Source organism: Anomalospiza imberbis, chromosome 5, assembly GCF_031753505.1.
Source record: "Anomalospiza imberbis isolate Cuckoo-Finch-1a 21T00152 chromosome 5, ASM3175350v1, whole genome shotgun sequence".
Lineage (NCBI taxonomy): Eukaryota > Metazoa > Chordata > Aves > Passeriformes > Viduidae > Anomalospiza > Anomalospiza imberbis.
Window position 1 is genome coordinate 45722297 of NC_089685.1, and position 288358 is coordinate 46010654.

Consider the following 288358-nt stretch of genomic DNA (forward strand, 5'->3'; position numbering starts at 1 on the left):
TCTCCTCTCGAGGCTGAACAGCCCCAGCTCCCTCAGCCTTTCCTCATCAGGGAGATGTTCCAGTCCCCTCATGATGTCACCCTCCCCTGGACCTGCTCCAGGAGCTCCAGGTCTTTCCTGTCATGAGGAGCCCTGAACTGTGCGGGGTGAGGTAATAAATTCCCCAGCTGCTTCTGGTAAGGACTTGGGAACTGATGACTGGGAAGCTTTCTCTAGATGATCATTTAGAGACTTAGGATGGTAAGAAAGGATTTTTCACCTTGCACAAATGATAACAATATTGTTGTAATTTCCTTTTCTTGCAGATGAAGGACAGGAAAGGAGCAAGGACGTTCCTCACATCCCTCGGCCACTGTCCACTGACTCTTTATGTGTATTACAGTTTGCTCCCATCAACAGGCCTACCCTTTCCCCTGCCTGAAGCTTCCTATAGGATGAGCAACAGGACAACTGCCTTCCTCCTAGTCTTGTTGCCAAGGGAGGAAAAGGAGACTGGCCAGGCAAATCACACGTGTTTTCTTGGCAGGGCTGGTCTTTGCACTGGGGAAGGGTTGTCAGCCTGGGGAGAGAGCTGTGACATACTGCCCTGCCTGACTGCCCAGCCTGACCCCTAGCTTGGGTTCTCTGCAATTTTTCAGTTTCTTACAACAAATGTCCTGTAATTCAAGCTTTGTGTTAGTGGGGTCATGCTACTCTGCTCAGTAGAGTTTCAGTAGTTAGCAGGTTTCTTTCTAGTTAATATGACAGGTGTTCAGTTTTTTTCCTACCATTCACCAGAAATCTCACCTTTATTCCTCCCATATTAAGTAAGTCAGTTCTGGCTTTTGCCTGTCCATGCAGTCAGAAAATCAGACTTTCTGATTACTGTCCTCCTGCCTAAAAGCAATGGAAAAGCAACAGTGAAAAAAAAAAAGAATTATTTCTCTCCAAGTTTCTAATTAAATGGATTTGTGTGGCTGTTCCAGTTTGATTAACTCTGTAATTAATAATGACCAGGTGAGGCAGGGAATTTGCTTTTCTTGGGCTTTTTCTGTCCCATGAATTCTGGGGAAGAATGCAAGGAAGGCACACAGTTATGAGAACACTTTCCCTCTCCTGTTGGTACAATTACTAAAATCTGGCCATGTTTTAAACACCTGTGAAGAGCAAAATTTCATTATTTCTCCTCTAGAGGATTTCTGCAAAGAAGCTAATCCTTGGTCCTGCTCAGCCACCAGAGGGAAAAGGACAGTGTTAATGCTGTGCCCTGTTTTGGTTTTTTCTATTTTCTTTTTTTTTTTTTTTTTTTCCTTTTTATTACTCTTTGAAGCAAACAACCCAGGGCAGAACATGGTTTTGAAGGTGTGCAGCTACCCTTGGAGCTGAAATGGAGAGAGCCACTGCAGTAGTGCTGTGAGCTCAGCCATGTGGGTCCAGCACTGAGGGGGGAAGGGATGTACATTCAAGGTAAACTACTTTTTAAAAAGGGACTAGCTAAATGTTTCAATGTGTATTTAGTCTTTTCCCACTCCTGTTTGTGTTGCAGGAAGTGATCATCTGCTACCTGTGGGGTACCTGGAGTGGGGGGATCGAGTTAGACTGTGAGATTACTATGGGACCGTTTCTTCTTTAAGGCAAATATGTTTAAGTTAGAATTGGTGTGTGAATGTAACTCGCAGCACTGGCACTGCTTTACTCACCAGTATGTTACGATTAGGAGTCCACAAAAAAATGTGGATTAGGCAATCAGCCTGTGTAAGACTTTTCCCTGTGGCACACCAGCTACTCTTCATGTTTGCTGTATTTTCATAATAACTGGACTTAACATATTCTCCATTCCAAAGTTCATTCCATTTCTTAGTACTTTTCAGTTAGAGGTGGCTTTTCACACCTGGCTGTCATCCAAATTGCCTGTTGAAGGCATTTTTGAGAAAACTTGAAGTTTGAGTGTTAATAAAGTGCTGCCTGCTAAAATAAAGTCAGATTGGTTCAATGTTAATGTAAAAGAGTAGGTAAATAGTAAATACAGAAATATCAAAACAAATATAGATAATTAAAAAATATCACCCTGTGCTCAAGGTAGGTTGGTGACATTTCACGACCTATTTTATTATTTTTCACTTAAAAATTGTGCACTGCCGTATGCTGAATATATCCAGCTGCCCTTCTACTGCTGCTGTTCATATGTTAGAGGATTCTTCTATAGTTATACAAAATCACATTATGTTCTTTTCCTTCCAAATCTTCCTTGAACCTGCACCTCAGGAGTGCCTACAAATACAGTTTTGTCTACAGTTTGTTACAGGTACTTTTACAAAGCTACTCTTCTGTCTTTTGACTCTCTGCCTGAATATGTATCTTCTCTCTTGACCTCTTTATTTGGGAGTCCCCTGAGGCAAGAGCCTCATACAGCACCTGGATCCTTGCCCACAATAATGCTCACTCTCTACACATCTGGCAGCACATAGTTTTTCCTAAGAAGAGTGAGTCCTTTTCTTAACAGAGGAGTTAGGTTGGTCTTTTATGAGATTAGTCTTTTAGCTTAGTTATTGTCTTGGTATGTTATTAGAGCTTTGGCATCAAACCAGTGCTCCCTTTACATGAGTTTTCACCTAGAAAAGGGTGTCCAGCTCATTGGTAGGACACATCTGCAGCCTCTCCCCTTTGCCTCACACCTGTCCACTTGTCTTTGTCCAAAAATCTCAAGGCTGTTGCACCACGTGCAAAATGTGGTTGTTGCAGGCTTGTTCTCCTGAGTTGTGACATTATGATAGGCCATGTCGTGGAGATTGAGAGGAGAATGATTCTGGTGCTGATTCCTGACCCAGTGAGATCCAGAGGGTACATTTCCATTTGGTTTACATGATCCACTGATAAGTATTAGGGTGGTATGTTGTTGCTTTGCAGGAAACAAGAGGAAGGAGAAGAGAAAGACTGGGAGAAGTGGTTGGACTCAAGGGACATAAGGGTTTTTCCCAACCTAAATGGTTCTCTTTAGTGAAACCTCGAAAGGCTTTTCATGTATTAGCTGATTTATTAAAGAAACACGGATATTGATCTAGTACCAATATCCAACTGTGATGGACAAAAACTCTCTAACATTTTAAAGTTAGAAAGTGTATGTTTATTGCGACGCCGGGCAGCGTGCGGGATAGCTCCCAAACACACACTGCACCTTCCAGGTGATTACAGAGTCCTTTTATCCATACAAGTATTGAATACCCAAAATGCAAATGCGTATTCATAATTCTGGTACATCCCATTCCTCGCTTTGTATGCTAATAGTTTCAAAAGCTATTAAGCATGTGTAGTTTGTTCCTTGAAATGGGTCAGTGGTCCCTTTCATGGGGAGGGGTCCCAAAATGAGGAAGTAAATGAAGTCTTCCTCATTCTGACCTTTCTACCTTTTCAATGCAAATATGAGAAATGAACCTTGGTAGAACTCCCATTCCCTGTTTTCAATTGGTTTCAGAACAGAGGAGGCCCACAATTGTCTTATGTTCCTAAAAGCTATTTGTCAGTTTCTGTATTCTTCATTATAAACCCAGCTAACTAAACATTGTGTTGACAAGCAATCAATTATTAGTTAACTACTAACTCTTAACTTCATCGAGGCCTACTCATTTATTTTAATTAACTCTAGTAAGGCTTATCTCTAACTAAAATCTTAGCTCCTCTAAAATCTCTAAATCCCTTAAAGTTTATGTTTCATAGTGAAGAAACTGGGTTCCAATACCACCAAGACAACCTTTGCCACTTCTTTCAAGATGTCTTGAAGCACATATAAAATTCAACTTCACATCAGTTTTAATATGCTTTTATACTACTAGACTCCACTTTAAATCAAAAGCAACTCTTGGTGAAGTTGGATTTGGTATAAAGAATAACATTATGTAATCACATAGGAAAGTGCTGATTAACCACCAAAATATATTTAAAATACTTTTCTGAGTATATTTGTTGCTAATTACACTATATAAATTTAAGAGTGGAAACTTTGTTTCTCCATCATCATGTCTTTCATGTCTAATATTTTGCACTGAGCTTTGGAGTGCAGCTGAAGTGCAGCTCTCCTTGTAAATCTGTTTTTGATCTAATCCCATTTTCTAGTTAAACATTTCAAATGAAATTTACTGAGAAAGAAAAAGAGGGCTACTTTGTTTGGGCTATTCTATAGGCAGAAGATTGCCTGAGGACTTCCTTGTTGACTGTACCTTATCTTGCTGTGTATCCAGTAACAGATCAAGTTGAAGTGTAGGTACCTCAAGCTCTGTTTAATTTTCTTTTTCTTTTTCTTTTTTTCATCTCCAAGTACATGGATTAGAGCTATAAAGATGTTGATCTAAGTCACAAGAGTTTTGGAGACCGGAAATGCTTGATTTCAGTAGTTGAATTTAAAGTTATCTGAAGGTAAATATTTCTTATCTAGACAGTGTGTAAATTGTGTATTCATCTGATTTCCTTTCCTTACTGGTTATCATTTCCCTTTGGTGAGTGGCTCATTTGGCTTCCTAAGCAGAACTAGACAAACTCCTAAATCACTCCAAGCTTTCAGTGAGCTGTGTCACCTTTCTTTTTTATTTTCTTTAATCATTCTTTTCATGCTTCCGGAATGAGCTGAAGTATTGTGAAAGATTTCCTATCATCTTCTGTGTGCCTGTCTCAAACTTCATGGCTCAATATTTGATGTGTTTGATATTCAGCTACCGTCTCTCTAATATTGCATGTATAGGGGTTTGGGATTTCCAACATGGCTGCAGACATTACTTTTCCAATGGTAGCTGTGTTGGATTACAAGGTGTAAACACTGGAATTGTGAATACTGGAGTTATGTGCCCTTACCAGTCTGGGGACCTGTAACCTGCTGCTGGAAATTCTTATTCAGGTTTCCCAAAGATAATACCTTGCTGGAATTCTCTGATAAATGACTATTGTGTGTTGCTAAATACTTTGTGTAGAGCCCAAAACTGACTAAATTCCAATGATAGTCACAGTTTTCAAAAAGGATGTGTGTGATGGATACTGTAATTGTATGAGCTTTTTTGCAACTACCATATGTGGATATTTGTTCTAATACCAAGTAATTATAGCAATAAATGCCATTAGTTAATTCAGTGCTTTCAGCTCTGAGAAGTCATTCAGAAAAAAATTCACCTTTCCTCTATACCATTATCGCTCCATAACAAACCGTTATCAGCAAATACCTGATAATATATCCCTACATGCTTGCTGCTGTGAAAGAAATTAATATTTATACTTTTATTGCTGCCAGCATGGCCAGAGTGTGTGGATGTCTCAGTTTTCGAATATGTCTTGGCATTTTTCACTATTTTGCTACTGTGGATGCAAATCCTGTCTTTAACTTCGCATTGTTCTGCCTTGTGGGAAACAGGGAGTTGTCCACATTGAGTTGAAAGCAGGGTATGACTCCTGGAATTTCTGTTCCCAGTGGTGCCATGCAGGCAAAATGAAAACCAGCTTGACTCCTGTCAGTGTCCAGGTGAATTTTTCTAAGCTTGGCAAAACATAAGTACTGTGTTGCACAACAGATTGGTATGAGGAAGGATTGATACACTAATGTCTCTAGGTTGACTGTATACTTTATGGTCATACAATTTAAAATGTTTTTTTAAAAAATAATATTCTCCCAGAAGCACTAACTGGATCTTCTTACAATCCCTACCTGGTGTCTGCATGTGCAAACCTGATGATTCTGCATTTATCCCAGCAAGTCCTGTGTGGAGACACTTTTTTTCATCACAACTCTTGATGGCCTTCCAGAGCTATTTAAGAGGCTGGCATGCCCTCCTTTGAATACCCAAGCAAGAGATGGAGAAAGGAGGTGGAAGTTTGGTACCATCCACATACATCTCAAATCATTTAAAAGCAAATTTGGAAGGATTATAGCAGCAAAGAATGCGGGTGCAGTCTTGAAGTCACATGCAAATACCACTGCTTTATAGATCTCTCTTAAAACTCTGACCATGCTCATATGTTACTTTACTGGCTGAGCAGCTTTGAAAAACCTCAATTTCCATGTCAGCTACTTGAGAAAATGGGGTCTGTCCTCTGGTTCTGTGGCCTTTTGTACTATTTTTTCTACATATTAGGGATGGTCTCCACTGCTGCATGACCTTCCTGAGCAGGGATATTGATACACTTCCAGTTAGGCTGAGGTAGTGATTCACTTTTTGGTGGCATTTATGCAGTCTCCCCTGCCAAAGTTGTGCAGCTGCTTTGTATTTCATCTCGGGAGTAGCATTTCCTTGAAACTAGTCTTCAGGAATCCATTGTATAACTTGGAGAGTGGGTGAGGGTATCCTCAATTTCATTAAAATTATATCCAGGACTTCTGTGGAGGAGAAGTCTTGGAGAAAGGGAAGAAGCCAGCATACTATTAATGAAAACATTAGATTCCTTGCAGAACACCACTTTCCTTGCAAGGCAAACTCCAAAAAGTGGAAGAAGTCCTTCTTGAGTTTCTGATTTCTGCGGCCCTTTGAGCTGATTTGCAGCAGTGAGAAAAGGTGCCAATATCTTTGTATTGTTTGGCAGAGAAAAGATTACCTTGTAACTCATCTTGTCTGGCTATGGCCTGGCACTGGATCATGACCAGGTTGATGGCAGCCTGACAGTTTTAAAAGAATATGTTGGCATTTTATGAAAAGGGAAGTTATTACACTTGAAAGGAAGTAAAAACAAAACCAGAAAACCTACACTTGTCAGTTTTATGGCAGAGAGGCTGTAAAAATGCTGGCATGTTACTTCAGCCAATCTCTGCAACAAATTACTGAACTAAATTGATTGCAAAATCAAAGATGGATTTACATAAGCATTTGTGTTTTAGTTACCCTGCTCTTATAATGTGTCAGACACTCAAAAGAGTCAACCCCATGCCCCTTACAGTTAAAATTAGTTTACAGCCTAAATTTAGATGTGTAGCAACAAGAAGGGAACACGGAAAGAAAAGAAGAGCATGGGAAGGGATGAGACCTCCTGGGTCACTGGCTCCAATCCCTCCCAGTCTCAGGAAACCACATTGTCTTGCCCTCTTTCAGACTGTGTTATGGTCTTCTGACATACTGTTAGATAATACAAAAGATGGGGAGTTAAATTTACAGATTTGTCCCAGTTCAGTATAGTTTTTGTCTGTCTCTATTAACTGCAGGATTGGACCCATGCTGAGACTTATCACAGATTTCTGCTGGTGGGCTCTGTTTTACAGCAGGAGATGTGCCAGGGAGCTGGGGACTGTGGAGACAAAGGCAGCAGCATTAGTGAGCAAAGTATGAAGAGCAAGGAGGATTCAGGGTAGCTCTTCCAGCAACCAGGAAGAGCATAAACTTGGAAAATAATGTTTCCAAACATTATAATTTCTCTTTCTGTTCCCAAGCTGCTGTCAGAGTAGTGAAGCAGATCACTTTGTCCTGGGAAAGCCTAATCTGCAGTGCAGCTTAGGGTGAGCCAAGGAGGTTTGGCTGCTGTGGACAGGCTGAACAGATGCCACATGCTGTGCCAGCTGGGTGGCATTCCATTCCCTTGCTAGCTCGAGTATTCCTATGTGGTGCACTAAAGGTCCTTGGAAACTCTTTCTCATGCCATCCTTCAAAACCCTTTATTGAGTATCTTCATCTTCGTGCTCATGGGGGAGTTCCATGTATAAGTGAGGGCTACAAAGAATGCTTGCTTGGTGAGTGCCATGGCCTCGAAAGCAGTTTTGAATTATTTTGCTTTGTCAGTCAGAACTGTAAACTGCAACTGTATGACTTTAGCTCCAGAGAGGGCTGCATGGAGATCCTAGCATTATAGCATGTTTTTAGTCAGACCACGTAGCCAAAGAAAACTATGAAACCAGACGTCTTCTTGTGGTCAGAAAGAAACAAACAATTTGTTTTGATTGAAGGCTCAGTGCTGTAGAGAGGTGTGGAGTTCGGAGCAGCTGCACAGGAATTACAATGATATGGGCTGGTGGTTGACAGCACAACTTACCTCTGTCACAACTGAACCTATGGCACAACAAGGGGCTGGAGAGCTGAGAGTAAAGAATGGAGCTGAGAGACACAGAGAGAGGTGTCACTGAGCTGGAGAGCTGAGAGCAAGGCTTGGAGCTGAGACACAGAGAGTTGTCACTTCTGGCAGGGGAGGTCTTGGCCAAAGTGATCCGCTTTTCTTTACGCAAATCAAGATTTTTGTGTATTGAATGCAATTTCCTGAGTAGATGCAAATAATCTGGGAGTAATTTTCTACAGGAGTTCTGGCTTCTGTGTTGGGAAGGAGCATCCTGATGGTGGGAGCTTTGGGTCAGTAGCACGTGCTATTACACCTGCCTGTGGCCAGAGAATCTATCACTTATGGCTCCATCACTACAGTGCCTGTATCTTCTGGGCAATGCAGCCTTGGTTTTTTTTTTTTTCTTCAGGTCAATGCCATTCTTGTCCCATCACAGTTATTCAACCCAAGTAGGTCCAATGTTTCCTGTTCAGATAAAACTTAACAAATTTGAATACATTTTCTTTACATGCTGAAAACAAAGTTGGTTGGGTTTGGGATTGAACTCAGTATAGGAAGCATGCTTTTGGCATGTTCAGATTCCTTAAAGGATTTTAGACCTTAAGGCTTCTCCTAGTATGTAGCTCCCAAACAGGTTTTTCCATGAGATAAGAATAAAACCTCTCTTTTCTGAGGTTTCAGAAAGTTTTCAGTCTTGTGCAAGTATAATGGGAAAACCTAAATATTACTTAATAATTATTATTTATACTTACATTACTTAATTGTAACCTATATTACTTATTTATTGGTTTTACTGAAAAGTGTTATGTCTAGACAATGTGTTTGAGAAAGATGTACTCGGATTTCAAGTCCAAATTTCACCTTGAGGACATTAGATGCTTATGTTCAGACTTTGCCTTTTATTGTGGGTTTGTTGGGGAAGGTTTCCTAATTCCTATTTTAGAGATGGAAAATTCAAAACACTTCTTAACCATTCAGGGGTATTGTTAAGATAAATATTTGAGAAAAAAAAATAGCATGGTAATATAGAGTCACAGCTGACATATGGTGAGCACCCCAATGTCAATTGTCAAAATCTCTAGTTGCTTCATGAAAGCAAAGGTGAGTAGAAGAATCAGAGCTGCCATTTAAAAATTAGATTTGCATAAAGCTGTGTTGAAACTGTATCTTGGGAATTTGTGCAAAAGGAATTTCTGCAGAGCTTGTTGTTAAGGAAATCTTGTGAGAAAATGTGATGATTTTTGCTTTGCAGCCCTTGAGAAGAACTAAACTATAAACAAATGAAGTTTAGAGTCTGAGTTTACTTTCAGAGCGCTACCATCCACCAGCTATCTGTCTGTAAGTCAGTCAGGCAGCTGTCTATCCCTGTAAATTTATGTGATGCAATATGGCCAAGAGCAGCAAGAGCTGTGGATGAGGATGGGAATTGCCTGGCAGGGCCACCTTGCTGCTCAAGAATACCATCAAGCTGTTCAAATAAAGATGAGCTGGGACGATGTCACAGCTGGCCAAGATGAGCATGGGAAAGAAAAATATGGTGACAGGAGATACAGAAGTGACTCGGTGTGCTGGCATTCCTTTCTTTTCAGGGTAAAGACATGTGAAAGGGCTTGTCACTGACAGAAAGACCCTCTTCATATTCTATTGTGGTGAAACTTTCGTCCTCCTAATAATACCACAAGTTGTATGTTTCAAGATGTAATTTGTGTACACGTATTCTTACACCATGGGAATTCAGCATCGTCTCCTCGCCCCACAGCCTCAACAACTCAGAAACCTGCTGGTTTATTTGGGCAAAGGGTTGGGGGTTTGCTTATTTTTTAATTTTTAATGCATGTGTCTGGTAAATTGCATTTCCTTCTAATGTTAAATTCTATGCAGGCTGAGATCCTTCTATTGTGCTTGATTAACTGAAACTCATGGATAAATCTTTAAAAGGAGAAGGGTTTCTAATTTCCATGGAGTGATTGCACTAGGGGATTAGGAATCTCATCTTGCACCTCTAAGCGTCTAAGCTCAAACTTTTAAGTTAGTGTAAGCAAAGCTCCTTCCTGAGAAAAATTGAAACTGAGGAAGAAAATAATAGTATTTCTAAGGAAAAAAATGCAATATACAGTGGGGGAGTTTATCCATCTGTATTCAACATGAAACCCTGTGTTGATTAGGGCTTTGTGAAAAGTTGATTTTCCAGTTCAGCAAAACTTATAGAAAAAACATTTGCTTCAGGTCAGCTGCAGCTAGTTGTTCTCTCTCTCACTCATTAAAATGAAAATCAAGTGTTCTCACTTCATTCAACCTTTTTGATCTAAAGCAGAGCTTTAGAGCAGAGCTTCTCCCAGAGCATGGTCCTGGTTACTGGACTCAGGAGGATTCTTAATTTCTGTGGTTGCAAGGGCACTTGAGGTCACACATAACTAGGCCCCAAAACAAGGAACACAATCCAGGGTCCCACCCCCTTATCTATGTCTAACCAATGGAATGTCGTGGCTTGCAGAATAAGTTTTCATCAGTCCCTTGAGAGGAGGAACTTCACTTTGTCTGAGGTGAGCCACAGATGAGAGGATGTTGATCTGTAGCTGATGGAAAGGGAAAGTGTCCCTGTGCTGGCACTGCTGAGACAGTGCAAATCTCGTGGGCAGTTCTGGGCTCCCCACTACAAGAAAGACCTTGAGGGGCTGGAGCGTCTCCAGAGAAGGGAATGGACCTGGGGAAGGGTCTGGAGTACCAGGAGCAGCTGAGGGAGCTGGGGTGGCTCAGCCTGAAGAAAAGGAGGCTCAGGGGAGACCTTCTGGCTCTCTACAACTCGCTGACAGGAGGGTGCAGTCAGATTGGGATTGGTCTGTTCTCCCAAATAATAGGAGATAGGACATAGGGAAATGTCCTCAAGCTGTGCCCGGTGAGGTTCAATTGGCCATTAAGGAAAATTTCTTCCTAGGAAGGGTTTTCAAGCATTGGAAAAGGTTGGCTAGAGAATGGTAAACTCATTATCCCTGGACATATTTAAAAGACATTGATATGGCACTTGGGGTCATGGTTTAGTGGTGGCCTTGGCAGTGTTTTGTTAACAATTGGTCTTGATGTTTTTTGAGATCTTCTCTAGCCTAAATGATTTTGTGATTTATAGAACAGAACATTGCCAAATAGCACTGAGATGCTATATTAACTTCTGAATTGGTAGGAAACATCAGTAGACTGGATTGACTGTTGGTGGAATAATTTTCCACATGGCCATAAATTAACGGTTTAATCAGAGTGTTAAGGAGGGTTTATTTTTTCAGTAATAACTTTGGTTAATTTTATTATGTGTTTCACTTTTCAGTCCAGCAATCTTCAATGTGAAAAGAGTGGCTTCAAAAATAGAAGGGAGAAGGGGCAGTGTATAAAGGAGCGTATCCAGCCTTAGGAATAGTGCCCTGCAGTGTCAGATCTTACAGAGCAGGCCAACCAATATTTTTATAGTCGTTTTTGAAAAACCTGCCTTGTGCAAGTTTGGAAAAGAGAGCTCTGCTCCTCTTCATTATGAAGCAGTGGTGTTGAGATGGTCTTGTCACATGCAGATCCTTTGCTCTAGATGCTTTGGGGTTTGATATTGTGCCTGAGAAGGTATGAGATCATACCCTGATCTCATACCATCTGTTTAACAGATGGGTGTGTATGGCAAGGCTAACGGTTAAAAACCTGGCTCCACTTAGGTCAGTGGTATCAAGATCTTACCCACGATTGGAGGGGGAGGAAGAAAAAAGTGTCCAAAGATAGGTCTCCTAAATCACTGCTGGGAAAGCCTGTAGGCTTTAGAGCCTTGTTTATTTACCCTCCTGTCGTTTGGCTGATAGTTATTGGTGAGTGGCATTTGGACAGAATATTTGATCTTTATGTCTATGTCTGTGTGTTTGTTGGTGCAGACTATTAATACATGTAACTGCTGAAAGATATGAAAGAAGTGCAGATCATATTTCTAATGAAACTCTGAAAATCATAAACTTAGCTGATATTGATCAAAATCCTGTTTGTCCATACTGTCCTGTAATGAATGTAGCACAAGTATCAATCATGTTTATTGGTAACTCAAGGTGCCCTGTTTGCTGCACCAGACCAGGTGATTAGGTTGTTTTCTTGTTAGCTGAATTGCCCTCTTTTTTTTTCTTTCTTTTCTTCTCTTTAAACACCCAACAACACATAGATCATCCCTGGATTTCTTTAACCCACAGAATACAATTTTTATACCCTCACTGAAATGTTAAAAGTTTGTGGACTGGAACATGGCTGGGTGGGGCACTATTCAGTTTCCAGCCTAAAATCCGGCAACGGCTTCTAAAATACAATCCTCAACAGATTAAACCTAGCTGTTGCACAGGTGCACTGAGGCTATGCAGCGAGGAAGTTTGCCCACTTTATAAACTTCTGCCTGTGTGCGTCATTAAACCAAGATATTTTTGGATCTCAACTATATACTCTTTGTTTTTTTGATTAGGCAAGGCAAGTGGTCTTCATTAAAGCCACAGACAGCAGAATGGTTTCATCTAAATTCTCCCCTGTAATTGCAGAAAGACCAACACAAGTCTCATAATGCTCTGATTCTTCCCCATCCAGCTCATTCAGCCATTTCTATAATTGGGAGTAAAGCCTACAGGATCTTAATTGTTTGTCTAATCTGACACTTCAGCATCCAGTCTGCACTGAAATAGTATAGGTGGAGTTACATTTTATAGATTTTTCTCATTGACTCTGAAAGAGCTGTGATATCCCATTAGGAATATAGTAAAGGGTCTAGAGAGTCAGTCCTATGTGGAGCAGTCCAGGGAGCTGGTGGGGCTCAGCATGAAGAAAAAGAGGCTCAGGGGGACCTTCTGGCTCTCCACAGCTTCCTGACAGGAGGATGCAGCCAGAGGAGTCAGGCTCTTTTCTCAGGGAACAAGGGACAGGACAAAAGGACAGGGCTTCAAGCTGTGCCAGGGGAGGTTCAGAGGTTCAGGTTGGACATCAGGAGGGATTTCTTCACTGAAAGGGTGGTCAGGCGTTGGCAGGGACTACGCAGGGAGATGGTGGAGTTCCCATCCCTGGAGGTGTCCAAGGAAAAACTGGATGTGGCACTCAGTGCTCTGGTCTGGATGGCAAGGTGGGGATCAGTCATAGGCTGGACTCAATGACCTTGGAGGTCTTTTCCAACCTGAATGGATCAGTGATTCTATGGAATGGCCCAGGGAGTAAATGTAGTAGAAAAGTTGCTTTAAAGAAGTAGTATGGTGTTTTTATCTGAGTGAATTCATGTGCAGACCCAGACTTCTTTTGCCTTTGCAGAATTCTGCAAATAATGTGCAATAAATGTGCCCTGCAGGCAGGAAATAGTGACTACAGTGTGTAACTTACTCATGCTGGCTACTGGGGGAGCCCCAGGTAGTGACAGTCCCATCTGTTCCTACTGATTCCAGCTGCAGGTGTGACTGATAAGCAAGGGGAAGAAAAACCAATTCATCCCCACATGTTTTTGTTTTATAAAGACAATTGTCCTAATACGTACAGCCAGTAATGATGGGGCTAATTGTAATCTTTGCCATAACCCTTCCTGGCTCGAAGACAAAGCTTGTCACTTGCAATGACCCTTCCTCAGGTGACAGCTACGGTTTGGAGGCAAAAAGCTTAGCACTTCCATAATTACTAAAAAAGGAGGGAGGTTGTAATTTTATGCAACTATTCCATACTACAATGTGCTGCCTTTCTGATTGTTGACTTGCTCCTGAACAGGACAGCAGGAAAAAAACATGCCTCTGCACAGGAATCCCCTTGACATTTTGTATTTTACTTTAAATACTTCTCTTGGTGCTTCTCCCAGCCAGAGATTCAGTCTGCACTCCTGTTTTTTATAGCTGCTGACATGCATTGTCATTGTACTTCTCTGATGGGATTTTTTATCTCAATCCCAAAGCCTGCTGTTTCAGTGAGGTCTACAATTTAATTATGTGTTTTGCAAGAAAGCATTTCCTCTGTGTATTTGATCTTACTATCTGATCATTGCTTTAGATCTACATTTGTATTGTATTTGTAAGCAGGCTGTTCTTGTAAGTTTGACTTTAATGGGCTCCAAAGAGAAGATTACCATGCTGATTCAATTACTACATGCTACAGATTGTTGCAGGTCCTGAAGGCTCAAGAACATTTTGCAATTCCTGAAATGTCTACTTCCAAGCTGAAAATGGCAGCATAGCAAGGCATTGGCAATAGCATTTCAACCCAAAAGTGCACGTTAAGTCTTCAAGCTGCTATTATCTGAAGTGGAATTTGGTGCAGAAATCCCATCTGGTAATTTATATTCTAGCAGAAAAAGTCACCATGAGGAATTGAATGTTTCAAAAGAATTGAGGCTTCTATTAATTTTCATTCAAAAATAAATGCTTTAAATGAGGTTATGAAGGAGGAGCTCACTACTGGGGTCAATCCTCTCCTTGAAGGCTTGAGGCCTGGTTAGGTTCAGGCTCTTAAATTGTATGCACAGCTGATACAGCAATTAATGGGATTGTGATCATTGGCTTCAAATGCATCAAGCTGATCCCTGATGTTTCTGAGGTGGACATTTGCAAACATAGAACTTGATCTGTGTAGAACCTTCACTTTTGCTGGGAAGAAGCTTTCAAGAGCCTTTCATTTTAAGGATGTTTCACTTGTTTACCAAGGTCTGCTTTCTTATGTTTCCATTTTAAAATAGACTAATGTATGTTTTTTAACTCTTGTTACATTTATGTTAATTTTTATTTCAATGTTTGCATAAATCTATTGGTTTTGTTGCTGAGAATACAAACTCTTTTACCTCTCCTCAGCTGATGTGTTGAATATCTATGGTCCTATTCATAAAGGACTGCAGAATTGAATTTTGATCCAGTCCCACAGCTGACATTCTGCTATGGGCTGTGGATGTCAATAATGTAAACAAACAAAATTTAAACAGTAGATGAAAATTATTGTGAGAACATGTTTGTTAGGGTTGCTGTTTTATGCAGTAGATTTCACTGTATGAGAAAGCTGTTATCAAGGTGGAATGTATTTTGCACTTGAATTCTTCAGAAAATAACCTATAGCTAAAGCTGTGATAGCATCAGAAAAATAGATACTTTGAATTCATTTTTGCAAATGAATGATAAAATCAGTGCCACAGTTCTCATAAGGGTTGCTTTCATGTTTTTAATCAATTTGATTGAAAGATGATGTGGGTCACTCTAGCTTCCCTCTTCATGGCTGATATTCTGCTGAGCTGCATGTGACTTTTTATGTGACTCCAGTCTCACTTTAGGCACACCACAAACTCAGTAAAACATTTTTTTTATTATTTATGTTGTCCTCTAAATCACAGAATCATAGAATGGTTAGGCCTTAAAGTTCTTAAAGATCATATAGTTCCAGTCCCCTGCTATTGGGAGTATAAACATCTAGTGCAACTGTGGTAGCAAAAATAAAAGGGGAAAAAAAAGCACAATTGTTCTGGTTTTATTTAATAAAAGCTGCAAAGTCCAGCACAGGTCATTGAATTCCCAGCCTTCTGCCAGTACCTGAAGTGACTTCTACACTCACAGCAAAAAACTGTTCATTTCCATTTGGTTTTTCCTCAGATACTCCTATGGGGAAAAGAAACTTATCATCTCTAGTCCAAAAGCACTTGTGAATTTTTTTTTTAAGTTGGTGGGAAATCCTCTTAGTCCTTTGGGTTACAGGACAGTGAGCTCTTTCACTTGCCATCTGCAGCTTTGGAATACCTGAGCTGGGAAGCCTGTGCTTGGCATCTGCCTTTAACAAGAGTGCTTCTACTTTTTGTGTCTATGTGTTTGCAGAGCAGCTGAGAAGGACTTTTGTCTTTCTTGTGTATGTGACTAAAGGAGAAAAGGGCAACTAGAGCAAAAGGCAAGGAAGATATTATTTGCAATTTTTTATTTTACTTTAAGCTTATTGTTTAAGCATGGTAAATGTAAAATCCATACTCTGATCTGCAATTCACCATTTTCTGTGATTTCCCATATTCTCTGTACTTCCCTTGAGATCAATGGTCCTTCATATAGAAAATTTTTCGTACAACAAATAATTTCTCTAGCAGCTATTTTCTTTGGGGATGATGGTAAAGCACATTCCAAGCCATTTAATTCAAAGTGCAGTGCCTGAGATTGCTTTCCTTGTCACCAGTGCTCAGTATGAGATTCTCATCAGATTTTTTTGAATAATAGGTGAAGTTATTGTTTCACAGTGAGTTTGACAAACTCACTGAGTTTGGACAAACAGTGAATATATCCCAGTTTAAGCCAGCAGTAAATTTATAGTGCTTGTCCCTGGACTTCTTTGTGTCAGGTACTGTTCCCAGTTCTCTATGCAGCTGTGGCATTACCCTTCTGTCCTGACTTGTAAGGACCTCTGATATTCCAGTCCAGGCTTTCTCTTAAGCAGAACTTTTCGGTTGTGCAGGATTGTATGGTGGGTTTTCACTGTTGACAGAAGTCCACTAGGATGCAAACCACCAAACTCACATTCTCACTGTGACCTAAACCGGGATTTAAACTGAAGTCTCAAGGTGAAAAACCAGGCTACTAACAAGTGATGGGAGAGCCTCACATAGCTTGGTTCAGATAAAAATCTTAATGTTAAGCTCTTCTGAAACCATTCTGGTCCAGAAAGCAGCATTTCAGTCCCATGAGAGTAGTTTGCCTTTTCTGATTTATTGTGTAATAAGATTGGGACTCCATTTCTGAAACACCAACAAAACCAACTTTTTTTTTTCATAATGATTTTGACTAAAACCAGTGAGAAAAGACATGTATGCAAACATTAAAACAAAGAAAAAAAAAACATTAAGAAGGCCTCATGTTTTGCAATCTCAAACACTGGGTTTGTTTTCTGGAAAACAGTCTGGAAATGTTTCCTCTTACTTGAAATTTTGTTTTACCATAATAGTAAGTCTCTCAATGAAAGAAGCAAAACTCTGGTCCTTATGCTAGAGGGGCCTAAAAGAAGGACTGGGTTTAAATAGACATTAGAAAAAGAAACTAATAGTAAGAATCTGAATCACTGGGACCAGACTGCCTAGGAAATGGGTGTCATTTCTGTCACTGAACATGAGTGGCTAGATAAAGATTTTGGAGAACTGAAAAATTTAGGGCTGATCCTAGGATAGGAGTGTGCATTATAAATTGTCTTCAAATGGCTTCCAGGTTTATGATTCTGTAATTATTTGTCTGATGCAACAAAATTCTCAAGTGTATTAATCTTCATGTGAAAATATCCTGGAAAAAAACGTTATCTTAAAGATCACTCATAATTTACTTTATTTGGCATAGCTTAGCAAAGACTTCCCTGTAAAAATCATGGCAGCTTCTGCTTTCTGGGGCTTCATTTTGGTCTTCCAGAAAACCTTTGCACAAAGCACTTGGGAGATGCCAATTGACTAGTAACTATATCCTGAAATTGCTGTTCTAATTTTAACCCCAAAACCGTGGTTTATTTTGCATCCTGAAATGAATAGGGTTTTTTTACTTCCCTTATTCTTGACACTCAAAAGTTTAAATATGTGTGGGAGAGACATGCAGAGGAAGAACTGAGGATGTGACAAGTAGTAGATACGACTACTGGAAACAGTGGTTCCAGTAGATGAGACCCACTCAGATAATAAAAATGTGAGTCAGCTCTCACTCATGTGCTAACAGAGAAATCAAATTTTCTCTAACCAACTGTTTTTAAATTTTCTACATAAACACAATGATGCATCAGGATATGTCTAAAAATAATTCCTCCTCCCATGGCGGATAGATCCACAAACCCTGCACAAAACCACTTGTGCTTCTCAAACACAACTACTGTGCTGTGAAGCCGTGGGTGAGTGAATGGGCTTGGTTAAGATGAGTTTCAATCAAACTCTAGTTAAAGATAAGAAAAAAAAATACAGAATGTCTGTTCTGAAGGGAAGCAATGAGCTGGATGTGCCACCCTGATTCCTCCATTTAACACAGGTTTGTCAAGTCTCACACTGCTCATTGGTGTGATGAGCTTCTCTGAGTTTCTCCGATTTTTGCTAGTTTCTGGAAGTGCTGTGTCCTTCTTAGCAGAGCTTTTTGCCTTCCCAAGGACGATTGAAAGGGCCCCGCATCTGAGCTGCATAGTTTCATACAAAAATTTAATTCAGCTGAATTGACATATGGCAAAAAAGGTCACTAGAGCTGTTCATTGTGCTGTGGTCAGCTCGAGTCGGAGCTGGCTGAAAGGGCAATATAGTATTTGAATGTCATGTAGGGAAAGTGGTGTTACACTGGAAAGCAGGAAACAACTTCATTTTTACATTTCTGCTTTTGGTTTTTAGGAATCAGCTCATAAACCTGTATTGATCTGCTATTGCTGTATGATGTTGACCTGCTGCTGTGTAGCTTAGTGAGAGAAGAGACATTCTGACTGTACCCTCTTTCTGCTGCAATGTTAGCTGGGACTGGTTGAAGTGCACACAGGTGATGATGCTGCCATTGGGGACTGTGTGGCCAGGAGTTTTAGGACTGTCTGTGGAGCTGGACACACATGTGGGAGACACAAGGCTGGAGAGGATGCGACAAGGCAGCACTGAGGTTTGCCATGGTGTGAAAACCCTGCTTTCTGTGAATCCCTGAAGTCAGTGACAGGCTTTGTGCTCTCCTTTATAGGAGTTCCTTTTGAGGAACGTCAGGATGTCAAAATCATGGAATCAAAGATTGGTTTGGCTTGGTAGAGATGTTAAAGCTCTTCTCATCCCACCCCCTGTCATGGACAGGGGCACCTCCCAGGTTGCTACAAGCCCCATCCACCCTGGCCTTGGACACTTCCAGGGATGGGGCAGCCACAGCTTCTCCAGGCAACCTGTGCCAGGGCCTCGCCACCCTCAGAGGGAAGATTTTCTTCCTAACAGCCAATCAAAGCCTGCTCTCTGTGGGTGTGAGGCCATTCCCCTTGTCCTGTCATTCCAGGCCCTTGTCAATAGTTTCTCTCCATCTTTGTACCAGGTTCCCTTCAGGAACTGGAAAGCCATAATGAGGTCACCCCTCAGCTTCTCTTCTGCAGGCTAAAAAATCCAAATTCTCTCAGCCTTTCCTCACAGCAGAGCTGCTCCATCCCTGTGGTCATCTTGTTGCCTGCTCTGAACTTGCTCCGACAGCTCCATGCCCTTCCTGTGCTGGGCCCCCAGGGCTGCAGGCCACAGTGCAGGTAGGGTCTCACCTAAGGGTACCAACTGCCCTTAAGTAACATAAACCACTCAGTAAAGGATAGAGATTGTTTTAAGCCTGACATGAGTAGTTCAGCTGCCATAGTTTCACTGAATATTATGTCTCAGAAGAGCTGTGTTTTTTTACACCTGCTCAAAACCTGCCTTGTGAGCTCCACAGCACCAGGATCCGTCCTACAGCTGGTCTCTCACACACAGACCTGAGTGAAAGCCCAATATTTCGTAAATCCAAATGTCAAAGTTCCATCTTAGATTCCTCTTGAGTAATGGAAAACGGTATTCTTAAGAAGGTTAGTTCAGTACCCTGCAAAAATTAGTTATTGTGGTCTAAATTAAGTAATAATAGGCATCAATTTTGGATTTTCAAATGTCTTCTGAAATGACAAAATCCTGCTCCCATTTAAGCCACTATTGGGATTGAGGTGGACTAGAGTTAGATGCAAAAAAAAAGTGGTTTTAGAAATCCCATCCTAAGTACAGAAGAAGAGTTAGGGATGTCAGTGTGGTGCATTCTTGAAAAGAAATAAAAAACAAAGAAACCCATTTGAAGTATGACTTCAACAAATTCTATCATTTTATGCAAAGAGGTGTTTCACAGATATATACAGTTCCTAAAAAGATAACTTCGGCATTAAAATTTGAAAGATTAACAATAATCTTTACAAGTTAAAAAAAAAATCTGGCTGGACTTTTCAAAGCAATTCTAAATTTTAAATATAAATAGTAAGTGTTGCATGTGTTGTATTTTGCCTTAATCCTCAAGTGCATAATCCTGAAATAAATTTTGAACTAAATCCCCTGTGACCAGAAATATTCCTTTAAACTCTAGGGACTGAGCCAGCTATAGTTTCATTTTATGCCAACTAGCCAGATGTATTTTAAAGAAATAAAATTCTATTCTAAGAAAAATGAATTCAAAATTCTTTACCATAAAGTCTAAAAAATAAAGCTAAAAACCAACATAGACTTTATTTCCACAATAGCTTAGAATAAATATGAAAAAAATCTGTGTCACATGTGATCAGAACTGATGTTTGTGCATTGCAGGAGCATTGCCTGAGCAAGGACCAGGGCAATTGCCTGGACACACACAGGAAAGGAATTGCTGCAGGGGTTTTATATTTGATAGTGGCATCTCCTTTCTTATATAGCATTGAAATATTTTTGACCAAAAACCACGGAAACTTTTGCAACTTTCATTGCTTGGCTGAGTTTCAAGAAGATTTGCTTTGACTGAAAAGCTCTAAATAATGAAAGAGAAGCAGAGGACTTGACAGGGTCTGATTCTTAATGCAGTGAATCTGAGTGCAGGGAAGTTCCCCTGGCCTGGCACGTGGGTGTTGGCATCACACACACAACTGACTCCTAGTAGTGATTTACAAACAGGGACTTAGAATTGTTCTGAAGTTGCACCCTCAAATGCATGCTGGTGCCCTGGTTTTCTCCCATTCTCCTCCACCATCCTTTCCTTGCATTCCCTTTTCTGTACTCATCCGCTGTGAATATTCCTCCATTCACAACCCCTGCTGCCTTTTTCCCCTATTTGCTGGCATTTAGCATTATAGCAGCAGAAAATTACTGCAGGAGTGACTTCCATAAAGCAGCAAGTAGACTTGAAATCAAGGAAGAGTTTCAAAGATGGGTTTGTTGTGTTCCTGTGAACGTATCATAACTATAATGAGGGTTTGGAATACTTCGACATATGCCATAGGGGTAACCTCATCATTACCCACCCACAGTGACTCCGATCTTGAGTGATCTCATTCCATATCCTCAGCGTAGTTCTGGCATGTTCCCTCTCTATGGAGGGGGGAATAGAAAATGACCTTCCTTTGAAATCCTAGATGTATTTACATGAGACCATGCCAAATGCATTAACAAGTGGTGGAGTGGGAACCCTGAATGAGTAAACATGGTCAGCCCAAACACATATAAACATATCTAAAACTTTGTAGTATATCATGCTTTGATATACACCACAAACTATAGGAGGAAATTCCAGGCCAGTGAGAATCTGCTCTGTTAATTTATTTTTAATTGGTGTTTTGTCATGGCATAGCATGTCACGCTCTTAGGGAACTTTTAAATCTCCTCTTTGCAAAGTAGATTTGGTCCAGGTGACAACCCGGTTTTGTTGTGACTGACATGGCATTTCCTCACACATAGTAGCAGCCCCTGGTGGAGCTACAGTTTGTGATGTTGCAGTCTCCTATATCCCTCCTTATCTGCTGCACTCCTACTCAGAGAAGAAGAGAAGGCTGCTGCTACTAAGCTTGAAGTAGAAGATATTTGGCCAAGTGCTTGCCTGGTTTTGGATGGGCATTCCTTGGAGCAGCACGCCTAGGCTTTGAGAGGCGCATTGTGATGAGTGAACAGCTATATGAGGAACTTTCAAACTTTAAATCGTATCCAAGGAACCTCCAATAATAAGGGCTTCAGCTTCTACCCACAAGTGGTCCTGTGGGAAAACTGGTCTTTGGGTTTTATTTCCTGAAAGGAAGGATTGTATGGCAGTGCTGGGGCTTCTGGGTCTGTATAATCAAGGCTCTGCATGATGAATTTGATGTACTGGCATCTGTTCTGTGTGCTTTGTAAGGCTTCCAATAAAATATGAATTAAAAAGAAATATGCTTCATATGCCTATATAGGACATATGGCAGTTAAATCTTTAGATAAGGCATTTTTGTTGAATTAAATAGGATGTGTTAGAACACACAGAAGTTGCACAGTTGTTACAAAAAACAGAGGCAGGGAAAATTTAGGAAGGCAGTCAATGTAGATCTGACCTTCAGTGGGGGGATTTTCTGGGGTGCCAGAGTTTGCTTCAAGCTTAATGTACTTTTGAAAACTGAGGCTCCAAATTTCATCATGTTACTGCATATAATCCTTCAAAGAGAGCAAGGTGTGAAAACAAGCTAATAAATGTATAAGGGCTAAAGGAGGAATTTTACAGATCAGAGTCAAGGTTGCCAACCTTTCCCCACCACAATACCCCAACAACCATCTCCAGGAACTCAACCCAGATTATTAGTTTTGGATGACTGCCTTTGCAAGTCAGTACAGTGCAGATGAGGACCCTCCCCCATTATCAACTTCCAGCCCTTCTATGAGTGCAGAAAAGGCAAAAATAAAAGATGAGGCTGCAGTTTGGGTGATTTTGGTCTGCAATTGATTATTCAGCACTGTCAATGTTCCCTGTCTTTCCATTGTGATAATTAGAAACATGGTTAGGTAAATCAGTTGTTTCCTATCTTGCTTGTGTTTTGTCCCAAAGCAAAACCAAACAGTCACTTTTTCTTCCTTGAACTTTTTCTTCAACTCCTTCTCCTGGCTCCTCCTCAGGGCTTGCCTGCCAGAGCTGCAGCCCAGCCCCGATGTGGGACAGATCAGAGAAGGAGCCCTGGGAGTCGTGCCAGGAGCCTCCCCATACTGGTCAAGGGTGACATCTCAGCCCAGCCCTCACCCCTGGTCCCACAGCTGTGGGCACTATTCTGTTACTGCCTGATCCCTGTCTGGGAAGTGAAAGTTTTGGCAATCCCTCTGAGAAGCCCTTTGAAATGCTGGGGTTACACCCGTAAAGCAAAGGGTTGTTGGATCTTTCTGCCATTTGTAGGTTTCTGAAGGAGCTGCAGACAGAACTGAAGAAGACAACACTCTTGCCCAGGAGGTGATCCAAGGGAATATTTGTGGAAGATACTTCACAAGTAATGGGTAGCTTATGAATCCCCTGCCTCAAATTTATGAGATGAATTGAACAGAAGATGAAATGTTTTGTAACGTGATTTGATTTCAGCCATTCGAGCTGATCATGAGCTACCCACTGTTCAGACTAGCTGCTTGCAAAGGGAAGGTATCGCCCTTGAAAAGTTTTTAAGTTCAGTGCACTGGACAGACAGAAAACAATTTATCATCATCCTGTGTCATCTCCTTGGAGAGCTTTCTCTGATCCCAGCACCATGTGGTCTCTTCCATGTGATGCCTGTGTTTCTGCTCTTCCTGAATCCCCCGAGACTGTGAAACATCTGTGTTTGTTCTGTTTTTCTCCTGGCCCAGAAATGTCCTTTCCTGCATCTCACCTGGGACATAACTCACCATAGCAGCACTAACCCATATTCCACAGTTGGAAACAGTCTCCTGGGGACAAAGACCAAAGGCTACTTCTACTTCTCAATCTTCTTCAGCATATGGGTGGGCTGGAGACAGAACCCTTTGAGGGAAACCACTGAGAAGGGAAAATGTTTGAGAAGGACCTGAGACCCCTGCTGGACAAGCTGTCCATGAGCCAGCAGTGGCATGGGGGACAAGAGGTCCAGTGGAACCCTGGGGTGTATCAGGAAGAGCAGTACCAGCAGGTCAGGGAGCGATCCTGCCCCTCTGCCCAGCCCTGTGTGGCACATCTGCAGAGCTGTGTCCAGCTCTGGGCTCCTCAGCACAGCAGGGCCATGGAGCTCCTGGAGCGGGGCCAGCAGAGGCTGCAGAGATGATTTAGGGCCTGGAGCATCTCTGGCAGGGAAAGGCTGAGGGAGCTGGGGCTGTCCAGCCTCGAGAGGAGCCCCAGCTGTGAGGTGCCCTCAGCCCTGGCTGTCCCTGTCTGCAGGGAGGGCTCCGAGCAGGGCCCAGGCTCTGCTCTGGGGGCCCAGCAATGGCACCAGGGGAACGGGCAGGGACTGATCCCAGGAGGTTCCACCTGGGCAGGAGGCAGAACTTCTTCCCGGGGTGGTGACCAAGCCCTGAACAGATTGTCCAGGGAGGGTGTGGAGTCTCCTCACTGGGGATATCCCAGACCCCTCTGGACACAATCCTGTGCCCTGTGCTCTGGGATGGTGCTGCTGGAGCAGGGATGTGGGACCAGATGAGATCCCTTCCAACCTTACCCAGTCCGTGATTCTGTGTTAAAAGAATAAAAATTTTGTTTCTCTTTCAGAGTAAACAAAGAAAGTGCAACTAATTTCTAATAGTGCAGATATAATTTATGACTGCAATTTCAGCCAGCTCTAAGGGCTTTTATTGCTGGAAAGAGACAAGTGAAAATCTGTGTGAGGTGAACATGGACTCCACATGAATGAGATTGGAAGAGAAATAGAAAATGCTTCAGATTGTTTTATATCAAGGCAGAATTATGGGGGTATATATGTTCTTGGGTACCTGGTCAGAGGCATCTGGATGCCATCACAGTGCACACACATTTATTTACCTGTTCCGTTCTCTGGGACAGCTCTCCTCCCTGCAACCTTCTTGCCAGAGGATATGGTAGCAATGACTCCAGGCCTTGCTGGGCACAGCTCAGTATTGTATACATATGACCCCATGAAACCAAAACATACTCTCAAAGAGCTCTTGTACTCCAGGCCTTCCACTTCAGGAAGGATATTCAATTTCAAAGTATATTTACATATTTACTATAGCACTTCCAAGAGCAAGGTTTTTTTAAAAAGGTTATAGCAACATCTGTTTGCCTTTGATGGAGACAATTCCTCTTGCTTATGTTCCCTATGCTGTTGAACTTCTGAATCTTACCGAATCTTCAGCATTTTAAATTATGTAAAGGTTTGATAGGTCTTGGAGTAAGTGGTTGGAATCTAGCTGGCTGCAGAGTATTCATAGATGAAACTAATAGTACAGCAGTGCACTTTTAAGGTGATGTGCTTCTTAAGTGTGTTCCATTTGCTAAAGTTAAAGAAAAAAGCAAAGTCTGACTATATCTGTGGCTCATACTATGTTGTGTGTGATGCGTGGCAACACAAAAGTGAGTTTTCTGGTTACTCCATAGCAATGAATTGGGTGAAAGGTGGGGAAAAAATTCAACAGTCAAGTAGCTTTGTGAATCCTTTGTGGAATCTTTAGTGTTCAGGACTCATGAGTCTAACAAAAATAAGATGATTGGATTAAAAATGTGAAATGCAAAGTGTGAAACTGGCAGGGCTGAACCTTGGACATAAACACTGGTTACACTTTTTAGCTATTTTTTGCAGCTATCTCATTCGGCAGTACATTTTTCTCTAAAAATTCCTGGTGGCTATAAAATGTATCGACATCAAATACTGTGAGATGTGTCAGTGCAACCCCATAGAAACAGGGTAATGCCAATTAATTTTGTTTGTTTGACTGTCATCTGTGCAGTCGGTGTTCACCTGAATGTAGGAACGCACTTTATAATAATTTATTTGAGTATGCTAAAATTAAAGACAGTATTTCAATGTAATTAAAGAGTTACTGTAATAAAACCCTCACAAAACATGAACTGGTTTGAAATCTATTCATGAAAAGTGAATGCATCACTCTTACCTTCACCTCAGCTGCTGTTTGTTCTGTTGATAGTTAAGCATGAACTTTGGGAAAGTTTCTGTTATCCTTGCTCCCACACTTTTCTATTTTGTATTTGCCCTGGAAACGCTCTTTCAGCTAGAAGTAGATGTGGCACAAGAGCAGGATATTCTTTTAGGAATTACAGAAGAACAGCTTTTTCTGAGTAGAAAAGCTGGACAAGTTGGGTCCAGCAGTCAAAGGAAAAAAAATGCTTAGGGCAACTCTTTTGGGGTTTCACCACCCCTTTTCAGCATTCATAAAAGTGCACACGACTTTTTCAAGTTGGGCTTGAGGGGAAGAGAGACAGGCTTGCAGGGTCCATGAGCTTTGGGAATGTAATTGGTCAGCAAATGCCCAACTCTAAGACTGTTGTGCTTTGATACAGAGAAGCAGAAAGTGCCCTTTCTGGAGTAGAGAAATGTGAATCCTAGTCCCAGTCCTGACTCTAACTGCAGATGCCCAGGGGATGGATTAAGGCTCTGCTTTTCACTTTAATGAGAATACCTTGGTATAAAAGTATAATCTAGACTCATGATTCCTCAAGCTGTCCCAGCTTTAAAAAGCATATGGCTACCAGACCTCATGACTGCTTCTAGGTTGTTCTTCAGGGAAGTGTAAAAAGACTTAAATATTTTGTTTATTTGTTTTACAAATTCTTTCAGTGAACACGGAAGAATGTAAATATTGGAAAAATGCAGAGAATTAAGCTAAGTCCTCCCAAGTATTAACCCATTAGTGAAATTGCAAGTATGATGGGTTTTGTTGGTATGTGCTAGAGTGAAAGCAAAGGTAGAAGTGGGGAGAAGAATCATGATTTTAGGTTTATTCCTAAAATACTTGTGTTTTCAAGAGGCAGTCTAGAGCCAAGGATTATGTTTACTCTATTATATATGTTGGAGGACCATACATACCACAGAAAGAGCATCTCCCTGGGTTGGATGGTAGAGCTCAATAGCTGGGCAGTTGGAGCATTAGTTATCAGCTCATTTAAAAAATTGGGAAAAAAATAAAATAAAAGGCCTGTTCTCGAAAGGCAGCTCACCCAGGGCTATGAATACACTTGTATGAGGAGAAGCAGGAGGATGATGTGCTCCTCTTACTTGTTCAAGGCATCTCTTTTTGTTCCTTCCAGTATCCTCGAAGGCAGTATAGGTGATACTGTGTCTTCCAAAGAGCTGTAATAGTCTACAACTAAGATTTGCTGGACTTCTTTGTCTTTGTAATCACCTCTCTCTTATAAAAGGAATGAAGAGGAGAAGCAATTTCTGGTAATATCTGAAGGAAGATCATTTGGTACAGTGAAAGTTCTTTATCCCACAGCTGCAATTATCTTAAATAAACAAAACTGTGGGTTTGTCCCATAAAAAGGATTTCTCTGATTTTCTGTGTGCTAAACCATCTCATTTGAATTATACCAGGGATTAGCCTGGGAAATGCAATGCAAATGACTGATTTTTTTTTTTTTTTTTAATACATCAAAACGCCTTTTCAGTTTATGAAAGCCTTTTTCCCATAATTGATATTATTCTTTCTATTTCTTCTAAGTCCTTAGAGGATTATGAATGTCAGTATTAGAATAAAAGAAAGATTGCTTTAGATAATTTTATGTTCAGGGCTCCGTTCCAAAGGAACCAAACTCACATGGAGATCTTTGAGAACACGATTAAAAGGACATAATGAAAATAAGGTGGGGGTGAAGAAGAAAAATCTACAAATCAGACTCAACATAGGCTCCCAGTACAGCTGACAGTCAGTACAACTGCACTTTTGGTCATTACAATCCATCTGGAACATCTTGATGCTGTAGCACAACATTGATTTAAGATTGGTTTTACTTAACACTGGTGGTTCTTTTCCTGACTTCTGTGAAGTTTTCCAGTAATTCAAGTAACATGATCTTGTCCTAGATTCACCCAGGACATGGCTGCAGGGAACCAAAGGCATGGAGACTGTGTCCCTCTGGCTGCAATTTGTAACACCACAGTTGTTGTTGGACTCAGGATCAGAATGTCCAGCTTTGAAGGACAATTCTTAGTGTATAAAGTCATATTACTCCAGTTCCTATGGGAGAAGGTGTTATCCCATATTGCAGAGATGATAGCAAACCTCTCACCTACAGCTCAGACAGAAGAGAGCAGTGGCTCTTTTATAAGTAAGGAGTTTTCTTCTTTTCTATGATGTAAATGTTAATTAATGCTTTTGAGATTAAATACAATATGATTTGAAATCACACCTCCCATCAAAAAACTACAGTGAATATGCTTGTTGATCTTTTGCCATTAATTTTAGCAGACATATGGGAAATGTCATAAACTTGTACCAGTCAGCTTACAAGTGTTTGTTGGCAGGCAGAGATCAAGATTAACATTTCCACCAGATTTTTTTGTGCATTGGCCTTAGCTACCTTAGATTAACAAGGAGAAAGGTAGGGATGTGAAGGAAATCTAATCAGCCTAATGCAGCTTTCTAACAATTTATAGCCTCCATCATGGATGATAACAAGGTTACCCCTAAGGGTAAATTTTTGGGGATGTTTACAAAGTTTCCACTTTTCTTGGGGAGAGTTGTCAGGTTGTTATATCTAGTGTTATGTCAGTTCAAGACTGAGTGACAACAGTAGCACAAAAAGAGCACAACATTTGAGGCTGTTTACATTAATTTAGGCTTTGGCTACAAGAGTGTCTTACACACCCACCAGTGTTGCAGAACCTGCTGGAGAGGACCCCGGTTTGTTTTGTGGGAAAATTGTTGTCCTGTTCTCATCTCCACTCTCCTGGAGGCCTCACATTGGTCAAGGTGCAGCCAGTGTCAGGTGATGTCATTGAATCATCCCATCCCTGTGCTGTGCAGTCGCTTGGGGGATGCACAGTGGTAGGCAGTGGTTGCTGGACTTCAAAGGAATTCTCCTTTTCCTGGTTGACGGTGCCCAGTAGGAGCACTGGGAGGGCAAGCCTCTGTTTGGGTACAGTTAGAAACTGAGAGTGTTGGGAGCATCTCAGATGCCATCCTTGTAAAGGTTCTGCTGGCTGGCTCAGTAGTCCTGAAGCTGCAGTTTTGAGTGACAGGAAGTGGCGCTGTGCAGGGGTAGTTTTGAGGAAAGATAGATCAGAAAGGAGGACACTGGATAAGAAGTGAAATAGGTGGTCTCCAGGCATTGCAAATTTATTCTGTAATCACAAGAGTCCTTATCAAGGTACAGTAGTCAAGTTAGTCCAGGAAATGAACTCCTAAATTAATATAGTCCAGTAGGAGCATTTCCACAGCAAAGCTTTTGCCTGCTGCTACTGGGCCATGTTTTATTTTCCCTTGGGCTAAAGTGCTTTTCCCTAAATGCCCATAGAGGAAATTGTGCCTCTATAATGTTCAGATGATTTAGCCACTTCGTGTGTTGATACCACTGAATCTGTGGAATGCCACTGGGCTTAGAAGCTGGAGAACTGCCAGTCCAGAAGAGGAATGAGTTTTGGTCTACGGCCAGGTTAACAATCCAGGCTAACCCTAAAAGTTAGTGTTTCACAGAGTTAATGGTAAATATATTAAATATTTTAAAATAGATTTTATGGTGGTGGAACATGCATATATTAGATGAATGAAAGTTTGGAATTCCACTCTGAAGCAATATGCTGCAGTCCAGAAATACTTAGAAACTGAATGAAGTTATGGAACTGTGATGTGGCACTCACCTACTTCTAGTATCATTTAGAGGTCTTGTAACTGTATTAGACCCAGCTTTGTGCCATGTGGACTCCTCTTCACATCTTGATCCTGCACCATCTGATTTTACCCAGCTACTTGCTTTCCAATGAACAAAATATGTGACTAGTGAAGATTTAAACTGCTCATGGCAACTTGAGCAATTTCTGCCAAATGATGTGGATTGCCAAATGGTGTGGGTCATAAACAGTGGATAGGCATTCCTGTCAAGATCTTTGAGCCCACAAATGAAAACCTGTAATTCTAATTTGCTATTTAGGAACATGAAAACAAGATCTGTGTTTTCCATAAAGCTGGGTTTGCACCTGAAAGCTCCTGTCAGAAGACACCTTTTACTCCAAATCTTTGAAAACCAAAACCAGTTAGCAAAGTGCTCAAATAAGAATTTAGGCAAGGAGAATTGGGCACCACTTTGGGAATTTCATCTCTGAACAGAAAGAGTAGTCTTTCCCAAATGAAGTGAAAGATGGCATGGAAGCTGGCCAATGTGAGATCAAAGCAGCCATAGCAAGGCTGCAGAGAAGTCAGCTGCAGATGAAAAGCAGAGATAAAAAGCTTTGCATATTTTTGTCAGAAGTCCTGTGAGCTTGCATTTATGTGGGTATCACTGATTTTATAATGAGTCACTAGAGCAGTTGAAGGAAATTATTAAATGAGAGTAATTGTGTGTTGCAACAAAACTCTGAAGGAAGTGGTGTGTCCCCAGTTTCCTGATGTCTTCAGACAAATCTCCTTCTGGAAGGTGAGCAGTGAAAAGATGTAAGTTACAGACTCAGGTGCAGAGTAGTTCAGGGGTGTTTGGCTGTGCTGACTGGCTGTGGGGCTGAGAGGCTGCCAAGTACCTGCTGAATTGCTTATTTGGCTCTGAGGGAAGAACTTTTTCTCACTGACCTTGTCCAAATAACTCTTTCACAAGTTTTCTGATCATAGAACAAGCTTGGATAGACTGTTACAACCACAAACTGGGTGTTTTCCAAAGCTATATTGAGTTGAAATTCTACAGGACTCACCTAGGTGGTGGCTACCCTCTAAGACTTCCAACTTTACCCTAGGTAAATGAATGGGCTCTGTTGTTTCAAAAGGTTGTTTTTGTGTTCATCTTCTTTCCTGTATCACAGCATAAGTGACTTCCCCTGCAAATCTGTTAAAAGCCTGACAAAATTCAGAGTATATCACAGTCTGCACTCACCTCATCCCACTGGTAAAACTGGTTCCCATTTTATTCAATCACTTTATTTCATTGATTTCAAAGTAGTTTTGCAGCAGTTAGACTGGTCTGTACTTCAGTATGTGCATTTCTTCAGTAAGGAGAAATCCTGAATAATTTACAGTTGTTTCATGACTGTACATTTACATGCAAGGGAAACTGGATAAATCTTCAGGGTTCTTGGTGAGAGGTTGTTTTCTTTTATACACAGCTTTCAATAAATTAGAGATGCAATTCACTTGAGGACTTTTTCCTCTCTTCTTCTTGAATAGTGAGATTCATTCTGGCATGTGGAAAGATTCAGTGCCATCATGTAGATTTTCAGTTGGACAAAATGATGCCATTGCCTTGTATATTATTATAAAACAACCACATCAAACTATGTAAGTGTCCTGTAATGTCATTATTACAGTGTTAGGCTCATTCCAGTTGAAATATATGACTAATTGAATATTAGAATATTCCTTCAATCATATGTTTGGTTGTCCACATACATATAGGAAATCTGTTAAAATACTATGTCAATTTGTATTATGGCAATCTTGGAAGGTTCCTGAGAAGGGAAGGGGAGGCTGGAAGTGCAGGTTTTAGTATGTATTGTGGTATCACCTGATCCTGCTATCTCATCAGAGCCTGCTCGTGGGGAAAACTATGGGAAAGAAAATCCCAAAGAACACCCAGACTGGTTCTGGTGGTCATCAGGGGCATGGCTGCTTTTCCAGCCATTCCTCGCTGTGGCATGAAGTGGCATCCTGTGGCAAGAGGAGCCTGTTTTTGATGATAGGAGAAACAATGGAGCTGGGCATAGCACAGCTTCTATAAGTATCTTTTTGTGAGAACTTCTGAAATCATAGAATCATTTAGGTTGGAAAAGACCTCTAAAATCAAGTCCAACCATTAACATATCATTGCCAAATCTACCAGTAGACAATGCCTGTAAGTGTCCCATCTACCCATTTACAGGGACAGTGATTCCACCACATCCCTGTTCCAATGCTTGATAACCCTTTCAGTGAAGCAATTTTTCATGATATCCAACACAAAAATTTGTGGCACTACTTGAGGCCATTTTTTCTTGTCTTGTCCCCTCCAAACCCTCACCTTGCTATAACCTCCTTCTAGCCTGTCTCTGCAGAGCACCCAACACTCCCACCCAATTTGGTGTCATCTGCAAAGTGTCTGAGGGTCATTGATGAAGATGTTAAAAAACTGACCCCAGTTCTGAGCCACCATTAGTGCCTGGCCCCAGCTGGATGTAGCTCCACTCCCCACCACTCTCTGGGCCCAGATGTCCAGCCAGTTTTTTACCCAGTGAACAGTGCATGTCTCTGTCCAAGCCATGAGGAAAATGCTGTGAGAAACAGTGTCAAAGGCTTTCCTAAAATCCAGGCAGACACATCCACTGAGGGGGTCGCTCTGCCTAGGAGATCAGGTGGGTCAAGCAGGACCCATAAACCCTGGCTGATGCCCTGGTTGTCCTGCATGTGGTGCATGATGGCACTCGAGAAGATCTGCTCCATGACCTTTCCCGGCACTGAGGTCAGGCTGACAGGCCCGTAGTTCCCTGGATCCTCCGTCCAGCCTTTCCTACAGGAGTGTCACACTGGCCAACTTCCCTTTACCTGGGACCTCCCTGGTGAGCCAGCACTGCTGGGAAATGATGGGAAGTGGCTCCATGAGCACTGCCACCAGCCCCCTCAGTACCCTTGAGTGGATCCCATCTGGCCCCATGGACTTGAAATTCTTTTTGAAAGAGTGTGATTTCTACTGCCAAATTACAGCCTCTGTAATTATATTCTGATTGCCTCCAGTAATCCTGCTATTTCAATTGCATGCATAAATAAATGAATAAATAACGTGCTTTAAAAATACTAACTGGACAGAATAGCAGGAGGCACAGGGGTGTGGCCATTTTGTTTGAAAAAGCATACTTTATTTTTTAATACTTTTGCCTGAAATAGCCTCATATTTTCAGGTCAGCTTATGGCCAAGAAAAACACAAGTCAAACCAAAGCCCACAGGAAACTCTAACAACTCTAAGAAAGGCCAGCTAATGAAGTTTGTAGAAAAATCACTGTGAATGATATCATTGACCACTGGCAGTGGGAAAGTTCAAGGACTTGTAGCTGATCATGAACAGGGATTGGGGAAATGAAATGTTAAAATATTCTGAATTTTTATTTATTTGTCTTCTGTTTTCTAAGAATCCTGGGAAAAACAACTTCGTTATGATTACCACCCATTGCTTTCTGACTTTTAAGGTCCCACAAATGCAATTTAAGCCTCTGAGTTGCTAGAGATACAGGACATGAAATCTGTTCCTGGCCTTGCTAAAGTTGCTGGGAGTTTTGCCATTCAGTAGGGGACAGATTTCACCATAGATTTTCAGCGCCACAATCTTAGCTTCTGACAGAGTCAAAATGCTGCCACTTTGAAGAGCAACACTTTGCAAAAGAAAGGAGCCCCCACGTAACTGTTTGTAGAATTCCTTCTGTGACTTTATTGGCATGGTGCTTGCTGGCACAGTGTGAAGAATGTGCATGGGATAAGAATTTAGGTGGTTCATTGGAAACAGCTTTTCTCAGGTTTGATGTGGATCTCTTACTAAAAAGCAAAAGTGAAGAAGCACAGAAGCAAATTCAAAGTGCTCCAGGTGATATTGAGCTGGACTTACTAGATAACAATCATCTCTGATGCCACAAAAGGGCTTTGTGTTCAAGTATCTTTATGTGACTGGCCCTAATCTTTTGTTAATGCATCTGAATGCCCTGGTTTGAGGGCTAGGGTTGTATTGCTCTCCTGTCCTATCTTTCAGAGACTCGATTGCATTCGTGTGGTGGACTACATTTTCACACAAAACTTGTATCATAGATCACCTTTCCTGCTGTTTCTGAGTGCAGACTGTGCTTCTGTAGTATCTGTTGCAATGATTTTAATAGAAATGTGATACTGGGAAAGCAGGAAAGATATTATATATATGGTTTCCACTGCTCAAAAGTCAAGAAGCAAATGCCATATGATGAGGCAATTCTCAGCAGACCTCAACCTGGGGAATGTGGAATGTGGCTGCACTACCCTGATGCTTTCCCTGTAGGAGAGGTGGGAGTTGGTTTCTGAGCTGTTCCTGTGCTTTGGTGTGAGGGCTTCCTCTGAGCAGTAGTTGATGACACAGTCTGTTTGGTGCTTTCCTGCTGCTGTTGGGGTTCCGTGCTGTGACACACAGAAGCCCCAGCCTGCCCCCACAGTTGCAGATAGTCCTACAAAACTGTGCTGCAGGGTCACCAAAGCTAAATTTGGAGCAGGGGCAAAGTGAACCAGGGCCAGGAGTGAGTGAACCCAGGACAAATCCATAGCTCTGTGTCCCAGTTCAATGCCTTTTCCACCCAGCTCGATGGGTGGAAAGCTTCAGCATCTGGCTAATACTGGAATTAACTGGTTGGATTTCAGTCCAAACAAACTGAGGGTGACATAGGCAGGTATTAGTGTGGTTCATCTCATAGAGATGGGAAAGGAACTGTGTCAAACACCACAGTTTCCACAGTTTTCTCCCTATCATTGTTCCCCAGAGTCCAAAATACTTTACAATGTTAAATTATCTGTATTAAAACAGTCTCTCCAATGCAACCGGAGACCACCCAGAACTGATCCTGGATACAACAGCATTCTCTCCAAGGAGATAGGCTGAAATTATTTGGAGTTCACTGCCCATAGGGCATATTCTGGGCTGGATTTATGCACACAGGCAGGGCTCAGGGGACTTGCCTCAGATCACTCTGTTTCTGGTGTGCTTTGTTTCCATTTGTGTAATGGAACCATTTAAAAAATAAATAGCAGTTTAAAAATAAGTGAGTGATCTTCATAGCTAATGTTTATCTAGGATAAGTGGCATCCATGTCCATGCTAAAAAACCTTTACTGGCTTTATGAATCTGTTTATTTAAGTATCTGTATTTGAAATGAGGCTTATAATATTTGCATGTTGAGTAGCATAGAATTTCTTTTATGAAGAAAGCTTCTTCCCTGTATAATTCTATGCTGAAAACAGGAAGTTGTGCTTTATAACAAAGTTGTGCTGACATAACAAAGAAAATGAGACCTGTCAGATTCTCAGTAGCACCAGTTGCTCCAGTTCAGTTTTGCTCTGCCTTAGTCTTTTGTCATAGAGTGGTGTTAAATCAAATCAAAAGCCTGAATTGGAATTGTAATTTTGTTCAGCTGTACCTGAAAAAAGTGTGCAAGGCCATCACCAGAGGACTTTAGAGAGAGTTTTCTGTGTGATTTTTAACTGAAAGACAAATGACTTATCGCACATTGATTCTGTATACACGGGTTTTATGGTCGAAGGCAATGTGGAATATTAGAGGAGGGTTGATAACAAATTAAGAAGATGTGAGACACTTTTAGCACCTGTCTGTTTTGTATGTCTCTGTATGGATTGTCCTTCAATTTTACATTAGTAATTTTATGAATTTACCATATAGTCCCAAATGTTCACTTCCTCAATGGAGCTGCCTCCAGGTTCCCTTTTGGGCTGTGAGTGTTAAATGTCCTTCTGCTGAAATATACCTGATACTCATTTCAGCTGTGTTAGCTGGTGTCCATGGTGCTAATAGGAGATACAACAACACAAGTGATGTAATTTCATTATCTAAAGCCATTTTGAAAAAGCTTGGCTCTTTCTTAACCAGCCCTAGTGTAAGTTACATTGGAGTGAGCTTACTGAGGGGATTTGAAAGACAGTCGCAGGGATCAGACACCAAGAGTTCATACCCATACCAAAGGAACAGAAGAATTACAATGCTCTGTGGAGCTTTGATTAACTGTCTCCAGAGTAAATACAACCTCTGGAAACAAAAGCTTTCTCTCACACCAAGCCCCAGAATTGGCAACTTTAGCACATTCTCTTTGTTCACCTCCAGGATGGTTGGCAGGTTCAGCCAAAGGAGAGAGACTGTAAATTACAACAAAAAGGGAATTAGAAGATGTTATTTTAATCAGACTACTGTATGACTTAACTGCTGAGCTAGTGCACGGTGTACACAGTAATCAGACTTCTGTAGGCCCGGGCAGGAGCTTTCTCTGTGGGGCTGTGCCGGAGGAGGCTCAGAAAGAAATCTTTCAGCACACCCTTATGGTTGAATGATCAGGCAAGTCATGTATCCCTTCCCTTGTACTTCTATTGTATCTACTTCAGACCGCTCTTTGCATAAGCAATAAGGCCTGATTGTTTTAGCTGGCATATCAGGCACCAATTTTGCAAAACATGATCTACTTATGTAGACCTGAATGCCCACAAAGAGTCTAACACTGTTCCAGAAGTGATTCAGGGGATCCTTGCTTAGGAGCTGCTGTTGAATGATTAACTTTCACCCAAGCCCCTGCATTATTTTGAACTCTACCCTTGTTCTTATAGATAAATGCAAAATATTAGAAAGTTCCTTGTGCTGTGCTATGCTTTACATTGTCAGAGCTAAAATCTCACTGTTAATTACTGTGTTTAGCATCCTGGTCTGACATAGCTCTCCCATACAGGCAAGCTGAATTTCCTTGCAGTATTTCAAATGAGATATTTACTGCCAGTGTTAGCCAAATAAAGGATTTTTGAATGCTCCATTATTTTGAACTATTTTCCCTTTTCTTTGTATGCTGCTTCACACTCACTTTCCCTAGGCTCCAAACAGTTCTCAGTGAAAGCGACCTGCCTTTCTCACAGCAAAGTTCAGGAGTTGTTCCCCAGACCCTGTTCCTGAAAGCTGGCATGCTTGACGCAAAACCAAACTGCAGGATTGAATTTTTCAAGGGAAGATACCTGCCATTATTCAAAAGAAAAGCCAATGTTTTCCATTGAACATTGCCATCACATCGTTGGCAGCTGCATGAGCAAGAGGGAGCAGGACTAACAGACTGTGCCATACTTAAAAACACAGCTGAATTTAAATTGGCAATTGTGAATCTGTTTAACAGGATCGTTTACAGAAGACCATTAGTCACCTGAGTGTTTCTGTGGCGCTTAGTGGAGTGGATAACACAGCTATTTGAACTTCTTTTACAGGAGGTGGTGCAAATTTGGAATATTCTTTATAGCAAGGCTGTGTTTTTAGGGGAAATGTGTGTGCACCCCAGGTCAAGATGCACACCACTGTCACCAGAGGAGGTCCATATTGCCGCACTCAATTTTCTAAAAGCTTCTCTGCTCAGAGCAATCTCCACATTTGCACCTCTGTCATCCACTTCCTTTTCCTAAAACCACCACTAACATATATCCTTGCCCTCGAACTTCCCCAGTTCTCTTTGTATTACGAGGCAGGGCAAGGATAACTTCACAAAATTCAGCTTCTGCATGTGAAGATGCATGGTGGGATCCCCTGTGTGATGGAGTGACCACATGGGGCTGTGCATGTGCAGGTGTGTGGTCTGCCTGGGCAGCAGCCAGGGCTTGACAACTCCTCCAATCACTTCTCCAAACATAAGCATAAACGTTTCCCCTGCCTGGTCTTCTGGGGCTGTCTAGAGAAAGTCTTGAAAAGTCCAGATAGTTTTGTTGGACTACGCTTAACCCACTCACTGATGAAGGCTGGGACTGATTGGCCCCCACACTGATTGTCCTTCAGCACCTTAAAGCCAGGCCACCCCTTGGAAGGGCAGTTGTCTGAGACATTAGGAACTCTTGTTTTACCACTTCATCACTTACCTGGACAGCCATCTCTTGCAGGATATAGTTTGCTATTGCTGGCATCATGCTAGAATTAAAAAAACACTACAAGAACAATAAAGTATTGCATAAAAGAAAACCCAAACCAGAATTCAAGATTGTTCCTTAAATATGTGACTTTCTGTTTCTTGTGTGAGAGGAATTAGGGACCTGGGTTTGTTCCCTCCCCCTTCGCCCTGTTGAAAGTAAGTGGAACTTCTGCTCCTAAACTACTTCATCCTCTTGGAGTGCTGTTCAGTGTCTTTGCCATCTGTTTGTCCTCCCACCTCTGCTCCTTGCTCATGCTGCTCTCTGGAGCACTGCTGCTTCTTGCTGCTGTTCCTGTGTATGTGCCTTTGGACTAAATGGTGGAATCCTGGTCACAGCTCATGGTGATGACACCTTGGAGCAAATAAATGCAGGGCCAAACTGGAGCTCCCTGTGGATGAATCTAAAATCTAGGCTGGAATGACCTGACCAGGGGATGTTGATATTAAACGTTCTTTTCTGTTAATCGGTTACGTATGGTGGCCTGAGTAAATGGGTGTATACAGGGCTGGGTGCAGCAGTTTAACATTCAGGAGGTTGTGAATGCAGGCTGGGGTCACAAACAATGAGGGTGGAGGAACCAGGAGCCTTTAGCAAGCCCACAAGTTGTGGATGAGTCCAATGCACATGGACAGGGCAGCAGCTGCTCCTCAGGGCTTGCAGACTCCACACATCCAGGTAAAAGCGATGCCCTGATCCGGCCAGGCAAAGCTGCTACAGCCACCCCCAGTGCAAGGAAGCAGCAGCAGAGGCCCATTATCTGCCCTTGATAGATCTGTGCCCAGCTGTAATGTAAAGGAATGTGCAGAAGGTGTGGGTGAGACTGCAGCCTAGCAAAGATTTTTTTTTAAAATCTCATTTTGGTTGAGGAAACAGAAAATGCTGTTATGTAAAATATGACAAACCCTTATTTATTAAAAAAAAATAGAAATTGGCAGGGAGTTTATTTCTCCAGCATTTTCATGTAAAAGTTAAGATATCTGAATAAATATTTTAAAGAGAGGAATTTAAAGCCGAAAAACCCAATATATGAGTTCACCTAAATGAATGACAAGTATGCATCAGTTCCATCAGAGGTTGATGTGAGGTGCACAAGAGATACTGTTGGATAGTGGGAGTTGTTACTCACTGGGCTGTGTCTTTGCAAGTGGGAGTTTGGGGTCATAACTTTATGGCTCTAAATCCGGTATCACATTGCTCAGTGGAAAATGTTACAATCTCTGCAAACTGTAAGTATTCTGGGCCACAAGCCTCAGACTTCCACCACTTGATTGTTACACCACTTGTGTGTAATTAGCAGTTTGACATCAGATGGTAACTAGAAAGTTACGTTAAAATGCAAAACCTAGGCAACCTGATTTCCAATTTTCATTTTATACAGACAAGAACAGACACCACAAATGTATTGTCCCTTCTGTGCACATTTTCTCTCATACATTTCAGAGGCTTTACTCTTTTAACCAAGGATGTAGCTGGCTGAATGCACATGAAATACATTGTTATTCATGCAAATATTTTCAAATTAGAAACTATCTGTGGTATATTTTACAGAAACTGTTTCGGTGTTAGCACAGCACAGCCACATGAAACCCACCTGGCCACCCCTGAGGTTTCTGGTTTCAGAGCCAGCTTCACTGAACCTGGCCCTCATTGCAGAGTTAATTGGAAATATTTGTCCAGGGAACTTGCCTGGCAGATTTTGTGTGCAGTTTGATTTCCTCATTCTTGGTGTTTAATCTGTCATATCAGAATGTGTGGTTTGGTGCAGTTGGTTGGTACTGTCCAGAGGAGAGGATGGAGCTGGCGGGTGAAGCCAGCAGCCAGTGCAACGCCTGCTCCCGTGGATCCCCAGCAGCTGGCAAGCCTGGCAAAGAGGAGGGGGACAAGACTGTGGCCAGGGAATTTGGAGGAGGAGGAGGAGGGCTGATGGACGGCAGCCTGCTGATAACAGGCGCAGGCTGGATCTTTGGCATTCAGAACAATGCCCTCCTTAGGGTAAAAGTGATAACAGTAGGATATCTCTGTGCAGGATCACTGGCTGAGTACCCCAGTGTAATTGCCAACTAATCCTAATTGTGTTTGTTCTTTATCCAAAATTAATCTGAGCTAAGTCATCTGGACTCTTAAAAATAAAAGCATTTGTTTCATTGCTGCTCTAAGGATAGGTAAATCTCTTCTTCCTTGCTCTTTTTAAACTTTTGAGCGATACCTTGCCTTTTTTAAGCCCTTTTGCCAAGTTTTTTTTTTTCTTAAATACCAGTGACAAGAATATCAAAGGAATTAGAAAATTTTTATGGGATTAAGACTCATGCACAAAAGACATATTGATTCCTTTTCCTCCAAAGAGGGCAGTATGGGTTCTGCAATCAAACCTAGGGGGTTCACAAGGGGTTCATGTGCCGTAATGTATGTGGTAGGTAGGATAGTAATGCATGAAAAAATCTTTGATTAAAAAACCAAACACCTCCCTCCCCCAGACAGTGTAAAAGGGAATAGTCAAAAACCTCTTTCAATTTTTAGAACTGAAGCAAATGTATTCTTCACTTCTGTTTGTGAAAAAATGTTATCTGTCAGTGGTAAATAGCAAAGTGGTTACACTTCTGACTTTACTGATTTTCTAACATATCATTTCTGTCTCTTTCTCATCATCAAAGAAATGCTTTGCTCCATGGACAGATATTTTTCTAATTCCATATTGAGTTCCCATATAGAGTAAAATTAGATGGAATACAAAAATGCTTTATTTGATACTTATTGGAGACTTGTCCTCCCCACCTGCTTTTCAGCAAATGGAAATGTCACCATCAATATCCTCTTCCTTTTAACCACGGATATGCCAACAGTTTTCATAACAATGCTGTGTATATGAGAATGAAAAAGTATTTTTTGAGGAAATTTACATATGGGATTCCTGTTTGTTACAAAATCTGACCAAGAAATTATTACTTTAAAACTCTACTGTCTGGACTTTGGGCTCTTGAGAACTCCCAGATAACTGAGGGCCAGTCTTAAACCATGAACTCTAAGCTTAGTGCTTGGAAACCATAAGGGTAATATTGGGAATTTTGCATCAGTGATGGCTTCAGGATGTGGCTGTGTGCCTTACTCTGTACCTTATCCCAGTTCCTGCTTTCTTCTCCTTTGAAAGCCTTGTTTGAAGTTGTTTCTTAATCTCCTCAGCTGTTGACTTGAAAATGCAGCAGACCTCCTAAGTATGAGTCATGCTAGCCCTCAATCATCAGTATTGTCCAGAAATGCTCAGTTTCCCTTTTCATCTCTTTTTACCCCTTAACCAAGGGCAGCGATGATTCATAGTGTAAAAGGACTTGATTTGCATTTGATATGAGGCAACAACTAATTCAAGATGAAGAAACAGCATCAAACAGGCCTTGTAAAAAAGGGAAGGTCACTTTCTTATTTAATGTGGCCAAATCAAAAGAACAGGCAAAGAAAAATCAAAAATAAAAAAAATTATTGAAAAATCAAAAGATATATTACACTGGCTTGAAAATCCCCTCATACAGATTCTGCAAATGATTGAAAAAAATCAATGTGTGTTAAAATTCACTATGTTCCAAATAAATCAAAATCTTGTTTCTCTTTTAAACATCTTTGCAATGAAACCTTTCTGCTTTTTTGGTGTTTTGTTTGTTTGTTTGTGGGGGGTTTTTGTTTTTGGGTTTTTTTTTTTGTTTTGGTTTGGTTTGTTTTTTTGTTTTGTTTTAGTTTGGTTTGGTTTTTTGTTTGTTTGCTTCTTTTTTCAACAGAAATTTCTGTGCTAGGCACTTTGCAGTCAAGCAGAACAAGATGAAAAAATCTCCCTTAAGGAATCTTTTTAGGAATGCACTTAAAGTGTACAAACCTCATCTTTAGTTTAGACGTAATTACTTATGTGCTTACCTGCTATTGATGTCTTTAGGCATTAATCACATCTTTAACGTTAAGTACATTTCTAAATTATTTTCCTCCAATGAGGTCTAAATACACAAAATAGGGGGAAATCTAGGGAGGGATCAAGAAAAAATGGCTATAATAAGTCTTGCAAGTCTAGAAAGTTACTTCAGGGATGTTGAGCTGCTAGAATTGATCAACTCTGGGTGAGTAATACAGCTGAGTAGGAGCAGACTTTGCGGGTTGGCTGCACCCTGTAGTCTTGGCACAGTTTCCTGTGAAGCAAATTATTCTATACACTACAAATATTGCATGTCTCTCACCCTCTCTTTTGCAGAACTCAGTTTGCCCAGAAGATGGTCTGTTTCTTTAAACTGCCTTGAAACAGATTATGGTGGAGATGGAAATGGAAACTTTTAGTAACATACTGAAGGAATTAGATAATTTCCTTTCCCTCTGCCTGTCTCTTGACATTCAGCTTCTGTTGCTTCCCTTTTCCCATCTACCATCATTATGGTTGTGTACCTGAACTCTAAGTTCTATGAGGCTCATCTTTTGTCTTCAGCTGGTGGCCAAAAAAATCACTTGGCATTTTCAAAGTAAGCTAACTGCTCAAAGGAAGAGTTTGGGAGAAAAGGAGATGTCTCCCAGAGCAAAGTTAGGCTGCTTACATTGGTTGGTGTAAACTAAAATAAGGTCTTGGACCTCACTGAGGACTTAAATTTCTCCATGAAGGAGGGGACAAAATTCACCTGATGATGCAGCAAATTCTTCAGAGCTGTCCACTGGGGTCTGAGCTGGTGCTCCTTAGGTTGTAGCTCTCCACAATGTTTTGTTCAGTTCTCAGACAGATGTTGGCCAGTACCCTCTCCATTTCTAGTCTGCTCTGATTAAGATCTTGGAGGCTCAAGATGTCTGCTTTCCCTCTTTCTTTTGTTCAGCTTTAAGAGGGGCACTATTTGTGTGGACTTTCTTTGTAATCTCAGAGAAATGAATGAACTTGTTTTACAGAACACAAGTGATTTTCGTAACTGAGTTTGCTGTCAAATATCTTCAGTGTGCTCTTGTGTGCATAAAAAGACTTTTAGTCATGTGATATGCTGTCATAGTGTCTTCTGTATCAGTTTGTTTCAATATATGTATACAAATTTAATAGTGTCCTTGGTTCTCCAAGGCAAGTAACTTCTGTGCAAACAGAGATTTTGTATGTGTGGTCACAAATTTCATGGTTGAGTACCCTAATGATCATATTTCTGGAAATTAGGAATAACCATACAATCACAGAATTTTTAAGACTGGAAAAGACCAAGATCATTGAGTCCAACCTGTGCCCCATCCCCACCATGTCACACAGACCACAGCACTGAGTGCCATGTCCAGGCATTCCTTGGACACCTCCAGGGGTGGAGACTTCACCACCTCCCTGGGCAGCCCCTTCCAATGATTAACATCCCTTTTGGTGAAGAAAATCTTCCTGATGTTCAACCTAAACTTCCTCTGGCACATCTTGAGTCTGCATCTGCTTGTCCTGCCAAGCAAAACATGAACAGTTATTCCTCTATGTATGTACACCTATATACATCAAATGTGGTCTGTAGGTCTTACCTTGTTTAAAATTAGTTCCTCCCCCACCCCTCTAGTTTCTGAATATTTCTATTTTTGACATTTGCTATTGTATTATTAGGACTTTTTTCTCCCCTGAATCTGCACTAATTTTGAGTCAAATAGCTTATGATTTTAAACCAGTCTTCTCCACTCCTGGTGTCCATGAACCTTGCAGACACTCACTTTTGTATTTCCTAGGTTGCAATTTTACACACCAATGATCTAGAACCTCTGAGCAAAGTGCTGTCTGCCACATAAATTTCTCCTTCAAAGTTGTTAAAAGGAGTGTGTTTACACTCAGAAGTCAGCCAGCCTTAATCACTGGCATTACCTTTTGCAAAGTCTCATTTTTGCATTACTGTCTCTTGCATTGACCAATCACATCCTCTCTGAGACAGAGAAAACTTTGTTGAACCTATTTACATGAACAGCATTAGACTCTGGTGTTTGTATTACCTCTCTTTTACTGAAACTCAGACAGAGTGTCTGCTGACACAAGATCTTTTCCAGGTTTGTATTCTGGCTGTAAATCATCCATCTGCAATTGAAATTACTTTTTCTGTTTGTGAAACTTTTCTCCACCACTGGCATAAGCGGTTTACAGCCTGCTTTGGCAAACGAGGAGGGCTGTGCATGCATAAGCACTGGGAACCTTTAATTTTTCTGTCCATATTTACTGGCATTCACCTTCTGTTAGGTTTCCTGCAGCATTACCTACAGTCTCTGATGATTTCTGTAGTTGCACAAATGTTATTGCGAGACCTCACAAAGCAGGTCCAGGTGATGATTCTGTAGAGCAATTACTACCAAAAAATCAAAGGAAAGGTGTCTTCTTCATAAGCTGTTCCTAAGCTAATTATTACGATTAATGTGTTTTGTACACTTTTTTTTTTTTTTTGCAGGTTAAGTTTTTTTAGATCAACAATTATGGCAGATTTTTTTTCCAGCCAAATTTATCATTCATGTATACTTTCCTTCTCTGTAAGTAAAGCAATATTGATAGCCATCTCTAACCCCCCAAGGCCTAGAAGGGCCCCTAGATCAGTCCTGGTTTTCCTATAGAAGTTAATTATTCACTTCTACCTTTACATTGCTGTTCCAAGCATACAGCACCAACTCCCTGTTCATACCATTCTATTGTTTATACTCACAGCAAAATACCATTGCTAAACTTCAGTATATTCCCATGTCTGGATATCCTTTCAGGAAATTATATGGGTGCAGAGCATTGCCTAATATTTACAGGGAAGCACTGTGTTTAGAGGGTCTAAGTTAAAATTTCATGGACTATAACTTTCTTTCTAAAGAATTTTTCCCCCACCCCATTGAACTAATTAGGGTGAGATGAGAGGAAGAGGGGGAAAATGCATTTATTAAGAAACACTCTTCCTGGTAGATATGTGGAGATCTGTACAGGCTTGGCCCTTTAGGGGGTAGGTAGAACATGAAATCACAGAATGGTTTATGTTGGAAGTGGCATTAAAGCTCTTCTCATCCCACCCCCTGTCATGGACAGGGGCATGTCCCAGGTTGCTCCAAGTCCCATCCAGCCTGGCCTTGGACACTTCCAGGGATGGGGCAGCCACAGCTTCTCTGGGCACCCTTTACCAGGGCCTCGCCGCTCTCACAGGGAAGAATTTCTTTCTAATATCCAATCTAAAGCTACTCTCTCTCAGTGTGAAGCCATTCCCCTTGTCCTGTCGTTCCATGCTCTTGTAAAAAGTCCCTCTTCTTCTGTCTTTTAAGCTCAAGGTGTGGGTAAAAAGTTTCTGCTTCCTCTTCTGGAGCTGGTAGACAAAAGACCCATTTTAAAAATGTATCAGTACTCTCTTCTAGATTCAGAGCAATAAGCCTAATTTCTTCCTTAAGTTTTCATCTAAGTATGCTTCTAAGTATGTGTTGGCACATGTGCAACAGGGAATTTGAATTCTGCTAACTTTATTTTGTGTTCTGCTGATAGCTCTGCTATGCCATTAAAAACATCTGAGAATATATTTTTTAGCTTTTAATGGCTTCTGTCCTCCTACTCTATTCACTTTCTTAACAACCTAATATCTGGCATTTTCACCCCTTGAGTAAGTACTCATTTTCCTGAAAATGTTTTATTAGAAAGCAATTATAAATGACATTTCTTCTAGATTTTGTTTTGCTCTCACAAGAAGTCCACATTCACATGGTATGGTTTGATTTTACCCTTGTGTCATCAAAGAAAGATTTTATCAATGCTTTCCCTATAAATAGGTTTTCTTTTCAGAATTATTTTGGTAGTTACATCTCACTAGTATCCTGTACCCAGTCTCTGGGTGTGAGAATAACTTATGCACCCAAGTCTAACCTATAAAACCTGTAGAGCGAAAAGAGTGAAAAGAGTTCCACAACATTTTCTTCTCTTTTATTTCTCCCAGTATTGGCATGCACAATCTCTTGCTTTTTGTCTTGATACTTGGCTAAGGCTATGGCTGAAGTTTTGGTTCTGTGATCCACGGAGCTAAATCAAAATCTGATTACAGCTTTAATTAGTCACAGTGAAAAAAATTTTGCTAAATACATCAGAGGTCTTTCCATCTTTTTGTCTCTCCTAGGAAATTTCTATCCCCATAGCTTGATTTTTCCCAAAACTGCAGCATTGTAATTTGTGTAATTTAGAATGGCAACTAGTTTGCTCTTCTCCTCAATAAATCTAGTGTTTCTGACCTAGTTCTGTGTAATAATAGCCACTTTTGCCTCCTCCCCACTCGCTGTCTTCCCAAAGAGGAAAATATTGCTCGAACCTCTTTCAGTTGACTAAGAGATGTAGTGGAGCAGTGCTGTGGTTGACATGAGCCCTGCACTTATCCCTTTATCTTCTCCCCAGGTTCTAGAGGTTGCCTCCAAGTTTATGGGACCACATAGTGCTCTGTCACCACTCCAGTGAGAACCTTGCATTGCTACTTACAAGCCATAGATAGTTTTTTATAGAATAAGCTAACTGTGAAAAGAGGGAATTAGTGAGAAATCGAGGCAGAGGGGGCTCGCCACAAAATCAGTGAACATCTAAGGACAGGATGAAATTAAATGCTCTATGACTTTTAGATGGCCAGTTCTCTTGCAGCGTGTGTCCTCTTTTACCCTAAGCCACAAAAAACATTGCCATCATGCTCACAGGAGCAATAACATGGGCTTCTTTTTAATCATGTTCCAGTTGCTCTTGTGCATGATCTGGAAAGGAAAATACCTGAGGCCAATACTTGGCAAACTCTTTTTCTGTAGCAGCTAAGATTAAATGAATGTACTGCTGAGCTAATAATCAGAATAAATTTATATCCAAAACAATTTCTGAAAATATTTATTAATGTTTTAAAAAAAAATTCAAACTATCTTTCCTTCCACAATTTTTCAAAGAAACTAAAGAAATATTAGAAAATACAAAGAAACAATAAGGATTATTTGCAGTGCTTAGATTACATTTTTAATGTATTTTGGGGCATACATTCTGAAAATTATTTTATTCCAGTATTCAAGATTTTGGGAATTCATCTTTTCCCAATACGCTTCGTTGAAGGACAAGAATTACTCACAAAAATAATTAAGTAAAACTCAATTTAGCAAGTTATTTACTGTTTATCTCAACCACTTCCGCAGTGGAGAAAAGGGGAGGCTTCAGGTAAAAGCCAAGAGCCTGTAAACTCATCTTTTACTGATATAGGATAATGCAGATGCCATCCAGTTTGAGAGGAATGACACAGAATGGGTTTTGCATAGGTTGTTAGAGTCAGGCTGATTTTAAGTCAAATAAATACAAAGGAGAGCAGGTTGAAGAAGGAGATCAGTAAAACTCAGAGGAGGACACAGGTTTTGCAATATATATCCGTTCTGATGGCTATGGAGTTATGCTTATGCATATGCTCACAATCTCTTTGGTTCTTGCCTTTCCACTCTAAAGAAGTTTACAGCAAACATTTGGGTTATAAAAATACTCATAAGTTAAACTAATACCTGGAAAAACACCAGGTGAAATAGTACTTTCCAGTGTTCACAGCTGATTTTCCTGTGTTCTGGAGAAATGTAACTCTAAGCCAGTATGTCACAGTACATGAGGTTCCTGTGAAAGTTGGTGGGGATATATTCTGAAGGATTGTTATGGAGCATGCAACCACAAAATATGGATCAGAAACATAAAAATGGACACAGAAATCTGCAACTAGTTTGGGCTATGCAAGACAACGAAAACATAAACTGCATGAGATTTGTTTAGTTTGAGGTTTTGTTTGGAAATTCAGAATAAAAACTGTGATTGTCTGATGTTTTATTCAAGTCCACTGACTTGTCTACTGATTCTGAATTATTCTTTCAGATAAGTCTGGGCTGATTTATAAATTGGTATCAAAATCTCACTAAACTCATGGTTTTGAGCAGTTTAAATTGGCCATGTTATAAAATCGAGGTAGCAGCCAGTGGTTTTGGCTGGCTTTTGAGTGGCTATTTTGAGTTCAGTAGAGCCCCAAGCTCAAGATGGAAAACCAGGAGGTGCCAAACCTGTCCTGCTTCTTGCCATGAGCCTTTGGCAGGGCTGCAGGAGTGCACAGGAGAGCTGGGTCTGCTTCTGCATAAAGGACTTCAAGTGGAGGAAACTGCCCTTTCTCCCCCAGCAGAGGTGCTCTGGTGCTCAGTCACAGAATAGTGTGTGTGTGTCTGCAAAAGGCTGAAAAGCTGGTCTGGGCAGTGAGCACTCAGGCAGAAGAGTAACTGCTGCAAGTTTAAGACTTTTATCCAGTTGTGAGTTGAGAGTGTTTCTACTTGTGTTATTATGTCTACTATCATTATTAACCTCTTTCTTCAACTCATGCCAGATTTTATCAGTAATATGTGTTTTGAGAGACAAACAGCTCTTTTTGGAATGGAGCTTGTGTTTCTGTGACCACTTATTTTGCATCTATCTTGGGTGATTCAGGAGCAAATTCATCCACTTGTGTCCTCTGAAGTATAACCTGCTGTGCTTCTATTATGTGCATGATTTCACATATTAAATTTATTTCTTGTGTTGCATTTGTTTTAAAACTTTATTCAGTCATGTGCCTCTTGGTGCATTTAAAAGGAGCCACAAATATTTATGAGGCAATTTTAACACTTACCAATTAGTTTTGTGGGGTTTGGTACTTTCATAGCTGTAGTTGTACCAGCCTTGGCTAATATTTCCTAATTATTCATATCCTGACATGTTATCAGCCATCATAGAGCATTACCAGCATCATTTTAAGCTCTCTTCACCTTCTTCAGTCTGGGTTTTATTTGAAAAGCAGACATGCAGTCCCCAGTGAGAATTAAAGTAGAAGCATTAGCTTGCAAAATATATGCCAATGACCTAATGATTCTGACATTTCCACAATACAAGCTTTACAAGAAGGCATGCAGACAGCAAAGTCTGTTTTTCTATCTCATATTTTTTTAATGGCTAAATGTTTGGAGGAAACAAAATGGATTTATTCTGCTCAATCCAGGGTATAATATCAGGTCTTATCCGGTTCCGGGCCCCAGGGCTTCAGACAACTAACAAAACACATCTTACTTCTGCTCTGCTAGTTCTCTGTTATGCTTTTCACATGCAGGAAGAAAGAGTACAAGCATAACCCAATTGAATAAAGCAGCATGGCCTGCTATTCTTTGCTTATGAAGCATCACATGATAGACACCAAATTAAGAACCCCCCCACCTGTGGTTAAGTATGTATGCAACTGTCAAGCTGTTTTATCTAATATAGAGGGAATCTTATCATTCCCTTCACTGCCAGAGTACAAGAATATGTTTAAAATGTTAATGCCTTACCAAAGCATGATTCATTGTTTTTGAATAATCCAGTGATTTTACATAATTTAAATAAAAATTAAAGCTGCTCCCTGATCTATTTTGAAATCCTTCTACCTTTCAAAGCCTTTGCTCTGATATATGGAAAGAAGGCTAATCTGACGTGGTTCTCCTTACAGAGTTTAAGTTGCAATTTGTTTTTTGGCTCTTCAGTCACTGTTTATGTAAGGATGTATTGGGATAGGGCTGTCTGCCATGATATGGTAAAAAAAGCAAAACCATCTTTCCTAATAAAAATAAGATGCTATTTAAACAAGAGGCTGAAGGAAATCTATCCTCTCTGTTGACCTTTCAGACTGTGGTAAGCATAGAACATACAGTGCCAATTTTATGACACCGTCACATCAAATAGATTGTATGTGACATATTTGAGTTGTGATTTCAAAGAAGGTTTAGATGTAAGAGTCAGGAGGGAAAACCCATTAAAATATGTTCTTGTTACTTTTTGTGCAGTGACTTCATGGACCAACCACCTAATGACTAAGACATGCCAGTTGCAAGAACATTCCCTTAACCACAGATTTTTCTGGTTCATTTGCTTGAAGAACTCCAAATTTTTCCTGTCACTGCCCAGGAAATCACAAGAAAATCTGATGGTGGTGTCAAAGAGTTAGAGATGTCTGGCATTTGTTCGGGTACTGGGTTGGTCATCTCCTCCTTTGTGTTTTTCCTTCCTCTCTTTTGCAGCCTTTATCTACTCAGGTGATGAGCTGGCTAAAGGAACTTCTCATACCTGCAGAGAGTGGGGTCCTTGCAGTAAAAGGGCTTAAATGTCAGACACTAAAACCATATAAACCTGGATTGCTTTCTTGTGATGCAGCGCTCAGAAAACAAACAAAAAAAGAATCATTTCAGATTCAGCAGAAGGAGTCATACTGCAGTTCTCATTGACAAGTTCTGTGACAGAAACATTCCAAATACCTGTCTGTAGACCAAGGACATGCAAGTTTCAGAAGGGGCTTCTCACTGGGTGCAAAACCCCAGTCCTTGCTGAGCATAAGAATCATTAGTTGCTTTCAGGGATTTAGCCTGGAATTAATATGACTCCTTTTAATCCAACATTTTTTCCCTGCAGTTGCTGATTCTCTCTGTGCATGTAAAAGAACCGATAGGGTCATCATTAATGTACAGCACCTCTTTTCTTCTATAACATTGCCTTCTCTTTACTGCAGAGGTAAAAGCTGTGGAAGCCTTCTGCCTTTGAAGAACTACTTAAGATGAAATGGTTCTGAAGTGCATTTAAGGGTGTTTACTTTAGGCACTTTATTTTTTTCTTTATTTTTATTCCTATTGGAACTGACTAATGTTATTCATTAAACTAACAATTTCTCCCCTGCCTGTTCTTAAGTGTGACTTGTGACCTTGCAATCTGTGTATTTTGTCATCACAATGTGTTACCATGGCACTGATTTTGATGTCATGAATAAGGGCATTGTGAGTTTCCACGTTCCCAAGCATATTTGAGACACAGGTTTGGAAACAAAAATGACTTCACCAGTTAAATATTGTTAGATCCTATAGTATATCAAAGGTAAGAACACTTGTGCCCTATATTCCTTTACATAGAAGAATCTAAGGTTAGGAATTTCAAAGCAGGTATACACAAGAATGACACTACAAATAGCATTTCACAAGACTAAATATTTTGTGAGAGTATTGAACTCTAACCCCTTTATGTTACTGTAGACAAAAATCTTTCATATTGTTCATGGAGCCTCCTCAGACTGTCTAATAGGGATTCTGTATAAAGAGGAAGAAATGCAGTGTGCTGAACAGCTCCAGGATGCTGCTGGGACTTAACTCCTTCAAGACAATAGTGGCTGAAGGGAATTTTCCACCCAAGATCACTCACAGGCAGACAGAGGGCAATGTACCATTGCTGCTTTTGAAGCTGAGAGGAGTAGTAAGGATTTTTCAGAAAAGAGCCTTACACAATGCACAAAGGGAAAATACGCTTTTGTTGTGCAGCAGAATACATGTATTGCATGATTTAAATTGAAAAAAGCAAGTTGCCTCAGTGATCTACCTACCCAAATGAGGTTAAAAGTGTTCAATGGAATCTCTTGTCAAGCTGTTCCCCAGGGTGTTTAATTCATCACATTTAAAGTCTTGATAGCATTCTATTATAATGGAGAAGTTTGAAAAGACTCAAGTGGGGTTAAAGTCCTGGGTTGCAAAAAAATCTAGTTTAGCAGGAACCACATATATAATTCTGTTTACTTCATCTGCTGGATTTTTTTTCTGGATGAGACTTATCCATCCCTTGGATTTTACAATCTACCTCAGCAGCATTTTGCTCCTGGCACCAGGCAAACATGTCCTCATTAAGTAAAATTTATGCTAATACCATTCTGATTAGCAGCAGTCATTGATATTCACTCTCATTAGCTAAATTGGTTCACTGGAAGACATCCCATTGAGAGTTTTTTTTTCCTGTTTTAAATGGAATATAAAATGTATGGATTCACAGAGAAGACAGATGATGATAATTATACCCTGTGTTTACTCCAGCCATTTTTTAAATCCTAAAGCCTCCTGAAGTACTTTGCAGCATTTAGATCTGCAAGGAGGGAGAAGACTTTTTTTCCCCCTTAGAGAAAAATCTCTGTCAGATATAAAGAAACATTCTGGTTTTACTGTTATTAGCACAGATGACACAAAGGAGTCTTCCATTGTGAATGTAGGTGCACTTTTTGATGGCACAAAATACAGGACATTTCATAGGAAATCTGGCCTGGGAATAAGCTCAATTCATGGAGTAATGGGGCTTTCTACATGCAGTCTTTTTGAAGTACCCTTGTGATTCTGACTTACCATCTCTAGGAGTTGGGCCTGCATTGATATTGCAAAATTAGCTTTAGTGTGAACCTTTTATCAAAAGTACAAGGATCCTCATCTTTATAAATCTTGGTCGAAGGAGATGATAATTTTATTATATTTCCTTATGTTAAAACATACATGATCAGTTCAAACCATGGTTTGATGCAGTTTGGTATGATGCTGTGAAGAATTACTACCTGTGTTCTCTTAACTCTCTTGAAGGGCTCTTGTTGGGCAGAAAAGACCCAAGTTGGAAACTGTTATTGCCAAGGTGTGATAATCTTGCTGTTAGAACTGTCAGGTCCAAAACAGGTTTCTTTGTATCATAGCCTCCAATTCAAGTGCAAGAAGGAAAGCAGTGCTCTTAATGCCTTATATTCTCACCCATATTAACAAAAATCCCAGTTGATGTCTCTCTCTATATGCAGACATATCTGTCCTTTACAAACTCTGTCCCTATAGTTGTCTGATAAAGTTCTGTTTACCTTTAAATATTGACACTGCACATACTCCATTCTCTTTAAAGAGGAAAAACATTTCTCTGGTCCATTCAACCCTTGGCCTTACTGGAAAGATTATAAACAAGGATGTCTCTTCTTGCTAACTTTTTACCTTTTGGATCTGCAATCAATCCTGCTGCTTCCTCGAGGCTGCCAAGCAGCAAACAGATGGCAGCAGCCAGTGATCACTGGCAGTGGTGAGATGGGAAACACTGGCCTACAGTGACCTTTGACTGAGCAAGCTCAGTTTGCCTTTGAATTCCCATCACTGAATAGTTCACATCACTCGTGTGCAATAATTGCAGCCTTTTCACATGTGCACTTCTGTTTCAAGTCATCTCACTCTTATATTGATCTAATCTTTCTTCTTTAATCAAAACTAGCTCCATATCCGAAAGATGCTTTGAAGGGGAGATCTGTGACCACAAGCAGCAACGTGAAACTACCCAGATGCAGATAAATTGCCATTCTCTTTCGCTGCACAGAGAAATTGGGTCCTAATGGTACCACAATTACTTTGTTTCCATGGTAACATGTGTGAGCGCTATAAATAATGTTTGATGTTTATAAACAATTCAGTTTACACTGAATTATATACACTATTTGTATGCTAATATATGGGATGCACTTCTAGTTGTTTCACAGCAATAGAAGAGCAAACAGAAAGCCGCAAGTTTTGTGAGCACTGCACTGAACCATCTGATTATTATTTTTCCCATGTCTATGTCCAAAGGAAAAACTGCATGAATGTATTTCTTTCATAATGTATACACTCAATAATGGAAAAAAAAATCCTGGAAAGAAAAACTTACGGAATTAGCAGATTGTTTTGCTCCCCATCATCATTACTGTACTGGGAGTTTTGTCCCAGAAGGTAAAAAATATTTAGGCTGTGATTCAGCAAAGTGGATCTGTGCATGCTTATTTTTAAGCTTGTAAAGTAATAAAATAAGTTTGATGTTTTAAAATTACTTTCTTTTTTCCACCTTTTATTATGTAACAGCAAAATATTTTCTCTGTTTTAGATTTGGCCATGAATTTTCACTTTTTTTTTCACAAAACCAATAAGGAGCTGCTGGTACTTGTTCAAATAACATATAAATTCACTGCAATAGTAGTTTATTTGCTAGTCACAGGTAGTGGCCGGGGGGGAAAAGGGGGCTACTGCAAGTATTTAATGGGGTTGCAAGAGTGGTTGCAGAGAAGGCAGATTTTAAGAAGGGGCGTGTGCATGTCCACTGGCAGCTGGAAACACAAGGACAGAAACACAGCTCTGAAACGATGAAGCTCTGTCATTATCAGCACGTTGGGAAGCAGGAAGGGAATTCCTCCTCCTCCTCCTGCATGGCTGGGGAAGCAGAGCTCCCTCGTGTAGATCCCTGGCCACGGGCCACCGCAACTGGAGCTCTGCACCTACCTCAGCGAGCTCTAATTGCTGCTGCACACTCTGCCAGCAGTGTTTGTACTTGTTTGGCTTGGGACCTGTGATAGGCTTTAGCAGCCAGGCTGGAAGAGGGAAGCAAACACGAGTGAACAGATTTGTATTAACAGACTCTGAGTGTTCATAGGGCACAACACCTGTGGGCAGACACGTAGACAGCAGTGGGTACACCTCTGAAACAGCAAGAGAGTGCCATTTACCCATTGTTAAGGAGTAAATTAAACACATTGCATTAAATTTGTTCCTTGGCAGTCATCCCAGTTGAACTGCCATGCTGGTTAGCTGAGGATAGTCCTGTAATTACATTAAAATAGTTCAGAAAATTTCACCTTTATTCATGCCCTGAGTATGCAAACTCAATCTCCTCAGTGCAAGCTGCAGGCAAAGCATTGAGGTGTGCTGAAGGCTGGGATTACACCTCTCTGGTTCCTGGTTCCACACCATGGCTCTTTGCAGGTAGCAGGGCAGCTCCCAAGGGCAGCAATCCCAGCCCATTCCCCTGAGCAGATGGGGTCTCCTCTGCCTTTGATTTCCTGACACAAGGCACGGCCAAAATTGCACAAATGAAATCATCTAGGCAAGACTTGTTTGTTTGCATCATCCACACTCAGAGTGACGACTCAGCCTGTGCTGAAGCTGTGTAGCAACAGGCAGCATGTTTATTTTGCACTGTTTGGTTGCTGGTCTGGAAAAGAAAGACACTCGGCTTTCAGAAAAGCACCAAGGAAACAAATATGAGTCAAGTAATAAGGCTGAATAACATGGGATTCAGTAAAGGGTTGTTATCATTGTGACAGGGCTGCAGTGTCACTTGGGAGGCTCTGCTTGGGCACTGACTGCATCCTGTCCCTCCCTGTCTTAAATAACTTCTCCATCACTGGCCTCCAAGTGTTCTCCCAAGCTAATGCCACGAGATGCAGAAGCAACCACACCAAGTTTCCCATCACTTTTCCTGTAGCTCCCAAAGTCTTGCCTTCTGCCCTCTTCTCCCCCAGAGGATGCAGAAGTAGTCATTAACCAAGAAGTGCAGAGAAACCAAACATCTTCCATTTGGAAATACTGAAAATGACTGAAAATAGTTCCAGCCATAGATGGCCTGTGGTATGGCTGTTGGCATGAGTATTCCTGTGTTCCACAAATAGCTGTGGTGAGGTTTGAAAACCCTGCTAAGTCTGTGCCTTGCTGCACCTACCATGTGCTCCTTGATCTCCCTGTTTGATTTGATCTCTTTGACATGTCCTCTGACGCACCTGACCTCAGGACTGAATTTTACTGGAGTCTGTTGAATGAAGGAAAGGGGAAACTACCCCCAGGCATTGGGCAATATTTCACAAATGACATCTCAGGTCAGGCCAGTAAGCTCCTATTTAATCATTTATATTTATTTTAAAACTATGACAGAATATTATAGCCTGGCTTTGTTTTAATGGTACTTTGGCTATTTAAATTTTGTTTTCTGCATTTTTTGTGGTTTTTTCTCTATATCTTAATATCTTTAAAAAGTACTTTTAACACCTTTTGGCTCCACATATTTCTCTAAGATGAAGATGGTGGTATACTCCAATTTTGTTTGATTAGCATGTCTGAATTTAGAAGAATAACAATAACAGAATATATCTGAGAAAGCTTAGAGAGAGGAAAAATACAGCACTATCTTCATTTGGAACCAAAATACGAAACTCCATACTGTCACCCAGTCTAGGTTTTTGCAAAAGTAGGAGGAAATAAAGATTATTGACTGCATTAGGACAGAAATGTTCAAAAAGCTAACATGCTCCTTGACTAGGAGTACAGTGATTTCCCCATCACAAATACACACACGCACATACACAAAAGAATCCTGAAAATGGTTCTCTTTCCAAGGATGCACAAAAAATTTATGGTTCCCTTGATTTAAGACAGGGTCTGGTTTGGACCAGCCAACTAATTTCAGTTTGATATTCATGAAATCTTTCTGTATTTTGTTCTTCCTTTTTTCAAGCTTTTAAAATAAATATATTAAAATATATAATTAAAATAATGCAAAATCTAGGACACTGAGGAAGCCTGCCTTAAAAAATGTCCTCGCTCCCTAGTCTTCTGGTTTCATATTGAATTTGAGAAATATATCACAACTCTATTTTGGTCTTCATTAATCTGTCTTTTGTCGCCAAATAATTTTTTTGCAAAGTTTGAGAGGCACACCAGACTTAGAAAACTTCCTTGTTTACTTCATAGCATTGTCTAGTCTGGCTTTGCTTAGTGTAGAGTCAGAGCTGGATTTGGTGAAAACCATCACCTTGGACGGATTTCAGGTCAGGAGCTTGAGCAGGGCCTGATTTGATTTATTGCTCCTTAAGCTGATATGCCTTACCTTGCAGTCATCCACAGTGGGAGGGGAAGCTCAGCTCCCTCCTCTTTCACCTGGAGACAATAGGAGCAGGCAAACACTTCACTGCTTTGAAGTGCCAGCAGAAAAGCTTTCAGGATGGTGGCCGACACCCTCTGCAATTGCCTTTTGGATCTGTCTCAGCTTGAGTAGAGACATTTGAACAGGTATCAGGCTGTGAGAGAGTGTAGCCAACTAAAAAGCTGAAGTGGAAAAAGAAACTCAAGTGAACCCGCCTAGGGAAAAGAGACAGCTCTTGAATGCAAAAGGCTTTAAACAGAAAACTGAGGGTACTGTTTTTAGAGGAAAGCAAATGCAGGTCCTTGGGAAAGCATTCATTTAGCTGGGTTTTGAAAATTTTATTTCTGTTTATTCTCTTTGCTAGTGGGTAGTTAGGGATAGGGAGAATGTTTCAGGAGTTACCTAAAACAAAAATTGACAGTGTTGGTACTTTCACTGAAAGTATTTGAAGTATATATGACTTTCTAATGCGGAATCAAAAACTACAAAAACTACTACCAGTAGATTTGAGTCTACTGGTTCAAATACTAGTAGAGGGCATTCAATGCACTAAATCTTAACTTCCACTTCAGGAAAACATCCCCAAAGGGGTGTGTTGACCTCTTATTATCTGCTTGTAAAATTGCAAATGATCAAAAAGAGTTCTAGGTCTCCATTTAAAAAGTAATATGATTTGAATAATATGCACTGATTAAAAATTAACATTTTCCACATCTACCTTTTCATTTTAAGTTTGCAAATACAGCCAAAGCATAAAGTGGCATCACCAGGGATTATTAAAGGCTCATTGCTTCTTCTTCCAGGTCTGTGGGACTGAAAGTTGATATTTACCGATACCTCTAAAATGGGGATACCTCTGGATAAGTTAATAGGAGCATTACAAACCCAGGAGCTTCTGGTTTATGATCCTGAAGACTAGAGAAGCTGAATTTGAATAAGGTGCTTGGGAACAAAGCAATTTGATGTTCTGGCCTGATTGTGTTTTTGCTACATTATTTTCCTTTTCTAAAATTAACTCTATTGAGCATCTCAGGGATTATTTCTATTTCATGGAAACATTTCAGCAGAGACTATATGAACTGTTGCAAAGGGTTTGGAGATGTAGAGTGCTAGGAGTGTAATTAGCCAAAATTAGTGCAGCTGAAAAAGTCCAGGTTATTCAACTTCTGTAAAAAGACCTTCAACTTGAATAAAAAACCAGAGGCTTATACCAGGAACATTATTGCTTAGGAGTGGCTCTGTTTGACTAAGAAAATGCTATTAGAACCAAGTATTTATGACTAAACACACTTGAATAGAAAACATGCAGAGAAAACTCTTGGTAGTTAATTTGTCAAAAGCTGGCTGAACTGTAGCCCTGTAATAATTATGTACTGGATATCACAGCCAGAGAAGCTGGTAACCACAAACTGACTTCCTCATTCCTTCTCCTTCCTCCAGGAGTGGTTTGGATTAGGTAGTCAGCTGAAATTTCCAAAGCACGTATTTTCTTACCGAGCTGCTGCGACCCATCTACAGGTACTTCTTGCTTAGATTATCCCTAACACCTTCTTCTTTTATTTCTTTCACGACAAGTAAAGTTTATTAATGCATTGACTCAGTAAATCTTTCCAAGTCCCTCTGCATGTGTGCACATGCACAGAGAGTAAAGCAACTTAGGCACTAAAAAAAGACAACTGGGCACTGTTGAACACAATCCAACAACTCTGTGGTTCCTTATCCTGAACAACAGATATTCTATATCACCTAGTATTAACAAACAAAAGACTTTTTCCCACACCATTATATATTTACTTTACACTACTCTTCAAGCTTGGCATGTTAGCTTCCTAAGACTATTTCATCCCAGATGCAGCTCAGTGCCAGAATTGCTGGAACAAAATGCAGTGGGTGGACAAACCTGTCCTGCTGCATTGCTTCTGGCCTTTTAAAAACAGAAAGCACTTCTCTGACTCATTACTGTAAATGTGCTAACAGAGCATACCAGTGATGATTTTCTGACTGAAAGTGCCTGCATCTGCTCAAAAGGTTAACATGGGTGCAGATCAAGTGCACATCATGACACATTTGTTGATATCAGCCAGGGGCAAATATTAAGTAGCTTATCTTTTAAGGAGAGAGATAAGGAGGAAGGGTTGTGAGGTGCTTGCCAATAAAGGTATATTCATCACCACTGTCGCTCCTGTGCGCTACAGGAACCATGGGAGGTGGGGAAGGTAATAGCACCGAAAACCAGGACCTCTGAATTTAGTCCTTGCTCTTGGCCTTTGCTGGGGCCTTTGGCAAGGGATTTAGAATGGAATTAGTCTGCCTTCTGACTAGGTGGAGGGAGAGAGTTTTCACCCATATCCCCTTTTAACAAGTGCACAACTATAGAATCACAGAACAGTTTTGATTAGAAAAGGCTTGTAAAAATCATCTAGATCCAATTCCCCTTCTGCTTTCCATTGAGTCCTACTAATAAAAAAACCCCTACAAATAAAAGAAGGAGGTCTTATCAGAAGTTACTGGGTGCTGATGACACAGATATATGGAAGACAATATAGAAAATTTGTATCCCTATATTTCAGTAGAGGCCACAAAATCCACCCTCCTTGAAAAGGGAAAATTGAGGAAGGAGCTTATAGAAATTGTTCTGAATATCTGCAGTGAGTTTTTTTCAGATATGCACACACATATGTAGTTTTATGTATTTACATGTGTCTGTAGGTGTGCATGGAAATACATGGATAATGTACATGCATTGTAGGCTTTTTATTTGGGATATAAGATGCAATTTGAGGATTACCTTTTCTCCCTCTCTCTGGGTATGCTAATTCCTTCAAGTATCATAGAATATCCTGAGCTAGAGGAAACCCAAAAAGATCATAGAGTCCAACCTCTGGCCCTGCACAGACACCCCAACAATCCCACCCTGTGCATCCCTGAGAGCGTTGTCCAAACGCTCCCAGAGCCCTGGCAGCCATGGGCTGTGGCCATTCCCTGGGGAGCCTGGGCAGTGCCCAAGCAGGGGGAAGAACCTTTTTCTGATATCCAGCCTAAACCTCCTGTTATGTGTATATTTCTGTCTTAAAAGAATGTAATACTTAGCAAAGTGCTGAGATGATGTTTAGCACTATGGAAAATTCTGTGTTATGTCTAGCACTACTGAAAATACATGGTTGTTAAATTTCACTGCCTGTTGAACAAGGCTAACCTGGAAGCTGAACTCAGCTGGGTGCAACGGTAGGGTGCAATCCTTGCAGATAATTGGGATGCAGTTGCTGTGACAGCCTTTCAGTGCAGCCTGGATCCACTCTGGTGAAAGAACCAGGAGAGGACTTCTATGAAGTCTAGTCCTTCTACTATGAAATGTTCACCCCTTGAATAAGAGTTCTCTGGACAGCTTATATGTTTAGAAGAATTAAAAATCATAAATAAGATGCTTTGTAGGAAATTGCTTCAATCAAATAATTGGATACTAGCCTGGCTTTTACATTTCCCTTTGAAATAATTTCTGTGGGGAGATAGTCCATGCATTAAATCAGGAGTAGGAGATTGGTTGGAAGAGAGGAGAGAGTGGCAGTAAAAAGCAAAAGCAAAGCTAATTTCACTGGTGTAATAGAGTATCTATTCCACAACATTAAAAATAATAAAGCTTGCACTTAAGCCTAGAGAAAATGGAATTGGTACCCAAGAGCAGCTAAGGCAAATGGTGGAGGGGAAACGGAAATTCTTTTCTGTGATACAATTTTTGGTGTTCCATTTCAGCAGTTAAATTATCCAGCGTTTTCTTCCTAGAGTTTTTCTCCACATGAGAGGGAGAAGGTCTGTCAGAGCTGAACTAAGGCCCCCCCCCCCGGAGCAAGATTGCTCTCCCTATTGTAGAGGGACTCCAGAGAGGCTGTCACTTCCCTTAGCCTGTCTTTTAGTCTTTTAAGTTGAGTGGTGTGAATAGCCTTCAAAATGCCTTTGGGTTTCCCTTTACCCAAAGATTGAGGGAATGCTCCTTTTCATTCTCAGCCACAGGAATTAATAAGATCAAAATCTTGTAATCTTCTTGGGAATTCCTTTTAGTTGTATGGGATCTAAAATGCAGGGTTTTCCCTAAATTGCTGGGCAAATGAAGGCAGAGGCTAATCATACAGCTGGCTTTAGATGCAAACATTTCCAGTGTCTGGTGTGGTTGCCAGTTGTTTGGGATGCCTATGAAACAAATATCTTAATCGTTTTTGTGACCTATGCAAGTTTACGTCTCATTAAGCTGTTTTTTTATTGATCTGAGGATCTGTTTGCATCAAGAATAAGAGGACCCGGAAACAAAGCAAACTTTAATATTTCAATTTTTTGGTCTTTCATAGCACTAACTTCTGAAAAGGATGATCAAAATAGACTCACACAGGGGTCTCCAAACAGCTAATAATTAATATATTGCTTTTAGTAAAAAGAGCATGACTAAAGATTTTGAGTTTACAGTAGTACTATTCCCTCTGTCTTGGTCCTCTGTGGAACACATTGCAAACAATTACCACGTATTATGTCAACTGCCATTCTTCACTGAACAAATCTTTTAAAGGAAACATATCTGTTCTGCAGGATTGTGCAGGGGGGGAAAGCCCTAAACCTCCATTGAAAAAACTAGATGCAAATTTCAAATTTGCAAATATATGTTCCCTGCCAGAAAATTATCCCCTACCATTTCCTAATAGCAGATAAAACATGAAAAAGGAGGTACTTGCCAACCTTTGGGTAGGCTTTTTGAAGTCTGAATGTGTAGACATGCAGACAGGGACATTGGATTTGAGGGGAAATGAGTTTGTGGGTGAAGTTCAGCCTACATTGCGGTTTGTTTAGCACACAGGAGGTTTCTTACAATATCAGTAACACAAACTGAAATTGCTTACAACTTCCCCTGCCTTTCCAACTTTGATGGTTTTTTTCTTAGGCATGGTTTTTGTTGTGTATATCCCACATCTTGTTGTGGCCATCACTCAGAAAGAAGAATGTTGGGTCTTTACTGTACCGTTTACTCTATCGCCTTCGCTGTGGGAACTGTCACTGCAACAAAAGCTCTGAAGGGCTGGAAAGGAAACGTGCAGTAATTCTTTCCAGTTATGAAAATTGCTATGAATGCAAATTAGCTTTATAGAAAGTATTTTCTGCTGAATGTCAATTTTGCCTTCAATAGTGAAAGCCACACTGAGTTATTTGCATGGGAAAGCTGCAATAAGGGAAGGTCTTGATTTGTTAGCTTCAGTATCACTTTGGGGTTTTAGTCTTCAAGTAACAAAGAAACCCACGGAAATATGTTTAAAACTTTAGGTGACCCGCTTACAACACGCTTTAGATTTGTTAAAAGATTTGCAAAGCTTTTGATGAGTTTCATCTAGTTTCCAGATGTCATCATAGAAACAAATGTAATATTACCATGTGCTATAAAAACTTCCTGCAGCTCTATTAACAAGTTTCCCATGATGTAATTAGAAAGAAGGTGCAGTGTTTTCTTTGGCATCTGGGGTAAAATACTGTGCATATTTATGCTTCTGTAAAACCCAGGCCAACTTAGTTCATTTTAATGAAGTTTTTTTGGACTCAGTTCATGTAGAATTTCACTATAGTGCTATCTGTATCTGGATACCTTCCCTGAGGGGTAAATACATCAAAAGTTGTACAGTTTCCTTAGATTTTGTAAAGGAAGACAGTATTCTCAATATTAAAGAGGTTGTAACTATTCTAGCCAAAGTAAATGCTGTAAAATCCTTCAGGTTCAGATTCAGGTAGAGTTTTCAGATATCTCCATAGCTGGCTTGAATAAACTGGAGCATGTATAAGTGCCCAAGTCAGGACCTTTAACCGTCTCCTCTACAGCTCTTATTCCTCTCTGTTTGCTAATCTGTTATGTGAGGTTCATGGTTAAGCACCATTTTTAGTTAGATGCTAAATTTCTATCATAAAATATTTATTTTCTTCCACCAAAAAAAAAATAGATTTTTTATTGTAGCTGACTAAAGTCTCTGGTAGCAGCATTGTTGGTGCTGTTTTCTCTGTAGCACTGGTGTAGGTAGATGGCTCAAGACTGATACCACACATAGTCATGTTCATTACTATTTTTCCTGAAATACAAAAACTGCTTAGGACTTGGAATTTGCCTATAATTTCTCATGTGGAGAAGTCTGTACACAAATGGTCTTTTCATAAGACCCTGTTGCCTTTTTTTTCCTTAACCAAGAACAAATAAAAGGAAATGGAACAGGAAGGGGAAAAAATTAAGTTTTAATGGAAACACATTTCATCTTTTCTGCTTGCCATAAAACATTAACGTAGTAAACAAATTTCATCTTTGCTCTTAAGTTCTTTACTAACATAAAGTATTTTGAGTTTTGTCATGGCTAAGGTATGGTTAAACCACATGTTCTTGGTCATGTTCCAACCTCTATTGTCACAGGTCTGTGACATCAAATTACATTTTTAAAAATAAAAGTTGTGTGTAACCCACTTCTATTCACGGACACCTTCGTTAAAAGTCGTGACTTTGGGGAGTGTTTCAGTATATTAGTGGTAATGGTATTTTCTGACCAGAACTGCTTTTCCATGGGACATATTTCAACGTCCAAGCATTCCCACTGCCAGCCCCTGCTTTGTGCCATACAGCACCTTTTTCAGTGCTGCACCTCCACATGAGCAAAGCTTTTATAGGATGCTCTGAAACATTACATTCTAGACTGCTCACCCAGTCATGGGACTGTTACGGTGGTCTAACAGTAGCAGACAGAGCTATTTCAAATAGGGGTGTGGAAGAGAGAAAGTGTCACTTTGGTCCACTTTTCTGAGTGGTTGGTGTTATAATATATAACCTTTTTTTCCTTTTTTTTCTGTTTTCTAACACAGTGTAGTTTGCAATAATTTAAAATACTCTATAGACATTTAAACGATATACAATAATATAACTTAATTGGATTCCTCAATTGTACTTAACAAATTTCTAATAAATTTACAGTATCTAGTACCATAAGACTGTGCATTACTGTGTTTGGGAGCTTTCTTTGCTTCCTGTCAAGAATGTAGTGAAAGTACAGTGTCATCACTATTACCCAACAACAGTACCCATGAATCCAAGATTACATGGAGTGAATCTAGTATTTTAGGGGCCCCTGTTGACGTCTGTGAAGTTGCACTCATTCATGCCAAGGCTGGTATTTAGAATTCAACAGTAACATTAAAAAAAAAATTAAAAAGCAATTTTGCATTGCTCTGTGAGGGAGTCATCAAAGGGGTCTGATTTTCAGAGGGTAAGTGCTTGGGGTCAGAAAGGCAGGTCCTTACAAGTATTCAAATGAAGGTCCCCAAATCATTAGTTACCTTTGATAATACAGGTCCACAAGTTACAGAGGTAATTCTGGCTCATTCACATATCCAGCACAGAAGCTGGTGGAGATCTAGGTCCACCAGCCCCTTGCCCCAAGAGCACCATGTGAATGGACAAGTGCTTCCATGTTAGGTGGGGAGGGCTCATCGCCCCGCAGCCCCTCAATATAAAGAACAAAATTAAAAGCTAAAAATGCACATATGCAGAGGTAAGGAAATTTTTAATCCAAGTTTTCAGAAAATCAGGCAGGGACCCTTGGGACAAGCAAACAATTACATGGTTAAATGGACTGTGTTCTAAGTGGGCATATCTGGGCTCTTGGGGTTAAAACACTAGATTTTACAGCAGTAAAATATCTGAGACTGTTTTTAAAATCTCTCATAGGGAAAAGGTGTGGGAATTAGGATTGAGTGCTTTTAAGAAGTGAGCTTCTTTTGTTTAACATTCATGTGCTTACCAGGAGGTACGTTATTGCCAACCCTAAAATAATGATGACACAGACTAACCCAAATTTTGACTTTCTTATGCTCATGAAGCCATGACAGCTCAGAGGTTGCAGTAACCTAGAGCTCAGCTGCCAGACTTTTATCCTCTTCTGAGTGCATACTGAGCATAAGTTTCTTTAAAGTCTTGAAAATATTAACTTTCAACCATTAAAGGGAAAACACAATGCCTGGAAGACCCTGCCAGTGCATTCATTGTCAAAGCAAAACCTTTGATACTTGTTGAAGCACATCTTTGTATCCTAAAACTCCCTATGAGGATCTGTGAGCAGGTGCTCCACACTTCAGACCTGGGTCTGAAAAAGTCATTATTCAGGAGGCAAGTGGTAAAAGTCGATATCAAACATTGGTAACCAAAGTTTCATGTGATGTTTTCGCTCAGTTCTGGCAATTGCTTAAGGCCTACAGGAATTGAGCTCTCTAATAGTGGAGTGACAACAGATCAGTAGCATTGAAGAACTTAGGCAGAACCAAATACAAAAGTCATAAAGTCAGAGTTCCAATAAGTTTACATTTAGTACAGAATTAAGACATAGCTACCCGTTAGTGCTTAGAATTTTTTGATACTATTAAAACCATAAATAATTATTTTTATGTTCGTTCAAAGAGTTCCAGTGTCACTGGCAGCTGATGTAATTTTGTGAATGCTTGTTGGGTTTTTTTTCCAAAGTGGTAGTGGAGTATTTCTGCCATAGATTTTGCTCCCTACCTGTGGTTTTCTCTCTATCTGCTTTCTTAGAAATTTTGGTTTTTGCAGAGACAAAGCTGTGTTCTAAATTTCATTTCCTTAAAAAAAGTCTTTGTTTGCACAGGGCCAGACAGTTTTGTTGCTGTAAAATAGGAGAAAGTGTCTTTTTCTTTTAAATGTCATGGGAGCTGCAATGCAATCAGCTTCTCTGATATGTATAATTTAAAACACTAAGAGAACTCTACAACACCTGGATTGTAGTTAAAAAAAAAAAAAAAAAAAAAAAAAAAAAAAAAAGAGAGAGAGACAGAGAGAAAGTTTCATGTGGTTTTCAACATCACCTTAATCCTGTTGCCCTTGTTTCCAAAGCAGTTACAACAGCCAGCCAGCCAAAATGCACCATCCTTAGAAGTATAGGTAGTTGTGGGGAGGGAGTGGTTGTTGTGGTGTTGGCTGGGGTTCTCTTCCCCAAGAGGATTAGATGTGCAAAATGATGCTGTCGTTGTTTGCTGTACTCCACTTTCCTCACTTGTGGTGGTTTGCTCTGTGTGTTTGCACACAATGCCGTTATTTGCAGGTGAACACCTCTGTCCGCTCACTGCATGTGTTGCACTTCACAAAGCAGCACCAGTGGAATTTGCAATTGCATTGCCACACCTTGGTGTACTGGTGTGTGTTGTACCCTCTTCCGCAGCACATCATGTCACACCCGTCCGCGCTGGGAGAGGTACGGTTGCAGAGTCGTCCCTGGGTACCAACGCTCCCTGTGGAAGCATCTTCCTCACAGTAGTTGGGTGACTTTTCAATATACACTAAATCTGTTTCCATGGGTTTCTGGTAGCTCTTGATCTGCTTGATCTTCAGGAAGGTTGGCTGTCTCAGTCTACTGGCTCTTACCACCTCCACTTGCACTGCGGCATTGTATTTCTCTTTCAAAATATATCCAATCTCTCTGAATTTAGGAAGTGTGGTCCAGCAGGTCTTAGTTGTACAGGAACCTGAAACTCCATGACACTTGCACTCCAATTTCATTCTCTCTTCGAGAACCTATGTGTACAGATATTTGCATATTATTACTGCAGGAAAACAATGTTGCAAGCCTGCCTAAACCTCATTCTGTTTAGTTCATATGAATATTCATTACTGCTTGTTGAAATTTTTCAAATGCATGTTTATAAATCTTCTCACCTCCCAGCAGAATGCTCATAACATTTTGTTTCAAGTGTCACCTGGCTGGAAATACAGTGTTTTGTCATTTTTTGGGAAAACATTTCCATTCTTTTTCCAAATATGGGAGAATATTTACTTATGTTTTAGGAGACATTTCTTTAGAGCCACAGAGGACTTCAGATTTTTCAAATCTTTTTTTTTTTTTTTTTTTTTTGAAAACAGAAAACAAGAATGTGTTTGGGGGTTAAGTGGCATGAGATTCAAAATACTTAATTGCTTTAAGTAATGTTTAAAGAATGCTTAAGAAGAGCAATATATACTGTGTGACTGAATAAGCCTACATGCAGGGAACTGGAACTAGATGATCTCTAAGGTCACCTACAACCCAAACCATTTTATGATCCTATATTCACTGCATAATTAAAGATTTTTTCCTATATACCTATACCAATACCACCAGTGGCAAACTTACAGACAATTCCACCCACAGAATGTCCCATTCCCTTTAAAAGCAGCATTCATTGCAGTATTTAGTCCAAGTATTCAGCAAATAATCAGCCACAAATACATTTTTTTCCACCAGGGCAATGATAACACAGCATTAGAGGGAAAAAAATCCACCAAAGGGTCTTGCTCAACAGTGAGACGAAAAGTATTGCTGTTGTAAAAGAGGTTCAGCCAGAGGGGTTTAATTCAGAGTCAGAAGTGACATAAACTGGTGGGTGCTCAGGCTCATGCTCCACTGTCATCCTGCTGATTTTGCTGCAGCCCAGACGTACCACGCCTGGCACATCCCTACTTCCCCTGGCCAGGTTGTGCTGGAGGGAAGGCCGGCAATGTCCTCCTGCTCCATGTGTGCAGCAGGGGGAAGCCAGCTCCGCGGAAGCGCCTCTCTGTTTTTCTGCCCTTGCGTTACCACTTAAGCCTGACCATAATTACACCCACAGTCATCATTAGCTTATGAAAATCAAGGCCTAAGAACAAAGCGAGCTGATCTTTCCCCTTCGCAATGGGTTGCTAACAAAGAAATATGAGCTACCAGGCTTGTCTGAAAGCATTACTGATGCTGCAGACCATCTCCTGTAGCGGTTTCACTGCAGATCCCAGAACATGACTGAAATGGGCAAAGGATAAAAGGGCCGAAATCTGAGTACAATGGCATAATGAAGTAGGAGGGAGTAAAAAATGCTTACTGCTTCAGAAACTGGCCTTAAAATAAAAGCTGTACAGATCTGGTTATCCCTGCAAATAGAGGGCACCCTCCTGAGTTGTTTGAGTTTCACTTAAATTGTATGGTTTGTTTTTCCCCAAATTTCTGGGGTTTCAATATTAAAGAGAATATTTGGATTTGATTTTCTCTTACCAACATACGGTAGCAAGTATAAGATAGCTGAGCAATCTATGCAAGAATCACAAAATATCCTGAGTTGGAAGGGGCCCTTTGAGTCCAGCTCAGGACAACTCCAAAATCCCACCCTGTGCATCCCTGAGAGCATTGTCCAAACGCTCCTGGAGCCCTGGCAGCCTTGGGGCCATGACCATTCCCTGGGGAGCCTGTTCAGTGCCCAACACCCTCTGGAGGAAGAACCTTTCCCTGATATCCAGTCTGACCCTCCCTGACCCAGCTCCAGCCGTTCCCTCGGGTCCTGTACCTGGTCACTGAGAGTAGCAATCAGAGCTGCTCCTCCTCTTCCCCTCAGGAGGAGCTACAGCCCCTGCTGAGGTCTGACCTCAGTCCGATCATACCTTAGACCTTCTGGAACCACAGGCTTTACCAGGGTCAATGTCAATTTATCCTATCAGAAGCAGAAAAGGTGTTTCCCAGCAAGGTTTACTGAGTTGGGGAAGAAGTTCCTATAGCTACAGCCGTTCTAAAAGAAGAAATCAGCAAGGCCATGATGAGCTGGGTTTTTGTGGACACTGGAATGCACTGTATCACCTTCCTGTCTTCCATACTGATAGAAGAGAAAACTTGCCATCTTCTGTTGCAGTAGCAGCATTTCAGTGGCAGTGAGGAGACGGATGCACTGTGACACGCTCTGGGGTCTTTTCAGGGTCTCCAGAGTCTCCTCTGTATCCATTTCTGGCCTATGGAGAAGGTTTTTCTCCAAAGATCCCTAAATAAGATTTCAATCCCGTTCCACAAATCTGGGTTCAAATAATCTATTGATATTTAGATGTGTTTGTATATAAACATAAACATGCTTAGACGTTGTGCTTGATATGAAGTTGTGCTGAAAAATGTTTGGTTTTGTTGAAACTAACCCATTCCTACAGCTTTGTCAACATGCAGTTGTAGCTGTAAGAACTGCAGCAAAATCCACAACAACAGGTGAATGGATGCAACTTTTACACCTCCACCAAAGAGCACTAGGATCTAAGGATTTCTAGGAAAGCATTGACAATGGGATCTGTCATCCCTGAGTCGTACTCCTCCCTGAGCAGTAAATCTTGGTGAAGGGTTCATATTTTGTCATGCCCTACATGTGTGTCTGGTGCCTACATTTTGGATGAAAAGGCCAAGTCAGTAACTTGCTAAGAGAGTAGGAGGAGGTGAAGTTCATGAGGCTCCTTATTCTTCTGAGGGTTCCACACTGTGGGTACTGTCCCAGGGAGCCTCTGGTGTGCTTTCCTGATACACTAGAAAGTGCCATTGCTCCTGAGAGACAGACATCACCCATTTCAGTGTCCTAGGTGACATCTTTGGAAATGTATATTTATATATGGATGTCTATCTATATAATTGTTTGCCTGTGTGTATTTGGTTGAGATGCTGATGTTTATATACATTATTACATACATTATATATATATTATTTATAGACATTACCTGGCAGCCTCTGTAGTACAATCTCCAGCAACTTTATCCTAAGTCTTGATATTTTTTCTTTTTTTGCCGTTGTCTTTCTGAAGGTCCAGTTTTGTGATTCATTTTGGTGAGCAGAAACCTGATTTCACTGCTGTGTTTTTTCAAAGATTCCCACTATTTTTGATGGTGGGAGGACTTGCAAATGCAAGCCATGCAGGCTCAAAAAATCAGAAGTTTCAAAAAGTATTAATTCATGCTCCTGAAGCCGATCTTGCAGGTTTTTTGAATTTTTTTGGAGTCTTCTCTCATGAATGTGGAATGCTTGGGGTTACAACACTGAGCAGAGGCCCAATCATTAGGTAGTTAAATTCCTGAATGCTATAATTTGTGTGCCCACAGTCAACTGTGGGTATAAAATTGTGCCCAGAGAGTTGGAGGTCAGGGAATGCAAGGCCCAAACTAAGCAGATTCTAAGCAACATTTTTTCCCCTCTTTCCACTCAGATGCTGCAGAGTGCCCTTCCTTGCTGACAGGCCAGCATGTTCTGGCCCTCCAGAGGAATGTCTCTCTGTGTGGTAAATTGAACAGCTTCCCACTTGCCAGGGAGGTGCCATGGGGCCTGGCAAAGGTGGCCGGATCTGACCTTGTTTGCTCAATGCCCTGAATGAAGAGTAACTAATATTTTGCTTCCTAAAAGTCTCTCCAGTTCAGTTTTCCTCAGCAAAATTCCCATCAAAGCTCTGACCCTGAACCTTAAAGGTACTTATTCACTCAAATCTAAGACACTATGCCAAGCTAGGTGCTTAATTAAAGATTGAAAATCATTAGCTCATATGAGCCACTCAGCAGTTTCATTTGTCATATGTCAGTACCTCCTATCTAATCTTGAATGGTTTAGAGCAAGATCTACCTCCCAGAGCAAATTCCCATCGCTGGGCTGTGCTGCTTCACATTAATCATAGGAACATTTCTCAGGTCCCTTTTCCACATACAGGCCCACTCCCACCCCAGTATGATCTTGCCAAGTAAAATTTTCTAACTACTGCTACTTTGTGAAATGAATTGTGAAATAGAACGTAAAAGCTTTCTTAATCCCACATCTTTTTATACCTGTATAAATCATACATTTAAAATGCAATGTGGGGGCTGTCTGCTGCCAGCTAAGTAGAAAAAGACTTGTGAAGACCAAAATAAAACAAAATTATATGCATTAAAAGAAATTCACTTTTTCAAGTTCCATATCTAGACTCAACTGCTTAACATCAGATACAGTTTCTGTACATAGTAAAAATCCTATTTGGATAAAGTATGTAAAAACAATAGTTACATTTTGTGTGTGTATGTGTTTTGGCTTACCCCGCTGGTTTTTGTTTTCCTTTATGGAAATGCACATTGTTGGACCAAGTGTTGAATGTAACAAAATCCATATAACTTTTTGACTGAAGTATCAAAAAGAAATAAAAGACTTTAAGAGTTTTGCCTCATTAAATATGCAAGTGATCAACTTTTGTTTTGGGTAATAACTACCAAAAGAGACAGATTCTGGTCACAAGATGTCACCACTTCTTTGATGCTCATGCAGCTGCAGCCACAAGAGCTGATGGCTTACTGATGATGTGTGGGCACTGGCTAACCCAAGTCTCAGTGCAGCCTGGGGCCCAGGACTGCTGACAAAATGTTGATCTCCTGTGCCCCCCTGAGTATCCAAGCTCAGTTTGTTTGGGTTTGGTTTTTTATCTTGGATAGGCAGGGGTGTAACTAAGATTAGTAGGGTGTAATGCTACTCTTCTAATACAAATGTCCTGAAATTATTCTTTGTTAATAGCAGATCATAGAGCCCAAAATTGAGTAGTTCATGGCGTATCTCCTTGGGTTGTGCCCAGCCCTGTGAAGAGGGAGCATGGAGCCAGCAGGAGAGGAATAAGAGAACTTCAGCTGCATGGTTTTTTTTCTGCTACTCTGTGAAGCTGTTCCATCAAGCATCACAACAGTATTTATATTGTGTGGGATGTGGGAAGGGAAAATGAGTTACTGTGTTTATTCCTCTTGTCACATCCTTGCTTTTCTTATTGTTTAGTTTAACGGGAGCAGGGAGTCTCTGCTTTGCAGCAGGTCAGTGTCCAGACACAGCATGAGGTGGTTTTTCCCTGCCACTGGACAGAGCTGAGCAGGGCTGGGGACCACCAGGGGTGCCAGGAAGTGACAATTCACCTCCTCCTGCCCTCCACTTGCCTCCCTAGGTAAGGCACCTCTTCCATAGTGTCCTCACTTAATGTGTTGAAAAAGCTGAGGAAGGCCCACTGCACTCTTTAGACAAATTCTCCTCTTGACTACCAGGAAAATTAACCCAGCATTTTGGGACCTGCTGCCCATTTGAAGGATGTCCCTACTGTTATGAGGATGAACAATAGCCTAATCTGTCAGTGTTTCTTCTCTACTTTCTAGGACAAGAGAAAATAGATGTTTCAGCAATAAACTGCTGCAATTGGTTAATTCTGAATATTATTTTTACAGTGAAATGTTGCAAAGCAATTTCCTTCAGAAGCATCCTCCCCATCATTCCCAAAGCAAGTGTGCTTGCAGTGCTCCACTGTGTTCTCAGTGGAATTTGTTGTAAACCTTAAAGGTAAAATATCACCTGAAATAGTTAAAATATTTCACTGGTAGTTCTATTCTGTCAGGCAGAACAGATGTGTCAGGTTTGAGGTCATACAGTGATATTTCACTAAATGTTTGATACATGCCTTGCATGCATTACATGGTATGCATGGGCATGCACATTTCTTGAATAAAACCATTTAGCAAGTCCTAAAATATTTGGCTATTCCCCCCTCTAATTTTAAAGCAAATTGTTCAAAAAGTAGGGTAGTACCAGATGTAGCTGCTGGCAGTCTGTTTTAAGGGTGTGTTTCTGGAAGAAAAAAATAAGCTAACAAATCCAGCCCAATTGGAAGCAGGAGATCTACCCTCATGAGATTTTGAGCCAAAACTTGCATATTCAGGACATATGGATAAGTCCTTAGTTATCCATCTAACCCACCCAAGCTGTAACACCAAAATTTTTGAAACTGGATTTATGTAACTGTCTGCAAATGACTTTAAGTGGGAAGATGGAAAGTATGGCATGAAGCAGTATTATCAAAAGCTTTTCTTTCATGAGTGGTCTCACGCAGGATGTGTAGTGAAACAACTTGTCACTTTTAGAGAAAGAAACTTTCAGCAAATGTAAAACTTGGAAAGTAACATTCTTTGCATCCCTGAAATTACTTAGGAAACAAAGTCATATTTTAAAGACTATTTTAGGCTTATAAGAGCATGAAATTAGTTGGCTTTCATGTTTGAAACTGGGATTCAGCCTCCACCGTGACTTCAGAATATTTCATTCAGAGTCTTTTTCTGGGCATTGCTTCTTATCTTTACATTCTGTCAGGTGACAGTATGAACAACCTGCAGCAAATTAGGCACTGTGCATCTTGTTGTAATGAGCTGTCTAATTACAATGCTTCACGTGAGGTGAAAGGAACTAACACTGTCTTACATTATATAGGCACAGACAATATATAAAAATATGTATAAATATCCATAATTACATGCACACACAAGATATATATCTGTTTATGTATATATAATATAATATAATGAATATAATTTTTGTATCTTTATATGTGTATATATGTAATGAATGGTAATCAACAAATTACCTCATTAGCTGTTCTACAGCCAAAGCAAGGGAGCAAAAGAACCCCTTCCCAGTACCACAGGCCTATTGCACCAGAAACTATGAAAAAAAGCCATGGCTTAGGTGGAAATGTTGTCCCAAGTAATTGAAAAACCTCTTCTGAAGAGAGCCTGAATTATTTTTTTCCCCACACTCTTATTGTTTCATATATAAAATAAGCTGTTGTCATCTTCCAGGCATTCCAAAAAACAACAGGAAAACCCCATTGCTGTTACAAAGGAGTAAATACTGGGATGGTGACAGGCGGAGTTGCTGGCAGTCAGTGTGATGGGTGTGTTTCTGGAAGGACCAGTTTTTTCTCCACATAACCACAGTCACTGTCTGTTGTAAGAGCCTAATTGATTGATAAACTGTTAGAAACATTTCTACTTTTTGGTAAAAGCTGCAATCTGCTACCAATTTGTCAGTTTGTTCTTTTAACTCACCCCATAAAAACAAACAGAAACCTCCATTTTTATAAATGAGATTTCCCCTGAGACAGTCATTGTTTTGAAACTTTCAACAAAAAGTTAAGCTTAATGATGTGTGTTCCCAGATGTTACTCAAAGTTCATTTATTCCAGAATAAAGATACTTATTTCTAAAAATACATGGTAGAAAGCTGTCTCATAAAACAGCATCAAAGCTGACTTGGTTTTTTGGTATTCAATTTTTCATTACTCTGTCAAAGTTTTGCCTACAGATCTTTCTGTAATCTTTCAGATTTGCAACAAAACGTTCTTTCAGTAACATTTGTGTTAGACTTATTCTAGTCCTCCTCTGGGTGCTTATTTTCATTTACCACACTTGTGCTTTCCATCCTGAATCACAGCAGTTTAGAAAGTTTGACGGGGAAGTTTCTTCCTCTGCTCTCTCACACCGTGCAGTGCCACTTTGCCACCAAGCATAAATCTTCCGTCAGGAGAGTCTTGTGTCACCAGGAATCCCTGAGCATCTATTTATTCCAAATCGCACCAATGACAATATTATGATTTTGTCATTGGTGCTTCTTATTGCAAATTTAGCAGAAGCTTTGCAAACCTGCCATTAGCTGAAATAATTATTAGCAATTCAATGCAGAGCCATACGGGATGCAGTGTGGGGCAATGAGGGTATTCATTCATTCCAGAGTCATCAGAAATTCCCTGAGAAACCTAAATGTCATTTTTTTCCAATAAGATAATTTATTAGAGGGTCGTATTGAACATCTCAGCCCTAGACAGAAGTAAAAGCCCCCCCACCCCAAGACTGTTTTTCCCCTCATGTGTTTGCAAAGTTTGTGCAATTATTTTTACAGCATGCTGCTTGTTCCACAAAGAAAGCAGTGAAGTACCAGCAGGCCAGCTTTTGAGAGCATCCCAAAGAAGGCAAATTATTAAAGCCATACTGCTGTACTTACAAACCCCTCTGACACCCAGGCATGTGTGGGACAAGTGCTGGAAGAGATTGAGAATGGGCAAGATTTGTGAGAGCACATGAGAAAGTCCTTGGGTGGTGGTATAAAAGAACATTCAAATATTTGCTTGGGGGGCAAAACTGGCGGCCAGTGTCTTGACTAATGATCCTAGCAATGAACCTCTGGCCACCTGGTAGATGTCTAGTGAGGTCATCAAGGGCCTACCACTGACTTCAGAGCAAGTTGGAAACAATTGCATGCGGGGTTGGGAGCTTTTCATGTCCTTTTTTCCTCATTTTTCTGTCTTGGAAGGCTCTGAGATTCAAAAAGACTAGAAGGAAGGGAGCATATTTGTTGGCTAAAAGTTGTTCTTCTTAGCTAACTCAAAAAGCCAGTTTGGTATGACTGAAAAAGAACTGCAAGCCTTACCATCACAGATGTGAATGCAGGGTATTTTAAATGGTGAAAGTGCTGTGAAATCTCTGTAGGAAGCGACAAAAGCATATACTGCCTCTACTGTCTTTACTGTCCATTACCACTCTAAGGTTGAAAATACCTTATTTGAAAATATTTGAGAACTTCTAAAGCAATGAAAGAATTAAAAAATTCCTGTTGCTGGTGTTTTCTTTCTTACCTTTTATTCCTATTCATAACACGGATAAAATTCTGTACTTTGGTTCTTTATAATAGCAGTAATGAACCAGAAATTTGGCTCCAAAGTGTTTCCAAATTTTAAGACAAGCCACATACAGATCAGCAGGATGGCACTGACAGATTGTCTCAGAGCAATACAAGCATTTCCCAGTTGTGTTGTGAGAGTTTTAGGAAGGAAAAGGAGAAAGATGGAAGTTCAGTGTCCTACCCAGGCAAACAGAGGAGCCAGCAAGGGAAGGTGTGCAGATGGACCTTACTCTAACAAACAAGGAAGGTCTTGTTGGGGACAGGAAGGCTGGGAGCAGTCACGGCTGTAGTGACCACAGGACCATGGAGTTCAGTATCCCATGTGGAGCAAGGGATCTGCATCAGTTGAGGCTGTCCAGCCTCGAGAGGAGCCCCAGCTGAGAGGGGCCCTCAGCCCTGGGTGTCCCTGTCTGCAGGGAGGGCTCCGAGCAGGGCCCGGGCTCTGCTCTGGGGGCCCAGCAATGGCACCAGAAGAACGGGCAGGGACTGATCCCAGGAGGTTCCACCTGGGCAGGAGGCAGAACTTCTTCCCTGGGCAGTGCCTGGGCACTGAACAGATTGTCCAGAGAGGGTGTGGAGTCTCCTTCTCTTGATATACTCAAAAGCCATCTGAACACAATCCTGAGGAACATTGTCTAGGGGATCCTGCCTGAGCAGAGGGCTTGGACCATTCCAACCTTGCCCTTTCTTTGATTCTGTGATTGCTTCTGCAGTTCTGTGATTTCTGACTTGAGTGTGAATAAGGACCATGTGGGGTATATGAGAATGGTACTCATGCATAAGCAAAATCCCCGTGTTTCAGATTTTTTTGACAGGCTCACAGTGCAGTACAGGTTTCCCAGGGACCCACAAAACAGCCAGATTTCAGGTGAATGTAGGTCAGATTTCAAGTCTGCCTGCATTCTCAGAAGGAACTTGAGATTTCACACTGAAATTGCAGAAAATTCTGTGACTGCTTTTGTAAGGGTCCAACCCAGAAACACAGGAAGCATATCCTAGGTTCCAGAGTTTTTTTCTAACCTTAAGTTTCAGTCAGTCTTGAATTTAAAATGTCTAATTTATACAAATTGAAAATTATCTCAGAAGAACCAAAATCACTAAATATTATTTACTGTACAAATCTGAATATTCACTTAAAGGGACCATATATTGTAACACCAACATTATTTCTAAACGTGACCCCCAAAACCATGTTTTGTATTAGCACATTCCTCTGGATTTTATGGATTATACTTAAAAACAAAAGACTATACCAAAGTCTTTCAGTCATTCTTAGCTTTTGAAAGCAATACAATGAATTAATGAATAGCTATGGGTATAAATAACTACTGAAAAATTCAATAAAAAGTTAATAAACTTCAAAATACTATTTATATTTTAAAAATTGGGAAAATATATTGTTGGTATTGCAAGCCTTTGTATTCCTTTCTTAAAATATGAAAGTATTATCATTTGTTTTTTGCAAGAATATTTGAAAAAGAGTTTAGAATTGTTAAATAAAATGTATTTGCATGAATTCTGCTGCCAGAAGTATCTGTAAAAACATGCACTTATTTGGTTTGCTTATGTCCCTCTGCTTATGAAATTCTGATGAAAAGTAAAATATAATGTGCTTAATAAGAATCAGCAGTGTGGTCTAGTGGTTACTGGGCTGTATTTAGAACTGGGGATCCCATGATCAGTGCTCGGTTCACATAATGAGCTCTTTCTGTCCTTGGGACTTCACTGTTTTCCATCTCAGTATCTGTTTTTGCTCTTTTGTCCCTCCTTCACATCTAGACTGTTGACATGTTCCAAGCAGGACCTGCATCAGTATCTCCATGGGGGTGGCACAGCACACACCACAGAGGATGCCAGTTTAAGCAGGGATGATAATGCATCTAGCAGTAATAAATTCTCTTTAGCAAGTTTAAGAGTTGACTTCCATCTTCTTTTGCCTCCAAACACAATTTATGATGCTGAGCTGAAATTCCTAGCCTAAGTGAAGTGAACAGACCTGGCGCTGGTCTTCCAATGTGATAGTCAGCTGCTGAATGAAGTCCTTTCATGCCCGTGGCAGCAATTTTTAAGAAAAAAGACTGTGCTACTCAAGGCTGTTTTTCTCTTTGGCTCTTCAGTCAGCTTTCTCCTGCACACCTGGAGACCTCAGTGTGAACTGTCACTGAAGTACCTATCCTGTCTCTACACTTGAGTTTGTGCCTCTCTCACCACACTGAATTTATGTAGTATTTCCATTCCAGTGAACTCCTGCCATACAGAACCTTCTGTTTCAGTGCATGGTCAATGCAACTGTGCTAGTAATCAAGATCCAGGCAGTAAAATAATTGCACTGTTTCTGTCACCACCAATTCTACTCTCTCTGCCCAGTGCTCAGTAATGGACTGAAAGCACACATGGTTTTAGAGGAGGAAAATTCAGTCTCACTTTGGGGACTAGAGAAGGAGGCAGATTTTATTGGATTGCTATATTGGTATATTGAATTCTTCTGCAATACTGAAGCAGACGGCTTTTCCTAGGGGAAAACACTTTGAAGGCTATAATCTCTCCTGAGGTAGGTATATATGATGCAGAAATATTTGTTACATTTTTTAAAGGACAAGCTTTGAGAGCTATGAGGATTGATGAACATAAAACAGCATAGCTTCATGATGTTTATTGTTACCATGAGAAGCAATTCAGTCATGGTTGTGGACATGAAACTGCTTCTTCTTCTGCAGCTATTTGTAGCTTTGTAGTTACAAAGAGACAGTAGTGCATCTGCTAAGAAGTGCATTGTGTACTACTATGTGTATTTCATTAGAGCTGGGGTCAAATAAGTGATTCGGGTTTCACTGGAATAAATAAATGGAAGTGCTGTGGAAGTTGAGCAATGCAGACAACTCAGTTCTGTCCCATCACAAGCCCCAACATCCCTTGCTAGATTTTTTGCAAATTGGATGCAAAGCAGTGATTTATCATTATGCTTAACAGATCCAGCAAGATGGATCCATTATGCTAAACAGTTCCTCCCTGTTATTTGGGCTGGAAAGAAGGCTTAGGAAGCAGAAATTTTTACAGGAGTGCCTATAATACATGGCCAACTCTGAATAAAAAGAAACAGCAAAAAAAAGGTGAACAACAGATGCCATCCGGTGACTCGATGTGGGTGCGGGATCAGAGAGAAGGGTGAGTTCTCGGGGAACGCCTCCTGCCACCAAGCCAGCCTCCCCCCGTCCTCCAGCACACACGTTCCCATCCCTTGTTCTTTCTCGAATACCTTTCTTCCAGCCTCATTGTTGTGCAAGTTCATCAGCCTCCGTGCATTCTTTTTGATTTCTCGGGCATCAACAAACCTCCGGGAGAACTCAATGCCGTATCTGATATCCGCGGAGCAGCCTCCCCACTTCCAGCCCTCCTCCTGGTTGTAGTAGCCCTGTTTCTCTCGGTCACAGCCACAATTGCTGAGGTTGCCCTGGCTGCAGGCGGCCGTGACAGCGTGTGCAACCCCGGCAGCAGTAATGGCATAGGTGAACGCAGCTTCCCTGCTTCCTGTGGAGAGAAGCCAAAAGCTGATGGGTTGGCAGAAAGGCAGCACGCACTTACTAAAGAAAGTACACACGTTATCTGCATCAAGGGGGTCAGGCAGTAATGTGAGGAGGGCATTATTCCTCAGCGTGGATTCCTCATCTTACAGAATTCCACACCTATTTAAAATGCTTGGCTCAGCTCGGGTATATTACCCCAGGTATGCAGCCATGTGGTAGTCCCACGTACACCCCTCCACCAGAGGGGAACTTGGCAATGAATCTGGACGGTGGTGAGGTGAGGCCACAAGATTTGTTTTCACACTGTCTAGTCAGGTTTGCAAGCTTGAAGTTTATGTTTCAGATGAATAAAAAGTGAGTTAATAGCTACCTCTAAGCATTGGCACTGCATGGAAAAAGAGAACTGTTCAGACAACAACCACAACAAAAAAACCCTAGGACACAAATGGGGCTGATTATTAATCTAACTTTATAGATGCTCAGTAGCATCCATTAGTGATGCTGAGTGTGAAGTACTGCAAGAGAGACCTATAGAAACAAGAACTGGGTAGGGTTCATTTTCTTTCAAGGTAGAGGTTACTCATTTCCCTTGCAGACTTCTCCTGTGCATAGTTTTGCTGAAGTGACCCTTTTCCACTCCCACTCCGACTCAAACCTCTGCATTACCATGGCTATTGAGCATACAAAGGGCATAGAAGTGCTGTGACAGCACTATTTTCTCTCCAAATTAGGTGAGATGCTGTCATGGAAGCACAGAGTTATTTTTTTTAAATAGCTCTTTTAGAAAAGGAGGGGTTTTTTGTTTGTTTTGTTTTTGTGTTTTGTGGGTTTTTTTGTTTTGTTTTGTTTTTTGTTTTTTTTTTTTGTCTGTGATGCTGCTACTTGCAAAGGCTCCTGATTGCCAATTCCAGGTAATAGCTGTTGATAATGAGTATATGAGGAGAGGTGAATAAGGCCCCTTTCTATACTGATTGGCTGAGGTGCCTGTGAGGTGCAAGGAGGCAGAATGATGGGAGGGGAAGCTACAACCCATCCCTGCTCTGATGTGAGACCACACTTTGTCACTGACTTCACACAGGGCTGGATCGTGGTGTTTTGCTGCTGTTATTTATAACACCCACACAAGTTCCCTTTTCAGTGCTTTCCCCATAAGTTCCCTTCTCGTTGCTTTCCTCTGTGTGTTTCTCTGGTAATAAACAGACAATCCTTTAGTGCTGCAGCCAAAGAATAACTGTAAAGAATTTGCAGAAAGTTGCTGAAATGCTTTAATGACCACACACAGAGCTCTAGCATCATTAGTGGACTTCAGAAGGGAAAAAAAGGAACTAATTTTCCAGAGGAGGAAAAAAAAAAAAAAAAAAAAAAAACAAAAAACAAAAAAAAAACAAAAAAACAACACCACCAACTTAGAACAACTTAGAAGCTAGTTTTCATATTTTAATTTTTGGATTTAAAGATCTAATTATTCTGGAATGACAACTCCACAGTATGGGGGGTTTATATTTCTTATTTTCATAGCTTCCTGAAAGATTACACCATTGCCAGATATGAGGGAGATCCTACAAGAAACAATCAGAAACTGAGGTTTGGCACCATTTTCTTGTTTCTCCAAAGAAATAAAAAATAAACTTTGGGTAGGGAAAAAACAAAAGGGTTTTGTATTCTTCAGCTACCAAGAAGGTTGACCTGACACGTGCATTATTTGAGTAGATGGTGCAGTTGCAGGACTGCCTCTGCTTTTAGAGACAACAGTGTTTTGTTGGGGTCTACGATGTGTGCAGTCTGGTTCAGTGCTTCCCAAACCATGGTCTGCAGAACACTGGTGGTCCAGGAGGCCACGGTAAAGGGTTCACAGCTAATCCACAGAGCCATATTAAACACAATTTTAAATAGTGTTTTCAATTAACAGTTTGATGATAATGATACCTGGTGGTCTGTAAGAAATTCTGAGGGTTTATAGCAATCCAAAACAGCTATGGAACCACTGTTCTAGTTCCTAGTGTGATTTTCACATGTTGATATTCACTCCTATCCTCTTTGCTTGCCAGCTAAATTCAAATCTGGGACTCTTATTTTAAAATGTGTTCTGTTGACTTGCAGGATTTCTTTCTTCTTCTTTTTAAAAAAAATCTATTTCTAATCTATAAATTGAAATATTGGAAGTATGAGATGCAATAGAAGCTACATATATAGATACAGTTTGCTTTTCTTCAGGATGAGGGTAAACAACAATGCAAAACCAGACCCAGGGAAATTTTTGGTCAGATATCATTGAAGTATATGTAGAAAGGCTTAATAATAAGAAGAATCTTATTCCTGTGAGGGAACTTAGCAGCTGTGACCTACAGTTCAGTAGATTTACTCAGAGATTTAGTGACAGTTGCTCATATTTTGTGTTTAAGCTCCCCATGTCTCCAGAGTAGGTGGTAAGACATTTTATTATAGCCACTATGTCTGTGACTTCTTTGTAAATTTTCACACATTGCTTCCCTTGATCAATTTTATAAAATGAAAGAAAATCAATTTTCTCAAGTCATGGGATAATATCAAATGGAAACCACACTGACTCTCTTAAGAGATTACTCACCTGTTTCGATGCAGCTCTCAAATAAAGTCTCAGAAATTAGCAAGTTAAGTTGTCCTGCTAAGAATTAAGGTTTTGGGGGATTAGTATTTTCTTAACTAAAATATGTTCTAAAACTTCACTTGTGTTCCTGAAAGTTTGCTAAGGTCCCAGGATCAGTGGAGTCTAACAGAAACTGCAAGGGAGGAGGGAAGGGAACCTCTGAGCTCAAATAATGTCTGCTGTACACAAAGCTTTTCATTAGCATGTCATCACTTGGAATCAGTTCTAAGCAAGTCTTTGTTAGGCAGCTAAAAATATTTAAGTAATGATTGCTGTGATACCTTAATGGAGAACAATAATCTCATTTTACAGAATTTTCTGAGATTTCAAAAATATTCTTGGTCTGCAACAAAAAGGTCTTTCCAGAAATGTTCATGAAATGAAGATACAAGTAGCAGCAGATTTGGGGTTTGACTCAAATTTGGGGCTAGATATTTCTTTTTCCAGTGAATATCCCGATTACCTAGTTATTTGGCACTGTATACACTCCGTTTCTCAGTCTCAGAAGAAAAAATCTTGTCTGACTTTCAAAGTTTTCCGTCACATAGACTAGAAAAATTCTGTTGAGATTTTTATTTTGGTGGCAAAGACATTGCTTTGGCTTTATTGCAACCCTCGGATTTGTCCATTTCATTATTAGAAATGCCTGCCTTGGTGTCAAAGATGACAGTTGTGACTTTATTCCCAAAACATAGAAGGGATGTTTTCATGAGTAACATGAACTAATAAATATCTGATCTGATAACTGTCTAATCTAATAATTCCAAAAAAGATGACTGCCAGTATTAATTAAAATTAAGCCTTTTTTCTTTGGTGAATGTTCTCAAGGCCACTTCTAGCAATCTGCCAGGCTATCAGAGGAGTCTCTCATTTGCCAGTCTGAGTTCCTGCCATTTTCTTGAGTTTATTTGCATTCTGACAGAGGGCTGTACTTTAAAAGTGTTCTAATAGCCAGCAATGCAGGCAGCTGCTGCTCAGACAGACAGATATTAGACCACTGATTCCTTAGCACATGTCTTCTGGCAGATAGGCAGAGAGGAGCCTTTATCTGTCCTGGGAGTCATGGAGTTTTACCCCTCATTTAGATGTCATTTCTGCCTAAGTTTTAGACTTCTAACAGAGCACTTAACTCAGTATGGTTTGATTTGGAAATTCTTACCAGTTCCACAATTGCTGTAATTCACCAGACTCAAACGTGCACAGATTCAGCAGAGTATTTTCAGCCTGGAGCCACAATCAGCTGAGAATCACATAGGCTAAATACATATTCAATTATTCCGCTGTGAGCACAGGGTTAAAGATTTAACTGTTCCATAGGGTTAAAGATTTAACTGTTCCATAGCTATTTGCAAGACATCTATTTGTTGGAGTAATTAGATGAGAATTCTGCTATTGCACACACCACCCTGAAATGACTCATGTCAGCAGCTAGATGAATAAGGCTGCTACTGAATGTCAGCTATTAGAACTGTAATTTAACTTGAAATATTTAACTGCAGAACATACAGTGTTTGGCCAGTAATTTGCTAGATCTTGCATCAGCAATGATGGAAAATATACATACTGTTATTAAACAGAACAAATTCTTCATGCACTTACACAAGATACCAGATTGATTATATGACACAATACAATAGGTCAATGGGAAAAAGAAATTAACCACAGCAGAACTAAAATTTTTTGACAAACCTATCCTTTTCAACAAGTTTGGTAAGCTGATTGAGTCATTTTTTTATGGCAAAAGACAATAGATGCATCTAGATGAGTAAACTAAAACTCAGACAACAGCACCCTAAATAGTGTTAGATGAAGACTTTTACAGACAAGTTTATTTCTTTTGTAATTTTGTATTTTATTCAACACACATTTTAACAATTCTCAAGGAAAATAGTGCAGGCTCTTCATTTTGGTTTTGATCCTAGGGCAGTACAAGTGAGAGGGAGTTTTCTCACTGTCTGGAACAGATCCTTTTTTTTTTTTTTTTTGCATTTTCTGTGTAATTATCTTTGAACTTCTTGGTTTATAAAAGCAGGAACTAATTTAATTCAATTTAATTCAATTTAATTTCTGTACTCAATGCTACATGTCAGAACTAAAGGCTACTAAAACCACTTTGTACAGGCAGAAAAATTAAGGCAGGAGAGCAGAAAACTCATGAGGGTCTCTACTCTGCAACCCTGACATAGGCTAATAAGACAGATGCTCCTCACAACAGCTTTTATTGTTCCTGTTCTTAAGGATCTTCAGTAGAGGAGGTTCCAGGGTCTAGTCCAGTACCTTAGGACCCCTACTGGTATGTATTTCACTAATATTAACCTAAAACTGTCTTTCTGAGTGCAAACCCACTGCTTCTTTCTCTAGAGCTGCCAAGAGCAGATTATTCCCTCCTTCTAGCAGTAGCCTTGAATATGTAAAGACTATCACCCCTTCCCAGACGTGTTGCATCATCAGTTCTTGCCCTACATCCCCAAGAGCTCTGGGGGTGCCCCTGCTCTCCCAGCTGTCTGGTTGGTTTTGTAGTGCTGGAGATGTGACAGGGTGTTCCAGCTGAGGTCTTGCCTCCTTGGGGCCAGAGCAGAAGGAGCCCTTCATATGCCTTGTATGCTGTAGTCCTGTTTATTTCTGCCAGCATTCCTTATTTCACAGCAGCAGGACACTTTTGACTCTTACTCAGTTTGCAGCTGTCTCCTGTGCAGCTGCTCTCCCACCAGATGTTTCTCATCTTGCATTTATGCAGATGATCATTCCCATGTACAGATCTTTGCCTTCCTGATTTGCTTCCTCTTTCTTTGCTTTAAGGCTTTTTTTTCTTCTTTTGTGGATCCCTTTTCCATGATCATGTTCAATTTTGACCCAAACTTCCTCCAGCTTCCTTGTAGTCCTTCGCAACATAATATAATTCACAAATGCAATGTGCACAGCTTATTTTCTTGGTTAAGTCAAGAGTATAATGCTGACTGGTACCAGCACAGATCACAAGAAACCTAGTCAGCACACCTTTCCATTTTGATAACTACCCTCAACCTCAAAGTATGATTTCCAGATGGTCTGTAACCATCTGGCAAGTTCTTATTTTTCTTATGAGAATGTCACATAAAGCAGTGTCAAAAGCTCCCTTTAAGTTGAAGAGCTATGGTATAAACTGCTTCTGCTCTGCCTCTGAGGCCCTGGGTGGCCAAAGAAGGAAGGAAATTAGTTTGGTTTGATGTGATTTGCACTTGACAGATCCTGGTTTACTGTTACTCATGTCCTTGTTCTTAGTTATGAGCTTACAAATGCATTTTTTTCATTTACTGAAGTTAACCTGATTGGTCCTACAATTCCTTTCTTTTAGGTTTTTTTTTTTTGGGGGGGGTTTTGTTTTGGTTTTTTTTTTGACAAATGCAACATACTTGTCTTTTCAATTCTTCTTAATTAGAGTTCTCCATTAGTTTTCACTAGTGGCTGCAAGGACAACCAGCTATACACTCACTCCATTAAATGTTCTGAGATGAGGGACATCTAACTGGAAAGCAATCAACATGGACAAATACTGTTCTCTAATGCTCACAGGGTTCTTCTGTTGATGGTGTAAGTTTATAGCCATCTGGTCACCATTCACCTGCTTAGTAAAGTCTGAGGAAAGAAGTGCTTGGCCTTCTTGATATTATCCTTGGTTTGTACTCTCCTCAGGAGTCCACTCCACTGAGTAGTGGATCAGCCTTTGTTGTACATCTCCTACTCACTGACAAATTACTACTACATTGATTATTAAATAAATTATTACTACATTGATTTCTGTGTAGCCTACTGTAAAAAAAATAGATATAGCCATCCATGGTTGTGAGGTTCCTTTGAAGCACCTGTGCTCAGAAGTGTTCCTGAACAATGAATGTGGTGCTGGCTGAATATCTGTTACTGGCAGGACTTTCTGGTCAACTCTGATGGAGCCTGCTAATGGTCATGTTCAGTAATGTTCTCTTTACAGTATTAATTCATTTCACTTTTCCTCCTTAAACCCCTTATTTTTCTACTGTAGTCTAATTAAAATAATCTTGTTTAATTTTGTTTCATCCATATAGGTCTGTTTAGTTGAACCAGAGCTACAGCAGGGGTGATTACAGCAGCTTCTTCCTAGGCTGTCTGTGGTATCTATTTTCAATTACACATGGCCAGGACAGAGAAAATTGCAGATCTCAAAGCTGAGCATGTGTAGTGATATGACATAATGGTTTATTTACAGATTCTTCTCTTACTCAGCAGTTTTCATCTCCAGGCTCCCACTAAGTTTTTATGGCTGGAGGTGCCAGGATCTTGGCCATCAGTTTAGAATTGCTTTGTCAACTGGATTGTTTTCTGCTGCTCATGTGGGTTAGTCTAATCGTTTTTTAGAATGGGCTGTACATGAGTCAGAATTATTTCACACTAGCTTTATTGCAGCTTCTTGTTGTCACTCTTTATATACTTTTGAAAGTATGTCTATTAAAAAGAGATACTTACTCTGCCTCTCTTTTTCACATTTTTTCAAACATTTTTTGAATGTCGGGTATTTTCTAAAGACTTAGTGTTACTTTCCACAGTGATTTCTGTAATGAGTCTTCCAAGGATTTACAGGGATTTTTAAGTTAATTAACCCCCTAATTTATTTAGTTAAGTCCTGGCAACCTTAAACAATAGTCAGCTTTTCTGTTCCAGTGAGCATTAATGCTGTTATGTTTTTTACTGTCTTTTGGCAACATGTCCCTTGGTGAAGTTTTTTGGGATATTTGCTCTGAGGTAGTTACTTTGCTGTAATCTTTGAAAAGATGTTTAGCAGTGCCCAGAGATATATGAAATTTTTGGGCTCTCTGCTGTAAAACTATATTTGCCATAACAAATATTTCTTACCAATTCAGCCCTAAGAAGCAAACTGTATCCTATTCTCAGAGAAAATGGTGACATTGAGTTTTAGTCCCAAAGCACCACTGCTTATTTTTGTCTAAGTTAAATCAGAACATGGTGCTGAGCACACATTTAAAGAGTGCACGAGAGCATGGCTGGAGGAGCACGAGGAGGTAGTTCCAAGATGCACTGTGCCTTTGAGAGGAGCCTGTGTGTGTCACAGACGGCTGTGTTTTGACAATGCTGCTGCTAATACTATCAAAGTAGCATGTGGGAAACAAGAGCTGGAGCAGAGAGATTGTCTCCTGCTTGTGTTCTCTTCTGGACCTGCTGATGTCCCACTGCGGCGCTCAATGGTTCCCTGACGAATGTTTGGTGCCTTTTCTTTTCAACAAGGACAAGAGGTTTGATATGTCATAGTATGTGAAAGCTCAGCTGGAGACATCCTGCAGTGTACTGAGGTTTAAGAAAGTTCTTTGCACCCCTTGCCAGAAAGATGGAATCCTGAAGGCATCCCAGAGAAACTGTGTTCTAAAGTATACCAATGTCCTTAAATTAAATGAGACTGTGAGGAACCAGATGTGTTATACATTCCATTCTATTCTATTCTATTCTATTCTATTCTATTCTATTCATCTAATCTCTTCTATTCTAATCTAGTAATTCAACTGCCTCAACCTGTTAACAGCAGTTCTTATGTAGGATTTGACACTGCATTACAATCTTTTAAAGGGCATTTCACAGAGAAAAATAAGTCCAATATTTAGCAAAAAGGGCAGGGAATCTATAACTATGTGGGCACATATTTTAATCCTTTTTTTAGGTTTGCTCTTGATAGTATTCTTGCCCTATAATATGGCCTGATAAAGGTTTCTGAGGTACCTGTGTGGTGCTCAGCAAGGGAAACATTTTCCACTTGGATTTAAGAAGTAGAAAAGATGCTTGCCACATAATAAAAAACAGAAGAAAAAAACAAGCAGGAAAGAAACCTCCACTCTGAACATGAGAAAAAAAAAAAAAAAAAACAGGACAGTGCTACCAATCACATTTTTAAAGTATATTTGCTTTCAAGTCAACTTCATGCTCTGTTTAAGGAGATACAAGAGCAGAGGAAGTGACTACCACAACCTCTGAGATGTTCACGTGCATAGATTTTAGAGACTTGAGCCTTTCATGAGTGAATCAGTTCAGAAAGGATGCACTCTAGGTAGGATCCTACCAATCTAAGCTATTCTGTGATTTTGTGACTGTATTTGATTTTGCTGTGGACCCTATTTCACAAATACTCTGTCATTCCTTCTATTATACTCATGAGTATCAAAAATCCGCTACCATGCAGTATCAGACCTTCTCAGTGGACTTTTTGCTGGGTCAGTATTTTAATTGATTAAATCATCTCAGTGGTGTGACATTATTGTACTGTGTTGAAGACCACCTCTCTAAAAATAAATCTGCATTGCCATTTGCATCAAGTCATCTTTTCCTCTATTATCTTATGGCATTTCTAGCCCAGATAACAAATCCCCAAGGGCAGTGGTCATGTCCATTTAAGTCACTGTGCATACCTGTCCTTTGTTGTAGGAACACGTTAAATAATCCTCTAAAGGTTCCACTGAATTATGGGTTGTTGTAAGCACCAAACTCCTATACCTGGGCATGCCAGAGTGTCTGTGGATGGGTTTCTGTATATTCTGCAGATAAAATTTCTGATCTTGCTTCTGGAGGTAGTTTAGTAAAATCATTAATATTACCTGAATGTTCCGTGCAGAGCTTATGAATAGGTCAGTGCCACTTTGCCAGAATTATTGAATGTCAGAATTATTACAATTGTCTGATACCTGGATGAAATTGGTGTTAGACACAAATCTATTTCTGCAAGAGGCAGTCCTTGCCTTAAGGAGACACATCGTTCAGCTGGAGAGGGCAAGAGAAGAGAGATACAATTACCTCTCTTTCCCAGAGGCATGAGGAAGTTAAGGTATATATACAGAGGACATAAGGACATGCAAGAGAGCAAGCTGTCCTCTTGCTGGATTCTTTTGTGAGGAGAGAACAGTAATTCAGTTGCAATCTTCTCAAGCGACAACTGAAATACAAATTCAAGCCAGGGAGAATATCCATGGAGCTGCATGGTGGGACAGGAGCCCACCCAGAGAGGAGCAGTAGTCCTAGGACTGGGAATCCTATGCTCTGCTTCTCCACTGTTCAATACAGTATTGACCTGCACATCTACTGCCAGAGACACAGAGGGATCTGACACATCAATGCTCAATATCCCAGTGCCTACCAGAAAAAGCCATGGCTGTAGGAGTCTACTCCTTACATTCACACTCACACACATCCTCAGATGCCATACCTGCTTAGCATGGATCCATTCTTTACTTTTAATTTGGAAAAAATAACTGACTAAAAAATAACTAACATGTCTTCCCAGAAGAATTGCTGAGGTTCTGTTTGTTCTGTTTCAGAGAGACACCAAATAATTCCACATCCTCATTTTGAATTGACATTTCTTGACTACAAGTGAGATACATGGAACTTCAAGCTGGATATTCTCTTTGTCAGCATAGACTTTTTTCTTGTACTCATTTTTTATATTAGCCCACACAAATGTTTGAGAGAGATAGATGGATGGATGGATGGATGGATGGATGGATGGATGGATAGATAGATAGATAGATAGACAGATGGATAGAAAGAAAGAAACATATAAATCTAGAAACCTCCTTTTGCAAACACATACAAAGCAAGCATAGCTGAGGACACTTAGCAAGTATGAGATACTGCTTTCGGACCAGGTCCTAATGTGTATGGGATACAAAATAATTTACATCTATAGGACAAGAGCTAAGCATCTAGAGCTAAATCTGCAACAGGGTGTTGGCTCTAAAAGCCTGTCTTTCAGATGTTCTTCCACATAGCATTTTCCATGTGGCTGGCACAAAAATCCAGCCTCACCAACAACTAAGAGAATTAGAAACCAAAAAAGCAAGGCTCCCAGAAGGTATCAAGCTGCATGGGGAAGCCCTGAAACTGGCAGTAGAAAATGCAAGGAAAGGGAGAGTCTAAACTTATCCCATCAGAGTTAAGCCAGATTTCCCTGCACAGTGAGTCTTTCCAACTTTGCTGGCAGCAATCATCTTAGTGTAATTGCTGGAGGGACATGGTGGTTTTAGAGAAGGAAAGCCCACCCTTAAGTATTCTGATTGGGGAAAAAAGAATTCTTTACACGAAAAGCCAGGAGATGACTTTGTTGCTTTCACAGATTAGAAAAAAGACATTCTTCTGAACACAACTTCTTCTAGTGTATTTTTCTAGGTTTTTTTTTTCCAGTATCATTTAACTTATCAAGTACAGAATTAGAATGAGTTTATATAAAGTACTAATTCTACTTTGTCATGACATTTCTAAAGAAAGATTTATGAAGAGCAGCAGTATCTTTTATTAAACTGAATCACATGCACTAGGCACCTATGTGACCTAGGAAGGGTCTAATAAATATATATTTATTTACTTATTTAAATTCTCTTTCAGACTTTCAATCTAAATCCAGACAAATACCATGAAATGGAATAACCACTGACCTTTTAGTTCTCACTGCAACAGCAACACAAGATGAACATTATGTCAAATAACTGTGAAATTTTGACCTCTAGAAATACCTTGTTCTATACAACATTTCATGGTAAGAGCAGTGAATATGGAGGACATCCTGCTCAAACCAAGAAATGGTGACAGCCAGACTGGGAGGTCTGAACACACTTCAGTCTGCTGGTCATGGAGAAACAGCTCCTGTGTGCCTATGACAGCACTTTCCAGGCACAGAGGTTATTATGCTTTCTTGGTGACTCTGCTCTTCAAGGTGGCCTTCTTCTTAAGAAGTGCATAGACATAGACAAAAGACTTACATTTGACCAAAAAAGGAAAAATAATTTGTGTCAAATAGTATACTAGAATGTTGTCTTCTTCTGTAAAAATTCTGCACAGGAGCACAGCAGAGAGGTTCTTGCTGCATTTGCTGGGAATTGCTGTTGGATTGTTTCCTGGAGGATGAAGGTATGAAGGTTGTCCTACAAATCTGTAGCTCATGCAAATTCCTGGCGTGGTTTCTAATGCCTGTCAGGATACCTTAGAGGGAAAACTCAGTAAGTCAAATTCCACAAGCAAGTCACTTGCACTGTCACAAGTGACCCATCCTGTAGGTGTGGGGGCTTTCATGTGTTTGGTGCATTCTTGGCAAGGCAGAGTTTGGAAGGGGAGACAACAGTGAGTGTTATGTGGCTGTTTACGATGCTCTCATTCTCTGGATATCTCCCACAGCAGCCAATGTGCCTCGCTGGCTTTAGCCCACTCCACCCAGCCCTTCCATGGTGGCTGCAGCAGAGGGGCTGGGCTGGCAGCCCAGCATGTGTCTGTGCTCTGCTATTTCTGCTCAGAGGTCACATCTCCTGGGCTGCAGCAGACAGGCTGGGCAGTAACCCTGCAAGTCACTGCAGTCCTCTCTCCGAGCTCAGAGGATGTGGAAAGCAAATGAGAAAGTTCTGGTGGAAGGGCTGAGTTGAGACTTGCCTTTGAATTTGCTTAAATATTTTCGAAATGCTCTTTCACACTGCTTGTGTAGCTGCATTCACCTTTCTGATACATCTGGCTAGCTATCTTGCTGGGAGGAGAGACAGGGTCAAGTAATGATGTCCACCCTTCTTGGTGTTTAAAGGGTCCTTGCCTGGTCACATTTGTAACCCCAGGGAGCAAGACACAGCACAAATCACACATATGAAAGAGATTCAAAAGAGTTAAGAGCTCAGAGAAGTTTGGATAAATACACAAAGTTTAGATTCTGATCCAAACCTCTCTGGTTTGCAAAATAAGTTTGGAAGCATCACAAGAGAAAAGTCTGTTTTTTCAGCTCTGGAGTTTCTGGTCCTGACAAGAGTTGGGAAGTGACAAGATTCACATAAACAAGGAAGGCTTATCTGAATCTTCTCAAGACTTACAACAGATACTGAATCAATGTTTCACCTGAGCCTGTCCAGCTAATCCCACTGCGTCAGGTTATCTGATCTAGTAGACAAGTGGTTGCTGTACATTATTTGTGTTGTGTTAAGCTTGTGTCTTGCCACGGACTGAGCAAGCTCACCCTAAAATGGGGATCCAAACCAGCAAGAGATTGACAAATGGCAGATGCCATAACAACTCTGCAAACTACCTGCTGAAAAAACTAAATTTTATAAGAATAAAATTACCACATTTCTAGCCCACAGTCAATTGTTTTTAAGCAGTGTACCCTAGAAAGGAATGATGAGTTTTAAACAAAGACAAGAAGAAAAATTTCTAGGTTTTTAAGGTACTCCAGCTTCAGACCAAGATCCAGGCTTTATGACCAGAAAAGGAGAAACAAGGCCCTTTCTGCTGTACATGATTATTTCAATAGATAGATTGGTATTAATACCAGTCTTCGAGATGCTGCTTATGTAAGACTGCTTCTAAAACCCATGAGCAAGTGTCTCTACTGAAAATCCCCCATTAAAGTGAAATATGGGTCTCACTAAATAATTTTTCCAGTAGCTCATTTCCAGATCTGAACTTTGGAGCTGACCCCCGTCTTTGTGATGGGCCAAACCAAAAGCCAGATCTGAACACCACTGAACTCTGGGAAAGTTCAAATCTATCGTTTGTGGTTCAGGTTCAGCTCTAATTAAAATGGACCAGTTAGAAAGGCAAATGTCTTAAAACCAAAACCAAACAAATGTTTCACGTGAAAAGTTTTGGATCGGGCTATATGGTACCAAGTAGTGTTTTTGTCTATCACATGATGTCATGTTCTTCTGGTTAAAACTGACAGCATGCACATGCTGCTGTATGAGGTGTTCCATGCAGACACTTTGAATCCAACATCAAGAAGAAGACAGTATTCATGGAAATGCTTTCATGATGTGCAAAACCCCATCAGCAATCTTCCTGCCAGTCAGCTCTGAAGGTAGGCTGCCACCTTTCAAAATTTCCATGTCCATCCCTTCTAGCACAGTAGTCCAGGGTCTCTCAAAACACAGTGTCTTGCCTTCTCTGAGTGAAGCTTATGCCTCATTATGTCACCAGTATGTGGATTAATGCCACTAATCCCTGAAAACAAACAAGAAGGGGGTGCTACAGAACCTTTGGTTGCATAAGAGGGCAGGGAAAACCCAGCTAAATCTCCCGCTCAGTGCTTCTGTTTATACTATAGCTAACACTACAGTGTAATAAGCAAGAGGGTTGATCAGTGGACAAGGGGAAAGCAAACAAAAGGGAAGGAAACTTGGTTTCAGCATTACTGAACTGCTGACGTGAAAGAAAATGAAAGACAGCATGGAGAAAGAGAAAGGGAAAGAGGGAAAAAGTGTTAATGCCCCATCTCTGGTGTCAGGATGTGCACCAGTAGCTAGAAAAAGCGGGAACACAGACAGGAGGATTTACTCAAAGAATCACAGCACACATACAAAAAGTAACCAGAATTTACTCTCCCTGTGGGCTTTATTCTGTTCCTTTTATGTTACATGTATGTACTGAACATGAGTTCAGTATTTTCTCTTGGTGAAATTTGAGTGGACAATTACCTAAGGTTTTCAAACTTCCATCTGCAAACTAAGCTAATAATCCTACTAGGGATCATCTACTGGGATTTTTCACTATGTTTTTTTTTTTCAGGCCTTGGCTCACTTTTTAGAAGACCATATTCCTCCATGGTATTTCTTTCTTTTCCTTTTTCTTTCTTCTTTGAGTAAGAAGACTTTAACAGCAAACAGTTTTGTTTGAGGATACTTGCCAAATGTTTAAGTGGAGGTTAATCCCCAATCATTTCAATTCCTCACTGTAATTAGTCATTGTTAGTTTCCAGAGAGTGAGATATGAAGTGACTTGCCCAAGGTCACACAAAAAGGCACAGCTGGGAGCAGAGAACGAGTCCATTATCTCCTGGTCCACGCTTTCACCATAAAATGACTGTTCTTACATTGAACTAGGAGACACAGGTATGTGAAAAAGGATAGGAAGGGAATGGTATTGAGCTTTTCAACGTGATTCCTTCCTCTGAGCTTAGATAAAGAGAATGAAAAATTATTTTATCCATTCTGCATGAATACTTCTTGAGTTAAAGAATATTCAAATGTTTTCACTCAGGAATTTTTCAGTTCATTTTCACTGGTGAAGTTGTAGCTAAAAGAACAATCTAATTAATAATTCTTAGCAATATACTAAATTCTATTTACGGCATAATTTTAAAGACACCATAACAACAGAAAGCAGTAAAAGACCCACCTAAGCAAAGGAATGAGACACAATATTTTTTTTTTCTGCATAAGTTTTGTGAGGTACATGAAATAGGATTGCCAGGAACCTAGCTATTACTTTGGAGTTTTCTTTAAAGCAAGAAGTAGAGTAGAATGGAAATAGATACCAGCTCATGTGCTACACATGGTAATGTATTGATGGTTGAAAGAATCACGTGGTATTTTGTAATTGTGACAAATATGGCAGAAAATATATGCTTGTCAATTTATGCTAATCCTGCTCTGAGTATGGAGGACCCAAATGCTTAGGAATGAGAAGCAGTCAGAGAATAAAACCCACCTGACTGTTTAGGAAACTTCACCACCTTTACTATGCCCTTAATGAAATACCCTGTCTGATTCTGCCTGGAATACTAGCATTAGCAAGTTTCCAAAATAGACACATCAAGATTATCCTTCAAAAATGCACTGACAGGTACCCACCACTGATAGCCAGAACTGCCTCAACTTAAAACAGGAATGCACCAGTGCTCTGTGCTGGCCACTTCGGATTTTGGATCCTGTCATTGCCCTTCACCATTACCAATTTTTCCTGCTTCTGGCCCATCCCTTTTTCTTTCCCTCTTCCTTCACATGCATTTATAGGTCTGCTTCACTCTTTCCCACTTCCTCATGTCCCTAGCCAGAGAGTTGAAAGGCTTCCATTACAAAGATTGAAAACATACTCCGTATTAAATGTAACAGGATAGTATGATCAGCAGGTCCACGTTTCAAACACATTCAATTTATATCACAACTGAGAATAAAGAGCAGGGGAAGCTACTTGGTGGGTTGTTGGAGGCTGTGGCTTCCATTTTTTTGTGGAACATGTCTCTGTCACTTGCTAAATAGGTGCACCATCTGGTGGTAATTTTGGCCTCCCAATTCTTAAATTTCCAAAGAGCAGTGGTGGAGCTGTGCCTGTGGTTGCAGCATTTATTTTTGATTTATACCACTATCTGTCTAAAAGTCCTCAGCTAAGACAACTTTTGCAGGTACTACTGGTGATTGAGTACTAAGAATTGGTAGGACTTTAAATAGGGGTCAAGTTTCCATGTCTGCCATGTGGGGAAGCAGGTATGGCTTTATGAGAGGACTAAATGCTCCCCTGCGAAACTATATACATAGAGATGGAAAAAATTTCAAACACAAAGAGAATTTAGGTATTAAGGGAGTCTAAACTCCCGGGATAGGCAATAGGGACCATTGTGCAGTCAAATTAAGATGCAAATCACCCTCTGGAAGTGTTTCTCCCTGTTCTTTGACCATACAAGGAAAACAGCCTGACTAGGTTCCTATCTCAGACATCTCAAGAAAATGCCTGGAGCTGTGTGATGTGAAACTGGGCCAAAGAAAAGTGAGGGAGGGGCTCCTCATTTTTCTGCCTTTGCTGTCTGAAGCCCTTTAATTCAGCAGCAGAGAGAAACCACTTCTACCTCTTGTGCCATTCCCCTCAGGAACCGCAAGGTTGCACTGACCGTGTCTGATGGGACTTAAAACGGAGATCTCTTCTGAACAAGATGGCTGGAGGCTGAATCAGACAGAATATGAGTTTCCACATTTTGGTGAAGAAATGAGTGAACAGGTAGAAATAATGATCCATGAGCAAATTTTTTCGTTTTAGCAACGTGAATAAAGCTGTAAAGTCTACATGCAGTTCCGTGCATGTCTGCTGAGCTTCCATCTACAGATAGCAGAGCCTTTTCCCAGTGCACCAGTGAGCTTTCTGGGGTGTGAGCAAACCAAAAAGACACATCAGTAATTCAAGCCCATTTAACTAACACCTAAGTCTTAGGCTAAGTCTTAGGAATCATCCCTCTCACACAATCCCAGAATAGGAGTTTGAACCTCTGCAGTGGAGAGAGCATTATAGATAGCAACAAACTACACTTGTGGCTAAAAGTAGTCTCCTGGATCCACTCCAGGTGGGTCTGGGATGAGAAGAAGGACCCATCATTGGCTTGATCTTGCATGCTGGCTTTCACTATGACTTCTATATTCTGCAAGCCACTTGGTTCTGCCTTTAAAAAGAGGCTTTCAAAGCCTCTTTTATAGCACTTACTATGGAGGGTTTAAAGTTAAGCATGTATTGGGTAAGAAAAGCATGGCTGGAGTCAGTTCCCAGTTTGAATACTGAGAGAATGACTACCTTAGAATGCTAGATTCACTTTTTCGAGTCTCCAAATAATAGATTAGAGAGTCCTCTTGCTTGCTTGCTTGATTTCTTTTTTTAATTTTCCTCTTCTATCAGTAACTATAATATTATTCTTCACAGTATGAACATCAGTAAGAAATAAACTACAGTCATGCACAATTTAATCCAATGCTAAAAGGTCAGGCATGATACGCACGAAGGAAATTTTGTCAATTAGAAAATGAGGTATTTGTCAGATGTAATATTTTGCAATACACCAGCCACTTTGTTAGGAAAAGAAATTGCTCATGACTGGAGGCACGATGGCAAACTGCATGGATCACTGATCTAATCCTGAATGCTAAAATATTTGTTTGCAAACCAAAATGTGCAGATAACAAATGCTGTGTTTTTTGTAATGTTTGTACATGCCTCTCTCTGCATTTCAAGCTTTTCAATTTAGAAACACACAGTTCACCAAACAGAACATATCCCTAATAACAGAGGAGGAAAGGGAGGGATGCTGCTACACATGTAACTCTGAAGTCTAATGTTATGTTAGCCTGTCCTGCTTGGCGTAGATGTTGGACTAGATGACCAAACCTATCATCTGTAATTCTAGGGAAGAGATTTTGACAACACACTTAACCACAGTAGTAAAGCTCAGGGAATCTCCAAAGTCATTAGAACCCTAAGTTATTAAGGCATCACACACCAGAAGGTGCTGTCCTGCACTCCCTGTCACCCTCCATAAAGAACTTCCCCTGCAGTGGCAAAGTTTGGCAGCACCTGCCTGTTTGCAAAGTTGCTCTGTACTTAAAAGTCAAATGTTGTATGGTTGGTTGCCATTTAACTAATTGGGGTTTAGCTGAGTCCCTCTATGAAATTCAATTTCAATTTCAAGTTCTGCTCATGACCAAAAGCCAGGAGACTTTTTGATGGTTCTGGTGAAACCAGTGGCAAAATTTCTACCGACAGTAATAGGACAAGAACTTGGCCCCTGTCCTTTTGGATGAAGCCCAGTCCCTCTTTATTTGACTTTCAATGTCATTTGCCTTCCTGGCTTAAGCGTGCATTATGTTCTAAGTCATTGACCAATAGGACTGGGATGCTGAAGTAACTAATGAGTCAGCATGCTATGGAACATTTGTACTCAGCAATTTTTTTTTGAAAGTGATATTAAAAAATGACACTAAATGAACATTAATGTTCCTTGGAGGCACTTGGAAGTGAGGAAATGCCAAGCTTAAAGCTGTTATGTGAAGTTAGCCCTGTGTTCATACTTTGGTACAGTATTCAACTAAACCATAGCCTAGAATTTGTATACTATCTTTTCCACAGGACTTCTGACTGACTCATCCCTAGGGAAACCAGAAAAGCAATATGGTAAATGTTACCCTGTATAGCAAAAGAAAAGCTAAAAGACAAAAGGAGGATTTTGTTCTGGCCAGTGCTGGGCAGGAAATGATCATCAAAGCCCCAAGGCCCCATCCTGCCCCCTTTACGCTACACCTAAGTACACAAGTAGGATGATCAAATGACAAAACTTTTGAGTACCCTCCCGTCTCCCCCAAAAAATGTTTATTTTCCATACTGACACTTAGATGGAGCAATTCCATACAATAAAAGTTCCATTTAATTTTGAGCCATGGAAACAATGTGTTAAACCCCATCCCCATGTCAGTCCATTGGTTTTTCAAGAGATCTGAGGTTTAGGGTCACAGGAAGACAGTGTGTTGTGCTATATGATGTTTCCTACCACACTGTGCAGTGTTATGGGCCCTTACATCCCAGAATACCCATGGAACCATGTGAGAGCAGATTTCAGGAGATCCAGAGACTTGTCTCCCAACTTTCAGCTCTTGGCATTAATTTACATCAATGCATGGAACAAATTTAAAATTTAGTGCTCTGAAAACAAAAACGGAATTGCTCACAGTCAGGTATGTCAGTGTATTTAAATTTGAAAATGTCTACAGAAAAGCACCTGTTCCAAGAAAATCTTCACTTTTATATGAAACAGAATGAAACAAAAAGCCCTTTCCTTAGAATGGAAATTCCAGATTTCATTCAGATCAGTAACCATCATTCCTCATCCAGCTGCAAGCCACACACAGTTCACCAAGTAATTGTATTACCATATTAATGCTGTGTTTGGAATAAAGATACCTGCCTTTAAAAGAAAGTCTGCTGCCAAATAGGTAAATATTTAAATGGCAACAAGAACATTTTAATTTAAGAGAATTTATATTGTTCTTCACACACATGACCCTTGAGGGAAGAGAAAATACAATTGAGCTATACTTGAACTAAACAGTAAAACCTTACAAAAAGACAAGGAAATGGAGAAGATAAATTGAGCTATATAAACATCTGTCTGTTCATGGCTGGAAATTATCATATGCTGCAGACTATATATGCTTTTATTTCTTTTATAGGGAGACAAAGAAATAAAGATTATAAAATTAATGTGGCAAACTGATAATTTTTCTAGTAAAGTAAAACAAAATTTATTTCGGACAACTCATAATTTACAAATGGTACTGTCCATTTATGTTTGTCTTTTCCTCTACGATTTACAATGTATTTTGAAAACATTTCTAAGGCTTCCCTGAATAATTTTGAGGTTCTGACAGCTAAGAAATTTTTAAAGCACAGAGAAATTATCACCCACAAATGTTTAAATTGATTCACCAAGCTGGGAATCCTCCATCCTGTCAAAATAGGATGTTCCTTTAAAACAACAGTGCTTTCTTAAAATAAAAATATTTTTTTCTTTTTCTGAAAACATCCAAGTGACAGACATTAAGAGTCTGAACCTACCACTCCCACAGTAACCTGTCTCCTCAGTTAAAAAAGTACAAATTCATAGCACCTTAAGGGTTTCATAACTTTTTTACTGCTCCTTCACAACCTCAGCTACCGCCAGTTGGGAGGGTTTATTTTCTTATTCTGGTTTGGGTTACTGCCTTAGTTTGTTACTTGTGATAGTGAAAAGCTTATCCAACCTTCTACAGTAAGAAAGTATGAACAGTTTGAATCGACTCCTCGATTTCCCCCAAAGATGATAATACAAACTGAAATGCCCTCTCACACACTTTGCCTTGTTATTGCTACATTATCACACCTTTTCCCCAGTGCTTGGCTTTCAGCTGAGATGAAGTGCACTGTGGAAACTCTTCTGCTAAGGCAGCCTGCCTTTGAGGACTTCTCTCACTGCCTGTAGCGTAGCTCAGACCAGCACACAGGGCTTTGGGTGGAGCAGCTCAGCTTTGCTCCAGCATGGCCTTTCTACCTCTCTAAGGCAACTTGTGGGATAGCCACTGACACACCAGAATCCTTCTGCAGTAATATATAGCTAATAAGTGAAAACAAATAGACTGGAAATTCTTAAGGTTAAAGATATTTTAGTTTCTTCTTCCAGCAACAACATGCCAGTTGTGAAAATAAAGGTTCTGTCTGAGACATTTTAAGAGGAAGCTTTGCAATGACTGTTTGCAGGGTGGTAAATCTTTCCTGCAAAATGAACACGCGGAGGAATTCCACAGATTTTGGAGGTTTTATCTCTTTACTGCCTGCCTCTACCTGCCAGCCACTTACCTTGCTGCTAGGGGTGGAGGTTCATCATGCATGTATTTTTATTTATTTTTTTTTATTCAGGCTAATAATGAGAAAAAATAACCAAGAAATATACATCTTGTTATGCACCACTGTGCTTCGATTAAGAGTTATGCTTGCTTAAGCCACAGATCATTAAATTTGCCATGGTATTCATAGTTTAACTAAATCAAACGGGCAAATGCAATGACTCCACATGGCATCTTGCGAAATGGACACCAGCAATCACTCCAAGTTGGCTACATGAGCAATAAAGACACAGTTTGTATTGGTCCTACATTATTTTCTGGAGCTGCACACATCCTCAGGACAGATTGTAGCCGATTGAATGCATCCTATGCACCTCTCTCCTGGAATCCCAGACAGCCCACTGTACTAGGAGCTGAAAGCTGATGGTATGCCCTGAGAAGACACCCCTCACACTGGAAGGTTTATACTATATCCTAGCACCAATGGAGAAATCCAGTTCAAATTACTGAAAACAAATTTATTTCTGCTCTGTTGCTTGAATGCTCAAATGCTTGTCTGGGCCCATGCTATACGACAACAACAAAAAATCCCAAATTTTTCCACATTAGGTCCAAAAGCCACTGTGCAATTGAGGTTCTCATAGCTGACAAATGCCTAAACCAATCATAGCACCTACTGCTATGACAAAGATAATTACTGCCTTTCCGTTGGTAAAGTGTGTACCCTGCTCTGTATCATATTTAAAATAATCTAATTTCAACTCATTTTCCTCCTCCAAATTGTTTCCAGCTGTACAATTCCTTTTTTCCCCCATATTGTTTTTATTGGATATAGTGCAAGTTCGTAAAGATAGATTTTCCCATAATAAATACACAGATGTTAGAATAATAAACATACAGTCAACCTGATATATGAATATTACTAAGCCTTAACAAACATAACAAAAAACATAAATTGATTTTAAAAAAATGAAAATGAGAACTTAAAGTAGCAGAGAAAGAAATGGCAGGAGAAAATAAAGGCAAAAAGTGAACTAGAAATGTACTTACTTTAGCAAACTGTCTGGATTCATTTATGGTTCCCTTTATTGACTTGCTGATAGCATTAAAGCACAGCTATGGTTGTAAAGCATTCCTAAGAATGCCGCCTGTCTTCATGCATTGCAAGATTTCTGCTCACACTGAAAGCCAAGCTTTCCAAGTTGGCCAACTCATACCACACTAGACACTACTGTGCTAGATTAATCCATCTGCTTGGACCGAAATATCCATTTCTGGAGAATAATGAGCCTCTCTACTCCTCCCATTTTTGGTAGGAAGTTTTTATGAACATTTGGCATCTCGGTTAACCATCATCACAGCCCAGAATAAAAATGACTGGATTTATATGTGGAATCCAAATTTAATTAAGCCTATATATGGCCTGAACAAAGAATAATTTACTGGCTGACACCCCCTCAGCACGTACGATAAGATGCCAACTGCTCCTCCATGACGCCATCACTTAGATATTTTTCATGCCCAATTCCAAAGTTTTTTCAGGCCTGCAGCTGAAACATGGGATCAAGAGAGGACTGAGAATGTTACCTGTTTCCACTACAAAGAGAGCAAGAATCACAGTTATTTATGAGTATCTCTCCTCCAGAAGTTGTCCCCCTCCCTTTCCCAGTCTTCTGTTTGGAATTATCCATCCTCTTCCCAGTTTGTGTGTGCACATGTACAAGTGCATGCTTGTAGAGAGCTGTGACATTGAAGTTTATGTTCTGATTGTGTTTGCCAAAAGTCTTCTTCACCTGGGAGTTAATAAAATCCATGCACAGATTTTGTTTGTTGCTTAAACTGTAGGGTTTTTCTTCTATCCCTCCCCCTTTCTGCCTGGAGAGTGGATCAAAAGTTAAGTGAATGGAAAGAGACAGGAAACTTCCTAAGATGTTCTTCTCCTAAACCTCCCCTGGCAAGTGGCAAGCAGAGCTGTAACTTCCTTTCAGATGCATCCTTTCAACACACAGAAAACTACAGATCAAAACAAAGGGTAAGGCATTAAAAAAAAAAAAAAAAAAAGCCCAGCTGCAGAACTCCCTTGGGTTTGGCCTACTTGTTAATATTTCTCTGTTAGGTGTCCAATTTAATGATATTCCAAATCACTGCACCAGGGACACAGCCATATATTGGTAAATCATGCTCATTTTCCACATCATGAGTCTGAGAAAGAAGACAGGTACAGATCACTTTGGATATCTTGACCGATATATTTTTCAAAACACCAAAACAGCTCAGTTTTCCCCTGGATTTAGCACTGGTAAGAGCTGCCTTTTCATAAGCACTTCAGTTTAAAGGATTCCAGTGGAAACGGTCAATGCACAAATAATTAGCCAGAATAATCCACTGTCAAAGAACAACAGTAGGTTTCATTTCTGTTATTGATTCAGACTTCATACTACAGAGCCTGCACTGCTTCCTTTTCTGGGGGGAGTTCTTTGCTTTCAATGCTGTTAATGATCTGCAGCTTTCAGAGGCATGTAAGTGACAAATTGCTCTGCCCATCATTTGGGGGAATAGAGACCTAGTGCTGGAGCTGTCTTGTATCAATAATCTGATAGGACCAGAGGCTTTACTTTTCCAGATCAGGGTCCTCACTTTTAAAATGTTAGAAGGGCAATTATCTTTCAACAGTGATTACCAGTAATAACATTTGATGTATAATTATTTTTTAATTAGTTTAAAAATATCTAATTTTTAATTTTTGAATTCATTTGTTTAAAAGGCAATCTTTAAAGAGGTTTAAAGCAAGAAGAATGAATGGAGAGTACAGAAGAGTATGTGAGAAGCTGGCCTGAGAACTATGGATGAGCACAGGAAGGTGACAAATACAAAAATGTACAAGGACAGCATGAGTAAAGTAAGTGCAGGACTGACTTTCTTTGGGGATGACATGACTATGGAAGAGTTCCCAGCTACAAATATATCAAAATAAGCTGTGCATACACAATGCTTGGCAAATTCATCCCATGCTACAGCCTTTGTTCATGCTAGTAATTTAGATTTCTCTGTCACTTTTATGTCTGGCTGCTATAAATCTTTCACACCAACACGAATGCTCCATGATTTCTACAATTGTTATTCCATCCTCTGGACTACTTCAATTGTTTTTAATATAGATTCCACATACTGTATTGGTGATGCAGGCCTCATTCACTGAAGTACCTCTTTGAATAAATAACTCCTCACTGATCCATCCTAGAACTTAGCTAATAAACTGAGGACTTCTCCTGGCACAGTAGTATCCCTAGAAATCACAAGAGGGGACATGTGTCCCTGTGTCATGTCCTCTGGCTTGGTGGCGGGTGGAAAACATGCATAGTTAGAACTATAAAGGCACCCAAGAGGTGATGGTAGAAACAGATGTACATCTGTTGGAGGAATCTCATGTTGGGTGAGTCTGAGTGTTTGCTTTGAATTTTGAAGGGGGAGTGTTGCATCAAAATACAAATTAAAATAACCCTAATTCTCTACTTGTCAGTGTGGTGGTAGAGTCTTGATCAGTGGCTAAAGAGTAGGTCCTCTCCTTCCCACACAGCAAGAGAGCAATTAATATGTCATCACTGCTTACTTTCCCTTCTACCCTGAGACCTGAATAATTCACCTTCAGTGTTCATCTCCCCAAGGGGCTCTGGGACAAAGCTTTCCTTTGGGGTGAAGTGAAAAACACGCCTGTCTTTTTTTCGTGTTAGTCCTTTCTTCAGTGTGTTCAGGAAGAGCCAAATGGCTGGTTTAGTGTTTCTGTGTCAGACACAGGTGTGTTCATCAGTGCTGGGTTGCCCGACACGTGGGAAGAATGATGTGCAGGACTCCAACGATTTCAGAAGGCTAATTAATTATTTCATTATACTATATTACACTATATTACACTTTATTACTCTAACAAGAACTATTACTAACTAACTATATCACTAATAAGAAAAACCCGTGACACTCTTCAGAGAGTCCTGACACACACATGGATCCAGTTGGTCAACGAATCCAAAAAACCATCACCAGAATCCAATCAAGCAATCACCTCGGGTAAACAATCTCCATACCACATTCCACATGGGCACAAACACAGGAGCAGCAAATGAGATAAGAATTGTTTTGGTTCTCTTTTCTCTGCTTCTCTCACAGTTTCTCTCAGGAGAAATCCTGAGAAAGCTAAGTCTCTCTCTGTTCAGAGGGCATGTGAATACCACATGTGTTTAGTTACACATGTGAATATTGTGCTTAGAATATCTTGCACTTTTAAGTAGCTGGGGTTTTAAATCTTTGTCCATTTTTTACCTCTTCCCCCCTTCCTAATGTAATAACACTGCTTCCTAAACCTTATCCTTTTCCTAGGTACTGACCTCATCATCTTTGGGTGCTACTCCAATAATAAAAAAAATAAAGACTTGTGGATTATGGGATTCTTTATAGATCTGCATGGAACTCATCTGGCTCGGCTGGAAGGGGTCACATAAACCTTCTGCAACTGTTAGAGTCTGTGTGGTTTCACACCCAACAAATGTCAAAGCAGAACTCAGCTGTAACAGCCAAGTTTCATCTATGTTTGGTTTAATCCATAAAAGAACCCACGAAATTCCACATCAGTCATTTCAGACTTGCAAGAAACCACCCAGCTTCAGCGAAGAGGTCAAGAATCTGGTAAACATTTTGGCAAATATGTCTTGAACAGTGGCTCAAGAAAACCCTGTTTTTTTCCATCTTTGTATAGTTTGACCAGCCTGATAGCTGGTCCATCCTAATGACAAATAATTTCTGTTCCTTGTACCTCTTACTTTGCAAAGAAACATTGAGGTCGAAAGCACAACAACAACTTGTCTTCTTTAGGCATTTGAACAGCCCTCACTTGCAAAGTTTTGGAGGATGAAAGGAGTCTCTCTGGTGAAGAGGATTGTTACCCACAAGCACAGTGATGAAGATGATGAGGCAGCACATGATTCTCAGCTTGAAGAGGAGAGCAGAAATGGTGAAAGCCTTTTCACTGGAAAGCTTTGTGATGACATCCACTCTGGTACAACCCTCCAGAGCAGCCCTTCTCAGGCCATAAGAGATCTCACAGAAAGTAAGACAACTCACATATCTAAGGTCAGGGCATGCCTGCAAGCTTTGGCAGATGAAAACAGAGCATGAAGAAGTACAGAATGCTTGGCAGATGTGTATTTTCTTACAGCAACGTAATTCTGATTACCAACTGAAAGCAAACAAACCAAGGAGGACCAGACCATGCTTCTAACAGTGAAGACGAGTGACTAGATTTTTTTTCTGGTTCATTTAAATTTGAAGGTAGAAGTCAAAATTTAGATTAATTCCTGAATATGATGCCTTGAGAATGTAATGTAAAGCTCACAGAATATGACAGACCCCCTGCAAATGTAAGTCAATTGCCCAATGCTAATGGATTTATTCCCTAACAACACTTTACAGCTGAACCACTGTGTCCCTAAAGAACTCAGACCTCAGCTCAACTCTCAGATTTGGATATTCTTTCAAAAAATATTCAGTTCCCTTTCTGACCCAAACATACTTCAGTTTTTGGCATTCATTTCACAACGGTGTCATTAAAAAACCCTGACACCTTGACCGCCACTAACAACCAAAGCACCATGTGAGTCAACACCTCTTTGCACAGATGAAATTAAATGTTAAGCCTTTTTTCATACAGTTTTAATGAGATCTTATGTCTGACCACACTCAGCTGTATTGGAAGCACAAGATTCACCCAAACCATTGAATGTAAGAGGTGTCACCCAAAGAAAAATGGGACACAAGGAGAACAGGCTCCAACCCCACTGAGAAGCTGGATGGTATCACTTTAGTGCTCTTTCTTGAGAGAGCCACACAGTACAACAAGTTATCCCAACCCAGAGCGGTAGACAGGAGAGCGGGCAGTCCTTGGGAGAGAGAGAAAACGTCAGGAATAAGTTAAGGATACCCAGCTGGGTGATGAGGAAAATAGTGACCTCAGTGCTGGAAAAAGATTTACATAATCTCCCCTGTGAAATAATAGCAGCATAGGGTAAATGAAAAGATATTGATTTAACTTCTGCCAGCTAGCAGCTTGTCAGACCAAGGCCATGTATTATTTTCTTTGAATATGTTTCCTGCCTCAAATCACTTGTAGTATTTTCTTTGCAGTTTGATAGAAACACTAAAATGTATCATTGCCACATATTGGAAGGCCAGTGTTGATTGCACAGTACTTCCATCAATTGTTTGGGATTCTCCCATTACTTAAGCTTCTGGGAAGTCTGCAGAGGGATTTGTCTGAGCTGCTTTTAGTTAATTTTTGATTGGCCATAATATTCACCACAGTTACCGTGACAACGTGTAACAAGACAACAATTGGAAATACTCTTTTCATGGGCTGTGACCTTGGATGGCTGGGCAGGCACTGAGGCCATTGCTGGATCTGAAGTTGCACAGATATGAATGACTTCATCTACAGATCACTGAAGATTCCATGTCTCTTGCCAGTTACTATTCACTGAGTGGAAACACACAATTTTTCTGGAAGCATCACTGTTGAACTCTGAGGGTGATAAATCTTTGCAGGACCATAGCAAGAAAGGTAAGAGAAAACCATCCCAAACAGGTCCCTACAGCACCGTAGCAGAGACACCCTTACCTACTCGAAGCTCTTGTCCAAAGACTGTTTTCTCTCCCAGCGCAGAGCAGTTCCACCTCCCGTACCGAAACTGGTACTGGCACTCATTGATTCCCATTTGTGCCCCTTCCCCGATCACAATGATGGCATCAGGGCGGCTCTGGCAGATTGCGCGCTGCCGAGGGGCCAGGCCTGGGATTTTGTTGCAGATTATATTAGCTCCTAAAGCCACCACGGATGACAAAGCTCTGAAGAAAAAAGCAGAAAGACACGTTATAACCAAATTGAGGTGACCAGGTGTTGCTGTGTGGCTGGCAAGGTGCTGTGCAAAAGGGGAAGTGTGGGAGGTTGAGTTCCTGTAATTATGCCGACTTGGTACAGTGTCTCTGGTCTGGTATAGCAGCCTGGAAATCTTGCAGTAATTCCTGATCTGGTTTATGCCAGAAGAAACAAAGAAATTGAATTTTGGCACTTCTGTTTCCAGTCCTACACAGAGACATCAGCTTGTAAGATGTGGAAAGAAAGACTTACTTAAAATCGAAATATAGTGATAAGCAATCCTCCACAAAATCTCTGAAACTCATGTCTACTTTGACTGCAGGTTCAGAATTAGTGTTTTAGTTACTGCAGCCAGTTCATTCACCCCTCATTTGAAACTGTTAAGCACAATTTAGAAAATGACTTGACACTACCAACACTCTTGCCCATTATTATGCTCAGAGTATTGAATGACTAATGAAGTCCACCAGCATAACTGTGCTTTTAGATCTGGCAAACATCATGGAGCACATAGGAGTTATCCTTAATATGTGCCATCCAGGCTAGAAACATTTGCAGTTCTCATTCTTCAAGTATATTTTCAGAATTCATTATGAAGTTTGCATATAACTTGCACCTGCCATATGTTTTAACTTGAGCACATTTATTTTTCATTTTTCAGCTCACTTTTCAACATCTTCACAGGCACATTTTCAACATCTTTACAGTCTACATTTTAAATGGTAATATTTTGAAAAAAATAGGACAACATAGGTTCAATGATGCCTCTGGTCACATCTACTGAGTACCTGCCAGGCCCATGGAGATGCGTCAGCTGGCTCTGGACAAGCACACTGACTGCCCCATGATTTTACTTCCCACCTTGAACAGCAGCCTAGGCCTTTCATTTAAGTGTTAAAAATTTCCCACTGAAAATGCTCCCTTGGGGAAATGGTGACTTAACAAAATTAAAGAATTATATAAGGATTTGTCAACTTCATCACAAGGTAACTGCAAAATTACATAAATGCTGCATTTCAATAAAATCAGAGTGTTTAATTTTATAATTTCAATAAGATACAGTAAAGCCAGAGCAAGGAGGGTGAAATTGAGAGATCTTCCCTGGCCAAAATGAAATACTGCTATTCCTGTGGGATGAAAATTCCATGATGATCCACTCAGCCTTTAGTAGGTATTTTTGCATCTTTTCCAAAGTTAACAGTCCATGAGAAATTCATAATTGTGGGTTTTTATTTATGGCGGCAGAGGGGGGTTATGGATATAGAAATAAGGTATCACACAGCACGTGCATCCCCTGTTGTTCTGCCTATTAAACAGAAGTAAGAACAAAAGGTAGTTGCAGTCTGACCACTCCCAGTGTGTTGGAGCAGGAGTGCTCAGACCTGCAGTTTTAATTTGTGTTCCTCTAGATGCTGAGCAACAAAGCTGGAGCATCACCTGGAACCAGAGAGTCCCTGAGATTCATGCAGGTTTTGAGCTAAGGAGTTTTTTCCTGGCAAAAAGTGTTTCTCCTCATTAAAATTAAAAAAAAAAATAGTGATGTCTTTAAATTAGGACTTTCCAAAAGATGTGATAATCTTAAAAAACTAAAAAAAAGTATTATGTTTGATATAAGGATAAGATTCTCTCTATAGTGGCTTATGACCTTTATGTTATGGCTTCAAAAGCTAATGAATATCACAGAAGAAAGTATCAGTATTTCCAGTATTTCTTTTTCTCTCTTTTTTTTTTTTAATCACACACTCTTCAATATTGAAAAGTAAAAGTGTTATTTTCTTTGAAAGGTCATAGAGCTTTTCTCTGTCTGACTTTCCACACAAAGTAGGATGGAGATTCTGCAAATACTGCAGTAAAATACAGAGGAAAGCATTTTTCCGTAATAGATGATATGTCAAATTCACAAACATACACTCTTTGATGATACTAAAATGCTGTGCCCCATTCTTGCCCCATCCCCTCCACCTGGCTTTGCCCAGTTCCCTGGGACAGACCAGGTGCTCAGGCTTCCTGCAAGACCTTCCCACCTGGTAACCCATTTCCACTGCTGCTTCAGACACTGACCCTTCCAGGAAAATCTAGCCCTGAGGAAATCTGTGTTTGACTCCTAAGAAAGAGACATGCACAAGGAATTCAAAATTCCATTTGATGCTTGGCACATACACAAGACACACAGTTCTGGTCTTGTAGCTGCCTGATGGTCATCAATTTACTGAGGCTATGCCACCAACTTACACATAGCAAAACTTACACATAAAAATTATTTGTATGTTATATAAATACTTTTTAAAAAATTAAAGAATTGATAAAAAACTGTGCAATAACTTTCTGACATAATTTTTTTTAACTGCTGGACTTCCACAGTTTCCATTAACTATTCTCAAGTTGAGCAGCAAAAACCTTACAACTTTCAAAACAAAGGAAAGCAAGAATTGGCCACAGCATCTAAACTTATAATTTTCAGTACAGTTGCTTCCTTCATACATGTCACTGGTCTCTCATAATTAGGTTTAAGAGTATATTCTTTGGTCTCCCATTGTTTTTTGGAGCAGGCCTTGGTCAAAGTATTTTAATGCAGTGGGTCAGCTTATTCATCTAGAAAATAAGCATGGTCATACCTGCTTCAGAACGTATTGTGAGGGTCTTGTGTCATTATAATTATAATTATAATTATAGTTATAATTATAATTATAATTATAATTATTGTGCGCTTGTGAAGTGTATTATAACAATTAAACTGCAATTGTTGGGAGTGGAAGGGGTCTTAGTTTTTCTATTACTTCCAGAAACTTCTCCCTCACTGGCCTGAACTTACCAGCATATTCCCTCAGACTTGTTTAGCCTACTTTTAAATTGTTACACTGCCAAAAGAAATGCTGAATCATGAAACTGAGGTTTTGGAAAGCTTTATTTTTATTAAAGAAATGCACCAAACAGCATTTCAAGCTTCCTCTCCTCTATTTCTTGTGGTGTCCCTCAGTTTGTGCATCCATCACACATTCGGGAGGGTTGTGATGTGCTCCTGCCCCTTGGCAGGTTGAAGGCTGCATTATTTTTTTTCAAAGATGAAGATTGTTTCAATTTATAGCTGTCAAAAGGCAGATCCTCCATGCCACATTTTGGCATCTTCTTTCATCTAATCTTTCTTTGTGGTGCAAATTGCCTTGATTCTTATCACCAGAAACTCCTGAGTGTGGCATTTTGTTCTGATTTCTGATGCAGTTTACAGTAATTGCAACCATCCTGCGTCACAACGGTCTCCACACGGCTCAGAGTGTTCTGCTGGGTCATCCACATGGGCTATTCAATTAAACATCATCCACATGGCTTATCCAGATAAACAGAGTGAGTGGAATAATGGCACATTTCCTAAGGAATAGGCACTAGTGTCTGGCATATGGAGAGCTTTGACATTTCTTCATGCCTATGCCATTAATCTAAGGGAAACACCAGCACTGAAATTGAGCAGTATCTATAAACAGTTATGCTCAAATTTAAAAACAACAACAACAAAAACCCACAGAAAAACAACAACAACAACAACAAAAAAAAAAAAGCACAGGAAAAACCCAAACAACCCAATAACAAAAAAAAAAAAAACAAAAACCCACACACAAACAAAAAAAAAAATCCCATCAGATCTGGGCTTGGATAGGACCTTGCAGTTCAAACTTCCATCAAATAAAACCTGATGAACAAGATCTTGAAAGGCTTGGTTTCTGCATAAGAGTTCTGAAACATCAGGTTTTTTATCATTTGAAAAAATAACTAGGACTGTGTCACAGCAAGCAGAAAATCATGGTGGTGGGAGACAAGTCTCAGCTTATTTTCTGAAATAATGCTTGCTTACTTATGCAAAGACATGAATCCTGTCACAAAAAGTGGAATTTCTCCTTCCAAATGTATTTCCTGTTACAGTTGTATCTCCTCTGTAGAGCCTAAGCAACTCCAGCTTCCCTTTTCACAAAGTGAAATAAAAATTATTAGATATTCTATGAGAGTCATTAAAGTAAAAGTCTTTGAAATGCTTCAGAAATTAAGCATTAAGGCCACTTGAGTTTTTAGAACTGCTTTTTGGAAGAGAAATGTACTCCTCATTCCTGGTTGGCTTGCTTGAGTCTCCATTTTATATTTGCAAAAGTAAGCATTCACTTAACTTGAGCATGAGTAATTTCATTGATTTCAAATGTTATTGTGTCCTTGCAACTTCTGATTAATTTTACCTATAAGAAGGTCATCATGTGAACTGCAGTTTACAGAGTCTTTGCACGAGTGGAAAATATATAAAGTATATCTGTTGTATATCCATATAATGGACAGCTGTGCAAGCACATGAGAAGAAAACATTTACATTTTCTTCCTGTTAAAAGAATCTGAATTTTGATAAAATTATGAAACAGAGCTGTCTACTTATAGAAGAAGAGCAGTAACTGACCAGCCTTTGGCGATGGCCCCAAGCTCATGCACAGGCACAGATGTGTACTGAGATGTCTTCTAGGAGCTTAATATACCATTCTGACAAATACATGACAAAAGATGTAAAATAAGAGATGAAACCAACAACACATTGGATGCAGATTAAACACTTAAGTTGATTTTAACCTTTTGGTTAAAAAACTAAAAAGTTGCTTTTAAAATTCTCTGCCAATCTGTGCTCTCTGGACAAATTACATTTTATTGGAGCCCAGGACCGGCATCAAGAACTTCTGCTTCTCCAGCACCCTCCCTCACTTTCATTCCTGGCTGCACAACAGCACAACATGCACTTCCTACCGAGGCAGCCTTGCTGCAAGCCCCTGGATAGGCAACTGTAGGGTCACTGTGATCCCACCCTAGCTTTGGTTTTTGATATTCACCTGAAACTGCTGTTGGGCAGGGGGTTTGTTTTCCGCAAGGAATGAAGGAATTTAGCCACATGAACCCCATTAACAGCAGAGGAGTTGTGCAGCTTTTTGGCACACTGTACCGAAAACTTACCCCACCATCTCTGACAAAAAAATCCACATAGTGGGTTCTTTGTTAGCAGGAGCCACTGAGGTATTTTGTGGCGATATTGCGACGTGTCTGAAACCTTACACCACTACTAAATGGTTGACTTAATTAAGAATTCCTAAGTAAATATTTTGAGTGCATATCAGTTGCAGAAATTGGCAGGAGTGTCCTGGGCTCTGAATGCCATATGCATATGTTTAGGCTTTCAGTTTTGTTTTCCACCCAGGCTTTGGGAAATCGATGTTCGGCACATGTGTTATTGAAGCGGAAACCCAGTAAGGCTGTGTGGTTCAGCCCTGTGGTGCTCTCCCCTCTGCTGGGGCTCCAGACCTGGCGGCTGCACACAGATGTGTTCATTCCCACCAAATGAAAGGCAGAGATTTCTTTGAGGAGCTCACCCAAAAAAGTGCCTGATATCCTATGCAGTGTTCTTGCTGGCATGGCCAGGAATGAACGCGGTGGAATGGGTGAGCTGAGGGATGACTCACACAAGGGCAGAGCATGCCTTGGGGTAAATGCCTGCTTGAGAGAGGAGTGGGGGCATGCCCCCCATTCCTCTGTGACATAGTGATGGGGGAACACCAGCAAACCCTTGGATCACACCCTCCCCCACCTGCCCGTTGGGATGGTTGCTGTGAAGCCAGCAGTGAATCATTAGGCTTCAGCAGGAGGGGAGGCATTGCCTGGGATGCCATTCACAGATCGGCACCAGCAACCAGCACCAGCTCCTGCAAATTCTTGCTGTTCACTGAGCAAGAGAAATCTGATTTTGACACATATCTTATTTGCTGTATGACTGGTCCACTACAATAATTTTTAATAATCTTTCAGTGAAGCAACACTTGATATGTAACAGCAGGATATCTTGAAGTCTGTTACATCTGTAGTTTACCTGTATTCAACTTCTTTACATCAACAAAAGGCTCATGGAGAACAGAAATGCCTCACAGGCCTCATGTGTCCTATTGTAAAGGCCACAGTAGCAAATTTACATTTCCATTTTCATTGGACTTTCACTGTCCTCCAGAATTTTTATGGCAAACTACTGTATAATGAGGATTTTCTTTCTTGTCTCAAATTACTTTACTCTGGGGGCATCTTGTTATATGGTAGAAAACACATCCTGTGGATATAAGAATTTATAAAAATAAAATTGTGTGTTAAAATATCTGAAGTGTGGCAAATAATTATTCCAAAGGAATTTGTGTTTCAATAAGTGTTGGGTTTGCTAAGCCACAGGAAACTGATAGGCCAGTGTTTGAAAGCTGCAGGAAGGTAGCAATTCTAGCATTCTCCTGGGCATTTAATGGAAGGCTGGAATACTCCTGCTTTGGTCTTGTCAGTGGTGAAGGTGGTGATATACATGGTGCAATTGAACTTATTTGAATAGGCTTAATGAAAAATGGTGTTGATATTAAATTATTTGATTCCTTTTATAAACAGAGCTTTATCAGATTTAGAAATCCAACTGAAACACTTTTGTTCCGCACAGTTTTTTTTCTTTTGTCTCTATAAACAGTGTTAGCAGGACCTACCAGTCCAGTTCTGCAAACATGCACATGCCTTACCTTGCAGAGTACCAAGCAGCTTCCACCCTCAGTAACAACAAAGTCCATTCCTCAATGCCAAGATGCCCCTTAAGCACTCACAACTGGTGGTGATGTCTAGCACCATAATTTGCCTTCCACCCCATTTCTAGTTTCCTTTAGTACTAGAAAGAGCCACACTAATATCTGACAAGGAGGCCCAGAGCTGTTTGCTGAGCAGCAACCCACCACTGTGGAAAGCAAAGTTACCTTGCAGAATAACTGGAGTGGGATATTGCAGTTCTCCTGGCATGGAATGCAACTTTGAGATACCAAAGTGGCTGGAAGAGATAGCTCACAGATTTTCTTTGTCTATGCAGAAACAGTTCAGTATCATAGAAAAAATTTCACACTTCTATAAGTGAAGTCCATGGTTTTGTTATATTTTTCATATAGTAAATAAGAACAAATGAGCTTTCTCCAAGCACACACAACATATACATAGATATGGGCATTTTCCAAGCTTTATCAATTCCAAGCCTTAATTAAACTTAAGTGAAGTGCATATTTTGTCTCTGAACACAGTTTTTCAATCTGTTCTGTTTGGAGAATGGATTAAGAGGAAGAAAGAAATAGGTAGTCTTCAGGCAAAGCCCAAGACTTATTGCTTGATTTGTGAGACCTGATGAAAGCCTGTCACAGTCCTACCACAGATCTCCTACACAGAAGAAGCTATCCGTTGGTTAGCTCATTCTAAAATGCCAGGTATGCCTTGTGGCTTTAAAATCTTAAAGGTGGACTGTTACTGGAACCTATCTTAAAATATATGCTTTGTGATATTTTTCATTAAACATTTTTGAAAGATCTTATTTTTTTGCTTTGTTTGCATAGGGCTTTCACGGATGTGATACAAAAATTGAAAGAGGAAAGCATGTAATAATGGGTCTACAGAGAGGAAGACTCTTCCTTCTCAAAATGAAGTCAGCTGGCTTTACTGTTGTCATGGTTCAGGTAGGAGCTCATCAGGATCTGAGCAACCAATGAGAATAAATTCTGAAAGTCTACTGATTCATTATGTTGGAGAATTTAGTATATTGTGTTAAAATGTTGAGACTCCATTGCAGTGTCTGCTAATCAGGAGGATCAAAATCTGAATGCAGCTCTGAGGTACCCCTGAAAAGCCATACAAAGTTGTCTCAGACGTTCCTTTATTATTAAGGTGGAGAGGACACATTGACCCTTCCCATAATGCACTTCAGACTAAATGACCACTGAGGGCTGCTATTTGCACACAGATATATGATCACAAAACAAGACTTAACTGGTCTTGAATTAGCAGCAGAGGGAAAAAAATTAAATTGTCTTTGTCGGTGACATTGAATTTTTATCCACTGAATGTGACACTATGATGAGCCATAATTTATTTCTTTTATTCCTTCCCTCACCACTGTTTTCATGGTAAATCTTTCCTAAGGCCATAAAAAGTCAGGATATGGAATTAAGTAATATCCACAAACAAAATTAAAGCAAAAAACCCATAGACTTGGTGCTGTCACATTTACTTACTGGCTCCTACATCTAGAAGGGGAGCATTGCTCAAACAAGCAGCAGTGTGTGCTGTTCTCATCTGCTCTAAATGCCTCACTTCAGACAAGACCATTGTCATGGGGTACAAGGAGCAGGATAAGTTCTTCTTATGTTTCTCTACAACAGCTGAAGCTCTGGGATGACAGACAGAAGGGCACCTCCTCCTGCTCTGGTGTGCAGCAGACGAGGAAGTGAGTGTGCGGACTGGGCACATCCTTGGCACCATCCAAGTGGGACCAGGCAGATCACTGGTGCCTTGACAATAGTTCCAGTTTGGTTGTGAAGCCTTGAGCCCTTGTTATTTTTCCTCCTCACCCACCTTCACCTTTCCCTCAAACTACAGTAGCTGAGGGACACTCATTCACAGTGAGCATATTTGCATTGTTCTCAAGATGTGGGAAAGACTGGAAAAGAAACACAAAGTCCCAGAAGCAGAAACCGTGGACCTCTCCAGGTTTAGCATGAACAGGTAAGAATGAGGAAAACTGTGGGGTTTTAAAATTTTCTTTTTTATTTCATGTCAGAGTTTATTCCTTCACAGGAGAACTGCAATATCCCACCAGATATGGGTGGTGTGTCTGCAAGAGGCTGGGTTGGGGTGCAGAGGTACCTCTGTCAGAGACATGGGTTGAATGTATAACTACTCTCCATCTCCAGCACCAAGGACAGGAGGGAGGATACATCACCTCAAAAAGAAACAGATTCTGCTCCTCAAAGTGTTTGGGTTGGAAGGGACCCTAAAGCCCATCCAGTGCCACCCCCTACCACAGGCAGGGATACCTTCCACTATCCCAAGTTGCTCCCAGCCCCATTCAACCTGGCCTTGGACACTTCCAGGGATGGGGCAGCCACAACTTCTCTGGGCACCCAGTGCCAGGGCCTCACTTTCCACTGGAGCAGGTTGCTCAGATTGGCACAGGGTACGCATTCTGCTCTCAGGAGAGGTTTGGCATCCAGGAGGTTGTGCTGGGGCTGGAGAGCCAGCTTCAAATGACCTCCCTGGGCTGGCTACAACTTCAAACAAAAGTGTCCAAAAAGTCCCTTTCAACCTGCATAGCTCAGCTAAGGTTTTGCAAAGCCTTAATTTAGGAAGGAAAATTATTTTAGGACCACCTTATTAAATACAAGAGATCTATCACAGATTTCAAGGTGCTAGATGTATGGCTGACACCCTTTGTGTTTTCCTGATCATGTAGTTCTATTTGCTTCCATGGAAAATTTGTTGTTAACTGCAAGTCAGCCCAAGTCAATGTACCAGAATATGACCCTATACAAAGACCTCATGCTAAACACCAGATCCCAAAATAAATTAAGAAGGTAGAGATGTTTCACTAAGGAAGTTGCCTAAGAAATGCAGAGTGCAGAAATATTACACCTGGTAGGTTTTCTATAATTTTAATTAATAGTTATTGAAAAGAAAAAGAAAAAAAATGCAACATATTTTTAAGCAAATGTCAAATGGCATTTCGAAATAATTTTTTAATAGTCTCTTAGTGTGTTAACTAATTTTGTCTCTCATTTTCTGACTCTGTTCCCTGATGAGAAAATTATTTGCAGCCTTTCTTGTACCACCACACCAGCTGTAAGTAAAACTGCTTGGCACTTCCATGAATAAGGCCTGCATTCCCTGAAGCCAGCTAAACTCCCCACTGGCTATTGGTGATCATGCAAAGAGAAATTCTGATCCATCAGATAGATAATTTATGGTTAGCTCCTTACAGGAATTACCCTATTGAAGTTACGAGACAGTTTGTCTACTTGAGATTATACATATTGGTTAGACATGAAAATAGGGTTTGATGGAATCCATGGAAATAGGGTTTGATCACTAGCCTGATCAGATCTTCAAATCTGTACCTAAAAGTTGGATATTACTATAAAATAGCTTCAGTCTGAGAAAGTTTCAAGTATGGAGAAAAAGGGAGAAACCCCTCGGAAACTGCAGAATATAAACGTTTATTTCCTGTGTAGATTTCCAAGCATTTAAAACATTATTGTATACTGCATGTGGGCTTTCTGTGAACAACTCTCTGTTTTATAATCTGAACTATCAACACTGGCACAAAATAATGTGACAACAAACAGGGCTATCTATGAATGTCTAAGGTTTCTTTCAGCTACTTATTTCAAAATTTTAATTCTGAGTGATAAAAGAGGCCTGGTAAACCACACAGTAACTTTTCTAGTTCCCTGGTTTGTTGAGTCTATTCCAGGTGTTCAGAAGGATTAGCAAAAGTCATTTTGAGTTGTTTTTCTAGGGGGAGTTTCTAAATTTGATGTGCAGCCATAAAAATCTTGCATCTGTGTTATTATTCCAGTGGCCCATGCTGGGTGTGTTCTTGTGTTTTGCAGATCACTATAAGCTTGTGAAAGCAGCTGGATGGAATACTTCTTCTAAAATCCTCTGTCAAAAGATCCCGCACACACTGTCAGTCATACACGCACAGGCATATTTGCCTTTTTGTAAGGTGGCATACTGACCCCAATTTAGCTGCTTCTTGCCTTCAAACTGAGGATGCCGCTGACTATGGGCATCTTTAATTTCTTTTTTCCTCCAGTTTTCTTTCTGAATTTGATAATTTGAAAAAATCCCTCTATGGCCATGCAATCCAAAGAATGAAGAGGTTTAAAGAGGTAAGTGATAAGGACTGTTTGGGATTCACAGCTGAGCCTGCAGAGGTGGTACTAAAACAGCTCTACCAAAGTGAGTCATATGCAATCTGTAGGGGCTATAGGCAGCTGATGGCAAACACAGTGTCAGCCAGTGAGCACCCAGAGCAGGTTAAGCTTGGCTTAACAGCCACATCTGAGCCACAGTCCAGTCTTCATCGTCAGTCAGCCCCACACTCGCACAGAAATCTCCTTCCACTTCTAACAAATACTTACTCTCATTTTCCCCCTGATGCTACATCCTTTTGCCACTGATCTTTTTAACTTTTTACCCCTAGGTAAAACTGAAATTGATAGAGAAGCTAGCTTTCTGTCTGAATTACATTTACCTGTTCCACAGAAGAAAAACTTAAACTAACAGCAGCATCGCAGACTGTTAGGAAGCTTAGAAATTATTAAAGTTTCCTAAAACTCTATGACTTAAATATTTTTTAAGCACCATAGCATACTCAGAAGATGAGTTTGTTTTAAAAGGGTTGTGGTCATAGACAAGGACAGCCATGGATATTCTCTGAGATGTGAAATCTGCAGCCTGCCCCCTCCGTTCCCCCAGTGGTTACCCTGATGATGTGATGTGACTTTGTACATGGTGTTAGGCCAAGAACACCTAGGCACTACAGCTGCCTAGGCACTGCAGGCACCACAGAAGGACTCCTGCACCAAGGGATCCAAAAACACGTGCCAAGGCATGTCAGACTGGCAGCTGTGCATGCAGAACTGGCCCCTGTGTGCTCACGTGGAAAGGCACCTGTTGGGAGAGTATGAGACCATGAATGCTGAGGACTGAATGAGCTTCATTCCCCCCAGAGAGCTTGGTGAGAAAGCAATGTAGTGAGCACATCTGTCTGAGTGGTGATGGGAAGACACAGGTTCCACAGAAGGGAGCAAACTGGACAGTAAGTGACTTTGAGGAGACAGTAGTCCATCCACCTTCCCTGGGAAGGATCAGATGCACCTTTCTCACTCCTGACAGACACTTCATACCATTTATAAATCATCTTACCTAAATTTTCCCCAAAAGGGTGGTTGGGCACTGAACAGGCTCCCCAGGGAATGGTCAGGGCTCCAAGGCTGACAGAACCCAACAAGCATTTGAACAACACTCAGGCACAGGGTAAGATTCTTGAGGTTCTCCTGTGCAGGGCCAGGAGATGGACTTGACCCCCTCCCTGTGGGTCCCTTCCAACTCAGAATATTCCAATGTTTCTATTCTATGATTCTATTAAATTTCTGCAATTAAAGCTCAGGGCTTCTTCTCTCATACCCAATGGGAACAGAATATTTTGTCCCCACAGGCCTTGCACTGCCCTTTACAATGTTTATAAACCTTCTTCAGAACAAAATAGCCCTCATTCAAATTTTCCTTTCATGCATGAGACCTCATTATTTCTATCCCCCTTTTCAATGTTCTCTCCCACTGGTCCAAGTTTTCTGCACAAGAAGATATACTACACATCATGACTGGAATTACACTCCCCTCTTCTCCTCTCAGGGATACAAAAACAAGATAACTGCTTTTGCCGTTCCATGTCTTTAGCTCCACTTAGTAAAATAGAGTTGAGACCTAAAGTGGCTCTTCAGTCCTCATTCTATAGTGAATTACCATTGCTTCTGACTTCTTCAGCTCCTGCATGGACTGCATTGCAGCTGTGTAAAACAGGCCCAAAAGTATTTTGACTCCTTGTGTCTCACCCCCTCATCAGTGGAACAGAAGCTGTTCAGCATTTAGTGTCCAGTTATGAGCACTCCTTTGATTTGCAGCATCTGACTTTGAGAATATGGGGCAGATGGAGGGGAAGTATGGTTAAAAGTATAGAAAAACAATTTGCTTAGATTGTGCTTAATATTTACATTAAAGGTTTTACTGTCTGCGACAGGTCAAGTAAAAGTACCTTCACTAAGTACCCAAAATACACAAAGCTTGTGTTTTAAAGCACCTATTTTAAGAGTCTTAAAAATATTGCATAAATTGCCTCCCACTGATACACAGCCTGAATAAATCTATGCCAAGTTTTGGTGCAGTATTGAGTGGAATTACAGCATAGGAATCAATTTTCCCAATAAACAGTAGTTAAAGTAGGCTTGATGTGTTTTGGTTTCTTTGCACTTCTGAGAGTCAGAGCAACTGCTCAGGAGAATGACAATTGCTCCAACTGGAGATCTGTGAACTAAGAAGATGTTCTTAGCCTTACTAAGTCATTCTTTTGTGTCTCCAAACAAAGCCAGAGAAGTTTTTCTTGTGCGGAGCTACGTGTTTTGGTAAAAAAGTACCTTTCAGTTGCAGGCTTAAATACTGTCATCCTTTGTTTAATTTCTAGGCCAGTCTGTACATTCAAGGAACCCTAGGAGTTAAGATTTACAGTTCAGATCATTCAGTGCTTCTGAATTTTCTGTAATTAATGGATTTTCTGTAGAATATGGATGATATAAAAGTTTCTATCCAGTAACAGTTCTAGAATTAAGCCAGTGTTTTCATCCAACATCTGACCATTTCATCTCTAGAGAAAATCAAAGTGCCTGATTTTATTGGATTACCATTGCATTATGCCATTACCATGAATCATTAAACACCAGTTTCTCTACCTCACACATAAAGCATTTGTGCCATATCCTCAAGTTTTCTTAGCATAGCCTATATAATCCAGGATGAAAGTTTACTGCCATGGTAGAACAAACATGCAGCATGGGAAAGACATTACTATAAAATAAAACTGAGTGGAAGCTGAAAGCCCAGAGCATCTTTGAAAGCTGGGTTTTGGTTTTTTTGGATCTTTAATCCCCAGAATGGCTCCTTTTTTTTTGTCCAAATTGTTCACCCAGGTCTAATGACCATTGAACAGTCTGGCAGGCACAACACATGAGATAGGATTAGGAGGTCATGGGTTCAGTCTGTAAGTAGGACCACTCACTCCTCTCACAAATCTACTCAGTTGACAGACAATTCTTTGTGATGAGTTGGCCACCCATTTGGAGGGTAAACAGAACTCTCACTTATTTTGAAAATTTGACCATGAGACACAATATACTTTTCTGTCTGGGGAAGCCACCCCACAGACAGGGGAAAAAAAAATCACAGTTCATGCTGTTCAAAATCCATCTTCCCTAAGGCTCTTCCTGGGCTGACCAGTGTTTTCCAAACTGAGTGCTTTTATTGTGTCTTCCGGTGTGTTGTAAAAAATACTTACAGAATGATAAAAATGTTTATTTTAAAGGAAAAACTAGTTGCATTAATGGAACAACATATGTATTTGTTCAGTTACTTTAATTAAGAGAATGTTTTGCATGCTTTCAGAAAAAAATAATTATAAATAATACCTTAATGCCATGTCTTAAAGTATGTTTTAGAACTCTCCTAAGCATCTTGTTTGTTATGCTTCAAAACTTTCTGTCACCAGAAAGGAAAAAAAATCAACAGCATTCCTTCTGTCTTACAGAAAGATGAGAGTAAGAAAATCGCCCCTTTGGGGATTTTTAGTTGGTGTAGAGAAAACTATAACTTCATGAAGGATCTGATAACTAACCCATATGGTACATGATCCTGATAATACAATCCAAACATCACAAGCCAACTCCCAAAAGCTAACAAGAATCAGTGTCTTTGTTGTAGAACAAAACAATGAGATTTCATGCTAACCCAAAATCCAGTTCCTCTGGAGATAGCAAAGACCTAATTCACAAGGAAAATAGATGGCCACAGATGATGATGCATGTCCTACAGTTTGTTGTTGCCTTCCACATATGAAACAGAGGGCTTGATCTCTTGTGGTGTTAAAAATCCTCTGGCATTTTTTTGGAATCAAAGAAACGATGGAAAATCAGATAATTAAAAATGCCTGTTTAGAATCCCTGTAAGTATTAACTAGATGTTGTATTCTTCTGCACTTTCTGTTTAAACAGTTTTTCTGCATTTTTTCTGTATAAAAACCATCCTAGCTTTTTTATTTTTGGGGGCAAGAAACCTGCTTATTACTTAAGAAAAAGGGCTTACGTAAAGGGCTGATATTTTAGAGTTCAGATTCAAATGATTCAACCTAGAAGTTCAGACACAATATTTAATTCTGTGGCCCAAGAGGACAATCCCATGAATGTAAAATTGAGTACACGTGTCAGAGGCCTGCAACTGTTTTAGGACTCATTTGGGGACATAAATATTGTATATTTATGACTTATCTGTATGAAATGCATACAAAGTATAGGTGAATGTGGGTTTAACTCAGAAAGAAAAGGTGTAACATTTCATGTGTTTCTTAGGGTTCTCTCTGGCTGGAGAAGTCAAGTGATGCCAGGATAGATTTTGGCCATATACTACCAAAAAAGAATTTTGGGTGGCAAAAGAGCCAGACTTATGATATAGGCTCACTTTTTAAAAATGGTAATGAATGAATCCACACTGCACAGAAGAGATTGTCTGCCTTGTTTTACTAATAGAGGAAAATGTGATTCACAGATTTAGAGACTTCAAATGGGAAACTTGACCTTATAATGATTTTTATACTGTGGGCTATTTTTGAATCATAACTGTCATGATAAGTTCCCTATCCAGTTTGGTTATTTTGCCCAAAACCACTATTGTGCTATTTCAGTGAAAGACAAACATTGACAGCCAGTTTCGAGGTGAAGGGATCTCAGTTCTGTCAAATATTCAGCAGTGTATCATCAGGTATGTCCAAATGACATCACTGCATGAAACTCTAACACAGAGAAAAGGTCATAATTAATAAAAATGTTTCCCATGCCAAAAAATCACTCATTCAGAAGGAAAATGTAAACCCAAAAGAGAGATCAAATAGCTTGTAGTATAAGGTCCTAACACACTGCAGCCAACTAAAGTCACTTTTACTGACTGAAGTCTGCACAAGGCTGAAATTGTAATAAATTCCAGGAATAAAACAGGACAGACCAGAGAGAACTGGAAATACTGGGAGAAAGAAGTCTCATAGAGTGAACCTTCTGCTCCCTACAGTCAGTGTCACTTTATTCATGATGTGGTCCCAGCTGTGACAGCACCAGGAGAAGCTCTGCACAAGAAAGGGGAAGGCGACGTGGTGTGGCCTGAAGGAGCTGCTGGTCCATGCCAGGCACCACTGACTGCCCTGCCAGGGGCACCCAAGCCAAGCTGGGCCTGGGAATGCCAACAGCTGCACTGTGCCAGCATGCCAAGACTGATCCCAGAAAAGATGGGCACTATGTCAGAGAGGATTGAGCTGCTTGACCTCAGATGACTCAGTGTGACAAATACAGGGCTTGCAGAGAAAAATAAAACTCTGCTTAGCCAACATTAAAAAAAAAAAGTGATAATTCAGTGTTTGCCTGATGGCTTTTTTTCCAGTTATAAAAAGCTTCCTGTTCAGCTTTTACAAGATATAGCTGGTGTATTCTTTTTTATGCAGGAATGAAAGGAGAGAAAAAAAATTTTGGCACGCTTCTTCTGGTAAGTGTCTAGAAACTGATATTCTCCCTCCCTTATTTCCCTACCCACATGCAACGATTAATGTATTCACTGCTGAACTGGAAAAATCTCTGAGGATGAAGAGAGAGTTCCTGTTCTATAACCAGTAAATCCTTGAATTCTATGTAGAGACTATCAATGAGGCAATGACAGATAGCAGCTGTGGTGTTCTGGGTTCTGGAAATTATCCCAAGGCTGGCCAAAGTCACATCATTCCAAACTACTAGTTTCATCATGATCTGAATCAAAAATGTGAAAATAAAAAGCTGTATTATATTGGCTTATAGTAACTTATCTCACTGGCCACCAATTATTTGCATCTTCATGAGTTTCAAATTCTGCACAAAATACCAAAATTCCACCCATGTTCCACACGCTTCACTAAATTTGGTGAACTCACACAGAAATAAGCTAATACTTTCAAACTGCTGTTACTCCAAGCTAGAAGGGGTGGAATCAAATATCCCTGACACTGAAGCATGGTAAACTGGTGGGTAGCTTTTATTTTTGTCTTATTGACAGACTGTGTTCCTAGTGGCTGAGATCCTTGGGTTTGATTCCAAGCTGTTAACTTGCAAGCTTGCAGCTGTCCTGGCCTGGGTATAGTTAGAAGGAAAGCTGTTTAGAAAGCACCAAATCGTAACCTGACACTGACTAAAAAGAAAACATGAAGAAATAGGTCCCTGAGAAGATATTGTGAGTTACTGTAGCCAGGAATGAAAGCTGGACTCCAGCAATTTTTGTATGGCAACTTTATCGAGGAATTAAGCAGTGCTGCAGGAACTCTACTCTTATCCTAGCTACAGTGTGTTAGTTTCCATCATTTCTTCCTAATTGGCATCAGCTGATGGTGGGATCCAAAACATTCCGAACCTTCCTTTGAGCATGGTGAGACACTGTATAGGCAAACAAAATAATCTTCAAACCTATCCTATGTGAAATAAAGAAAAGCCTAGAGTCTTAAAAAATCAGAGATTGAAATTCTCAGCAATAGCAATAGATGAGAAGTGGCACTCTAAGATGTGAATACTGAAGCACAGAACTATGCAAAAAGCTGGGTTTTTTTTTAATTTGAATGTGGCAGTTAATCCAAAACATCTTCTGGTTTGCAAAGGTTTTAATGAATTTTAATGAAAAAGCTGGCAAAGAGTATCTTAACTGGCTCCCTACCATCTTAACATAGTGACATCTTCCACATACAATATCTTTGTCAACCAGCCTCTTGCTCAGCTCCTTGGTGATTACTGAAACTTAAAGAATCACCCATTCCTTTTTGGAGAAAATTCCAACCATTATAGCACAATATAAAAAGAAGGGATTGAAAACCCACACAGGAGCTTGTAGAAAATTGTTAGTTAGAGTTTCCAGCAGGTGTACATCTTTACAGGATCAAACCCAAGCAGTTGCTGGACACGGGATTGCTGCTTTTAGTTGTCTGCACCAGTATTTGCCACATTTCAGAGGCTTGCTGCTTCTAAATGGCATGGGAACTCTCCATGGCACACACTGAGGGCAGTATTTTACAACATTTACATTGCTCTTATCCTTCTAAATGGAAGACCTTAGGACTATAATGTCAAATCATGGGAATGATAGGCCAGTTCATCCCATAGGTTAGAATTTGAAACAAAAATCTGAGATTGTCCTCTGGAGTCGCTGACTCATAGAAAATCAGGCAACCTGACTCAGGTCTTGCACTGCTCTGTTCATACCTAGAACATCAGCTCACTTCCCATATTTGCAAGCTAAAGCAGGTTGTGGGAAGGATAAATCCAGTAGGTGCAGGATATTGAGAGTCTTCTGGTCTTGAAGAGCAGCCTAAACTTGCTCTCCTTGTTCACCTATTCTTCCAGAAGATTCACAGATGAGAAGTGGAGAGCCACTTCTCCAGTAGCTCCAATAGTGCATCAAAGTAACAAGATCTGGTCCTACTCTTGGCTCTGATTTGCTATGTTGGTTTGAGTGTGCCACCGCCTTGTAGTGTGCTGCTTTCCTGCCTCTTTGCAGTCTTACCTTCCTAGACAGAGTGTGAGCCAGGACAATGACTTGCCCGTACTTGCAATCTCTTCCACACTACAGACTGAGTGCCAGGCATTAATTTACTTGAAAAAAATTAATTAGAATAAATATATCAACTGACTGTCACATAGGTACCACCAGTAGCAAGCAGGCTGACAGCAAAAAGGAGAGGGATTAAAAAATTAGAGTACCATCAGTTTTAGTGCTTCCCTCTGCCATCCAAACTATCCTAAATGATCAATTTGCTGTAGCTGCTGTTATTCATTTGCACAGAAGAAAGATGTTGGGTTGGAATCTGGTCTTACCTCTCCAGCTGCCCATAGATTTTGCCTAGCTGAGCTGGTGTTGTTGCCAAAGTAGTAATTCTAAAACAACCCATCCTCCTCATCCTGCCAAACATGTCAGTGCTTTCCAGCTCCAGAGTAGGTACATGAGTGTAGGCACAGAAAATCTTAAATATCTCCTTCAGGCTGCTCAGGAGTACCATCTAAAGGACAATTTTCAAATTCAGCCATGTTAAACAGACAAACACCAAAAAGCATGTTAGTTACATCCTAGGATACTAATACTAGTTTGTGGATCAAATATTTCCCACTAAGGATGAGGAGGACATCCTGAATATATTAAATCTCAAATTCCTAACACAGATGAACCAAGTATAAACCCAGCACAAGTTCTGTGACTTTTTAGGTGCTGACTCCACACTTGGCAATAACACACCTCATCTTCTCCACTGTCCTTGCCTACTGCACATTCCACAGGTCTGAAGGAGCTGAGTTCCTACAGCACACTGAAGCCATGGTGCTGTGCCTTGGCTGGTACAACTACAGGACACTCATATCTGCACTGCTTCTCTCTCAGGACCCAAGGGGCTGCACAGTGCCATATAACAATTTGTAGAATCACCCAAATCCTCTTTTGACCCCTGAAGAGGTCATGAATCACTCATCTGAGAAACCTAGCTTTAAAGCACATGCTGGAATGGATTTTGATTTTTCATGAGCACTTTCCAAGATGAACAGCCCACCACTTCTCATAGCAGTTTGCTCTAGCAATTCCAATTGAAACATAAAAATATGAATTTTTCTGTTTTCTGCCTCCAGTCATTGATTTAGACACACATATTTTTCACAGAAGAGCAAATGACAGCCAAAAACAAAACTGAAACATCTGCAATATGAAATTTGTTCCTGCTCTATGACTCTGACAATAGCATCCTAAGATATAGATGCTTTCTCTTTCTTCACTAACCAATCTCACTGCTTTTTCCTGGGTTAGTTAAATAGCAAGAGAGCAAGCTTAACCCATCTCTTTCCCTATCTTAAGTTCTTCCCAGCTGCCCGCTCTCTTTGTGTATTCAAAGGATACTACAGTGCTCACTCTACAAGTTTAGCCACAACCCAGGGGCCTCTCAGAGGGAAAGTTCTCACCTTTCCAGGCCTGCCCCATGGCCATGGAGCTAACCCTGGAAATAGGGGTGTTAATTACTACTGGTTACAGAAGTGGCCCAGCGGGCCCCATAGGGGAGCTGCTGTGAAGCCACAACAGCTAGTTTCTCCTCAGCCACCCAGCAGCTGTTGTGTGGTGATGTCTCCCAGCTAATACTGCTCTAGACAGAATTTGGGCAGCTCACTGTGAATCTGGGAGATCTCTGTACAATGGACTTCGGTCAACCACTCTTCTATCTAGATACATGCCTCAATATCCTGCTCCTACTACCTACAACCTTTCTTCACTTACCCTGGGAAACACAGCCAAGCTGCTTTGCAGGCTGTACCTTTTACCTGGGTTTTTTTCTTAAAAAAAAATCCAAAGCAAATCCAGAAATTGCTGATGTTGATTTTCTTCTTTCAACTAAGACTCAGCTCCACCTTGTTTCAGATACTGGCACACACGTACACACGTACCTAGGCTCCTACACACCCAGTCATTCACCTTCTTCCCCTGCTCTTGCAGAGTGCAATCAGCCACAGAAATTACAGTGTTCTAATGTCTTTATCTAAAAGCACATCTTGCTTTAGTTAGATCAAGAGTTTAGGAGCTAGAATGGATTTAATCAAGAGTTTGTAAGCGGGGTGCAACCTTTAGGAAATTTACTGAAATTATCACTTAGCGGTTTTCCATCACCCATGTAGCAAAGTTTTCATTTGCTCCGTGAATGCTTCTGTTTCTTTGGCAATACACAAAATAATTCTTTTTTTTTGTTTGTTTCTTTTGTTCCCTGCAAAAACATCCAGATATGTCTCTTTGTTTACTGAATTGTTAATACAAAGTAGTCCAGTGTAATAGGCCAAGTCGATGTATCCCTTCACTGTGAGTAGGACTAGTAGGATTAGCCTTCCAAAATGAAAGGGGTGCAATAAGCCAAATACCAATGTCATTAGAGCAATATGATGGATGAATTTGAGCAATGCCTCTAAAATGCCAAACTGTTAAACTGAAGGATTTAACAGGCTTCAATTAACTTGGTAATTAAAAAATGAGTGAGCCAACACATTACGATATAGATAAAGCCTCAAAAAATTAAGTATTAAAAGAACTGTTACTTAAAATGAAAAAAAAAAAAAAAACGTTTACATCAGGGTTTTATGTCCTAGTTCTTTCTGCCAGTCTTTCCATTCAAACCTCTCTAAGCATACATAATACTAAGTGATAGAAAGCAACTCTACACTAACATTTTCAGGTCATGAGGTCAAGCACTTGCAAGTCAGAAAATGCCAAGACAAGTGAAACTTGAATTCACCTGTCTCCTGTGCATGCACAGGAATGCAGCCTTGCAGTTCTACAGCAACACAACTTTTTTTTCCATGTACCCCTCTCATCCACCTGGTGCACAGGGTAGATGCACTCTCTTGATGAGGAATTGCGTTGTCTGCTTCTTCCTTGTCCACTGTGCACACCCAGGCTTTATAAGCATTTCAAACTCCATTTTATTGAAAGGTTCTGAACTTGACCTTACCTTTTGCATGGTGATGATCAATACAATATGTGAGAGAATGACAGAAAAATTATCCCATAATACCCCTTTGAGGACAGGAGACATGAATCCTCCCACCTTAGAAATTCAGCAAGATTTAGCTATGGAGTATTCACTGGTCCAAGGAGTTGAGTTTGACAACACTTAGGACTTCAGCCTTCAAAACAATTTTTGTTGTCTGATCCTTCTGACTACTTCTGCAGCTGGGATCATTCCCCATTTCATCAAGTCACATTCTGGGAACCAAGCAACCAAATACAGGATTAGCTACTTCTCACTTAAAAACCAAAAAAACTTTCATATAGCAACACTCAAATATTTGACTCAGAGGAGCCTTCTGCTCCCCCTGCACAGCCCATGCCCAGACACAGACCCTGGAGGAAAGCCGACAGCCCAAAGCCACTTGAAGTAAATGCCCTGAGGCAGAAATACTGTAGAAATATGTGACTGAACTAGAGATGAGAGACACACTTAGGTGGGAGCCACATTCAGGATCCATTGGCAGTTGCCAGAAAAAAAGAAATAACTGCTAGACTGAAATTTTAACCCAAATGGGAACTTTCAAATATCAAACGTGGACACAACTTGGATACCAACTGCAATTCTGTTCAAAAGCACATTATGACAGAAACATGAAGCTCAGGGTAGCCTCACTTTCTGTAGCCTCTTTTCTAAGCATCTTCTGCACTAAATCATCTGAAATCACTGAGGCAGAAACTTCATGTCAGAAGAACAGAACAGGAAAAGTCTTGACACCATATCAAAATGCATAACAATCCCTCCTATAATTTCAGATAAAAATTCTCTGTCCCTGCTCTGGTTTGTATGCATAGCCCTCACATCTGTGGCCGAGTTTCCCATGTTTATATCCATTCTGAGTAGTGGTATTCTTCACCTGCAAATTGAATCAGTTGAAATGGCTTAGGTACATTAGTGACAACTTCATTAGAAAATCGTTGTATTCTGTCCTTCAGAAAATGGGAAAAAAAACCCACTTCTGAATTTTTGCAATGCCCAAAATTTAAGCTTTATAAAATTGTAAAAGGGTTAGAGAAAACTCTGCATTGTCCTAGACATTGTTTTGCTGTCTTAGCTTCAAAGATGCACTTCTATCTTTTTTATTTCACAATGTCTGTTTTGTTATTAAAATCTAAAACCTGAGTAAAAATATTTTTATAATGCTTATTCACCTCTCAATGCATTTTCTAAAGAAAGAAGATAAATTAATCACTGATAGGCTATTGCACCCCACAGTGCAGGCCTTTGTAAGGGATAATGTTGCAAGCAGTAAACAGTCATCTGTGCATAGACAGAACTCCCAAAAAGAAACTTCAAGAGCTAAAAATGTTTCTGCAGACTGCCTCACATTTAGTGCCACCTGAAAACCAAAGCAAGAAAGACACACAGCACTGAAATGAAGCGGCCCTAGGAAAAAAATTAGTGTCCTGCAATGCTTTATGGGCAAAACTTAGTTATGGAAAGAAAACCACTAGAAGAAGGGGTTTTCTTGTATTGTTCATGCATTCTAGCACCCATTTAATAAGAGATTACTGGGAAAAACAGCACAACATCTTTCTGGAAAAGCTAATCATCCAATCTTGTGCCCCTGCCACATAATTGCTGCTAATCCGTGTTCCATTATGTCATCCTCCACAATACTCCTTTCCTTGTGTTCACAGTCCTGATATCTCCTCTTCCTCCACTCACGTAGTCTTCTCTGGTCCTTCTAACCACAGGAAACAGTTTTCTTTTATTACTTTCTGAAAATTGTGGTTGCTAAAACCTCTTTGGTATTTATGATAACTATTAGCATCTATAGGGTTCAATTGACTCACACAGCAGCCCTTTGCTCTTTCATGGTAATTGCCTTCCACCCACACTCTCTACCTTCCCAGATCTGAGCTCCCTTCTCTTTCTCTCTCTCTGTCCCTCCCTGTGACTCACCCTCACTGCCTGGAAGTCCCAGGCACATGCTGGCAGCTCTAGAGATTATGCTCCCCTTGCCCAAAATGCTGCCGAGCCCCTAACCTGTTTGAGAAACCTTTGCTCTGCTTCCTTCTCACTTGTACACTGATAAACCAAAACAAAGCTGGAGAAGCTGTTTTGCCACAGGAACAGGAGTGGATTGGTATAAGTGGAAGCTGTGTCAGGGGAGGTTTAGGCTGGATATCAGGGAAAGGTTCTTCCCTCAGAGGGTGTCAGGCACTGAACAGGCTCCCCAGGGAATGGTCACAGCCCCAAGGCTGCCAGAGATCCAAGAGCAGTTGGCCAACGCTCTCAGGCACAGGGTGGGATGCTTGGGGTGTCTGTGCAGGGCCAGGGATTGGACTCGATGATCCTTGTCTGTTCCTTCCAACTCAGGATGATACACTACCCCACTTTCAAAGAAATGTAACTGTCAATGTTGTCACCCTCCTCAGTCCAGCAGCCTAAAGAAGGATGGCGCTGGTGCAGCACCTCAGGACTATTTCAATTTATGAGGGGCTGTTACAGGTTCAGTTTAGCAACGTAAAAATCCACGCAGCACAAAGATTGCCATTGCTCTATTTCCCCCAGCACTGCTTTGGTTCCTTGGATGTGGTGGATCACAGGCACAGAGCAGAGTTTGGTCCTCTGCCTCTTTAGCATCCCTTTCACTCCCTTCTAATTCTCTTTCAGCTCAGCATTCGGGCAACCAAGCTAGGTCTAATTAATTTTAATGGGAATTAAAAACAGATTTTTTACAGAATCATGGAACATCCTGAGTTTTGGTAGACTTCAATGGGTCCTGTTTTCTGTCCATTCACAGTGCCACTAGATGCACCTAAGGGAAGCAACCAGGTGTACCAGGTACCTTCTACCGTCAAGGAAAGAGCCAGACACCTCCCAGGATGATTCAGAGCAGAGGTGGATTGAATTACTCCATGGACCTGCCTGTCTCTCCATTAACTGCAGAAGACATCCGGTGAGACTGGACTCCTAACTTGAGAACCTCTCCTCATTGCCTAAATTTGGCTGTATGAATCTACCTCTGCATGTTGCTGCAGATAAACATTCAAATAGATTGCAACACGCCACTGCCTTTCACAGCTCCTTTTGTTCTTCTCCTTGTTTACCTCCCTCTTATCATAGAGCAATTGTGGTTTCTGCACATTGAATTTTTCAAAGTAAAAATCCGACACACAAATATGTATTCTAGTTGACTTTGAAAACAACTCTGGATTTTAACACCGAGGCCAATTTTCTGTCACTCCATAGTAAGTCATCTCTGAGGAGCCACTCTGGTATGCTTTGGCTTTAACAGAAGCTGCCAAACATTAGCAGCAATATCTGCTGTCCTTCTGGGCCATGCAGGAACACAGTGTGTGTTATCAGCCACTCCAGGGCTTCATCTAAAGCTCATTGAAAACAGCAGGAGTCTTTTCACTGGATTAATTGGACTGGGAAGTCAGTTCTCATAGTAAAATTATTCCTTCACACGTTCATCAGTACATAACAGATGGGTGGGTTTCAAATGTTTCATGATACAGGGGCTTGAGCTATGGCCAGATTGAGGTGTCAGTTCTCTACAGATCAGGGGCCATGTGGGTCTGGTGTCACAGTCTCTTGGGTCCATGCCTTTTAATCCTAATGGGTGTGCACTAATCTTCCTTTGCCAGGCTGGGGATGACTTCTTACACGCACAGGGGATTTACAAGTGAAGATAAGTGCCTTTTCCAACACTTAGCTCCTCTCTATCTGCTCCATCCAGCATTCTGCATTTGAATAACAGGGTGTCAATTAATCTCAGACTTCACTCCAGTTTATGGCTTAGCTTTCCATTTTTATGCAATTAGAAGAATTGGTAACATTTACCTGCTTTCAAAGGAGACTATTCCCTCTTCCTCCCTCTTACTGCAACTCCACACTCTCCCCTTCAATGAGCTGCATCTCACACTGGAAGGGAACTGGAGTAATTTCACTCACATTGTTAAAGCAAATTATTGTATCAAAAAAAGGCAACCTGAGCCGAAGGACATTTAAGTCTACAAGTCTCTGGGGACGCCAAAGAAATTACTGTTCTCACTGGCAATGAGTATACTAGGAAGCCAAGGATTAGTATACATGCTCATGATTGTTGCCTTAGTGTTCCTGTCCTGTGCAGGACCTTACCAGTGCATCTTTTCCCTTTTCTTTCCCTGCTAGACCAGGAAATGTGGGGTGGATGATGACCCCACGGGTGCTGATGATTGAGCCTGCTAGAAAATAGAAGTTTGGGCAGCTGTAGAGCCCAGCTTAAAATAAATAAATAGCAAATGTTAGAATGGCAGTGAATGGGAAAGGACAATGCCGGGGTGACCACCCCTAGAGCAGAGATGGAGAAGACCAGGAATAAAGGGTCACATTACACCTTTGTGTATGGATGGGGTGGTGAGGCAGCCCTGGAGGCACCTCTGTGAAAAGAGGCACTGGGATGGGATTCAGGCTATAGCCATAGCCAGGGAATGTGTGCATCTTTGGCTGAGTGCACTGGCAATAGTACAGGCACGCAAGGGAATGAATGTTCTTCAGGCCTTCAGAGAAGGTGACTACCTTCACAAAGCTTTCAGCAGTGTTAGGAATGGTTTCAGAGAATGATAATTAAAAGGCAATCTGTCTAGCAGCCAAATTTTCCAAAGAGTTGAAAGCCATATATCCAGCACAGGAGCAGCCTGATTTCCTGAAGAGCTCAAATCTCCTTTGGACAGTACATGACGTTACACAACCAGCGTGTTCCATATGCAGATTTGTCACTTCCGATTTTGCTGATTGCAGGCAGATTCCCTAGAGGTCTGAGCTCCTGTGCTAAAGGCAGCTCTTAAAAAGAGCAACACAACTGTGTAAGCAAAGGGGAAAGGGACAAACAAAGCATTCCTGGTCAGGGAAAAAAATGTAACTGAAAACAGTCTGGTAAAGCAACCGCCCACCCGGGGGACCAGGCTGTGACTGAAGCACGCGCGTCACTGGTGGCTGCTGATGACACTCAGCCTCTTGGTGCTGGCCCCGTGGAGCACACCAGGCATGGGCTTTTGACACGCTCTAAAGTGTGTGTGGAAAGTTTTAAACACACATATGCTCCAACTGAGCTCAAACCAGAGCCAGTGGGATACTCCCAGACTTCAGTGTTTTGGTGAAATTAGGCCACAAAACACCAGAACTGACCCTAGACTGGAACACAGTACAACAGATTGCTTTGTTCAGCAAGAGATTGATATCACTTACATTGTGGTGACATCAGCTGCTAAGCTGTGGAAATCCTCCTACGGTACTTGCCCTGCACCTTTTGTACCCATTAATCCAGGCTCCCTGGAGCCACTTCAGAAGCCCCAGACCTAAACAGCAGTTATAAAACCATCAGCACATACATAAACATATTTGCCCCCAGAATCAGTATTTCCTACGTCAGGCACAATAGTCAGCCTTGGATGACCAACAGGCTTCATGCGTAATATCGCACAAGTCATTTTGGTTGGAAACAAGCATGCTGCACCCCTGAGGAGCTAGGAATTGTCTTCTGTCCATTTCCAGGCCTTACAGGATCACAAGACTTTAAGGCAATCCACAATTTTACATAGCTTATGGACTCAGGTTGCCTAAAAAAGCATCCTTGGTCCAACACATTCTCATTCACCCTGTGGTATACAGTTTATGAGGCTTTTTATACTTTCAAAAATACAATTGCTTTTTCTCCTGGTTGCAAATTACTATGCTGGACAACAAAATGGTCCCAAAGCAGGATGGGATGAAGTGAGAGGATATGATCATAGAACCATTAAGGTTGTAAAAAACCTCCCAGATCATCAAGTCCAGCCTGTGACCAATTCCTACCATATCAACCAAGGTGTTCCTTGGACACCTCCAGGGATGGGGACTCCACCACCTCTCTAGGCAGTAAATGTCTACAACCCTTTCCAAACGTCTACAACCCTTTCCATGAAGTTCTTCCTGACTTCCAACCTGAACCTCCCCTGGCACACAGCTTAAGCTGATGTCCTCTTGTCCTATCAAACTGAAGTTGAACTTCAATTTCCAGATCTTCACCAAATGCCAAGTCATCAGAGCTGTGCTAGCCAAAATTATTTTGCACAACTGAGCACTTTCACACCTCCACAGTGCCAGTGCTATGTTACAGACAAGAACCTGAACTGTCACTATTAGAGACACCTGGTTTTGGAGGGAGGTGAGCATGACCAGCAGTAAAAATAATGTTTCATAACTCTCTCAGGTATTTCCAGGATAAACCTTTTTTCTGCACAGAGCATCACAGAAGAACATAGAAGACAGGTACAGAATTGCTCTGGGTGCAGAAATCCCACAAGGAGCCTGAAACCTTAAGTCCAAGAGAAACACCAGCTGGCTTGTTCATGCCACAAATCTGCTTTTCCTGAAATCTGGCAGAAATGGTGATTAGTGTGCTTAATCATTCACTCCTAGTAATGCAACCAAAAGCTTTTAGGCAATGTGCTCACAGATCACTTTGGGTTGAAGTAGCATCTAAAAAGGATGCAGCATGAAGAAGATTCCTCAGTCATTGCTGATGTGGGACTCAATGAAGGAATTCAAGCTCTGCATCTTTGCACATGGCCCTGCTCCACCTCCTGTCTAAAAGATATCCCAAGGACTCAAACTACCAAAACCCCTTCCTGTGCAAACTTCCCAAGTTTCAAAGGTGCCAGCTTTCAGATCTTTGTGCCCAAATCCCTACTTCTCTTCTGATAGCCTCTTGCATCAAGGAAACAAGGGGAAAGGATTCATATTGTAAATTTAAAATTTGGAGCAACACAAAATGCCATGCTTCTTATCAGAATATACAAAAACGCAAAATACGGCTTTTAACAGACAAGAGGTCATGCCCACCCAGATATAATTTAAATGCAATCCTGATGTGATGCATTTTGCTGGCACAGGCTGTATGAGAACAGCTCCGTTTACTTTCTTTCTCTTAAAACTCAAACTTGTTTCCAAAATCTCAGCTCTAATGAGACATGAGATTTTGAAGAGTATTTAAGTTAGCTCTTGGAGCTAGTCCAGCTTCAGAGGTGGTGCAATATAGAGGAGGAGAGCAAGCAGACATGAAAACACTAACGATAATGCATTAGGATCTTGAAGGAAGAGAGGCATATGAGTATCATTCTGACATTACTTTCCCTCTTTATACTCCAAGATCATTAGCAGCCAAGTCTAGCACCTTTCTGTCTGGTCAAATATGCCAGCATCCTGCCAAATAATTTTTGAGAATTCCCTGCTCCTCAGTGGTTAAATTTTTGTCCTTTGCAATTTCCAGATTTCTGAGAGAACTCCTAGTGACAGTTGTAATAATATTCTGTAAAATGTTGTGGTGGTGATTCTTTGAATGCCTTTGTGGTTTGCTGTCCAGAGTTATAATAACCTATGCTTGCCCAGATATGTGTTCTCAACTTGGAAACACTGGAGCCAGCATTTACTCTTCTGCCTGGGCAACTGCATGTGTGTGCCTGCATATCTTGCTGAACATGGGAGTAAGTCTCTCTCCAGGTAATTGCCAGGTGCTTCCTTGTCCCTGGGAAGTGTATTTTGGGGTTCACATCTTTGGGAAAGTGAGTGACTTGAGGTTTATTCCAAATAGAAGGATGCATCAAAGGGAATCACAGGTGGTTTCTGAGCCTCCTTTGAGTTTCATGTGTTTCTCTATCAGTTATCTCCTTCCCTAAGCATTTTATTTTAGAAACAACAATAGGGGGGAGAGAGGAGGGGAGAAAAAGAAAATACAGCTCTCCAACTGTATAGCAAGACTGAAATGGCATAGCTACACTGAGACAAGCCTCGATAAGATAGCTTACTTCAGATACCAATCTTCACCTTCAGGAGTTTGAGTTACTGAGAAGGATGAGATACAACAGCCACCTTATGTTAACATTTGCCTGGTCTCAGGTCTACACATATATGCCCTTGGTGAAAACTGCTGAGTGAATCCTTGAGCATCAGGCTTGGACACACACCAAAATCATATATGTATGGATGAGGCACCAATTTCAACTAAAATGGTGTGTAACTTTGAGAAGAGGACTCTAAGCAAAGCTAAAAAGAATATCTCAAAACCACACAGTCATACCTTCTCTGGAGCCTTTCTATACCTTATAAATATTTTATATATATTTGTATCCATGAAAAAAAAAAACAGAGAAGAGAGATGTAAAATATTAATTGCTCTCAACTTAGTTTTATATAAAAAAGATATATCCCAAAAACACTTTACAAAGTAATAAACTAGACCCTTGTAGTGCATAAATGCTATAAAATCCAAGGTCTTTATTCTGTGCCAAGCAAATGATCCTATATTTTTTAAAAACTGGATCCCAGTCAGCTGAAATATTGAAAATAGTTCTAAAGATAGCAAGGAAAGGGCTGAATTTAATTTGGGAAAAAAATCCCTTATGGTTTGGCTGCACACAAGCAATGCTATACTCCCTGAAAGCTGGGTTTTGAAATTGATTCATGCTCTAGAGGAAGGCAAAGCTGAGCATCCACTCGGCAGTGACTGTGTGAGTTCCTCCTCACACACCAGTGTCACACCAAAGATGTGCAATACTGTGGGTTGCTAGTACACACTGCAGTTGTAAACTCACAGGCCAAACCATATTTTTACCCCATGCCCACAAATTAAAACCTGTAAAGACAGCCCTTATTCCACATCTATTTTGACCACCAGTATTAGAGCATTTCTGAATCTCTAAGTTTAAAAGTGCACCCATGTAAAGGCCTTAAGTTTCTCAAATGTTAAATTGCAAAACTGTCCTTAGGACAATTCAAGAGCTTCATCAGAGACCCCAAAATCCTGCAGCCGTAGAGCTGAGCACAATTTATGTGGAACAGCCATGCAGAAAATCTTCTTCAAATACCAAATTCTCTTAATGTAAACTTTATCTCTTATCTCTTTTACATTACCTTTCCTGTACTTCTCCCCTCAAAAAGGGGATCATGCTCTGCTAGTTGAAACTAGCAGGCTGTGACCTGCACTCTGTCCTGTGCTGTCTCTCTCCCTGGCCAGCAACGGTCAGTCACATCCTGTCTGGGGACAAACAAGTCACAGCAGCACAGCAGGGGTCTCTGGGCTGAGATTTGTTTCCTGAGCCACTCTGCACACACCTCCTGAGCATACTTCCTAACGCCCCACTTGCATTCTGAATACAGAATATGATCCTCATGCTGAGGGGCAAAAAAGCTGCTGTCAAGTGATTAAATTTCAAATGACTTGGACCAACAAGACAGGTTGAGCAATGATTTAGCTAAATGCTGAACCTCCCAAGAACTGGCTCCCTCTCTGACAGCTATCCTAAAGCCTCTTTCATCCTCCAGATCCACCTTTTCCAGGCTTCATAGACTTCTTACTTTCTTCCTTTCAGTTGTTAGTCTCCTTCCAGATGGGTTTTTCCACGTCACCCTTCTCTCTATTCCCTTCTCCCTGGGGAACATGCAGGCCCTTCCCTGGCTGTCCCTCCCATGCCACCATCACTCCTCATCACTTCTCATCTCAAAACTCCTAGCATGATAAGCTTGGTCTTCACTCACAGCCAACAAGGTGAAAGGAAAAATCTGACTTACTTACATAAACTTGTGTGTCCCAAACTGAGATTTCTCTGACAAAGTACATTTTCAGTTCTCTTTTCATGGGTTTGGAAGGGAAAAAGTAAAATTGAGATGCCACTCAAATTTAGAGCTTGTTTCAGGAAAGAGTTAAGCATGTCTTAGAATCCCTTTGTATTCAGGGAACGTACAAGGGTACTGGGCACTGTGTATATAATGTTTTCTACATGTGTGACGTGGTCTGTTTAAATATGTAACTACAAACTCTCCAAAGCCTGTATGCTTCCAGCTCTTCATGAACTTAAGCCTCAGTTGTCACTAAAAGGGAAGCTTCTACTCTGGAAAGAGAAACTTCTAAATGAGAAGAGACACACTTATTTTAAAAAAATTAAATAATTATTATTTCTATGTGTATCTATATGGCTACATATAATCCTTCAAGCACAATTTCTTCCCTACTCTTTATCTTTCTCTATTTCTCTTAACAGGGATAACTTTTCACAGCAGATGGATACATAAAATAAAATATTTTCATTTTCTTTTTAACAAAATAAAAGGAAATCCAAGATATATGCTTCACAGTCCACGACTAATAAACCACTGGTAAGATGCCTCTGACACTTCACCTGTGTGCGAGAAAGCAGGTTCTACCACATCCTCACAATACCATCAGTAAATACCAACATTTTTTCCTCTATTTGTTGCTTCTGAATATCCATAGCTGCAATTAGATTTTGCTCAGATTTCTCTATCATCTTAACAGTAACTCCTTTGTTATCCCAGCACGCGTCACTTCCATGTGTAACAGGGAAGAAAGAGACAGGTGACTCGCTGTTCCAAGGAACTAAAGCAATCAAAGTATTACTCTCATGCTAGCTTCAATGTAAATTACTCCCAGAAAAATAAAACCAGTTACCCTTCAGGAATTGCTTCAGCTCAAGGGAGAGATGGCGGCAACACTGCATGGTTATATATTACATGAGAAAGGCCAGAATATTTCATTTGGCATGCTGAAAATGTGCTGCTCACCTTCAATGTTCTCTGGGGCTGGGTCTCTTCTGGGCAAGAGCTACAGCCCCAGAAAGCAATATATTTTATTGTCAACAAAACTATTTCAGCTGGCCCTAACTCAACTCTCAGGTGTGCTGAAGAGAAGAACTTATGGTTTGGGGATTAAGCTGGAACTCCATTTCTGTGGCCTGCTGGGCCATGCAATTTAAGCAAAAAGATTTAGTCTCTATCTCTGAGAAATAAATCACCTCCCAACAACTCGGAGTGCTAGTGGGCATGCACAGAGACCAACAGGGACCACTGACAATATAAACAGCTGCTGGAAATGGTACCAGATCTGACACACAACTAGGTACCTCTGAAAGAACAAGAGCAACAGAGAATTTGATCTTCAGTTTTAATGGTAATTTTTCTCCTGAGGGATTGTGAGATAAATTTCAAGGTGAAAATCAATTTTAAGTCAAAATATAATGTAAGCTGGGGTGCCAGTGTGTAACCACTATCTCTGAGAGCTTACTTCGGATCACACCACATGGGTCTGCCACCTGCCATCTTCCAAAATACTTCCCATTATCTGAGACCTCTACAATCAAGTAATGAAAATTATGTGTCTTAAAGTGCCAATATGCACATTAAAAATCAGCATATCAAAGTAGAATCTAGGACAAAAAAAAAAAGTGTTTTCCTTCTTTAAAAAAATTATTTCGGGAAACTGTATGGCTCAGGGGCTTGGTATTGGGATATGGAGCCTTTCATCGCTGATCCAAACATGACCCAAGTTGGTAGTGACCAAAAAAATGGTTACTGGTTGGCAGAAGCTTTGTGGCCTAGAGTATTTGAAACGAGTTGATGGTCTCAATCCAGTTCCCAGTGGATGACTATCCACATCACAGAAACCACCACCACAATTGGCACCCTCTTCGGCAGCCTTGGCAGGTTGGCCAAGGATTAAATAAGTACAGAGACTGAGCCACTCGCTTATGCCTAGCTAGAGGTTGCCCCTCTAGGTCACAGATGAGACATGAGGATGGGGTGGAGTGGGGAAGCTCACACACCCTCTGCTTGTGCTGTCCTGGTTTTGTGGGTAAGAAGAGGAATTCATTTTCCAGGGCCGTGATTCAGGCACCCTTCACAAGCAGTATATTCATATACATCTGTTTGATTTTAAAATGAGCCAGAAACTGAGAGAATTTCAAGATTTTTTTCTCAAAAAAAAATAAGGTGCCAATTTCTGGGGAATTCATCCAAGTCAGGGTAGTTATGCCTGGGCTGCATTTAATAAAACGCACACAACCAACCTGTAAAGTGGCTCCGCTTCAAGAAACATTCCTTTTGCTGTGCTATGTTTTCAGTCAACACTTTAATTATCTCACAAGATGTCTTAGAGTGTACATAATCTGTGCCAGCTATTGTCAGAAAGCTAAAGCTGATTTCTCATTCGGTATACAATGGCAACTATCATGTAAAAAAAGATCTGATACACTTCCAAATATCCTATCTGGGCATAACAAAGAAAAGCAGGACTTTGATTAGTGCTGAAAGAGTTTTTCAGTTTTAGAGAGGTAAAATGCACCAGTCTCCCTGTCCAAAAAACAGCACTCTCCTAACAAAATACTGTGACCTAAATCCTGAAGTAATTTAGGCAATGTTTGTGTGGAACCAAAGTTTAAACTTCAACTTTAGGCAGTACCCAGATGGCTGTGAGAAGGGCAAATAGCACAAGCCTTGCATGTGCTTCCCTGCGTGAAGGCACAGAGCCATCCTCCCCTGCTTGCAGGTCAAGCAGGCGATGCTGGAAGAACTTTTCTGTGAACTGTCAGGAAAGGCTTCCCCAAAGCTGGAGCAAGACTTGGTAGCACTTCAAGCCTCTTCTCGGCTGTCTCATTTCTTGCCTCCTACAGCACTGCAGCAAACATGGCAAGTAATGACAGCTCTGCCCAAGGAAAGACACAGAGAACGAACACTGCAATTCACTGGAGGCCCCTCCTTTCCTATTCACCTCCACTCCTTTCCTATTCACCTCCACGATAGCCAGAACACTTCATTTTCTGCTGGACTTTGCTACACCAAGTCTTTAATAAGAAGCTATGACTGATTCAACCTCTAGCTTCCACACCAGGAGTAAGACAGCAAGGCAAGCCAGCCTGGGACAGCAAGGCATTTTCAAACTACAAAAAGGAACTGTCATTTGATCTCTCCTGCTGCATGGCCCTCATATGTCTAAGATTTAAAAGACCTTCTTGCAAAATGGAAATCCCAGGAAGCAAAAGTGGCAAACTCTTAAAAGGTTCCTCGTCTGTTACACCCAAAATGGAGCAGCATCTTGTCCAAGGGAGCCATTTCATTATTTGCACCTGAATCAATGCTCAGATTAGTGGCTCTTCATGAAGGGAAGGTCCAGATTTGGATATAAGCAGAGATCAAAGTGGTAAGAAGTAGGATCTCTTCCTTGTTTGTTGGAGGAACACCCCTCAACCTAGTGCATCTCCTGGCCCTAGATATCCACACACTTCTCCATGCCAACACATGTTAGGTGTGAAAAGCACCCTAATAGAAGTACTTGACCCAAACTGAACTAATTTCCTAATTGCAGTAGGACAACACTTGTGGGTGTGGTTACAACAGAAAATCACACCCATGGAAGGATCAGAAGCACCTGGCTGCACCTTATGACTCCTAATGTCCCAGGGGCACAATTATCTCATCAGGTGCCACCTGGCAAGTCTTGTTGCTGAGGAACTGACTTTGGCACACTGCATAACTGGGGTGGGGAAAGGAGAGGAGCATACAGGGCCAGGCACACATGCTTATTTTAAGTGCATTCCTTAAAAGTGAGTATTTACACCAAGGGGAGAACTTGGCTCTGCTCAGAAGCATGTCTGCGTTTGGGGGTTACAAAGGAGCAAGCTGTTGTTTCTGAATCCTGTCCTGCATCTCCACACCCTTAGCACAGCTTGTATTCTATGTTACTGGTTAATGGACGTCCCTGAACTTGCAACTCTCCATCCACAGCTTTTCCAACTACTCAGTGCAGCCTACAAGAGTCCCAAAGAGATGGACAAGCCTGGAAAACTTCTCGTCTGGCAATTTTCAAAATGTTTTGCCTTTTTTCTCCAAAGAGGGCACAAAGCTACAGTGAGATGCAGACTTTATGACTTCCAATGTGCTCTGACCATGAATACAGCATGCTGACTTCAAAGTCAGTGTCTGGGTGAGGCTATGCAGCACACGTCACCTCTGCATGCAAGGTCTTCTCATCTCCCCTGCTCTCTTTCATCCTTAGTTCAATGTGTGAAGCCTAACCTCAACACAACAATTAGTGGATCATGGCCCAGCAAGAGAACAGAGAACAAACCTCTGCCTCAGCTGTGGAGCTTCTCTGGAACAATGAAGATCACAAAACACATAACAAAGCTCTGTGCCTAGAGGTAAATTACTCTTGGTCGAAAGGATCTGTCTAGGGGACAAATTTTTAGAGATTAGCCTAATCCAGAGTCTGATGACCTTTAGGTCACAGTGCAAGAACTTTCTCTTTGATACATCTTTTACAACATAACCAGAGTGACATTAACCACAATAACCTGACCCCATCCCTCCCCTCAGAAGCACCTACCCTGGGCAGAGCTCCCCAGAGACAGAGTAGGCAGAGGAACAAAAGACTCCAGGGAGTCTACTAGGGATGTGCCAATCTAATTATTGTGGGCAGTGCCAATGAAAAAAAACTAACCAAAAACTGTAAAACTAGTTGATATACCCTTTAGGCCATGGGAGTGGAGAAATAGGAATTCACTGTGAATCAGAAGCCATATTTATTTGTGCTTCCACCCTCAGCCCTCTTGATAGCATCAAAGTCCACTGGGTTTGAAGCTACCCTGAGAGATTTAGCAGTAGTCCACAGCAGCAGGGAAGGGATTTAAGTCCCATCCTTTACTTCTTGCTCATTGTGCTGCAGCAGAGCTGTTCTACATCCAGCAAAATCATCTTTAAGGCCCTGCACAACAGATCTGATTCACGAATGTTTCCCTTCCTCTTCATTCCCCTTGAATTTCTCACCCTGAGTCACCGGACTACAATATAACTTTAATGTGGAAAGTTTTGTGGGTACGTTTTGTTTTCTTTTAACTTCAGAAAAGAAAAGGTACAACCAGAGGGGGAAAAAAGTGTCTCATGGTTGAGAGGACTCTTTTGACCAAGGAGTCACATGGCTCCCTGGCAAGCAGCCAAAGGAGTCATGAGAGATGCAGCCATTCCCCTCAGCACTCCCTTAACCATGTCCTGTCTGCTGCCCAGCACGCCAGTTGCCGCCTCGTAGCCCGAGGTCAGCAGCTCTCCGAGGCCAGGACTTGCTCCACGCTGCCTACAGTGGCTGTCTGGCTCCCACGGAAGGAGAAGGCACTGTCAGAAATGATGCTCATGACTTTGGTGAGCAGCCCTTTCCCCTGACCTCTCCCCAAGGCCATGCTGGGCATGGTGGTGAAGAGGGCAATGGTGACGCTGTGCTTCAGATGAGTGCAATCGCATCTTTGTGCTTGTGGTCAGAAAGAAAGTCACTGAAAGTAATGACGCAGCACTTACGTTGCATTTTCTCTTTCGAAAGTGCTGTGGCAGCTCTTGCTCTCCTGCCCCTCCCCTACTTTCAAGCCTTGCCAGTGCTGTTATTGCCCTATTTAAGCTGTGGGAAACTAAGGCAGGCAGAAGTCATGATATTGCTATTCAGCATCTCAGGCAGCAGCCCACTCACAGACCATTCCTATCTTCACCACAGAGTGAAACCCACCATGGCAAAGTGCAGTATTTAGGGGGACTGGCCCTGGCCAAGGTCCAGATCAATCAGAGATGTGCTTGGGCTTTTTCAGATGCTGTCCTGCCTTGCTGCCAGGAATGTCAGAACTGGTGCTGGTCCTGCATGTCCATACAGATCTGCTGGGTGCTGCACAGCAACTGCTGCATTCCACCCCAGCAATGAGGGAAATTATCCTTGCCCAATTCACTTGAATACTGGTAGGATTCATTCACTTACAATCCCTGAATGAAAAAAATTATTATTAAATAATAGTCACATTTGGTAATTATGTCTCACTTCAACCAGACTAGTAAGGTGCATATTATAGCCAGTCCAAGTATTGCAGCACTTTAAAATTTTAAATTGGATACAACTCAAAACATTTCCCAGGTCCTGCTTGCATGCAGACAGTGGTTTATATCTTTCTAGCTTATGCTTACTTCCAGCTTTGGGCTTCTCTGCAATGCTTCACATGCAACAGCAAATTTTTCAAGGGTTTTGATTTATCTCTCCCCTCAAAAAATTAAATAAGGTTTTGGATTTATGTCTGGTCTTGCTGATTCCAAAGGCCATAATTCTTTCAGTGGCCCATGGAACTGATTTTGGGCTTTGTCTGGCATGGCCTCCCACTAATACTGTCTTCATGTATGTTCTTGCGAACTATGGCCAGATTCCCTATAAATTGCATAAAATAGCAGCCTGTGTCAAGGCTGCATTCAAATGGATACTGTAAGGATAAGGCTGGTGCTGACTTTCTGTTTGGTACTCTTTTTGATTGCACTGGAGTCACTCAGTTGACTGCAGTTGACCGCAGCAGAGTTACTCCTGCTTTATTAGCTGGCTCAGCTGTGGATATGGCCTAAGGGGAGAGAAGCCATAGGCCCGTAGTGCTTAAAAGACAAAAGGTAAGAGCTTCCCAAAATTCTACACAGTGATGGCCATTCAGAAGGAAATTATTTTGAATGCCTTTGTTGTGCATTCCAAGTACGTGCTGGTGGAGACCCAACTCACCAACATTACTTTTTGCATCACAAATCTGCCAGTAAAGTCCATAGAGATCCATCAGCTTTGAAAGTGGTGTCACTGCCTAGTAACAGTGTGGCTCTACTTCAGATTAAACATTTGGGATGCACAGGGACCAGTGGACTTTGTTCCACTACACAGGGGAAATTCTTCTGCCACCTATCAAACTCCTAACCCTTGCTTCTTCCTTCACTTGCACACTTGCTATACAACTGGATGTCTTTTTTCTACTTATTAGGAACTCAGGGTGAAATCTGACCTTGGACAAAGAGCTGGAACAAAGACTATCACCATGATGATTAAGTGGGATTTTTGCATAAACATGAAGTTTAGCCTTTTTTAAGGGAAATCTGACCCACAATCATAGGCTGAAACAAAAATAAATGTTCAAAACGGTAACAGTGTTATGAGTACAAACTGTATGTGCTATTAAAATTATTTCCAGAAAAGATACAATAACTCTCTGATTTCCTCTGTCTTGAGATATTCTAGAGAAGCTATGATTTGCTGAAAAATAATTAGTAGGTCATAATCATCTTATTATCAGATCCTAGTGGAAGAAAGATGTTTTTTATGATGACAGCAACTATTTGGCCGTAACTATCTTAACTTCAGTAAAACTGCCCATACTCTATTAGAACTGAATAAGGCAGCAAACTTCCATCTCCATCCAGAAAACTGACTTTTAGAAAGAAAGCCCAAGAGGAAAGTATAGAAATAAACAACTCAGCATGTTATCTAAAAGTTTGTCCTAAAAACATTTTGGCAGTAACAGAAGGGAGAAGTCATAGAAGTGCATACAGAGAGAAAAACCTACTGGTCAAATATTTAAGTCTCTGTATCTAGAATTTCTTTCCATTTTTGCTAAAGCAGCATTTGCAATGTTCCTTAGGCATGTGTTGTAGCAAATGCAAATACATAGGAATTAACTTCCTAGTAAGAAATTAACAGCAAGTCTTATGCAGCTATCAACAATGAAGAGAAAATAGATCTACATTTGGGGGAGGATTGAAGGGACATCAAAAGAGAGGGTTCTGACAACCCTCAAAAGACTGAAAGACATTCTCCAGAAAAATGCCTTCCTTGGCTTTTTTTCCAGAGTACTCCTGTGCCTACACTCCTGGACTTTCTTATCCCCCTACATAATTCTGGGCTTGTAAACCTGAAGCTTTCAGTGACAAGTTTCATCAGCTTATTTATGGGCTGTTCACATGTGCATGGCACAATTCCAAAACAAAAAAGTCATGGAGATTTTGCTTTTCTGTCATGGTTCTCACAGATAGAGGCCTGTCTGGTTCTCATAGAACCCTTCCATGTATAGTTTTACTGTAACACTATGCAAGTTACATACCTGGGGTAGGTTGGAGAGATGCTCTACAGAAGGGCAGAGGAGTGTCAAGGGGGAAAGAGCAAAAATCGTGAGAAGAACCAAACAGACAGGTGAACCTATATTGCAAAAATTCATCTGCCAGGTAATTAACAGGTAGACATGCTTTGCCAGCAGCCATGAAAGGCACTGGTGAGAGTCCACAAAGGGTAGAACAACTTCCAAAAATTGTGGGCTGAAGAAACTGGGCTTGCAACATTAAACAATTCTGTAACTCATAGTGTCAGCATATCTGTAGAACTCCTTTGACCTACAGCTGGTCCTAGATTTTTGTTGTTTGGGGTAACTTAGGAGGACTAGAGGGTTAAACTATATTTTGGGGTCAGGAGGCTCTCTCACTGCATGTCAGCCCAGTCCCGTGCACTGACAAAGCGTATGCCAGCATTCCACCCTCAGCATGCCACATTGCCAGGTACATATGGTGCTTTTCCCATTGCAAAAAAGGTGTTTGTGAGTCTAACTATATAATTGCTGGTCATTTTGTTTAGCTCTTTAAGATCTTCTTTGAAAGACTCTCTTTTGAGGGATTAGCCTTGTTGGGTGTTTAATATGTAAACACATCTGTATTCATCCTTACCTATTCATCTGAATATTTCATATTGCTTTTTACCCACTTTTTATTTTATGTTAGAAATACAACATAAATAGTAATTCCATGCTGTCATCCTACACATTCTAGATCCTGCCACCTTTCCTTATAATTTCTAAAGTAATTAATTGTTTCGCAATTTCAAGGTGTACTAAACATCTAATTCCTGGAACCTGATTGTTGCAAAGGATTGAGAGAGTTGCCTTCATCCAAATGCATTTGGATCCAAGGATATTCAGGACTTGAGTTTTGGAGAGGAGAGGAGTGGCCAGTCCCAGATTTACCAGAGCTCTCTGATTTTAGACAGGGAATCTTTTCTGGGTCTCACAGTGAAATGCTGGACATTACCTCCTAGACCCACCAAGAAATCATATCACAATCATTCTCCCATCTTTGTGTAGCTGCTTCAATACATGGAAATTTCCTGTGTCAGGCAGATAAGCCAAGCTTATGGTAGTCCAGCATAAAAATATCCTTTATCTTTCTCTTTTCTGCTGAGCAAAAGTATTAGCTTTAGATGAGCCTGCAAATACTTGATACTCTTTGAAGATTGACCTGTTCTGTCTATAAGCAAACACATCTTCGAGGTATGGTAAAGTGGAAGGAAGTCCTATTACAAATCCTCTTACAGAGAATCCTTATTACAGTACCACTTAAAAGGAGAATATAACAGCAGAGCATTGGGCATTGTACACTGCATAGCTAGAGGCTGAGAGAGAAAGCTTCCCTTAAAGTCTCAGTTATAAAATTAACAAGGTGCTAAAGCAGGGAAATGATGTATTTACACTGCAGCTCAGTGACTGAGCCAGAGACAATCCCATTCCCGTAACAGCCAGCTCAATCACAGAAGTTGATCCTGCCCTGATCTGACCAGGATAGGAAGAGTGGGCCAGCCTGTGTAACTCTGACTGCACCAGCTAAAGTGGGAGTATCAGTCAGGCTGCTTGGCATTGCTGGTGAAGCTCTGCCCGCTACCCCCTTGAAGGCTCTGCCTCATAGAGCAGCTGGGTTGCTCTCTACCTGTGCAGCTGCCTCCAGCACTGATGGATTAAGAAGCAAAATCCAGGGACTCTCCCCAGCAGTCCTAATCTTTACTGATTAGGCATGACCACTTTCCTGTAGGCATATGAACAATCTGCATTCCTTCTAATCTGCTTCCCACAAGTGTTGAGGAGCCCTGTTGTTAAGGATATGGAATTGTAAGGATGTGGAAACACCAGCAGAACAAATGCAAAACATGCAGAGGAATTCTCTTCCTCTACATTTCCTAACCAAGCAGTGATATATACTCACCAATATAAATTATTTGCTGTGCTATGGTGTTCAAAAATGTATGTGCTTTGAGTATTTGTGCTGCTATTACTACATACACACTCTCTTAACAGTTATTCCAAATCACTTCATAGCAAATAACTGAATTAACTGTATCTATGTGCCAGCAGATAATCCCCGAATAAACTTCTTCAGAAACGACTCTCGTGTTGCTGGTGCATGGATCCTGCGCTAAATAAGATGAACAGTAAAAGAGGTGCACCAATGGAAAACCGATGAGCACCACATCTTTAGAAGTAGCTGAATATGTGTGTGTGTACAGACACATGCACACTCTCACATGCACTGCAAGAAACAGTGCCAGTGTTCTGCATAATCCTGGCATTTAGATGTTTATGCTACTTACACTGATATTATTTAATGGCAGCTTATACTTTAAATATTTAATTGGATTACCAAAATATGTCCAGCATTAAAATGCATCAGCTATTCGAGCCACAGTCAGTTTTCTTTTTCAGAGAGGCAGACACTAATTTCTTCTGGTTGTAAAAATGTTCACAGTGCCTCAGCAGGCCAAAGGTTACCAGGCAAGCACACTGAAGAAGATGACTTTATCAGATAGCACACTTACAATATAGAAATCAATTTTATAAAGGAGTCGGGTTTTAAATTAATTTTGGATCCAGTTGACCATAATTTAACTTTCTTCCCAGCTATTGCAAAAAAAAAAAAAAAACACTGAGGTGTGGTGCCCATTTCATTTCATTTCACCATTGCCTTTTCTATTCAGAAAAATCTGATGGGATTTTTGCTTGACAGGTTTTCTCACAGAATAATAGGGCAGCATCCCATCTCCCCCGGCCTGCATTCCCTGCACCAAGAAAGACTGAGCACGGACACCCCACACTCCACTTGCTTGCCCGCTGAAACTCACCCACTCTGTCCCTGAAGGAGCAGCAATGCAGAAGCCAAGGAGTGGTTCCCATAGCCAAAAGATGATAGAGATCTCGGGGAAAATTAACATAACCATTGACAGTCCCTGAGAGCTCACTAAATAGCAGCTTGGGAAGCATCCTCGCCTCCGGAGGGCGAGGGTAGCAGAAACAGACACCAGCAGATAATGCTCCAACAGACTCTACTATGCTTTAATCTTCAAAAGCTAGCATTAGAAGTATTAATCTTCAAAAGCTAGCCAGAGAAGTGTATTTACGCACCAGACAAACACCACAAGTTCAGTAGGCTACTCTCCATTAAGCACTGATATAACTCCTCTTTCTTTTCACTTCCTACGGAGAGTGAGGCGAAGCACCGCAGCCCGCCCGGCTCTCCCGCCGCTGCCCCTGCTCTCTGGGAGGGATGGTGGGGGGACACAGTGGAAAAGGAGCAAGTGTAGCCAGGGGCTGGTGCCGGGGGTGGCACGGAGGAGAAGCGGGGTGGGGGGGGGGCGGGGTCGGGTCCCGGGGACCCTGTCCCCAGCGGCCCCGTGCGCGCTGCTTTCTCCCCGGGAAAGCAGCCGGCTCCGTCCCTCCGGAGTGATGGATGGAGGGAGGTGGGCGTCGCTTTGGGGCTCCGCTTTGTTGGGTTTCACCTCCTGATCCCTTTCGCTTCTGCTCTGCTGGGCTGCAATAGCCACCTCGGCTCCAGCTCCGCGGGTCCAGCTCCGAGTGACCCGCCGCGGAGGGGATGAACTGGGCACGGCCCAGGGAAAGGCGAGAGAGCATTATTTATCCACCACAACTTCTCATTGTCACGGGGCAGTGCTCAAAAGATCCACAAACAGTTGGCTTTAAATAAAGCAGGCATTGCTTCCCTTGTATTTCCTCTCAGCAGTCGCCTTAGTATTATTATTATACTTCTATAGCTTTTGCTTTCGGACCTTATAATTATGTCACACAGCAAGGGAAACCGCCAGCATCCCAGCATCTGGTGTGCGGTTGCAAACTTTTGTTTTAAGATTTGAACTATTTATAGAAGGAAAACTTTGTAGGATAGTAATTTCCTACGGTTCTGAGAAAAATATGGCTACGCTTATATCAAAAGGGTGTATTTATTTATTTATTACGACTCCTTCCTCTTGTATAAAAAAAATTATAACCACCAAAAAAACCCAACCAACCAAAGATAGCACGGCAAGCTTTTTTACAAGCTATTGGTCACCTACGCAGCAGACATATCCCTCCTGTGAACAGAAACAGGCACCCATGGTTGAATTAATCTAACGTGTTTCCATAAATCTAAGCGCTTTTAAAAATCGGTGGCCAAGACATGTGCATTTCATTAAGAATTAAAAATGTAGAAATAGGCTTTTCCTTTCATTTTATGGGCGTGTTTATTCCTACTTTTCTCCCATAGCAGTAGGATATGTTTTTTCCATAGTCCACAGAAAATAGACGGACACACACACGGACGAACACACTCACACGTGCTTATGTACATGTGCTCCTGTGCGCGCATACAGAGAAAAAAACCCAAATATATATAAATCCACGTACAGTTCAGGGATAGGACCTCCAATTTGCATCCGTCGGGGCACAAAAACTGAGGTCGGCTTGGGGGTTGGAGAGTAGGGAAATCCATCCGACCCCGGCAGCCGAGACAAATGCGGGGCCGGGGATGCCGAGACGGGGTTCCCCCTCACCGACAGGGGTGAACCCCTCTGCCGCAGCCCCGGCAGCCTGGGCAGGCTCCGAACCGCCCCAGAGCTCCCCCGGGCCCTACCCCCGAGTTCCGGCAGGGAGACTCTTGTCCCGGGGCTGGGGGGATGCTCAAGGGAGGGAGAAGGCTCCCCGATTTTAAAGCGGCTCCCTCCACCGGGTACCTGCCGCCGCAGCGCCCTCCTCTCCGCACGGCTGCCCCGCGGCGCGGTAAGATCTCCTCCGGAGTGCAGGAGAGCAGAAGCCCTTGACAGGTCCCCGGCAGCCCCTCCGGACTCCGGCTGCAGTCCCGGACGGGCCCGGCTCCCCCACGGCCGGTGCGGGGACCCCGGCTCACCACCCCTGCCACCCTGAGGCGGCGGCCGACGGGCACAGAGACCTGCCGGGGGACCTGCAGGAGAACGACGGCGGACACTCTCTCCGCAGCCCTCACGGACTAGCCCAGCCACTTCTTATCCACCGCAACGATAGATACAGATATAGATATTAAAAAAAGAGACCGAAATTCCTCGCAGTCCCACCCACCGACTCTCATTTCCCCCACCCCTACCTCCACCCCCTTCCTCACAAGGAAAAAGTCCTGGAGCCAGCTCTAACTGCAGGGCTGGAGATCCCTCCGGAGCGAAACCAGCCGGCCGGCGAGCGCCTCGGCGGCGGGGACTCTCCGCGGGCGGCCCGGGCTGCGCGCTCGCCGCCCGCTGCGGCAGCCCCGCGCTCCCCGGGACCTCCGCACACAAACAGCCTTCCCCCGACGGGCGCGAAGCGATGCCCACCTCCGGTTTGGCAGGAGGAGGAGTCGGGGTCGGAGTCCCCAGGGGAGACGCCGGCCGCTCCGCGTCCCGTTGCCCCGCCGCCCTCCCAGGTGCGCCGCCCCCGCTGCGGGCACGCCGGGCCCCGGCCTCGCCGGCGGAGCAGCCCCGGGAGTTACCTGGCGGTGCGTCCCTTCCCCCGGCGGGGTCCGACCAGCAGCGCCAGCACCGCCACCAGCACAGCATCTCCTCCTCCTCCGCCGCCACCACCACCACCATCCTCACCACCACGCACCGCACGGAGCTGCCGCCCGTGCTGGCTTCTCCCGGCTCCCTCTGCTCTCTCTGCGCATTGCCCCTAGGTAGCTGCTAGCGGGGGCATTGCAAACAGTATTTGGAAAAAAAAAAATCTGGATCACTTACAGGTAACTCCCACTGGTAAGGATGAGGAAAATCTGAGGGTAATACACTGAGAGTAACACACTGCGAGATGAAAAAAGGATCATGGCTGAATCCCGTTTACACTCTTGAGTTCGCTTCCTTGGTTATTCCTTTCTGGCCCCCCCTGGCTGTAATTCCCCACCCTGGTGTCAGCTGTGGCTTGAATCTGAGTTGGAATCCAGTCCCTTGGGCTTGGGGGGGCTTTGTCTGTTTGTATTGTTGTGTGTAGTATTCCCCTGGTGCTAATGCTGCTCCCTGTGCAGAGTGTGTGCTGCTGCTGTTGCTGCTCTCGCTGCTGCTGCTGCCTCTGGGCTCCTGCCTGTCATGTCTCAGTGGTTGGAAGTTGTTACAGTGGGTTCTCGTGTCGGAATGAGGATGGTTTAAGGGATCTGGATGGCAGAAAGTGCCTCTCTCTCTCTCTCCCTCTCTCTCTGTAACTCTCCTGAGGCCCGAGGCTGCCATTGGGCAGTCAGTCACTGCAATCCGCCTACTTTTTTCTCTCCCTCTCCCTCTCCTTTTTTTTTTTTTTTTTTTTTTTTTTTTTTTGTGGGAGGATGACAATGGGAAGACACTGATCTAGCCCAGGCTGCAATGAATCCGTGCTCCCTGACTGAGCCCTCTCCGTACACCTCGCCCGTCAAGCGCTCATTTCGCGCTCCGTGGGGCATTTTTAACTCCCCTAACTCCCCCCCCCCATCAGCCCTCCGTGGGCTGAGAGTTCCTTGCTTCTGCCGTGACACCCTTAGCTCGCCCTGTGAGAGGCTGAACGAGTTGGCAGCTTCCAACTCCACTCTCGGCTAATTGCTTTATTGTGGCTGGCTGTCCCGGTTTCATCGAAGGGTTCCGCCTTCCCTCCAGCCTCAGCGGGGGTTTGGCTGTTGTTGTTCCCCCGATGTTAAAAATTAGGCTTCGATTTCAGGAGCAACGTCAAGAAAAAAGGAACATATATGTAGTCATAGCCTTACTGAGTGAGAAATAAAGACATGCACACTCGTAGCTTCCTGGTGAGATTGGGTTTCGCGGGAGAGCAGCGAAGGGAAAGGACTAGTGTGGAACAGCCGCTCTAGGGAGTGAGCGGGGGGCGGCTGCCAGCGGCTCCCGGCTCCCCACACCTCTGGCCACTCTCGCAGGAAGAGCTTTCGTCTCCGCTCTTCCCTCTGCATTTCTCGTTTCCTAGAAGATGCAAGTCCGAAGAGGTATTTCCCGTCAGGTTTGCTGCCTCTCCCCCGCCTTCCCTCTGAGCCGAGCGACTCCTGCCCCTTGGCACCGCCGCGCCCTGCGGCAAAGAGATGCTCGACCCTTCCCGCTCCGGCGGGCCTGAGCCCTTCGCCCTGGGCAGCCCCAGGCGTGCAGGAGACAGTCGCTCTTCCTCTGCATTGTTGGGCGTCTGTCCTTTATTTCGGAAGTGCTGAGAGCGATGGTGAAATACGTGCGCTGCGGATATCGGGACTGGGGTTTGAAAACGAACCCCGAAAAATAAACGGCCACCGAAGACACTTGGACTGAAACGAACAAGAACCAGGCTCCGAAGTGTCTGATCTGTAAATGTTCGTCTCAGGTTAATTGCCTGTTGACTGAAGATGTCTTGGCTAAGAGCTCTACCGAACGCCCTGGTAACACCTCCTCCAGTTAACTAGCCCCAGAACATGGGTGCAGCTGTCTCAGCGACACAACGAAATATGCCCTCAGATGCACTGGGAATTGCAGAACTGGTGCAAAAACGTTGTATGCCGCTCAATATGCGATAAAAATCTTCTCGGGGTTTGGTTGCTTTAACCACTTTCATCTGCAAGTTCAGCACAGACGTTGGGGCAGTCAATGTGCTTTCGAGAAACGCTGATCTCGATTAACAAGAGATGGAAGCTTAAGTCTTTCAACGACTATTTACATCCCAGAACAGTCTCATTTATAATTATTTCAGAATCTAAAATGGACGTATTTATACTTCTGTAAGTGTGCATGCAAGTCTATATATAGCGAAAGAGTTAGAGATGTATATCTCCTCAGTGCCCTTTTCCCTGCTAGACATGTGGCTGGGGCAACTCTGCTGGACGTGAAACCAGGAGAACGAGTAGCCACTTTGAATGTTTTATTTCTAGCATTTGTTCCGCTTTGGATAGGTATTTTAAATGTGCGTCTGCTTTTAAAGATGTGCCTGGGCTAGGGGGGGGAAGGAGGGGGACAGCGAACTGTAAAAATGCAAATAAAAGTTGGCACTGGAAGACTTCGGACTTGTGCTGGCAAAATTTGGCTGACCCATTCTACCTGAAACGAAGACGGTTTGCCAATTTTCATAAATTTCAGGTCGAAACTGACTTTATCCACAGATGTGTTGTGTAGGGGAAGAAAAGTCGTATAAAGAAACCAAACCGTGCAGTTTCTTTCCGGGGAGATAATTTTCATTCTAAAATCACGGGCCGGTTATTATGGCGAAAAATTATTGATGATGAATGATGATGATGAGGAGGAGAATGAAGATTATGACGATGAAGATGAGAATAACCTTGCAAATTCCATCCAAATGGTTTCTATACATATGGCAGCCGGGACAGAGAGAACCACACTCATTTTGTTGATTGAAGACGGAAACATTCCCTTCAATAAAATGTCACACTGGAAAAGAGGTATTGTCAGTAACGTCTTATATGGGCACTTCAGCATCTGTCACTCCTTTTTCCACAAACAGCTGTGTTTTGGACAAAATGGGGCAGAATTACACTGAAATAGTTGCCGACACTATAGTCGGGCAGGCACTAATAAACTATTTGCCTTTTTTTTTTTTTCCTCCCCTATTATCTATCTATTCCCAGCCGCGGTTCCTTTTTTACCCTAAGCCTGGGAAGAGTCTGGCAGAAAGGCATGTCGGAAGCCGGGAAGATGCGCCAGGTGGGCAACACACCGGGTTCTTTCTGGGCGGAACCGTGTATCTCATCGAGCTGCAAGTCCAGTGCCGGGGGAAAGAAGGCAATGAGTCTCACAATGAGCGGTGTCTGGCCGATGGGAGAGCAGGGAAGGGGGGTGGCGGCAGCACAACGACAGGTGCCCGTGGAAGGGCCGGGGAGGGTATGGTCCCGCCGGTGGGACGGCGCCAGGCAGTCCCACGCCGCGGCCGCACTGCCCGGCGCTCCGGGCGGAAATCGCGCGGGTCTCCTCTGGGGGCCTCGCCGCGGCTCCCGGCGCTCCACGTGCTGCCCGCCGTCGAGGCTGAGCTCCGGCCGCTGCCTGCCGAGGGCCGGGGAGACAGAGCCGACCCGGGCGGGCTCCCCGCTGCCGGACAGCCCCGGGAATGGCGAAGGCAGCAGGATTTCGTTGGCCTTTACTGCAAACTTCGCAAAGCCAAGGCGAACTTCACCGTAGGGGAGGCGAGCGGGACCGGCTCTCACGTTCCCCGCCGCAGCATCCCTGGGAGTCCCGGGAAGAGGAGTTCTCCGGCCTTCCCAGAACGGGCCGGGGTCCCCGACGTCCGCAGCCCTATGCACCCTCAACTCGGATAGGCACGAAAGAAGCCTCCCTGCCGCCTCTCAAAGGGGTGCCGACACCTTTCTTTGCTCCCTTGGGCAGTGCCAGCTCCCGCCGCCCGCATCCCTTTAACGTCATAGTGACCCTCTCTCCGCGGGAAAAGGGGGGTCTTCCCCGCTCCCTTTGCAGCTGCGCGGCTGTTACCTTTCTTTTCCTCCAGAATAAAGAGGAAAACGTGGGGTTTGCCCCCAGATCTCTGATCTGGGTATTATCCACGACTTCATCTTTCCAGAAGACACATCACCCATACCCAGAGCTTCCGCTGTCATTTGCATCTGTAGTACTGCTGTAATTTTAAATTTCTGACGTATTTAACAATTAAAACGGTATCCGAATTAAACGGTATCCGAATGCTCTGTGATCTTGGCAGGAAATATTTCTGTTTCAATCCTGCCTGAGGTCAATATTCGATGTGACCTGTTATAGCGGGGGGTTACATGAAGTCAGCAAGGCTGCAGATACTTAATGCTTCGGTGCCTGGAAACTTCATCAACAGAAATATTAAGGGATGCTTCACCTCACCCCTGTTTCTCCAGCAATCTGGGGGACCGGAAATAGAAACAGGAACGACAGAAGATCCCCTAGAGGAAGGACTACTTGAGTGGGACCTGCTCTCTTGTCCTAGCTGGAGGAGATAGTGTGTTCTTTATGGGATCCTGCCATGTCACCCCATGCAACACCCCGGCCCGTCCAACAGCTTATGTATGGCGTTACTTTCTCTCCCCTCGGTGTCATGTTTGCCAACGAGAGTGGAGCTTTTAGCACATTTTATTAAGACACGAAGACGCGCTCAGCAGAAAAAAAAACAAAAAACAAAAAACAAAAAAAAAAAAAACCACAAAAACCCCACAAAAAACCCCAAAAACAACCTGCCAAGACTCCCCTCCTTGCCGTGGTTGACACGACGGCTCTCTCCTTCCCGCTGAAAATCAACCGAATGCCCTGGAAGACATTTTATCCACCTTCACCTCCCCCTTTTCAAAGCAAAGAGCTCACCAGAAAAGGCATCATTACACCCAAAGGATATGGTTTCAACAAAATGGTAGTTCCAGTGGCTGATGAAGGAGGAAATAATTGCATCCCACATGCCTAACCTAGAAGTAGCCCTGGATCTCAGAACAAATTTCTCTCCTATTGTTCAGAGAAAGTGAAGTATCCTCATCGCCTTACAGGCGTGGTGATGGATCTGATAGGGTTCCGCAAAGGCTTTTACTGTTCCTGATGTCCGCTCAGTTTCACTACCATGCTCAGTCCGACAGCATTCTTGTGATTTTTGCTCTGAATCCCCTTCTAAAACAGCCAAAATCAATTTCTAAGAGAGATCTGCCTTCCAGACTGCAACATGTGCCCAACCCTCTGCTCCCTTCGGTCGCAGCCAAAGCAATAGCTGTACCATTGCCCTCATTTTGCAAAGCGTTTTCCTTGAGCTCATCTACCTCTCTGTGAGGGGTGTGCTGTACAAAGTCCTCACATTATTGAAGTAGATTGGGTACCCTGTCATCGCTTCATTTATGGATACACAGCCTCAGCAAATTCACTACACATCTAAACTCCCGGCAAAACGAGCCTAGAGGGTGACAGAGCCCATCGCTGCTGACCCCGGCTACGACAAAGGGCGGCGCAGGTTCTCGGCCCCGCAAAGGTTAGAGCACTGAAGGGACCTGTCTCCAGCAGGCAGGATTTGGAGCTATACCCCCGGGCATGTGGTTCAGCCGAGGCAGGGGCTGACGAGGGCTCCCCACCGGCACAGGGCAGGGGGCAGCGCGTAGGCCGTGCCCCTTCCGCATCCGCGCATTCTCCGCGGGTCGCCTGCGGGCAGCGCCCTGCTCCGCCGGCCACCGTGGCGGCACCTGCGGCTGCAGGGGCGGGCCGAGAGCCGTGCCAAAAATACCTAAACCCGACAAAGGGATGTGATCCGGCTGGTGCCCGTCGAGCAACCCGCTGGGAACCCTCCGGGGAAGCAGCCTGCAGGTCCCGCCGGCACCCTGAAAATGGGACAGCTCTGCCCTTGCTGCCTGCAGCTGCGGGAGCTACTGGTGGGCTATACAGAGCCTGCCGCTCCTTTTCTCATCGCCGAGGAGCCCAGTTTAATTCCTTCCCCCCGCTGTTTAACCTTAATCCTCGGCTCAGGCGCGCTCCCTCTTGCAGATTCCCTCCCTCTCCTCGCCCCCTCCTCCCACCGCTGCCTGGGCTGCTGACAGCGGGGACGTGGCTGTTCCCGCCGCGCACCGTGCGCGGAGCAGCGCCCGCGGCGGCGGGTCCCGGCGGGGAAGGCCGCTCCTCGCTTCCTGTAGCCCTCCCGCTCTGCTGCCCCGACCGGGCTCCAGCCTGCCCGTCGCTCTGGGGAACTTGCCCTTTCTCCTGCCTTTGGGAGCTGCCCTTTGGCTTCCCCGTCCTATTCCACGTATTCATTTCAAGGTGGGAAGTGAGCTGTTTTGGATTGCAACTCACGTTATGTATTCTTGATCATTAAAAAACAAAACAAAACAAAACAAACCCCCCTCCCCCCCCCCCCAAAAAAAAAAAAAAAAAAAAACAAAAACAAAAAAACCAAAACACCATTAAAAATCCCGCAAAGACAGGATCTTTAAAGAGTTTTTAGTTCGACAGGTAAGGACTCGGCTGGGGCTCAGGAATGTGGAAATTCAACTCAAGTCAGCCTACTGCGACGAGCAATATTAATAAGGGCATACAGGCACTGAGGGGAGAGACAGAGGGAAAGAGGACGAAACTTGGCAACCAAAATAACCGCATGCACTCGATTGCGGTGATCAAACACCGAGGAGCAAACAGCGGGCTCCCCGGGAGCCCCTGCTGCACCCTCCAGGGTCCCTTCGCCTGAGCCCGCTTGGCTTCTCGGGAGCACCAGAGCAGAGGTAGCCGGACCAGTTGTCAAGTTAATTTCAACACGTCTGTGTGATGGATAGAAACGCAAATTGTGTCTAGGCCTGCATAAACCAAATCCCTGAGTGCAGGTTCAGTGCAGGGATTCCCCTCCTCCCGCCCCTTTCGCCTAATACCTCAGCTCTGCTCTATTGTCCCAGCAGCAGCCCCTGAGGTAACTCTGTCAGGCTGCTTTTTCTTTTTCCTTTTTTTTTTTTTTTTTTTTTTTTTTTCCTCTGAGGGTATTATAAGCCAGAGATAATATTTAAGTTCGCTTAAGCAGTACAAAATAAAAGGATCCGTCATCACCCGCGACCGGCTCCCTGCAGGCTCGGGGCGGGCGGAGCGCCCCGCCGCCGAGCATAGCCTCGGATCGAGGGAGACGGCCGTGCTTCGGGGGCTGCCGGCGCTTGGACACCCGGAGGCGAAGAGAGAAATAATCATCTATTTTCTTTTCCTTTTTTTTTCCTCCTCTGCAGTATTTTGCTCCCAACTCCGCACTAGCGTGACCCAAAAGCCAAGGAGATTTGTCGTGCAGAAGGACTTACCCTAATTTGACATAGATGACTCCAAAGCATAGAAACACGTAGAAAATCCACTTCCGAAAGTTTCTGTGCATGATCTAGAAAATGGACTGAGCCATAAAAATTGCACAAAAAGCCGAACTTATCTTGTCGATTAAATCTCAGTCAAAAGCATTGCTGAAGCTACCCAGGAGCAAAGCCGGCCGAGCTGTAAAGAGTCAACTCCGCGCAGATAGGCAGCTCTTCCCAGAGCCATGGTTACCGAAACCGGCTTTGATATTAAAGCTAAAGAGGAAGAAAAAACGGAAAGGGCTGCTCAAAACGGTAGAACAAAATCCCAAGACAGACAGTCTGAGGGAGAGAATGAGCAAGCACTGATCTTGATCAACTGCCTCATAAGAGCCCTGAAGTTCAATCTGTTTTTACTTGTTCTGACTTCCTCAGGTAACACTACGTATCTTGCAATCTATGGCTCCAGGTAGGAGGATCTCTCTTTCTCTTTCTCTCTCTCTCTCTCGCTCTTCCCTCCACCCCGCAGGATCTAATACATATCTTATCTGTGTGTGCGTGTGCGAGCTGTGCGTGTGTTTGTGTTTCAAAAGGCATGTCCTTAAGCCGAAGTGTTGGGGAAAACACATGAAACGTATCCAATAAGGGAAATAAAGGACTCGTCCTCTCAAACCCAAGCATTTTTTCATTTCCTTTAATATGGTAACGCGGCTGGATTTGCAATGTACGGACTTTACAAAAGGAACTGTTAAACTTTTCTTTTTTTTACTTTTTTTTTTCCTTCTAAACAAACAGTGGCAGGCGTTAATCCCCACTTGCTGGAAGCTGTATCCTAAAAAGCAACATGTGTCCAGACTACTTCTTCAGCCGTTTGACCCTGCTGGACCCTGCCACCAAATTTGATATCATTTTCCGCAGTAAGAGAATATGTTTCCTCCTTTGAGAAACAGATACACTTAGCTTGTAACACTAGCTTAGGATAGTCAGTTTGCTGCTTCTAGAGAGATTAATCGGTGGGACAAAACCTTACTTTGTGTTCAGACAATAACAATGAAGCAAGGCTTCCTTTTCTTTCTGGTTTTTGGGATTTTTTTTTCTTTCATTTCTTTCTCTCTGTTTTTTCTATTTTTCTTCCTCACTGATTTCTGAGCTGCTCCGTTTATTCCTGCATTCTGTGGAATTATCTGTTCCAGTCTACTACACAATGTGTGCCTGTCCGGAGGCACAGATCTGCATGCATATGCACGCTTAAATAGCACTCCCATATAAGTCTGTGGGCTGCAGGGAGTTACACAGATACGTAAAAACTCGTGCACCTCTGCCCTCCCCTACACACATTCATCTACGTGTAGCAACAGTCAGCACAGATGGCTCTAGGCATCTCTCAAAGAGAGTCGGCTAAACACACACCAGGAAAGCCTGAAAGGAAAGCAGGCAGTGACAAGCAAGCAAAAGAGGCTGAACATAGAACTTCATCGCAAAGTATCTATCCTGACGGAGAAAACAAAGGATTTTTTAAAGGCCAGCCAGGCTGCCGTGGTTGAAGAGGTGCAGTGTGAAATCATGTTCAGACTCCCACGGTAAATGCTGCCCGCACTTTGTCATCACCCACTCAGCCCACAGGAACAGGGTCCTCTCCAGGCATCATGCAGAGATCCCAGGCCAGTCCCTGTGAGGGGAAGGGAAGCTTAGCGAGACAGAGAAGGGCCATGCTGGGGAAGACGGGCTCAGAGCAAGTCCCCCAGTAGCGACGAAGGCGACCGAGACTTCCCACTCCAACGGCAGCTCCGATTCCTCTGCTGCGGATCGGTTTGGCTCTTTTCCCCCGCATTCCTCAGTTTCATTCTTTAATAATCAGCACTCCGGCTCTCGGAGGCAGCCAGCTCTCCTCCAGTCCACTCGGTTTCACTGTCATCAATACTCAACTACAGACAATTTGTCCTTTAAAAATGCCAAGTCTTCCCTTCACACTCATTTCCTTGTATTTAAATGTCATTTATTCTTTTTTTCCCCCCTGACCCAACATAAGGATTATTTTGTTCTTCATCCCCATTATTTTTTAAGCAGTTTTTTGTAAGATGAAGCCATGTTTCTCAGAATCACAGGAATCCCAGGCACATGATGCGATTCTTGGGGCTGTCCTGTGCAGGTCCGTGGGATGGACTTTGAAGATCCTTGTGGGGCCCTTCCAACTCAGAATATTCCATGACACTTTGATTTTATGTTTCGCTTTTGCAGAATCATGTCTCCAACAGCCTCGTAACTTTACCCACAGCTGCCTCCCAAACTTCCCGACCAACACCAAAACGTCATTCACGATACAGCCCCACCACCACCCGCCACCTGTGAATATTTTTTCCGGTTTTTGAAATTTTTTGGAAACGAAGTGTAATGTGTCCCTCACGAGAACCGCGGGGATGTGGTGGCGGGAGGAGCGGGATACACAAAGATCTTCCCTGCGGGGCGGGACGAAGCGGGCGGCAGGGCCGGGCGATGCCGAGGGCGGCGGCGGACCCTAACTGCGGCAGCGGACGGGGGCCACGGGGATGCGCCCTGGGGATGTGCCCCGGAGATCTGTCCGGAGCGCTGCCGCGGGGATGTGCCCCGGAGACCTGTCCGGAGCGCTGCCGCGGGGATGTGCCCCGGAGACCTGTCCGGAGCGCTGCCGCGGGGATGTGCCCCGGAGACCTGTCCGGAGCGCTGCCGCGGGGATGTGCCCCGGAGACCTGTCCGGAGCGCTGCCGCGGGGATGTGCCCCGGAGACCTGTCCGGAGCGCTGCCGCGGGGATGTGCCCCGGAGACCTGTCCGGAGCGCTGCCCCAACCCTGCGGAGTCGGCTCGGCCCCGGCACCGGGCGGCCCCGCCGGTCCCGTGGGGTCACAGCGCCACCCTGCGGCGATGTGGCGGGGCCGGGGTGCTGCGGGGCTCGGAGAGCGGAAGGTGCGGGGCGGCCCAGTCCCGTCGGGCTGGGATGCGCTCAGGAGCCCCGGCGCTGCCGGGACGTACAGACCGGCGCCCCCGCGGCCGCTGGCTGTAGGAGCGCCGCACCTGGGGGCTGCCCGTGAGCTACTTCCCTTTGCCCCCGCGCTCGAGCACAAACCCGGGCGTGGGTGCGGAACCGGCGTGGAGGGGCAGGCTGCCTCCCCCGCGTGTGAGGCCATGAGCAGGAACTGGGCATTCACTGGCCAGGGAGATTAGGAGGAGCGACGGGCTCCGCATCACAACTATTTGTTGTCCCACGTCTCCTCTACAGACCCTTCGTGCCTGTTTTGTCACAAACCCCATGGATATGGGGATACATCTCCCATCGTCTCCTCAGTGACTGTCAGGCTAGCACATACCACTTGTTTCTGCGAACTAGTGAGTATTCCTCATGCAAACCCAAGAAGTTTCAACAACAGAAACTAGACTAGGTTGTTGCATCGTTTAGAGGGCAAAATTTTCTGTATTTTTGACCCTTATTCAGCTGTTATTTTCACCTAATTGATTTGAAGATCCTCGACTGGTGGCAGAAAATGATATATTTTCTTACCTTCAAATATCAGTTTGACTATTCCTGAAAACTTAGGCTGAGGATAAGACGACTTAATGAAGATTAATAATTCTGTGATCTAAAATAAAAACTCGGTAGAATATTAAAATGCTTAATTCTCAGATTAGTATTCAGAAATTCACCTGATTATTTTATGTGCAAAATATATAAAGCCTGTTGAATTACTTTAAACAAATACCACCTTATTAATGCTAAAAGACTTTCTGGATGCAAGGTAATATTCCTAAATAGAAAAGCATTGGTAGATGTGGATTGAAATAATTTGCTGAATGGTCTTCTAGTACACAATTCTTATTTATTACTCATCCAAAACAATTGGCATAGCAGGGAATATAGTCAATTAAAAATTCAGTAATTCAGTTTCTCCTACACTGACTTTCTGCTGACAAAGCTCAACATTCACACATCCAAAATCTGCCTAAGGAAAGGTCACCTACACACACTGCTGCTGGTCCCTACACCTCTCCACAGCCTTTTGATAAAGTGGTTCCTGTCGTAAAATATTTTGAAGACCTATTGAGCTTCAGCTTTCTCAATCCATCACAAATGCATTTACCCCCACTCCAACTGGAGAGACTTTTCCTTCACCTAAGGAGGAGAATCCAAGTGACCTTCAGAAGTCACCAGTCAGGCTGTGAAAGCCTAGTCAACAGAAGGTAACTATCAGGTGCAAGTAATCAAGGGCAACTTAGGTGTTTATCTCTTTAAAAAATGAAGATGATGGGAATCAGAGCCACTGGCCCAGGCATGGGTCTCATTTATTCCAGGATGTGCCACAAGGGACACAGTGCTGTTTGTCTGACCTGGGGCTTATAGGGTTTTATGAACAGGGAACTCTGCCCAAGCAGGAGGAGCAATCTCCACAGTATGGGAACAGCTTACAGCCTGTACAGCTCTGTAAATGGAAGTATGAGCAAGCAGGACCAAAGGGTAAAGGAACTGTTGGTCAGAGCTCACATCATCTTCCCTGGCATTTTTCCAAGAATAGTTCAAAATCAGAGTAAATCACATGAAATTTCTAGGGAATGCAGACAACAGAGATAATTACTCTGTGACAGGCCACTTTACATGCCTTTCTCTTCTTTCTGTACTGCTCAGATCAACCACTAGACCAGGAGCTGGACTATGATGATCCTTGTGGTTCCCTTCCAGCTCAGCATATTCTATGATTCTGTGTGTGCTCATTATAAGTCCCAAAGGGTTAACTACAAGGCAAATCCAGCTGCATTTATCCCAGCCAGCCACTCTCTGGCACTGTTGCTCCATGCAGTTGTAGATGAAGGCCTCATCTATCACTAACAAAACAATTGCACAAAAACATTCCTTAGGGGGAACACCCAGAGCATATGGGGCTAAAAAAGAAAGAGAGGAAAAGAACTAAAAGAAGAAAAATGAAAAAAAAAGAAGCACACAAAATAGGTATCTTGCATCCAATCAGGATCTTATACACAATTCATGCATGTTCTTAACAAATGTACACGTTAAGTATATGCACATACTAGTAGTCTTTAGTATTTTGTACATGTGTTACCATGCTCTCGCACATGAAGTCTTTTCTTAAATCACACTACTGCATTTACCCACCTGCTTCCTATGTCTAAGATGTCTCTTCTTTCTAAGAGACTACCAAACCCACTCTCTGATGCCAGAGTTTTTTTCAGGCTTGGGATGTCCTTCAGTGAGCTTCTGATGCTGAGATATGTTCTCAATCATCTGGTCTTTGAGCTTTGATTCAGCAGAAGGGTACCAAACTGGTAAGAGATTATGCTTTTGGCATGTGCATCTGGCATGGCAACGACTTAATGGCAATAGCATGACTTAATGGCAATAAAACCTGCACCATAGTCAAGGTTTGAATCTGGTCTTACATAGTAACTGACCTGTCCACTGCTCTCTTAGTTCTTCTCTCACTTGGTATTATGCAAAACAGCATCTGGTCACGTCTTTGATCACCACTGGCTTTCATCTCAGTTCCTTCCCTGTTTCTCTCCCTCATTTTCTTTCCTCTCTTTTACAACTCATTACCTGGAATATGTTTCACTTTCTCAAGTTATCAGTCTTCCTGTAATTCCCAAGCTTGTTAAGCTTCCACCAGTTTAGCAGACAGCTAGTTTGATTAATAAGTAACACAGTTGTCTGTGCTCAGTTGTTTCAGGTGTTTCATATTTACAGGTAAATGCTGGTTTGAAAATTTCTGTTTGCTTGTCTCATCCAAGCTGAGAGTCAGTGTTCAAGCAGAGGCACAGTACACATCTTTATAGCAGCATGAAATGGAATTTACAGACTTTCTCACAAACTCCTCCCTTGATAACTGAAGGTTTACTGGCTTTGTTGCACTGGATTTAATATAATTTTAGATTCTTTCTTCTGTTCTTCATGAACTGGTTTCTTACTTTGTTGACTGTATTACTTTGAAAAATTCCCTGCAGAAGAAGGTTGGGCAGTTAAAAAGGAACGTCAGCAATAACATATGGTTGCAAAGAAAGAGAAATACTGTGAATAAACAGGCATGTTGTATGGGAATGAACATAACATGTTCTGTTATTCTGCAGCAGTAGGAAGCCCAGACTCATGTATGAAATTATCTTCTGCGCAGTGAACTTCAGTAAGGACATAGACCAGCTAGAGATGACCCAGAGCTGAACAAAAGGAAGATGACCCACTTCAACAATGAAATACATGATCCATGAGGAAAGGTTTTGTTGCTTTATTTCACAGAAACACAAACTGAGCAGGGAGAGTGTAATAGTCTTCAAATATGCAAAAACACGTTGCAAAGACAGAAAGGTAAGGAATTGTTCAACTTGTGATAAATGGACTTCAGCAGCTTTTAGACAAAATTAGTTTAATGGCAAATATTGCCAAGATTTAAGATCAGGTTAAATAATCATCTACAGAAATTTAATAGTACAGGATCCTACCACAGGCTACAAACATGCAGGATCCTTTTTAGACATGAGGCTTATGATTCTGTGACTCTGCTTTCAATCACTGTGCTATCAAAATTCCTTTCACTTTCATAAAGCATGGTAAGATGCTTCCTGACTTCTGAAAGTGTTTCAGAAAGCATCTAGCTTGGCCAGAGGAGATGGAGTTTGCATCCAAGAGTTTAAAGGAACACCAAGAGCAGTTATCTCTAGGCTGTATTTCATGAAGCAAGCCCTTTCATCCTACCTTGCAGAAACAAATGTTCTCCCTGGTCCTCATGAAGCAAATGTCTAATGAAAGGAGCCTTTGCACATTTCTAATCAGTGCAGCAATTCAGAGACTTAAGATTTGAGACTATAGATTCTGAAGTTCTGTGAAAAACTTTTATTCCATGCTTCAGATAATATAGTGAGACATCATCATTGAACCCAAGTCCATGACTTACCTAAGGTAGGCCTAATAAAGAAGCCTTATACCAAATGAATGCAGACTATATACTGAGTTTAGCAAGATTTCTACTGGAATCAAGATAAAATAATTTTAGACTAGTAATTTAATCTATAATCAGCAAGTCTCTAAGCCCTATAACTACATATGATGCAACAAAAAGAAAAATCAGGCCTCAGAAGTGATTTTTGCTGTGATTTACATGGTCATTCCTATTTTCTTATTATATTCTCAGACATGTCTAGATAGGCAAACACATTTTTAGTTATCTATGGTTTTGAAAGATGACTACAAAAGATACCATGGTGGGGTTAGATTACACATAACCTTTAAAATCATCTTTCAAAAGCTAAGGGAATGAATAGTTTTATGTGATATACTAATTTTGTTTTGCCTGCCTATTGAGTGCTGCAATTTTTGTAAATATTACAAGGGAAGCTGCACATTGTTAAGCAGTTTTTTCTTCCTAACTGATCTTCTCTATTGTAACCTTACTCCATCTAGTGGAAAATGCCTTTTAGCTTCCGAGTTGCAAACCAAAAAGGATTGATACTCAGACTGAAAAGACTAAAGCTCCACATCTTCTGTGTGTATGGCCTGATGTTCTGTCCCAGTGAAATTGCATCACTGTAGATTTCAAACACAACTAAGAATTACAGTTTGCATCACAGGGAGAATCCTTAAAATCTCATTGAGGCAAGCAACATATTCCCCTTGGTTCAGACACAGTGAGACCCACAGTGTGCCACCAGGGCAGCATCCCAATGTAAGGCCAAAGTAGCGACAGTGCCAAATTTGGAGATGAGCTCGCAGATAGAGAGCATGGCACTTTTCTATCAATGCTTCTATCAAGGAAAGATTGCTTCTTAGCAGAATTATGACAGAAACCTTCCTACCCTTTAATTGCCAAATGAAAAGTCTACCAGGTCCTGCTGTAGGTTTTTCATCACTGCAGCTGTCCCCTTACCCGATATTGGTTTTATCCCTATTGTATGTAGAGAGATTGTGAATCTAGAGTTGCAGGGTCCTTTGGAGTCCTTCCTCAGATAACCCTCCAGAGATTACTTTTCATTGTAAGAAGACAGGGCGCCTTAGTAAGAGTAAGCAAGAAAAATATAAGGGGGAAGAGCATTAATTGACAAATAAAATGTGGCAATGGTTCTCTCTTCCAATCGAGCCAGACATGAACATTTGGAGCTCTAGGGTATCATGAGGTTTCCACTTACCCTGCCTCATCTCCATCCATCCATGCTCTGGCTTCATTGCCACACACTGAGAGAAAATGTACTTGTTTCTAATTTGAGCAGTGTGGAAATTGCTCACTTCCCACTAGCTTGACCACAACATGGATGAGCTTACCTCTTTTTTCATTTGTCAGTACATCACTGGTAATACAGCTTAATCATGTGACTCTCCTTTAGCAATTCATCTTACTGCTTTCAAAGGTATTGTTTATAATCTCTCAGATAAATGCTTAAATACATTTCTGTCGTCAGAAGAAATGTAATTGCCTCCAGACCAGAACAGCACCACTGCATGTAACCACACAAAAATCTTGCATTTTCACTAACTGCAAATACAAAATCTTGTAGCTTCATTAATTGCAAAACCAAAAACCTTGTCATTTCAATAATTGCAAATAACCATCTATAAAAGAGAAAATAAACTTTTTTTTCCCCCTTTCTCATTTCTAAACTACACTTCCCAGAAATCTCAGGTCTAGAGTCAAAGTGCCTATTTGTGTCTTGCTACCTGGTGCAGTCTCCTGTCAGGGAAACATCCTGAAAGGCAAATAGTGCAGATGTAAGAATATATTTTTTCCCTCTCATATCAAGAAAATACTCAATTTATTTCAGCAACTAGTAAGAATCTCTGTAATTGCAGACCTATGTTTAGGTCATATTCATTATCTTGTAATTGAGCCTTTAAACATTCATTTTTCTCCTACGAAGAGCTCATTAACTGACTTGATAACCATCTCTTCATAAAAATACAGGACTTTACAGGCTTTATTAATATTGAAATTATTAATTTGTTTTATTGTATGCTGCTTACTATTTTGAGATAAATCTGTGTGAATATGAACCCTCCTGTTTGGAATAAAAATATCATCTCTCAATTTTATGTATGGTTGTTTTTAAAAATTACTCTGATGATCTGTATTTATATACATTTGACAGTACATTATTTCTAGATTTCAAAAGCTAATCACATGTCTTCCAGTGCTTGATGTTTTAAAATGACAAATGAAAACCTCTGTATTATTTTGTTCCATACATGTGAGATACCAAGAAAAACTCCTAAATTTGATTTTTTTCCCCTGATCAGAGAAACTATGGCCTTCTAAGAAAAACAAGCATATCTAGAATTGCAATATATTAAATTATCCTGATTTTTAAAGTAAATCTAATAATGAAAGTGGAGGGATGGAGAGTCCAGACATTATTTTTGAAAGCACAGGATTGATGATATTAATGCTGCCAACCTAAACATGAGAACATTGGTTTGTTTAGCTTGCTGTCTTTTCCACCAGACATTATTTAAAAACATCTACGGCTCTTACCGAATAGAGTCTGCAATTTATTTACAACTACGGTAAAGTCAATGGAAATAAATGTCCATTCATAGGCTACTTCTTAAGTGTTAGAAATATTTCTAGTGTCTTAAATCAAAAATAAATGTCCCATTAGAGAAGTTTTCAGGTGAAGATGACCTCTAGGGAGTAGTTTTATGAGGATGTGCCCAACAAAGTTTACTCTTCATTCATCCTTCATCTGTTTTCCAGAACATTTGCCTCTTTTACATGGATATTTTAATCATTGCCTCTGTGTATCAGGGTTTGGCTCACCTAGCTGTGTTGTCCTGCTGCAGTTCTATGACAAAGCAGAATGGGATATATTAACTTTATACATATATACATATACATATACATATACATGTACATGTACATGTATATGTATATGTATATGTATATGTATATGTATATGTAATGGCCAGACTTTGGAAATTATCTAAAACAGTTTGTCACTCTTCCCTTTACAGCTTTCAATGGCACATCAAATAATGTTGTTTGCATCATGTCCTCGCCCAGGTCACTGACTTAGAATGGTCACTTATCTACAAATCTTTCCTACATTTTCTTTCTATTACAATAAGCCTGTCTTTCATCAGGAGTATCAGCAAAAGCTGCAGGATATTTTATCTGGCTGCAAGTCGGCTTCATGTAGGGGTGCTCACATGCACCCTGCGGTATTTTGTGCAGTCACAAGCAATTTATGAAATGTTTAAAAGTGCATACTTCACTTTACAGATTTAACTCTTTGCTTGACTCCAGTGTCTCCTTAAACTCAGTACAAGATATCTGTAGAGACCAGGGTTTAAATCTCACATGGTGTTGACAGCCTCTACTCTTCCATCATCTCCTTTGGAGCTGAAAGTTTCTCTGCAGATTGTTTGGATGCAGCCTTAACATGCCTCACATGCATTATAAAAATCATTAAAAAATTCTTTCCAAACCAAGCACAGGTGGGATTCCAGACACAGGCTCCCTGAGCAAGGGCCCAAAAGAGTAGGAGATTCCCCATTAAGCCCTTCTAGCATGAAACCTGCACTCCTGCTCTGGTGTTGGGCTAGGTTACCTTTGAAAGTTCCTCTAATCCAAACTATTCTACGATATTATGTTTATCTGAAATCATCACATGGCCACTGCATCACAGGCAGAGTGCCTGCCTCTCCCCTCACCGAGTATTTCCCTGAAAGCTGCCAGCATCTGGACAGTCACCTAAGGAAGCACCACAAACCAATCCTATAAGGCACTGGGCTGGTAGTGCCCCAGTGCTGCCTCCTGCCATACCCACCATTCCTGAGAGAAAAAGAAGTCAAGCACAGAGCCGAGACCAGTTATTGAGTGTCTTCAGCCATGGCCTTGCCATAGCAAGTCTTCAGTTCTCTGTGGTTTCTAGAATTGATATACCTTTCTGCTTTTTTAAAAGAAGAGGGGAACTGAGAATAGGTGCCACTGTGCTTGTACCTGTACACCCCTACCTGTGCTTTCAGGAAAGGGAAGAACTGAAGAATCTTTGAGGAAGTACAAACAGTTCCTGTAGGATGAACATGTTTCACCCCAGGGTATTAATTAAATTCTTTCATTCTTTGGGTGCAGACAATGACTTTTTGCTACAAGTTTGTATGAGAGTTAGCAAATTGGAGCCTAGCTTTGTGATCTTCACATAACTGAATGCAGAATGTAAATTATTAATCCCCAACATCCTTCCAAATCCAGAGCATAGCTCCAACCCAGTATCGCTCTTGGGAATTTTCCTCACTACTTCACATTATCTGTGGGGTCTCTGGATGCAGGGGAATTTTATATTGAATAAATTATTTTACACTGAGTTAATTATTCCCTCTAAAGTGACCAAAAGCTTTATTCACGGAATCATTCTGGACTTGTTCGTATGCATGCCACAGCTAATACAGTCTTTTGCCCTTTGCTATTTGGGACCTTTCAAACTCCAGTTGATTGTCATGAATTGTCTACTGAGCCTCCATGAGCCATAAAGTGAGTATGTATTGCCTTGATTAAATACAGCCTCTGGGCTGTCTTTTTATTGTATCTTTTCACTACATTTCTTCTTCTTTTAAAAAGTCTTAACTTGGATTGATTCTAAAGGCAATGGCCCATGGACAGCATCTTCCACAATCACGAGGCATAAAAGTAGGGAGAAAAACCCCTCTTTTGGCTGACAGCTGTAGGCATCCCCTTACTGTTGGCAATTAAGAAGAAAGAAGAGCAATTTCCTAGAAGTTTCCTTCCAATTACCATATTGCTGTATGGGTACTTTTCCTTTGTAATGTGAAAATCAAAACTTGTCTTTTTTAGAACTGCACTGCGTCAGGTCTTGCAAACTTGCCCTGTTAAAAAAAAATCTTACTTTTCTTCCTGTCATAACACAAAGCAATCTGTTTTCTATATTTTGGAAGAATCTGATTTAGGACAATAAATATTAAGAGGGTTTTAAGGGTGGTTATTATTTCTGCTTGCATATTGACCAAAAAACAGAGTCTGCAAGAGAACAGAAAATTGAAGGTAGAATTGAAGAACAGTGATATAAGAGAAAAATGGTGTGCAGAAGAGAATCACCAAATAGAGGAAAGAGGACTGAAGGAAATAGGAGTTAACTGTAATAGGAGTAAAGGAAAGAAAGATTCTGGAAATAAAAAAAATCAAGCACTTTGATAAAATGAATAATTGTGTTAAAAATATACAGGAAATACAGCATTTCTTTGGTATTTCTAAGAATTTTTTATTAATCAACAACTATATTTTGAAAATAAAAATGAAATCTGAGTTCAAGAGTGTAATCTGACAGAAATCGTAGTATTTCTAGAATCCACAAGATGCTGTATCTTTTACAATTTCCATGGCTAGAGCTCCCTTTTAGAAATTAGAATGCTACCTTTCCTTCAACTGGCTTTTCTGGTCTTCCTTTTAGATGCTGACAGATCAATGCATTTCAGCTCCAGCTCAGCCATCTTAAGTGTATTACATTGTTAGTCTGTCAAGTCATAATGCTGATAATGCAGTAAAATAATACAACCATAGATCAAACAACAGGCAAGTGGGTGCCTTCTGCCTTTTGTCACAGATTACTTCAGCTCATCACTGTTCCTGTGGTTTGTCATGACTTCAGGAAGCCAGAAGATGTTGAATTTCACATACCTGAGTGCTAGTCTGCACTGAATCACTGCCTTACTAAATGACTGTGAGTCACTTCCACCACGGTGCCTCCTGCCTCAGCAAGGGGATGGGGACTTTCCTGCCAGTTCCCTCTCTGCAGGCTTTACTATCTACCCAGAGCCAAAGCTAGAAAAGACAGCAGGGATATCAAAAGTGGGGGAAAGATAAACAGGTGGCAGTAGGTTTGGCTGATATGAAAGAAGTGATAGTAAAGCCAAAGGATATAAATATTCCACAGTCTTCAGATGTGTGAGCTAGTTTTGCCAAACGCCAAACTGATGACCTAGATCTTTGCATTCATGGCTTGCAAAAAGCAACATCATTGTTTTGATGTTATTAATGAGAAAATTGTTAACACTTTTCTACATAAAGGGCAGGGTATAGGTCACTTTAGCACAATTTGTAATAAAGGCACTTCTACAGAAAGCATCTGTGAACGCCAGTGACTGCATCAGTTGTCACTCATTACAGGCAATTAAGCTGTCAATATTCTCACCTAAGAGGTCTTCCATAAATTATCTGTTTAATTACTAATACTGATGAAACAAAGGAAAATTACCACTTCCTCCCACAGGGAGAAACCAGTCAGGAGATCAGGCCTACCTTATTGAAGACATCACATGTATTTTATGAGATCTCCTGATACTCCCGGAACCACTCTTGGTTTGTTCAGGGAGCTTTTTGGAGGTACAAGGACTCTGATTTCTGTGGCTACTTCTACTCCCTTAAGATACAAAAAAAATTATTTACCTATCATTCCTAAAAGCATTGAAGTTTCCAAAGACACTGGAAAACCCTATCTAGAGAGATGATCAATGATCAAAGTCAGACCTTAAGATATTTGGACAATCATAACATGTTTAAACTTCTGGCCAGCCTTGAAGTGGTCAGGTAGTTAGACCAGATGATTGTTGTGTCTCCTTTCCAATTGCAAATATTCTATTCTATTCTATTCTATTCTATTTCTCAGTTTGCAAACAGTTTGGATAAAAAAAATACTTTTCTTTCCCGATTACTTAGAGAAAATGCATCATGCTCAATTCAAACAAGATAATGATGATACTGGCATGTAGACATATATTGAAGAAAAGAATTCAGGATGATAAAAGCATAGCATTGGTGCAGAAACAGTTTTCACACTTCTGCCAAAAGACCCACTGTGTGTTTGTTGCACTAAACACAAAAAAGTAAAAAATCATATATATAAAAACAAGCTTCCTTAGACCTTAACATATACAGAGAAACTCTCATTTTACTCAATTCCAAATCAGTGCCTTAAGAGTAAACATTTATTCACAAGTAAGAGCAAGGAACTGGACACACAGTGTCAAAACACACTCAGGTTTATGGACCATTCTGGGTTTTGGGGGTGGGTTGTTTGAGCATGAATGGTTAAATAACAACTTCACACACAGTAAGAATTCTCCTGGCTTAAGACATATCTTCACCTATGCAAACCTCAAGGACTCATTTAAAGGAGCTCCCTTGTATTTCTTTTGGCAGGTCTATGACTTTCTATTTCTCTTCTTCCAATTCTTATTGTTTTACCACTCTTTATGTCCCGCATCTGGGTCTACAAGATGCTACTGACTACACATAATTTAATATCCTGTCTTTGGTTTCCTACCAAACCACCAGACCATATATCCTATTTATTTCCTCATCTTTCTGTCTTTTTTTTTTCTTTTATGTAATTCTCAATCTCATATGAACAAGCTCAACTCTCTCTGTTGCTGCACTAATGTTACTGAAACTCAGATCTACCTCTTAGAAATTGACACTCAGTTTCTTCTATTGACACCAATAATACTTTTTCTGTAAACTTCCTCATTATCCCATTATTGTTTAATGTTACAGAAGAATATTATTCTAATCCAGTCATTTTCAACCAATCTAATATAGCCCCAAAGTGGATTAGCCAGCAGGCACTGGTAGGCTGCACATCCATCAGTTGACAGCTATAAAATCCCAGGATAATTAAATACAGAGAGATATCCAGAAAGGGAAGGGAAAATTAATTTGCCTCCTACTTTTCCATCTGTTGCTGTTCACTCTATACCATTGAGGATCAGCTCCTTGCCCTTTCTTCTTCCACCCACTCAAAGCTGGAAGTATCAAACAGTGCTTTGAGAAACTGAACTAAGGGCATGACCAGATGTCTGATCCCCTCACCCACTCCTGTCCCTAGGCAGAAAGTTTCTGCAGCAGTCCCATCAACACTATGGTACCTACAGACATTTGCACCATGATGGGCTACATCAGTGCTGGTACAGTGAAACATCCCACCCCATGGCTGGCATGTCCTGAGGGTGAGCGCTCTGTAAACCACCTGTAAACTGCCCTAAAAGCTGGACATTGGATGATACCTTACTGTTACAGGGAAGTAAACCAAGCATCATAATCCTATTATTAAGTGCTGACGCTTCTGTCCTTTGTGTGCAGGGGCTTTTTCTCCGTGTTCACATTTCATCATGGGACAAAATAAGAGGGTGAATCAGATTTTTTGGTGAGTTTAATTTATCTCTTTCTCTCTGCCCACCTTTTTCTTCCTTAAGTACATGTCATCAGAACATGCAAGTTTTCACATTCTATAGTCATGACTTCTTTTATTCATGTTCCTTTTCTCAGCATTTATTTTTCGTGCATTGCAGAACTTATCTTCAGAACAAAGAAGGAGCTTGAACTTGTGTGTTTTGTTCATAACAGGGTGTCTTCCTTCAAGCTGGCAAAACCCCACTATCCCAATGCTAATGCCAATACTGATTAGTATGAGCACTACTATTTCCATTCTTTGAGAAGGTTATTCATATTTGTAAGGAGTAAATTTATATTTGCCATAAATATCTTCTGTAGCATTTTCCATGTAATTAATTGCATTGTGATATTCATCTAACTGAATGTAAATGGTTATCAAGCATGCAGGCTTTTCCCCTGCTGTATCAGCATCCCCCTCCCCATCTTTTCCTTCTGACATCATCACAGCCACTACACTGCTGCTGTTTAACTACCACTCTTATCAGTGGTAGCTAACTTCTCTCAAAACTTCAAAAAAAGTAAGAGGTCCATTTCTCCTTTTGGCTATCTGCCAGCAGTGCAGTTGGTGGGGATTAGTGTTTGAGGCTTTTTTCCCTCCTACTTTAAGGAGTGGCTATTGAAAGATGCTTGAGGAAACTACTTTGGCAGGGAGAAACTAAAAGGTTTTGTTAGTTGCTGTGTGTGCATGAGGTGGACATTGTAGTGCATTTTTGTAAGTCTGAAATAAAATTGCCTTTTTAATGGTGTGGAGTCCTCCATGCTGCCCAGAAAATGCCTCAAACAGTTGCAATGGAATGGGAGTTCTGGGGAGGGAGGAAGATGAAATGAGTCATGAAGCCCACAAAAGATTCATGCTGGCCCATTCCACAGACTTTTAACTCTTGTCCTAACATTTTAAAATACTCCTCTGACATATAAAAAACCCTCTAATTTTCTTCTCCTTGGAAAATGAATAAGATAACATTACTCCTTACTTCTACGGATCCAGCTGTTTTGACAGAGGTATACAACATCCCCTTTTCTCCAACACCAAAAAAGCCCTGTGTAGGGTATGGCTCTATTTCCATAAATGATCAAAAGGGACTCGTAACTAAGCAGCATCCAAAGCAGGCCAATCCACAAATCTTGGCTTTCTAATTGGACATGCCTTAAAGCCAGAAGCACTGAAGTGAACAACAGTTTTTAAAAGACCCTTGAAACAGGTACTGGCCCCCTCCCACCATTCCCTGCCCTAAGCCTCACAATCTTCAGGTATTTATGCTTGGCTTCACAATGGAATGTATGAGTCTGAAGGGCTGGGAGAAGGTCTTTCATAACAAATTATAATCCCACTGAAATCAGTCATACTGAAGATACAATGCCACTTGTATATCTGGAAAGTATACAATTATACCCATCAGCTTTAAATAAGGGATTGCTAATTGAAGCATCTAAGTGTGATTACAGCTGCAAAAACATTTAGAAATGTAACCAGTCCTCACTGATGGTGCACTTCTATGGTACTTTTGACAGCATCATTTATTAAATGATGCAGAGCAGTGTTTATGCACAGAAGTTGAGCTTCTCCATCTTACAGTCTGCCACTGTCAGATTCTGTGCTTTGGCAGCCAAACCAAGATAGCCAATGCCAAGACAGAGTCTGAGCACAAGTGAACTAAACTGCCATGATGCCATGGATGCAGCACCTTCTTGGAGAAGACAGACCCCTGAGGGCACCAAATCCCACCACTGACAGAGGCCAGTCAGCTTGACAAAATGGTGGAATTAATGGTCTTCTCTTTTCCTCTTATTTACACTTCTTTCCAATTTGAAACATCATCTGACTTCCACACTTCATGGCACACTGCAGAATGTCTGTTTGTACACACCACTGAGGGGAAGAGTTCTTGTTCTTCAGCTGGAGAAGACTGAGGCCAGACCTCACCGCGGTCTGCAGCTTCCTCCCAAGGGGCAATAGAGCAACAGCTCCGATCTCTGCTCTCTGGGACCAGGGACAGGACTACGAGGGAACGGCTGGAGCTGGGTCAGGGGAGGGTCAGGCTGGACATCAGGGAAAGGTTCTTGCCCCAGAGGGTACTGGAGCACTGAACAGGCTCCCCAGGGAATGGTCATGGCCCCAAGGCTGCCAGTGCTCCGGGAGCATTTGGACAACGCTCTCAGGGATGCACAGGGTGGGATTGTTGGAGTGTCCTGGGCAGGGACAGGGATTGGACTCAATGATCCTTTTGGAATATTCTTTTCCAAGTTGAAAGGAATATTCCATGATTCTGTGAGAAGAAAGGGGATGATGAACACTTGGTCCTGAGGAAGGAGATCATTCTCTCTCGCAGGACAGCAAGATGCATGGCAAGCATTGTGTTCCTTAGCTTATGCAAGGCACAAATTCACCCCTATCCCTTTTACTTCCATGATATCCCAAACTGCTATCATACCTTACAGGAGTATTTCAGTGCACAAGCCCACTGTCAGCAACACAGTACATAGTATCAGCCAATCTGCTTTTTAAAAGTAAGCGTAGAATAAAACCTTGATTACCTACATAATTCATCCCTGTTCACAGCAATTTACATGCCTGAATAATTAAAGAATTAGGTTCTAAAAATGAAAAGCGAGCAAATCCTGCATTTTTGTACTTGAAAAGCTGCAGCAGCAATCATGGTAATTCATAGCACATAAATAATTCAAACTGAGCTTCCTTGCCTTTATTTTTTTTTTCTAGCAGAAATCCTCTTAGCACTTCCTAATGAAATGAAAATATTTTATAAGCCATCACTTTCTGACATCACAAGAATATTTTAAACTCCAGATTCGACAAACCAGATTTACATTTTCAATATATGAGATCTGATATTCAGGGCCATTTGAAGGAACCATAAATCACCATAAAGGGCTGATAAAATGGGCACGTACTTATAAAGAAAAAAATGGGAAAAGAAATTGCATTGCACTGGTCAGCTGAGTTTAACTCAACGTTCATTTCACTTGGCAATTCTGCAATATCAATTTACACTGCTAAATTAAAAAATTGAAAAATCCTGACACAAATTACACACTCAGCAGGTGGGCGGGAGGAGGCGAGGGAGGCGTATATGCTGGAGGGTGCTAAGCCAGCGTTAAAAGTACTATTTTCTACGTGTTACACTGTCCCGGCGCCCCTGAGGGCCGTGACCGCTGCTTGAGGGCAGCAGGGGGCGGCCTGCGCCCGCCATGCTGGGCTGGCAGAGCCCGCGCGCGGGGAACGTTCTGGAACGGCCCCAGGGCCGCCTTGAGGGTCTGCGCCGTGAGGGGCCGAGCCGTGAGTGGCCACGCCGTGTCCGGAGCCCGGGGAGGATCGGGCGGCGTCTCGCTGCCGTGTCCCGGTTAAGCCCAGACGGGCGAGGGGGAAGCTCACTCGCTCCCGCCTCAGCATGAAGCTCGGACCGCCTCGCTGCCGCCATGCAACCACTCAGCGCTGCGATCCCGCCTGCCTCCATTTTCTCTGGGCTCCCCCCGCTGGCAGCCGTCCTCAGTCATCGCCCCCGCCGCCCTTCCCCGCCCTTCCCTGCGGGCCGAGCAGGCTGGCACGGCTGGGAGGACGGGGGACGGGTGCTGGACAGCGGGACACCGGCTGGTGAGGCGCAGAGGCCTCTCCGCCGTGAGGGGCAGGACCTGGCGGCCCTCAGACATCTTCATTTCGGTCGCCCCTTCGCCGGGCGACACAGGCGTGTTCGCTTGGAGGGCCGTGCGTGGAAACACAAACTGGGAGAGTTTGCGGCTCTCCTCCCTTGTTATCACGAGTTTTTTTTAAGTCTTGGGCTCTCTGGAAGCAGCGAAGCAGCGCTGAAGGGGCGCGGTAGGCGCAGGGCTCCGTGTGCTCGCATGCCCCTCTGGCTCCGGCGCGGCCCAGGATTAACGCTTGTGCCACTCCTGAATGTGATCCCACCCCGTCCTCCGCTGTCCCGTTTAATGCGCAGGAGCGGTGGCTGTGTAAAATGGCGAGACTGTCTGCGTGTGCTGTGTGCAGGGACCGCCTGCTCCCCCCCACCGGGGCTCCTGTCCTCGGATGTAACAAAAATTTCCCAAACTGGTAACACCCACAGCTTGCCGGTCTGTCCTTTCCCTCCCGAGTAACTGAGCACGTAACATTCCAGGCCTCCGAAGTGCATTCCAAAGACAAGGTTGCTGAAATCATAGTAACCCTTTTAAAAAACCCATACCGATTGTTTAAAAATACTTGCATTGCATCCGTGTCACGATTATACGCAAGTTTATCGCTATTCCTGAAGATAACTTTTTGAAAAAAGCGTTGCCCCCCGTGTCACGATTTTAACATGAGAAGGTATCACTACACCCGATTTTGGTTTTGGTTTTTATTTATTTGTTTGTTTGTTTGTTTGTTTGTTTGTTTTGGGGGGGTTTTTGTGGGATTTTTTTTTTTTTTTTTTTTTTTTTTTTACTGTTCGTGAAGAGAACAGTGAATCCTGGGATTTAAAACTTTCCCCGGGTGCGATGGTGAATTTTAATTCCTGCAGCCAGCGCCGCGACCGGCAGTCAGGCAGTCACGAGCAGAGGGATAACCGGGGATGTACCACTGTAAAACAATCCCGAGGTGTCTGCAGAGAGTGGCACGGGGATATTTTAGCACTGCGGTTTGTCACGCTGCTCGGGATCACCCGGGGATCGTCCTGATTAATCCGGTTGGTTTAGACTGAGCGCTGTCTGACACAGACATAGAGACAAAGCCTGTCACAGAGCCGGAGAAAAGTTGCTCATGTTACTGACTTTGCATTACCTCGAGTCTGAGTTTTTCCCGATATATTGAAAAAGGCCGGGGGGAGCTTAGATATATATTTTTATATGTGCATATAAATACATAATATGTACTTTATATATTTTATATATATAAAAACTAAATGCTAATCATGGTATCTCAGTCCCGGGTTTAGCGTTTATTAAACTGTTTTGGGAGATTCTGCAAGGCCTAGTTGCTGCTTCGTACAGAAAAGAGACATTGAAGGGGGGAAAACAATCAAATAAACAAGAAACAAACCAAGAAACAAACCAGCAACAACAAAAAAGAAGGTTCCTTCCCTCCGTGGTTGGAGCGTCGCGGAGGGTAATCCGAGCAGCAGCTCTGTGTCCGGGAGCCAGTGCTGTGCTGCTGCCCGCCTGTCCTAAACTGGTATTTGGGGGTGTATTTTTGATACTTTTAATTTTTCTTTCTTTGCTTTACTGAGATCTCTGCAATATTTTGGGTTTAGGCAGTTAACTCTTTCTGTTGCTAATTTACCGGTCAGGAAAGGCAGCGTGCGGCCCGATGTCACAGCCCTGCCGGGGTCCCTGTTGGTGCCGCGGGCTCCTCGCTCCCGGTGGCGGGCTCTGTGTGTCCCTGCGAGCCCGGCTGAATTCTAAGGGTGCTTTTCCATCGCACCGCCTCGCAGCGAATATCTGATGGGTTGGAAAGGCCGGACGCAGATAAAAATAACTGGTGGGAGTCGGGGCACCCTCGGCTCTCCCCCGCGGTGGTTTTGGCTCTCAGTCGGCGGTCCTTGTGCTGAGCATCCCCCGCGGGTGGGTGCGGGGGCAGCGGCATTTACTGCCCGTGTAACACTGCGCTGTCCGTGGGACGGCAGTCGGAGCGCGCTGGCTTTGCTTCCTCAGGGAGCGGACGAGTCTGCAGGTCCTGCTCCGAGTGCGGCTGTCACATATCCCAAAAGTATTTTTTTGGTTATGAGAGCCCTTTTTAATTTGTTTTGTTTTGTTTTAATTCCCGTTTCGCACAATGTTTCTGTAGTGCTCACATTGTTTACGTCATCCTTTGAGCTTGGTACAGTGAATTTGGGATTGAAACGACATCGTAGGGTTTATTGCTTGTTAATGTGGGCGCTTCAAGTGAGAGTGTTAAAGTCCATAGTTAGGCCTTTGTCAAAAGGTGGCCCGTTTTCTCCTAAGGCTTCAGCACCCAGCACCTGCCAGGGAGATCCAAGGGAATAGTAAGTGCTTAGCAAGGAGGAAAATAATTTTCTTTGTATTAAAAATGAAACTAGGAGCCCCAGTGGCGTCTCCCTCTTGCAAAATGAGGGACTAATTTTGCATTTTCCTGTTTGAGAGCCCTCTTGCTTTCTTCGAGTAGTGCATGTTATGTGGAGAGCAACTGGAAATCGCAAAGAATTTTCAAATAAATAATAACTTTCACGGAGGAGTGGTGAATAAGTAACACTGGTCATTAAAGCAGTTAATGGATTATTAGAAAAGTAATTTTTTTGAAGCGTGAATGGAAGCAGAATACTGCGGGCTACTTGATAATTCAGTATAATCCCTTTTCACTGGGCTTTGGAAGGGAGTATTTGCAAAGCTCTTGGCTTGGTTCTGGCTCCCGCTGCCGCGGCGATCCTTCGATGCCGCTCGAGCAGGGCAGCTGCTGCCTGCCACTCGTCTGCCCTCCCTCTGCAAAGGAAGGGATCCTGCACGGTGGGGAGGGATCCCGAAGAGTTTTGGGAGCGCCTCCGTGCCATTTGGGCCGGAGCAGCCCTGCCCCGGGATGGTGCAGCCGCCGGGGCGGGTGTGCGGCATTGTCCCCCTTGTCTCTCGATGCAGAAGAAAGGAAGGAAAATACACCTGACTCCTGTAGTGATTATTCTAGGGCCTCGTTCCCTTCCACCCTAAGTCAATAGAAATTTTGTCTTTCTATTAAAATTAAATTTTTCTTTCTATTAAAATTAAAAAAGTGCAGTAAGGCCATACTCGTCGCCTTCATTGTTTTGGGTTTTTTTTTTTTTTGGGTTTTTTTTTTTTTTTTTGTTTTTTTTTTTTTTTTTTCTTCTGGAAATTTTTAGTAATGGACTTATGTAATAAACATGGATACAAGGTGGACACTGAAAAACAAACAACAATTAAAAACTCAACATAATAAAATAAAATAAAATAAAATACAACCAGCCAAAAATCCAGCACCTCCTGAACTCTACATTTTTTACTGCTGGTGAAGAGGAAGGTCAACACAAGCAAAAATACTGAAATCTTGTTTTGTGAAGTCTTTGTTGTAAAAAGAATTCTTTAAAAAACCCATTAGTTCCTAATTAGGGAAAATGAATAGCTATCAGAGTCTTTTTTACCTTAAATGCTTAGTTCTTTAACAGTCAGGTCATGTTTTAAATGTTCCGTACGTCTGTAATTTACTGAGATCTTTAATGCTGTGTCAGTCAATATTTTAACTACAATGGTAACAATTAAGGGAGCGGGATTTTTAGAAACGTATTGTACGTTTCCTCCTAAGCGCGGCGATACGGGGGCTTGTGGGGTGTCCTGGGTTTTGTTTGTTTGTTTGTTTTTTGGTGTGGTTTTTGTTTGTTTATTTGTTTCTGTTTTTTTGGGGTTTTTTTCTGCCCACTATCAATCATTTAGCATCAACAAGCTTCCCTGAAAGGTACTGACAGTATCGGGAATACTCTGTTACTTTCCCGTCATTTCCAGGTAAACTCCGATATGGTCTCAGAATTATTTTCTGTATTTATGTGTTTATTATTTAAAAACAATTGCGGCAAAGTGGCCCTTAATAGTAGAACGTTTAGTATCTATAATGTTGATTAGCTTCCCACGGGGAGCTGACGTCTGGATACAGGTTTTTTTTTTTCCTCTCCATTTTAAATTCTTCCAAATAATCCTGCATCCTTCCAGCAGAAAAACCGGGGGAGCGTCTTCTAAGATGTTATTTACGTGAAATAACGACGCGTTTGAACGTCCACAAAGTACTGATCTCGTGTCTGCTCTCAATCTATTACTTCAAATAATATCCCACGCTGTGTTCAGGGCAGGCGTTTGCTCTCCCGGCTCTTCCTCTGTCCTATTAATAGGACAAATCCGCCTGCGCATGACCCTTCCTACAAGAATTCCGCTACAGTTTGCTTTGACTTATCGTTGCCTGTAAAATGGGTCCTTTAATTAAAAAAAAAAAAAAAAAAAAAAAAAATCCCCCCCCCCAAAAAAACCAAAACAAAACCAAAAAAAAAAAAAAAAAACACCAAAAAAAAAAATCAAGTATCTTTTCTTTTTCACGGCACTTCGATGGGGAGCTTGAGGTGGAAGAGCACCACGAGTTGTATACCTACAAACCAAGATAGGTGCGGAGCCTTGTCTGCATCTTGACAGAAATGTGCTGGCTTTTACTAAATAAGTTGTGTTTAGTTTAGCATTTTTTATCCCAAGGAAGTGTGTTTTGGTTGGTATGCAAAAAGCAGAGCGGCAGTCCGGGATTTGCCTCTATTATCCCCAAACTTTGTCAAGCGTTGTCAGATCAGGACGTGAAAGCACTCGCATAAAAAGCTTCCTTTTTAAAAGAGAAAAAAACCCCCACCAAATAAACACACAAAATCAAACGAACAGAAATATTTTTTAAAAAAATAATTAAGAAATAAAACTAATAAAACAAACCTATGTTTTGTTTTTAAGGTAAATTTGTCCTTGGCTGAGGGAGAAGCCTAGCGCCTCCTGCCCGCATGGAAAGGGCGCCGAGAGGAAGAGCTGCAGTGCAAGGCCAGCTGAAACCCCCATCACCATCCCCGCGACGGGGACCATCTCCCACCTGGACACCCCGCGGAGGCGGACCTGCAGCCGAGGCCCCCCACCGCGGCCGAATGCGGGACCACCCCCATCAAAAAGCGGTTCCTGCCAAAAATCACGTCTCCTGGGAGGGATTGGAAGATACTAGGAATGAAGGAAAAACAGCTGGTAAAGATGAGCTGGAAAGCTCTGTGTATTTGTCTCCAATCAGCATAAACACCTCGCCCCACCCCTCTTTTAATTTTAGGGGTTAAAACTAGGGAATATTTCCACAGCAGATGCCTAAAGGAAGAACCCTGATGTTTACCGGTTTGCTCTGTCGATCCCTTTGAATTTAGAAGTGGGCTTTTGTGCATTTGTTTCTCACAAGAAGCTATTATCGCTGTAAATTATTGTAAAAATGTAAAAAAAGATGTTAAAAATGTGAATTCATAGCCTGCTAGCAGAGAGTGCTTCTCACTCTCCTGGCAGTTAAATGAAGGATGTCGATTTGGGTGAGGGAGCGTCCTTCAATTTTAAGGGAGTGAAGTCAAGAAAAAGGAAGCCTTTTCTGTTTTGTTTTTTCTTTGCCTTTTTTAAATATATATATATATATATTTTTTTTTTTTTCCCAAAGTCTTTTCCCTTTTAGTATTTAAGCTGTGTTGAAGAAGACATTTCTCCTCCGTGCTCGTTTAGGCTGTCCCTCCCTTGGAAACTCCAGATGGGAGGAAAACAGGCGTGCATGATTTGGGAGGTTTTGCTGGTTTTTAAAAATGTTTGTTATGCTGCAAACATTATCCCGAGGATCCTGCGAGGTTTTCTTTCACCGGCTTTCAGGGCTCCTTTCTTCATATTGCAGCCGGCCCAACTTGAGACACCGGAGAAAAAAATGAAAACCAAGTGAAAATAATAAGAATAAAAATAGAAAGCAACCTCCGTCCTTTCCTCCCCGTCACCCCAAAACTAAGCTGCACCCCAGGTCCCGCTTCGCTTGTGGGATCAAATTACCCCTCTTCCCATCGGGATGCTTAAGTGTCATTTTATCTGCCTGAACTTCAGGAAAAAGGTGTTTTCCAGAGGAAATTTCCACTCCTGCTGCTGCCTCGCACCAGAGGGCGCCAGGAGCCTTCCCAGGCTTTGCTGCCTCAAGTGCTGGCTGGAAATTAACTTTTTTGGGCGCTCTCCCTGAATGTTTTTCTAACCTTTCCCTTTTAAAATATACAGCTGGATTCCAACTTTTTTTTTTTTCTCTATAAAATACGTGTTAGTTTGTTCTGGTTTGGGTTTGTAAGGTTTTTCCCCCGTCCTTATAGTACCCTTTCCCAGCTCTTCCAGGCCGTCACCCTACTGCAGCAGTCACCCGGGACTCTCAGGACATGTGCAGCTTTACTCTGTCTCTGCTAACTTGATCCTAATTAAGTAATTGCATCACGTTTGCATGACAATACCGTTTTGTCCCTCATAAACTTCTGGGATGAAACTTGTCTGGCTATGTTTAAGCTCAAAGGGTCACTTAGGGCTCTTCAAGCAGAACACCAAAGCATGGTACCAGAGGGGAAACAGGATGGTGAGGCCCTGGCACAAGTTGCCCAGAGAAGTTGTGGCTGCCCCATCCCTGGAAGTGTTCAAAGTCAGGTGGGACAGGACTTAGAGCAACCTTCACCTAGTGAAAGGTGTCCCAGCCCACATATGCACAGTATAAGGTCTCCAACAGAGCTTATCTTCTAAATAAATTATTAAAAATGAAGAGAAATAATAAGAAAGAAAAGAAGAAAGAATAATCTAAATATTAGGATATGTCATTTCCACATTTCCTGTAGACTTTTTACCAAGAAGCTGGATATGATTTTGCTATTCACATCTGAGGATCAACAGAAATGCAAAATGCATTATCCAAATAATTATTAAAAAAATCTGAGCATAAAACATAAAAACCATCAAAGAAAGACATTTTCATTCTGGAGGCTGATAGGAAAAATCAGTTGAAGATAAATGTCCTTGTGCTATTTAAATTGAAATATGGATATAAAAATGTGTGGACCTGTTTGTTCAGTTATATGATTTAATTTAGCATCTGTCAATCATAAAAAAAAATTAATCAAAGGTTGCTGCCTTTACTCAAACTTTACTCCCTTTAAAGGATCAGACTGTATTACTTACTTGTTAGTGTTGATTTTCATCTGAAGTGTCTGCATAAGATGAGAATCTTTGCCTCAGAGCAAATGGGATGGTGTGTTTGATATTGTGAGAAAATATTTTAAAAGGCAACAGATGCATTCCAATCTTAACCTTGGAAATAAATGGTGTTTCTCTGTGCCCGACATACTGTGTGAGGTGGAACTCTGACATTCAGAGGTCTCAATGGATGTTCATGTCTGGCCATAGCAGTGATGGATGCTTGATAACTTGCTTGATTTTTTTTTTCTTCTTTTTTTTTAAGAAGTAGACTTCTTGGAAAAAGTCCAAGAGACTTTTTGACTCTTGGAACAAATCAGAAAAAAAAATCATGTTAAATTCATCTTGGCCCTTATGCCACTTTCATTGAAGATGACAGTAACCCCCTCTTTGACTTTACTGGGAAAAGGACTGAGCCATTTAAATTGCTATTTTTGTAATATATATCTTTTAAGTCTTAAATATTTCCATACAGTGGGGTAAAGAAGTCTCAAGCGTCATCAGAAAGCCTGCTTCTTGTTAGGTTGTTACAATGTGCCATTTCTGTTCAATAACGTTTACAAATAAGACAGACAAATATATTTGTATGATTTGGCAGTCTGACACTACAGTTGGGTGTTTGCAGCTTTTATACATTATGGTATTTCTGACAATAATTTTAACTCTTTGGGTGCATAAAACAAAGCCCAGATGTTTCTCAGCAGCAGCATTTCCTCATCAGGTCTCTTAGCTGAGCCTTACTGAAGTGTAGGGTTTGATTACAACTAAGCTCAAATCTAATTCTTCCAAAAGTATGGAGTGACTATGTGGCAAGGCAGGGGTAGGAAGAGAGAAGAGGGACACAGAAGGAGGAAACAGTCTTCTTCTCCAAATGTGCCAAGTCCACACCTGTGGGATCTTGAGGACTCTTAAGTTCTCGTCTTTTGAACGTCTTCCCTCCTTGGCAGTGGCTTTAAAAAGGATTAAGTGAGAGAACAGTTGCAGAAAAAGCCCTCAAAATACTACACTTTTGGAAGGTCAGAGAGGCTGCCTTCTCCAGATCTACAGGGGCTCCAGGGTTCAAATCTTAATCCTGAGCTGCTGTGATATCCTGCCCAGCATCACGTCTTCTCATTCAGGAATACAACTTCCATGGGTTAGTTGTTTGTTTTCCCTCAGCATTAGCTTAGCTTGGTAAGTACAACTGAGCAGTATTCATGTAGTCATACACATCTTATCAGTGATCTCCTAACAGGGGAATATTGTCCAAGTGAAAATTTACCTGATTTTCTGCCAAACACCACTGCAAGTCTCAGTTTTCTTTCTTTTTCTGGGTGTGTTGTGTCCAACTGTGATGTCTTATAGTAAGCTTTTTGAGGGAAGAACTATCTCTATAGCTGGTGCCTTTATAGCATCTTGTGTAGTGGCCCAGGCTTACAATTACTGAGTGGTTAGATGTCCTCATCTGAAGAAAAACAGACTGATCTTTTAAACGCATGTTTTGAAGTAGATGATGATTAACAAAGAGAGGGGAAAAAAAAAAGGGTGAGGCTGCATATACACTGTGATGAGAAGGGAAACTTTTGTTGTCTCTGCACTTTCCTTGTCTCAGGAAATACCTGTGGGTCCTTGGTAAGATGCACACGGCATAAAAATATTTTAATGTTTAAAGGTGTACTGCAAGAGGAAAAAAGGCAAAAATGTCAAGCTATAAACCCGATGGAAGAAAATATATATTTGGGGGAGAGCTTTAAACTGTGGTCTTTTCAGAGGGGGGAAAAATTATAAATACTACCAATAAAGTAATGATAAAAGTAGAGAAAACAAAAAATAGTTCTACAATGGTACTTGTGCACTTCATAACAGTTGAGTCACCTTTCCTTCATGCTTTGGGTCTGATCTTGAAGAACATCTTAACCAAATATCTCTGAGGACCATAGTGGTACCACATTCATCAGATCCATATGTTTGGGTCAAAAGCAGCTCCAGCTGTTAGAGGATAACTATCAGCAGAAACTCAAACTCCTTTAAGCCAATAGCAGCAGAGTCGTGAAAATGCTCTGTAATTATGTCCTGAAAGTGTTTAGTGATATTTGCCTTTAATCACTGAAAGCAGTTCATTCTCTTATGCTGCTGATTCAGAGACTTGCAAGCAGATCTAAAAACAGATTCACATCAAAACACTGGAAAAACACAGAGATGGTCATTGTGAATACCAGAACAGCTCCCAGGGTTACAGCTCTGCACGGAAACGCAAGCATGAAAGTGCCGACACATAAACTAGCAGAGCTCACTGGGCATATTCTAACTGCTCTAGGGAGAATTATTGTAGTTATTCTTCAAATTAGTGCAATATGGCCCATTTTGACTCTAATATCATCCTTGAAATAACAAGGGATTCTCTCTGTGGTTAGAGTGAGTATGATCAAAGTAGAGACCTCAGTGGGATTTTTGGGTAGGGAAGCAGGGTCTGCACACACACACTGGCATCAGCAGAGTCTCTGTGCCTATTTCATTGTTACTTTTGTTTAGTTGCCCATCTGACCATGTTTGTGTTTGCAGGAACCCCAAAGCGCTGTCAAGTAACACATGTGCAATAGGAGACTCAATAAAATAAACTTTATATATTACCTGGTTTTCACCCAATATACCCCTAAGATTCCTCTTTTCACTAGTTCACTGTGGCAAAATCCACTTATTTAATGTCAGTCTTGTATTCTATTTTATTGTTGGTTTATGGCAAATTTATTTTGGATTAAACTTACAAGCAGAAATGCCACCACTTAACAATGGTCCTCTGTCTACATTTGTGATACTTTCCAGTGCATTCTAGACAAGCAAAACGTAAAAGATATGGTAAAACAGCCTCTTGTTTTGATGAAAAATTGCTAGCAGTCATAATGTAATTAACTTAATCAACAAGGCAATAAAAATTAAGTGCCCAATTTATAAGTGATCCCATAGTAAGGCTAAATTTCCTAGAAGTTATACAGCGAAACATTTTCCATCAGGACATTCATAAAATTTTGTATTCAACAACATCATTTCCTTGGTCTTTCAGAATCCAACAAGAGGGCTGTGGTTGACAGAGAAGCAGTGATATATATGACCAAAAGGTTGTGTTCCATCAGTGGGAAAGCTTAGGGAAAATTACAAAAGTGTTATACATTATATTTTTTTCTGACCAGACTTTACTTGAGTGCTCAAATGATAGGATCATAATTTTTTGTATTTCTGAGGAAGTAATATTTTTGCTACTTGTAAGTGACTGTAATTTTGGCTGTAATAATAAGTACCTATCCAATCAATCTGGATTTTTAAATCTCTTTTAGTCTCTTGAACAAACATGTTTACAAGAAAAGTCCAGTTTGTTTAGAATCATGCAATGATTTAGATTGCAAGGGACTTTGGAGGTCATCTGGTCCAACCTCCTAATCAAGGCAGACCTAACCTGTTAAGATGAGTTGGTTTTCTTTCTTCCTTCCTTCCTTTTTTTTTTTTCTTTTAAACTTCAATGATAGTATTTTGTGGCAGTAGTTCTTGCTGAAGAGCTTGTTCTAAACCACTTTCCATTTACTGAATTTCCTTTTTTGTCTTCTCTGCTGTGAACATACCCTGTAACTTTAGAATCAACAATCCCTGTTCATGACTTATTCTGCTCTTGCCTCTTGCATTGGAAAAGAACAGAGACTAATCTGAGTATCTAGGGTGAAATAGACTTTGGAAAATGTTCATTCTCCCATGTTAAAAAGATTATAAAACCATATTCTGAAGTATGACCATACTTCAAGATTATTGCCTTGAATCTAATGAAACCATTCTTATGTTTTTAGGCCCAAAAGAAAATTAATTTGTTTTCTATATATTTCCAGAGATGATGAGCTGCTGATTTATGATTCTTCTTAAATTATAGGAGGGCTGAACAAAATAAGAAACCTAAAGGTCTGGCTTTTCTCTCCAGGTGTTCTGGTATAATTTGAGCTCAGCTTCTCCAGTGTTGATGAATTTATTCCAGTTCTACACTGCTGTGACTAAACCAGAATTTATTGTATAGTTTGCATGAAAGGATTGGATCTTCTTCCTGTGATCTTAGATGATGAGCTTTCTCTTAGTCGGTCTATAGTATCTCTTTCCCACCCTTTGCCTAGTTTATAATTTAAAAAAATGTTTATTTTCAAAAGAAAATTCTAAACTCTACCTGAAAAACTGTAGTACACACACTCTTGAAAACTGTTGTTTTTTAAAGGGAAGCTCTTTGCAGACCATGAAACTTGGGAAGGATCCTGTGGAGGATTTGGTCATGTTTAGAAACCATTCAGAGTAGCTATGACAACATATCCGGGGGCCAAGATCATGTCCACATACCAAATATCTGACACTATCCAAGATCCTTATCCAATGTGAAGAAGAAACTGTAAAACTATAATTGCCTAAAACAACCCCTAGAGAGAGTATTGCTGGTTCTTAAGTTTTTTTGACATCTTAAATACAGCTTTTTCTTAAGAGGTCTGAAACAAGAAACACATGAAAGAAAATGAAATAGTGAAATGAATAAGGTATCTATAACTCTGGAAAAACAGATTTCCATCTAGGTCTCTTCTTTGTTACTTGCTGTGATTTCTCAATGAACATTTAGTTAAATTAACTTGGAGTGTTCTATAAGCCTCTGAAATATATAATTTGCTTTGGTTTATATTTTAAGTGGAAGTAGTATCCAATCTGGATTTCAGCTCCCTCTAATCTGGATCAGGCGGGATTAATGCTAAATGCAGTTGAGGAAGGAGCACTGAGGGATGCTGGTTGTAGCAAAAGTGGCTGGTCAAGGTCCATTCGATCACCTGGTCCAGGCAGTTCAGATGCTGACTGTGGTTTTTGGTATTACACATGGAAGTGAAGCTTCTAAGGGATAAAAATCTGCATTTCTACGCAATGAATATGTTGACTTCAGCACCTTCAGCCTGTTCTTTTTGGTAAAAACCAGGCTCTGTGATATTTCTCTTAGTTATTGATCGTTAATATAGTTTCTTCTTCCTTCCCTGCACAGCAGTGAGATTTTTATATCCTGTTGTATTTAATGCCTTTCTATTTTTCTAGATGTGGCAGGGTTCTGCAACATAGGTTTTTCTAAAGGAAGAGAGTAACGGAAAATGCATCACTAAAGGTACTGATCTAAAATAATCAAGGTGAATAAAGGGTGTTTTGGTTTTGGCAGCCAAGATAAGGTTTTGCATATTGGCTCAGGTAGAATCAAACTAAAACATTTTAATAATGGCACATTAACATAACTGTCTTTGGCAAAATATTTCTGGCTACGTTTCATGAAAGTAAAAAGACACTGATATATCTGGATAAATAGGAAAAGGTGGTAATTTTCATCATTCTTCCTTTTCCCTGCTTTTACTAGCAGCCCAGTGAGGGAGAAGTAAAAGACAAAAACTTCTCTTAAGAGATTTTGGAACAGAAACTGCAAAATAGATATCCCAACTTATGACTTAACCTTTGCCCTCTGGGGTCATGCTCTTGAATGCTCTTCATCTACTTGATTAATAAAGCCAAAGGATTTTCATCACTGAAAAAAAAAATATTCAGATGTGTTTGCCAGATTTTACATGAGTTAAGGCCTGCTTTGATTTGTGAAAACTGCATTTTTGGTGAATACGTTCTTATTCAGGAAAAGCTCTCCATCATGATAATAGTTATCTGCAAGTCAATGTTAACTTGGCAACCTTCATGATTTGGCAGCAGATTTTAGCTTTACAAAACATTGAGTTATTATTAATGTATCATATTGCAGCTTTTATGAAGTAATCTAGTTTCCAAACAGTGGGGGTTTTTTCAGTCGGGAAATGCAACAGGCTTTTTACAAGTGTGTGACTTTATGCTCTACATATCCTGTACAGTTCATTATATTTAATTTAAAACACAAATCAGGTCAATGCAAATATCTAGTAATCGAAGATATCTATTATACCATCTGAATACAAAGAGTCTCATTTTATGTTTCAAGATCTTTTTCATTCTCCACATTTATAAAATGCCCAATGTTAATGTTGCACTGGCTTATTGTTAATATTGTATTGGGTTTTTTAAAGTTTTTTATATTTTACACAAGACTGAGGATGTTGGACTGATCTTGATTCAAGGTATCTGTAATATGAGGGACAGAATTTCTCTCAGTGAAGATGCTTTGTTTTTAAATCAAATGAATCAGAAAAAAAATACCTGTAAAAGGCTAAAAGGTCCTTAAGTATAGTGGAAGATGTACTTGGTGGCAACAGTTCATACAAAGACCTCCAGCTTACATTGGATCTTCATACAATGAGGGCTTTTTTTTATTTAGCAAGGCTAATGAGATCCTATAGCAAAAAGATACACAGTATTAACAAGTAAACAGCTAATCTGGCATAAATGCTTGATGTCTTGATTCCTTTCTAAATGCATAATAATTTTGTGTTACTTTCCCATCCCTGTACTGCAATTGAAAGTATGACATCTGTAAGCCCAGTATTTAAACCTTTATTTAAAAAAATAAATAAAACAACTTTGCATGGCAGTGGTCCTATTTCTGTTTTCCAAAGCTGGAGCTGATTCTGCTCTAATGTGTATCTCGATGCCATGTCTCTTACATACCAGCAGTAACAAGAAGATCCACCAATTGCCTTGTTAGTGCAGAAATCAAAAGCTTCTGTCACAGGAAAACTCATAAGCATTTCTGACATTCCTGTGATCCATCAGCATCACCAGTTTTTCCATCTCCTTTTTTGGAGGACACAAATTAAGTTTTTTTGTAGTTGAAGATGAGGGACAAGATGGCTCATTGCTATGTGCAGAGGTAATGGAGCTTTTAGATCAGAGATGTTTCTTACAGGCCTACATTAGAAACTTCTGCTCACACGCTGATGTTAGCCTGGATCTGAAAATAAAATAAATCCCACCTGACCATTGGAGCTCAGCCAGCACAGTTCCTGGTGTGGATGCAGCTGTGCTGCCAGGAAAAGGCTGCTGCCAGATTAACCTGTTGGTTTTGAGCCTGGTGTAAATATGATGGCATAAAATCTCTTTCAGCTGGAAAACATTGGACCTCTGTTGCAGAGCTCTGCTGTTGTGGCTCTGTAATGCTCACAGGGACTGTACCTGCAGACACAGCCCTGGTGTGAGAGCAAAGGGGAGACAAAGACATCAAGAGTCATTGCCAGGTCTGCTCATAGGTGTCCCTTTGGGGTGTGGGAACCCCTTTGAAAACTTCCCACTCCATAAATCCATCTTTTCCCCTGGGAGATACATTTCCTATGTGTGCTAGTTCCTGCCACTGGGTGCAGGAACATCTGCTGATGTGACTAGATTTTCTTTGCCTCAAAATCACTGAGTATTTATTGCCCTTGCACTGGCAGCTAAGTGCTAAAGAATCTGACCCAGGAGGATTGCTCTGTGTAGTAGAAAGGAGATGGGTCTTCAGTCAGATCCTAGTGGGACTGTAAATGCCTCTGGTTCTTAGCAGATATAGTAAGAACTCTCTGCCTACTTCAAGTCACAGCAAGAGGACTGCACAAAACCATAACCCAGCACTATATCAGGTTCAAAGTGTTTCTTCTGTCATCGCATGCATCTGCCTAAGGTTATCAGAAAACCACAGAGAATTACAGCAGTGAGGAAATATTCAAAGGACAGCCCAGGATCGGTCTGAGTGACAGGTGATGACTGTGTTTTTACTAAGCTTTCTGTCTCTGATACCTGTTGATGTAGGAATGGTTGAGTTCATGGGGGCCAGCAGCTTCAGGACTCTTTAGTGTATGTGGACTTGTTTGATTACTCTTTCTTCCTCAGATGCAGGTGAGAAAGCTTGAATGAGTTGCAGCAGTGGCAGACAAAGAAACGTCACTGTGATGGTCTTTGACAAAAATTAATTGTCCAAAGCCCTTTAGCATGGAAAAAACATCACTGGACAATGACACAATAGGAGTTAGTGGAGTGAAGAAGCTGAAGAAGGAGTGATTGTTCACTTTTTTCTGCAGTATGAGAAATAGAGGGCATCAAATAGAGTTTAAATTACTCAATACTTGGAAAATATCTCTGGTTCTAGAGTGTCCTAGATTGAAAAGCAAGATGTATTCTATTTGCCATCTGTATGGCAGTTGTCTTAAGTGGGCAGTTTTTCCTTAGCTCTTCCACAATCAATCCTTCCTCTGGGGAGACATCTGCTGATAATGGACTATTGAATGTCACTGCATGACTGGTAAGAACTATAACATCCCATTAGGAGATGCTCTGCCCAGAGGGAGGAGCCAAGCATTCCTACCTGCATATAGTCCTGAGACTCTGGCCCATCAGCACAGCTTTTTCTGCGCTGGATTTTCCCAGAGGAACAGCTGCCTCTTCCACTGCCTCTTCAGAGGAAGACTACACCCTTTCCTACAGGATCACTGCTCCAAGAGAACCACACCTGACACTCCAGGAGGACTGCAGCCACAATTCCCAATTGGACTGCGGCCAACACCCTGACCAACAGGGTGTCAGCTTGTATTCTGACTCTGTCAGTGTTGTTTTGGTTCACTGCATTGTTTATTTTATATTTTTATTTTCTTCCCTAATAACTGTTATTCCTGCTCCCATATTTTTGCCTGAGAGCCCCCCTTAATTTCAAATTTACAACAATTCGGGGGGGGGGTCCACATTTTTCCATTTCAAGGGAGACTCCTGCCTTCCTTAGCAGACACTTGTCTTTCCAAACCTAGACACAGAGTAGAGGTGTTTGGAGGCTGGATGAGACAAGTACCAGAGCACTGATCTTAAACACTTGGCCTTTGTATGGCAGCCGTTTCTACTGTTATTTTCCCCTCATCAGGAAACAAAAACCTGAATGCCCTCCTTCTCTGTCCCATGAGGAAGCTGACAAAGAGCTGCTCTGAGGAGAAGTAGGTGAGGCTGCAGACAGGGAGGATACCGAGAATGGGAAGAGGGGATGACTGCTTCCAGAATTCTGGAGGATCTGTAGTTGCAGCCTAGCACATGTGGAGTCTACATGCACCCATTTTCCCTTGTGTTGAAATATTAAACATATTTTTGGTTGAATAACTAGTCATGCTAGTTATTGTTATCAAACAGATTTGATAAGGTGGCTATTTAAAATCCAAATAAGTGTGAAGTTCTGACATTATTGAAATGAAAGTGTTAGTGAGTGAAACAGAGTAATTTTGATAAACTGTATGCTACAGCAAGCTTCCTGTTTCCTATTCCAATTGAAGGAAAAAAAATTAAAACAATCCCTGTATCAGAACTTCTAAATTAACCTTGTGAAAAATCAGTTGCTTCAAAACAATATCCAAATCATAATATACAGCAATCAAACAGAATAGTTTAGTGATTCTCTTATTGGGAGCAACCTGTTTGTTGGCCAGAGACTGACAGGCCAGCAAATATGCCTTTCCCTCACTCTTGTGTTTGGAAATGGGCAGGGAACATGGTGTAAGGCCTGCTGCCTTACACCATGCCTTTTCTACCATGGACGGAATGGTCTAGCACCAGTCTAGAGACAATAGCACAGCCTAGAAGCTCAGAGGTGGAAGAGTGAACCACAACAGAACATGAAACAGTTTTCCAAAGCAGAAAAGCCTTTGCCCCAAGTATTTTTAATCCACATATTTCAGAACATGACAGACAATTGATTAGCAATCTGTTGCTGAAGTGATGTATTTATCTGATGCATGGTTTCACTTAGCAGCTATAACATGCACAGCAAAGAGTTGAAAAAAATGAACTGAAACTCTATACAACATCTTTTATTCAAAACAGATGTATTACTTGGTATATGTTTAACATTCTCCTCATAATCCCAACTTGATCCTTAACCATCATGCATTAGAATGTTGCTTTTAAAGAAGATGAAAATGGGCTGCTAAAATGCTGCCCATATAATCTGAATTATTTTCAACCCTGTTGTTAAAGCTTAGAGATAAAATTCTCTTTTGAACTAAGGTTGAAGGCATTGTGTTTGATATATTGGTATAATTCCTGCAATATAAATACTCATAAATTAAGTTAGTGGTATGGTATGATTTCCTGTAATCTGTTTCCAGAATCAATATTTTATTGAATGAATTTCTTATTTTAACTTCTCACTTACTGACCCAGCGGTGCAGATGTAATGTGTGCTTGATCGCTCTTTCTCCTTTATTTTTTTTAAACAGACCTGACTCTGCAGCAGTGTAGATGGGGCAGGTTTTTAGAAGCATAGCACTTAATATTGTGTGGAAAGAGGTTGAAAATAACACTATCGTGCCCTAATTTAGAGACTCCCATCTTAACATCCTGTAGTAATTTAGAGAATGGCTATGTAATGTTACCCCCATTCTATGGGCAGGAAGACTGGAGCCATGATTATTTCCTTCTTAAAGGATGCTTAACTTTAAGCACCTCCTGTTATATTTACTTTTCAAAATGTGGATTTTATTTTTAAAAATCCTTTATACATAGCAATTGTCATTTCGTTAACTACCTAAGATTTATTGCAAGCTTCGGCCAATGAGTGTGTGACCTCATGCACAGCAAAAGATTGTTTATTCTGAGCAGGTAAAATTATCTCACCTTTTGGGACTGTGCTAATGAAGATGCTCAGCAGTAGCTTTGGTGGCTGGGGTCCATTGGCACGTGATAGCTCAGCCTTCTGCTCTGGGTTTTAGCCCTCCTGACTTCCTGGGCAAGCCAAATTTCGAGCAGTGGGATTGCCATGTGCTTCTCTGGCTTTAGCCTCTTTCACTTTGCATTACAGTAGCAATTAATTATTTATTATTAGTAATCATATTAGTAGGGTTAACCCTTTTGCTGTATATTCTTCCCAGCAGGCAGTCTTTGATCTGCTTCTGAGGCAGAGGTAGTGACAAAGACAGATGGCAATTTGAAATTGTTCCCTTGGTTGATTTTTGACAAAACTATGACTGCAGAGAAGTGGATTTGTGTGATTTCTTCCCATCACTTGTACGTAATTATACAATTCCCATACAACTTCTCTACAAGTCAACTGTTTCCTAGAGGCACCTGCACTTCCTCAGTAAAACCTAAAGAGAAATCTGCTTTCTGGTTAAAAATATAGAGAGGAGGAAACAATGGCATGCATTTCTGGAACATTTTAGAAGTTGGCTAAAAAAAAATACAATAAAAATTGAAAACTCTACAATGAACACTTGAATAAAGCAACCAAAAATATTCAATGTTTTTGGTCCTTATGCTCTTACATTTGATGGTTTTCTGCATATCCTGTGAAAAAAACATTGTCCTGAAAGCAGAATTGCAGCTTTTGTCACATAACCGTTCCTGATAATAGAGAGAAGCTGGAAATATGAAATCTAACGTCTGAAAAAAGACAGCATAAAAAGATCCCAACACTTAAAAAAACCCTCAATGTTTCAAATATTATTTTTCCTTCCAGAACAGCCTGCGATTTTTGTAAATTCTTAGGATTAGAATAGTGAAATACTTATTTTTAATAATTGACTAGTTATTTAATAAATTATTATGTAGCATATTTATATAAATTAACAATACCTCAGTCAGCTTGGTAGCAATGCATAGTTCCTGTGCTGAATCCTTTTCAGAAACAGAAAAATTAGCAGTAATCAGCATCATTCCACACAGACCTTCAGGTACTCCAGGTCTGCTGGGAGCTTTGGGTTGCTGCAGCAAAACCTGTTGCTGTGTCTTTGAGCTGCAGAGACAATGATTTTATGATTTCCCTCTCCTCAAACAGATCCTCACTCCCCTTTTTCTTTGCCGTTGCTTGTTTTGTGTCTGTGCTTTATAAGCTACACCATATTTAAGAATGCATTGATCCCACTGTGTGTTTTGGGGGCAGAGAGGGGAATGCAGTGGAAGTATTAACAGAAAAATTGCTCTTTCTGTGGTGGCCAGAACAACTGTATTAGACAAAACTGCTTTTTTTTTTTTTTTTTTTTTAATAAATCAGCATTTAAAAAGTATTTTCTGATGTGGCAAAATCTGTCATATAGATGAAGCTCAAGAAGGTGGAGGGTATTTGAAAGCACATATTATAAAAGGAAAATTGGATTTTTTCATAGTTAGGGGTTCTGTACCTAAAATATCCCTACACATTAAATTTCCAGTTTCTTTGTTCTTGGACATTTTGTTCCAGATGGGCAAACTGAGAATGAGCAAGGTTTAAGTTGAAGCCTTTATAGAAGCAGCCTGAATACTCTAACTTGCACATTCTAGTCTGTAGGTTTATAGGGGGATAATGCTGCCATAAAACTCCAAGATAGCACACATATTCTGCCAACCTATTTGTAGTCCTGATCTTGAGAAACCCCCTGAAAACAGTGAATACTGACTTCATATGAGGAAGATACGAACCTCATCCCTAGGCTCCATTTCCTTCGTAGACTTGTCCAGCATCACTCTTGATGTTTCCAAAGAATGTGAACTCCATGAAGACTGGTGTCATTCTCCAGTGGAGATTAAAATGGCATTTGTGAGATCTGATGTTCCAGAGGGCAGCCGTGTAGTGCTATGGCAGGAAGGAAACCGGCCTCCAAAAGATAGCACTGTAAGAAAAAAGCAAGGAAAAGCCCAGTCCTGGAAACAAAACAGAACCAAAAAGTGTGGAAGTCTGGTGAAACAATGATTTGGAGCTGAATTATACTATATCAGTTCTGTATGCTTTTAATAAATAGCTGGAAAGTCTTCCATGAGAAATTTCTGTTCCATTTTATCTCAGGGATAGAGGTTGCTCTTTCCCTTCATAAAGAGCTGAACTTCCTGAGCTGGCATGTGTTGGAAGTTTTTTTACACTGGCATAGGAAGCTGTTTGGGGGTTTTTTTTGTTTGGTTGGTTGGGTTTTTTTGGGTTTTTTTTTCTTTTTTTTTTCTTTTTGGTAAAACACTTCACATTTATGTTCTCACTTCAAACAGCATTGAAGGCATAGGACCCTGCTCCAGAGCCCTCTGAAGACACTGGGATCTGCACACTGAACTCTATGAGTTTTAGAGCACGTTCTTTTTTTTGTGCGACTTTTGCTTTAATTAATTGCCACTTATATAACAGAGTCAAAAATTCAGGGGACTCAACACACATAAAGAATATGCAGTTCAGGATGGAAAGGGAAGGACACTGTGCCCAGCAAAACCAACCTCTCTCTTCCCTGCTACTTGCTGAGTAAGCCTGAGGAGAGTTTTCCAGCTCTGCACTGAGTGGGTACAACTGACAGCTCACTGCCGGGCTCCTGCTGCTCCTCATAAACCACTATTCATCTACTCTCCAATCTACAGAAAAAAGGAACCAGATAATCAATGACACTCTTGTCTGTCCATATTTAAACATTTATGGGAGAGATGTTGACAGATGATCTCACCATCTAAACTCCCTTTGTAGTTGATGGAAGGACAAAGACACTTCTGTCTCATGTTTTTCTATATGCATTTGCAAGTAAACTAATGGGTATACATATATACAAATGTAAAGGTAATTTTAAATGGTGTCATGACAAATCTTGAAGAATAGAATTAGGTGCTCTTTCCTGGCCTTGTTTTTCTTCTCTCTGTTTTGCCAGCGCAAAGTGAAGTCAGTGGGTTTTGTGTAGCCAGAAGAATAAATCTTTTGAAACTCCAGCAAAAAAATATGTACAGCAGATACAAATAAAATTCAGGGTAGTGGCACCTTTCTGGGCTTTGTGTGACTGGATATTCTGTTTACAACTACCTGTTATATTAAGGATGTAGGAATATCTACAGTTAACATAGCTGAAACTTTGTTTTGGCCACATTAACAAGGTGTTCGGTGTTCTGCTTCTCTTCTGGGCTTTTGCGTCACTGACTCAAAAGCTGCACTGTTGTTAATGCAAAGAGGCTGTCTTTTTTGTCCTGTGTCCAGTTGATCAACTTTCCCCCATGCCTCATCCTGCAGTCTCCCTCTGAAGGAGAGCTGCAGCTTGACAGTCATAGACCCCAAGGAGTGCTTAGTTTACTGAGATGAAACTGCTGCTGTGTTTGTACAAAACCATTTATTTCAGTATAAAATCACTATCTTGTTCAGCCCTAGAAACTTCTCTGACAAGGCTTAACTGAAGTCTCAGCCCTCCTTCAACACGTGATTTTGTCCAACATGATGGTTGCAAAAACATCTGTCCTGCACACAGGGATCCCTGTCTGGGATCACAAGGAGAATGATTAAAAACCTGGAAGACAGATATTTCCCTGTCTGAGCTTTCTGCCATGGAAACAGGCACTATAATGCAAACCTGACTGATCTGTTGCAGGGAAAGAAAAAAAAAAAAAAAACAAACCAGAAAATGTCTTTTTAGACAGTTGCTGTTCCCTAGTTGTTCCTGAGCCAATGGAGCCCTCTCATGTTTCATTAATGCAATCAGTAAGTTGCCTCTGTAAGCTGGCAAGGCAGGCAGAGATTTGGGGGAGCCCTTGAAGGCAGACAGAAGTGTTATGTACTTAGGAGATCTGTGTTTGTCTGATAACAGCCTAGGCCCATTTGTAGGCCTATGGCATATCAACCCAGCACTGAAGTGCCATGAAGGCTTTTTTTATTGTGATCTTGATTGCTTTGGTAGAGTGAGCTCACAGAGAGGGGGAACAGGCTTAGGAGCCTCCTGGGCTCAGAGCCCAGCTGGCCTGGAACAAGCAGAACCAACTGGCCTGTTCCTGCAGGATGCAGTGTCTCTGTGGGTGCAGCTGGGTTCTGCGGCTGCTCACAGTGCCCCTCCCCTGGGCAAGGATGATGGGAGGATCTCTGCATCCCACAATTTCACTGCACATCTCCTGGTGGCACACCAAGTTATGACTGAAAGCTAGGAATTCTCTCCTCTTCCTCATGTCATGATATGAAAAGGATTTCACCAGTCCTCTCAAAGAAAGAAAATTCATTTGCATAATTAAAAACTAATTTAATACAAAAGTCTTGTATTACAGTAAACCGGCTGTTTTATCCACAAAAAGCCTTTATCCCATGTGTTTGTATCTGTGCTACATTTACATAAAGTTTACTGACAATGTCTTTCCTCTTGCATATTTATGTGTTTCATGGTTGAGCATATCTGTGGAATTGTTTAGGTATCAACAAAACGAATGCAATACAAAACCTCAGATCTCACTGTGGCTTTCTCTCATAATATCTCTGGATATTATACTTCAATTATTCCTAAAGGTAGGTTTCAGCTCCTGCTTTGCTACCTCATGGGGAGAGGACTAACCTGACGAAGACATTTGGGATGTCTTCATCATGTGGATGACATTTAGGTGCATGGCTGTGTCCTGGTCAGCTGCAGCAACCAGTAAGTCTGCAAACAGGAGGTGGGCAACCTGTTGAGCCCTGCAATTGACACATCCTCATGGAGCTTTATATTCACAGGAACGCAGAATCCCCTTTGTAGAGCTTGCACTGTATGAGGATGGTTGGCTAATTGGCATTGTTCCGTAATGGAGATGGGTGTCTCCTGTGCCTCTGAAAAGTCTGAAGGAGAAAGTCACTTTTCTCTATCTTAGCAGCCAGTTCTTCCATCACATTTTTTCACACTTTCTAGCTCTGTGAGAACATCATGTTCATACATGAGGGAGGAACCTAACTCTCTGAATGGCCCTGGGTGTCATCAGTTTAATGATATTGTTCAGATAAGGAAAGAAATGCTACATGACGGTGCTAATCCATGCTTGTGACAAAACTGTATCGCACCAGCTGTTGTACAAGCTTCCGTGGAAAATTATCTGCAGAGTAGCTTTCATCTTCATAAATGCAGACAGGAGATAGGTTAGATTAGTGCAAGCCCTCAAAAAAAAAAAAAGTGCTGTAGCATGCAACTAATTCTTAGTTTTTAAGTCTTCACAGGTGGAGAAGGCACAAATTGGTCAGGACAAAGTCACATGTGAACCAGCTGAACTGGGGGGAAAAAATGGCTCAATATATATTAGCTGATTGAAGGTGCTTGGGAGCCTCCAGGGCTCAGGGCCCTGTTGGCCTGGAACAGCCAACACCTACATTAGTAAACTCCAGGTCTGTAAACCAGGGTGTTTGCATACAAATTGTCAGGTGTCTGAGCTGCCAGACTGTGGCCAGGATATATTTGGAAGAGTTTTAGTTGGCTCAGACTAAGCAGTGCCAGTGAATGTGGTCATGGCACAGTCAATCCTGTCCCAGGGCACGCAAACAGTTCAGGTACTGAATTTATTCACCTGTGTGAAGGTACAAATTTCCATGGCCCCTTGGTTCTTAAACATGCCAAAGCCATGGTCTCATGGCCCTTGGCCACTGCTGCACTGCTGCTGGCCCCTCTGGAGAGATAAACCCCCACTTCTTTAGCAGAAGGCCATGGATGGGGCTGGACTGAGAGGCTGTGCAGCCTCCATGCTCAGAACCTTTCAAGACCCAGCTGGGTGAAGCCCTGAGCAAGCTGGTCTGACCACACAGCTGTCCCCACATGGAGCAAGAGGCTGGACTTGGGTTCCTTCCAACCTGAATTATTCTCTGGAACAGGGCTGATCCTCTGTGATTCACTGAGCTACCCTCACCGAAAGACAGCTTCATGCTCAGGCTGTGGCAGTGGCAGTGAGGTGACTGGTGTTTTACAGCACCATCCATAAAGAATGCTATGAATTGATAGGAAATCTGGGCAGATTTTAAATGGAAAAAACACAAGTATAATAAATACCTCATTGTATGTCAGTGAGTTAATGCTAAGAAGGTAAAAATGAATATCAGATGTTCTTCCCCCCCAAAAAAAACCACTCGTTAACTTCATAGACAGAGATTATCATAGAAGCAGTTTATGAATAACCTTTTTCAACAACAGGATTTGTGGCTTGTATATCATTGTGGAAATACTACTGCAGCTGCTCTTTCAGAAGTTTGGCTTGCACCTATGACCTTCACCCAGCAATTAAAATACATGTCCTGAGTAGTGTTTCAACATGCAGAATTTCCTGGGTAGGCTGCAAATCCTTAAGTATGTATTTTTGCAAGTCATTGATGTTTCTGAACCCTTTTGCTTAATTGTACTTCTTACTCTCCTTTCTACTTTACAGTGTCTCAACATAGTGTATTTTTCAGAAAGCCAAGAGCCAGATGGAGTTCCCTGGGAAAAAGAACAACTAAAAATACTTCTACTCTGTATTCATTCAGTGGCATTGTCCGATACTATATTACACAAGATTAATGATATAATGTAGCTTAGCATTTTACAAGAACATGAAGCATCAGCCAAAAACTGTCATAGGATGTGGCACCAGACCTAGAAAGCACTGTAGAGTGATAACAGGCCAATTAGATGTGTCTGTTTGTGTTACTGGCAGGCAATGAAAGGCAACCATTTCGCCCTCCTCTCCACATTCACCATCTGAACCTGTTGTGAATGAGAGACCAAAATTGTGAGTTTTGTCAACAGCAGCAAGGGCCAAATTCTGTCCCTTACCCAGCACGAGTCATTATTTATGGACTTAGTAGGAGCTTCTGGACTACTCAGTGTATTCTAATTAGACTGGTGTCTTCTGAAAATAGTTGCCACTATTCCCATTTTGAGACTGTAGTACTGATGAAAGGCAGCAATGCTCCTCTGGAGTGGCTATGTAGTTATTAAGAAGTAGCCTAAATGTAAAAGATAAACCCTGGCAACAAGTTTTAATCACCAGCAGCTGGGCTAAATATGAAAGAGGAGCCTAAATTTAAAATACCGTCCATTTCATAGGCTGTCTTTCCTTTCCTACTTTCCTACTTATTTAAAAACTGTTTTGTGTTAATTCTTTTTTGGGTTTTCCATTCAATATGGACAGTTTGCCTCCTTTCCCCAGCTTCTGACCCCACAGTTTCCTGAAGAGATGTCGTGTGACACAGCTGTGTCAGGGCCCTAGAGGTGTCAGGGTTGAGTGGGATGAATTCTGCAGACATGGATTTGCTCACATGCAAAATTGACCTGTGACCTGTGACAAGTTGCACATGACTCTTGCTACCTTGATTCTCTGGTTTTGGTGCAGCCATGTGCTTGAGTACAAATGGATAGGCCACTTGGATCTGATCTAGCATTTGATTTTCCTACTTTTCCTCTTTTCCTGAACTAGGAAAAAACGACTTAATTAAATCATAGAATGGAAGGATGCAAATAGAGGTGAACTGACAGTGATAGCTGAATGGCCCCATCTATTTATTAAAAAAGAGGAAAAAAAGTATCATAATTCAGTATATCTTTTGTTTCTCTTCCACATTGTTTCCATCATACATAATATTTCTTGTATCTACTAGCTTTTCAGTAAGAAAAACTAGATTTATCTTCATTGACATTAATCTAATTTAATCATAGGAAAACTAGAGTGCTAAATTAGGCATACACTTGGTATTTCTGTATCAAAACCCCAGTAATAATAAATCCTTTTCCACTCAGGGTTGTTCTTTCTAAACCAGGTACAAATCATGTAGGCACCTGATCCTTGTGTCCTTTTAGAACGCCTCCTGTATAATTACACTAAGGCACACAGCTTTAGTTCTTCCCTCACTGAAGTCAGGAGCAAAATATCTGCTGTCTGTAATAGAGGAGCCAGTGCTACTTAAATGTACTTAGAATTTTTTCATCTGGTTTTAGAAAATGCTGGAATAAGCCCCTATTCTCCTTCTGATGCACTTAGTTTGAGCTTTTACCACAGACATTTCCCTGCAGCTGATGTTCGGTTTACACTGGTGGCGATGTTCTAAATCTTTATTGCTGATTACACAGCCTTGCCAGATGAAGAGGCAAAGGAAATGTGGGTGTCTGGTTTTCAGTCCTTCCTCTCAGTATTAAATTAAATATCTTTCTAGTAAAAGAAAGCTTGACCCACATGCTGCTGAAATAGGTGGAAAGGCATCCACTGAGAAGTGTTTCTAGTGAGGTCCACCATTCTGAAGACAACTGACTCCCACACAGCCGTTCCTTCCTGATAGATATTTGCAGCTGGAGCTAATAATAATCTGTAATGTTCTTTCTAATAAATCTCCTGTCATATGTTTAGTATGTCCAGTGTTAACTTACATTTCAAGCACTAAATATGTTTATCTGTATTGGGAGTTATCAGATGTAAACACATCAAAATGCTGTGACTATTTAACCCTTGCAAACTAAGACAATTCTGTAGAATTCAACTCTCTGGATAGACTTATTTCCCCTTTTAGCATCTTTTGGTATAAAGAAGTTTATACTGGCTTTTGAAAATGGTCTTTATCAGATTCTCTAAGAGACACCACCATTCTAGTTCTTTGCTTTTGCTTTTTTTTTTTCCCCTGGAGCACCTCTATATATCATATTATCTGCCAAAATCACACATAAATGGGAGTTTTGAACATGTACTACATATTTTACAATGCAAATTTTCCTTGAAAGTAAATTTTTGAAAAAGTTTTCCATTTTGCAGACTCACTTCTTATATTCCTCTTGTCTCTCTATTTCTGACACAAGCAAAATCCCACTGTTGACTGAAGGACAGGCTTCACTGCTGACTGAGGGACAGGACATAGAGAAGAGGAGGTGGATATGTCTCTAGAATATCTTCCTCCTTGTAACGAGTCACATTTTGCAAAACTGGTGTCAGCTGTGAAAGCAGAATAGGTTTTCTTTCAGAGACTCACTGAAGTTTTGAACTGAGGGAGGGGTTTAATCCTGGCCCTCTCCCAAGCAGGAACACATTCTGAAAGTCGAACTAAGAGTCTCTCTCTGAAAAGTGTGTTAGCATTAGCGAACATTCTCCTGTCACTGTGGGATACAGCACTTTAAATCAGCTATTTCATGATGGAATTTTCCTCCCCTTCCTCAGAGGCTGTGAACTGTTCAAGCTAAGTCAAGCAGAGCATTGGCAATGCTCGTAGTCCACTTGGCAGGCAAGCAGCAAATGACTCTCGGCTGGGATTCTGTCCCAGAACAACTATCCCTATTGAAAACCTTAGTAAGATGAGAAGCACCACATCTGTAACCTATACCTTTATTCTGCAGACCTCCTAAAACAAGGACAGATAAATATAGAAACCTGTTGGGGCCAGCACATGGGGGAAAAAAAAACTTTTATTTGAAGGGGGAAGAACACACAGATGGCAATGTCCAGGGTTTCAGGTAAATTCCAGCTCCGCTGCCAGTCTGCTGTGCAAGCATAGGTGGCATTTGCACCTTGATATCTTTTCCAAGTTCCTCTGGGAGGGTTACTGTAGTGGGGAAGGTATGACACTAGGGTGGCAGTTAGGAAATATATGTCTGTGTTGGTGTTGTCTATTTTGGTTCCTTACCACATCTCACCATTGAGGAGTTCACAACACTAAGAGGGAATCTAGGCACTGGAAGTTAGTTTTCTGAAGACCAGAGTCCTGCTTCTGCCACATCCCTTGTTTGTGGTTGTAGGAAAGTTGCTTCTCCATCTGGTATCTCTCTCTCCTTGGTTCACTGGCCAGTTAGGTGGAGCAGGGGAGGACACACAACCTGCTGCAGCAAGTCTCCACCTCTGTAATCCCATAAAATATCCTACATTAATCTGCAGGAAATGATCTGCTGGAGCAGCTCTGGGCAGCATGTGCTACTCAGGATGGATCATATGCTCAGGCATGTGTTGGATGCAACCTGCTTTACTGATGGAGAGAGCAGACGAGAAACACATTCACTTGAACAGCAAAGCAGCCTGGCCCCTACTCAGGCTACATACAGTGATGGGACAGACCTAACAGAAGGGAACATCCATTCCTGTCCTCAACTGCAGCATCAGCCCTCAGATCACTTGACCACCATACCAGTGTCAGTATCAGAAAGTAGCATGAAACCCAGCTGGCCACCTTGCCCTGAAGTATGAACATTTCCATAGCCTGGAATGTGGCTTTTTACAATAGGAAAAATCACTCCGAGGGACTCCCAAAACACACAGTGACTCTGCATTATGCATGAATTGTCTACTTCATCCAGACAAGTGATAGAAAAAAACTGCCTCAGCATGAATACTTGTAACATGAGGATAAGTAATGCTTTCTGCAGGGTGAGTGCATGTGTAGTTCCTTGTGAACCCTCTGAAACTTCAGAGGGAAGGCACGGCAAAAGTACAGCACATTACCATGTGAAAAACCAGGAGCTGAACAGATAAAACCCTGGAGACAACGGAACTCTGGATGTGCAGTGTGGCAACTCTAATCTGCTAAACTGAGACTTGGCACTTGCAGAGATAATCACTGGAGCTGCAGCAGGGTTAAATGTTGAATTAATATACATGATAGGTCATCATCCTTTTGTCTTTCCTTCTTGGAGGAAGTAAATAAATCTGTCAGCTTAATCTAGCACATTAACCTTAATCCTACAATTTACTTACTAGGGGATTTGTATAATCTACCCGATAAATAAGGACAGTAATTATTCCTGCTACAGAGGGCTGTGAGAAATATTTGCCATGAAGATTGAAGCTGGAGTTAAAAACCATTTTGGTTTTATTAGAAACACAAAACTTTGGCCAGGTTTCCTGGAAAATTCCACGGGGCCCAATGCAGGTAGAAGCTAACTTTCTGTATGTGTATGTGTTTGCTTAGCCAAAGTGTAGATTCAGGGTTGCATGTGGTCCTGAATATGTGGGAAGAAGAACCTCTAGGAACATGTTTGCAGGAGCACACTGGAGGAACAGCCTTATGCTTATGGAGGCCCAGCCACTGCATGATCCCACCAAGAAGTCTCATGGTGCAGAACAGCAACATAGCCCCGTCCAGCCCCTATCTGCTAACAGGCCTTATTGCCTTTTTCACACCTTCCTGGATGCCCATCTGTTGTATCAAAGCTATTCCTTTAACCTCCCTGTTGGGAGATGAACTTAAAACATTACTTGAATGATCAGAAGTCTAATCGAGACAATTAGCAGGACTGCAGGGGAATGTCCTGGAGGACTTCAGTGACTCCCTTGAAGAGAAAGCTCTGCTCTTCTCACAGCAATGAGTGATTTTCCATTTCTTCCTGGAAAAGAAAAATGCTTTTCAGAGTTTAGCACAGTGCCCTTTGAGGGCTCAGGAGAACAAGAGCACCCTTGGCATTCCCCAGAACTCCTGTTTTCCTGGATTATATGAGAAGGGCAAACTCTTCACTCTTTCCTGAACGCTGGATTTCAGGGGCATTAACCAGCACCTGCCTCGTTGCAAACACAGCCAAGATTAGAAATTGAAAATAAACCTGTCCTACTTGTTGAAGAAGTTGTTTTTTTTTCCTATTTCTCAATGCCGAAAGTGTATTGGTAGGTATGAAAGAGACAGAGAAGTCAGGTTTTATATCTGTGATAATCCCTAAATGCACTCACACACAAAGCTTGATTTAGGCACTTGGGGTGAAGGGACTTTTGGACAATTCCCATTATTGATGTTGCTCCAAGTGTCTGCACTGAACACACAAATGTGGAGGGCCCCTGGCTGCCCACATCTGTCAGTGCCCATCTGCTCCGATGGCAGGGTGCCCGCACAGACACTGGCTGGACTCTGGTTCCAGGACACAGGTATTCTGCAGTGGGGGAGGTCACTGAAGCCACACTTTAAACAGTGTTAACACCATCTCTTCAGCAGGACAACCTTCTTGGTGGGTAATTAATTGAGTTTCTAGCAGCATCTGTCAGCTGTTTGCAACACGCTGGTTTGCCTGACTAAGCAGCCACGATGACACTGCTCTTGTTTCCTCTGGGATGTCAGGGTGGGAATTTGGCTGTATACAAGATGATTATGTAGGAACAAGGCTTTTGAGTGCTCAGGTCCTGCACCTACATGTGAGGCAGACAATAAGGGGCAGCAGCTTTGAGCTGGCTTTTATAGAGACAGGGCACCCAGCCTAGCTCAACTTGGAATGGAAGAAACCTTAGCACTGAGCAGAATCAAAAAGGTTTAAAGACCTAAATTCATTCACAGTAAGGAAATTGTTGCAGCTGTTTCCAAAAGTGCATGCAGCAGGGGAATCTTTTGAGGGAATCTTTTGTGGTAGTATGTAGGGTGCTGCTTTAATGGGTTGTGCCATATCACCCTATTCCATAGGGGTCCTTTTAGGAAAAGACCCCTTTTAGGAGGGGTCTCCTAACCCTTCTCAGCTAACTGTGGTTTCACATGCTTGTATGAGTAATGTGGTAACTCTCATACACAGTCTACTACATCTAGAAATGAGGCATCGACACTTTTAATAATAACTGCTAAGAGTGCATGCTATTTTTACTGTTTATTTAAATACTTCAGTAGCTTCCTCAGCACTTACAGCACCTCACAGATATTTTCCAATCACATCATGGAAAGAACTCCAAGCCCAAATTCTGGAGTGCTCTCTGAAGCGCAGAAGAGGGATAGCTGTCCTTGGATGGATGGGAAGCTGCCTGTAATTCTGCTCTAAAGCACCTATTACTTGTATCTTTTTTGAAGCCCAACTTTGTTACTCGGGCTAATTTAGAAGCCCTTTCAGGACTGTTTCTATAGCTATTTCCACCTTTAAGAGGCCGAAGCAGAGGGCTGGAAATTGGCTCTCCTTCACAAACATAAGGTTATTGCATCCACCTCCACTCGTCCTGCCGTGTCAGAGCTGCTGCCTTAGCCATGCCTGGAACCAAAGGCACTGGATGCCCTGAACTGGCACACTGAGGCCTCCAGCTGTGCAAACTCCACCTACTGCTCCAGGAGTCCTATTCAGGCTCAGCTTGAGGGTTTTATTTCTCTCATGCAGAAAAGCAGCTGTACTTGCTGTCTGCTCTGGCTCCTGGTGCCCCAGTTTCCTGAGTGACCTTTCTGTACGGACCCTAAAGCTGTGCTTCAGGTACCTCTGTGCCCAGGCCTGTCTCTGATAATTTTTCCTGGCTGGAGAAGTTGTTATAGTTAGCCTTGTTTCCAAGATTGCTTCCTGCAGCTGCTGGTCGTGCTCTCTGGAGCCCTGGCCAGCTCATCATCTCTCCTGGCCTGAGACTGTGGGTGGGTCTGGGCACTGCCCCAGCCCTGCTCACTGCCCAAGGATGGCCTGTGCTTGGGTCACCCTCAGCAGATGACTTGCTCCCCTAGGAGTCCTGCTGTGGCTGGAGCCTGGGTTTCCATGACTCACGTTTCTAAGGACAGCAGGACAGTATGGAGGTGTTCTGTGTTTGGGGTTTTTTTGGGTGGAATGAGACATGTGACACCCTTTTATTTCTTGCAGGGAAAGAGAAGAGTGTTTCTTGTTAATCATGTCAATAGACAATCACAGTTTGTGGAGAGGCACAACAGAAAAAAAGGACATCATTCAGCATCTTCTATGATTTATAGACTGTTTCTGAATGAACTACTTAACAATAGTATTTGTTCCTATAATACCCTTTAAGTACAGATGGCTGATTTACTTCCCTGACATTCCCATCAGGATGCAGACCCAAGCCATGTGTGGCAGGGGGATTATGGTTCCTGCTGGGTGGCTGAAGTCACTTGTGCTTTGGCCTCTTGCTGCCACCTGAGGCACGTGGCAATCACCCTGTCAGCTCATATTGCTGAGCTGTCTGTCCTGCTTAAACGCAGCCCTGCCAAAAGTCGCTTGGAATCATCAGCAGGAAGGAGGCCCAGGATGTGGGGAGTTCAGCCCAGCGTACAGAGCGTGGCGTTGGTGGGGCACAGCAGGGCTCACGGTGTGCTGAGCAGCTCACAGTGACAGCAGGGCAGCCCAAAGCCTGCAGGGACTGTGCACAACACCAGCTCTACCCAGAAAAGGGGCTTGGGGGTGAGGAGACCTCTTTTGCCTTTCCCTGGACAAAGCCAGGGAAACTGGAGCTGCAGAGCCCTCAGTCAATTACTTGCTGTCACAGATGCTTGAGAAAAGGGGGAGAATGACTGGGTTTAATTATCATCAATTGATTTCCTAATTACAATTAGGTGAGAGGGCCACCAGCAATTACTCTCTTGATGTCCTCAATAGGTAAAGAAAGAATGACCAGATATGAAATCACAGAATCATGTAGGTTAGTAAAAACCTCTAAGATCATCAAGTCCAGCCTGTGACTGATTCCCACCTTGTCAACCAGAACAGAGCACTGAGTGCTTGGACACCTCCAGGGATGGGGACTTCACCACCTCCCTGGGCAGCCCCTTCTAATGCCTGACCATCCTTCCAGTGAAGAAATTCTTCCTGCTATCCAACTGAACCTCCCCTGGCACAGCTTGAGGCTGTGTCCTCTTGCCCTGTCAGATCACCTAAACTCAGGTGTAACTTATGACTTCTTGTCAGAAGTGCCCTGTGCAGTGCCTTGCCCCATCAGGACTGTCCCTGTCTCAAAGGTGAGCTGCAGGAAGGCGGTTGTGGCTGTGTGAAGGCACCTATAAAGGATCAGAGACACATGTTTTGGTAACATGTCCTTGTAGGCTGTCTCTGTTGATGTTATTGTATTAAGTCTGAACAGCAGCAGCTCAGGGGTGGTAGGGGATGTGATGGAGAGGCTGTTTCACAGGTGAAACAATCTAATAGAATTCTGAAGCCAGATATGAAAAGTACCAAAAAGCCAACTTAACTTTTAGAAAAAAAATTGGCTATTATTGCAGTGACCTGAAGCTTTTGACATAAAAGCAAGTGTAAGTGACAAGTTCCATACTGATCTGAGTCAGGGATCAGTGATCGTGGTCAGCCTCTGGAGATATTGCAGTTGGGGATTTCTGTGCCTCTGCTGGCAGGTTAAAGACAGTGATAACTCCATTTCACTGTGCTCATGAGTTTGGTGGCAGAGGAGCAAGATAAAATCAGTTGTGAAATGCTACTTTGGCTATTACCAGGGGTTTCACTGCAAGAGAAGAGTTTCTTTTTACTTTGTTATTACTCTGTTACTGGTGGTGAAGAAGAAAATTAGCAAATACATTTTGCTGTTTTTCATTGTGGTTATTGCAGACCGTTTATAACCTGTGTTACTGATGGGCTTTACCAAACCGGCATATTGGGATTTGGGGCTGAGGTGGGCAGAATCACGTGTTTAATACTTTGAAAAAGTGGATTCTTAATACCCAGGTACAAAGTGTTTCTGTTAGTGGCATTGTGCTGGTATTTAAGTAATTCTTATCAAGGAGTTAAGGTGCTGTGGCAGTGGGGGATGGGAGAAGTATTGGGTTTGACATACACAGAGCACTAAAAAGCCAGTATGGAATGACTTCTTTTGATGTTTTGGATGTTTTGAATTGCAAGGTATAGGAAAGATTATGCACCAATTTTAAGAAACATGTGTTCAAAAGCCCTAAAGACTTAACCTGAATGATGTGACAGTGCTTTTAAGTTACTTTTAAGTCATGCACTTGTATGGTTTGTTTGCATTCATTTTGAAAGTGAGGTGATGTATTTGGAAGGGGAACAAGCAGCATAGATTCTTTTTTTATATATTCTTTACATTGCTTCCAGAAGGGAAAAGACTTTTCTTTCAGACTTTCATTCTTCTGAACTTGTGCAATGTAAGCATGACAAATTAACCAACCTGGAATCTGGTAACAGTGCAACGCAGCTGGCTTTCTTAATTCCCTATGATCTTGAAAACATAATACTTAATTGACAAGGGATTGTTGTTCTGGCCTAGAGAAGGCCTCACTAATACTTTATTTATAGTAAGGACAGACTTGTAGCCTACAGCTCTGTCCTTGTGGTTTGTCTGTCCCTGAGATGTCAAACTTGCCTCAGGCAACTACTCTTATTAAATTTTATTAAACGAAGAAGCTCTTGAGGCATTTTTGAGTCTGAGACCTCACTTTCCTGACCAAGTAAAAAATGTCATGTGTCCCTTCCCCCCCGGCAAAGGAGGGGAATGGCCTATTGCTGTGTTACAACTTCTCTAGCTCCGTCCTGTGGCATGGAAGATTGAACAGATTTTCCTTCCAGGAAGGTCTCTTTTACTGTGCAGGTGGAGGTGAGGTCTGTGCAGTAACCACAGGTACCTCTTCCTGATGGAGCTCCAGCCTCTCCATGTTTGACCCCCACGTCTTCCTTTTTGCTGTGGGCTGAATAAATCTGAAAGCTTTAGTTTCAATGGAATATTCTTCTTAAATTGCATACTTTAAAAAAGCCTTTTTAAAGAGAGATTATTTTTTATGGTTTTGCATAAGATGCTAGAGAGTAACACCCTGGTTTAGGATGTTGTAGCTATTTTATTTCAATATAAATGCCTAGATCCCTCAGAAGGGGAAAAGGGTAAAGGGAAGATAATTGTACTTATAGTACTTTGAGATATGTGGCCAGTTTAGTTCCAATCCCACAGTCTAAAAGCAGAGCTGTCCATGCAGAGACGTGGCTAAATTGCAGTAGGAAAAATGCCTGACCATAGATCTTTATGTGAAAAGGCAGCATTTTCATTTAAACTGAGGAAAATCCTTTCTATTGGGGTTATATTTCTGGGTGCATATATTTTATTTTTCCCCTGCTATTGTAGTGTCCAAATATTTCTCCATAAAATATTTTTTACATACTTTTTCTTTCATAAAACATTTTTACTACACTGTGTTGCTTAGGTAAGAAATTGCACTTACCTGTGCAGTTCTTATCCACGCAGTGTCACCACTCCTAGAAAGGAAAATCCCTCCCAGATAAGCCTGGATTGGTTAAAAATGTGATTAGAAGTCATCCAAGCAACTGTTCACAGTAAAAGGAAATCTGGCTTGCTGTCTTAATCTCTTCAGAAAAAAATTGACTAAGAGATTGTGCCACTGAAATTCTTATATAATAAACTCCATGCCCTCCTCTTTAGGAGAGTTATTTGTAGTAGCTTTTCATTTAAGGCTGTATGCCTAGTGCCTGGCTTTTCTCTCATTCCTTTTCCCCTTAGCTCACAGCTAGTAGATAGCTAGTGACAATCCTCATCCTGCAGCTTTGCTGAAACTTTAATATATGAAAAGTGCCATACAGCTGTCTTTGTGAGGAAGTTGTGAAGTACCTTTTTACAGCAGAGCGTATTTCACCTGTAAAGCCTCCTACAAAGTGGTTCCCACTTAACTGCTCAAGTTCTCTGGGCTTATAGCTCACTCAGGTTGCTGTCTCTAACAAGTAGAGGGAGATGTGCTTGCTGTAGGAAGGCAGCAGCCTATAGGTCATTTCAAGATACGTCTTAATGGTGGTGGATTTTTTTAATTGACATCATCCATAGAGAAGTTAAATTCTTTCAGAACTTGAAGGTCAATACAATGTAAAAGCAGAACTGGAAGTATAGAAGGAAACAAAGGTCTCCATTTCTCAGCAAACTTTAATTGTGCAATAAGTTGCCTTCAAGAATCCTTGCAGAATGGAAGTGTCATGGTAGAAGAAGGCTGTAAATAATGAGTGGGTTTTTTTCTTTTTCAGATCTAGGCTAATAGCAGTGTGCAGACTTTATTCATAACTCAGGGAATAGTGCAGCAGCTAGAACACGGATGTTACTTCTGAAGTAAAGGAATAATGCTGGGAAGACTCACCTCTTCAATTTCTGTGTGCAGCATGTGCAGTTGGATTGGTTTAGCATTAGTGTAACTCCACAGGATTTCCTGTTTAAGCAGTATTAGATGGCAAACATATCTAAACTCCTCAGTCTTACACACTTAATTCCTCATACACACTTAATTAGTATGGATCAAAACAAACTACTTTCTTAATACTTTTCCCCTCCCCTCCTAAGTACCCCAAAGTGCAGCACTGGGCATGTCAGGTGGCAACTTCACTGTGCATGTGAGGAAAGACCAGTCTTGGTTGTTTTGCCCAGAAGTTAATTTGATAACATGGCATAAAACTGCAAAGTATCATGAAATAAAAAAAGCTTGCTGGGTATGTTCTGGTTCAGCTGGGAGTTTCTGAGTTCCAGGCATGAGCAGGTTGGGGTGATCTGACTGCAAGGATCCCTTAACGACCTGTACCCCATGTCACTCTGGGTTCATCAGCTTGACCTGACAGTGGGCCAGAGCAGAAAGTGAATCTGACTCACATGTGAGCACCTTATCACTTTTCTATGGAATTAGGCAGGCAGAAGAATGTGCAGGCTGTGCCACTTCTTGCTTTTGAGCAGCTCCATGCTGGCTGCAGGACAGCAGGTGCCAGACCCTGTGTAAGACCAGGAGTGCTGTGAGCAGGTAACTTGGTAATCTGGCAGCCAAGGCTGAGCTGATATGTCAACATTTTGGGAACAAATTTGAGCTGGCAAGGCATTCATAGCAGAAAAATTAATTATGTCATGTAGGCTGTGGCACCTTTTTATTTGACAAAAGGAGCCCAAAGCCAGAATTGTTTTATTGTCAGGTCCTGGTCCTGGGGCAGTGAGTAGATAGGTAAACTGAGCCTTGATCTCCCCTAGTTACTACTTGGTAAATTCCTGTGAATTCTCTTTTACTAGGCCTGTCCTGGTCACTAGTGTTCAGGCACCAGCAGAGATTCCTTGTGTAGAAAGTAAAAATTGTAACTTGTTCTTGAGCTATTTACTTCTGTTTGAAGAAGTATAAGTTCCACCAGAGTTGAGTCTTGGTAGTTCACAACAGAGCATTATCCTGGAGTAGGGAGTGAGATACAAATATCCCCAGACTGTGCACATATACATAACTCTGTCTTTTCTGGTAGAGCCTTCTGGCAAGAACAGAAGTGGAAAACAGACTTTAATTTTCAAAGGTCTTTTCACAAGGAATTTTTAATGCAATTCTTTTTCTCTAGATTTGTCTGAGCTTTTCTATTGAAGATGCTCTTTGACTAAGTCAGTGAATAATTCACTCTTGACATTTGGTCAGAAGCTTTGGGAATTTGATATTATTATGTTAGACTTATCGCACTCTAATTTTTTTTCCACTGCTTCCCAGGAGGAAGATTTCCAATCAATAAAGTATGAACTAGTAAGTTCAGAAATCAGGATTCATCCTGTGCTGTGCTACCATATGTTTGTTCCTATAGTTCCAAACATAGTTAATATGACTATCCAATGTATTTATGTAACTGTGGACTAAAGACCCAAACAGCAAAACAGGAAAGTGTTTTAATAGAAAACCAAGATTTAATAAAAATTCTCCCTTCCTGCCTCCTAGATTTCTAGTCCTGCATATGCAGCCCACATAAGAGAATAGGAAGGCTTTATTATGGATAAGATTCAGATTTTCATGGACTCAGAACCATATATGTTTCAGGTATACTCAATGATTCTGACAACTCTTTAAATCCTGGTTTGCTTTGTGGTAGTTTTTTCTATTTTTTTCAAATGGCACTTGAAACTTAAATTGGTGTTAGTGGCTACAGGAATTTAGATTTTTTTTTTTTCAGATTTTCAGAAAATGAGCATCCATTTTTTCTAGTAAGAAACCTTCCTAATCTGAATCATTTGTATATGCAAGTTTTTATGAAATCTCTTCTAATCAAAATACTCCAAAATAGAAAGGGAAAGAACATTTCTTCTATTCAGAAGAGTAAGGACTGAGTTTTAGAAATCAAAGATTTGGCACCAAAAGTTCATATTATTTTGGGATTAGTCCCTGAATACATTCATATTCGAATAATACTGCATTAGGTTTTCTTTCAAATTTTGCGCCTTTTTTTTTTTCCTTATTGTTGGAGAGAAGCCCCTAAAAGTTAAAGGAGAAGAAGGAGCATGCCAAATAGTAAAAACCACTCTGAACAGAACCTCTGTGATTTTTTGTGCCAAAAAGCCCACTACAGCTCTGGAATTTGTGGTGAAACAGCAGTTTATGCTGCACTATTCTCATGCAGCTACTAAAATTCTTGTTCATTTTAAGAGCTTAGCACCTGCTCCACCTTCCATGAGCTCCCAAGATGGTTTGCCAGACGCGTCTGCTCAAGCAGAGGCAAGGATGGACGGAACTGACTGGAGTTGGAAGTCTTCATGAAATAGCTTTTCTGTCATTCTTCCTGTATAAATTGCTTGTCAAACAATTCCAGGTTTGTGGCAACTTGTGCTGTGTTTGTGCAGCTGGATAGATCACCACATGAAAGACAGGAGGGGGAAGGACCGAGGAGGTTCAAAGTTAACTAAGATCAGTTCTTGTGAACATAGATCTATAAAGTTGGGCATAGATAATATAAAGTTGGTTTTGATCAGATTTGGTGAATATCTGCTGAGTTTATCAAAAGTTGCCATTACTTAGTATATTTGAAAAATATGCCTATGATTTGATGCTGATGGTGTATTTGCTATGAAAATCTGGGCCTGTATTGCTGCCCTTCCCTGGAAGGTGTCAGCTTAAAAACAGGCTCAGGCTGCTGAAAGGAGCTCTGAGTCTCCCTGGAAATGGGGTTGTGCTCCTGCTTTTGTGCACATGTGAAGTGTGGAGTATGGAATGCAGTGCCAAACTGGATTATGGACACCTTGCAAAGAGGGGGCAGGTAGAGATCTTGACAGCAGGAATTAAGTCACCTGTTTGATCCCACATGTATCAGGGATGAACATCTGCAAGGGGGTGTCCCATAAACATCATTAACAGAATATTGCTGTCACTGATTTTATTCAGTCTCCTGTCCAGTGCTAGATGAAACAAAATGGAAGTGAAATGATTTGCAGCTGGAAACTGGATGTGCACAGGGAGGTGGTGCCACAGCAGCAGTTCCTGTGATGGGATGTAGGTGTCTTGGGTGTATGGCATTGATGTTTGCCAGTGTGAATTCGCATTTGGGTTGACAGCTATCAAGCAACTGCACAAGGTGTCTTGACATTGTTTTCTTGGGAAAAAAAAAAAAAAAAGGATATAAAGGAGTGTAAGGTAGAGGAACTTAACTGGCTAAAATACAGAATAAGCTAATGAGTCATACCAGTGATTTAAACAATGTACCAGTACTTCTGGGAAAAGTACAGAAGGCCTTAAATAGTCATTGGAAAAGCTGAGGTTGGAAAATACCCAGTAGTATAAATATATTGGTCCTATGAATGTGAAGACATGCCACCTTTCAAACCTGGTAGCTCAAGGTGGATGCTGAACTTAGCCTCGATTTAGGAATAGGAATTGCTGATCAAATGTAAGGGAAAAATATTGTTATTAAAAAGATGTCAGGATTTTTATTTTAAGGAGACTTTGGTAGAAGGGGATGAACAAAGCTGTTTTGTTCTGATTGGTGTTTCTTGAAATAAAATGTAGGCGGCAATCAGGTAATGCATCTTAAGGGATGGTGATGTCATGACTTGCTTTTGGAAATTGTGAAGTGTCAGTGACTTCAGCTTAAATATTGGAATCTCCAGTTTGTTCAAAATGAATAAATGAATCCCCATTAACACAATGCCATCTTAAGAACAAATCTTAAACCAGGAGAGGTAATTGCCCCCATTAGTTCAGACGTGTTCTCCCCTTGCTCAAGAAAACTTCTCTGCAGACCCACAATGATGCACACAGACTGCTGCAAAGTAAAGTATTTCTTTAAAGGAGGGTAATATAGAAATGACCCTCCATTCCCTCTGGTGTCCTGGCTGCCTTAGGGAAGTCTATGGAGGTTGTGCTGTCATGAAGTGGGGTATGAACAGTTTGAGAAGAGTACAAAACTCACTGGGTAGTTGAGTAGTTATGAGAATTATTTACTGGAATGATGGAATTTCTTTTTTTTTTCCTATTGCAAATGGGATATTTCTATGCTGACACTCATTCCAGGACAGGCCCATCTTAGGGATTCTTGGTAAAATGGACAGTTATAAACTTTTATTCATGCTACAGGATTAATAATGGCCATACTTGACCATGTGTGCTGTAATTCTTTTAATAGCTTCATTCCACTGTCAACTATTTATTAAAAAGATTTCACCACAGATATGGGCTTTATGGAGATTACTGTGCACTATACTTAATTACCAGATGTTCAGTATGTTTACAATATATCTGGTATTCAAGTAAACTTCTCCGTGTGAAAACCATCTAAAATGAACAGTTAAAATACCTCTGTAAAGCTTTGTGTTATAATAACTGGAAATGGAAATTCCAGCTGGGCAGTGTTATGAAACTAAAACTACAAATTTTCAGTCCTACTCCAAAACAACACTATTAAACTCCAGTAAAAATGTGTTTTGCTGTCTGAATTTACCTTATGCTTTCAGTCCATCAGATAAAACATCACCCACGTGTTTTTCATATTCTTTTAGTTAGTTTATTGCTTTCTTTCATCAAAACTATACAAACTCAACTGTATGCTCAACTTTGAAATCAAACTTCAGAGTTTTATGGTTAGGAAGTTCTAAAATGCTAAAGTCTTTAAAGTGTCTTTAAAGACAAGTGCTTTGCCTTGTCTCATTGCAATCATGTAGCTTTCTTAAAATTCTGTTTTCCAGGTAATTTTTTATTACTTATTAACTCTGATCTCTTTTGATTTACCCTTTTTAGAAACATATAACTAGGGAAGTTATCTAAGCCTAAGGCCAGTCTCATATAAGCTTAACTCACCACCTGGAAAGCAGAAACGCTTTTTGTGTCTCAAGAAGTTGGCTGATCCAGAATAATTCTGATTGTGAGTCTACTTTAATTCTTATTTTACATCACTCTGTACTGGGGTGACATTGTTTTTCCACTTAAATATTCCTTCTCCTTCCCTATTATTGATTTTGGGCAATTGTGATGTTTTAGACTCCCTGTTGAGTCTTATTTAATCCTAAGCTAAGTAAATCAAGCTGTTTTCCAGTCTTTCTATTCCTCTGGTAACATGATTTCTGGTTTTCATCTTTCTATGACCAGAACAGCACACAGATATTCCCATGCACAAAGTCTCATGAGTACCCTTGTAATAAATTTCATAATTCTTTTTCAGGGAAACATTAATGAATTTCAGTACATCTTTCCATAGCTGCATCATATCAGCAATTAATAGTCAACTTGTGGTCAATTAAAGAAACCAGATGACCCTGTCCTCCTCACTTCCACCTTAAGAACCCCTAGTTTGAATCCAAAATACTTGTCCCTACACCCTCTGTAGATGCTAGCACTCTGTATTTTACTGTATTTTCACCAAACACAGCTTTGGTTTCTCCCCTCCCAAATGTGCTGCTGTGTCACACTGTTGTGAACATTAAATTCTTTCTGCAATTGTCTTTCTGTTGCACTACTTACCAAAGCCAGCTTTAAAGTTCCAGTGATTTCATGGCAAACACTCTTGTGCTGGGATAACAGAAATATCTACAGTGCTGGTGCTTTCCCCCTATTTTTATCTGCTGCAGAAAGAACTGGAATGACCCAATTATTAATACAACCTAATTCTATAACAACAATACTATGAATCACTGCTGTCATTCAGCTCTGTGTTTCTGTCTCTGCGTGCTCCTGGCAAGAACAGAGATCCTACCTGCTGCTTCAGTGAAACTTTTCACCTCAACTGGTTTATGTTTAAACTTCCTCCAAGCCCTAGTTTTCACCTGAACCTCAACTGGTTTGCATTTAAACTTCTTCCAAGCCCCACACACCAGCAGTGACCAGTGCTATCTAACACCTCTTCACTTTAATTTCTGTAAACTTAGGCCTGGATCTGCTCTCAGTGGCACATAGGGAAGTTTTAAAGAGAATGGAACCAGGACCCAGGTGAGCACTGACCCATGACTGATACCCCAACACAATCCCTTCAGCCCCAAGTCTGATTAGTCCTTCAAGAGCAGCATAATAAGGACCTGAGGGTGAGATTTCATCCTTTTCCTGTTGGCTTCTCATCCACAGAATAGGCCTCTTCCCTTGCCACACTGTTAAAAGGGATATCACCTTAGACATAGCATCTAAAGGGATTATCACATAGTAAATGCAATTACCTATTTCTCAGCATGTTGCCATTATTTGCAAGTGAAACATGATAGGTTTGATCCCTGTGTTGAGTATCCTTCACTGTGATGGCTACAAATTTCAAAAGTCTCAAATCATCTGACATAAAAAATGATAAAAAAATCAAGGTATAGAGGCTCAGCTAAATTCTTAGTAGCTTGCGTTTCAAATGTTTTAGCTTAAGGACTTCTATTTGCTTTGCAATGGATGTAAAAGCAGTGTAACCATGCTTTGGAGGAATTATTTGTCTATATCCCAGTAGGATAACTTTTGGTTGTATATGATTTGTATCAGAATAATTATATCAGTAGTGATGCAATAAAGAAGACCAAAAGTACCATGCACTCCCACTAAAGCTGTTCCATTCAGTTCTTGCCACTAATAAGTGCTTGAGACTAACTTAGGACTTCAGTCTTTTGAAGCAGCAGAATCCAGAGCTTTCACTACCCTTTTTTATAATGAAAATTGTGGATCTCATACTCACAGAATTGCTCCTCTAAACTCTGGGGCACTGTTTAACCCCAGTTTAAAGTACGGTGCAAGATGTCAAAGACAGGTAACAGTATTGTGGTTGTCAGCATTTGTACTTATTCTGTTGGCAGCACTCAGGTTCTATCCCCACAGAATAAAAGAAGCAATTTCTATTTCTGAATTATAATATTTTTAGGTTTTTTTCACATTAGTATTGGCAATGCCAATAAACACTGTATGGAGAAAATTAATTACATTTTAAATTAACAAATAAAAACATTCTAATGCTTAATGTTTTGGAGAGAGTGAAAAATTCAAGATGAGGCTCAAGAAAACCCATCGGGGGAAAAAAAATGTTCCACAATGGCTTTTTGTTTGTTTTCTGGAAAACCTCTGTATTCCAAGCTACTATGAGGATTGCTTAATGTCTAGGATTGGCAAGAGTTGTTTGTGAAAGGATGCAGGTGAGCTGCTTGCTGTTGAGAAATGAGGTAGTGTGCTTCTCTTGACAGGGGGCCAGGCAGAGTGGTGTGGGTATGAAATTATTGGAATACTGGCAGGAGCAGTAAGTAGAAGTAGTGTTTTGAGAAGTTAGCCAGGACGTTATGAGAAACTTGGAAGCCCTTCTGGAGGGGAGGGATGGAGACTCATGTACATGCTGGAGGAGGTGAAGAGGAAGAAACAATCTAGAGAACATGACAAGGCACAAAAGGAAAATGGGAAGGGGAGGAAACTGAGGAGAGGAAATTGTGAAGAGGAGCTGTCAGGAGATGTGTGACTGAGGGGAGAAGAGCATAAGAGAAGTGAACTGGGCAGCTGCTGATTGAGGCTGACCAGGCAGGAGGAGGGCAAACAGATACCCAACTCTCAGCCCTAAAAGGCTGAAGTGCAGGAGAGTTATATTCACCCAAGTTATGGCAGCCAGCTGTGTGAATGGATGTGTCACAGAAACACCTTGGGGTTTGTCTTGCAAAGTCCCTCTTTGCAGCACTCTCTCTTGCACACTGTGAAATATTTGCACAGGGCAGGAGCTTTTCAAACCTAGAATCTCTGTAACTGGTTCACCTGGAAAGAGACTCCTCTGGGAGGCACCATCCTCCTTGCCTCACTGAGAAATAGTGTGAGACTTGCCCACCTCTGTACAGGCTGAGAGTGCTGTGGTGACTCATATGACACCCAAAGCCAAGCTCCATGTGGCACCAATAGCAGCAGAACAGGCCCTGAAGTGTTTTAGGCTTCACAAGCTGTGAGAGCCCTGACAGTTCCATCCAAGGGTAATTCAGCCTTTGGTTTCCTTCCAAACTGTCAAGTCTGCACTTGTATCTACAACTCTCTGTTTCCAAGGCTTACAGTGGGGTATTTGAGTTCTATGGCTGCATGGAATAGCAGTTCTTGTGCCTCAGTGGTGCCTTGTGGTTAGGTTTTCCTACCTGTATCTCATCTTTTGTCTTAGTGTGCTCTAGTTGTCACTCTGAAGATCTGAGACTTCAGCTGTGGTGATGTGGCCTCTAAGAGGAACCATGCGGGTTTTGATTCAGGTTTGTCAGCAAGTGCTTTAACTAAGTTGGATGTATGAACATGCTTATCTTGTCATGCCATAGTTCACTGTCCTTAACCCTCACTCAAAACCAGAGTGTCTAGGAACAAGGTTGCCCATTTCCATTCTGCTCCCTTTTGCAGTCTCTTTTCAGCATAGTATCAGGGCAAACTAACCTGAGTCATACTTGTCTCTTTTGGCATTTTTCCACCACTGCTGAGTGTGAAGGAGCAGTGAGAGCAGAAGGCAGTCTGCACTGGTATAGGTGAAAATGCAGAATACCAAGCTTTTCCTAGACTTTTCCCATTTGCTTTCCACAAAAGATTTTTTTTTTTCATTGTTATTTCACTCCTTCGGAAAAACAAGCAAACAAGAATAGGGGCTGGATTGTATTTACTGATGGTTTGGTGGGGTTTTTCTTTGGGACTTCTGTCATCTTCCCGTGTTTCAAAGCACTAGCTCTCCAGGACAGTGTATTTAGGAGTCTTGTACTCAAAGCTGAGCTCTGTAGTGCCACCTCTGCTTGCCTGTTAGTCGGGTGACAGAGGTATTTCTGTTCTGTGCTCAATGTTACGGGGCTCAGCCAGTGCAGAGCTGCCTCTGCCATGGCAGAAAACATATGTTTTGTTCAGAGTTTCCCATGAAATGTCTACAGCTGAAGCCCTGCCTTACAGTTGCAAAACATTGAAAAAGTGATGTCCAGCTCTTATTGCTACAATCTGTTTGTTTCCTGTCAAGCACCTCACATAGTAACTTAAAAAAAAAAAAAAAGATGAGCATTTGAGAGTAGAAATGATGGGTATGAAACCCTGAACTCACTGAAACCAATGGGAAAACTGTCTTTGACTCCTGCAGTTAGGCTCTTGCATCAAAAATGTGGTAACAATTGGGAACAACTATCCTCTGCCACTTTATAGTTCTTCTATTCAAGAGGACATCTCAAACTTCTGTCTAACAAATTTCAGTCTAATGCTAGTCTCATTTAAAATATTATTGAATTATACTGAGCTTTAAAAAGCCTTCAGGATCCAGTTTTTTCTTGGGTTTAGATACTGGCAAATTCTATTTCTACTTTTTCCCTGTTGCCCGGAAAGACAAAGCTTCCAGTTACCTTGATAGGCTTGCATATTGAGCAACTCGGTTATTTACATAAAGACATTTCTCCGAAAGGAAATTCTATAAGCTCTGGAACTACTTTTCCACCCTGTGTACAGTAAATTTTCCAATTATTCAGTAACTTAAAGGTGTTATTCCTATAGGAATACAAAGTGCCCATGGTCTGATAAAGTGTAGCAAATAAATCAGATTTATCCAGTGACACAGTTTTTTGAAATATTTTCCATTTTGTTTTATAATGCAAGATGAAAGAAAACTATGCTAGTAGGTGCCCTGTAAACAGAATTGCTCATGAACATAGTTTAAATGCCTCAAATCCACGCACACATTCAACTCATCAGTCAAGTGTCAAAAGAGCTTAATTGCTTTTTTCACAGCTTTGATCATACTTGTGTTTTATTGGACTGTTCCCATTTTCTGTTATAATCACTTGTTATCTTTCCATACAGTTCTAACAAGTACTGTCTTCATCAAGATTTTTGTTGTTCAATTTCCCTATTTCATTTCTAATCTGCTAAATGAGCATTTCCTTTCTTTAGAAAAACAAATAAATCAAAAGGGTCAATTTGCTTTTGTGTCTTGAAACAAAGCTCTTTTTGTTTGATTTCCGCTTGGTCATTTATTATCCACAGCATGTTTGATATTTTTGATAATGAATTTTACAAGGAATAAATTACATGCACATCCTGATGAATAAAGCCCCTGTTACAGTGCAGTTAATAATGCTGGTTGCAAACTTTGTTAATGTCTTACAAATATTGTTGGTAATAACACATCAGGCTTTATTTATATTTCCTAGGAGAAAGCTGTCCTTTGACAAACTCAGCAATTTATAAAGAGGCATGACTGGTGTTATCCAAGGAGATTTTTAATCTTAAATCCTCCTGTTCTCAATTAAAAGGTATGACACAATTCTTTGTCCAGCTTGCCTCCTGTTTATGGCATTTACATGAAATATGGCACACTATTTAAAGCAAACAGTATAATTGTGTGTGCTTCATCAGGTCAGAGCACAATAATGCATGTGCAGTGCTCAAGACTCAATTTGCTCTCTAGATGCATTATAACCTATTTGGCATGATTTTTTCCCAGTGTATATATTATGGCCAATAATGGCTCTGATCCAGAAAAGCTTTTAAGCATGCACCTAACCTTAAGCAAGTGATCAGATCCCTGAGACTTGCTGTTCTTTGCTGGTTTGTGCTCTAAACAAGCAAACACTCTGCTGTTCACTGCCCCACACCTTCTCATTCCTGACATGATCCTCCTTGTTGTAAGGATCAATTCCAGCAGCGCCTCTCATGTCCTGCTGTGTCGCCTTTCATCCCATCCAGGGGAGATTCCAGCCTCTCACAAGGACCAGGGCATGTGGATGTGAAGCAGTGTGAAAATTACTTTCCTTGACCAGGCAGACATCAGCAAACACTCACCACCACATCTCCTGTGCTCATCTGCCCTATAATCTTGACCCCAAAGCTCCCACTGGCTCCCTGTCTGTCCCAGGCACAGCTCCTCACATTCCTGCTGCTCTCTCACATACTGAGCAGCTCCCCCTCCTTATCTTCCCAGCCTGTCCTTCCCACAGAGCCTGTATCCAGCCATTGCCACTCCTGTTTGAGCTGTCCCAAAATATCTCTGTGATCCCAATGAAACTATAGCCCTGCAATGGCCCACAGACCTCCAAATCCTGTGGTTCATTCCCAATGCTGCTCGTGGCAGTTCACAGGCAGCAGCCATAGACGGTCAACAGATACATTAAATACATATAAATAAATATATCTATACATATAAAAATATCTATAGGGTGATTTATGAGGTGACACAAAGTTCCTGCTATCTGAATATGGCACTTGATAGGGTCTAGAGCCCAAACTAGAAATTTAAACTAAACTAGATCATTGAGGAAAATTAATCCAAAATTAATCCAGTGAAGGCACTGCCACAATTGTTTACATTTGCACTGCTCCTTTTATTCTAGATAAAAATTGACCAAAGTTAACCCAAGTGCTCCCAGCAAGTCCTGGTGTCACCTTCTTTCCATATGAATATTCTCCAGTTTCCATCTTTTATATGTGCCATTATAGTCAACTCTCTAAATTTTTCAGGCCAGAAGTTATGTTCTTAGGATGCTGGATTTGATGATCCTTATGGATCTCTTCCAACTTGAGATTCTGATACACCCTTTCGCAATTTGTGTTAACTGTATAGAGACTGTTTATCTGTTCAGTGCTTTAAAATTTTTTTTAAAAATTGTTATGGGAAGTTTTCAACTTCCTTTTATACTTTTTTCTTCCCCGCTGAGTGGAAAATGGAGCTGTAATACCCATGATCTTTTTACTGTGCAGCAGAGGCAAGACTTGCACCATATGATGGTCATGACCTGCTGCCTAGCCCAGCTGTAAGTGACAAGGATCAACAATTAGGTGGTCACTTGATTCTTCCCACTGATTTTCCTCAGTTTGTTCTCTGTTTCCTCAAAGTTCAGAGGTCACACCTATTTGAGGGAAACTTTTCTCTTATTTGTAATTGCCTCTGTGTGCTTCTCTGTGATTAAAGTGCCAAGTGGACAAAGGCAAGCATAAGCCCATTTTGTTTGGCTACAGAGGGAGCCAAATAGGTTCTTCCATGTGAGAGAAATTATGGAAGGAGAAGATAAATGTGGATGACCAAAGTTAGGGAAGTTCACATGCAGAATGCTCTTCTCTTTGATGTATCTTTGCATTACCAGACAATTTCACCTTTAAACTACTCAGATGGTCAGTGTAGGAATTCAGCTGGTTAGAGGCCAGGTTTGTAAGGTTAGTGTGATCTCAGGCTCTGAGATGTCCTGTCTGACAATCAAGTTATAAAATAAACTCATCTTCCATGCTTTTAAATTGAGGCCCATGATAAATACACTTTTAAAAATGATACTTGAATCTAATCAAATCCTAGAGTTGGGTGTTTACAGCAGCACTGAAGACAGTCTCATGACTGTAATAAAACTAAGTGCCCATTTCAACAACCAGATGTGGAGTTAAACATGCACGTAAGGCCTCACACTTAAAAACCTTCCACATGGCAAGTGAGAGCAGCCCATTGTTCACTACAGGTTTGGGTTTTTTTTTTCCCTCTGGATTCCCAGCAGAAAGGGCAGTTAGCTTTATGGAGTATTTTTCTTGTACATTTGCTTGATTTCATAATGGCAGGGTGCCTCAATCACTCCCCAAATGTTAGAAATCTACAACTTTGATTCCTTCTACTCCTGGGTCTATAGGAAATAGGAAGGGCATTCTCTCTAAAATCCTCTTTATTAGTATTCTGCCTCAGTCTGTAGGTTGTGCTTACACAGTACCAGCCTGGGGCATTTGAAGTCTAAACGTCTGAATTGCTGCAAATACAGATTCTATGTTCTTTAGGATAAAGGATGATTTTATTTCTTTTTTTTTAATTCTCTCTGAAAATACCCACAGCGCTGCAGTTTAAGCAGTGGAGTAGGGAAGAACAGCTAGAGAGCACTTATTTGAAAGTTGGCGTTTCACAAAGTGGATCTGCACTTTACTTTTGGCCTTTTTGCCAGACTGATAGCTCAGCTAAAACAAATGTGGTGGTTTTGTCTGACGAGTTTTTCATTATTGAAGTGTATATAGTGGTATTTCAGCAGATTATATAAATTACAGTATAAGGATGTTACTGAGGCAAACTTTATGGATTAAAATGATATCTTTTATTAAATCCCAATCAGTATAGTTGAAAAAACCCCAACCAGAAAAATTTTCAGACATACAAGTGCTTTTCCAGATCTGAGGACCTCTAAGAGCCCATATACCCTAAGCAGAAGGAGATGGGTAATTATCTTCTGTCAGTCATCCTGCAAGGTTGTATAACCTCTCTACAGGTAAGGACATACCCTGATTTTGGAGAAAATCCTGTTCTCTCTTGCTGAGGCAGCCACGTGGAGGCAGCAGTGGAAATTGCATCCCTAGGATGAACGCACTGGGCCATAAAAGCAGGTGCTCTGGGCATTATGCCTTTAGCTACATTGTGCCTTCTGGGCCTGGCAGCTCCTCTGAAGTAAAGGCAGTGGCAACAGAATTAGTCAGTGAGCAAGATGATGATGATGTCAGTGGAACTAATCTATTTTAGTCTATTTCATTATTGTGTTTAGCAGTCATACATCAAAGTCTCCCAGTATCAAAAACATAGATAAAGGCAGACTGACAATTAATCAAAGTCTACCTGCTTTGGAGTATCACTGTATTTATTTTTAGCTTCAACAATTAAAGAAACTTGATACATTGACCATATAAAATATCCATAAGCAGAAGCAAGAAGTCAAAGCCTAGCGTAAATCTGGGTTCACAAAAGCCTTTGTTCCAAGTACTGAACAGACACACCGTAAAAAAACACAAAATCAACTATTTCTTGAGGATCTCTGCAGTACCGAATCCCAGAGAAAAAGAGCTAAACATAGACTTTTAATTTTGCTCTCCCTATCTCTTAGATGTTGCAGCCCTATTATTTACATTATTGTAAGATTGGGTTATTAAAAATTTAAGCAGAGTTAAAATGACTAGAAGTGATTTGTAGTGTCAGTCCAGAAGACTGTTGGTTGCTTTTTGTTTATCCACCTGTTTTCTGACTCCTTGAATAATTTCTCTTTCTTTAATTAAAAAAAAAAAAAAAAAAAAAAAAAAAAAAAAAAAAAAAAAGGCCAGCCTGCTGCTACTGAAACAAATAGGTACTGTAGGGCACTTGAGTCCCAGGCTTTGTTTTGCTGCCTGCATTAGGTGGGTTTAGGGGCCAGATGCACTGAACTTTGCAACAGACAGTGCTGGGACCATCTGTGCAGAGTCGGGGGGTGTCAAAGAAAGGCTGTTTGTGTAAGTCGTGGGAAACATAGTGGCCTGCCTGCCAGTGTGCTCCATGAATTGAACTAATTGAAGATTATACTCTAGAGCTTGCCGTAGCTCAGTGAGAGGATAATCCTTCATCAGCTGCAGTCGCAGCCAGTAATTGGTGCTTATTACAGGGAGGAGTTCCCCTGCAGTGCTGCAGAAATTGAGAGGCTTTAGTGTTTAATTATTGTCTTTCAAAAGAGATGGGAGGAAGGGGAAAAAAAAGGCCTGAGTGAGAAAGTCCGGGAATAAGGGGAGGGGCAGCAAGTGTAATGCAATTTCTGATAGTCTAGGCTAGACATTTAACAACTGAGACCGCCTTTTGTGTGAGAACACAACATTCTGGCATGGATAATGAGCCTCTGTTGTTTGTAATTAACCCCCGCATCACCACAAAGTCTTTGTCTGGAATATTGTCTTAAACGGATTGTTTGCCACACCTCTGGCACAGCTGAAAAGACTTTAAAGGTCATGACTTGCCACATTCATGACAACCTCACTTTTTGTTTTCATGGCATGGATTTGGTTTGGTGGGTCTTATTTATTTATTTATGTATAGTTTATTGCAGCCCTGACTGTAGGTGACACTCCCATTTTCCTCTGGCTCCATATTCATACTGGAAGATTACAAAGAAGAACATATGACCATACACATATACAGCTATGAAAAGGCTGTTGAATGACTCTGAACTTCTAGAAGTGAAAATGTTGATTTAGCTAAAAAGACATGCTGCTAGGATTTTATTTTTGGGGTTTGGATTTTCGTTATATAAAATTCTACCTTAGGTTAAAACTGATATAATATGATAGACCTGGAGTCCTCATATATGCAATTTCTTCCTTTCCAGGCACAGTTTTCTCTTACTCCAGTTCTTTCCATATTGGTGTTAAATAGATGAGTCTTACTGGGGACCTAAGATGAGCCACTCTGGTCCATAATTATCCACATTATGGTTTGTGTAAGAGTTTCTAAATGTTAATGTTATTGAAAAATAAGGATGCAATTTAAGCAAGGTAACCTAAACCCATTTCCCCAGTTTAAAGGCTGAGGGCCTCATGTGCAGCTCACAGGCCTGTGTGTGGTGATGCCAGTCTTCCAGATGCTGTGAAGAGCCTACACTGGCTCAGAGATGGAGGACGACCTCAGCACCATCATGGCCCAGAAATGTAAATCCTCACCAGAGACAGTCTGGGGCAGAAAGCAAAGGGGCCCATCCCCTGGACACTGCAGTGTACTGCTCTATGCTATCATTTATTTGTTATGGTATCCTTGGAACAGGACAACACTGCTCACTCATTTCAGCCCCAGCATGGGATTTTAATGTTAACTCTATTTTCCTTTTGCTTGTGAAAATTGCACAAACTGAAGTTTGTTTCTTTCACCTAAGACTTCTAGGAAAAAATACAACAGGCTAGCATTGTTTGGTGTTACAGAAGACAAAAAGCATGCCTGCCGCTAGAAAAGTCTTGCAAACCACATTTTATATGTTTGTCTGTCCCCTCTCTGCATATATGCAGAATGTAAAGAAGAAGATATGTCACAAGAGAGTAAATTAGGTATTAAATAAAACTATTAAGTAAAAGCAATATCCCTGGTAAAATATGTACATCTTTCCAGAGATTTCATCTGACACTATGTATCTGAGTCTGTTTAAATTTTAAGCTTGCAAGCTTTTTATAATTGTATTTTTTCTTCTACACACAGCCAAGTACTCAACTGTGCACTAAGTCCTATGGACTTCATTAGAATGTAAGTATGCATTGGAATTCATTAGATCCATTATTTTCCTTGTGGCATCAGATAACTAGCAAATAGCTGTGAAAAGTCCCCATGCCATAAAAAAAATCCCCACCTTTATTTTATAAATAGACATAGGGAGGTATAAAAACTGTCACAATAAGGAAATGAATCAAGAATTCAAAGTACAAATTTTTGTATCAGAACCAGAAACACAAACAGTGACCTTTCTGAAAAGAAAGAAGCTCTTTATTTGTCTCTTGTTGCTGAATACGGAAAACAACAATGACCTAAATGAGACCCGCTAAGTGCAAACAGAAAACAAATGCATAGTGGGCTTCTAGCATCGGCCACTCTCAGATGCTTAATTGCAATTTGCTAAATACACAGAGTTACCAATTTATTTTAACAAAATAGCATTCACACATTCTTAACAGTTTCAGCCTTGGCACCTGTTGAGTATCTCCTACCATCAAATAACTAATATGGCTTTGACACTGAGTGAATATCAGGGCTCAACCATTTTTTGTTAACTACAAATATCCAACCCCATCAGCATTTGGTACACAAGTGTGGTATTGGATATATCTGGGAGATGCTATTCCTTTAGCAGAGTAAGGTAGAAGGAAAGGAAAAGATTCCAGTACATTACGATCTGTTTCTCTTCAATCTTTTCCCCAAAGCTCCAGGAAAAACACTGTAACAGCTGCAGTTGTTCACTGTCCAGAAGTCTCTGTAGTGGCAATAATCATGTAAAGGTTGAAGGAAATGTGACTTCAAATTGATGCCACAAGGAGCCAAAAAAACCAAGCCAAACCAAACCAGAAAAATTTCCTGAGCAACCTGAATCAGTTTAGCCTGGGAAAAGTGAGTAAACAGATAAACTATAACATGGCAAAACTGGCTAGAAGGAATTAGCAAAAAGGAATCTGAGCTTGGCTCAAACCAAACAGGCTGGAGTGAATCTGAGCAGGAACCTGCCTGGGTGTGCTGGGCAGCTGATGGCTCTGACAATCTCTCACCAGAGACAATCTTGACAGTTTATTCTACTTTTTTTTACCTTTTTCCTCCTACCAGCCAAGAGAATCTCCCAATGTATATAGATATGTCTCTGTGTGTATGTGACATTTATGTTTATAATACATAACTTCAATATCTTGAGTTTTGGAAACAGTTTAATCTAATTACAATGATAATAAAGGCCGGAAAAATTAGTCTGTTCTCATACCTAAGAAGCATAAATGGTCCCCTCAAAAGTATCTACAAATAGATAAAAGAAAGTGTAAGCCTTTGGGAAAACAGCCTTTTTTCAAAGGTATTTATCCTGTTTAACAGAGATTTGCTTTGCAATTTTTAAATACCTAAATGTTTTTGTTCAAAATCCCGGAAACTTGTAATGGGCAGGTATTGTATAACTTGCAATGCCTTCTTAGACTTCAAAGTTTTAAGAATTATAAGTTGCTGGATGAAAAGAATATTCCAGTTAAGAATTTTAAGTATGATAAGAGTAGTAATGATTCTTGCCTTGCCTCCAGCAGGCCACAGACCAGTCTTGTTGGAGGAATTTGTTAAATTCATGGCAATTGCACTAATAAGCTGAGTTACACTCAGGTAAGAGCAAACATTAAATGAAGGGCATAATTACAGTTTGTTCCAGTAAAACTAACTGGAACAGGGCAGAGCTAGACAGATTAGCTCATGTAAGCTGCACATTTGTCCCAGCCCTTCCACTGAAATGATAAAAGAGGGGAATGCTGCCTCTTTAAACAATGTATTTTTAATTATGATTTCTAGTTTAGATGGTTGTAGAGAAAAAAGTTGAACCAAACTTTGACTTTTTTCTGAACATAGAGATTGTAATCAAAAAAGCATGTAAGGTGTTTATTTTTGCAAATACAACTATTTTAAAGTCATCCTATTTTGAAGACTGACTGGCACTTTGGAGTACTTACAGTTGGTAATGCCAGAAAACTCTGAGGCCATGTGGAGCCACTTCAGCAGGTCAAAAACAGGCATGCTATGATAATGTGTCATCCAGGAAGTTCAGTGTTTGGTAATTGGCTTCCTTGGCTTTCTCCCTCATTGTGAGCCCTCAATGTAGCCCCAGAAGCAGATTCCTTTCTCTGGACACACTCGTTCCCTTGTTCATGTACTCACAACTCTCTAGCTGAGAATTGCATTAAATAGGGTTAATGTTACATGATTTTCTTAATCTTTTTTTTTTCTTTAAGGCCTTAAAACTGTCTACTGCATCTTCTTTCAATTTGATGGGTGTTTTCATTCATTGTCTGTTTTCTCCCCTGCATTAGGTCACACCATACCTGGCAATGAACTGCTGCTGATTAAGGGGCTTCCATAGCACACAGAAAGAAAGAGAAAATCCCTCAAACCTAGTTTAGAGGTTCATAAGAAGCGTAACTGCTCTTTGGTAATGCCCTTTGATTCACTTCAAAACTGCAAAAATGCAGTTTAACCTTTTACTGGCAATAGAGCCACAGTTCTAAGAGACCGTCTGACAAATGTAAGGCATTGTGTGTAAAACCCTTCTATACCAAGGAGCCATGAGTCCAGAATTTACTATTTATTAATGACCATCTCTTACTGGTCATAAAATAATTTTCTACAAGAAGTCAGAAAACAGCACTGCCTTTAATGAAATGCTGATGTGTATGAGGGTAATCTGTCGCTACCAGTAAAGCAGCAGTGTATAGGATCAGTCTACCCAGATGTATTAGGTGGTTTTAAAAGCTTCCTTCACCCTGAAATAATTACTAAAATTGCAAGGAAGTCACTGATTTCTAATAAATATGTTTATTTTTTCATACATACATATATACATACATACATACATATATATATACACACAATTGAGACATAATATTTTAAATTAGTCTGGCTAACTTAATTCTATAAATTTTCTTGGAACATTGCCCTAATCTTCACATTCCCTCTGGCTTACTGACCCCACAGTCAGAGATTTCTGTTTATAGTGACTGCCCTGTTAAAACAATATTCTACTGAGTTTTTGGCCTAATGGTATTTAACCAGGAAGGGCCAGTAAATTACTTTCACTAGTATAACATATAAGAAAAAAAAAAGAGAAAAAAGTTTGGGATAACATCTCAGGTAATCAGTGTCTAGAACTGAACTCTTAGTACAAATTCATCCACAGGGCAGAGAGATATTAATTTCAAGTAGGCTGAAGTCCCTGGCCATGAAGGTTTGGTTGAGCATGGATTCACACTTTGGTTGCAGACTTCAGCCCAGCTATACAAAGGAAAGTTATACTCAACTTCAAAGCCTCACAGTTTTGATCTCATTGATTGTTTTGACTGGATAAAAGAATCAAGCATTTAGGATTAGAGCACTTAACTCTTTTGAGATTGGTTAAGAATTTACGGCTTATTAACCAATTAATTAACTTTAAGCTCTTAGTGCCTTAGCATGGCTGGGCTACTCTAAATTCCCAAGGAGACTTAAGCATCTACAGTGTCTTAGCATAGTTAAGATTTCTTCCCTCACTAAAAAGACTTAACTATGTTAAGGTTCCTTAAGCAGTTAACAAAGTTTATATGCACAGTAGCCATTGCCAATTTCCTTCTTATTTCTAAACAAGCAAAATCAGTGTAAAGAATTGTGCAATATGGAGAGATCAAGCTATTACCTGAAACATTCAAGAAATGTTCAGGCATGATGACTGATTGAGCATTACCTTTGTGAAACAGAAATCTTCATCAAGTGGTTTTGGCTATGCCACCAGAGAGAATTCTGCATTGATAAATCACTAGTGCATTGAATTACTGAAGTGCATGACCATAAAGCCCTAATTTTTAAACTTAAGGTTTGTTTTTATTGTGTTCATACATGTATCCTAAATTACTAAAGTATTCATTAGCTTGTCAACATATTAATCCTATACAGTTAAGCAAAAACTAACTTTTATACAGGTCAGTAAAGCCCTTGTATGAAAGAGACAGGACAATGCTCAATGGCACTGAGTCCTTTCTCTTCTACTTCAGCGTATTTGTTAAGTCAATAAAAATGTTTATTTCAAATTGTTCACATGCAAAAAAAAGGACTATGCAATGCTTAAATTCTGTAAGTCTTTCATGCATTTATGAGGAGAAAAAAGAATAAAATTAGATTGTTCATTTTGAGCTAGTTGAGCAGGAAAGAAAACCAGTTAAACATATTGTTACCTAGTTTATGCTTAACTCTTCTTTTAAGCAGCAAGATTGACATGACTGAGGATTGTGTTTGTTCAGATGAAAAATTCTAATTCTACTCCTAATGATTATAACAGAAGTGTAGTAACCTGTATGATCCACTGACAGTTCTTCCAGATGAAAAGATAGGTGTATCTATCCACAATGCAAAGTAAAATTGGGATGACTTTCAAAGATGCTCTGATATGAAATGCTATTATTGCTGCCACAAACTATAAAAAACTCCACTCTTTCCTTTGTATACAGGGCAGCTTTTGAAGGAAGTGAGGACAAGTTATTTTTGTGGTAGCATTTAATGGAACATGTAGTAAAATGGTTTTTCTCCTTTCTTCAGTTTATTATTCTGGTGTGAGTTTTGTGGTTCAGGTTTTTTTTTTTTTTTGGGGTTTTTTCTGATATATGCTGTTACTTTGAGAAGATAGTTTTTTGAAGGTGCTTCCATTCACTCATACAGTCTAACAGTTGCCACAGTCTAACAGCTTCATATAAAGACAAATGCCCATTCTCATACCCAAATAAGACAAGGGATGACAGTCATAGGTAGTAACAACAGGTATCCCTCCTTTACAACAGTCACCCTTCCATGGTCCTCCTTAAACTGGTTAGTCAGCCAAACAACTTGCTTGTCTTTCATAGGAATTACCTGAGCCTAAAAACATTCACAAATGTCAGAGGCTGAATTTAAGGTTCCTGAGCTTCAAGAGCTCATCACTTTATTACAGCATTTTATTTTATATACCTAAGCTACAATTCCCAGTTACTGCAGCTCCAGCTGTGACAGCTCGGCAGTCCCTCAGATGATGATCTTGAATGTCCAGTCAGAAAAGAAGCACACATGCTTACGTGTCTAGCTGTGGAAAAGATAATTATTTTCTCCCCCTCATCATACAGAACCTCTACAGCAGGAACAGATATAGTCCTTTATCCTCTAATTTCCATCACTTCTTTACAGTAAGTAAACTCTGTGACTTTGCCCTGAACTCAAGGCCTAAAAAATACCCCTCTCCATTCACAGTTTTCTTTTACCACAACATCCCAGATATCTTCAGTTTCTGAATATTGTCAGTGATGGCAGCCAGATATCTATGACACAGACAACAAAAGCTTTCCATCTGCACCAGAGGCCTTTGAAGGAGAAAGTAATGCTCTGGACTCTGCTGGACTGATTCTGACTGTATGTTGCCCCTGTGAAGACATCAGAAGGTGCTAAGCACAAAAGGGATTAAAAAGCCTGTCCTGGTTTAGGGCAAATGTGGGAGAAAACCTCCAAAGAGGTTCCTCTAGAAAGCAGATTCAAGCAGCCCCTCTCCCAACTGGTTCAGGAAAATATTTCCTTGAAGAAAAATGGAAAAAAACGGTTTATTTAACAGGAAAAGGATTCAGCAGCACAGAAAAAAGAACAATATTTGTGGTGTTATATTTTAGTTAAATGGTATGCTCTGTCTCACCCCTTGAAAATGCATGGTTTATTCCAAGCCTGTGATCCTCCCCTGCAGTATCCTGTGTCTGTAATCCCATTGGCCCAATCTGTTCCGCGCCCACTTTGAATCTCCCTGTTAAGTAAGTGTGCTGGGGGATGAGGCTCACTCTCTCTTCGCGGCTCTCCTGGCTGGTGCTCTCTCAGCCCCTCTCTCCCCCTCCCCTTCCTCCCCTCACTCCCCTCTCCCCCCCCATCCCTCAGAAACCATGCTGCCTCCCAGGGGTAGGACCCCAATAAATCCTCATCTAATGAGCACCCTCATAGGCCGTGTGGAGTCTCCTTGCCTGTCTGCTGCTACCAGCGAACTCACATCTTAGGGGGCCCCCCCCGAAACATGCCGCGACAAATGGCGCCCAACGCCGGGCTCGAAGATCAACAGACAGCCCTGAGACCGCCACCCCGCCCTGCCGGAACAGCGCAGAACCCCGCGGAACACCGCTTCAACACCGCCTCCAGCACAGCAGAGTGGCCGCACCGGGCCGCAGCCGCGGCCCCATGCAGCCCTATCACCACCAAGTAGATGCCCCGCGATCCCACCACCACCAGCCAGCTCAGCCCCAGCCTGGCGTGGTGCGGCCCTGGCCCAGTGTGGGCCCAGGCCCCGGCGCAGCCCTGGCCCGCCACGATCCTGCCGCTGCACGTGCGCACCCTGGCACCCAGAGAAGCCGCGCGGAGTGCACCCAGCCCCCTGCCTGGCAGTGGCGGGGGGGACCCTTCAGAGTGGGCAGACCGTGCGGAGCGCCGAGCCCTAGCAGCCGATGCCCTGGACCACAGCAGCGGCAAAAGCCCACCAGTTTCCACTAGGGAGCCACCAGACGACCCGGGCACCGCGCCCCCCAAAACTGCTTTCATCGGTTCTGTGACCTCCTTCCTCAGTCTTACTCTCTCCCTCCCTTGCTGCCCCTTCTCCCTAACTTAATCCCTAACCCACCTTGCCCTAAACAAAACCCCAAGAGTACCCAGCATAGCCACAACCATGTGTCAGCCAATATGGCTCCAGCCACATGGCACGGCACCATCTTCTGCTTCTCCTTCCCTAAATTCCTTTCTTCCGGCTTTTTCTCTCCCATGCTCCGCCCCTTCCCTGTCTCTCATGAACCAACCCCCCCCCCCCCCCCCCCCCCGCTTCAGCTCCTAATTCCCACCTTCCGCCTTCCAAATCCCACAGGGTGGGAGCTGGAATTGGGGAAGAAGCTAAGAAACCAAAACCCAAAGCTAAAATAATTTTGTAATACCAGTTTTAACAGCCCTGTATATTTAGTTGAATTGTAAATTGTACTTCATGATCTCCTTTTCCTGTTATTCCAAGAGCAGGATGAAATCCTTCTCTGCAATCCATACCCCTTTTTTCCTTATTTTGGGTAGTTCACAAGGAGCAAACCGCTCGAAGGCGCAGGGTACCCCAAAAAGATTTTTCTTCTGCAGAGTCCCTGGCTCCCCGTAACCTCCCCAGTTCCCAATCCCTATCCACTTGTTCTAGCTGAAAAGAGCTCGTCAGCTAGAACTTTTATCCTAAAACTCTCTAACCTTTTTATCATTCTTATCCCATACCTGTCTTCTCTCCATTTCTCCCCTGTCCCCATGAAGTAGTTTTTGCAATTATGCTTTTCTAGTTTAAGTGTGTGTTCATATTGCAGATTGTCTGTCCTGTTTTCAGTTTTAGAAAGCAGGGGCCTGTCAGGTCACAAGGGTAGATCCAACGAGAAGCAGTTTTCAATTATTTCTTGAGTAGTGAGTGTTCAGATAGTATTAAACTGCTGGACCAGAATCGCTTTTGGGTTTATGCTGTCCTCAGTAGGTTCTGAGGGTGACTGATAACCTAAAATGGTGTCTGGGAAATTATTTTGCATTTTTTTGTGGTGAATGCTCCCTGAATGTAGGCAGTAGTTGAAGTCAAATTTCTTTTCTCTTTGTTTTTCTTTTAACGACCTAAAACCGGGGGTCTTCTGGGTTAAACTGGTTGGAAGGTGGAAGCAGTGGTAAAGCTCAGATCCAAGGGTGAGAATCTGAGGCCACAAAGCTGTCTGGATTCCAGGGGGCTCCAGGTGTTTTCCTGTCCCTGAGAGGGGGAACAGAAGTCAACGCCATAGCCTAAAACTGGGGACTGTGGTGGTCCGAAACCCAGCTGGAAAAGGTAAGACGCCATTGGGCCAGTCACGCTGAAAAGGCCAATCCCAAAACTCTCATGAGCTTAGTGCCAAAGGCTGAATCCTTTTAAGCACTCGTCCATGCTTTAAATTCGTTTAAAAATCTGCAATATGGACCCACATAAGCCATTTATTACAATTAAATACTCATTTTATCTTTGTACTGTGTTAAGACCCTTTCAGAACTGAACAATACCTACCATGAAAGGCAAAGAGCAAGTCAAATGGACTGTTTATAGTGTATTCAATTTATCCGCACTGCAGTTGTACTTATTTTATGCTGTGAAACTGTGTAATTACTGCTTCATTTTTAAATTGTTAATTATCATAATTCTCTTCATGTTTTTTCTAACAAAAAAGGGTGAATTGTGGTGTTATATTTTAGTTAAATGGTATGCTCTGTCTCACCCCTTGAAAATGTATGGTTTATTCCAAGCCTGTGATCCTCCCCTGCAGTATCCTGTGTCTGTAATCCCATTGGCCCGATCTGTTCTGCACCCACTTTGAATCTCCCTGTTAAGTGTGCTGGGGGATGAGGCTCACTCTCTCTTCGCCAGCTCTCCTGGCTGGTGCTCTCTCAGCCCCTCAGACTCCAGATTTGGGGTAAGAAGAATCTAACCCCACATCAAATTGCAAAGGGCCCTGCAGTTACCTTCCCCTGCAGTTTGTCTGGTCCTTAGGTCACCTACACTTTGTTATCAATTCTATCCCACCTCTTTCTCCAGCTTATTCGGCTTCCTTCTTGCACAGAACTGGCGTAATGGGTTTCACCTCATGCTTCATGTTTTCAGTGTAATAGAGCAAGACAAGAGAGTGTCTGGGAGCCAAGGGCTTGCAGGAGCACATTCCAGGATTGTCTGTGAAGCTTTTGGGATGGGGCATCTATTGTACACATCAGAATTGCATGGGACTGATCTCAGCCCATCAGGCAGTTCTTTCCCATCCCATGTTGCAGTAAATTCACATAGGCAGAAATTTTTCAAAGGCTTTTAAGTAGTCCATACTCAGCTGATTTTCACAGGGAAAGTAAAAAAAAAAGCGTAATTCTAAAAAAAATTATCCCTTCCTGCCAATTTCAGGGCTCTGCAGTGAGCCCAAGTGGGCTCTGCAGAGAAAAGAGCTCTTGGTTGTTTTTCCCTTCTCTCCCTCCCCTCCTCTGCCCAGTAAAACAAAATGTTTTTCCCCAACACTCATTCTTGGAAATAATTCTATTTATTTTAGATTAAATTTTCCAATACATTTCAGATTGAGACACAGACATGGCATGGAAAATTTCAGCCCAAACACTTAGTGTTTGGCAAAGTTATAAGCAACTGGGACTTAAAATAAGAAGAGTTTGGCAATTTAGGATGCACTAACAGCCTTCTTTCTAATGAACATTCTTGTTCAAAGGTTATTAATAGACTCAAGAACAAGTTTAAAATTTAGAATAGACCAAAAATAATGCTGGTGTCCTGTCTGAACTTTCTAGTCTTTAGTGTAAAGTACTTTGAAAAATCATTGGAAAGCAAAGTTGTGTGACTAAAGCCAGTATAAATCTAACTATAATTTTCTGGTAGGCTTAAGAGTTGAAATATTGTCTTCAGCTTCAGTGGTGATATTAACAAAATGCAGTGTAGGGCTAGAAAAGCTACAGAAAAGGAAATTGAGAATGATCTCCAGAGATAAAGGAATGTGCAGGATGGAGTAAAGTAATTTGCATAAAAATTGTTAGATTGGTATTTAATTGAATTATATTGGATCTTATATTTTTAGATAATATCAGTTTGAGTTACTATTGTAGGTTATTATAGACAAGTGTATTATTGAAATAAATTTATTCTTGAAACAAGTTTTGACAATGTGCTTACCTGGTAAAGTCACCTGTTTAAAACACTCATGTTTTCTAATGTAGTGAAATATGATAGCACTAGATAAAACCTACTAAATTGGTGGTTTCCATCATTCTCATTATAGATCTTTACCACAGGTGTCTGGATTATGTTTGCAGCAGATTCAGCCTTGTGCAGCAGGCCAAGGATTGTACAGTTTGGTGAGTATTGTTAATTGATGCTGTATCATTATACTAGTCAACCCTTTCTTTCCATGCCCCCGCCCTTGTTGTTCAGCCATTAAAATAATACTTCCAGGTTAAAAGTGCTATGTTTTTAAAGCTTATTGCATGTGACTAACACTGTTGTGGCACGTTAAAATGCCACTATGCTAAGAAGAGTGATACATAATTGAATAAATATTGCTGTGTTTAGACTGTTCCTGTTTGTGGAGAGAACTCAAAGCCTGAAAGTACATTATTTGCCGTAACATGATACAAAATGTGATCTAGCAAATAAAAAACACTGCTGACAACTCCTGTGATGACTGGTTTTAGCCATGGTGTAGAAGCAAAACTGCCATTTGAATACTTATACGTGTATGGTTTTTATGTAAAATTTAAGCAATGTTCAATTTTTCTAATCTAGCTGAAATTTTTGATGTTCAATTCTCTAAGTAGTGAATTCATAATTTTCCTGTTCATTGGTGATTTCGTCAAGAACTGAAACTTGTACTTGAGTTGGACCTGTGAGATATAATATTAATAACTGAGACATTTTAATACATGTGTGTGATGAACAGCTACTGGCCAGTGGTCACTATATTACTGTCCTCTCGCATTAAAAATAAACCTGCAGACTGTATGATTTTAGTCATACTCATGCTTGGCTTTTATCTGGCTCCCCTTGATTCCATAGCAGCACTGATGAAAATCATGCAGATCTTTCTAACTGATGCAGCCATTAGAAAATCTGATGGTTTTGGCATATTTTTAATCTCAGCACTTCCAAATAGTGGGTCACAATATTCTGGTCCCTCCCATAACATTTGGAATGTTGAAGTGTATCCCATTATCCTTGCTTTAGTGCTAACTGTTGTGAGTCAAGTCATGTAAAAGTTGATGACTGCAGCAGCCCCAGAACATTGATGCCTCTGATTTTTGTGGAAGTCTAGTTTATGGTAAGTTCTTTTTAATGTTACTATTTACATGTTTGCAATGGTAGGTGGTTTAAAAAAAAAAAATCAGTTCTGATGTTGTCTCCAAGAATCTTGATATATTGTGGGCTGTACTGGGATATTTTACTGTGTGGTTTATCCACACCACCAACTTGGACCAAGGATTAAAAAATGGGGTTAATTATCAACCTCTCAAGATTTCAGATGGAGATTTGCTGTTATTTGCATTACTAGATTTCAAAGTGATGCAAGCCTGTGAGGATGAATGAAAGCAGTGCTGGAGTAGTCTAGGTAGTCAGGCTGGAGCTGTGACCCCCCATCACATAGAACTTCACAGCCTGCTGGAGTCCCTTGGTATTCCATGGATTTTCTTCAAAGGGACAGAAACCCACCTGCTTGGCTCAGCTTGCCAATGGCTGTAAGAGAAGAGCAAAGTGTACACATAGCTGGAGGAACTCTGGGGAAAGTTAAGAAATTGTATAAACAGGCTGCATTCTGTTCTGCTTCATCATTTTGAGGATTAGGAATTGATCATTTCAAAAAATCATAGGTGCGGATTCTGTTACTCCTTCAGAAACTGCCAGCAAGGCAGGAAAAAAGAGGCAGAAATCCACAGAATTGTCTGAGACATTTTGCAGTGTTGGGTGACATCAGGTTAAGTTCAGTATAAATGCAGAATTTGCCCTGATTGCTGCTTCAGAAATTTGCAGCATTCTGCTTGATTAGTTTCCTTGGAAATGCTGGCAGATATGTAGGGAATCAGGTGCTCTCTGGAGCAGAGATAGAAAACCCACGATTGAGAAGGACCTCTTAACATGGCGTTTAAGAACAGAGAAGGTGCTCTGTATTCTAATTGGTGGTCAGAGAGTAGCTGCTTTTATTTTAAATGAATATATGATTAAAAAATTTCTCTTCAGGATGGAGTTAAAAACGGTAAATCCTGTTTCTCTCTTAGCTTAGTCCAGAGCATTTTCTTTTTTCTTTGAAAGAGACCACTGCTGCCCAGACTCAAAACCAGTTTGTGACTTTCCTTCTGCCATCTGTGAGGTGTCTAAATCCTGGGTATATGCACCTCTCCAGTTAGTGTTTCTAATAGCAGCCAGGTAAACAAGTTCCTCCTCTGTTGTCCCATTCCAAGTAGTCCTGAATTGTGTATAAACTTAGTTGCTCACCTACAGTTTGAGACTCTTGTGTAGCAAGGTGTCAGAAAAAGTCCAAGTGAGCAGCAAATAGACCAGAATTGCAATACATAATTCCCTGGTTGCCAGCTCCTAATTGCAATGGGAGGTGCTGATGTCTGCTTTCACACGTTTACTTTTAATCAACAAAAACTATGTGTCTGTGATGAGAAGCTAATCCTGTATGACATGGAGCATCAGATCTTATTGCTATTATCTATTTTAGCTTTCTGTCTGTTGTTTGGATCTGAATTTTTTGTTTTAATTTGAAGGAAAAAAAAAAAGGGAAAATTATTATAAGCTACATTCACCTATGTAATTGTCCCTGCCTAAATTACTGCTTTTCAATAACAAGCTTTCTTTAAGTATGGCAATGCAGTTTTGGCATGACACAGTGCATAATTCTTATGTTTCTCCTTGTAAAATTCCACTACGGTCATAATTTCCAGCTGATCCTCCAAAAATTTTGCTCTTGGCTCCTATTTTATAAGTACAATGAATGCTGTGCCAGTAGCCTGTGCTTATCTAGCTTGGTTACAACAGTTACAGTCTGGTTTTCCAGCCTTAGGAAACAACTGAAACAATATTGATTTGCTTCAAGCCTGCCAGTTTAACTGGCACCATAACCAAGATTCCAGTAGCTTTCTAAGTTTGGGGTTTTTTTCCCAGTGTATCTGCCATGTATGCAACTTCATTAAAAATAAGGAAAAACTATGCTCATTTAAGATTTTTTTTAACATGATTTCAGATTGGAAGATTTGCTTCTGTCAGTGTCATGAACTTTTAAAATTAATTTTTAAACAATGCTGCCACATAAGTTTTTGGTGGGAACCTAACACTCTAGCATCAGTTAGGAAGTTACACTTTACTCAAAAAATTCTTTGCTAACTTGAATTGGTATTTTCATTCTTACTACAGGTTGAAAACATGTCCTTTTCATTGATCTAACTTTGAGATATAAAAATGCAAACCACTAATGTGCATGATTCAACTAAAGCTATATTGAAATTATTCTTACATTTGAAAAAACAATCACAAATAAATCCTTTATGTGGAATATTAACACAGAAAAGGTCAAGCCTAAATAAACCTTAAAAAGTAGTGATGAAATGAGAAATAGAACTGAAATTTCACTTTAACCATATAGTTTTCTATTTGTTGAAATGCATGGATAAACATCTAGAACTGGTATAAAAAAAGTAGCAAGAATGTGTGCTCACAGCTTAATATTTTACTATGAAATTCCAACTACACACTTTGTGTATAAGTAAGTAATTACTCAGCTAAGCCAAGTTTGAATGCTCTAGCCAATTCTTGCTAAAATAGATTGCACCTCACTATTGGAAGGGTGTTAGCTGAATTTTGTTGTTTACCATATTAATTTCTTCAAACAAATGACTAATAACTCATTTTTGCAGTCACGAAAAGCCTTCCAGAGGCTTATATACATGCTACTTTCAACAAGCAAAAAGAAGTGGAGAAAAACTTTGAATATATGAAAGAAGACACTTTTAAGAGTGATGATGAACATGACTTTAAAATAGCAGGCCTTTCCTCAACACATGGCAGAGCAAACATTGTTGGTATCTATGTTAAGAAAAAGCAGCGTGGAAATCACACTTATTTGACAAGATAAGAGAGTCCTAAAATGTAACAACTGAGTATCTTAGGTTTTCATATTGATGTGCAAGTGGTGACTAATTCTTATCTTTTATTTATACACCTAATGTGCACAAGCATCTAATCAGCTGAAAGTAAATATCTTTAGTATCTTTAACAGCATTTCCAATGCTTTTATGATGTCTATAAAATTTCTATTAAATATATGCTTTAAAAATCTTTGTTTTTTCATTATTTCCCAGTCAGAAGTGAAAGTTTTGCTTATACAGTTCTGCCCATATGCAGACACCTAAATCCACTTGAACACTTTTGCCTTGTGAATTGGGAATGAAATTTCCCCTGTACAATGAAGGGTTTTACTCTTAGCATTTGATCACTCCAATATGGATACTGAGAAGCTGAATTAATTACTTAATAAATTAAGTAGGAAATAAAATAATTTAACTGAAAACAGAGAGTGAAGTTTGATTACTGAAGACACAAACCACATTTCACCCAGACTGTCATGGTTTGGAATACTGCAAGGAGTTATAAGGATATCATATGAGCAAGCTGCAACTGGGCCCCAATTTATGAACTGTAACCTCCACAGTCTTTTAAAGTTTGTTTTTCCTTTATTTCAGCTAACCGGTTTCGGGTAAGTTCTTTTAGAAGTTTAGTGTATGTGAAAGATCACTAAAAAAAAAAAAAACCAACCAATTTGCTGTTTTAATACAGTTTTCTCTTAGATTACCAAATTGATATTTTGAAAAATACCTTTTTTTTTAAATTACTTTTAAGAATTGCTGTATGGTTTCATTCCAAATCCAAAGATCCTGACTCAAGTTTTTACAGTTTTAGGGGAAACTATTGATAGATGTGTTAGGTTGAAGATGCAAGGAGCATCACTTCACCTCCTTGGGACTGGATGCAAAAGGTGATTGAAATGCACAAAATAGTATTGCTCGACATGTTTACGGAGCTTTGAGTAATTCTATTAATCCTAGATTAACAGACTGAGTAAATCTATTAATCCATTAATATGATGCACTGAGAACTGAGGTATCAAGTAGTTTGTCTTTTCTCTTTAATCCTGTGGTTTTTTTGGTTTTTTTTTTTCCAAGTTGGACCAGGGCTGCCTGACTAAACCACTCCACTCCTGGGTAAGGAGTGGGTGTTACTGTCGGGATGCTACCCCTTATCCCGAAGCGGCTTTTCCCAGGAAGGGACGCGCTAAGCCGCGCACGAACACCTGGATCCTGGAAATACCTGGAGTCCGGGAACGGCACCGCAGGACACAGTGCCCCAAGTCAGGACTGCTCTAGGAATAAAGGCGCTGCATAAATACGCTGCCTTTTTAGATGAGTGTCATTGCTTTAACAGGAAATAGATTAAAGAGGTTTCCGCAGCCTCTTCAGCGTGCAAAATACAAAGCAAAACAAAAAACGCAAACAAAACAAAATACTCAAACTATCCTTCAGAAAAGAAAAGAAAAAAGAAAAGAGCCACCTTCAAGAACGAGTGCTGTGTTGCGGTGACTCCGCTCGTCCCCTCTCGCTCCCCCGAGGCCACGCCGAGGGAGCCGCGCCGCCCGCGGGCTCGGCCGGCGCAGAGCGCCGCCGGGGCTGGCTCTGCCCTGCGCGGCTTCCCTCCCTCGGGCGGGACCCCTGCCGCCGCTCGCTGCCGCCCTGCCGGGGCCGGGCTCAGCCCTGCCCGAGCACAATCACCCTCCCTCCGCAGGTGCGCGGGGCCGGGCAGGGGCGGCCGGCGGGGCCGATTCGCCGCGGGCCGGGCCGGGCCGGGCCGGGAGGCGCGGAGCCCGCGGCGCTCCTCAGGACGGCCGGAGCTGCCGAGGTGGGAAGGCGGTGATGGTGGTCCCGGGGGCTCGGGGCCGGGCATGAGGGAACGCTGTGCTCTAGGGTGCCGCGGGCGGACCGGCGGGCCCCCGGGAGAGGAATGTGACGGCGGCCGCCGAGGTGTGGAAGGGCCGCCCTGTCCAGCTGGAGCCGCTTGAGGCGGGGGATGTTGGCGGAGCAGGGCTGGCGGGATCTCGGAGAGCCCTCCCCAAGCCCCAAACACAGAAATGCTCCCTCAGTCAGGACCCCGGAAAAGCCAGGCGGCAGGTGGGTTTTGCCCAGCCCGTGGCTCGGGAAGCGGGCGGGATGTGCCGAGGGGCTGGGCAGGGGGCTCTGTCCCTGTGTGCCCGCTCTCCCGGGAAGGCCATTAGGTGCCGGGGAAGGTGACTGGGCAAGGCTTCACTGGTGGTGCTGAGAGGGTGTGAAGGAGCTAGCTGTCTGTGATGGTGTGTGGGTGATTGAGCCAGGTGATGGGATAGAGGTGTGTCATCTTTAAGAGTGAAATTAGGGGGTGATAAGGTTGATAGGCAGCATTCATTCTTTCCTTCTGGATGTACCAGTTACCTGCTGTGTCAAGCTAAGGTTATGTCAGTTGATCAGAAGCGGGACCTTCTGTCTGAGCTTTAACTGGGCAGGGGCGGGGAGGAGAGGGAACAAGGAGATTAATTACTTGACATTGATATTTCACTTTTTTCATGATCTCTCTCTCTTCAGGCAGCCCTTTGAATTAATAAATCTGAATACATTTGTAACTCTCTCAAGAAGCTGCCAGCAGTGTAGGAGTGATTACTATTTGAGTCATTCATTCTTCTTTTTTCCTTTTTTTTTTTTTTTTTTTTTAATTTCTTTACTGAGATTTCACCTTGCATTTTGAAGGCTGATTTTGATCTGTTCTTCCTTCTCATAGAAGAAGTTCAACAATAAAAAATACTCATTGGTGCTCAGTTGTGATATCTCTCCCTAGCTCCTGCTGACACTTGTTGCTGAACTGGCCTTTATAGTTTCTATCACTCTCTGTTTGACCAGTCTTTATTTACTCATGTGTAATGGAGAAATGGATGTGAAATTAGGACAACTTAGTAGTTCGTAAAACTTCATAAACTTCTGGATATTTGATTCCTTTGTAGAGTGCTGGTGAACCTCTGTTTATATTTACAGTAGTAATAGTTATGTATATGCCGTGTACATACAGCTTTAAAATGGGTTTGCTGTAGTGCTAAATATTTAAAGGCTTTAAATGTGACTCAGAAGTAAGCTGAGGCTGCTTTGCACATGTTTTCTGAATCTCATGGTCAAACATTGCTAGCTCAGTTAATTTTACCTTGTACACTGTCTCTGACTTGGTCATATACAAGCACATTACTGTCTATAATAAGTTAAGTAGGAAATAGCATAATTTAACTGAAAAAAACCTGTCTATAAAGCCTTGGAGTTCACTGGCCCTGCTACAGCTGCCTCAGAAATGCCCACATCAGCTCTCCTTTCATAAAACAGTGGCACAGGACAGTCTGAATGCTGACCCTCTACTTGTGGGGAGGTAGTTAAATGAAACCTTGTCTCCATGTATGACAAATGACTCTTTAAAAAGTCGAGTACATGTCGGTGGAGGTAGACACTGGTGCTTGGGACTGAGACCTGCAGTAGCTGAGAGGCTTTAGCCATGCAGTGCTTCCCTCTCCCATGACAGCTTGGAGAACAGGGCTGCCTGTTTTGAAATCTATATTTCAAAATATATTATATATATTGTCCAAAAGCAATAGGTAACATTGTAAAATTAAATTACCTGAAAATAACTAATGGTTTTTAAAAATAAACTCGCCTGGTCATTATTCTTTTGACTAGATTTTCAGAATTTTCATCATCATGGCTGATGCTTACTTTTAAATGCTCCAGTTTCCAGTGTGTAAGTAATGTAAAGTTCACAGAAGAAGTGGAAATAATCAAACTGATGCTGAGTTTCCTTGTTCATAGAAAAAAACAAAATCCAAATACACAGGGTATGCTGTATGCTTTTGTCCACTACATGGTTAAGAGATCCTGTGATTTTTTTTTTTTTCCCAAGAATGCAGGCTAAGGATGAGATTGGGAGAAAATATGCTTGCAGAAGAGCTGTGGAATAAAATATAGGCTAATCAGAGAGTATAGTTAACTTCATATTCCGCATCAGAAATATATATTTAAATTTTTTACCAAGTTAACGTGAGTCTTAAGGAAGATAAGGAACTTTATGCTAAATGTTCTGGTGGGCAGAGAGGAAGAAGAATCTACCTCTGTACAGAGTAAAACCTTGATAAATTCATAGCATGAAAAAAGGACCTACAGTGTAACTGCAGAAGGGGCTTACTGCCGCATACACTTTTACTCTGTTAAGGTGGGGATAGTATAATTTACCAATGGGAAGGATTCCCCATTACATAACCAGACATCTGAAAATGTACCAATCTCCATGGGAAACTTGGCACAGCCAGCCAGAACCTTTTTTCCATTTCAATAAACTAAGCCAGATTTTAGCATGGATGGAGAGCACATTTTCGTATGCTTAATGATTTTTCTAATCCTGTGACCTGTGTGCCTTAGGGAAATCTTCCAGGAGTGCCCCATGAGCCTACTGTGTGGCTATATTATACCACCTTTGGGATTGGGATGTTTACTTGAAAACAGCAATGGCTGGAGGAGAGAGACACGGTGTTTTCACTAGATCAGAGTAGAACAAAGTAAAGCAGTTTGTTCTGTAACTAGTGTTTGAATATCTGTGTGACTTCTGGCCCTGAGTTACTTTATGCCTCTGTTATGTGTAGGTAGGAAAGTTTTTTTATAAACCTTGAAAAATAGCATGGCCCTGGTGTAAGGCCTATTGAATTGTCTGAATTAACACAAATCTTTGCTGATGAAGTAATGGATACGGTAGATCAGTGTTTCTCAGACTTCTTGCAAATGTGAGCACTTATCCTTCTCCCAAAGTAAAATTTGCTTCTGTGCTCCTTTAATTGCTGGCAGTAGCTAAGTTCCTCGGGGTGCTGGGTGGAAAAGAGCACGGGAATCAGCTGCAGTGATCAGCTGGAGGTGTGAACACTCAGTGCATTGGCCAGGAGCAGCAGAGTGCTCCCAGCAGCTGAAGGGAGTGGTAGCTCCCTAGCCGGCGTAAATCCATGCAGCAGCTAATTACAGCTGGTGCTGACTCCCCTGGAGGAAATGAGCTGCTTCCAGCTGTAAATCAGAGCCGTTTGGTTTTATTGTTTTTCTTGTTTCTTTTTAATAGCTTAATATTTTAATTAAGTTTTCCCCTACCTGTTTATGACTCCCACCCTTTGAATCTTCCTGTTGGTTCATTGAGAGGTGCACCTCAGGTGAGAGAAACACTGGTTGGTTTGTGTAATTTTTTGTAGAAAAAGTCACTTGTCAGATAGCAGCATTACCAGGGCCTCCACTGTGGCTTGTTACTGTAATTTTACCAAATAATAGTTTGTCTTTCATAAAACAACTGATTCACAAGTCCATTTCTTTGGCTCAAATTTGATGAAGTGTATTACTACTAGCATAAGTTATTTCTGCTAGGATAGGGAGAAGATGTATGCAGTTGAGCAAGATTGGAGGATTCTTTTTGTAAACAATTCTTAATTCTAGTCTGCTAATACTTCTAGTAAAATAAACCTTAAATTTTTGTCCGAGGTACTTTAAAGTGACGAGGGAAGAAGGAAACTTCTAATTTATAAATTAAATTTCAAAATGCAAACAGCTCACATAGTTGTTTCTCCTTTTATTCCTTAATATAATTTCCTGGTATTTTAACATAATATACAGAAACTTAGGAGAAAAAAAACTTTCTCTACTGAATATACTGGCTTGTAACTAAAGGCAGTTACCTAGTGTAGTGTTTGTGAGCCCAATACAGCAGCAGTCTGCCTCATGTCGGTGTCACCTGTACCTGCTGGCAGCCCGTGACATGAACACAGGCTTGGGGTAGGCTGAGACAATGGAATGTGCATCAAAGATCCAGCTGCTGATTTGCTGGTCTGTTTATTCATCAGATGCCTCCCTTTGTTTAGTTTTAAAGAAAGTGTCTGTCTTTGCATTAAGAATGAAACAGTTTCTTCTAATAAATGAGGGAAAATCAGGCAAGTGTTGATTTTTCTGCACAGTATTTGTCAGTACCTTTGTTCAGAGCGTAGCTGGATGCCAGTTTGTGTATTGGGAAAAATGTAAAAGGTTTCTTTTAAAATCCATGGTGTTGCCAATAAATATTTTCCATAGCGGAGGAAAGGAAGGTTCTCCCAATGGAGCTTACCTTTGTGACATAGGGTACAGTCAAGCATGTTCTTGGCCACAGCTCTTTGGGGTACCATGCTTACCAACTGACCTCACTGTCAGTTTTCTTCTAGTTTGGTTTGGGTTTAACTTTGCTGAAGGCCCCTGCCCTTGTACTCTGCAAATACAACTTCTGTTTGGCTGCTCCAGCCTGGTTGAGTCAAAATTGTCTTGGTGAGCTTAAATGTTTTCAGTAAGATATTTTAAAAGACAGACGTAGTTTGCTAAGTCTTGCCATTACGAAGACTCACAGTGCCTGTCCTTTTGCAATACTTTGATAGTGAATGGTATTTTAATGTACATTTAAGCCTGAGTCCTGTCATGTGTTAATTTTATCACTGGTTTTCTTGTGCAACAACAAAATGATCCTGAAAGTGGAATTTAAACGTGGATAGGAATGTATTGACACTTTTCAGGAGCTAGTTCAGCAAGCAAGCCTTGGTTGCGCATGTTGGCAATCTGGAGCGTATATGTGGCCATAGTGTCGCATCATTATTGCCTCAGCCCCTCTGTGTGCAGATGCAAACAACAAATACTGCTTGGTTTCCACACAGTACACTAGAAAAAGATGTTCCTACATTTCATGATTAAGAGATGAAAAATTCTTCTGAATTTTTTGGAATTGTCACTCTGATGAGTTTAAAGTAGTTGTTTTCATTGTCTATCATGGCTCCATCAGTCTTTGTCCCGTCCTTCTCAGTGGAAGTTAACTCCAGTTTCAGTGTTTTGGCTCTTCTCATTTTCTATAGTTCCCTTAAATTAAAAAAAAATCATTTCAGTAGGACTGTCATACCTGACAATGAACAATTGCTATACTATATATACTGATAAAGTTCTGCTGTAAGCCAGCTCTCAGTTGTCTTATTTATGTAACATATTTCACTTTGGAGAAGCGAGACAGTTCATGGAGGTTGTAAAAACATGATATTTGAATACTGTGCCAAGAGTGAAGGCTGCCCTCTGCTTGCATAGCTTGGACAGAAATGGCATTATCTGTACCCTTCTGGTAATACTGGGGTGAAGCACATGAAGAGAGATAAAGTAGGTACAGCTACTCCATTCCCAGGAGCCTTTTTTGCTTTGGAACCACAGAAGTGTTGAAGTGTTGAAATAGATATGGAAGCTGAGGATGTGTTGGCTTCTTAGGAATACACTGTGAATACTGAAATACCTCTTCTCTGGTTTTGCTCTGATTCTGTAACCTTTCAAAAGTGTTAAAACAACTTTAAGATGCTGAAGTAGCAGACAGCACTGTTACTTATTTGGCTGGCATTTAAGGAAAGTTAGAACTGTATTTTCTTTAACTGGTCTCTACCCACAAGTTGGTAGAATAATTAATGAAATAGATACATAAAAGTTCCTGGAGGTGGCAAAAATGTCTTTCAGGAGCACGTGCTGGGCACCAAATGCTTCATCAAAACATGCACTGTAGCTGTATGGAATAATGTCTACATGTAAACTTGTTTTTCCACTTCCCTGTGATAGTGAAGTGTGAAGGACAAAGGCAGGAAAATGTGAGACACTCTGAGTGGCCTCTAATAAACATGGCACATGCTTTCATGAGAAACTGTGCTCATCATAATTCCAACAGTGCACTATAGTGTTTCTCAGCATCTTCTATGGTATATTTTTTCAATATCTGGAAAAGTGAGGGGGAGTTGAGATTTTTTTTTCTCTTTAGTAAAAAACATGCTGAAATGCTATACTTTTAATTCCAGACACATGATTCTTGTAAGCTGGATTTAATGGCTTTGCCTTCTGAGCTGTGTGTTGATCATTCCCCTGCATCCAACTCTTTCCCTATAAAATATTTGTATTTCAGTCCTAATTTTTTGCTTCTCCAGGAGTGATGTTTGCAATGTACTGTACTTCTCCTAAAATAAATGAGAGGTAAAAAATATGGTTCTTTGTCCAATTGGAGTGACCATCAGTTATAAAACTGAATGCTTTGCTTTCTCATTTGACTTCTGTATTGTTCATATTTAAATACCTCTTGTTGTTCCCCTAAGATCAATTCTGTACCTAAAATGTTGGAGATTGAGAAGACTGAAAAAGTTGGGTTTTTACCTAAGGGAAGATACTAGGTTTTTGTAGATTTTGCTAGAACATTTGGTGCTTTTATGAGGTATGAAATGTAGTTGCTACTTTCTCTATTTTCTCTATAGTTGCTATGTCTTCTGATTCTCCAGTTTCTGCACAGTTTTAGTTGTATACGTGTTTTATGATGCAGAAGTGATGCTGTAAGGAATCCTCTGCTGTGCTGGATGGCATTCACCTTCATTAGTAGGTATGGACTCAAAAAGATGTTTAATTCTTTTTCCTCCACTAGAAGTGAGTTGCTTATGCATCCCCAATAGTATTGAACTGCAAATGTGGAAACCCACAGATGGGTTTTATGGGACAGAAAATGCATTTGGAAAAGTTTCCTGACTATTGAGCCAGTGCAGTTACCATTATTAATTATACATAATGCATATTACCCTGAATAGGTAGTACTCACTGGCACTCTAGGTTCTGATTTCTGTATCATAGCCAAGCAAATTGTATGAGTTCTTTTGAAATTAATCCATGCTGTCTCACAGAACAAGATTGCAGTCTTAAAAGAAATCCAATCAAGGCATTGTGACTATATATAATAGCACAAAACTATTGACTCAATATGAAAAGTATCTTAAAAAGAGTGCACTGATGCGGCTGACTAGCAGAATGAATGCTCTAATCCAAATATCAGGCACACTGCACAGGTTCAGTTGCTGTTTTGCACTTGCTACTGTGACCAGACTGATTTGTAGGTTTGGGGAAGAAAGAGAGAAAAAGAAAAATCTGTATACTCTCTGTGTGTAAAGAGAAATTACGTTTAACAGATAAGAAAGTGCTTATTATTAATCTAGTTCTTAACTTAATCTTAGAAGTCTATTGATCAGTGCCTTGAAAGTATTCTCCAAGGGAGAATATGAATCTAAATATTTGTAATTATCCAGACTCCCTTGCATTTAAGGACAGCTTACTTCATTAAAAATGTAGGAAAATAGGTAACCATTGCTTTAAAATCTTTGTTGTCGAATATAACATGGCCTACTTCATACTTAGCATTGAATCTTGCTGTATTTATGAAAAAGGTTTAAAAGAAAATCAGAGTTTTTGATGCAGATCTCCTAGGCACTGATTTTTTTAATCAAGTCTAAAGCAATTTGCTTGGTTCTAAGATATTTTACTAATTTTTCTACAAAAGTGTTTGTGGAGGGCTTCAGTTATGAGACAGTTTTTTTTCAGGGATTTATCACTTTTTCCATAAACACGTAGTCCTGATTATACATTGGTACTGTGGTTTCTGTCTGGGAGTGCTTTTTCCCTGATGAAATAGTGAAAAGTAGGCTTTTTTAAGGTACACAAAGAAGTCTTTCAGGCTAGAAGGGCTTAATTCAAGTTTTTTTGACTTTAAAAGTGGAGGAATTAAGCTGTATTAACATTTATTCTTTATTTTTAATACAATCTATTCAAACGGGAAGGTCAGGGACTAGTGCTGCAGGTCCACAAGTCCTAAGGATCCCTAGCTCTGATCAAGGTCAGAATAGACTGTGATCTCATGTGATCAGTATTTTTCTTGGAGTTCTACTTAAAGGAAAACTAAAACTGCAAAATAGAATGGTTTACTCTTTTAAAATCTAAAATGTGCCATTATTGTGGAATCTAAAGGGATTCCCTGCGTGGAAATGCCCAAAAAAAAAAGAGGTCTCACCAGAAAAAGGTTTCTGCCAAAGAGAATTGCATCTTTAAAAGGAAGAACTGAAAACCTCAGGTTTTCATTATAAAAATAAGCTTACTTGCTCCAGGGTCCCAGTTTCCTAGCTGGATTTCATCTCAGGAAAGCATCCAAAAGCAGATACTTTTCAGAAAAAGAAAAAAAAAGGCTTTATTGAAAACCTGATTAATTGCTGAGGAACAGCTTTCATGGAAAAATTTTGACTAGGTCTGTCTCAAGCATAGTAGAATACAAATTTATTCTTGTTTATTCCTGAGGCATCCAGAGTTAGGCTTTCTGATATTTCTGAAATCAGCAATATACTTAACTTGAGAGCAGGCAGTATAATAGATTTCTTGTACAGAGTCCAGTTGCTGTATGTTACTCTTGGATCTGTTGGATAACACAAAGTGTGCTTAATCATAAAGCCTGCCAGTTCTCTTCCCTCTGCTCTTCCCCTCTTGGCAGATTACCAGATTTATGTTTGATTTCTTGGATCTTTTTGTTACCTTTTTTTGCCAAAGAATTTGCTCTGACTGAACTTGCTGGAAAGGAGAAAAGCTGAAGAATGAGTTCCTTGCTCCTCTTTGTCATTAACAGTTCTGGTATTCTCTGCTGATGGCAGTAACCAGTCTGCATCGTTGCTTTGCTCCTTCAGAACAGCAGCTATTCCAGAGAGGGGTGCAGTGTTCATAGAATCCTGAGGGACCAACCAGGATCATGCAGTCCAGCTTCTGACCCTGCATGGACACCCCTCAATCCCACCCTGTGCCTGAGAACATTGTCCAAACACTCCCGGAGCTGTGGCAGCCTTGAAGTCAAGACCATTCCCTGGGGAGCCTGTTCAGTGCCCAAGCACTTTCTGAGGGAAGACCCTTTCCCTGATAACCAGCCTAAGCCTCTCAGATATTCCAGAGGCCAATACCAAGAGACGGAATGGATGACACGGAATGTCGGGCTGTAGCATGTTCCAACTGCAGCAGTATCGTCGTCCTGTCTCCTTTTCACAGTTAATTCCAAGTCAAGCGTGGTGGTAACACATTCTCTTAGGACAGAATTAGGATACGCCCTTTCAGGTGAAGGGTGAGTTACCTCTGGGAAAAATGGTGCAGCTGTTGCACAAGTGTCAGAGTCAGAGATAGTGGGGTGCTTACCATTCAGTTTTGAAGCCTGTTCTAGACTTCCAAGCATAAACGAAATTTTACATATAATAATTAAAAAAAAAAAAAATTACGCTGTATGCCTGAGACTGGAAAAAGCAAATGAGATTGCAGACACAGCAGCTTCTCTGCAGGTGTGAAAAAGAAGTGCCAGAGTGCCTCGAATGCTGTTCCCCTTTCCCAATTACACGTGGTTGCCTCTAAGAGTTTCTACTGATCTCTGGAGGGTTTTCTCCTGTTTTTTCAGCCCGCGGGGATTGTAACATCACTGCTGTGCGTGGGTGCAGCTCCAGCTAGGCCATTGAAATGCTGCAGGAGGTTCCCCCGTCCTCCCTTCTTTTCTTCCTTGAATAGAAACCTTTCATTGTAAACTTAGCAAAAACAAAAGCAGCAAAGCCCAGACAAAAGAGAACTTTCGGGTCGCTCGGTAGTCCCAGGAGGGGCACTGCCAGCTGTGGGTCACTCCTTTGTGCTGTCTCCAAGCAGGATGCATGGGCTCTGCTCTGCCAGCTTCAGGTTGGGAAGCCATAGGGTGGTCTGTGCCCCAATAAGATCTTGTTTGTCTGTCTTTCCTGTTATGAATAGCAATGGGTGAGCATGTTTTGCATGATTTCAAATCCACTTAAAGTTCATGGGTTTGAAATCAAAACTAGAACTCAAATCTTACAAGGTTTGTGTTCTGTTAGGAGCTGGCCTTTTGCCAAGATGTGTCTGTTCATTTAACTTTTAACCCTGGAATCAAATGCACACCAGTTTGCTATACCAGGTCACTTGTATTGCCTTATATCCTCTTCCTTATATGTTTTAACATCTGTTCCATTGCATGCATTTATGGGTATCAGAAAGTCGCTTGCCTAAGTATTTGCTCTTTCATTGGTATATGAATTTTGTCTTCCATCTTCATCTTGTTTCACAGTTTCTGGGCTCACAGCATGTGCCTCCTGCCTGTTCCTCTGTATATCTAAGACAGTAAAGAAAGGCTGAAATCTGTCTTCTTTGAGGGCTGTATTTTAGATCCTATATGCTTTGACTATGGACTGAAATAAAGCCCCGACTATCTCTGCCCTGTAGTGGTTTGGTTTACCCACCATTGTCTGTTTCTGAGAGGTGGCACAGTCACAGCAGCTTTGCAGGGCACTGAGGAACCGGATCTTGCCTATTGCAAATATGGGATTTGACTTTTTAAATTTTTTTACACTAAGTCTGTCTTGCATCTAGTTCTGTTCTCTTCTATGCTGGTGAGCTTTTATGCAGGTGCATGGAACCCCAAGAAACCCTGATGTGGAACATCAAATTGACTGAAAATCATCTGCCCAGTAGTAGTCTATTGATTCCATATAGGTTCACTTCCTAATTCTTTGCGGGTTTTTTTTCTGTTTCAATAGTTGCACCTATTAAAAAACTTAAAGTGTGGGTGTTTCTGTGCATCTATAAAGAAGAGATATATTGTTTGTTGTTACCGGCATATTGTAGTTATGTGTGAGCGGACATTTTTAAGAGGTAATATGTTGATTTAATAAATTATATCCATGCTTTCCTTTGGTGAGCTGGAAAGTGTTTATTTTTCAGTATTTTATACTGCAGGGTGATTATGGGGACCTGCTGTGATCATAGCTGTTCACTTAAATATAATCTCTTTCATCATGATTATCTGTTAATCAGATGCAATTTTTTGGATTTTGTTTGGTTTTTTACAGACATGATCAAAAGCCTATAAATAACTTGTTCTGTCACTTCTGACATCATGTGAAATAGGGGTTATTTGAACTGCAGTGTGAATTTTATGGTGTGTATATGTTCTCTAAGTGCAGGAGATAGGATTTTTAACATCAATGCTTGTGATTATGAACTTTGAATATGTTTTCTGTGTATATTCTGCATTTTAGCTGTTGCTGTTGGAATGAATAAGCTTGTAACTCACAGGAGAGTCTCAGAAAGCACTGCCCAACATATTCATGGGAGTACTCTTTTTAATCTAAATGTATTTTACATTTATTCTAAATATATTTTAGTTATTTTATTTTAGATTAAAAGAAGTGTAAAGATTTTAACTTTTTACAGTATCCTCACACTGGATGTAAATTGAAACCATTCTCTCTTTTTAAAAAGAGAGTTGTAATACACTATTATATTTTAACCAGAGAAAGTACTATAAAGTAATTTGATGTTTTCTGAAAAAAAAACCCAAAACCCAAATCAAAGGGAATTGTTAATTTCATAAGATTGACTGTTTCAGCATTACATATTTCATTTGAATACTTTTTAAAGTAGATTTAAGCAAAACTTTGTCAATTCTGTATACAGTTGCTTGAGAGTTATTTTTGCTGCCATAAGCAGTGTAACCAAAGTATGTGAGGAGCTGAAACTTTAAACAACAGTATTGGGTAATGTTCAGATGTTCATTAAAATTTCCACTGGGATTTTCAGTGGCTGTATTACAGATTAAAAGTGACTAGAAATAATCTTGCCAACTCATTTTCCTTTTTCTCAAATCTCAGTCATTTAAGACAGAAATGGTGGTGAGAGATGCAACTTAAGAAATTACATTAACACCATTTTGGGATTGATAGTTTTCTGCTCTAGCTGTGAATGTTTCTAAGGTTCCTTTTTTCTGTTTTCTGTCCCACTGGTGATGTACTGCACGAAGCCTGTAATCACAAATTCCACCTTAAATTTTAGAGAAGGGTTAAATTGGGTTTTAAGACTTACAGACATCTATGCCACCAAGGGAAGATTTCGCCCCGTGCCTGTCCCCCACCTCCCCTAATGTTTATGAATTTCACCATGTTTCCTTTAAGGGCTTTGGATCAAATTTTGGATATAGTTACTGGGTTTAAATAGCAGACTTCTAATAAAAACTATTGTTCACTGTCCTGCCAGCTGTTCTGTACCACAGTCTGGGCAATGGATCCTAGTCAGTAGATGTTATTTGTCCTTTGCCAACTTTGCCCCTTCTCAAGAAAGAAGCTGCCAGTCTGAATCTTGAAAGACCCACTGTAAAGAGCAGAAAACTTATGGTAGCTTGAAAAAGGGCTTCTTTTTCTCTTGTAAAGGCAAGTGAGGGGATGAGCAAAGGAATCTATAAAGATACAGAGAGCACAGAGCCACTGCTGAAGCTGGAGGCTTTAATCAGCTGCTGTTTATTGTGAAGATGGCTCTTGGTTTATGTGTACAAGTAAGAATGATGGATATGGAACTGGGATAAGTTCATCTCTTTTTAAATTATGATTAAACAAGCAATTTCAATCACAAATTATGTGTCACCCTCTCTCTAATCTACCCATTCACTTTACAAAGTAAAGGAGGCAGCTGATTAAATTTAGCAGGCATGTTTTTTTTGCCTGCTGTCTAGACAATTGGCTTGGTTCCCGCTCCTCTGGTCTTAGCTCTCTTTCTTGCTTGTAGGCCCACTAGGCCACTTAACCATTCTGCTGTCGTTTGAACAGTGTGTTCCTGAGGCTGATAAAGAGCATGTGGGGATGGGCTTTTTTTCTTCTTGGGTTGTTAACAGAGAACATGGTACCAGTAAATAAACACATACGGCATCTCTGTTAATGCTGAGTGAGTCCTCTTAGAGTGAAAATTATTCAGCTCTAAAATCAGCTCCCTTTGTACTTTGCTGCTCCTGGAATTTAGATGAGCCCTTTCATCTGACGTCACTGCAAAAGCAGTGGACAGATTCCAATGTGCTGTCTTTCCCACTTGGGTTTGTACATACACAAAAAATCAACGAAACAAAGAAAAAGAACCTGAAAATAAAACCTAAACCAAACACTGTGTCCCACCTCACCTTCAATCAACACCAAACCCAAGCTACCAACAGCCCTGACTTTGAGCACCCATCTCCAGGTTCTTTGGTTATAATCATCATTTGCATTTACAGACCCAAAAGATACTGATATCACTGGGGCATATTGCAACAATATTGTTCTACTCTAAAATGCCTCAGTGCATCTGCTGTGCTGGGTTTGTAGTGTCCTCAGGAGTCACGCTAACTTTGTTGTACAAATGGTTGTTATTTACGATGTATGACTTCAGGCTAGAACTACAGACTGACCTCTCATTTAACCGTGGGGTAAAGTGGAGTTCAGTTTTGAGGGAAGGTTGGGATTTAAGTTGACAATTAAAAAAAAAATTCACACAGAAAGTTCTTGAAAATTTAAACTGCTCTTATGTGCTCTCTTTTGTACAAGGGGTCAGCCTTGTGGTTGGAGACAAATGGATGCAAAGCAGTTGGGAATTGCCTCACATCAGTGCATGTTGGTCAGTGCAGCACTGAGCCCGAGGGATGTCCAGGTGTCACAGCACCCAGCCAGGCTGGAGGGCAGGAAGAGATGCTGGAGCAGTTGGGAAATGTGCTGCTTTGTGCATTTCCCTAACACACCCCTACAGGTCCCTTCAGCCACAGCAAACTGGACTTCCTGTGTAGGATGGATTCAAAATGGACTGGAAATTGAATTTTCACAAGAGATATAATGATTCAGATGAAGTTGCGCTTTCTGACCAGGCCATCCATAATCAAAAACCTAATTTTTCCTTTAGAAACATAGGCATTAGGCATCCTAGTGGATATATTTTTAGCAGCTATAATGTTATCTTCCACTGTGGGTTTTTTTCCTATTTTTTTTCCTATTTTTTTTTTTTAGAAGGTCACATTAGTCCACAATGCTGTGTGGTCTTTGCTATAGTAATGTCATGTGGTTTTTGATGTGTCAGTAAGCAGGATACATCTCTCATGCAAATACTTGCTTACTGAAGCATTCAATTAGGCAAGCTAACATTCATCATTTTAAAATTGCAGGGATTTGGTCAAGAATCTGTAGCAGCCAATGGTTTCATCCTTTCTGGGTTTATTTTCCTGATTGTCTGCATGGGGTGTGAAGTTTTTGGGGGGTTTTGTTTTGTTTTGCCCTTTTCTGTTTCCAGGATCAGCAGAAGTTTGTGCAGATGCCATCTCTTTTATATTTAAACTTACTGTACCTGCTGCGTTTTCTTCTCTGAATGGGGCAACCTGAAATGCCACAGCCATGTAACTTAACTCAGAAGTTGGGTTTTTTTCCCCTTTTAGCCCCCATTGCTAATTGTACTGTGCTCCTACTAATCTTGCTGGAAGAGTTGTATTTTCCCTAGCTCAGTTTGCTGCGCCATTTTGCTTCACCTGTTTCAAAGCGATCTCATACCACAGTTCCTCGGAAAACCATCTGTTTAAATTCTTGGTGATTTGATGGTCTTTTCTGTCTTTTTCCTTACAGTCACACACATTTCTTGTGTTTGGCCTCACAAATGCTTTGCAAAAATACTTTGCACCCTGCCAGAACATCTACCCTTTTGTCTTCAACTAACAGCTTAATTGTTTTTTTATGCACGTGTCATAGTTATTTTTTCTTTCCTCTCTTTAAAAGGAAAAAGTTAATATTTTTCAGGTGCACTTTGCACTTCCTATTTAAAGGAACTGGCCTCTTCTCTGCCGTTTTTGGTTTCCAAGTTAGAGAGAAGCTTCCACAGAGATAGTTCTTTGACTCTTGTTAATAAATAGAAGGCATTGTGTGGCTTCTGGATATTTTCTGCAAATTATATAGGTTCAATTTTATATGATGGAAAGGAAACACTGAATAGTTAGCTTCAAATTCCAAACAGCGATTAATGCAGTAAGGAAGACAATATCCTCTTTAAAATCTATTTTTGTCTTTCCCTCCAATTTTGCTATACAGTTTCCAGACCTTCTCCCAGACTTATCCTGCCTAGCTTCCTGTTGAAAACATGAGGAAACATTTGCACATATCCTCACAAAGAAGCTTGGCTTATTTGTTTGTCATTGCATATCATTTTCAGAGCATTATTTGCAGCTTAGACCCTCCTGAAAAGAAAAAAAAAATCTTTGCTGCAGCAAATGAGATTTTTTAATTAATTGGGACTGTTTTGGCTTAGAGGCTAACACAGGCATACTTCTATTGAGAATAATGTCTAAAAATGCGTATCATTAACTAGGAGGAAAAAAAAAGAGGCTACTCTTGAACCAAATTTCATATTGTGTTGTGTGAGAGATTCCACATGTTGTTACTTCATACAAATGTTTTCTCCCAAGAAGGAGAACAAAGTAGGATATTCAAAAGAACATAACAATAAAACATATGGATTAAAAAAAAAAAAAACTGTCATCTTAAATGAGCAATATCATTCTTTAGCTTGCCTCCAGTGGGTCTGAGATGTTTGTAGGCTGTTAAAATATGAGTTCATTCTAGGACAAAGAAGGTTTTTTGTTTTTTATGTTTTCCTCTGTAAATCATTGCGGGGGGGGAGAGAAAAAAGGATGGAATTATGCTTTGGACGCTGCTGCCTTTGCATTTTTGGCATTATGCCTTCTTACTGTTTTATTGTCTATTTTGGCTGAACTTGAAGTTCCAACCATGATCCCTGCCAAAAAGAAAAAAATAAAATGTCAGGTCCTTTAAGGATACTGGAAAATGAAGCCAGCTTTTGAATCTGCCACGTCCTGTAAGCAAATAAAAATGAATCTCTATGGAGCTCAGACGTTACTTCCTGTTCTCCTTTGGATTGCAAGCAGGAATGGAGCAATTTTTCTCTGAATTAAAAAAAAAAGGGATAGGAGAGGGGGAGAATAGATGGCTTCAAAGCAGCACAGGAGAAATCTTTGAGAGGCTTCTATGTTGCTAACTTTTCGAATATATGTAAAATGTTTTATACCTTAAGTAATATATGTCTGTACTTAGAAAAATGTGCAGCAGCTTTCCCCCACCACTCCAGCACTCATATTTTGTAAGACAGTGGACATACTAAAAATTCACATAATTTTTTGTTGGATGTTTCCTTTTCTACTGGTTTTGTAACTTGTAAACTAAGCTTGCAAATATTTCAGTCTTGATAGCATGTACTGATTGCTTAAGGCATGTGAAAGTGATCAGGAAGATCCTACTTGTGGTTTCTCAAGGTGACCAAAATTAGAGAAGGGGGGGGGGTGTGAAGGAGAGATAGAAATGGTAGAAATGCTTTTTCAGATAAGATAATTGGGATTTTGTTATGGTAATCTGTGTATTGTGATAACTCCATAGTAAAGATCTGAGTTTGTAGGTGCTGCTGCTTTCCCAACTTTTGAATGACTGGAGAACGTATTCTGACATAAAAGATAAACTGCTAGCACAAAGTAGACTTCTGGATTTTTGCCACTGTAAAATTAGGAGTAACTGTAACCCAAGCAGACTAGCCAAGCTTGAAATTCACTGTGGACAAATGTTCTTTGTGCATAATTCTAGAGGAAACTATTTTTGGTAGTGAATGAATATATGTAATCATTAACACATGACGGGGCTGCTGTAAAGGCATTAGGCTGAAGCCTGAGTGCTTCCAGCACCCAAGAGGTGCTGCTGTATTTTATTTAATAAACAGTCTGGAATGTTCTATTACTCTGACTTTTCTGTTTTCTTATTTCTGGAGTTTACATTAATAAAGCAACTTTAAAATTATTTGTAAGAGAAAAGACTTGATTTCTTTTCTTCAGCGGAGGTAAAATGAGGTAGCTCAAAAGAAGTCAGTTATGCTGTTGAAAGGAACAGGAAAGAACACAAAGAAGATTTCTCCCAGGATGTCTGAATATAGTCTTAGAGGCAGTTTGTAGTGTGTATATATATTTGTGTTTGTCTGGGAAAGGTAAATTATCTGAGAGGCACTGGATTTCTGGATACAAGTAGAAGTTATTTCTGGTTTTACAGAAAGTTAAGTCTTAGTGATCCCATTATGGCTTCTTGCCAGTGTTGAAAGGGTTAATTTGATTTCTTATGTTGGCATGCAGTGGGACACAGGAGAGCTGTCAGCATCATAGACCTGATTGCAGCAGTTTTCTGAAAGTAGCTTTTAGCATTGCCACGTCTTGCTGGGTTTCAAGGCCTGAGTTTCAAGGAAGGTTGAGAAATGATAGGAAAGCCTGGAGTCACTGAGTCGATGCCCTAAAGACTTTGAGATGGTGTGGGAAGGGATCTGCTGTGCTCTGTGCAGCCGAGGGCCAGCCCCACATGTTGGGTCATGCAGGAGTGCTGCAGGGAGTGAACCTGCTCGCTGTCTGTGGTGTGGGCATTTAGGTAGCAGCTTCCTTCTGTCCCATTACAGTTTCTCGAGCGGTAGAATGATATCCTAGAAGCTGTGCTATTTCTCAGAGCAGTGGGAAGGGTCAGGAGATTGTCACTGTCTACGTAGCCCACACTCTCCTTCCTTGGTAGGTCTGAGTCAGGTTGGCAATGACTGGGGGAGGACCTGTGTTCCATGGAAGTCAGTGTGAATTTTATCTTACTAAGATGGATGATCTGCAGATCTTGACTGATGGCCTAGGTCTCTGTTCCCTTCTCTTTGACATGGAGTAAGAAGTTATTAACTTTCCAATAGATACGGGCTTACTTTTTTTACTTCCCTCTTCCCCTTTTTTTTTTTTTTTTTTTTTTTTTACTTTAAGGCTGAACTCTGAAGGGTTATACAAACAGTAACTAGTGGGAATAAGATTTACTTCTAGGTGGAGTTTTAAATACAAGCCTTACATCTGGAAACATTTACTGGATCAGACCCTATCTGGGACTGCAAGTCAACCAAGGAACACAACAGGAAACAAAGAAAATGGCACTAGTAACTCAGAATTTTTTTTTAATTAGTAGTTCTGGATTTCATTCATGCAGGTTAGTATTTATGATTTTGCCTAAAACACATACTTTTTCCACATTAGGGTTGGTCTAGCAAAGTTTTCACCTATAATGTTCATTTTAGCCATTCCAGTGTCTAAAAGTTGTCTTTTATATTTAGAAATTTTTTGGCCAATGATTCCTGTCTGCTTTCATAAACGCATAAAACCAGAGTTTTAATATGTTTCACCTTCCATGCACCACAGAAGCTTTGTGGTAGTTCTCTCTCAGACTTTCAGACTAAAGATTGCTGTGCTGTTGTGTTAAACTTCAGACTTAGATTTTGCAGAGAAAATCTTTAATAGTATCCCAAACTTTTGCTTCAACTGGATTTCCTAAGGAGATGAGAATTACTCAGTTGTCCCACATCTGTCTGTCATGACCCAGCTAATAACCTCTGAACTATTGCCAGGCCTGACAGGGGGTGCCCCGTTAGATACTCTAGTTTTATACAAGGCCTTCTCTCTAGGCTCTCCCAGTCCCTATGCAGCCCTGAGGCATCAGAGCTGCAGACAAACTACTGGGTGGTAGTGGGAAGCATAGAGATTGTTGGCAGGACTTGTGGAGTATCGTATGGGGGAAAGAGAAGCTTGGTCCACCCCTGCTAAAATGAAATTGTCAGAGGATTGTCCACACTCAGCAAGTTTTTAAAAGAAGTTTGCAAAAAGGAAGTGTCTGAATAAAGGAAAGAACTGCCTTATCTTCATCAGAGGCAGTACAGCCCTGCCCTAGGAGGGTTTACTTTGTCCTGGTCTTGACTCTGCTGAGGTGATTGAGTCCTGTTTTGCAGAGACAGAGGTCATGTCATTGCAGAGCTGTTGAGAAGTGTTGAGTGTGGAGAGACTTTAAAAAAAAAAAAAGTGATCCAAAGATGAAGGAGAAAGTTTTACAGGATCTAGGGACTGCCCTAAATCACTGCAGCAGGTCCTGTAGAAAAAGGTCTTTTAGGAGTACCTGTTGGAAGAGCTGTTTTGTCCCTGCTGAGGATGGATGTTTGATGGCAAGCTGAATGAAAGCAAAGCATGTTTCTGAGTTTGGCATTCAAAACAGCTAATGATTTATGGCTCCAGCTATGTCTTACACCTTTCAACAGAGAGATCATATTTCTTGTTGGTGTCACCACTACAAACTCCCTGCTTTCCATGGAAGAGGTATATTACTTAAACCACCCAGTGGAGCAGCTGCTCATTTGTACTGCCAGCTCAGACCTGCATCTGAAAAGATTAATTCTGTACTTAAAATAATCAGAATCTTTCATGAGGTAAATGTGTGATGCAATCCATGAAATAATTGTTGCATAAGATCACGGGGCTTTGCTCAGATCTAAATGAGTGACTTGAATTCCAGACCTCACTGTTGCAGCCATCTGAATACTCAACTATTCCTGCTTTCATCTCTTGGCTGTAACAGGAATGCAGCAGTGGTGAAACCATGTGGGGACATGGAGAATTCAGGCAGTGAATTTAGTAAGCATATTTTTTTTTCTGTATTTTAGCTGAGAATAGACAATTTTGTGTTTCATATTCTTTAAGTGCTGGATGCTTTGTACAAACAGAAATTATTTTTTTCTATAATGTCCTTCATTTCAGATTTAATTTAAAGTTTGGCTGACACAGTTCTTCTGCTGCGTACCCACTGGAACAGTAATGCAGGGATTCACTAGAATTTTTATTTTGATTAGACAGCAGGTTTGCCATGTTAGCTGTTCCACTAAGGAGCAAATTGAGGGAAGAAAATTTTGTTAATTTACTTAGAAGGAATTTCATTTTAGGTTCCTAATCTGGCAGCAGTGTGTATGTGTTGGCTGCCATTGACACAAATGAACATTTGGGTCCATTGTAAAGTCTTGAGTATTCTTTTTTTCCTTCATTATTACCATCATTAATAAGGTAATTAATACAATCTGTAAATAATGGTGTTCCTTATATTCAGTTCTAATATCTCCTATTGCCTAGGTGGGGACAAAGTAAAATAAAGAATCAATTTATTCAGGAGAGCTACAGCTTTGAGTTAGAAGATTTTTGTTGAAACAGTAAGTGGATTTGTTAATGTGTGAAGGTTTTTAATGGCTAGGATTTTGTGTTATTGGAGTTTAAGATCTTCATTGAAACGCTGGATGGTGCCTTTGGGAAGGGTCTTAGGGGTGATGTTCAGTATTCTGTTTCTATTGTGCCCAGGTGGGAAGGTTAATTACCTCAAGAGGTTTGGAATTAACAATGATGTCATAGTGTCTAAAAAGTGCTAAACTAGAACAAATTACACATAAATACTTATCACAAATCATACTTGATCCTTTTTATATTGCTTGTTATAAACAGACACGTATCACCATATACACAGATTATACCTAATATATTATTATGTGTATTCCCCTACAGTGGCCTTTGCCACAGGTAATACTAATTACAACTAGGTGACCATGACATGAAGAATCAGCTGGCATTTGCCTAAATAAAAACTGAGAATTTGCTTTGATGTTTGTGACCATTTATATTAGTTTTCTGAATATGTCTATAAAATCACTGTACTGATGATGAAAAGACTGATGAACTGAAGGAGTAATTTCACTTGTATTTGGGTTGGCCTGCATTTTGCACAAAGGTTTTTGTCTGAAGAATTTGAGATCGAGTTTTCTCTTGTGTTAAATTGCTTTACTTCTTAATGGAAATTTGACATAAAATTTAAAAAATAGAGAATAGGGTGTATTGGAGGTGACTAATCATCACAGTATAACATCATAATTAAGACCAATAGTTAACAAAACTCAAGGCCCAAAAACCCAAGATGAAAAAAGAGAAAAGAGTTGTCAGTTTTCCGGTTTAGTAGACTAGATCTTTAGTAATTTTGGATTGATAAACCAAAATTGCCAACATATACTTTCAATATTTTGCTTTCCAAAACCTACAAGCCTAACTGCAGTCTCTCACCAAACCATCATTCTATTAACAGGATGCCTTTCCTACTAGCAAGTGTCTAATTGACCTTTCTGAGCCAAGGGAGTTGTGAAGAACAGAGTTCCTTGTCTCTGCCTGCATTCTGCAAATAGCTTGGAACCTTCCTGTCTCAGTGTCACATTCTAAGTATTTACACTGTAATGTTTCTTAGGAGAAAAATGACACAATAGTTACTATTAAATGGCTTTTTGGGCTTGTATATTTAATTTAATTTCCCTAAGTAATAATAGGTACCAACTCCTGATGTGCAACAGTCATGTAAAACAGGAAAAGCTCAGTCCATGGAATATGGGTTTGAAGAGCTAACTTTTTCAGCTTGTTTCTGTTTGTTTCAGAGTGTGAGCTGCATTCAAGTTTAAAACCAGGTACAGTCTACAAGTTATTTAGTTTATTTTATGCAGTAACAGTGCTGAAATTTGCTGGAAATCATTGCATGTTTTGTAATCTTAAAAAATGTAAATGTTAATTTTTGCAAATTTGGCCAAAGTACTTAATAACAGTCGGATTTAATTTACATTAATATCGGTCATGAATGTTTAATATTTCCAACACAAACATTTCTGTGCATCTTTTGTATTTGCTATGTCAGTAGCAGGTTTTCCGAGAAAGCAGAAAATCAGCATGGAATTCTAGTGGCTAAATTGCTTTTTCTAATTGCAACCAAATGGTTTGTGTGCTTCACATGTTACTCAGGTGCAGTCATGTCAATGTAAGTTCTGCCTTCCCCCATCCCCTAATATGTTATTTAATGGTATTGAAAAAGCTGTCCTTTCAAGATGCATTTATTTCTATTTTGACATGTTGTACATTGATAAAAGCAAAGTTAGTTGATCATTTTAATGTTACTCTGAAAAACAAAAATTCAGGTGAGAATTTTCTCAGTTTCCCTAAAAATAATAAATCTTTAAATCTTGCATATGAGGCAGCAAGCAGCATCAAGGCTTATCTGTCATCCTGAATGAAAATTTGACACAGGACGTCTGCTCAGCAGACGTAATTCCCTGGACACCTTTTCTGCATCCTTTGCCATTTCTTTTTCCTCTGTGTGTGTGTTGAGATACCGCTGCCTCTTTTCTTTACACTAATGTTCTCCAGGTGTCTGTGTTTCCTCTTTTGCCTTTCCATTTAATTTCTTGTTCCTTGTGCTCTGACTTTCCTCCTTGGAAGAGTCACAGCAACTACAGACAGCATGTTGTTTTCTTTCACTATCAGACTGTAATTCTTCTCTGTACTTCTCAATCTACTGCATAAATGAAGCCATTTTTTCTCACTGTAATGGTACAGAACCATAATACCTCTTGGCTAGGGATCTACTCAGTTTGCCACCTTTCCCTTTGCATTTCTTGAAGGCAAATTTCTTTCCTTCTTCTAGAAGTACAAAGAGAGACTCATTTCTGAGAGACTCGTAGGAGGTATTAGCAGTCTTTAAGGCTCATTTCAGAGAGACTCTTAAAAGAATCCTCATTTAAGAGACTTGTATGTAAAGGCAGGCTCTGTGCTTTTAGGCAAAGGCAAATTTTGTTTGAAAATTACAGAAATAACAGGCAAAGTGAATGCTTGTAATCACTTACTGCTGCACTAAGTAAGTAAGTTATAAAGCCAGATATAAAGCATAGGGCTTTGTATGCACCCATATCTGAATGTGTGCGGAAACCAAAGGACTTAAAGAAGCAAAATTTGCTCTTCTGTCCCCCTGCCTTTTTTTTTTTTTAAGTGAACTTGCTAAGACTCATTGAATGAGTTGGTAAATTGTGTATCACATCCTGAATTTGCCATGATTGAAGCAATAAGGGGAGTTAATGGAGGTAGATGGGTAGTAAAATTAGAAAAGCTCCAGTCGCTTTCAGATCACATGTAACTTCTGGCTCACTGAGAACATGAGTCTCTGTGAAAACCTCCTGGAGAGGAGAGGGTATCGGAATGGCTGTCTCTCTTCAGGCAGTAAAATGCCCCATTATGCTCTTTTCAATTAGAGCAGTATCACAAAACACAAACTCATCTTCTGTGGTGAAAGGAATCCTTATTAATATAAATTAAAATCTTGGTTTAATCTGATGTCACATTACACTGATTGGTGTCCTCTCTGCAATGGATACGTGGGCACTCCAAGCAAAGGTCTCTATATGCTTGTACACTCTGTGCATCTCACTGGCCGTGGCTTTTTTTTTTAACTGAACAACCATGTGTTTTTTTAAAGCATGTTTGAGCTAATTGCCATCAAACTACATGTATAACAGTGATTATTTTCTCTGCCTTAAATGCATCTGAAAATTAAGATTCTCTGTTATGTTATTAAATTATGTGAAATTTGCTTCAGACTGTGCAGGTTTCTCCCCTTTGGATGACTAGTATGTCTATTGTTTTCATGCTGCAGAGAGAGAAGGTTTCATGCTTGTGGTTGATGTCATCCCAACTGAGGGCTGTCTCTGACAGGAGCCTTCTGTATAGCCTGCAGGTGGACTTTTGTGTGCCCCAGTCACTGGGGCTGTAGGAGCCACAGAGAGTCTTCTTTGCCCTGGATGGGGCAAGTGTCAGAGCTCTGGGGGGCTGGAGCTGTTGGTCATCTTCAGCACAAGTTGAATGATGACACTGAATTCTTCCTCTTGGAGCTGCACTGGTATACCCGATGAATACAGCAGTGCTGCACTTCCTTTTGTTAGCTGGCATGAGTTTAAGTGTCTTTTGGTCAGTTCCAGTGTCTGAGCAAGGCTTGGGGGAAGCATAACTGAGCTTTTGGAGAAGGTAGATAATGGGGAGTTCAGCAGTCCAGGTCTTGCCAGAGGTTTAAGGTTAAACCACAATCAAGTCACTTTACTTCATTGAACCTTTCCATTGTCTGTGGCTAAGGATGAAATCAAAGATGTACTGGATATTGAGGTTTATGTACACAGATGAAAAAAAAAGTATGGTTTATTTATTTTGTGATGATTTCTAAGCCTCAATTAAAAAAATTGTAAATGTGAAGCTAACTTTATGTTATTATCAGAATTAGTGATTCTTATTTCGACTTTAATACATTCACTGTTTTTAGTAGAGATATTTGCAAAGAACATAATACATAGAGCATATCCCTTCCAGTTTGGTATTTTGGGTCAGATTCAGATCTAGAGCAGGCAGGTTCAGCACCACTAAATTGGTGTCTGTATGTAGCCTCCCTCCTTTAAATAGCTGTCACTCTTTCAATTTGGAATGGGGTCACTATTCCCTCCTTTATGTGTATGGAAGAATGGCACTGAAACAGCACTTAATGAGTCATACCATGTAAATAGTATTTGAAAAGCCTATTGATGCTGTATTTTACCATTGCATAGGAAAGCGAGGATTATTATTTTGATCCCAAAGTGATTAAAATGTCCAAACATGCTGCAGGGAGTTAACAAGTCTTCCTAGCCACACATAGACCAAGCAGAGCAAATGTGCATCTTTACAGTTAATTGGAGGTTAGCTGAGCTCTTTTCTACTTTGGGCTTTCCTGCTTAATGCCACCAGCAAGATCTGCCTTTCCTTGTGTTTCTTGTCCAATGTTACTGTCCTCTGCTTGGGGATTCTGTTCTGCTCACATCTCTTTGGCTTCCTTCGATACCATCTTTCCATTATGTCAGTAAACTTGGAGTTCCTCTCCCTCCCCAAAGAGGATTAAAAAAAAAGATGTGCATATGTTGCAGGTAGGTTTTGATACAAGAGAAGTCCAGACTAATAGGGGGAATCTGTGCAAATTGTCATGAGGAATTGCTGCTGTAACTAGGTTTGTAATTTGGGTTTGTTTAGACCATCCCCTTATACCAGGGTGAGTATTTCTGAGCAGTCTTTAGGACTCATAAAAACATGAGATTAAAAGTAAAGAAAACAAGCAAATGCTGCTATCTGATTATTTGTCCTGGTAGCTAATACGAAATGAAAGCAAATGCGTGAGATAAGTTATTTTATGATGGAAAAGGTTTGTTTTTTTTTTTCTGTAGGTGTGTCGTGGTTTGACATGGAAGTGATTTTTTTTTTTTTCCAGGAAGTTGGGTCAAACCAATCAGTGGTCAAGTTTGGATATTGGCACCTGAAGTGACCACTGAAGATAGGGATACGCCTCTGAGAACACAGGGGGTTAAAAGCAAGAACTCCCAAGAGCTCGCTCTCTTTGGTTCCGGTCAAGGTGCTGTGCAGACCTCCCCTGCCCAGCCATGGGGCTGGACGGGGGAGGGGGAGCCATGAGGCCTGGTCGAGGTGAGCCGAGGGGTAGAAGGACTGGAACCGAGCCAGCTCCTGTGGACGGAAGGGTGGAAAGAAGCGGAGATGTCTTTGTCATTCCCCCCCACCAGAGGGAAGAGATAGAGAGTCCGGACGGCACCTGTAACTTTGCTGGCGCGGAGGAGAAGGAGGGGGGGGAAGGCGCCCAGCCTTGGCCTTGGGAATCGGCTGCTGGGCAGAGATATCAGCCGTCCAGGGAGTCTGAGCTTTTAACCCTTTCCTGAGAAATGAAGGCTTTGTAAAATATTACTCCTCCTTGATTTGAAGTAGAAGAGAGACAGTCTGGGATCCGAGATGATGGAAGAAGAAATTCTTAAGTTGGAAGGAGATGATGGAGTGGCTTGTGGCTGGACTTCTCTTGTTAGCCATAGACTGAACCAAATTCTCCTAACAGAAGCTGCACTTAGGGTGGTGCATTGGTGTGCCAGGAGACCTGTTTCAGTGATTACCAGCAGAGGAGTAGAGAGAAGGTGTGGAGAAGCCCTCTATCTTCAAGAAGGAAGAAGAGAAGAAGAAGACCTCTGTTCTTGGACCCTCAGCCCCAAGGGAAAATGGGGGGGACTGTAGTCCCAAAATGAGAAACTGAACTGTTGTCTCTTTTGGTCCATGGCAAAGCATCCTTAAAAGAGCCCTGTGAGCAGTCTGTCCATGCCCGGTGGTGAGAGCACTGTGACATGGAAAGGAGAGTGTCACCATGGCAGATTTTCTCCGGGCGGTCGCCATGTGTGACATGGAAACACAAGGGTGGCAATTGTGTTTCCTGGGGGGGGGTCTGTGGCACAGGAGAGACTCCTGTCTCCCTTGAAAGACTGAGTATTTGAATATCTGAAGGGTGGCAACTTGATTAGGATCCTGGGTGGTGTCTCACTGTTAAGTTTGTTTAGAAATTAGGTGGGAGGAGGAGGGGTGTTTTAGAAAGTCTTCATCCAGGATTTAGTGTTTGTAGTTTTTCTAGTAGTAGTAGTTTAATAAAGTTCTTTCCTTTGTTACTAAGATGGGCCTGCTCTGCTCTGTTCCTGATCACATCTCACAGCAATTATTTAGAAAAGTATATTTTCATGGGGGCGCTGGCATCGCGCCAGTGTCAAACCATGACAAGGTGCTATGTTGATTAATGACATAATTATGAACTTTTTAGATAACATGCAAACACTTCACAAAATTTGAGTACAGAGACTTGTAGCAAAGACCACTGAAGAAACTTTTATTAACTGCAGTATCACAATGCTGGAGTCTGGGAAAGGAAGGGGAATAGATGGTTGGAACAACTTTAAGACTTATGGAAAAAGAAGAATAAAAATAATTTAGTAGTTTGGTTTTCTGCACACTGAAAAACAATCCCATTCCATGTGCTGATTTTTGTAGAACATATTTTCTTGCCACTTCCATCTAGGCCTGTTGCATTTTTGGGATCTCTGCTTCTGTCTGTAGTAGGTCCTGGAACGGACTATTTCCAGCTGTTGCTACTCATTGAGGTATTTGTTGCCTTGTTGCAGCTGGTCACTGTGTGGGTTTGGGTTGAGTTTGATTTTTTTTATCCCCCCCATCCTCCATATATTTATGCAGTTTTCCAGCATGTCTGGCACACAGATTTTGGATCCGTACTTTCTTTTGTCCTTCTACAGACAATATTTTTCCATGTGTGAAAGAGCACTTCTGGTACTTCAGATGCATGCATATAATATGGTGCAGCCTTCTTGTATATACAACAAAGATTCCTGATTTCAAAGTTTGTCCTTAATCAAAGTCTGGCATGGCAGAATTTCTGGTTTCTCAAAGGTTAATTGGGCGTGTTGTCATGATCATGCAGAGGCACTGTCAGAATCTTACGTGGCAATATCCCTGAAGGTATTTTGCAAGCTTTCATTAGAAATGGTATTAGTAACCACAGAATGGAGGTGTGGATGTCTGTAGGGCGTGTTTTTACTTCCCATCAGTGGTACATGAAATGGTGTTTGCCAGCTGGCCCCGGGAAAAGCACTGATTTGCAGTATCAACAGAATCTCAGGCTTTCACTCTGTTCCTGTGTATTGTCCATGCCTGTACTAATGTATTCATTTTTTTTCTTTTTGTCCTGGCTGTGAGTGGCCAAAGGTGCCACATAAAATCTCAAACCCAGGTTGTCTCTCACACAGGTTTACAATCACATTTCTGAGAAATGCAGTTCCATTTCAGAACCCCTTTCACAGAGACTCTACCAGTGAAATATAGTTAAACATCAGAACATTTGGAAGGGAGAAGTGCAGCATGGAAATAAACCTATTTACAGGCTTAACTTAATGTTATGTTTACGTTAATGAACTTGATTGAGCTGGATTTATCTCAAGGGCACAGATTTTATTGTGCCAGTTTGGCAGACTGCATTTTCTGGTGGACTTCACATGAGACTCACCACAATGGTATTTTTTATATGTTTTAATTTTTAGTCATTAAATTACTCTGTATCTGTTTGTGCCTTCATTCCATATTAAGGAAGAATCCTACAGAGCAGTCAAAAGTCTCTGATGTGAAAGGGTAGTATTTCTTTTCATCACTGTTGGAAATAATAATTGTAGTTGGCTACTTTAAGGCTTATCTGAAATCAATGTAAGTTTTCTAGAGAAACATCATGTTTCTCTGCCTCATGCTTTAAGTTGGAATGAGTTTTGTTTGGTTTTATTTTTGAATAGTTCAGTCAATGGAATTGCTCTTCTGTAAATTTTCCATTGATTTTTCTTTTACTATACATCTTATTGTCATGAACTGCAATAAAAGTTCCTAACTTTAAATAACTACATGTAGAGAAGTACCAGGAGAAAATACTGCTGTTCACATGCAGTCTTTTGTGGGGAAAAGCTGGGAATAGGATTTGATGTGGAAGTGCTTTGGTTTTGGCCAATATGTTAAGATCCCCTAATAAAAAGATGAGTTTGCAGGAAACCCAGGTCCCTGAGACCCAAATAGAAGTATGAAGCAACAAAGACTCATTCTTGGTGGAGGAGGATCAGGTTAGGGAACACTTGAACAAACTGGACATCTCTAAGTCCATGGGGCCCAAGGGATCGCATCCATGAGTTCTGTGAGAGCTGGCCTGTGTCATTTTAAGGCTGATCTTGATTATCTCTGAAAGGTTCCTGTATTCAGGAGAGGTTTCTGGAGGCTTTGATAAAGCAGATGTCTTCAAGAAGGAGAGCTGTGGGCTGGTCAGCCTTACCTCAGGAGGTGAGTTACTGGAACAGCTAATTCTAGAAACAATTTCCAGAAGTGTAAAGGACAGGAAGATTATTAGAAGTTTTCATCCTGGTTTTATAAAGAGGAAATCATGCTTATGAAGTCTGATGGCTTTCTATAATGAGGTGACAAGTTTGGTGGATGAGAGCAGTGTATTCTGCTTAGTTTGGCTTCAGTAAGGCTCTCAATGCTACCTGTAATAAACCAGCCAAAGAAGTAAGGGTTGGATCAATGGACACTGAGTGGGACTGAGGATGGCTGGGCCCAGGCAGTTGTGATGAGTGGCAGAAGTCCAGCCAGAGACAAGTCGCTAGTGTGGTGCCTCAGGGGTCTGTACTGTGGCCAGCACCAATTAACATCTTCATTAATGACCTCAGTGGTGGGACAGTGCACACCCTCATCAAGTTGGTAAATGATACAAAGCTGTGAGGAATGACTGATGTGCCAGGTGCTTGTGCCACCACCCAGAGGGACCTGGACATGCTGGGGAAAAGGCAGAGAAGAACCTCTAGTCTCTCTGTGAGGGGAAATAAAAAAATCCTGCTCTTGGAGAGGAGCAATCCCATGCACCAGTATATGCTTGAAAGCAGCTCTGCAGAGAAGGACCTTGGGATCCTGATGGTCACCAAGCTGATCATGAGTCAGCAACACAGTTGCAGTAGGAGGGCCAAAGCAACTTGGACTGCATTAGGAAAAGCATGGACAGCAGGTTAAGCCCTGGTGAGATGATATCTAGGGTGCTGGGTATTGTCCTGGGATTTGAAGTACAAGAGAAGCTTGGACATACTGGCATGAATCCAGCGAGGAGCCATGAAAATGACTAAGGCACTGGAGTTATCTTTCTTCTGGAGAGAGATTAAGAGTTGAGACTCTACAGCCTAGGGAAGATTTGGAATTCAGAGGGCTCTGGTCTTATCAATGTGTATACATATCAGAGGTGTTTATTCAGAAGATGAAGATGAGGAGGCAGGCTCTTCTTGGTAGTGTACTTTTTCTTGGTAGAACCCAGTGACAGGCAAGAAGCACACACACACACACACACACACAAAAAAAAAAAAAAAAAAAAAAAAAAAAAAAAAAAAGCATAAAATTCTACCTGAGCACAAGAAAAATATGTTTGTTCTTGCAAGGGTAGTCAAAACCCAAAGCAGGCTGCCCAGAGAGGTTGTGCAGAGAATCCAGAGAATCAGGACAAGACTTGACATGGTTGTGGGTAGCCTGGCTTGGATGACCCTGCTTAAGCAGGGGATCTCAAAAGGTCCCTTCCAACTCAGAGATTCTGTGATATGCCCTGAGAAATAAAACAGTGATTTCTGAATTAGTCCTTGCTTTGCACTTCTCTTACAGTACACATAGAGTGTGACATGACATCTGCTTGATAGTGTTGTTCTGCAATTTCAATTGCCTTTGCCTTCCTCTACTACATCTACTGGCATTGCAGCAGTCTTGGTCAGAATTTTTACATCACTTCTAATGCTCCTTGGTACTTGCACTGTTTTTCCAAGTATTTTTAACCAAGGCACTGACTGAGTCCAAATTTTGGTTTTAGGAATTGCAGACAAGCTGCATAAAATGTGATCTTACCATATACATAGTTCTGTGGTATTTCAGTGACTTAGGAGGAGTCAGTTTTGTTCCTAAGAGATAGGTACATGAGTTGAAATAGATTTTTGGCAAACTTGACAAGACATTTTTTCTGAGGAAGGTAATGTCATCTTGGGTGTGTGGAGAATATGTTATATTTCTTAGGGTAAAATAAATACCTTTATAATATCCGGCTGATTTGTTTTCTCAGGTCAAAGCTGTGAGCTGTAAAAGGGCACATGCAGTAACTTCCTCTTTTTTTCCTGCACTTATGCTAAACTTAGCATAGTCTCACTGCTATGTGCTTTCTAATTAGAGGTGTGAAGGGAAACAAAGAATGAAGGTGAATTTGGTATTTTTGCATTTCTCCTATCATCAACAGTAGTGTTTTCTGGTTTGGTTAATGAACTATGCATCAATATTGCTCTTTAGCAGAAGGTCACTTTCATCTCAGAACTGTGCCAAGTGGCTTTAAGGAGGTGTTAAATAGGAATGATAAATAAAGCAATTTAAAGTACATAAAGTACATTTGGGTCAAAATTCCCCATTACATATATCTATCATTTCACTACCTATGTATCCTTCTAACTGAAATCCACTGGGAACACATTCCTGGCTAACCTAAACAAAGCTGCTTTCTCTTAACGGCATTTTGGTAACAGATGTAGTCCAGAGACTGAACTTTGCAGATTGTGTGTTGGAATTAAGATGGTTCAGCTTAATTCAATAAATGTTAACAACAGTTAACTAATTGCACAAAAACCAAACCCCCAAATTGTGAGAAAATAGAGTTACTATTTATAGTTTTACATTTTTGTTGTTTTTGACCTGGAGCATCTTGGCGTTGTTCATATTTTGAAAGGGAAGTTTGTAGCAGAATTTCTGAGAGAAAGAGGACACGATCTGTATGTTTAGAGTGAAGGTTGAGCTACCCCAGCCTAGGCCTCGGATGTGGGCCTCAGTGAGGCCTTGAAGCCCATGGCGCAGTCAGAAATAAGTGTGTGGCGCAGTCAGAAATAAGTGTGTGGCGCAGTCAGAAATTATGTTAAGGTATAACACAATGTACTGAGCTATCTAGGTGTGAATTAGTATAGGTCTGCGGTGTGAAACTTCAGCCACCTTAAGGCAAAGACAAACAATGTTTGCTTGCCAATGAGAGTGTGCTCACGATTGTAAACTATCTGGAAGTGTATATAAACTGCTATCGTATAAACAATAAACAGAGAGTGTATGATTAACCACATTGGTTCGGATCTGCGTTTGGTCCTGTGCAGCTCACCTTCTTTTTATAAGTCCCTGATTCAGAAGGTGATGCCATTTGAATTTAATTTTGGTTTTTTGAAATCCAGTTCTTCTAAATCTTGCTGTAGATAGAAAAAAAGCAGTATATGTATTTGAAGACAGAATTTTTTTTTTTTAATAGACTCAGGTGGTAACTTAATTTTTTCACAACTGCGGCATTTGAATAAACATTAAACAGGTTGAAAATTCATGTTAACATTGCTCCAGGGTCATGTAAATTATATATCCATCATTAAAGCACTTATCCTTTTCTCATTGACCTTGATAGCAATTACAGAGGCCATATTTCTCTATAGCAATCTGAATTCTGAGCAATTTATCCACTATATGAGAGGCAAAGAGGTAAGACTCCTACACGCACACAACTGTGAGTTTTTAGAGCAAAACTTTATGTGGCCATTGCAAATAAAACCAGTTTTCATTTATACTGAGCTCTTCCAAACCTCATGAAAGAAAATGCCAAAGGTGAGTTTGTACTTTTTTGTTTTGTATTTTAACACCATGAAAGTGAATCCTGTTGAAGTTTTACTTTACAGAGATTAAAGAGGTTTGGGGTTGGGCATTTTTGGGAGTTTTTTAAAGTTAGCATGTAGGAATAACTGTATTCTGTCATGTGTCACATGTGAAAGGTGGAATAGTTACACAGGTCATGGTCTGACTGGGCACTGGGCAAAGTATTCCTACAACAGGGAATGAATACCCAGCCACCATGGGTGTTTGCTGGCTGCTTTCGGGCAAGTATGGTGGGGTCATTCATGGTTAGATACTGTAAAGCAAAGAAAGGACAGACCATATTTTTTAACTATCTATTCATTTTGTGTTGCTTAGCATGCTTTATTATATGCAGATGGCTTTAACTGTTAATCAACTGATTAACTGATTTAACTGTATAAAAAACTGATACTAGTCCCTCAAACTCAGTAATTAAACAGATGACATAAACTCTTTTATTAAGCTAGACACTATCTTGAAATACTATGTTTTTGATAATATTGATTCTCTCCTTTTCTATTGTCCTTTCACTTTAACTTCTATCATGTTTGAAGTAACTTCCTTTATTTTGTGTTTTTCACATTGAAAATGTAATTTGAGGAGATGGTGACAAGTTTTATAGCGGACTCTTGAAGCTCATTTTTGTGGAAGTATAGTGATGTATTGTTTTGAATGCCAGAACATGACTTCTATTTTGATCAGATGAAAATAAGTAGAATTTAACTTTTCCTTTATCTGTTTTAATCAGAGCTTCCCAGTGCAGTTTTCATGGCAGCAAGGTGAATCAGTAGTGGTTTTTTTACAGTGTAGTGTCTCTTTATTGTAGAAGTGGAAACTCAAAATGCAGGAAGAGGACTTCCTTCCCTTTCTTTAGGGTTCTTTGTGCAGTTTATGCTTGACAAATGTCCAGGCTTTTCCTTCCAAATGGTTTGTAGTCTGTAGGCACTTCTCTCACAAACCCTCAAGAGATTTTTGAGTATTCTAGCAAAAGGGTTTTAGGTAGTATTGAATGTCTTTTACAGGCCCTTTGCACAGGTCAGGATTTTTCCTGTAATTAGTTTCAACAATTCCTTTGCTCTTTATTTTTTCGTAAAGCCACAAATAAGAGAAATGAGCTGGGCTTTTTTATCCTGGAGAAGAGACAAATGAGAGGGGATCTTATGAATGCAATAAAGTATCTGAAAGGTGGATATCAAGAGGACGGGACCAGATTCTCTTCAGTGGTACCCAGACAGGACAAGGGGCAGTAGGCATATAAACTGAAACATGAGATGTTGCATCTGAATATGAGCTGTCAACTCACTCAAGGTTTTTCATTCAGATTTATACAGCATGAGCAACCTAGAATGGATTTCTGGTGATAACCTGGAGCCATTCTAGTTCCATCAGCATTCTCATGGTTTATTCATGATACAGAGATGTCTTTGTTTGTATCACATGGATATCAGAAGGGAGTGTTTGCCATTACAAAGTGTTTTTGCTTGACAGGTTAAACTATAATAGCTATTAACTTTAGGATTTTCTATTGTATTGGCCTGCCTAGGAAATAACATTTATTTTCTTTAATTAAATGAAGTGAAGCTAGCACTTTCTAATTAACTTTGTGCTGGAGAATGACTGCAGGTGGCAATGAGAGATTCTTAGAGAATTTCAGGAGGGTAAAAATGTATTCCACAACTCCTGTTCTGTATGATATCACATCCAAAAGAGAGGAATTAATCTAGTTCATTTTAGCATTTCAGTTTACACTGAAAAGAACTCATTATCCTGCAAATATCTCACCAGTTTGTACAAAGTTAATACAGGGCATGTATTTTTTATGACTTATAATAGTACAGATATTTACAGAGGGTTTCATTCAGATGTAGTTATCATTTTAGTGTTAACTGTTAAGTTCTTATATAAGATCAATATTTGAGAATTGGATTTAGATATTTAATTTTACAAGATACATAACTTTACCAAATATAAAAATATTCCTTCAGTATATATTTTTCACCTCTAAATTGACTACAAGTTCATTGTCCATTGGAAGATAAAGTAACATCTTTATTTGGGCTCACAGTACTTTTCACTGGTGAGATCTAAGTGCTTTTTGCCAATTCAAGTGTCTCTTCTGTAATCAAAACAGTTTGGTTTAGTAAAATAAAAAAAAAATCAGCATTTTATTTCAGTAAAATAAAAAAACTTTGAGCAAATACAGCAATCTTAAGTGTTCACCCTGTAAATTCGAGTAGTCTTCCATTATTTTCATTTAAAATTATTTAAATATTGGTTGCATGTTGTTTAAATTTCCAAGCTCAAGTTAAACAGTGACCAGTATGTTCAGCAGCAGAGGAAGGAAGGTGTCTATAGCAAATTGGTTCTGTGGCTGTCACGAGGAGATTGTCCAGGCCTCAGACATTGCCTTTCGTTCCACTCAGTTGTCCGAGAACAACTCTGACTTCACATCTGAAGGTTTGTCACCACAGATAAATTTTGTGGCATTAGCTTTTCATCCCCTAGGTCAGGATTAAATTATAATACATACTCTAATACATACCAGGCTGTTTCAAGTTCTGAGTTTTTATATTTAAGACTGCTTTTCTTTTTAAATAATTACTTTCAACATATCTTCATCTTAAAATACCTTAAACTATGTATCATTTGCTCTAATCTTTAGAGAGACAATTTTTTGCAACAACTGCTCAATTAATATTTAATCTCACTTGATAATGCATAACAAGAATTTATTTTTAGTTCAAATATTCATAAAACTTCAAATGTCATAGTTACAGAACCCCAAATTTATTATTGCTTTGCAAGCATATTTTGCTTGTCTTATTTGTATGGGATTATTTTCCATTCCATGACAGATGGGTATATTGGCTAGAAATTCTTTCTCGAGTATTATACAAAAATACATGGCAACATTGAGTGCCAGGGTGATAGATGGTGTTTGGCAGGATGCTTCATTCCTGTTCACAGATCTCACTGTTGCACTGGGCAAGCCTAGGTGAGGTCTGCATGCTCTTGCCTTTCCTGCTGTGGAACAGCCTGTAACAAAGAGCCCTTAGGGGCAGGTAATTGTAGGGTGACAGGGAAGAGGCCTCTGTGCTCAAACTTTGCAGATGTGCATGCTGATGGCTGGTTTTGCTTGTGTTTCTTAGGCCCTGAATTAGGACTGGTCAGTGCCACACGAACGTCAGGAAGCCGTACCTGGATTTCACTGTGATGGCAGGTATGTTCCATATCCCACACACCTGTCTCAGAGCATCTTGTTCCCTTAGAGCAGAGGCAGTGTGACATCACCATTTCTTCCAGAAAGGTGTGTCCAGCCCTTGATGGATGTGGTAGTCCTGGAGCAGTGTCACCCAGAGCTTGTCCCTAACCTGGGACTGAATGGCCTTTACAAGAGCTGATGTGTAGACCTGCTTATATGCAGAATATTCATGCTATAATGTTATTATTTGGCTTTGAAAAGAGTTAATTACTTAGAAAGCTACATGAGAATCTAAACTTTTTCTAAAAGTAATCTATTACATTTGAATTCAATGGATACAGGAAAAAAGAAGGAGAGAAAGGTGCCTCAAACACTTGTTTTATTTGTAGAGAAAAAGGGCTCTGCAAATTCAAGCAGATACAAATTTGAGCTAGCTAGAGGAATTGGCTAACATCCACACACATGCCTACAGACTTTTTCATTGCATTATTTTCTTCTTTTCTCATGAAATTCATGTCTTGTTTTCTCTAATTATGCATCAGCTTCTGATGGAGTGGCAGTGAAGTATTATCTATTTTTTTTCTTTTTTTTTTAAATGCCTCATTTAACAGAACTATTTTGCATGCAGTGTATTAAAAAATTATTGGAATATAAAATTTCTATCTTTCTTGTGGTTAATTTCCCTTGTAAAGAAGGCATAAAACATCTTTTTCACAATCTACATTTTTCTCAGATCTTTTATAGTCATGTTTCTCTCCCAGCTGATTTTTTTTCCATGAATATCCCTTTCTTCTTGTTGCCTGAACCACAAACCAACAAATTTTATTATCATCCTAGAAAATGTGCAGCGGTTGTTTTTCAGACTCTCATACACCTTTTTGTTCTTCAATTTTAAACCAGATGAAGAAGATAAAATATTTTTAATGTTAAACCAGAATAAAGCATACATAAATAAATTAAACTTCACTCTCATCTTGTTTAAAAAATGGTCAGTGCTTCATAGTTCTAGAGCTCTGTAAAGAGCAATATTAATAAAGATACCTTTTCTGTATTTTTTAATATAAGATATTTGAGAAAGGCTGGGTCTGGTGATCAGCAAGTCAGATTTTGGAATCTGGTTAGCCCAGATGCCTGGGACTGTCTGTAGGCTTTCACTGTGTCCTTGCAGTCATGTGGGAAATCAGGGGAGCCATAGCAATAGCAACCCTCAGGTTCCTGTTGCATGGTTTTAGCCCTCTGATGGTTTGATGCCTCCCTGGGCCATCCTAAAGCAGGTGCTCTACATAGGCTTTATGAGGTTGCCTTTGGAATGGCTGGCTACAGAAAGAGGTGGAATGAATGGCTTGGAATAGGTGCCTAAGTATAAATGAGAATTTATGTATCCAGCTTTTGGGTGATCCACATAATGAATCCTACTTTGATAATTTTTAGGTTCAGGCTCTCACTTATGCTTCAACTTGGTTGTTTTAGTAAGATATAAATCTCAGTAAAATTGCTTGTATTTACATCATATAATCCAAAACAATATTCTCTCCAAAACAATATTCTCAATATTCTTTCCCCAGCTGAAGGAATAGCAGTAATGCAAAATGCAGATTTTGCTTGTACTTGAAATCTACATATGTATGCTTATAAGATCAAGTAAATGTTTGGACATGTTTCAAGCTTCAAGAGTACCTGGTTTCTGTGGTGATGGAATTCATATTGGTTGCATATCCAGCTCAGTGGCATGTATTCAGCCTTGAAGTGTAGACATCCCTTTTGTATTCCAAACTGTACTGCCATCCATGACTGATTTTGGAGTTACATCCATAGGGTGGTGTGACATTTGCACTGGCAGTCATTGGCTGGGGTTTCTGGAAGTGGTCAGGTGGTCACAGACTGACTCCATTGTCAAGGATGACATGCTGTTCTTACCCCAGGAGAAGACCAAAGCTGTTCCCAAAAGCAGGATGAGTGTTGTCTTGATGCACAAGTGATCCCATGAAAATGAAGTTGGTATTAATGGTTCCTATTGAATTGAGCGATTCAGGGAGCACTGTGAGCTCTGAAGTCACAGGGTTCAGGCTGTTGGGGATTCCAGCTCAGTACCCACGATATTGACAAGGGTTTAGAATACACCACACACCTGTTCATACTTGCCTGATTTTCATGGTGTATTTCTGGAAGAGTTACATAAAGAATTGTGAGAAGATGACAAGGTGATTAGAATTTCCAGCTAGCCTTCTCTTATTCTGTTTTCTTTTGGACTCATGCAATTGCTTGCATCGAGGTCAGCTGTTTTAAAGTATGCACAGGAACAGATTTTTTGAGTTACAAGAGTCTTGTGTGCCTCTAAATGTCACTAACTCAATTGCTTAGCACTAGATTATCAATATATACAGACACTCCCAGGCTAGCTAACTACAACATGAAAATGGATTAGTTCTTGTGACTGCAGAACAAATAATGTAACAACCAGACACTATTAATTACACATTTCAGCAAAAGAAATTTGAAGAGATCTAGCTAATGGATTGCAAGACTGATTGTTGGCTTAATAAACATATAAGGAGTGTTGACACCTAGAGACCAGTGAACTGGTAAATTGAAGATGACCTGGTTTTTCTCAATCTCCAGTCATTTTCTCAGCTATGTACAATTTAATGGGCTGCTGCTGCTGTTTGTAGGTTCTGCCTTTTCAGGACAAGTGCAGGTTTTAATTTGTTTGGTTTTTAGCAAGTCAAAAGAAAGACATGTTAAAGGCTTTTTCAAGCTGTTGATAGAATATGATCATAAGCTGTGATGTTGATCCTGTCACTTGTTGAGAGATTCTCTGTCCTATCTTCTCTATGTTGTAGTGGCAGGCTCGAAGAACCTCAAGAATTCTTTTGCAGCCAATGAGAAAATACTAAAATGTTAACAGTAGAGGGAATAGAATGTTCACCTAAGAAGGAGACCTGTAAACGTTTTTCCTTTGCTGTGCTTTTTCAGAAGTCTTTCCCAGTGTTTTTTGCCAGTGTGTTCCCTCGCTTCCTCCCCTGTCCTCACTCTTGCATAACCTCCCCTTCCTGAGGTGCTTTGTATTTTCTTTTTCAGAACATTCATAATAATTTCATAGTCTCATTCCTGTCTCTTTGCTTGCATTCTTTTCCTGTTCCTGAGACCTTTAAACTCATTCTCTTATCAAAATTAGCTCCCTGGTTTTTTTTCCATTTCAAATGAACTGCAAGCCATTCATTGTGCCCGTCAGCTGAAACCCACTGGTGTATGCTCACCCATAGTCATTGGTGGTGAGTCTTGGGCTGCTGAAGGGAGTTAGCAAAAAGTAAAAGCTGTAGCTTCTTTGTTGGAGGAGAAGGAATGTGAGAAAGGCCCCCTTTGTGTTCTTTGTTCACTCAGGTGCTGCAGACTTCATATTTTGACATTTTATTATCCCACCTATGAAAAAGTTACCATGGACTGTTACCTTCACAGGCTAGGTGAACACATGGAAAAGAATTCAGCAATTACCAAACTGCTGTATCCTGAAAGAGACCTGAGTGAATATGAGAAAAGAATTTTTCTAGTTAAATGATAGAGATCTGTGAGTCCTCTCAGAATATGTATTGCATAAACTCCTGTGATACTTAACCAGTAAAAAAAAGCAATATGTGTGATAACATCTTCCCAGCTGTTGTCCTGCAAAGCATATCAGAAATAAGCCTTATACCAGACTAACTCCTGGAAAAGCAGGAGCTGATTTAAAATAAAAATCTGAGGGACTATGTGTAATGGCAGAAGATCCATTAGAATCTGCTGTAACATACTTTTATAAACTTAATGTGAATGAAACGGCAGACTCAAGAGTGAAGTTTTATATAGTAGGATGCATATTCTTTTCATTAAGACTATATCTGCATTAAAATAGTAGATGGCAAAAACAAAGGTATGTTCATTACTCCTCTTGCCATATAATGTCGAAACTTTCTAAAGGGCCTGCCTCAGTCTAAGCAGAAAGGAGATAAGTGACACCAGCATTGGTTCCTTTACCCTTCAGTGTAGTTTTTTGAATGACCACATTTTTTAGCCAAGGGTTCTTATTTTTAGGTTACTTATTTTGTGCTATTCTGAAAGCATTGTCCCTGTTGCTTAGGAACTTCCATATAACTGCATTTTTTGGCACCTGTATTTGCCTGTAAACTTTGATACAACTCTGTGGGAGATTTACCTCCAGACATCGTGTACCTTCCTAGCAGTGCCTCACTGCAGAAGAAATGTCTTATTGTAGCCCGGTAATGATAGTTTGTGTCCATTTTTGCCTGCTTCTTAACTTTGTTCTGCACTGACTGAATGACTTCCATTAGCGTGTTTGAGAGTTTGGTTAAAGTAAGTTTCTTATCTGGGGATTTAGAAAGAAGCTTCCAAGAGGAGCGTTTTGATCAGCCTAGGAAAGTAAGGAGAAGTTGAGTAGGGTTTCATACAGCATTACAGGTTCATGAGGTCTGAGGAGAAGAGTCCTTGTCAAAGAATGCTTATCATAGGGAGAGGACTGACTGCTTCCATTTTTGTCATAATCTCTCTAAAAGAAGACATTGCACCTAGATCTTGTGGACTCTGTGACTCTTGTGAGTCCATTTGGATAAAGTTCACTGTGAGCAAAGAAATGAAACACAGTGGGAATTTTCAAAAGACAAAATTGCGTTACTGGTATGAAGAGAACTCGTTGCATGCGTTAGCCTTCAAAACTCTGCTATTTCATGCTCTGATGAGTTTTTATCTTACATTAACACTCCCACCCACTGAGAGAAAAGTGAATTCTGGAAAAGTGATGGGAAGGAACTGCAATGCTAATCTGCACCAGAGATCTGGGTTTTTTCAGTAGGATTCCTCTGACTGCTGGGCTCAGGTTGATGCTACCACAGTAGAAGCTGCAAGCTCTCTCCTAATCCTAACCATTCATGTTTCACACATGGTTTTAGGGAATACTAAGGGTGCATGACATTGCAGTCACATGTTATCTACATTTAATTGCAGGGAATTGCTGGCTGAAAGCCAATTGCATGAGTCTTAGTCTCAGTGGAGAAGGTTTATTTTGTACCTTAAAGCAGAATTTCAGTTCTCTTCATCAGATCTGCTATCTGATCTTTTTGGCTGCCATTAGTTACAGTTCTTCTTTTGGGGAATCTGCACTTTCTGGTGTACTGTGTTTGAAGAAGGCATGTTTGATATAAAACATGTTCTACAGCAGCAGGGGAAGGAGGGAATTATATAATATAGAATTTGCATAAATAATATTACTTAATAATGACTTTCTCCTATTAGTAAATAAAGCACAGTTTTAAGAGCATGAAGCTCTTTTTGTTAGGGCTTATCTTCATTCTTAACATCTTGCAGTATTTATGTGCTTTGTCTGTCCTGGTCAGAGTTGGTTTTATAGGTTGCTGGAAAAGAAACCAGAACAACCTCTTTTTGGCACTGACTTTTAACTCTTGAAGAAGCGTCACTTATTTTGCCTAGCTTTTCCTTCCTTCCTGCTTGACCAGACAGACTGTGACTGAATGAAACCACCACAGCTGTAGAAAAAAAACCATTCTAATGACTAAATTAGTGCATGGTATTCTTAAATAATTACTGAACAGTTCCACATCTGCCATGCACACCAAAGAAAAAGAAGTTCAGGATGATGCCTGCCATGCCTGCCATCCTGTCTGCCTCTAGTGCCAATATCCTGTCTGTGCTCCAGTGCTGTGTGTCACCAGCTGCCATATCTGCAGGTCAGTCTCACAGGGTTATTCGCTTGTTTTAATGCTCAATTCAGCCACTGGAGAGCCAGAGTGGGAAACAAGAACAACATGGAGCTTATTCACAGCCTTGAAGCTTCTTATCTGTCTCTGGAATTGTGGCATTAGGATACCAGATCTCTATTTTGATGTTTCATTTCCCATTTTTGCTGTCAATGCTCAGATCACAATTCTATGACTAAATATTTTTTTTTCCCATCCCACCTTGCTGCCCTCTGTGTGGGACAATCCAGGCTGGAAGAATTACACTTGTTTTCATGTTTAGCTGTAATTATCTTAAATGAACATTTTGCTTAGTCTAAGACTAAGAACAATCAATTGCTGTCTCAGAAAAGTCTGTGACCGTGAGACTCAGGCACTGGCTGTCATTTTTCTTTAAGGAGCTGTCAAGGAAAACTTGTGCCAGCCAGAGCTGTGAAGTGTATCTTCCTGCATCTTTTAAAATGTGCTCACAGTGATGCAAACTGCATCCCAGATTCAGTATCATTTGGAGACAACCAAAAACCATAAGTTATTTTCATACAAAGCCATGAAACTGCTGTCTCCCGGTTGAGACTGGATAAAAAGAAATGGTTTGGAAAACACATCTCAATGTCATTTAGAGTGTCAGTGAAAGACAAGTCTCCTGCCTCAGATTGTTCTCCATTCAGCAACTTCCAAGGCTTTCTGGGTTGTTATGATTTTGACATTACCATGTAGGGTTCTCAGAGAAAAGTCAGACTTTCCCTCACACCTGGGGCCTAGATATTCCTGTTTCTTTTTATGCTGTGGCCTGTCTGCATGCTGTGTTTGTCATTCTCCCTCCCGTTTCACCTGCCCTCTACAGCCTTTCGTCCATTGAACAGCCTGTGCAACCCAGAAAAGGAGATTCCTGTACCTTGCACCTTCCCCCAGAGTATCCGTCTGACCCAAATTACAGTACTTGGGTGCAAAACAGAGAGGCATTTTTATCACTGCCTGCTGCAGCCCCCAGAAAAATGTAATATTCAACAATGAACAGTGTATTGTGAACAAATGAAGCAGACACCTCTATTATCATCAGCTGATTTTAGGAGCAAAGGTGGTTTTTATAGTTCATAGTAAATTGGTTAATCCTGTTAACAAATGCAGTACATTTTAATTCCTCTCAGAAATTAAAAGTGTACTTTTAACACATCTTTGCTATTCTGAAAAACTCTATAAGCAAAAAGATTTTTCTCCATGCCTGCTCCTAATGTGCAGTATTCCAAGGCCTCTGTGGTCATTCAACACCTGTCTGAGACTCTGTGTGAGGTCTCTGCCTTGGCCAGTCATGAAATAACTTTAGGTGGTTGCCCACAGAAACTGTGGAGGCTGTAGCAGAACTGTTTCAATGAAGTATTGTGAGCACATCTGGGCATCTGCTGCCTGGTCACTGCTCTCCTGCTTTAAAGATTATGTTGAGGCTGGTTTTCTGGTCTTTTCCTTCTGTGGGAGGGAAAACTGCTGTGTGACAGACATACATGGCCTTTTCAGTACAAGGAGAGATAAGGGGAATTGGAAAAGTCCTTTAACATCAAACTTAGTTGTTGTGATGTCTGCTTCACAGTTTGTGATGTAAATCATGAAGCAGAAAGAAAAAAATCAAACAGCTTTATGAGATTGCATAGTCTTAGTCTGGCCTGTGTTTTATTCTTTACACATGATTCTCTGACACATTCTGGTTGCTCCTGTTCAAGAGAATTTAAAAAAATGTTGCTGTGTCAGCACTGTCAGTTCAAAACCCAAATCTAGCAGTAACTCAAGATGCTCTGTTTTTGAGTGTTCTGCTGTCTTAGAGCCAGGAAGACTTCTCTCTGTCACTTCACTTATCTTACAAAGAATATCCTGCTCCTTCTAGAGTGACTCCAGTTAAAGGGAGGAGCACTGTCTTTGTACAGACTGACTTTGGTCAGGACTCTTTGTTGTCCGTTCAGAAAACAGAGGTGCCAGCTCAACTGACCCCTGCTGATTTGCAGGTGATGGGAAAAGAGACATGCCAAGCAGGCAACAAGCACAGCTGCTAGAAACAAAATATCATCAGATAAATGCATGTAAAGGTGGCTCATACAACACCCTGAGCTGTTTTTTGTCCTCTCTGAGCTCAGATACAGGTGGAGTGCAAGCAGATTTGTGTCACATGGCAGTGCTGGGTGCAGGCAGCAGTTTTGAGGCAAGAGGGCCCGGTACTTGTTTCCCTAAGGAAAAGGAGATCATGTGTGTATGGATACATGTAAACAGAGAGAGTGCCCATGCAGTGACTACATACTTCAATAAGTCCTCTTCTCATAGCAAGAGGCAGGCCTGCCTCAGTGACACTGGGGGCATTTGCCTTGGTATTTTCTCTAGTACCTTAAGAGATTTCTCTTACACTTGGTATTTTCCTCTGGTAGCGTGAGTGGTCCAGTAAATAAGAAGACTGGATGTCTTGCCTGTACTGTGCTATTCTTGAAGAGACAGGTGTTGGGTTGCTGAGATGTGACTTGAAGGACATGATGGTAGGAGTTGTGTCTGATGAGAACTCTAAGAATGGACGTAGGTAACTCCAGGTAAAAGCATCAGGCTCTGAGGTCACCTGAAAGGTCTTAGCAATTAGGCTAATCCTTTAACATGTCCCAAGGCCCAGTCCAAGAACTGGCCCAGATGGCCCTGCAGGGGGTAGCAATATCTGTTTGTAAGGCTGAACAAGTAGTAAGCTGCAGAGGAAAGAGCTGGATAAATCAGAGGCATTGTTTCAGTGTTACCAGGCTGTAAAGTTCTGGAGAAGAGGGGTCTTGTCAGGAGAAGTAATGAATAGTTCCAGGAAACAGTAGCTTTATGACTTAGAGAGGAATCCCTTTTACCAGGACTTAGGTGGAATAGTCATGGAGCTTAACTTTTGGATAACAGAACTGTTTTGAAAAGCTAAATATCTGTAAGACTTAAAAGGCACAGAAAGAAAAAGCTTAGTATCTCTCTGTGATGTTGTTTGCTTATCCAAACATGCACATCAAATAAAGCCCAAATATTATAGTCTGACAACAGAAACTCTCAATGGCTGTCATCTGTGAGAGCATTGCTTTTCTTTCTTACCACCATTATTTTAATGGATTAGATTGTGATTGTGAAGTACAAAAGAAGACAGACATCTGCCTATTTCAAATGGCTATTGAAATTGATTGACCAGCAACTGGTTAACCTAAATTTAAATTGAACTGAAAAATCCTTATTCATTAGTAATAGGCATTGTTAAATCCTTACATTCAGTATTAAAGTCAGTGTTAGCTTTTATTCAATACTAAAAGGTGGCATTGCATTTTCTTGTGTATTTCAGTGGCTGGTCTGTGATGAATGAAATCCAGCATGGTGCCTTCTTACCTCCACAGGGATCATGAGTTTGAAGTGCAGAGACCTGTGCTCTTAGCTTGCCCAGCAGAAGGGATAATGGTGCCAGGTCTAGCAAGTGTGTGGCACCGAGGACAACTGTGTACTGAGGCCAGTGGATTTTGTGTCACGGCACCTGGTGTAGCAGAACGAGAGTTAGTTCATACTTCTTTCACAAAGGAGGCTCAACTATCATTTAGTCCAAGTGATCCTTGTTTGATTACACTGAACATTCTATAGAAGCTGTGAAGGAAACCAAAGTGGGAAACACTTGCTATCATTTTTTATTTTTGAAGTGACATAAATATAGATCTGATACAATTTGTGAATGTGCACTGTCCTGTAAAAATAGAAGAATAAGTGTTAGTCTTATAATATTTCATTTTGATTTGGGAAGTTTGAAATATTAATGTTTCTAGGTTCACTTAAGGTACCAATTTGGGAATCCTTACCCATGTTGACAACCTCTCCATGCAGTAATGGTGCTGGGAGCTGTTTCGCAAATGTCTCTAACCCATTTAATTCTTCATAGCTCCCAATTTATTAACAGAGAATTTCATAGCTATATAAACATACTATTTGTAGTGTGCAGCCTAATGCAGTTAACCATTTTTTTTAACTTCACATAAAGACACAATATAAAAAGATTAAATAACAAATACTTAACCGAGAGTGAAATGAATGTAGATATTTGCTTGTCCTAGGCTGGAGCATTATGAACTAGAAGTTCAGAATGAAATGAAAAAAGATAATATTAACAGAAGTAGCATGTGGTTAAGAGATACAAGGCCAGGCAACTAAACTGTCTGAATTACAGTATTTAATATCCTGTTTTGGCATAACTCCAATGCCTGTTATATGTTTTGGTGCAAATTGTTCATTACTGATCACTTGAAGTCTATTCCCCTCAGTTTTGGAATACTCTTCTCCCATTTAACTAAAGTTACACGTAAGCACTAAACATGAAACTCAGGACAGCTGGTGATTCAAAAGATAGCATAGCTTTCAAACACTGATGCCCAAGGCTAGAATTTGCAACTAAATCTGCTAGTTAGGTTAAGAGCTAAAATATCAGTAGGTGCCTATCTGCATCCTTAGGCACCTAAGTACCTTTAAAATATAGCCCCGTAGCCACTTTTATTTGTAGCACAGCAATGATAACCATTCCTTACTTTGCAATTATCCCAGGAAGACAAGACCATGAAGTGTCTCAACAGCACTATAAAAGGGGCCAGAAATGAGAGAAGCCTACCTTTCTCAATCTCTTTTGCTCCTGGTTAAGACAGCTTGTTGTGCTGACTTTCTGGTGTCTCCACTAACAGCTCTGCTCCTGGCAAAGCACCCCTTCAGTTTGTTCAGAGCATAATCCATAGAGCAAGTGGTGGCGTCAAGATTCAGGGAAGCTTATGGAAGGCGCATGCTGTATTTTGCATTGTGTGTTTTAAATGGTCAGTATTTCTGACTCTCTTATAAGCCACCACTTTTACATGAGTTGAGGTGGAAAAATTTGAAATCTATCTATTGCTCTTAAACCAGCTGTGGAGAGAAGTGGGTTTGTACCGTGCTGGTTGTATGGACGGTCATTGGGATTTCCTTGTGCTCTTCCTGATTCTATGACACTGACTATGGCCAGTACTGTGCTTTCTGTCCCATTCCTGTTTCGCTGTCCAGAGACACAGGTTCTGTGTGTTTGATGACTCTTGGCAGGGGGAAGCTGTGAGGAATATCTGCTTTTTAGTTGTCTCTCCTTCAGAACCAGAAGGATCTTTTGTCCAGCAACTCACGAGCCTGTATGAAAGAAATAGTGCTTAAAATGAAGCTAAATGGGTAATGTCACCTATGTGAACAAAAAGTTAAAGTGTTGTAAAAAGAGGTCCTGAAGGATTTATAAATGTGTCCCTGTCTATGGCTCATATGGGAGCACTGACTTTATAAAGGAAATACATTTAGACTGCAGATTTTTATACTGACTGTATGAAATTAATGGGTTATTTTAAGAAGAAATGAAACTAAATTCTTCTTGTTATTCTGTTATGGATCTGGAAGTACTGTTTTGAAGATTTTATTTGCCTCAGATTAATTCTAACATA

At 41.0% G+C, this 288358-nt stretch overlaps 1 protein-coding gene and 4 long non-coding RNA genes across 12 annotated transcripts; 3 read left to right on the top strand and 2 right to left on the bottom strand.

The window, feature by feature from the left end:
- Positions 1-49930: 49930 nt before the first annotated feature.
- LOC137474152 (uncharacterized) lies at positions 49931-58983 on the top strand. The gene is made up of 4 exons (XR_010999181.1): positions 49931-50034; positions 52207-52326; positions 57094-57171; positions 58899-58983. It is a non-coding gene; the product is annotated as an uncharacterized lncRNA (long non-coding RNA).
- Positions 58984-61884: 2901 nt separating this feature from the next.
- Positions 61885-158115, bottom strand: WNT7B (Wnt family member 7B). 4 transcript variants are annotated; one of them, XM_068190461.1, is made up of 4 exons: positions 156553-158115; positions 104658-104884; positions 77218-77489; positions 61885-65236 (listed from the first exon to the last, which is right to left on the bottom strand). In XM_068190461.1, exons 1-4 carry the CDS (start codon positions 156621-156623, stop codon positions 64757-64759), a joined length of 1050 nt encoding a protein of 349 aa, XP_068046562.1. In that variant the 5' UTR covers positions 156624-158115; the 3' UTR covers positions 61885-64756. The 4 variants fall into 4 exon arrangements, with proteins under 4 accessions (XP_068046562.1, XP_068046561.1, XP_068046563.1 ...); XM_068190460.1 differs by lacking the exon at positions 156553-158115 and adding an exon at positions 149585-152502; XM_068190462.1 differs by lacking the exon at positions 156553-158115 and adding an exon at positions 148963-152499.
- Positions 158116-160049: 1934 nt separating this feature from the next.
- Positions 160050-171427, bottom strand: LOC137474153 (uncharacterized). Its single transcript, XR_010999182.1, has 3 exons — positions 171236-171427; positions 164433-164555; positions 160050-162513 (listed from the first exon to the last, which is right to left on the bottom strand). It is a non-coding gene; the product is annotated as an uncharacterized lncRNA (long non-coding RNA).
- A 6045-nt stretch (positions 171428-177472) lies between these two features.
- Positions 177473-195468, top strand: LOC137474154 (uncharacterized). 5 transcript variants are annotated; one of them, XR_010999186.1, is made up of 5 exons: positions 177473-177712; positions 187518-187575; positions 189943-190105; positions 193253-193385; positions 194557-195468. It is a non-coding gene; the product is annotated as an uncharacterized lncRNA (long non-coding RNA). The 5 variants fall into 5 exon arrangements; XR_010999184.1 differs by lacking the exon at positions 177473-177712 and adding an exon at positions 191257-191330 and having other exon boundaries at positions 183373-187575; positions 193250-193385; XR_010999185.1 differs by lacking the exon at positions 177473-177712 and adding an exon at positions 191257-191330 and having other exon boundaries at positions 183373-187575.
- Positions 195469-224867: 29399 nt separating this feature from the next.
- Positions 224868-228443, top strand: LOC137475007 (uncharacterized). Its single transcript, XR_010999627.1, has 4 exons — positions 224868-225531; positions 225912-226022; positions 226769-226813; positions 228340-228443. It is a non-coding gene; the product is annotated as an uncharacterized lncRNA (long non-coding RNA).
- Positions 228444-288358: the final 59915 nt, after the last annotated feature.

Bases quoted from the DNA above. Each gene is read 5' to 3' on its own strand.
- WNT7B (XM_068190460.1), bottom strand. From the start codon at position 149,667: ATGATCCTTTTTTCATCTCGCAGTGTGTTACTCTCAGTGTATTACCCT. The intron at 104,885-149,584 runs GTAAGTGATCCA...TTTTTTCTTCAG, and splicing joins CTTACCAGTGGGAGTTACCT to AGCTTTGTCATCCGTGGTGG. The intron at 65,237-77,217 runs GTATTCGAGAAA...CTGTACACATAG, and splicing joins ACAATGAGGCTGGAAGAAAG to GTTCTCGAAGAGAGAATGAA.